Source organism: Xyrauchen texanus, chromosome 30, assembly GCF_025860055.1.
Source record: "Xyrauchen texanus isolate HMW12.3.18 chromosome 30, RBS_HiC_50CHRs, whole genome shotgun sequence".
NCBI classification, from domain to species: Eukaryota; Metazoa; Chordata; class Actinopteri; order Cypriniformes; family Catostomidae; genus Xyrauchen; species Xyrauchen texanus.
In genome coordinates this window covers 5,550,984-5,782,816 of record NC_068305.1, presented here as the reverse complement: position 1 = coordinate 5,782,816, position 231,833 = coordinate 5,550,984, and the positions used below count along the sequence as shown (strand labels likewise).

General features: G+C 41.7%; 5 protein-coding genes across 6 annotated transcripts; 2 read left to right on the top strand and 3 right to left on the bottom strand.

Annotated features, from left to right (window-relative positions):
* Nucleotides 1-556: 556 nt before the first annotated feature.
* fam89a (family with sequence similarity 89 member A) lies at nucleotides 557-5,342 on the bottom strand. Its single transcript, XM_052098642.1, has 2 exons — nucleotides 4,931-5,342; nucleotides 557-4,402 (listed from the first exon to the last, which is right to left on the bottom strand). The coding sequence occupies exons 1-2, from the start codon at nucleotides 5,180-5,182 to the stop codon at nucleotides 4,127-4,129; spliced, it is 528 nt and encodes a 175-aa protein (XP_051954602.1). The 5' UTR covers nucleotides 5,183-5,342; the 3' UTR covers nucleotides 557-4,126.
* Nucleotides 5,343-7,875: 2,533 nt separating this feature from the next.
* On the bottom strand, nucleotides 7,876-17,131 carry sprtn (SprT-like N-terminal domain). Its single transcript, XM_052098604.1, has 5 exons — nucleotides 16,679-17,131; nucleotides 16,382-16,481; nucleotides 14,773-14,901; nucleotides 14,290-14,587; nucleotides 7,876-10,863 (listed from the first exon to the last, which is right to left on the bottom strand). Exons 1-5 carry the CDS (start codon nucleotides 16,987-16,989, stop codon nucleotides 9,737-9,739), a joined length of 1,965 nt encoding a protein of 654 aa, XP_051954564.1. The 5' UTR covers nucleotides 16,990-17,131; the 3' UTR covers nucleotides 7,876-9,736.
* A 3,372-nt stretch (nucleotides 17,132-20,503) lies between these two features.
* On the top strand, nucleotides 20,504-24,699 carry exoc8 (exocyst complex component 8). The gene has a single exon (XM_052098596.1). It carries the CDS (start codon nucleotides 20,622-20,624, stop codon nucleotides 22,674-22,676), a length of 2,055 nt encoding a protein of 684 aa, XP_051954556.1. The 5' UTR covers nucleotides 20,504-20,621; the 3' UTR covers nucleotides 22,677-24,699.
* A 1,274-nt stretch (nucleotides 24,700-25,973) lies between these two features.
* On the top strand, nucleotides 25,974-193,169 carry LOC127624007 (E3 ubiquitin-protein ligase TRIM9). 2 transcript variants are annotated; one of them, XM_052098595.1, is made up of 12 exons: nucleotides 25,974-26,752; nucleotides 68,853-68,948; nucleotides 85,064-85,186; nucleotides 122,108-122,218; nucleotides 139,817-139,970; nucleotides 153,784-153,852; nucleotides 154,241-154,398; nucleotides 158,833-158,971; nucleotides 162,046-162,349; nucleotides 181,904-182,066; nucleotides 182,996-183,057; nucleotides 192,146-193,169. In XM_052098595.1, exons 1-11 carry the CDS (start codon nucleotides 25,988-25,990, stop codon nucleotides 183,038-183,040), a joined length of 2,127 nt encoding a protein of 708 aa, XP_051954555.1. In that variant the 5' UTR covers nucleotides 25,974-25,987; the 3' UTR covers nucleotides 183,041-183,057; nucleotides 192,146-193,169. The 2 variants fall into 2 exon arrangements, with proteins under 2 accessions (XP_051954555.1, XP_051954554.1); XM_052098594.1 differs by lacking the exon at nucleotides 153,784-153,852.
* A 14,981-nt stretch (nucleotides 193,170-208,150) lies between these two features.
* LOC127624027 (uncharacterized) lies at nucleotides 208,151-209,895 on the bottom strand. Its single transcript, XM_052098632.1, has 2 exons — nucleotides 209,403-209,895; nucleotides 208,151-209,191 (listed from the first exon to the last, which is right to left on the bottom strand). Exons 1-2 carry the CDS (start codon nucleotides 209,450-209,452, stop codon nucleotides 208,279-208,281), a joined length of 963 nt encoding a protein of 320 aa, XP_051954592.1. The 5' UTR covers nucleotides 209,453-209,895; the 3' UTR covers nucleotides 208,151-208,278.
* Between the last annotated feature and the right edge of the window lie 21,938 nt (nucleotides 209,896-231,833).

Genomic DNA, 231,833 nt, shown 5'->3' with positions numbered 1-231,833 from the left:
GTGAAAGGTGCCATGCATTGTTCCTGACAGGCTACTCAGCCTTACAGGCTCCATATGGTTAGGAGGGGGTTAGGGCATCTGCTGCCTCCCAGGAAAAAACTGAGGCACCTTTGTACAATGGGCTCAATTTTCAGCTCTTTCTCATCTACACCAATTATTTGGCCACCATTCACTTCAACTATATCGGCCTACAGAGCAGAGATATTCTTTAAAAAATCTGGATTTGTGTTCTACAGAAGTAAGTCATACACATCGGGGATGGACTTGGGGTAAGTAAATGATGATAGAATTGTCATTTTAGGGTGAACTATTCCTTTAAGGACATTTGAAGTCTGATTGTAAGATTTTAAAATCACATGTAAGTGTTTGCAACTCATTTTAATTCTGCAATGCGACATATTTCTGAGAAAAACAGGATTTATAAAAAAAAGTTGATCAACTTTGATTTCATGACAACTTTATACAAAAGTTTAAAAACTTGATTTAACAACTTTTTCATGGTGCAAACATTGCATAATGGAGTTTGAAGAAACAGAAAAACTGTGACAATGCATTATGATTATATTTATTTTTGTATAACTACCACACGATTAAACATACAAAAGTTATTCCTGCAAAACTGTCCATAGCAAGGTCTTTTGGAAAAATGCAAATATGAAGTAACAGTTCAAATTGCATCAACATATGTTTCACATCCCAGACCTTTGAAAAAGTTTCAAGAACACAGACTGACGTCTGAAGTCGAATGCGCAAATGCCATCTAACAAAATAATTCAGCATCTTTGTATACAAAACAACTGAAGAAAGCAATTCACAAACCACCAATTCACAAAGAGATCAAACAAGAAGAAAATTACTTTTACTGACTTCTATGCAAATTGCAAAAACCAAGTGGGGATTTCAAAGCAAGAAAACAACAGGATCAAAGATATAAATCACTGCAGGGTAGAAAGTAATAAGATGGATGGTGAGACATTATCAGTGTTTTCTGGAATTTCTTCTTTTGCTGGATGCAATGAGAATAATGGAATATGGATGAGCTGATGTACAAAGATGCTGGATACAGATATGAGATAAGATAATTACAGTGCCAGTGGCTGCAAAAACACCTGGTTTCAAAGCCTAGGTGTGTCAAGGCACTCTGTGTGAAGTACTTTACTCAGTGCTGCTTTTGGTCAAAGCACCTAAAGACTTGCTGGTTGCATAACAGGACCCTTTTTGTTTTTTGTCTGACTGTCTTTACAATTATGGTCAGTATTTAGCCAAAACCAAAGATTATAACTTTGAAGAGCAAGTCAGAATTGAATTGAGACTTGGTAAATAAGCACCAGTGTTGATTGTTAAAATTATATAGTATCTATTTGGGTAACTGCTGAGAATTAGCAAGCATCTACTTGATCGTGTCTGCTGGTGTGAGAATAAAATGGCTACCATCACACCTCAGAGCTCAAACACACAGGAGGTAGAACAAATTCTCTCTCTGCTGGTATTAAAAGCATAGTTTACGTAGAAATTAAAATTCGGTCATCACTCACACTCATGTTGTTCCAAACCCTCATGATTTCCTTCCTTCCTCCTTGGTCTAAATCTTCTGTGTTCCATGGAGGAAATAATGCCATATAGGTTTGAAACAACTTGAGGATAAGTGACAAAATTTGTATGTTTGTGTGAACTATACCATTGACATTCTCAATAAATGAAAGATACACAGCACTGTCCTCAGTTCTTATTCATATAGAACTGATGTTTGAAGACATGTTTTGCATAACAGGCAGTATGATATTCCCCAAACACAGGTTTGGGAGGGCTACTTTTTAAACGTATTCCACTACAGATTACATGCTGTAAAATTGCATTTGTTACGTATTCCGTTAGATTGCTCAAGGTCAGTAACATATTCTAAATACTTTGCATTAATTCAGCACTGGTAGATTTTTTTTTCACTTGTTTTGACTACAAAAACTCTGCCAGTAGAGCAAGACAAAATACACGTTAAAAATACATCTCTGAAAAACCTAAATATCTTATGCGGTGTTGTTACTAAAACAATATAACTCAAATTGATCTTGTTTTAAGGATTTTTAGATATTTTTTACAGGAAAACAATAAAAAAAATTATCATCAAGAAGAAGATTTTTACCCTAAGATCAAAGGTCTTAAAGAAAAAAAGAAATTATGATCTAATGTGAATTTTCTTGATAAAAAAAACATGATCGTGCATGTAAAATGGCTAGAAATAGCATTTTAGCTTGGCGTAAAGCTGACAAGTTACACAAGGTTTATTTATATTCCTTCTACTCCAAACTTACTTCTCTGTCTGCTCGTTTGAATGTAACACATCATAAGAAAGTGTTTCACTGCTGTTCAAATGCACTTTGGATCACATCATTTATATGTATACATTTTTCCATCTGAAAGGACCAAATATTAAATGAAACAAATGACAAAAAAATGCAAAGTAATCTCTTCAGTAATCAAAATAATTTGAAAGTAACTGTATTCTAATTACCAATGATTTAAACTGTAACTGTAGTGGAATACAGTTACTAATATTTTGTATTTGAAATACGTAATCCCATTACATGTATTCCATTACTCCCCAACCCTGTCCACACATCAAAAACATTTAAGAAATGCTTACATGATCTGACTGCATATATAACTCCTTAATGTGTATGTTATGATATCACATTCACCATATACTATGCACAGTGATTCTTTTTGGTAGCAAGGCTGATTTACTTATGCCACTGGTTTATTATCTCACATTATCAATACGGGTGACATTAATATAAATGCAAGTCACTTGACATTTGAAAAGGATACACAGCGATAACTCCCATGAAATGTTCTGAGAGGCAATGGAAGACTTTGAGCAGCAACTATAAGTAAATAAATAAAACATCTACAATACACGATCTACCATAGGGTTACATAAGGTGGAAATGTTGTGAAGTTCAATGCAGCTGATCAACAATATACTTACATGAATGTGTATAAGTTCAAAGAAGGCATTAATTAGTTAGTCTCCACAGTTTTTTGGGGTGATGCTGTAGTTTTTTTGCTGGTTATACCTTGGATTACATTCCAGTGAGGTAAGTAGTAGCAGTTCAAGCATTCAGCGAGATATAATACTAAATCCAGTTGAGCGAAGCATCAAGTCAAACCAATTTCTTTAAACTCACAAGTTTATACATGCATTACTGTAAACATCACTATAAAACGATATGCTTCTCCCCTTATAAAAAAGATTTCATAAAATTTCCAATGTCCAATTTCCAACAGTATTATACAATAAATAATAATCCTTGTTTCTAATTTCTTATTCAAAGAGCCTGTTGTAAATCTAAACATTGCCAGCAAATGAAATTATGGCACAGCTCGTTTTCATTCCCAAAATGTAAATGCTCTCAGTATATACTCACCTGTATGCCATCCCAGATGTGTGTAACTTTCTTCAGCAGAACACAAATTAAAAAATTTTTTGAAGAATTTCTCAGCTTTTTTTGGTCCATACAATGCAAGTGAATTGGTGCCAAAATTTTGATGCTTCAATTCACATAAAGGCAGTATAAAAGTAATCCATATGACTCCAGTGGTGAAATCCATATTTATGAAGCAATATGAATGGTATGGGTGAGAAACTGATTAATATTTAAGTTCATTTTTACTACAAATTGTTCCTGCTCAGTCAGCCTCCACTTTAACTTTCACATTCTTGTGTTTTTGGTGATTCACATTCTTCATGCATACACCCCCTTTGGGCAGGGAGATGAATTTCTGAGAAAATGTACTTTAATATTGTTAATATTGTAATCTGTTTCTCACAAACACCATTCAAATTGCTTCAGAAAATATGGATTTCACCACAGGAGTTGTATGGATTGCTTTTATACTGCCTTTGTGTGATTTTTGTAACATCAACATTTTGGCACCATTCACTTGCATTGTATGGACCTACAGAGCTGAATATTCTTCTAAAAAAATGTATTTGTTTTCTGCAGAAGAAAAAGTCATGCGCATCTTGGATGGTATGAGGGTGAGTAAATAATGAGAGAATTTACATTTTTGGGTGAATTATTCCTTTCATTAAAGAAAAAACAAACAACCCCCCAAAGTTTGTCTTTTATATTGTGATTTGGAAAGAGTCATGTATCCAACTATCCTTGGACGTCCCATTTTTGGGTGACATATCATTTCCATCTGGTGTTTCAGCTGGTGTCATACCGGATTCAGCATAATATTCCTCATCTTCGTCAAAATAACCATTCTCCATGCCGTATGGTCCATCGGCACTGGACACGGCAGAGAGGTCTTGGCAGCTGCCCTTGTACTCCTGGATGGACTCATGAAGAGACCAGAGCTGACAGAGTAGGGACATGTCCTGCTGCCGCAAACCCACCTGCACAAATAGTATTGTGATTATAGCACACAATTTAAAGAACAAACACTTGGTCTAAACTGGAATGAGTGCTTAGAGACAGATCAAAGAGACAACAAATTGCATACTAGGCAATTTACTCTTTTCATTTTCAAGTGTTACAGTAAAAATAAACACAAAAGGTAGAAAATCGATTTTGAACATTAGAAATGGACATTTGGGAACCTTGAATGCTCCATTTAAGAGCCTTTTATGATTGTATAACCCCCAAAACATGCAGTCAGAAATCTTTAGCATCACATACGCCTTTAGAACATTCGAACACAATTGTATTTTTTTTAAAGTAACCTGGCGCGTTGAATCTATTCACGCGCATGATGCCCAAATATATTCGATTCGAACTATTAATTCGCGCCTGTGATGTCCAAAACAGTTCCAATCGAATGTTCTGTTTAGGCCAATGATGCCCAAGCATACTGTCTAGGTAGGCACTGACAGTTAAATGACTGCAGTCAGGAGAACAGCTGTTGCTTACAGTTTTACCCTTACCATCTCTTTTCTGAGCAGAGCCAAGGCGGCATCCAGGTTTGCTGGTTTATTCGCCAGCAAACTCTCAGTGTTATTTCTTCCACGGCTCAGGTCGTCCTGAATCATGGTCTTCTTCACGTACATCCTCTCCATCTCTCGCCACGATCCGCCGCTGGAGTTCAGCAGTCCGCTCAGGCTTTTGGGCAGCGGCGGTAGACCTTCGATACAGGCCAATATGCCGCCCGCTGCTGCATTCCCAACCTTACCATTCATACTAACGTTCACAAATATCACGCTGGATTTACAGACGTGTGTATAGTAGCATGTGTTAGTTTCCTTAAAGACTTTTACGTAACGTCGAAAAATCCATACAAAAACCAAAGCTCCGAACAACACCTATAATCTGTAGGGCTGGAACTCGCACTTCCTGTCCCTTTAAAGGGATCCAAACTGGGCGTGACTGTCAGTGACGGACAGGAAGGTCATTGGATATTCATGCGCATTAAATTCAAAATTAATGTTTTATTCGGATCAAAGCGCAGACATGCACAACTAATGTGCAGTAACCTACATTTTGTGCATGGAAAAATATTATCTCGAAATGTTTCCTGGCCTGTTTTTTTATTCTAAATTCTGTATCCAAAAACAACGTTGCAATCTATTGGCTGTAAAAGGTGTCAAAATATTTCCAATTTAAAAGTAAATATGTTTAACTTAAAGGGGAAACTACTTTCTTGGCCTGCTTTTATTTTAAAACACAGTGGGTCAAAACAAATATTTTGCCATTTATAAAAAAATAAGTTACAATATGTTGGATGTATAAATATGTTTTATACATTATTTAAAAAAAACACATTTACTAAAGGTAAAAATACTTCTACAAATACAAATATTTGTTATACGTATTTTACCCTCTTGGGTCTTGGCCATTAAAACTGGGTATGGACATTTAGACAGAACTGTGGTCTCACCACCGGCGTAGATTCCAGGGGGGATGGGGGAGGTAACCCCCTCAATAATCAAAACAAGCAAGTGCAGCGGCCTCACTTCTGGCGAATGTGACAATGTTCCTCTGGCATTGACCACAGGGTAAATAACTAGAAGTTTATAATACCAGAATTTGGTAATATGGGCTTATAAACATGATGTACAGCAGAATTATGTGCCAATGTCGGATAATTTTCTAACGTCAGAATTTATAGTAAAAGAGTAAGTAAATCATTCACTTGTTGCAGTGTGTTGTGTTGAAGAGACTGTAATAAAATCTGCCTCTTACTTTACCGAGATCGTGATGACGCAGTCTTTCTTGTCTCCATGTAATCCTCTGTTCATATGGACCTGCAAAACCTCCGATGATGCCTTTAGTTATTTCCAAAGGCGACGTTTCATAAGCCATGCTGTATGCGAGATTTGCAAGTCAGTTTACTATGACCCGCTAAGAAATAGAGAATGCTCTCTGACAAGAACGGAAAGTAAAATGCATTTACTATTTTGCCTAGATAAAACAAATTGCAGTTTTGGTGCAAAGAAAGTTGAAACAGCATTTTCCTGGCAGCTTTCTCCTCTCTGCTGGTTGCGTAAAGTTTGTAGTGTGTTAGAGGTTGCGGAGGACTGTCCTTTCAGTAAATGATTTCATTATTCTGCCAGTGCAACAGTGTCTGATAAAACGATGGCAAAATGTGATAAACGGTGAAACTATATGCACTCAAAACCAATGAGTTTATGACAATCGTACTTAATGATAATAATATGTCGACATTTATTGCAAGCCTGTAATATAAAGCCGCATAATGTAGGATTTTTGTATAGCTAAAAAAGCTGGAAGTGGCTTATACCGAAAGTGGTACACAATCAAGGTTGATAATGGCAGCACCCTAATTTAACTGAAAAACAATGTGGATACCATGATCAATGGAAACATGGGTAAATGCTTCAAGCTGCAACTAAAGCTGTCTACCCCCAAATCTACACCCTTGGGTCTCACAGTCCTGTAATGGCAGCTCAGCACTTGGCTTGAAGAGCACATGAGCAGGAAATGGTCAGAAGTATTGTGTGATGGTGAGGTCACGACCGGAATCCCGGGACGGAACAAAGGTGTCAGTAATGGACAGATGGTGACCACCAGCAGCTGCGAAACCGCCCCTCTGGAACAACACACATCCAGCTGCAACTGGACTCCAAGCATTCTGACATGAGGCTATTATAAAAACCATTACAAAACACGCAAATCAGTGGGATCCAATAGTCTAGGGTCCACTAGTGAAATGCCTTTATTTTTCATTCAATTTAATACTAAACTATATTATCAGCATAACAATTTGAGTTGAAAAAGTTGAAATTAATGCAAATTAATATGATTTTTTTTTTTTTTTTACTTCTTTGGTATGTTCCCCCATTTTTTATTTGGGCTGGCATGAACAAAACCTGATGATCATATTATCTGTTGTGATAATGTTACAAAAAAAAAAAAAGATTGTGTGCTTCAATGGAAAAAGGTAATGTGACTTTTTTTTTTCTTTTTACAAAGAAATTGCTTACATCTGATTAGTGACCTAGAAATAGTACAGAATTAAAAATACTATATATTATCAAGTTTAAATTAAATTAAACATGTCCTTTGTTTGCAAACACATTTGGTTCATGTCTTGAGGCATATTTCTGACTTCTATTTTTTGTTTGTGTAAAAAGCTCACAAATTATAATGGTTGATTGTGGAGTTTTTCCCAGCTGATTCTAGAAAGCAGACTTGTTAATACAATGCTGATAAATACTATATGTTACAATTTAATACCAAGTGAGATGTACACAAAATTGTGGTCCAATGAACACTTATTTTACACTATATTTACTGATAATTAAAAGAATAATAATAATTTATTCACGCACACACACACACACAATTATATTGATGATTTATAGTTCATTAACAAGGCTGTCTACATTGATCAGGCAGATAAGTGGATGGATATTTGTTTATTTTGAGATTACAGATATCGGCCAGTAAACACACCAACAATTAACAGAAATCTATCACTTATGGTTTACAATTCTTAAAAGTTATGATATAATGGAAAATACATATGTATAGAGATTTAATCAAATCTTTCACCACCCATGTTACATTCACATAGAATGAGTGTTTAAAATTGGCAAAAGGCAACAGAAACACTTCAACAAACATTTATTTCAACCAGTGTTAAAAGACAACATTAATAAACAAGGCATTTTTTAACAGGGTATAACGAGATATGAACATTTTTGTAATAAATACAACAACTATTTATAACCATTTTATAAACCTAGAAACTTCTCAATTTATTTTAAAATGCAAATAATTATGAAACTATAGTTTTTAACATCAGGACAAAAATAAACCAACATTTCAACAATAACGTGCCAGTTCTTGATTCATCCAACAGAAAATCACCTATAAACAGCACTGTTTGCCTTTATCAAAACCAGTAGTGCATGCTAAAATTGCTTGCATATGATATTACCAATGCCTGGAGCATGTCAAACACTAAACCAATCACTGTCTTCTGCTCTCCTTACATAGGTAAATACATTTTGTGTTCAAACAAGCCTATAAGTGTACCAGGTTATAAAGGTTATTGTTATTAATGACAACAAGATGAAACAGTTCTTGGAAAGCCTGATCCTGCAGATAGCTAACTATATCTAAATACTGTATTGAACAGCAAGCAAAATTCGGTACTGCTAAATCAAACATGAACATGGACAAACACAAGGACAGTGACAGCTCAACTAAGCTGTCAATCAAACCAGCACTGACCACACCCACCATTCTTTCCATGATGCAAATACTCTCGAGTCTTATACAAGTACAGAATGAGTTAGAATAAGTCAGTAGCTGAAACATTATAAAAGCACTTGAGAAAACTCCCTGAATTGTTGAAATCGTCATTTTGGGTGGGACATCGGGTGGCAACAAGTTTAAAATGTATTTTAAGAAGTGTGACTCACATTGTTATTGCATTGAAATGAAAAGGACACACCACCATGACAGATTTTCTTGTATCTTTTACAAGAAAAGATTGAGCCTAAAAAGGTTGAGCCCCATGTTGAAGGAATAGTTGATCCAATAATTTTTTTTTATTCCGTCATCATTTCTCACCTTCATTTTGTTCGAAACCTGTATAATTTTATTCTGTGGAACATCAAAAGTAATTTTTAGAAGAATATCCAGATCACAAAGAAAGTAAAAGGGGACTGGTTATGTCTAGTTCAAAAATAACACAAAAAAACAACACAATTAAAGCATCATTAAAGTAGTCCTTATGACTTGTGTGTTATATTTTAAGTCTTCTAAAGTCATCCAATAACTTTATATAAAGAATATACTGAAATTTAATTTGTTATTCACTGAAAATCTTGCACTCTCAGCTACAAACATCAAATGAAAAATGGCACATTAATACCATTTGAAGGAAATGGCTATGACATTTGGTCACGAGCCACATCAGAATCCATGGTGGCACCATATTAAAATTAAAAGCTACAGCGGATGAGGAAGATTTTCAGTGAATAATTACTTAAATTTCAGTCTGTTCATTTCACAAAGCCATCATTTGACTTCCAAAGGACATGGCACTTAGCGCACAATTCATATAGACTACTTTAAGGATACTTTCACAATGCTTCATTTTGGCGCTTGACAGTCATTATATCGAAAAGAAGGCCATGATATTCTTAAAACAAATTCACCTTTTGTGTTACAGATTTGAAGGGTGAGTAAATGATGTCCGTGTTTCCATTTTTGGGTGAACTATTCCTTAAAAGCCTCTCTGAGCTTAGAGTCTTCGGAGATCACATGAGACAGGAGTCTAAATGCTCATTTATTTTGGACTCTAGTACTTTGATGCAACACACAGGGCAGTGGATGGTGATCTGAACTGGTTGACTATTTGCTTCCTGATCCCCGACTGCAGACAGACCAGCATTTCCGATCTCCTCTTGCTTCTTTACTGTGGTTGTGGTGATTTCATTAATAGTCTGCTGAAAGTTATTAAAGAAATGTTCCGAGTTATGCTCTTCCCATGATCTTTTCCTGGCTCCTGAAGCCAATGTCCCTGATGTCCAGGGGCTGTCAATATTTTTATGGCTTGGAAAATTGATCACAGTCTTTTTGGAGCTTCCAAAGTGTATGGAACTAGATTCTGAAGCAATTGTACTTGGCTTCTGGGGACTGCCAGTGTTACTGAATCCTGAGGTTGTAATATTCGACACTTGTCTTTGATTACTACTGAGGTGCTTAGAAATGTGACCTGGTGTGCTAGTTTCAGATATTCTGCAGTTTCCAAAACTTTTCAAATTTGAATCTGGGAATTTTCTTGTATCATTTTCAGCACTTCCAAAATATTTGGAGAGATGAGGCTTAGTAGAGCCAGGCTTTGATCCTATGACACTGGATGAATGACAGTTATTGATCATGCCTGTTTTACTCAAAGATATTAGGTAATTAGTACCTGATGCAGTTGGACTGTTATATAGAGCAGTGTTTTCTATTGAAGCATTTGTGATGGGCTTGGAAGACCCAGCAGTACTGGTTACTTTCTCTGGAGATTTCCGAACTTTGGCCTGGAAGAGATCTTGCACTGTCATCTGCTTGGCCCTCAAATTGCCATTTACTTTAGAAATTCTCACAGGTGAGCCATTGATGTTGATGAAGGCATTGGTGTTGCTAATAGATTTTTTGTGGAGAATATTTGATGCACCCGAGCTGACTCTTTTGTCTAAGCTTGTCTCGGTGGGCCATGGTCTTGGAGAGTCCGAGTCATTACTAGGAGGAGAAACCAGATGATTGGGCTGTGCCCTTGAAGGACTTAAGGGATTCTGGCTGGGTTGTTTGTCAGTGGATATCTGACTATTCCCTCGGAGTAAAAAACCTCTCCCACTGAATGGAATGATATTTCTAATGTCTTGTGAGCCAGAGCCTGCAATGTAATACAAATAATTTTGTCACTTAAGATTTAAACAGAAAAGAAAAACATGTTTAGACTTTCAAATTTTGATAAGGATTAGCTTCTTTAAATATCAATGTGGTTTGAAATCTGACTAAAATCAGATTTTGAGAAATGTGTTTCAGTCTGAACAATTTTTGTTATTCAAGATGGAGAATCAGTCATTCAGGAATAATACAATTTGTATAAATACAGTAGAGTGTCAGCATATTTGGTTCTTGGACCCCTAATTATGCATTTCAAGCTTTGCAGATGTACAATTTTGAAATCTAGATATAGTAATTGCACTAACTGAAGAGCCACATGTGTCGCTTACTCTTAATAATAGTGTATTTTTTGGACTATTGAAAATTGACATTTTGACAATTGTTTTTATGTGAATAAATAAAAAGGTACATTTCTAGTTTAAACATTATTTATACTTAAGACATTTGTTTTGTTTGACAAGAAAAACTAGCTTCATACCATGTCACATATATTCAGTTTTTAACCATTGAAAATGGGTACAATTGATTTTTTATGAAATTAAACTGTTTTAATGCACATTTTGAAATTACGCATAAGAATTCCTGAATTAAAATGCTATATATATATATATATATATATATATATATATATATATATATTAAGTGAATTTTGAGTTTATTCATATATATATATATATATATATATATATGAATAAACTCAAAATTCACTTAATTTAATGTGCTAGGAGGAGGTGGGTTTTCTTGAGTTTCACATTAGTCAAATGCGCATTAAGTTGATGCAAAACGATGACATGTTTTGACCATTCGTGCATGTGTTATGAGTGTGCAATAGCTTGATGTGACTACGAAGGATAAACCTCGACAGAATTTTTTTTGGAATATAGCTCTTGATATTAAGAAGTGTTTCACCCACAGCTGGTCAATAAAGTGTGTCCTCACAATCCGCCTGAACAGTTTTTAGTGCAAACACTATGCTTAGGACACAGTATAAAACACAGCCTCCATCGCAAATGCGCCTCTTAAGGTCAGCGCCAAGATGCATACAGATATAGCAGAGACTAGAGGTCGACCGATATGGGTTTTTTCAGGCCGATGCAGAGCTTTTGTAATACGGGTCGGCCGATGGCCGATTAATGCTGCCGATTTATTTTGGCCGATATGTGCTTGTTTTTAACCTCTTATTTGAACCTTTTATTTGAAAGATAAAATGTAACACAAATAATTACTTAAGATAGACAAAATTTCTCAACAAATACATTTATTGAACACTTGACCAATCTGCATTTGTACACTTAAATTAAAAATGTGTAATGTAAAAACATATGGTATAAATAATGTATAACAAATATATTAAATAAACAAAGCAGGTATTACGAACTGCTCCGAGACACGAAGGTTGAGATCCAAATGCAGCTTTAATTAACGGGCAATCCAGACACGTAATCCAATATTCAGAGCATCCAAGAGAAGCACAGGCATAACTAGGGATGGGTATCATTAAGGTTTTAATGGTATTACTACTCTTACTGATACTGCTTATCGATCCGGTACTTTAACTGTATTCTTAATGGTTCTTTTTGTTATATATTAAACAAAGATAAACAAAAGATAAACAATTACACAAAGATAAACGTTATATAGGCACAGTGATTTAATTTCAGGAAGGTCTACTAACATTACTGTTCAGGTGTGGTCTAAAAAGAAATCTAATAAAGTAATCAATTGTAAAATAACACTGCATAGTTTATCATAGACAGATTAATGCTTATTAATGCAGAAGTTATTCATTCAAGAGCTGTAAGTGATTTTCTCTTTGCCTTTTGTCGTTTGATTCGCAGTAATGGCTCAATCGTCAGCATGTTTATTAGACTGCTTCCCATTTAAGACCGAATTCATATCTAATAGGCTCCTGATGCACTATATTTTCTCCCAACTATTTCCATAACTATGTCCATTTAAGACATAAACTGTGTTTAAGTGAATCTCCAAGCCCATCGTTTTGACATATTTTTGTGTATAGTTGATCGTTCAGACGCACACACAAAACCTAAAGTAGCCTATACTTTGCTTGTCTCTGTTTTGGAGCACGCGCCGCCTTGGGAACGGTATCTCTTGCGCTCTTTTTATTATTAAACGCGTCCCGCAATTTAGCAACAGTAGCTAGACTGCATTTTACAACAATCACCAATCGTGCTGATTCTGACGTTAAGTTTGAGATTTAGGGAGAAATGTCAGTGCACCGCTGTGAAGGGAAGGAAGTTGTGCTAGACAGAATGCGGCTTATGTATAAATATTCTTTTAATAATCTTTGGAAGGTGAAATCTAAAATAAAATCAGACTAATATCACAGATCTAAAGTGTAACCAGTTCTGTCCTCCGTCGCCACTCATTAAGCAGGGCTCGTGTTGTGCTCGCTGTGGCACCGCGTGAAGGAGATCTCTCTCTCTCTCTGACTACGAATAGCTAAATTGCATCAGACAAATGGTTTCATATTATTTATACATAGAAATGGCTGGCGAGATAAAATAACTCTCTCTTTATAGCAATAATAAATGTATTTTCTTAATTTCTCCAGTACCGACAGCAGAACCGATAACGTGCGAGCTTACCAAAGCCAGTCCTTCAATAGCCTATAGTGCGTTGGTATTTTTTTATTACTTATTTCTCTGCATTAGTGACAACCCTCTCAAATATAAGACACACAAACAGAACAAATAAAAGTCTCAGATTCACTGTCTGTAATTGCAAAATTCTTGCTTACTTATTGTGACATGATACCAACCCTTCTGCTGTGATAATGCAACTTCAACTACGCTATCAATATCCAAAGTAGCCGAACGTCATGTCGCCAATCGCGTTTGTAGAGTTTTTTCTTGAAGTTGGCAGAAACATATCAAAAGTTTTTAATTAAATATAAAGGTTATACAAATGTAATCCTTACCGTTTTCTCCAAGGAACTTAGCTCCTTCCTTAGGCACTGGATGAGGTCTGCTCACCCTGCTGGAAAATGACTCTAGGGGCAGCGTGCGTCGAACACGTGTTCCACAACAATACTAGGCTGCCCACAGATGCGCCTGCCTAATAATCGGCTTGATATACTTGGATATTGGCCGATGCCGATTATATAAAAAAAACTTTTTTTAAAATCGGCCGACCTCTAGCAGAGACTATATCAGTTTTACATCCTCCCTTTCCACTGACAGCTGTTGTAGAAGAAAGTCTCCTGGCATTGTGCTGAGCTGATGCTTACGTCATTATTATAGCAACCAGGTTAGTTATATTGACTACATTGTCTGCACAAACATAATATATTTCATTACTTGCAAAGTGACAGTCAGTTCTAAAGATCAGATTTGAAAAAAATTCTGAATTAGGTGCAGTGTGAACCTTGTTTAATGATGTTTACTGTCACCTGTAGTGCTGCTAGGAGGTTTTGTCTTCTTGGAGTTGTCAGTTGTAGGATTCTTCTCTTTATTTCCATCCCTTTTACTTTTGCCTGTTTTGCCATAATTCTCTGGCTCTTTGATTTTGGTGTAAGTTCCACCGCAGGTCCTCTGGTGCTCTGCCCACCAAGGGTCTCTTGTCGAGGGAGGTCTGTTCATTGCACGCTTTACGTATCCAAAGAAAGGTCTGCGATTCTGACATGGCCCGTTACATCGCCACCAGTGCTGCCTGTACACATCCACCTCATTGTGAAAAGAGTGATATATCTGTGAAGAGAGATTTATTACAGCATAGACACTGGAATCAGTCATGACATTTAATTCATGCCAGTAGCACAAATATGGTGGGACGAATTACAAACTTTAATACTTAGGGATAAGGATTTGTTCAAATCCCTAACCCAAAGTATGAGCAATAGTCTTAGCAGACACTATTAATCAGAATGCCTTACAGTGATGTTGGTACCGCTTGCTTGGTTGATTCTGTTCATGTGTTTGCAGAATTCTGGTCCATGGCCATCTCGATCTCTGTTGTTTTGAGTCACGAAAAGAAGAGCATGGATCATTTCATGTAGAAGAGTCTGTGGAAAAACAAATAGCACATTGCACACAATTAAAACATCTAGCTGCAACGGATCAAACATTTGGCACAATACATCTGGTGAAGATCTGTTGATCAGTCTAACATGTGAAACAAAACACTTTTCAAATCAAATCCCTTTATTGTCACTCAACCATATACACAAGTGCAACAGTGGGTGAAAGTCTTGGGTGCAGTTCCAAAGAACATAGCAGTATGACAATTACAATAAACATCTGATTTTCACATAACGCAGTTTACATATCTTGTTACACAACACAATACACACCTAATAATATATATATATATATATATATATATATATATACAGATACATACATACAAACAATAAAAATACACTGTACCCCCCATTTAATCAGTGGAAATAAATAAGAAGTGTTGTGTTGACATTCAGCTGTAGGTTGATAGTCAGTTGCCAGTGTGTTATTAAGAGAAGTATAAAATGTGAGTCCAGAGGCTAATAATGTGCATATCATGATCAAACAAGAGTTCAAAAGTCTAATTGCTTGGGGGAAGAAGAGGTCATAAATTCAGCTGGTGCGGATCCTGATGCTGCAATACCGCTTGCCTGATGGTAGCAGTGAGAGCAGCCCATGGCCCAGGTGGCTGGAGTCTCTGATGATCCTCAGAGCTTTTTTCCCATATCGCCTGGTATAGATGTATATCCTGGAGGGAGGAAAACTCACCCTTGATGATGTGTCTGGCAGTACGCACCACCCTTTGCAGGGCTTTGCGGTTGAGGGTGGTGCTGTTGCCACACCAGGTAGTGATGCAGCCAGTCAGAATGCTCTCTACAGTGCTGGTGTAGAACCGTATGTGGACGTGGTGGTTCATTCCAAACTTCCTCAGTCATCTCAGGAAGAAGAGGCGCTGGTGAGCATTATTCACAACGGCCTCAGTTTGAGCGGATCTTGTGAGTTCCTCAGTGATGTGGACACAGAGGAACTTGAAGCTGCTGACTCTCTCCACCAGTGCTCCATTGATGGTGATGGGGCTGTCAGTTGTAAGTATTTTGTAGATCTTTCTGGATTAGAATGTCTACTAATTGCTTAAAAGTAGAAATGAAACTGCATTCACAATCCATTTTATTTCCGTAATGTGACCCATTTCTGAGTGAAACACAAAAATCACTGAGAAAAAGTTTAAGGGCTTGACTGGATCAAAAAAGTGGGCGTTCCATCCTAGAACGGAGCCAGATCTGAAAGGGAGTTTGCAGAGGATCATGGAAGACTACTCTCATCCTGAAACAGCCATTTTTGAGGAGGCATTTTGACCAGAATGTGGGGGCTGAAGGTAATGTTCACCCTTCCCAATGGTCACTTTTTTCATTTCTGTTTTTTTCTTTCTTCAAAATGCTATTTGTAACCTTTATTACATTAATGTTAACCTGCATAATTGATTAAATTAAATGTAATGTTTACCTGCATAATTGACAAAATTAAATGTAATGTTTAAACAACCTCCACAAGATCTTTTCGGGGTCTGAGCTTTAATAGTGGTTCACTGAGTCGAATAGAGCACAGGCCTCCTCTTCCTTCATAAGAGCACACCCCAGCACATCTGCGACAGACAAACAACATTATCACATAGATGAACATAAGTGGACTGTAATTCACAGTGCAAGTTGTGTGCTGTATATTGTGCATTCCATGTGCTATGCTGCAGCTGTCAATAAAGATTATTCACCCGTCCGCCTGTCTATCCATCTTGTGACTATCAGACAGAATCGGTACATGTAATTAATTTATGAGTCTTACAGTGTCATCCGTGCACTCCACTTCACCTCCACACCGCTGAGTTTTCCCCAGAAGAACATGTCATTAAACTGTAGGAACATGGCTCTCACGTCCGGATTGGGGTCGAGCATCTCCCACGACCCATCCACGACGGACATCGGTTTCTCTGGTCTGGACCGAGAGTGTGAAATAACATCCATCAGATCATGGGAATCAATCTTTCGCTTTTTACTGGACGGATAGTCATCATCAGTCCACGCAGGAGCCGATGTCTCATTATCAAACTGCTCTTGTAAACGAAGAGCGAGTAGAAAGTCATCATCCTCCATCATCTGTCTGTTTCAGTATAAACGGATCATCCGTCACCATTAACTAGTACAAAATCTCCACATGTAACCGTTAATCATGAAACTCCCGTTTTATAGACTGTAATGTTTAATTTATTTTATATATATATATATATATATATATATATATATATATATATATATATATATATATATATATATATATAAACGGCCTAATCGTACATTTTGATTATGTAAATGTTACGAATAACGTCCAAACATTTGAAAGAAAATGGACGCACTCTTCTTCTTCTTGTTAATGGCCGTTCACTCCTACGAGCGTTACTGCCACCTACCGTATTTTATATCCTATATCCTTTTGCCTAAAAAGCATGATGCTCTGCCAAGATCACAGAGCTATGTTGTGGATCCGGTGTTCTGACGATTTGTGCTGCCTTGTCGAAAAATGCTACCGTAGCGCGAATCGATAGCAGAGTCTGAAGATTTGTGCTGCCTTGTCGAAAAATGCTACCCAAGCGCGAATCGATCACAGAGAATGTCGATTCATTCTCTAGGTACTGTTTCCATAATGATGTAAATCTCACAATATTAAGACATCGTTATTTCATTTAAAACAGGGTAAGTGTATGGGGAGCATATTTTTATATTTTAAATGAACCAGCAATTATCACATTTGATATAACAAGTAAAAATGACATTATTGTATATTATATGAAATACAATTATAATAAAATTATAAGTTATGAATACTGTATACTGTACTGTTTTTATTTTTAAAACTGTGTGAAAAGTAAAAATTATCATAAAATATTCATCTTTGACATGTCAAAGCACACCTTTCCTAACTGAAACTTTCAGTTATTCTTGTTCGGCTGGCTGACCGTACAAATATTCATATGGTAGTTAGCATTTTTTGACACATGACTATTTACCTTATGTTCACTGTCATTAGAAAAAACAATACTACAAAATAATGTCTTCAAGATGTAAGGAGTTGCATATTTTGATAGACCAACGTGCCCTATCAAATAATGCTCCCAGTGCAAATTCACTTTATTTTACATCACTACTCACTCCATATGCACCTTATGAATATGGAGAGTATGTTGAGATATTTTGTAATTATGCCTTCAAGATGTCAGGAGCAGCATATTCTGTAATAGCATCCTTAAGATGTCAGGAGTTGCATATTTTGATAGACCAACGTGCCCTATCAAATAATGCTCCCAGTTTTTTTAAACTAAATAAATGATGAAAGTACTCTGAATCTGGCAAAACAGTACATTTATTTATTTATTTTAAAGCCTCACGCCATATCACACTACATGAACATTAGCACATTCTGATTACTTACGTGTCAAGTGTTGCTACTTTGTACACATTACACACACTGGCACTTTTTGCACGTATATGTTGCACAACTATCTTTTTCATATTTGGCACATTGAAAATGAATGTGTTAAAAATGAACAGGTTAAAAATCAAGAATTTTCCAAACTTTCAAAACTCTGAAAGAAGTAGAACACACGATGAACGTAGGTCATTCATAGCTAATTGCTATATTATGCTGAAAATAAGGTGTGCATGCTAACATTTACACGTTCACATGTCAAATTATGTAATAAAAAAAGGATTAAAGATATTGCAATGCTCACCGTCAAGTCTCGACAGCAAGGATGCATAGATTTATGGGCGTGGTAACGCAGACCAAAACTGTGAGTCTGCACATGCGCATAACCAGTAAGTAGCACATAACGATGGGTAGCACAAATCGTCAGAACACCTGTTGATGGCGCTGCGTGTTCAGATCCTCCATCCTTTACCAAATCCCCACACAGTCCCAATCCAAGCACTACGCCATATTATATTCTTCTATTTAATTCTGTGTCATGTAGAAAGGTAAAAAGTGCTTTATACACCTGTGTATCCTCTAGACCCAAAATATTCTCTACACTTACTACCGATCTACCCTCAATGCTCTCTCAAATACGTTTTTACGTTGTTATACTTATCACATACCAACAGTAGGCTACTTGCTCCAGTTTCTAACATCCTACAGTTGTCACACAATCCATCTCTGTGCTTACTCATAATTGCCAAAGTTGAGTTTAAGTCTGTATGTCCCAGTCTGATCCTAGCTAACAACACTTTTTCCCTTATATTCATTCCTATGTATAGACCATTTACTTGCCACTGTCTTCCTGATTTTATAAAGCCACCTACTATCCCATCTTTCCTGCCGTTCTTTATTTGATTCCTTCTGAATTATAGCTCTAATCTTACCTTTCCATGTTGACACGTGAATATCTAATTCTCTTTTCCAAAGTGCACTTTTAGCTAATCTATCAGCCACCTAATTTCCTAACAGCCCAACATGAGCAGGTACCCAACAAAACTGTATCATCACTTCATTTACCGTTAAACTCAGCAACAGAGAATAGACTTACATGAGTAAATCTTCCCTTTCTGATCTTGCAGATAAAATACTATTCAAGACTGAAACTAAATCAGAGCATATAACCACCTTATCCAGTCTTTTTTACTCTATCCATTGCAAACCTACTATTATAGCAATCAATTATGCTCTGCAAAATTATAAACAATTTATAAAGCATATTTATTTTAAATGTAGGTATAAACACCCCTATGCCATAATTTTGATTTATTGGATCTTTGGAACTATCTGTATATATTTATATGTATGAATGAATGAATGAATGAATGAACGAACTCCTTCCATTTGGAGACCTATAATAAAAAAAGTAATCATAACGACGAAATTATTTTCATTATATTTTTAATGAATGCTAAATGACCTAATTAAAAAGAGCAACACAATTTTGGTGAGATACAGATACTACAATATGGAAGATTATAATAAATTAATTAAATATGTTATTAAAGCGTTTAAGACCATATTGACCAATCAAAACATAACACAGAGCGGGGAATGCTGGGATATGTTATGCGGAGACCTAAAACGGTTGACCAATAAAAATAGTTGCACGGAGTGTTGACCGCTTCTGAAAGCAAATCAAAAGTTGAATTAGTCATTTGATGTTTATTCACCCTAATATTGGTATAAGACTTAGACTTTTCCGCAAAAACATGGTCATAACCAACAAAGTGAACTTCCTAAAGAAATATAGGAATTACATAGATATAACGTGTACCTTTTGAGAAACCGCTCCTCAAACCTTTTGGTCTTGCTGGTTTTTTACTCAAACTGTATGTCAAATATGAGCGCCTTAATTGCTAACAAATAAAATAAACAAAATAGTTTTCTTTGTCTCATATGCCTATTAAATTCGGCTATGTGAATGGCTACAGAAAATATGTAGACCTTTGTTACATTTTAAAAAGTAATTTTCATACATCAAGTGAAAGGTTCTATACATTGAATTAAATAAACAACGTGTGACCAGATTTACATAAATGAAAGAGAAAAATGTATAAGCCTTTTTGACATATCATTATCATACAAGATATTTTGAAACGTTCTCTCGTCACATGATGTGACGTCACCGGGAGGTGCCGCGTTTCCTGTTGCGGAAGTGAGAAACTCTGCTGAAACTCAACGACATCCTGATTTTCGCGCAGTTTTCTTGCTATTTGTGTTTTAGCCATACCTTTTCTATAGCTATAATATCGCAAGAATGACAGACACGGGAAATCGTTTGCGTAAATTGCTGGAATCCCCTAATTTTGACCCTCAATCACACGTGAAGCAGCTCTCGCAGCAGTCTGATGGTGACCGGGATTTACAGGAGCACCGTCAGAAAATACAAACACTAGCCGACGAAACCGCACAAAACCTGAAGAAAAATGTCTACAAAAACTACAGACAGTTTATTGAGACGGCTAAAGAGATTTCATACCTGGAAAGTGAGATGTATCAGCTGAGTCACATTCTCACTGAGCAGAAGAGTATAATGGAGAGCATTACACAGTCTCTCCTGTCCACTGACAAAGATGAAACAGCCAAAGAGATGCTGGCAGCCTTCCCCAAAGAAACAGAAGAGGTGAAACAAAGGACCCTTACCACACTTCTGGAAAAAGTGGAGGGATGCAACAACATCATGGATACTCCAGGCAGATATCTGGTCTATAATGGTGATCTGTTGGAGTATGATGCAGATAACATGTCACAGATCCAAAAAGTCCATGCGTTTCTGATGAACGATTGCCTGCTCATCGCAACATGGCTGGCAAACAGACGCGGAGCTGTTAAATACAAATACAATGCTTTGTACGATCTGGAAAGCTTTGCTGTTGTTAACGTAAAAGACAACCCTCCGATGAAAGACATGTTCAAAATCCTCATGTTCCCTGAGAGCCGCATCTTCAAAGCTGAGAACAGCAAGATCAAGAAGGAGTGGCTGGAGATCCTAGAAGAAACTAAGAAAAACAAAGTGGCAAAAGACAAGCATAAAAAGGAAGAGGAGGTGCCGACGTCACCGGTCAGGCAGGAAGTCTCCACAAACCCGTTCGATGTGGAGGAGCCTCTGGATTCAGAGGAGATGGTGGATCTGAGCCCCGAATGGATCCAGGAGCTGCCTGAGGACCTGGATGTTTGCATTGCTCAGAGAGACTTTGAGGGTGCTGTTGATCTCCTGGATAAGCTGAATGAATATCTCAAGGAGCAGCCAGTGAGTCCACGTGTGAAGGAGCTAAGAGGCAAGGTGGATGAGCGTGTTCGACAGCTGACAGAGGTGTTAGTTTTCGAGCTTTCCCCTGACCGATCCCTCCGTGGCGGACCCAAAGCCACACGGCGAGCTGTCTCGCAGCTTATTCGCCTGGGCCAATCCACCAAGGCCTGTGAGCTCTTTTTGAAAAACAGAGCTGCGGCAGTACAAACTGCCATCTGGCAACTTCGCATTGAGGGTGCCACGCTGCTTTACATCCAAAAACTTTGCAACATCTTTTTCACAAGCTTACTTGAGACTGCTAGGGAGTTTGAGATGGATTTTGCAGGCAACACTGGCTGTTACTCAGCATTTGTGGTCTGGTCTCGTTCAGTGATGAAAATGTTTGTTGATGCCTTCAGTAAGCAGGTGTTCGACAGCAAAGAGAGTTTGTCAATGGCTGCAGAATGTGTTAATTTTGCCAGTGAGCATTGCAAGCAGTTGAGTGAGATCGGCCTGGATCTTACCTTCATTTTACAGTCACTACTGGTGAAAGACATCAGAGCAGCTCTCCAAAGCCAGAAAGACATTATCATAGAGGCCACCAAGCACCGTAACTCTGAGGAGATGTGGCGTAGGATGAACCTGATGACTCCAGAGGCTCTTGCAAAACTTAAGGAAGAAATGCGGAGCTGCGGGATCAGCAGCTTTGACCAGTACACGGGTGAAGACTGCTGGGTCAACTTGAGCTACACCATTGTAGCCTTCACCAAGCAGATGATGGCCTTCCTTGAAGAGGGGTTGAAGCTGTACTTTCCTGAGCTGCACATGGTGTTTCTGGAGAGCCTGAGGGAGATCATACTGGTAGCCGTACAACATGTTGACTACAGCCTGCGGTGTGAGCAGGAGACAGAGAAAAAGGCCTTCATTCTCCAGAATGCATCGTTCCTGCATGAAATGGTGCTGCCTGTTGTGGAGAGGAGGTTTGAGGAAGGAGTGGGCAAACCAGCCAAACAGCTGCAGGATCTGAGAAAAAGCTCTCGGACCGTTAGGGTCAACCCTGACAGCACCACGTCTCTTGTTTAATAGAGACTGAATTCAATATTGATCAATAAGACCACTCATTCACTTCATCTACAATCTCAATGCATTTCACTTAGTACACTCATAGTCATATTTTTGGTGTTGTGATGTACTCTCCAATTCTTTATCACAATTAAAAATTGTTTAACACTTAAACTCATAATATTAAATGTATTAATTGTGCTTTATACACCGATCAGCCACAACATTAAAACCACCTGCCCTATATTGTGTATGTCCCCCTCGTGCCACCAAACAGCGCCTACCCACATCTCAGAATAGCATTCTGAGATGCAATTCTTCTCACCGCAATTGTACAGAGCGGTTATCTGAGTTACTGTAGACTTTGTCAGTTCGAACCAGTCTGACCATTCTTGGTTGACCTCATCAACAAGGCATTTCTGTCCACAGAACTGCTGCTCACTGGATGTTTTTGTTTTTGACACCATTTGGAGTAAATTCTAGAGACTGTTGTGCATGAAAATCCCAGCAATTACAGAAATACTCAAACCAGCCCATCTGGCAACACCAATCACGCCACGGTCCAAATAACTGCGATCACATTTTCCCCCATTCTGATGGTTGATGTGAACATTAACTGAAGGTCTTGACCTGTATCTGCATGATTTTATGCACTGCACTGCTGCCACATGATTAGATAATCGCATGGATGATTGTTGGTGCAAGATGGGCTGGTTTGAGTATTTCTGTAACTGATGGTCTCCTGGGATTTTCACACACATAGAGCAGTCTCTAGAATTTACTCAGAATGGTGCCAAAACAAAAAAACATCCAGTGAGTGGCAGATCTGCAAATGGAAATGTTTGTTGATGAGAGAGGTCAACAGAGAATGGCCAGATTGTTCGAACTGACAAAGTTTATGGTAACTCAGATAACCGCTCTGTACAATTGTGGTGAGGGTTGGCGCTGATTTGGCAGCACGTGGGGGACCTACACAATATTAGGCAGGTGGTTTTAATGTTGTGGCTGATTGGTGTAGAGCTGCAGGTGTTGATTCTTCGTTTAGAATTAGCTGTATATTATAAAGCAAATGCAAATGAATGTTACAGTACCTGAACATGTTTCTTAAATTTCACCCAAAAATGAAATTACTGTCATCATTTACTCAAGCTCTTAATGTTCCAAATCTGTATGGCTTCCTTCTGGGGGACTAGGGATAGGCGATACCACTTTTCTTTTTGATCTAATACCAAGTACCATCAAGGCCAATATCAATACTTCTTTTTTAAAGTTCTGAGGATAAAATGACTAATTTTAGCCATTTCGTATATTTAAAAGCTGTCATTTTAACATGTATATGCCTGAACTGTAAATTATCAGTCCTATGTTTTTGTTTATGGTTTAATAACAACAATTTTAAAGCATTATCAATATATTAATTTAAATAAAATCAAAGCATCACAAAACCCATTATTATTGTCACATTTAGCTTTGTTGTCATGAAGTGTGAAATAAGTGTGATCCGCCCATCTTACGTGGAACACAAAAGATAAACTATCCCTTTGAAAAACCACATTCCAAACTATTTGTCTTTTCAAACGTAATATAATTTACCGTTATACGTAAGCAAGATTTTGTTCCTTTTGTTCAATTGACATATTAATGTGCATTAAAATCACATCTGATCAAAGAACATATGAATAAGTTGCATTAATTTTATTTATTTTTCAAATGTAGTGCCCCCTGATGTCCATGAAATAGTTCAATGTTCAAATAGTTCAATAGAAAAACGTATCTGTAAGACTGGATACGTTTTTCAAAGCTACATCAATGACCCCCTGTGTTGAAAATACACCTTTCATTTGTTTCTCCTTATTACTGCTGTTTTGGTTCTCTGCAAATCTAAACATCCCTTGATCAAATATTCACAAGGTCTTTCTGACCATGTTTTTGTTGTTTTAAAGGTACTGGCACGCAATGCTCCTTTGTTTTCAATGATATAAGGAAAATGTTTGTTGTGCTGTTATTAACTATTTAAAACAAGAACTTGAATGCATGAAGTAATCCGATCTCCCTTCATTATTTGATGTAGTCTTGTTTGCAGTGATTGTGGATATTCACACAACCTTTTGGATGCTAGTTTTTCCAGTAGCATAATCCTCTGGTTTATGGCAAGAGTTATTTTTCGCTTGGCAGAGACCCAATCTAATCTCACGCATCAGTCTTGCTCTCTGAGCAAAATGGCACGTGAGGAAAGGTTAAATTAATCCAAGTCCGTCAAGCGCGAGAGTGCCATAACTGAGCAGAAATCCAACACTATCTTGGAAAGCATGTTTTTTATTTATATGTCCCCTTCTGTCTTTTTTCTTATACAGTAAATTTAGTAGACCTAGATGTAGCCTACAACCCAGCAACAGTGATCACCATCGAAAGTCAAATTTGTATTATTTACGAATTATTTAATTATAAAGAATAAATAATAAGTACAATCCCAGCCAACACAGAACATTGTAAGGGTACTGTTCACATTTTATCTTTTTTTTTTTTTTTTTTTTTTTTGGATCCAACTCCAAACGTTCTAGGAACTTTCTTTTACGTTTTATATTTTAATACCATAAACTAACCTTCACAGAACGTTACAGGTGATGATTAAAAAAAACAACAACAACAAAAAAAAAAAAACAGTATAAAGTGGTAGTGTGTAGCCCTACTGCAAATGAGAACATATTAATAAACACTTTTCATTTTCAAATTATAGTATAGTCTGTATTGTTTTGTATATAATATAATAGCGTAATATTTACAAGAGAATAATCCTTTTCCCATTAACAGTCAATTATCAGAACGTGTGGGTGGGTAATTCTGATGAACGTGATTATCAGAATTAACAGTTAACTCTGTGCTGAAATTATGCTGTGTGGGTAGGATGGATTGCAAGCATTCTAATGCATGCTGTGATCATTCCTTGTCCTAATTATTTATGGCCTGAAATGGGCTATGCTACTGATCCACATAGGCTACCAGCGGTCAACTGGATGTCAGGACAATTAGCATATCCTCCACTGACTGGGGTGTTTACATCGTGACTTCTTCAAATTGCAAATTATATTCCCCAGCCTTAGTGTGGTATGTGGGATACGGGACATACAAATTATTCTCGTCGCATTTAATTTGGGGGATTAGGGTAGTTGTAGTTTTTTAAAGGTAGAGTGAAACGGCGGTTGTCCTACATAATGACTACAACACCCATACGTGGCCAGTATTTGCGCATGCGTGGAGCGTGTAACGGGAGCTGTCCGCATCCAGTAGTGCTGCTCTGATTGCATTGATCGGCTTCGCGTGTGAGTGCGTTTATGGACGCGATGGAAGAAGAACTGAAATGCCCGGTTTGCGGTTCTCTTTTTAAGGAGCCCATTATTTTACCGTGCTCTCACAATGTTTGTCTGGGGTGTGCCCGAAACATCATCGTACAGACGCCGGAGGGGGAGATTCCACCGCAGAGCCGGAGCTCCGGCACCTCGGACTATGACAACCTGGATATGGATAAGATGAGCATGTACAGCGAGACGGATAGCGGCTACGGCTCATATACGCCGTGCCTGAAATCTCCCAACGGGGTGCGGGTGTTCCCGCCGGCTCTGGTCCACCGTCACTGCTCCATCACCTGCCCGCTGTGCCACTGCAGCGTGTCTCTGGACGAGCGGGGGCTCCGGGGATTCCAGCGCAACCGACTGCTCGAGGCGATCGTGTCCCGTTACCAGCAAAGCCGCGCCGCCTCCGTCAAATGCCAGCTGTGCGACCGCAATCCGGGGGACGCCACGGTGATGTGCGAGCAGTGCGATGTATTCTACTGCACTCCGTGTCAACAGCGGTGTCACCCCTCCCGCGGACCGCTTGCCAAGCACCGGCTAGTGCCACCGATTCAAGCACAGGGGGGGAGCGCGCAGCCAGCCGGCTCCTCCGCTCGTAAACAGGCGACGTGCGTGGATCACGAGGTGGAGAACTACAGCATGTACTGCGTCAGCTGCAAGACCCCCGTGTGTTACCAGTGTCTGGAGGAGGGCAGACACGGCAAACACGACGTGAAGCCCCTTGCCGCCATGTGGAAACAACACAAGGTAACTAAAACCTAAAAGTATAGTGGTATTCTTTGATGTACCGTGTAAACATGCTATATTAACATGGTAGTCTCCCTGACCGTGGTATTCCAAAGTATCTAACCGTCTGATGTCATCACTGTATGGTAGCCTACCATCCATGTTTGCTCTTCCCCTACTTAAAGTATTTACCACAGTCAATAATAAAGTGTATAACACTGAGCTCAGATTTGCGGACAAGGCCAGTCTAGTCCAGTTGCAAGCTTAATGTTGATGTGAGAGTTTGTGTGTTTATGATTTTCATGTTCTCTTAATATCGCTGCTTTGGATTGCTTTTGACTCATGAATGCACTGTTTTTTGGTCCATCAGCTATGTGTGTGCGTGCCATTTATGCTAAATGTGTGTGGGATGCATTTTTTTGCGTAGTGTATGAAAAGAAACATGGTGTGTGTGTGTGTGTGTGTGTGTGTGTGTGTGTGTGTGTGTGCGCGCGCGCCCGTGCTATTTTACTGTAGGCGGGGACAAGGATTCGTGTGTGTATGAGTCAGTCTAAATTCTACCCTCCCTCTGGCCATCTTTTTTCTTCATGTGCTGTAATAGATTCAGATGGAGCTAACAGAATTTAACGCATATTATAGGAAGCTGATTGATAAATTAAATTAGATCACCACCCAAAGCTACATCATTTTGTAGGTCAACTACTGAAATCGTCTCTCATCAACCTGTGAAGCTGGCTTTTACTGAACTTATTGAGAGGATGTTAGACAATGTGACAATAACATCTCAACATCTTGTTAGATCAGTATGAGCACTATTGTAGTTAATGCAATACATTTTCTTCTGTCTGTTTGAAAAATATTTCATAAGTGTATGAGAGACAATTTCATAAGTGTATATGAAAAGACGTGAAGTAATGATTGAAATACACTTTCAGCTACAAATGTGTAAATGTAGTTTAGATAATGTAAGCCAACAGAATCAGTTTTATGAATATCATAAATATCATTCACTAGCATGGTGCCGCGGCATGCACAATGTGAAAGTTACCACCGCCTGCCGCCAAACCTTCAAACCCTGGACAGACCTCTGCTTTTTACGGGCAGGGGTACCCTTGCAGCAGGTGTCCCGATGCGTTCTGGTCACATACTCCTTTGGAGTCAGCAGCGACTCAAGTCACTACGCGCCACTCACATCCCCGGCAACCTCAATGTGATAGCGGACGCGCTGTCAAGACAAAGCTTGCCCGGCGGAGAGTGGAGGCTCCACCCCCAGTTGGTCCAGCTGATCTGGGACCGGTTCGGCAAGGCCCAAGTAGACCTGTTTGCCTCCCAAGAAACCTCCCACTGCCCGCTCTGGTATGCCCGGACAGAGGCTCCCCTCGAGGCAGATGCCTTGATACACAGCTGGCTCGCGGGGCTGCGCAAGTACGCATTTCCCCCAGTGAGCCTTCTTGCACAGGTGCTATGCAAGGTCAGGAAGGACGAAGAGCAAGTCATTCTGGTGGCCCCCTACTGGCCCACCCAGACTTGGTTCTCGGACCTCACACTCCTCGCGACAGCCCCTCCCTGGCGAATTCCCCTGAGGAAGGACCTTCTTTCTCAGGGACGGGGCACGCTCTGGCACCCGCACCCAGACCTCTGGAACCTCCACGTCTGGCCCCTGGACGGGATGCGGAAGATCTAGCCGGCCTACCACCGACCGTCATATCAACCAAGCCAGAGCCCCCTCGACCAGGCATCTTTACGCCCTAAAGTGGCGTCTGTTCGCAAACTGGTGTTCTTCCCGAGCTGAAGACCCACAGAAGTGCACAGTTAGGTCAGTGCTCGTGTTTCTACAGGAGAGGCTGGAGAGGAGGCTGTCCCTCTCCACCCTCAAGGTGTATGTCACTCAGCCCCTTCGTTGCTGTGTCCTGTACGTGCTTTGCGTATCTATCTGGACTGCACGCAGAGCACTAGACGCTCTGAGCAGCTCTTTGTCTGCTTCGGGGGACAGCGGAAAGGGAACGCTGTCTCCAAACAGAGGCTTGCCCACTGGGTTGTTGACGCCATTTCATTGGCTTATCACACCCAGGCCGTGCCCCCCCGCGGGTCCGAGCTCACTCCACCAGGGTTTTTGCGTCCTCATGGGCACTGCCCAGGGGCACCTCTCTAGCAGACATCTTCAGAGCAGAAGGGTGGGCAACACCTAACACTTTCTGGAGGTTTTACAATCTCCGAGTTGAGTCAGTATCGTCCCGTGTTTTCTCAGGTCCGAGCCCGTAGAACTCGGTAACACGCTGACGATCTGGCCAGGTGAATCGCTTGTGCCTAGAGCCTTTTCCCTCAGCCGAGGTAAAATAGTGCGCCTCCGTTCCCAGGAGACCCCATCTTCGGGTCGCTGGTTGACTCCTCCCTAGCCCTTTTGGATCCGCAGTTCAGCGGAGGAACTCGCCGACCCAAGCCACTACAGGTACCCAAACTACCCTGTACTGGAATAGGTGCTCCACAGGTAAGGCCTCCTGCTCGGACTCCCCTTGTGTAATTCCGCGGTACTGTCCCCCTCACGAGCGGACCCCCGTGTCTCCCTTAGGCAGTTACAGCTGCCTCGGTCGCTGTGCTGTATGCTTCCCCCCTCTACGAGGCTGGATCTACCACCGCACCAACTTTTCCACATAGGTCCTAACAGGCCATGTGATGTATTTGCCACTCCTTTGCCTCCCCTGCAGGGTAGGTGTGGCCTCCGCAGGGTCTTCTCCCCCTGAAAGAAGGGCTAAGACCCCCTTCCCTCAATGCGTGTAAGGGCCCCGGCCGTAGTTGCTCTATGCAAGAAACATAGAGAGAAAAGAGGCCCAGCCAGGCTGGCCTGTTCTCAGGTTGGCGGCCATCACCTTGTTCCCCCCTCCAGGGTAACCAGAAGGACTCTGATGGCTTTAATGGGGCATTGGGGAAGGGTACGTGCAGTCTGATACAGTTGGTCGCCTTTGCATGTAGGAATACCTGCTCGCTCCTGTATCAGCAGTTCACGTACACGGCTCAGCGCATGGCATGTTTATAAGTGGACCCCTAGTGTCGCTTCTCTGACACAACGTGGAGAGAGCGACAGAAGGGGAACGTCTAGGTTATGTATGTAACCTCCGTTCCCCGATGGAGGGAACGAGACGTTGTGTCTTCCCCGCCACATCGCTGAGCCGAGCCACTGTTGTGGCCGGACCATTTCCGGCTCCTCAGAAAAATTCTGAATGAACTCCTGTATTTGCGCCACTTAAATACCCGTATGTCCGGGGGCGGGATATGCAAATACCTGCTGCCAGCTTCTCTTTGGCCTTTTTTCATAGATCAGAGGTGGATATCGGCACTCAAGAGAGACCCCTAGTGTCGCTTCTCTGACACAACGTCTCGTTCCCTCCATCGGGGAACGGAGGTTACATACGTAACCTAGACGTTACTAATATTTATATAAATACCTTAATTTCACTAGTGTTTGTAAGAGGATTTTTAACATGGTTAAAAAGCTTATGGCCTACACGGCTCCTCATACCTTTAGACTCAAAGTTATTCAGAATTTTTATAGCGTCCAGACACGACATGCAGGACTGCCATCTCCTCCCACACATATTCATAAATACAGTACACACACATTTATAACATGCAAGAATGCCTTCGCCTCACACTCATACACTCATACACACACAAACACACTAGTAGGCAGAATGTAGGTTAGATGTATCTGACTGAAATATGAAGTACCAATCTCCTCCATATGCCTTCACTATGTGTGTGTGTGTATGTGCGTACGTGCGTGGAAAAGGAGCCTTTTCACGCTTTTTCCTGCCAGCTGTCTGGGACCAGGGCAACAGCTCAGTAAACACAGGGCAGTAAATAAAATGATTTTAAGAGATTTGTTCGATTTCATTGAGCTGAATTCTCAAACAGCTTTTTAGTTAGGAAAATGTGGTCTAGCAAATATCTGAAGTAAAAATCAGAAATTACTGTACAATTAGCTTTAAAAAATGGAGCCCATTTTAGGGCCATTAAGAATTATTTACATTGTGACATTTTCATGTCAATTAATTGTGACAAATTTCATGCCACATTCAGCAAAATAACATCCAATTCTATAGTTCTGTATTAGATGGTGTTAAGTATTTATAAATCATTGCTTAAGTGTCATTAAAATATTGTCTTTAATCTTAATGGTCCATGGGCTTCATTTTGTTCATGCGAAGTATAATTTCTTCACTCAATCAGTGTTGATTTCAAGGAGCTGGGGAGGATAAAGTCTGTCTTTTCTTAAAGTTTGAGGATTGTTGGTGGTTGTTTTTCCCAGTTGTGTGGAAAAATTAAAAATTGGCTTAAGATTCATGCATAACCATGGCAACTGGCTAGATCTGTACTTAGGTGTTAAACAGGATGGATACAATTTTTAGGAGGCTGTCTCTCTGTCTTTTTCATTAATAGATCAGTATTAAATACTGCAGACTGACCAACTTTCACTTGGTTGTACAAATGGCGAGGAAGTTGAATAAATGTTTATATTGAGCTGCCATTGTAGCCACTAATGCTGACTTTTTTCTTTTTTTTTTACAAATCCAATTGTTTTCTTTATTTAATATTTTAAATCTCTTTAGGAAATGTGGCAGCTTGTTTTTATGAATTATTTGATGAAAGTATGGCTTGTATTAACAAGGTTTTTGTATCCATGGGGATACAAACATTTGAGAGGCTGGGGAAAGGAGAACTGAGCGAGTGGGAAATTTCTGTTAAAATTATTGAAAAGAGGGACCCTGCAAATACAGAGGTCATGTGACATTGTTTAAAAATTCTAGTATCAACTAACAATCTTTATCTAAATGCAACATGGTAGCATGTCATGAGAAAACCACTGACTTCAAGGTAAAAGTTTAGCTTGGTTTTGGAAGTTTTTCCCTATTTTTTCCATAGGGATTTTATATAATCCTTCATAAAAGAGTTCTAAACCATGAACCAAACCAACCAGCTTCGAGGTGAATCACAGCATTATAAACTTTGATTTGAAGCTAAATAAATAAATAAAAATAAAGGTGAAATAAAAACAAAAAGATGAAGGTACAAGACTGTGTACTTAACATATTTAACGAGGGATTGAACTACAATCCCAGGTTGGGGAGTAACAGAATACATGTAATGGGATTACGTATTTAAAATACAAAATATAAGTAAATAATTGGTAATTAGAATACAGTTACTGTACATTCAAAAAGTATTTTGATTACTGAAGTGATTACTATTGTCATTTGTTTCATTTAATATTTAGTCCTTTCAGATGGAAAACATATATACATATAAATGATGCGATCCAAAGTGCATTTGAACAGGGGTGAAACACTTTCTTATGATTTGTTACATTCATACGAGCAGACAGAAGTAAGTTTGAAGTTTGGAGCAGAAGAAATAGAAATAAACCTTGTGTAAATTGTCAGCTTTACGATAAGCTAAATGCTATTTCTAGCCATTTTACATGCACATGTTACCAGGCACGATCATATAAGTTTATCAAGAAAATACTCATTGGATCATAATTTCTTTTTTCTAGTAAAATTTTTGATATTAGGGCAAAACTCATATTCATGATAATAATTTTTGTATTGTCTTCCTGTAAAAATATCTAAAAATCCTTAAAACATGATCAATTTGATTTATCTTGTTTTAGAAACAACACTGCATAAAATATTTAGGTTTTTCAGATAATGTATTTTTAACATGTGTATTCTGCCTTACAGTACTGGCTTTACAGTACAGTTTTTATTGTCAAAACAAGTGAAAAAATTGACCAGTGCTGAAGAAGTAATCCAAAGTAAATAGAATACGTTACTGACCTTGAATAATCTAATGGAATACGTTACAAATTACAGTGTGTATTCTGTAATCTGTAGTGGAATACGTTTAAAAAGTAACCCTCCCAACCCTGCCCATGAAGCACTGCAGATGATGTAATCAAATAAAAAATTATGGAAATATTTAAATTATTGATTTTAAATTGTTGATTATAAGTATAGAAACAATATATTTAAATGTATTACAGTATGTACAACTTCGTTGTGTCATTAGAAGTGCATAATGGGTGTGGGCGGTCGCTGCTGGGCTCTTTTGCAGTGGTTTGTTGCTGCGATTCTCTGATTGGTTAAGCTATTTCTTCAGGATGCATAGTGCCTTCAAAAGAAGAAAAAAACACGATTAACAACTGCAGTGCTAACTACAGGTCTGTCTTTAAAAGTTCAGAAATTACTGTTAAAAATATATCACCGTATGGAATAAATTAATGGTCATTTTACTGTTGTTCTCTATATACAGCTATGTGGAGCAGGAATTTGGACCAATGCGATTTTATCATGGGGTTTTAAACTAGCATAATCAGCTTCATCAGAAAGACCATGCTGATCAACCAGCTATGTTTTACTGGAGAAAAGCATGGCAATGCTGGTCCACCTATTAGACCATCACTAATCCAGCTCTAGCCAGCATAAACCAACCTAGAGACCAGCATGGAAACTGTGTGTTGGTAAATCTGGTATTTTTAGCGGGGTCTTTAGAGCATTGTGTCTGTATAGAACACTAGCTACTCTTCCACCATCGGGCCGAACAGTTCTTGTTGCAAAACCATACCGATCTGGGCCAGTTGGCATGGTAAAATTTTCTTTTTCCACTGTGGTGCAGTGAAATCAGGAGAATATACATAACAGATTAATCTTTTGGTGATGGCGTAAGAGTTAAACATTGGAGTGAGTGCGCTATGGAGAATGATCGCAAGGCGAGAGGTTTTCCATCATTTGCTGAGGGGTTGTGCATGCCACCAGACACGAACATACAGAAAGGTAAAAGTTCCCAGACTAGCTAAAAAGGATAATTATTGCCAAAATATCATATAAGTATTATACTGTATGAAAATAGTATATGAGAATATATTTATATATTTTGTGTTTTAAAGTGCTAGTAATCTAATTCCCTGATGAAAAAGGCATGTAGAAAAATACATGTATGCTACAATACTTGTCACGTCATTCTTGTTTTCCCCCAAGGACTCTTATTTTGAAGTTTTGAATAGACTGTGAATAGACTTGAATAGTTTTGTATCTTCCTCTGTTATGTCTGTCTTCCTGTCCATTTCCCTAATTGTATCCCAGGTGTTCCTCGTCTTCTTGTTAACCCATGCATATATATACCCTCTTGTTCTTTGTTCCTGTGTCGGTTTAGTTTGTATGTGGAGCGTTATTAGCCAGGATACTGCTGTAGAGTTTGTGTTACTTTCTTTTTTATATGTTTACATTCATCGTTGTATCCTCTTCTTTTGTTCTCAATTAAAGTTCTGCATTTGGGGAGTCATGTGGCGAGCTCTGCGCACTTTGCGTGTACACAATTTCGAGACAGTTATGTGGATGAATCTACATGTTTTTTGTCACAAGAGGAGGAAAGATTTTAGACCAAGTCTACACAAATATAGCTGATGCATACAAAGCTGCTCCCCTCCCCCATCTAGGACACTCAGATCACCTCTCTTTGTTTCTACTGCCCAAGTATTTAGCACTCATCAAACATGTGAAACCAACAGTAAGGATTGTCAAAGTGTGGCCAGAGGGAGCTGACTCGGCACTTCAGCAGCGTTTTGGAAACACTGACTGGGGAGTGTTCGCAACTCCCCTGACTCCCACATGGACATTGATTCATATTCCTCCTCCGTTCTGAACTGTATCAACTCAAACGTCAACAGTGTCACCACCCTCAAACGGATTACCACTTTCCCTAATCAGAAGCCACGGATGAACAGTGAGGTCAGACTCCTGCTGAAAACACGAGACATTGCATTCAGATCAGGTGATGCTCAAGCCTATAGCTCATCCAGGGCTAACCTGAATATGGGCATCAAAAAGGCCAAGCACAACCACAAGCTAAGGATTGAGGAACACTTCAAGAACAACTCTGACCCCCGACGCACGTGGCAAGGCATCCAGGCCATCACAGACTACAAAGCTAATAACTCCACCCCCCCGTCACCAACACCTCCTTGCCTGATGAGCTGAACTGCTTCTATGGCCCCTTCGATAGGGACAACAAGGAAGTGGCCATCAAGGCTGTGGTCTCTGCAGTTCACCAGCCCCTCACACTCTCCACCACCGATGTGTGTGTGGCACTGAGCAGGATTAATGCACGCAAGGCTGCTGGTCATGATGGTATCCCCGGACGCATACTCGGGGCCTGTGCTGGGCAGCTGACTGAGGTTTGGACTGACATATTTAATCTGTCACTAGCCCAAGCAGCTGTCCCCGTGTGCTTTAAAACCACCTCCATTGTGCCGGTGACAAAACACTCCAATGCAACAAGCCTTTAATGACTACCGTTCAGTTGCACTCACCCCCATCATTATGAAGTGCTTCGAGAGGCTGGTCCTGGCCCATCTCAAGACCTGCTTACCACCCTCACTGGACCCCTTCCAATTTGCCTACCGTCAGAACAGGAGCATGGAGGATGTCATCTCTACGGCACTTCACTCTGCCCTGTCCCACCTTGACAGTAGAAACACCTATGTGAGAATGCTGTTCATTGACTTTAGTTCAGCATTCCACACCATCATCCCCTCTAAACTGTTCACCAAACTCAGTGAACTGGGCATCATTTCCTCCCTCTGTAACTGGATTCTGGACTTCCTAACCAACAGACCTCAGTCTGTTAGGTTAGATAATCACACCTCCTCAACCATCACCCTGGACACCGGCGTACCACAGGGATGTGTGCTGAGCCCTCTCCTTTACTCCCTCTTCACCTACGACTGCACACCTGTACATGGCTCTAACACCATTGTCAAGTTTGCAGACAACACTACGTGATTGGTCTCATCAGGAACAATGATGAGACGGCCTACAGGGAGGAGGTCCAGCACCTATCATCGTGGTGCACTGACAACAACCTGGCTCTCAACACTAAGAAGACCAAAGAGCTCATTGTGGACTTCAGGAAGTCTAAAGCTGGCACACACACACCCATTCTCATCAACGGGACTGAGGTGGAGCGTGTCACCAGCTTCAAGTTTCTGGGCGTCCACATCTCTGAGGACCTCTCTTGGACCCTCAACACCTCTATCCTGATCAAGAAGGCTCACCAGCATCTCTTCTTTCTGAGGAGACTCAAGAAGGTCCACCTGTCTCCTCAGATCCTGGTGAACTTCTACCGCTGCACCATCGAGAGCATCCTCACCAACTGTGTCACAATTTGGTATAGCAACTGCTCTGCCGATAACCGGAAAGCACTGCAGAGAGTGGTGAAAACTGCCCAACGCATCACCGGTTCCTCACTCCCCTACCCATCCAGGGCAAACGATGCTTGCGTAAGGCGCGCAAGCATCATCAAAGACTGTTCCCACCCCAACCACAGACTGTTCATCCCACTCCCCTCCAGGACGCGTTTCAGGTCCCTCCACACCCGAACCAGCAGGTTCAGAGGAAGCTTCTTTCCTGCGGCTGTCACCCTACTGAAATCTAGCTCTGCATCCCGGTGACAACTGACAAATGTACATACTGTAATTACACCTATACATAGCCATATTCTACTGCTCTTCATACTATTCATCCTGCACATACACTTATTCTTACTGCTCTTATAATGTTACCACACTGCACATAGCTGTACATATCTGTCTATATGGTTCATACAGAATATCCATATTTACTCTGTTTTTCCTATTATATATTCTGCTAATACACTGCATATATCTACATTATTCTACATCTTTTAATGTCACTGCTACTACATTGCACATATCTGTGCATGTTGTTTATACACTGTTCATGTTACATAGCCATATTTATTCTGCTCTTATAACACTGCAATATTTTTCTTGTCCTGCCTTTGCACCACCTGTCTACACTTGAATATCACATTGCACCTTTCTGGTTTTTTGCACTTCTGGTAGGATGCAAACTGCATTTCGTTGTCTTTGTACTTGTACTCTGCACAATGACAATAAAGTTGAATCTAAATAAAAAAAATTGTAGACTTTTGAACCCATTTGGTAGTGTCAGGACCCTGTCTCGAACCCGGGTGTCCGATGTGAGAAAGTCACTTAGCAAACTGAGCCACTAGTGGTCGGCAGAACCCAGAAGATGAGGCAGACACAGCAGTACTAGAAACGTTGTTTTAATAATGTAAAAGTAAAGATCTTCAGGCAAAAAATATAAATCCACAACGTCAAAAGTCATTCCAAGAAAAAAAAGGTATCCACCAAGTCACAAGGTAAGAAGATACAGCAGAAAAAAGGCCTCAAAAGATAATACAACAAATAATTGAGTACCAAAACATAGTACCACAAGAGAATCCAACTGCAGCCACAAATGTTCACAGTTTCACTGAGGCTGGGTGCTAACATTCAAACACAGGGCAAAGAACTAAGGAAAACTAACGGTTTAAATACATACAAGGGAGTGGAGGCACAGGTGAAAATAATAACTGGATCAGACAAAAGGCATAATGGGGGCCTCTAGTGGCCAAAACCGGAAAAACCCCCAGCCGAATGCTGACAGGTAGGGACTACCATTTTTTTCATCAGTCCATAGGAAAAGATTCTTATTCTAGAATAGATTTTTTTATATCTAAGTCCCTCTTTTCATTTGTTGTTGATTGCTGAATTGGAAACATCTTAGTCTCAGATCATGACCCGATGAGCTTAAAGGTGTTACCACATACAGAGAAAAAGGAAATCATATAGTTGGCGCTTTAATGTATCCCTTTTGCAAAATCCTGAATTTCAACAAATGTTAAAGGCTGAAATCAATGTTTATATGGAGACCAACTGGTTCTGAGTATCTTCTGTGGGCATGGCTTGGAAGGCACGTAAGGCAGTTCTTAGGGGCCGAATCATACAGTATGCCTCATTCATTAAAAAAAAAACAAAAGCACGAGAACTTGTGGAGTTGGAAGGGAATATTAAAAATGCTGAGGCAGAGCTGAAGCACCGAATGTTGTCTGATGGCCTCAATTGAAATACAGATATAAGACTATTTTGTCAAGGAACGGTGGGAAGGTGGAGTTTTGGCTATTCAGGGCAAGACAGTGATACTTTGAGTCGGGTGACAAAGTAGGGAAGCTTTTGGCAAGATACATAAAGCAGAGAGAGTCTTTTTTTTACCATTCCCTGATTGAAATCTACTGGTGGTGAAATATTTACCCCGGCCATTGATATTAATAATACTTTTAAAGAATTGTATCTTGATCTCTATAGTTTCATGTCTTTGTTTACTGATGAGGATATAAGAAACTTTGTGGAACCATTAGAACTTCCTAAACTGAGGACTGCGCAAAAAAATTCTCTTGATTCCAAGATAAACTTGGAGGAGCTTGGCAAGGTAATTAAGGCCTTGCCTTCAGGTAAGGTTCTGGGGCCAGATGGCTTTGCAGCTGATTCTTTAGATCTTATGCTATAGAACTGGCTCCACTTTTTTTAGAAGTTTATACAGAATCATTAAAGAATGGGAAGCTTCCGCCAACCATGACACAAGCCCGGATCAGTCTTATTCTTAAAAAGGACAAAGATCCAAGCGAGTGTTAGAGTTAACCTCCAGTTTCCCTGATCCAGCTAGATGCAAAAATATTGGAAAAGATTCTGGCTAACTGATTAAGTAAAGTTATGACATCTCTTATACATATACACTCACCTAAAGGATTATTCGGAACACCATACTAATACTGTGTTTGACCCCCTTTCGCCTTCAGAACTGCCTTAATTCTACGTGGCATTGATTCAACAAGGTGCTGAAAGAATTCTTTAGAAATGTTGGCCCATATTGATAGGATAGCATCTTGCAGTTGATGGAGATTTGTGGGATGCACATCCAGGGCACGAAGCTCCCGTTGTGGGGGCCATTTTAGTACAGTGAACTCATTGTCATGTTCAAGAAACCAATTTGAAATGATTCGAGCTTTGTGACATGGTGCATTATCCTGCTGGAAGTAGCCATCAGAGGATGGGTACATGGTGGCCATAAAGGGATGGACATGGTCAGAAACAATGCTCAGGTAGGCCGTGGCATTTAAACGATGCCCAATTGGCACTAAGGGGCCTAAAGTGTGCCAAGAAAACATCCCCCACACCATTACACCACCACCACCAGCCTGCACAGTGGTAACAAGGCATGATGGATCCATGTTCTCATTCTGTTTACGCCAAATTCTGACTCTACCATCTGAATGTCTCAACAGAAATCGAGACTCATCAGACCAGGCAACATTTTTCCAGTCTTCAACTGTCCAATTTTGGTGAGCTCTTGCAAATTGTAGCCTCTTTTTCCTATTTGTAGTGGAGATGAGTGGTACCCGGTGGGGTCTTCTGCTGTTGTAGCCCATCCGCCTCAAGGTTGTGCGTGTTATGGCTTCACAAATGCTTTGCTGCATACCTCGGTTGTAACGAGTGGTTATTTCAGGCAAAGTTGCTCTTCTATCAGCTTGAATCAATCGGCCCATTCTCCTCTGACCTCTAGCATCAACAAGGCATTTTCGCCCACAGGACTGCCGCATACTGGATGTTTTTCCCTTTTCACACCATTCTTTGTAAACCCTAGAAATGGTTGTGCGTGAAAATCCCAGTAACTGTGCAGATTGTGAAATACTCAGACCGGCCCGTCTGGCACCAACAACCATGCCACGCTCAAAATTGCTTAAATCACCTTTCTTTCCCATTCTGACATTCAGTTTGGAGTTCAGGAGATTGTCTTGACCAGGACCACACCCATAAATGCATTGAAGCAACTGCCATGTGATTGGTTGATTAGATAATTGCATTAATGAGAAATTGAACAGGTGTTCATAATAATCCTTTAGGTGAGTGTAGATCAGGTGGGGTTTATTCGGGGCAGCAGCTCTTCTGATAACATTTGGTGTTTCATCAATATCATGTGGTCAGTGGCGAATGATCAGACTCGCTGCCATCTCACTTGACGCCGAAAAGGCATTTCATATTGTAGCGTGGCCACATAAGGGGATGTTTTATATATAAGGTTTATGGCATTAAACTAATTATTGTTGTCATTATTGCCTATTAAGTATATTGCTTTCCCCTGTTATCTGTCATTCCCTCAGCTGTTGTGTGTTCATCCCCATCTCTGTTCACGCGAGATCTTCGCGTGGTTTTGTGTTACGTGTTTTCCTGCCACGTAAACAGGAAGTATCTTTCACTTTCTATTTAAGGAACCGCTATGCCGGTTTTCAGACGCTCATTTGCGAGTACGCTTACACAAAACTTAATTCATTCATTGGATTACACTGGTGACTGACCTGGAAGCGCTGAGACGCCGTTCCTCTCGTGGAGTATATTCGTTTGGCTCGCAGCCTGGATTACTTTTATCAGAGGACATTGGCCATTCATCATTACTTCATCACTTGATCGTGCTCACGGACTATCAAAAAACCCGGTGAGGCTGATCTGAACACTGTAAATAACTCTGGGCACTCTGGATTTCACTTTTACATGTATATACACCTTGTTTGTTATTGTTGTAAATATTATTGGTTTGTAAATACACTTGAGTTTATTGGTTGTTTCATCAGTGTTGAGTAATATTTTTTTACTCTACTCCATTACCTTACAATAGAAACGGTACTGTTGTTCCCAAAATAGTGTAAACTCCACTTAAAGATTTTGGGGAGTGTTACATAGTGGTGGCCCGTACAGGGACTACGTGCTGTTTCTTTTTGGTTATAGTGTTTTTTTTTTTGTGTGTGTCCATAAATATGGAGGAAGAGACACAGGTAAATGGAGCAGTAATTAAGGTACATACTGAGACTGATGTGCATGAGTTAAGGTGTAGCTCTGATGAAACTGAGGATGCTGATTTCACTGCGGGCCCGTTTGTTACCAGACGTAACCCGACAGATGAAATAGCATCTATACTAAGTTCTTTATATAATTCTGATGAAGATGCTGATGATGATGATGAAAGAGAAGTAGTGAATATAAATGTTGTACAGACAATGCAAATGGAGATTGATAAACTTAAGGTGGATTTATTGGCTCTTAATGCAAAAATACAACATAATGAACAGGAATTAAAACAGTCTGTAGATAGTTCCTTTAATAGGGAAACTAGTTTCCGGGAGGCAGTGGACGCTGGCTTAGCAGACTTAGAAGATAATTTCCAGAGGTCAGTAGATAAGTTGGAGAGAGCGGTGGTTGATTGTTTCCTGCGGAGAGATGCTAGATGGGAAAATCAAATGAAAAAAATAAGATTCACCAGTACCCCATCTCGATCTCAAATACAGACTTTTTACCCTGCCTCTTCCCTATCTACAGTCACTAACTTGAAAACTCCTGTACCAGCAACACGACTTAAAGTCCCCCCTGTAAACAGAGACAACGCTACCTATGATGTCACTGCTGGAGCATGAATATCTAACCTGGCTCACCCTTCATGTATGCCCAATATGTCATCTTTCTGTGGGAAACCCCCTATCCATCTGGAATTTCCTTCCTTCGGTGAGTCTAGTGAGACATCCGACGTACTCCATTTCGTCGAACAGGTCGAAAATTATCTGGCCATTAGACCCCTGCCTAGTGTGGAACTCGTTGGCACCCTGAGTACCGTGCTCAAAGGACCCGCTTTAAGCTGGTGGAAGGCAGAAAAGAACAAGGTAACAGATTGGCAATCCTTCAAAGATGCTTTCATGTCTGCTTTTCTTCCAGAGGATTACCTCACTGAAGTGGAAGACAAGTTGAGGTCACTGGTGCAACAACCCAATCAGCGTTTGAGAGATTTCGCCTATGATTACCGAGCCCTCTGCCTCAAATGGAAGCCGGCCATCACAGAAGAGGAGATGGTGAGCCGTATTCTTAATAACATCAACCCAAGGGTTGCGGGCTGTCTGAGAGGTACGGTGAAATCAGTGGAACAGCTGGTGAAGGTGGGATCTATGGTGGAGAAGGACTGGATGGGAGCAAAAGATTACTGGCAGAAAGTGGGAAAATTGAACAGCAAAGAAACAACAAATAAAAGACCACCTGAACGCCATACCTCTAAAAATCTAGCAGGAGTATCCATTGCTCAACTCCACCCAGTGACATCCCTTCTAGTGGTGCCAATAACTTTAAAAGGACAAGAGGTGAAGGCGGTGCTGGATACAGGGAGCACATACACCCTTATTCAGGAAAGCCTGTGGAGACAGTTAGGAGGGGAAACGAAACCTGACCCTCCAGGCCCTCTTCAACGGTTCATTATGGCTGATGGAAAAATGCACTAGGCGATCAACAGGAAGACAGTCTGTTATGAGTGGCATGACAAGATATGCAGGTTGGACACCTATGTTATGAAGGATGCTCACCTGGCCTTTCCCCTTATAGCTGGTCTGGACTTCCTGAGAGCCGCTGAAGCCATAGTGGACGTGGGACACTGGAGATATGGTCTAAAAAATGGGCAAAGGATATATTTATTATCCATTTCTAACTGCCCATCTTAATCCTGTATTGTCTTCACATCTGATGGGAGAAAACCTAGGCATGACCGCTGCGGTGAGTCTATATTATGCCTTACCTCCTACTTCATCCATTCCTTACTTACACACACAAGTTGTTCCCAGATGGGACTCCGACAATCAGGAAGAATTGAAAAAGCTGATGGATAATTGGCCTCGTACCACCTCTCAAGTCTTGGGAAAAACATCTGTGGAACAGCACAAAATTACACTGTCTGACGAAATGCCCATGAGATCCAGAGCTTATAGAGTCTCCCCTTTTAAGAAGAAGATGATTGATGAGCAAGTGCAACAAATGCTACGAGACCATATCATCGAGCCTTCTTTCTCTCCCTGGTCATCACCTGTAGTCCTGGTCCCCAAACCCGATGGTTCCTACAGGTTCTGTGTGGACTATAGGAAGCTTAATAGTAAGACCATACCTGATGCTTATCCAATGCCTATAATCCACGACATCTTAGAATCCATGGAAGGCGCCTCCTGGTTCAGCACATTGGATTTGCAGTCAGGGTACTGGCAGGTTGAAATGGAGGAAGGTAGCAAAGCCAAAACAGCCTTCATCATCTCCCAAGGTCTATTCCAGTTCCGCTCCATGCCATATGGATTACGGAATGCCGCTGCCACCTTCCAGAGGCTGATGGAGAAGGTCCTAGCAGAGTTGAGAGGGAAGTTTTGTTTCGTTTATATTGATGACATCATAGTCTATTCAAGGTCTTTACCACAACATGTACAACACCTGAACACCATTCTGCAAAGACTAAACCAAGCTTTGCTTTCTCTGAACATGAAGAAATGTCACTTCTTTAAGAAGCAGCTGAAGTTTCTTGGACATATAGTCTCAGAGAAAAGAGTGGAGGTCGACCCTGAAAAGACCAGAGCGGTAGCTGAATATCCTCCTCCCAAAGACATTAAAGCCCTCCAACGCTTCTTGGGATTAGCCGGGTGGTACCACAAGTTCATTCCCCATTTTGCCGACATCACAGCTCCATTAAACAATCTAAAAAAGAAAGGAGTGAAGTGGGATTGGACTCCTGAGTGTCAAACCAGCCTGGAGAATATTAAACAAATATTACAGAACCCCCCAGTATTGATGCAACCTGACCTCAACCAACCTTTCCAGGTACATACAGATGCCAGTGATGTGGGCTTAGGAGCCATTATTACCCAGCAAACTCCTGAGGGGGAACGGGTAATAGCTTACGCATCACGAACATTGCGTGGACCAGAAGTTAATTATTCAACGGCTGAAAAAGAGTGTCTAGCTGTAGTCTGGGCGGTGGAAAAGTGGAAACATTACCTGGAAGGAAGACAGTTCGACATTTATAGTGACCATGCTGCCTTAACTTGGGCCTTCAATAGCCCTAAAACCTCCTCTCGGCTGACCCGGTGGACTCTTAGGTTACAGCAATTCATCTTCCAAGTACATCACAGAAGAGGATGTCTGAACCTGGGTCCAGATGCCTTGTCACGAGTCTGTGAATCCTCTGAAAGTGAAAGTGTGCCCTGTCTGGCCATAGTAAAATCAAAATGTACCTCTGACATACCCCACACGTTAGAGGAAATCTCACAAGCACAAAGACATGACAATACGGTGTCTCTCCTCCAACTGGCCAAAAAAACCCGAAAGGTTCAAGAAAACCAAATTACCTTTGAGGTCCACCAGGGGGTGTTATATCGCCGGGTTCCTGTCAAGAACAATGGAAATAAATTCCAACTGGTTGTTCCTCAGGCATTAATTCCTGGTTTCTTGCATTACGTACACGATAACCCACTGGGAGGACATCTGGGATGGCTGAAAACCTTACTGAGGCTCTTGGAGGTGGCGTGGTGGCCAACTGTCCATAAGGATGTCTGGCAGTACGTCAAAGGATGTGAAACATGTCAAAAATATAAACATGAAAATACAAAACCCAGCGGTTTCTTACAACAGACGCAAGTGACAGAACCAGGTCACACCTTGGGGATGGATTTTATGGGACCTTTCCCGACCAGTAAGAAACAAAACACTTACTTACTGGTGGTTGTTGATTATTACACCAAATGGGTAGAGTTGTTCCCCCTTCGAGATAGTAAGACCCCTAAGATTGTCAAAATTCTCAGGGAAGAGATCTTTACCCGATGGGGGGTCCCAAAATACATCATTTCTGATCGGGGAGCACAATTCACGTCTAACGTACTGTCCGAGCTATGCAGATCCTGGGGAAGCATACAGAAACTCACTACCAGCTATCACCCTCAAACAAACCTCACAGAAAGAATAAACAGGACAGTAAAAACTATGATTGCGTCATATGTGGGACAATACCATCAAACATGGGACCAGTGGTTACCTGAGCTAAGGTTTGCTATCAACACGGCACACCAAGAAACAACAGGGAGAACTCCGGCTGAATTAATGCTGGGCAGACAGCTTCACGGTCCACTAGAGAGGTTGATCCTCAAAAACCCCACTCCTGACCAAACAGCCTATAATATAATTGAAAGACAGAACATCATGGCAGAGGAGGTAAAGCACCGAGTAGGGGTGCAACAATCTAGACAAGCTAGATACTATAACGCCCGACGGAAAGATGCGCAGTTCCAGCCGGGTGATCTAGTCTGGGTTAAAACTCACCCTCTCTCGTCTTCCTCGAATAAATACTCTGCTAAGCTAGCGCCCAAGTGGGAGGGTCCAGCTGAAGTAATAAAAAAAATGGGGCCAATAAATTACACCGTTCGTTGGGGAGACCCATGTAGAACAGAAATTTTAAATGTGGTGAACCTAAAACTCTGGTACGGACGATCTCCTCCTATGCCGATGGCTGGTGGGGGGAATCTATGTAGCGTGGCCACATAAGGGGATGTTTTATATATAAGGTTTATGGCATTAAACTAATTATTGTTGTCATTATTGCCTATTAAGTATATTGCTTTCCCCTGTTATCTGTCATTCCCTCAGCTGTTGTGTGTTCATCCCCATCTCTGTTCACGCGAGATCTTCGCGTGGTTTTGTGTTACGTGTTTTCCTGCCACGTAAACAGGAAGTATCTTTCACTTTCTATTTAAGGAACCGCTATGCCGGTTTTCAGACGCTCATTTGCGAGTACGCTTACACAAAACTTCATTCGTACATTGGATTACACTGGTGACTGACCTGGAAGCGCTGAGACGCCATTCCTCTCGTGGAGTATATTCGTTTCGCTCGCAGCCTGGATTACTTTTATCAGAGGACATTGGCCAGTCATCATTACTTCATCACTTGATCGTGCTCACGGACTATCAAAAAACCCGGTGAGGCTGATCTGAACACTGTAAGTAACTCTGGGCACTCTGGATTTCACTTTTACATGTATATACACCTTGTTTGTTATTGTTGTAAATATTATTGGTTTGTAAATACACTTGAGTTTATTGGTTGTTTCATCAGTCTTGAGTAATATTTTTTTACTCTACTCCATTACCTTACAATAGAAACGGTACTGTTGTTCCCAAAATAGTGTAAACTCCACTTAAAGATTTTGGGGAGTGTTACAATATGGTAGAATGGGATTATCTTTTTAAGATTTTGGAAATACATGGGTTCGGGAACACTTTTATTGGATGGATTAAGTTACTTTATAGACATCTGGTAGAGGCAGTACAAACAAATGGATTCATTTCAGATTATTTTACTCTGGATAGGGGCAACCAGCAGGGTTGCCCCCTTTCCCCATTATTGTTCTGTCTTGCCCTGGAGCCATTAGAAGCTGCGATAAGAAAGGAGGATGATTTTCCAGGGGTGGTAGCAGGAGGTAAGGCCCATAATATTTTGCTTTACGCAGTTATATTTTATTATTTGTCTTCAACCCCATTAGATCTGTGCCTTGCCTTCACAGAATTATTAATACCTTTTCTAAATTCTCAGGATACAGAGTCAGTTGGTCTAAATCTGAAGCTTTGGATCTGACAGCATACTGCCCAGTAACGGCCTTCCAGCTGGGCGCATTCTAGTGGCCCAAACAGGGCATTATGTATTTGGGCATTTTATTCCTAGCATATTTGTGTGATTTAGTTATTTTTGACCCCTTGATAAAAAGGTTTTCGAGCAATGTGAGCAGGTGGGCTTGATTACATTTATCTATATTGGGAAGGTTAATGTTATTAAAATGAATTGAATTCCAAATTGAATCTACCAGCTACAGTCTCTCCCTGTAGATTTCCCCTCTCTTATTTCAAGCAATTTGATAGCATGGAGAAGTCCTTCATTTGGAATGGTAAACGTCCTAGATTACATTTTTAATAAATTGCATAGGCCGATCAACAAAGGTGGGCTAGGCCTACCCATGATTTCGTTTTATTATTATGCATTGCGTCTTAGACATTTGGCTCATTGTTTGCTTTCACATAGCCTGGTCGCGGTCTTAGGATCACATGAGTGTCTGCCAGACCGAACTTCAGGCAAGTGTCGCTGACAGAGAACGCTTGCAGGTCCCCGACCCTCTTGATGGAGGCGAGCGCGATCAGCAGGGCAGTCTTAAGAGAGAGGTCAACTGATTCTAGCGGCTCGAAGGGAGTTCTCTGGAGGCCCGTGAGGACTACCGAGAGGTCCCTGGAGGGGAACAGGCTTGGCCGGGAGGGATTTAACCTCCGGGCGCCTCTTAGGAACCTGATGATTAAGTCGTGCTTACCAAGGGACTTGCCGTCTACTGCGTTGTGGTGAGCCGCAATAGCAGCGACATACACCTTTAGGGTGGAAGGGGACAGCCTCCCCTCCAGCCTCTCTTGCAGGAACAAGACGAGATTTAATGAAACCAGTCTGATCGTTATGCACCAATTTAGTCATGAATGCATCTAAACGGGGGGGCCAAAACTTTGGCAAACAGTTTCACATCACTGTTTAACAGAGATAATGGTCTATAATTCCCGCACAGGGTCAAGTCTTTATTAGGCTTAGGTAAAAGAGTAATAATGGCCATATTAGCACTATTATTAAAAAAAAAAAACACCCGAATAGAATAATGAATCATATTCACCAGAGGCTGTCCCAGCTCATCCCAGAAAGAAAGGTATTATTCAGGTGGGATTCCATCCCATCCCGGAGACTTTTAAAGGAACATTTAAAGATGTACCCTCTGCTTCCGAGAGACATGTAAGAGTCAAATCTTGAAAAAAATTGTTGCATATAGTTTTACTGAAAAATAAATCCGGCCTATATAAATTCTGATAAAAATCTTTATACTCTCTATTTATAGCTTTAGGTTCACTTATCAAGCTATTTGGAGATTGAATTGACATAATATTTGAATTCTTTTCACCATTCCTTAATCTAAGAGCTAAAAGGTGACTTGGTTTAGCACCATTGAAGTAATAAGTTCTTCCAAATTTGTGCGTTAAAAACTCATCTCTATGCCTTAATAATGATTTAAGTTCTGTACGCATCACCTTTATTTGTTTTTTTAACATCTTGAGTGACAAATTTGCTAACAATTCTCCAGCCTGTTTAATTTTGTCTCGAGAATGCCTATTTCCTTCAATCTAGACTTACTTAGAGCCCTAGCTATTGGGATGCAAAAGATATAGAAGAAGACCGTATGCAACCCTTAATATCATCCCAGAGAATGCGGGGATTGTCCACCGAACCAGCATTTATCTCTATAAACCAACTCAACTCTTTTTTGAGCATAGCACAGAAATCTTTATTTTGTAACAGTGTGGTATTAAAATGCCAACGTGACACCCTAGAAGGTGCAGACACAAGAGAGATTTTACCTGAGACCACACTATGATCAGATAAAGGACAATACTTTATATCAACACTGTGTAATACAAAAAGGAACGCCGCCAGTTGATAATGAAAGCGCTATAGTCCTCAGTAAATCAGATATCTTTCCCATCCACCTTGATTGGAGATTTTCTGGAAGCTCGGAGAATTAAATCACGATCCGTATAGCGTAGCATCTTCATAATGACCGTGTGAGGCCTGCCAGAGTTGTTGGGAGGGCCGATGCGATGAACTCTCATTATCTCCAATTTAGCATCAGCCAACGAAGGGAACCATACAGGTAAAGATCCAGAGATGTATGCCGTGAGATTAGTGGCTTCCACGCCTTCCTGGAGATTCATAATACGAACATTATCCCTACAGCTTCGGTCTTCCAAATCAGCAATCTTTTCCTCAAAGCTCGTCAATCTGGCGGCAGATTTGTCATGATTTTTCTCCACTTTGCCGACCCGGCTGTTCAGGCTGGAATATCGATCACGCAGTTCTCTCACCCCATTAGAGCAGCTGGAAAAATATGACTGAATTGTATCTAGTCTATCTTGCAAAGTTTTAAACTGTGCTTCAATAAACTGCTGCTGTTTCTCCATAGCAGACGCAATCATGGCATCGAGAGAGTCCTCTGTCTTATCCGCCTCGTGCGTTTGATCACACTGCGTTTGCTTGCCGGACGATTTTCCTTGACGAGAAGTCATGCTATCGATGCCCAATATCCAAACAAAAAACTAAATGTCGAGCAACTAGCGAAATAGCTGAAGTATATAAATGAAAATTGAGTAGGGTTGGCGGAGTCACAACACTATGCTGCCATCATGCTCACAGGTCACGTGACCCCTTCTTTGTTAGTTCTTGTTTGTAGTTTTGATTTAACTGTTTATTGTTTAACTGTCATAATTTTTTTTAAAGCCTGCAAATAGATCCTACATCTCCTGTCTCATCTCAGCAACTACTTGTGACAATTGCACTGTAAATATAAGAGCAAGTACATAAAGGGCTTTAAAGTCTGAGACTTATGGACAAATTATGAACATAGTTTGACTCCTGTATAATATACTGTATGTTGTGTTGGAATGATGTTTGATATTAGGAAATAAATATAATAGGCGCATATAAATATATAGGCTCATCAACTGTTGGGAGAGAGAACTTCCTGTATCTTTTGTTGTTGACATTAACAACTAAAATAATGTCACTTGATACATGCCTTATACTTAAAAACCATGCAATCCAGGCTACATTAAATACAGTTAACTTTTTTCACTATATTGGGTCACCACTTGATGTCCAATGTAAAATCTGGGTCCCGAAGCCAAACCAGTTTAGGCCAGACCACTACCTTATTAAACAGCAAGGCTGCCCACTAGTTTTTAGAACAGACCAAGAGAGAGCGAGACGGTTTTAGGTGTGTATGGCACAGTTGACCCACTGTTTTATGCAAACTCCCTGAAGACTGACAATTAAGGTCACTTCAGCAGCAAAGATTTGTTTTGTCTTCCATTTTACACACACACACACACGCACGCACGCAGGCACGCACGCACGCACATTCATTGGCAGCCAAAAGTTTGGAATAATTAACAGATTTTGCTGTTATGGAATGAAATTGGTACTTTTATTCACAAAAGTGGCATTCAACTGATCACAATGCTGAGTCAGGACATTAATAACATGAAAAATGACTATTAAAATTGGAATTTGATCAGATATTCTTAAACTACTTCAAAGAGTTCTCATCAAAAAATCCTTCACGTGCAGCAATGACAGCTTTGCAGGTCCTTGGCATTCTAGCTGTTTGAAGCAGTTTGTCCAGATTCTCAGGTGACATTTCACCACACGTTTCCTGTAGCACTTGCCATAGGTGTGGCTGTCTTGTCGGGCACTTCTCACGCACCTTACAGTCTAGCTGATCCTACAAAAGCTCAATGGGGTTAAGATCCTGTGGCAGCGGGGGCGTGGTCAAGCGCCCGTCCGGGCGAGGAAACTGGTAAGGGCGCTTACACCTGAGCTAAATTATGCCTAAACACCTGTCTCTAATTCCAGTGAGCACGAGGAGAGCGGCATAAAAACAGACACAGAGCCTCCAGACGGGGAGAGAGACCACAAGCAGACCCAGTGTTTGTTATTTGTATTGTGTGTGCAAAATATAATTAAAAGGACTTACCTTGAGAGGAAGACCTGTTTCCTGTCCTCCTTCATTAGAACAGTGCTACACTGGTGCCGAAACCCGGGAATTATGGAGCAAAGTCGCCCCATAGAGTCCTCCCAGCTGGCAGAAGTCCTCCAATCCCTCGCGACGCTGCATCAAGGCCACCAGCAATCCCTGCTTGAGCTCCGGCAGGACCAAGATCGCCGGTTTTTTGAGATCATGCGGGCTCAGGCAGAGGACCGGCTCGCCGTCCGGAGCCTCCTCAGCCAGGAGACTGAGCCGGCCACAGCCGCGACCCCGGACAGCCGCGCTACGCTACCCCCGCCCACGTTACAGAAGATGGGGGCAGCAGATGATCCTGAGGCCTTCCTCGACTTGTTTGAGCGGACGGCCGAAATCTGGGGCTGGCCGCCCGAACAGTGGGCAGCCCGTCTAATTCCTCTCCTGTCCGGGGAAGCTCAACTCGCGGCACAACAACTGCCGGCGACAAATCTCCTGGCTTACACTGACCTGAAGAGGGCCATTCTGCAACGGGTCGGTCGGAGCCCGGAAGAGAATCGCCAGCTCTTCCGGGGCATGAAGTTGGAGAAGTCCGATCGCCCGTTCGCGTTTGCCCAACGGCTCCGGGACGCCTGTCGGCGCTGGCTGCTCGCGGGGGACCACGACGTCGAGGGAGTAATCGACCAGGTGGTACTGGAACAGTTCGTTCAACGGCTGCCTCGGAAGACGGCGGGGTGGGTCCAGTGCCATCGCCCGGCATCTCTGGAGGAAGCCGTTCGGCTAGCGGAGGACCACTTGGCGGCGATCCCGAGGGCGGACGAGCCCTCTTCTTCTCTCTCTCTCTCCCCTTCCCTTGTATCTGCCCAAGCCCTCGCCCCCTCCCCTGTGTTTTCTCCTTCTGTTCTCTCCCCAGGGCCCGTTACTGCCCTGCGCAGGCGTGGAGGGTTCCAGAGACCTGCTCCCCGGCCGTGGGAGAATGCGCCCTCCCATTCCCTGTCTTTCAGCCGCTCTCCTCCTCAGGTGGGGGCGCCCGCCAGCACAAGTGCGGCCGCAACGCCTGGGCCGGCCTGTTGGAGGTGCGGAGACCCGGGCCACTTCCGGGATCAGTGTCCGCTGATGGAGGTGGGGATGGTGGTGCGGGTCTCCGATGTCCCGCAGGCTGCCCCCTATCGGGCTGGAGCATACCGGATTCCGGTAAGGATCAGGGGGGGTATTTACCAAGCTTTGCTGGATACCGGCTGCAATCAGACCACCATCCACCAACGCTTGGTTCAACCCGGGGCTTTGGGTTTATCTAAACTGGTGAGGGTGAGGTGTGTGCATGGGGATGTTCACAAATATCCCATGGTGACATTGGCGATTATATTTAGGGGAAAAAAACATAGTGTGGAGGCAGCGGTTAGTTCCCGCCTCACCCATCCGCTAATCTTGGGTACTGATTGGTCGAATTTTAAAGATATATTAGAGGGTATTTGTGCGGATGGGTCCTGCATAAAAAGGTGTGCGGTGTGCGATGCTTTGGCAGGGGAGGCGGAGCCGGGACCGTCCTCGGCTGCTCGGGATGACGAGGAAAGGGGCGAGGTGGCCGCCCCTCCTCTCAGGGAATTCCCTGAAGGGGACTTTCCTCTAGAGCAGTCGCGGGACGAAACTCTTAAACATGCTCTTGACCAAGTGAGAGTGATTGATGGTCAACAGCTCCGGCCGGGCGTCGCCATTGCATACCCATACTTTGCTTTGATTAAAGATCGGTTATATAGAGTGACGCAGGACGCTCAAACAAAGGAGGAAGTGACACAATTATTGATTCCACGAAGCCGCCGAGAAATGGTTTTCCAGGCGGCTCACTACAATCCTATGGCCGGTCACCTAGGGGAATGGAAAACACTTCTCCGTCTAATAGCCCGTTTCTATTGGCCGGGCATTGGCGGTGACGTCCGCAGGTGGTGTGCGGCGTGCCGTGAATTTCAGCTGGTAAACCCACCGTCCACCCCAAAAGCGCCATTGCGCCCTCTACCATTAATCGAGGTCCCCTTCGAGAGAATTGGGATGGACCTCGTCGGGCCATTAGAACGGTCAGCATGCGGACATCGCTTCGTGTTAGTCCTAGTGGATTACGCGACGCTATATCCGGAAGCAGTGCCTCTAAGCAACATCTCCGCACGTAGTGTTGCAGGGGCACTCTTCAAGATAATCTCCCGGGTGGGGATTCCGAAGGAAATCCTCACCGATCAAGGCACGACTTTTATGTCACGAACACTTCGCGAACTTTACGAGCTCTTGGGCATCAAATCGATTCGCACTAGCGTTTACCACCCGCAGACAGATGGCCTAGTGGAACGATTTAATAAAACGCTCAAGAACATGATTCATAAATTCGTACACGAGGACGCTAGAAATTGGGATAAGTGGCTAGACCCCCTGTTGTTTGCAGTACGAGAGGTCCCACAAGCCTCCACCGGGTTCTCCCCATTTGAGCTGCTGTACGGGCGACGCCCCCGCGGTGTCCTTGACGTCATCCGCGAAGCGTGGGAGGAGGGACCTTCTAATAGTAAAAATGAAATTCAGTTCGTTCTCGATCTTAGAGCAAAACTCCACACACTGGGGCGATTAACACAGGAGAATTTGCTCCAAGCTCAAGAACGCCAACGCCGGCTGTATGACAGGGGTGCTCGGCTACGGGAATTTTCACCGGGAGATAAGGTACTTGTATTACTCCCAACATCGAGCTCTAAATTACTCGCCAAGTGGCAAGGACCCTTTGAGGTCACACGACGAGTCGGGGATCTCGATTATGAGGTTAAACGTACCGATAGAGGGCGCACGTCAAATTTATCACCTCAACCTCCTGAAATTATGGAGGGAGGAGGCAGCCTCTGTGACGTTGGCCACGGTAGTTCCGGAGAGGGCGGAGCTCGGGCCGGAGGTAAACAAAAACTACAATCTCAACACTCCGGTTACTTGTGGAGACCAACTCTCACCGCGGCAGCTCACAGAGGTTTCTGAATTACAAAAGGAATTTGCGGATGTGTTTTCCCCTCTACCGGGCCGTACAAACATCATACAGCACCACATCGAGACCGAGCCGGGCGCGGTGGTGCGTTTCCGCCCCTATCGCTTACCCGAACATAAAAAGAAAATAGTACGGGAAGAATTAGATGCGATGCTTGATATGGGCGTAATAGAGGAATCCCACAGTGATTGGTCCAGCCCGGTTGTTCTTGTTCCCAAGAGTGATGGGTCTGTTCGATTCTGTGTGGATTACAGAAAAGTCAACGCAGTGTCTAAATTTGACGCGTACCCAATGCCCCATGTTGATGAACTGCTCGATCGGTTAGGCACTGCTCGATTTTATTCGACCTTGGATTTAACAAAGGGTTATTGGCAGATCCCCTTGACACCAATGTCCCGTGAGAAAACAGCCTTCACTACGCCGTTTGGGTTACACCAATTTGTGACGCTTCCTTTCGGTTTGTTTGGGGCACCAGCCACGTTTCAGCGACTCATGGATCGGATCCTCAGACCGCACACCGCGTACGCCGCTGCCTATTTAGATGATATTATCATTTATAGCAATGATTGGCAGCGGCACATGCAACATCTGAGGGCCGTCCTGAGATCGCTGCGGCGGGCGGGCTCACGGCAAACCCTAAGAAGTGCGCGATTGGGCGTGTGGAGGTATGGTATCTGGGGTTCCACTTGGGTCATGGCCAGGTGCGGCCCCAAATTGATAAGACCGCGGCGATTGCGACTTGCCCTAGACCGAAGACCAAAAAGGGGGTGAGGCAGTTCCTGGGGCTGGCTGGCTATTATAGAAGGTTTGTGCCTAATTATTCGGACGTCACCAGCCCGCTGACTGACCTCACTAAAAAGGGGGCTCCAGATCCGGTTCAATGGTCGGAGCAGTGTCAACAGGCGTTTATGCAGGTTAAAGCCGCACTTTGTGGGGGGCCGCTTCTTCATGCACCTGACTTCTCTCTCCCTTTTATTTTGCAGACGGACGCTTCAGACAGAGGGCTGGGGGCCGTACTCTCGCAGGTGGTGGAGGGGGAGGAGCGCCCGGTGCTGTACATTAGCCGTAAGCTCTCCTTAAGGGAGACTAAGTACAGCACTGTGGAGAAGGAGTGTTTGGCCATCAAGTGGGCGGTCCTCACCCTCCGGTATTACCTGCTGGGGCGGGCCTTCACCCTCTGCTCGGAACACGCCCCACTCCAGTGGCTCCACCGCATGAAGGATACTAACGCCCGGATCACCCGTTGGTATCTGGCTCTCCAGCCCTTTAAATTCAAGGTGGTCCACAGACCGGGGGTGCAGATGGCTGTCGCCGACTTTCTCTCCAGGAATGGGGGGGGAGTGGTAGACAGGCCAGATGGTGCCCCGGCCTGAGTCGGGCGGTGGGGGTATGTGGCAGCGGGGGCGTGGTCAAGCGCCCGTCCGGGAGAGGAAAGCGGTAAGGGCGCTTACACCTGAGCTAAATTATGCCTAAACACCTGTCTCTAATTCCAGTGAGCACGAGGAGAGCGGCATAAAAACAGACACAGAGCCTCCAGACGGGGAGAGAGACCACAAGCAGACCCAGTGTTTGTTATTTGTATTGTGTGTGCAAAATATAATTAAAAGGACTTACCTTGAGAGGAAGACCTGTTTCCTGTCCTCCTTCATTAGAACAGTGCTACAGATCCATAACGCTCTTTTCCAATTACCTGTTGTCCAACATCTGTGTTTCTTTGCCCACTCTAACCTTTTCTTTTTGGTTTCTATTTCAAAAGTGGCTTTTTTCTGTGCGGAGTGCTTGTACACTGCTTGTACATGCTCATTGCCAACCTGAAATTGAAAAACTAATATTCTAATAAAGAGCGTTTTCTTACACTTAATGCTTTTTGTTTTATTTATTAAAAACAAAAACAGCAACCCCTACTTACCACAGCACTGCCCTCATCCACACCCACTCCAGCACCATCCACCACAACCCACCCATCCTTGTGTTACTAACTCAATCACTGTTTAGGGATGCTAGTCTCTCCCTCAGTGGACCTGGTCTGCATGGTGGGGATGCTTGTCTCTCCCTCAGTTTATGATAGCGGGTGATATCATAGGTAGAGTCTGATTATTTTCTTGCTGACTTCAGGCCTAAAAATGAGCTAATTGCAAGCTTTAGTAATTCCAGCAGGTTCCAATATAGTTGCCTTATAAGTATGGATGGGTATCGTTAGGATTTTATAAATACTATTACTCTGATTGATACTCCTTATCGGTTTGTTTTTATCAATTATTAAATAATTGATAAAAATATATAATTGTTTCTAGAGTAGCAACAGTAATGTTTACAACAACAAAGTCACTATATAAACTCAATATCTCACCGGAAGGAAATCTAAATGTCAATAAAATAATTGTATCCAATGGCTGTGAAGAAAGCAGGGAAGGCTGACTTCAAGGGGCTGTGTTTGATGTCAATCAAACTGCGCACATGTGGGCCAAGTGCAGGTGGACCTGTCACCATCTTTGCTGCCTACATAGCACCGGGGAAAATTGCGATGTTTTTTTTTTAATTTAGCTAGATGTCACATAAAAAATTTAGAATTCTTAGCACTGATAATGTGTCCCACATTAACATTGCTACTCTTTGTCCCACATTTGGTTTGTTGGGATCTAGTCACCCCTAGTGTGTGTGTGGAATTCAGCTCCGAAACAGAATAGAGAGGCTGCAGCAGACTGATTATAAATTAGACAAAAACTTTAAAAAGGATTGTAATGTCAGAGCTTATCAATACTACGGTCTTCAATAATTTAGCACCGGGGCCCGTTTAATATTAGAGTTTTGGTACCCATCCGTACTTATTAGAACATTTATATCTATCTATTATATTGATATCTTATCTAGTTAAGTGAACATGCTAACGTTCTTTAAAGGTTAAGCTAGCTAGCTGCAGTTTTATTTGCTAGTCTACACTAGCTCCTCACTTTTGCCACGTTCAGCTTCGCCTGTGATTCATGCTTGGCAAGAAATTTGGCCATTGCCTCTCTTGTTTGTTTGTCTGCTCTCTTTTCTTTTTTGTGCTCCTGATTTTAGCCTTTGGTGAGGCATTTTGACTCTCTAGTCAGTACCCGCTTTGCACAATGCACATCATGTTAGTTCTGCACATCTGATTGGCCAGGTGTTTCGACCGAACCATTTTCACAATAACTGCGGGGGGAGGGTATCAGAATCAGATGACACGTTGAAATGTGTTTTAATGATAAAAATGTATGTATTTATCATGTAAATACATATGCAATCTATTTTTGTTGATATAAGTCAGTAAGTAAATTGTTGTACTTGATCCTATTAAGGTTCAATTATAGACCTTTGCTTGGGCCCGGGGTCATCTGTACCCATTGACCCCCTCTGACGGCGGGACTGGGCCTTCCACATCTCTTTCTGTCCTTGTTAGAGCCAGTTGTCCTTTGTCTTTGAATTCTGTAGTGTACACCTTTGTATGAAATCTTCAGTTGTTTTGGCAATTTGAAAAATTGTATAGCCTAAAGAATGCATCTCGTGTTACATATGTAACCCTTGTTCCCTGAAAAAAGCGGAATGAGATGCTGCGCTGAAGTGCGCTTTGGGAATACGTCTCAGTTATGACCAGCTGTGAATATGTATGCAACACGTCAATGAACATTGACTGGAATTTATAGCCTATGCCAATGTAATCATTGGACGCACCTGGCGCAGTGGCTATAAATAGATGCGTCACCGGTGCATCATCAGATATTTCGTCTGAAGAGCATCCCAGTGTGGCAGAAATGCGCAGCATCTTGTTCCGCTTTTTTCAGGGAACAAGGGTTACATATGTAACCCGAGACGTTCCCTTTACAAAAAGCTTCACTATGATGCTGCGCTGAAGAGCGCTTTGGGAGAATACCCACACCGCCGCACTGTGACTGTCTGGACCCACTACGGTTGGTTAGTGTGCTCAAAGAGCATGAGAGGCCTCAGACATGAGCTTGAGATGTCGACTCAAGGACATAAGAGCCCGGAGGGGCAAGAACATCCAATGATATAAAAATCTAATGAATGTGTGCGGAGAGGACCAACCTGCCGCATCACAAACTTGCTGCAGAGGGAGACCTCTAGCCAAGGCTTTAGATTAGGTGAGCCCTCTGGTAGAGTGAGCCCTGACACCTACTGGTGAAGCTTGACAGCACGCCACGAAGGTCAGAGCAGTAGCATCCCTCACCCAAGGCGACATAGTCTGCTTGAGGGTGGCCGCTCTTGCGGCTCCCATGGCAAGGAGCTGTTGCCCTGACTTACGCCACTGGCTAGAGCGGTGGACATAAGTCTGAAGGGCACAGGCTGGGCACAGGCTGGGAAGCCTTTGCTGCTCCGGCGTTGCAAATGGCGGGGAGCAGAAGGCTTAGAGAGTGACCTGATGTAGGGTCGCAAAAGGCACCTTAGGCAGGTAGTCAAGATGAGGGTGCAAAATTGCTTTGGTCATTCCTGGGGCAAACTCTAAACAGGCTGGCAAAACAGACAGAGCCTGTAGGTCCCCAATTCTCTCTAGAGATAATCGCCATAAGAAAAACCATTTTGAGAGTCAGAAGTCTGTCAGACGCTGACTCTAGAGGTTCAAAGGAGGTCTCAACCAGACCCTCAAGGACTATTGCCAAGTCCTATGAAGAGGTTATGGTCCTAGCAGGAGGCCACAGTCGCATGGCTCCACGAATGAAGCGAGCAAGTAGGGCACTCCGTCCATCAAGGTGTGACAAGCCGAAGTGGCGGCCAAATAGACCCTGAGATTGGCGGGGCATAAGCCTGCTGGCGGTTCTTCCTGTAGAAAGTCCAGAACTGAAGCAATCTGGCAGTTAACTGGTTCTGCAATATTAACTTTTTATAAAGGGAAATGCATACAGGCGCATTCTGGGCCATGTATGCGCCACCGTGTTCAGCCCCAGAGGGGGGGACTGGGTGACTCGGGGAGAAGTAGAGGAGACATTGCACTGTTCATAGAGGCGAAGAGGTCCTCTTCTGCCCGTAAAAATCTCACCCACTACCTCAGGGTGGAGTTTCCACTACCCCATCGGTATTTTCTGTCTGGACAGTAAATATGCTTGCATATATGGGCATCCAGGGATATAAACCGCCCTGAGTGACAGGAGCTGCCCTGGGCCCCAAGGAAAATCCGACGTGTCAGAAATTCAGCTGACATGAATGTGGATCTCCCTGATGGTTTATGTAAGAGACTACCGCTGTATTGCCCACCCGCACCAAGACATGGTAGCCTCCGGAGGAAGAATTTCAGGGCCAGAAATACAGCCATCAACTCGAGAGAGTTACTGTGACAACCGAGCTGACGACCCTCCTATTTACTTTAAACTGGAGAACCACTTAAGGCCGCTACCCAGCCCATCAGGGAGGCTTCTGTCGTTAGCAGCCTGCGACAACGAGACGCACCTAGAGTGGGAACCGAGGTAAGAAACCGGGGTCTGAACCACATAGAAAGGGAACGAAGTCCGCGGCACGTAACCCTTATTAGCCTAGGGGATTTGGCCCTTGGAAGAAACCCCCCCTGGCTTTGAGCCACAACAAAAATGGTCTCATGAACAGAAGGTCCAGAGGCATCACCATGGATGCAGACCCCTGAGAAAAACAAATATATCACTCAACACTGACGATTAAACAATCAACCAAGTGTATTTACAACATAAATAATATTTACAATAATAACAGACAAGGTGTGTGCGTGTGTGTGTGAAAGTGAAATCCAGAGTGCACAGAGTTATTGACAGGGTTCAGATCAGCCTCACCGGGTTTTTTTGTATAGTCCGAGAGCACGATCAAATGAAGATGACTGGCGTATGTCCTCTGGTAAAAGTAATCCAGGCTGCGAGCCAAACGAATATACTCCTTGAGGAACGGCACCCTCGCGCTTCCAGGTCAGTCATCAATATATAATCCACAGTATGAATGAAAGGTTTTTGTGAATGAGAGTTCTCGTAAAAGCGCCCCTTCAAAACCAGCATACCGGTTCCTTAAATAGAAAGTCAACGATACTTCCTGTTTATGTGGGAGGAAAGAACGTGACACGAAACCACGCGAAGTTCTCGCGTGAACAGAAATCGGGATCAAAACACAACAGCTGAGGGAATGACAGATAACAGGGGAAAGCAATATAACTTATAAGCAATAATGACAAACATAATTAGTTTAATGTCATAAACCTTATATATAAAACATCCCCTTATGTGGCCACGCTACACTAGTATTCATTGATACTGATGAGCAGTGCAACCTTGACCTAGCCTGACTTTGCTCAGGGTGTTCTGTATGGAAATGATTCGAGCGGGAGACAAATGAGCCCGCATCGTGATCAAATTCCATACAACTCCCAGATAGGTCATTCCCTGGGTGGGAGAGAGAATGCTCTTTTGATGTTGAGTCTCAGACCCATAGAAACCAGATGAGCTAAGATGATATCCCTGTGCTGAACTGCCAGTTATTGGAACTGCGCAAGGATCAGCAGGTCATCAATTCAGAATGCGGATACCCCGGAGTCAGCCGGTCATCAGCCGGTCATCAATTCAGAATGCGGATACCCCGGAGTCACAAAGGAGCCAGTGCTGTATCCGAGCATTTCATGAATGTGCGGGGTAAATAGGGCTAGGCCGAATGGAAGAACCCGATACTGGAAGGCTTTGCCCCTGAAAGCGAACCTCAGGAACTTCCTGTGCTGATGGCAGAATTTCTATAAGAAAATATGCATCCATGAGATCGATCGTGACCAGCCAAAACGTGATGTTGGGCTTGTGATGCGACCGTCTTGATAGTTAGCATCTTGATTTTGAACGCCCTGACTGAGCGGTTCAAGCCTCGAGGATCTAAGATCGGACGCAACCCCCCACCCTTCTTGGGGACCAGGAAGTATTTGCTGTAATAGCCTGACTCTTCCTCTGGAAGGGGAACACGTTCTATGGCCCCTTAGACCAAGAGACTTTGAGTCCTTTCCACAGTAGACATGCCTGCTCCATTTTCATGGAAGTGGCGACCACGCCGTTGAAGCGCAGAGGATGGCGAGAGAATTTAATTCTGTAGCCTCTTTCTACTGTTCTTAGAGCCCACATAGAAATACCGGGCAGAAGTTTCCACGCTGCCAGGTTTTCTGAAATGGATACTAATTTTGACACGTCCTGTTTAGGGGATGTCGGGTGTTCAGCGTCCTGGAGTAAGGCAGGAAACAGCGGTACACCCAACTTTTAGTTGGAAGCCTCTGCCTCCCGAAACACCAGAGGTGGTGGGAAAGGAAAGGATTCGTGAATGTACCGGGAGGGGCGAAGTGGATAGACTCACAGAAAACATTCTGCATTTTACATTTTCAAAAAACATAGTTTAGTATGATTTATAAGCTGTTTTCCTCATGGGGACTGACTGAATGTCCCCACAATGTCAAAAACTTAGGGAATACCTGGACACACACACACACACGCACACACACACTACAATTTAAAAGATACTGAAAAGTAAACTAAAACGTATTGAGACTTTGTGGTTGTCAAACGTTAGTGGAACATGTTCATAGTTTATTTTTGTCAATTTATGTACAGATGTCACTTGCTTATATTTGGTGTTTTCCAATTAACATATTTATTCAAAAAACACAACACATACACCTTGAATCAACATTTAACACTTAACCCCCACTAATATCCCTTCCCAATCACCAACCCCACTCTGACCCCCAACGAACACCCCTGTGGTTACATATAATAATACACAAACACAATGGATAGTCGCGTGACGCCATGCAAGGGTCGTGTGAACAGCGCGCTTTGTGCACTTTGCTAGTTTTTCATCCTTTTGGGGTCATAAACTGGTGAGATTCGATACACCCGGTTCCATAACTGTTCTGTGAGGTCAATATGTCAAAGAATTCAAAATCCTGGGGCTCTGGAGACATTAACAGTAGGGTTGCAACGGTATGAGATTTTCACGGTATGATAACCATCTCAGAAAATAACACGGTTTCATGGTATCACGGTATACGGTATTACACAATAGAAAAAATAAGAAAGCTAACAGAATTATAATAAACAGAATTATAAACATGATAAAAAATATAACGTAACTATAACATGTTATATAACTAAAGCATTTTAGTTTACATGTTATCATAGCATGTTAAATGAACTACTAAATGAAAAATAACATCAGCTGTGTGAGCTTTTGAAGTAATGTCCTATGATTATTAACAATTAACATATATTGCTCCTGTTTGTACCTTTAACTCAGTGGTTCTCAACTGGTTTTGTTTCAGGACAGATTTTACATTGGAAATCAAGTGTGGACCTGCCATAGATTAAACATAACCTGTATTTAATGTATCCTGGGTTGCATTAACTTTTATGTTGCATAGTTTTGTTTATGGTTTTCCAGTACAAGGACATGCATCAAGTGTCATTATTTTTGTTGATGATGTCAACAACAAAATCTACAGTTGTCTACAATCTCTCCCCCTTTTAAAAATTGAAGAGCATATTTACTTATTAAGCCCATTATTATCCCATTTGTTACCTAATATAAAATACACATATTACACAGAAGGAAAGGCTCCTCATTATCACGGTTAGGTCAGTGTGCTAGTCTTTATATTATTTTATATTAGTATAATAGTAATATAATAATAAATTACAGTATTTTATGAAAAATAAATACTAGCTGAAACACATCTTGGAACTTTAACTACAGCTGCTAATACTAGCTGTTAATAAAATTAGGTGTAATAGATTCTACCTTTAGATTATTTCACATGAAACTATAACATTTTGTCAAAATATAACAGTTACTGTTATATACAGTTACTTTTACTCATGTAAAATCCTGAAACAAATTTGTAAATTTTTTTGTCAATTCAATAAAAACATTTTTACAAATCTGAATTCTGAGGTAAATTGCAGTGCATATTCAAAATGTGTAGAAGTAAAAATTTAATTTTAACCCATCTGTATAAGTGACCCTGGCTGTCTGACCTGTCCATTGACTGTGATCAGTAAACAACAACTGAACTGACCTTTTTAAAATCTGTTAACTGTTTTAACAAATCAAGAAAAGAAAAATCAGCCCTTCTGTTTGTTCGACTGTTTAGGTGAAATTAGCCTAAGTAGTGTAAAGGAGGGACAGAGTGTACAGGGTCTATCGGCACAAAAGCAGGGGTGGGTGATTGACCCCAACAGTGTCCAATGGTCTTCTTCTCAAACACACTGGCACACATACTGGGAGAAGCGGGCCATGTGAAAGGGTATCTGTCAGGGTGTTGACTCTTGTTAGAAGTCTGGACAGCTTGCCTGTGCAGATGGTACATTAATGTGGCAAGGCAATTTGTGTGTGCTTGTTTGTTTATATGTGTGTGATACTTTGGTTGGTTTAAGACCCTGCTGATAACAAGAAAGTATGGGAAGGCCCAGAGGATGTGGAGCAGGTGGGAAGGTGGAATGCCAGGGTCTTTTCCACTGGTTTGCTTATTTATAAAATATTCCATGAAAGAATATAAGAAAAAACTAAATAACTTCTTTGAAAATCATGCCTATTCAACCTGGAAAAGGTGGTCGATAATGAGGACACGTGAGGCTGGTTGGTCCACTCACAGGTATTTTAATGACCACACTTCTGCGCTCACAGCATCACACAATATAGATTATGAATAAATGAGACAATATATAAATGAATAGATTCAGCCTCACAATAATAAACTCTTCAGCTTCACAATAATAAACTCTTCAGCTTCAGTCTTACTCCCATCTGCTGGTTGTGTGGCTGCTTTTATACCGCTCTGCCCATGCTCACTGGAATCCAGGTGTTAGGCATAATTTAGCTCAGGTGTAAGCACCCTTATCGCTTTTGCTTTCTCCGAATGTTTGCTTGATCACGCCCCCGCTGCTACACACCCCCACTGCCCGACTCAGGCCGGGGACCATCCGACCTGCCGACCACCCCCCCCCCCCCCCCCTCCATATCTGGAAAGTAAGTCAGCGACAGCCATCTGCACCCCCGGTCTGTGGATCACCTTGAACTTAAAAGGCTGGAGAGCCAGACGGACGGGTGCTCCAGACACGCCCCCGCTGCCACAAAAAAATTAAATTGAGACGAGTAATCTAATAATTATGTTTATTTTGCCAATTTGAGGTGAAATTCTTATTATTTCCAGCCAAAATTGAATGTGTCATTTGCATGACGACGTCTAGCAGAGGTACTGCACTTCGGAAATTGGAAAAAGCAAGGTAAAAAATAAAAAGAAGGTAATGCGGACAGACTGATGGAGATGTTGAACTAAGATGGCTGGCATATTCACGAACAGGCCCAGCAAGCGTTCGACCCTGACAACTGAGACCCAGTTCGCAGGAGTACGATTGGAAAAGGCGATGACTGAGTCCGGTGATAATGAAGCTCCATTATTTCCAGGACAAGATCCTCACCACAGCAAAGATAAGGGGGACCGTTGCTCTTCAAAGGAACAAAATCTCCTTTGTGCAAGACTTTTCACAGGCTGTGAGACAAAGAAGACAAGGTGTTAATGTTGTTTGTGAAAAACTCAAGTAACGGAACATCAAGTTCGGAATGTCTTTCCCTGTTACATTGAGGATATTCCACAACGGTCGAATGATCGGATTGGGGATCGGCCTCCCCAACTCGCAATTGCCGTTTTGGTCATTTTTTGTCTTGTGCACAATTTGTTTTTTTTAGAGGTGGAACAATCTCTGTACAACCGCAACACATAGGAGACTTAACATGTATGCACACCAAGTTCGCCGCACCTCTTCGTCCCGGGTATCACTGTATCCACTCCCCTCCATTGTTGTATCCACGTGTTCCTTTCTTGTTCTATTCATGTTTGTATTGTAGCCTACTAGTCAATTTAAGAGGTGAAACTCATGATATGGCTGATACAAGTTCAGTGTAAGACTTTATTATTTTTACATTTTGTACAGCCCAGTGTTAACCTCATCAATGAAATTACTGACGAAAACGTTCGTTGACAAAGGGTTTTTTGATTTCATAAACGATAAAGAGGACGAGATTAAAAAGGTACATCATGGTGATCATTAAATGATTTTATCATTGACAAAAATGTCTATAAAAATGATACTGCAAAATATTAAAAATGCAAGATATACAGAAGAAGAAGCATCTTGAGAATCTGTATATAGAAGATATTAGATATGGACCCATCTAATCCATGAATCCAGTATGTTGGGGATTTTTCCGCATGAGCTGTGTGAGTTGAATGCGCTAACACTGGCAAAAAGAACCGCTTCAATTGGGGTTAAATACCAAATTCCAACGCATCAGAATCAGAAAAAGATTTATTGCCAAGTATGTTTTTTACGCATACAAGGAATTTGTTTTGTTGTTGTAGGCGCGTGTCACACATTCTCTAAATATAAAAAACAAGTATTAAAATATAAGCATTATAAATATAAATATGTCCACACAGTATATATTAAAAGTAAGAATAAAAATAAAAGAGCAGCAGAGTAATTTATACATGAGATTCATCAATATATCCACAACATTTATGTCATGCCCCATCGAACCTCCAAGCCACTACTTTCATCTACTCTGCCTCTGCATTTGAATCCTTTCATTAGATTCACTTGCCACTCATTTTACTGCAATCAAGGACTCTATTTTAATCTTCCATGTTCTTTCAGTCATAGTCTATTCTTGTTGTTTGTCATATAGACCTCTACTTTTGCTGTTGTTTAGTTAAGTACAGTACAGTACAGTACATTGCATTGCTATAGTCAAGGTTGGGGAATAATGGAATACATGTAACGAGAATACATATTTAAAATACAAAATATGAGTAACTGTATTCCACTACAGTTACAATTTAAATAATTGGTATTTAGAATACAGTTACATTCAAAAAGTATTTTGATTATTAAAGAGATTATTTTGCATTTTATTGTCATTTTTTTCATTTAATATTTAGTCCTTTCAGATGGAAAACATTTATACATATAAATAAAGCGATTCAAAGAGCGTTTGAATAGCGGTGAAACACTTTCTTATGATGTGTTACATTCATATGTAAGTATGCAGCAGAAGAAATAGAAATAAACCTTGTGTAAATTGTCAGCTGTACGCTAAGCTAAAATGCTATTTCTAAGCATTTTACATGCACATGTTACCAGGCATGATCATTTTTTTAACAAGGATATTCATGTTGGATCATGGGCTAATTTCTTTTTTTCTAGTAAGACCTTGGATATTAGGGCAACAATTGTATTCTTGATGATAATTTTTTTTATTGTTTTCATGTATAAATATCTAACAATCTTTAAAACAAAGTCAATTTGATTTATCTTTGTCAAGGGGTTCAATGGGAAGGAGGAGGCGAGAACCGGCTTGATAATATAAATTATATTTTAATGAATAACTTAAGACACAAACACACATGACGGACATGTCCATAAATTATCTCTCTCTCTTCGCACCACCGTCTGCCATCAGCCTTTATCCCTCTCGGAGGCTTAATTAGCCTGATAAGGGACCGGGTGTGCATAATCACGACCTGGCCCCGCCCTCCGCCCTGCCACATTCCTCCCTCGTTCCCTCAGGCTGGGGAGCCTTCATCCTGACGTACACCCCCTCTTTCACTGGGGGAGGGCGTGCTTTAAGCCTGGTCTGCCAGCAGGTCATCCCCATCTACCTGGATGAGGGAGGGGACAAGGAGAGGGAAACAGAAATAATTAAAATGGGGGGTACTTCCTGTAACATTGTAGTACCCCCCAAAAAACACAAAAATTTAAACGAGAGGGAAAAGGCCAACGCAGAGCGGCAGTGAGAGAGAGAGATGAAAAAAAAAAAAACCTACTCGCCGGTTCTCCGATACACCTTCGCATGGTCCTCGATCACTCCTCCACCAATTTTTTTACTAAAATTGTCATTTTTGTCAGTAAAACTGATTAAAATGAATGAATATGATATGACAAAGTACTGACAATTTTTAAAGGACATATTCGTCAAAAGACTAAAACTGACTAAAATGAAAAACTGAAAACTTAACACTGGTACAGCATCAGTTGATAATGCAAGTGAAACAGTAATAACATTGTAAACAAAAAAACACAAAACGAGCAATAATTATGGGGATAAAATATACTTTAATAACATTAAAATAATTATCTTAAATATGCAATATAAAAATTACAAGTCAATTAAAGTAGTCATACATTATTAAACATCACAGTAACTTCCCCGACAATGAAGATACATCATGATGGGTAAACGCACGCATGATGTTAGATCCATAAAAGCATTACATCCCTACAAGACATCATACTGTATCCAAGCATTATAGCAGGTTAACAACTTTGTCAAACGGATAACAGATAAACATCCATCCAGCCTGCCGCAATGCTGTTATGAACTGAGTGAGTGTGACTGAAATGAACAGCATCCTCAGCCAGAACACGCGAAAGCCGGTACTTCTTTCCTGTGTTTACGGACATTTAATAATAATGACGCAAGGAGGAAAGACATAAGCCAGCAAGTTCGGGCCACATCCGACCCGACAGCTCAATATACAAATAATTTTTATAGGCTTACCGAAGTGAAGCAGGGTAAGGTAAGGACTTTGTTTTGAACACTGCTTGTTTATGTGCTTAATCAGTAACTTAATCATTTTAACCAAAAAAATCATGAAAATGTATTTGTAATTTTGGGCTGTGATGAGTGGTGTTTGAGGATACTGGGAATGTTGGGTAGGGTTTGAGAATGTTTTGAATGTTGGGTGGTGTTTGAGAATTTTGGGTGGTATATGAGACTGTTTGAAATGTTGGATAATTTTGGAAAATGTTTGAAATGTTGGGGGTTGTTTTAAGAATGTTTGGAATGTTGTGTCGTGTTTGAGAATGTTTGGTAATGTTTTAGGGTGTTAGGAATGTTTGATGGTGTTTTAAAGTGTTAGGAATGTTGGGTGGAGTTTCAGAATGTTTGAAATTTTGGGTGGTGTTTGAGAATGCTGGGAATGTGGGGTGCATTTTAGAATGTTGAGTGATGTGTAAGAATGTTGGGTGATGAGTAAGAATGTTGTGTGGTGTTTGAGGGTGTTTGGGAATGTTGGGTTGTGTGTGAGAATGTTGGGAATGTGGGGTGGCATTTGAAAATGTTGTTTAAGGATGCTGGGTTATGTTAGGCTAGTGAAGATTCTAGATGATGTTGGGTGGTATGTTAAGATGTTGGGATTGTTGGGTGGTGTTTGAAAATGCTGGGTAATGTTAGGTTGGTGAGAATTCTTGTAATGCTGGGTTGTATAGACCATCTCAAGGACTATTTGTTGGTTTAAGGAAGTGACATCTTTGTCCCTTTAACATGTCCTGCTAGTTTTCAAATGCATTTAAAACAACAGTCAGAGGTGTTTCATTCCTAGCAGTGCTACTATAAACAGTAGTACAGAAGCTAGCACAGAAGAAAGAGACAAGAAACTTATTTTTATAATTTAAAAAAAGAAATCCTTACAGCTTCACTGAATAGCTTCATTGATTATAATAGGAGAGATCTAATATTCCCTATCTTTCCACTGAGAAAATAATTGTGAGCATCTAAACTACGATACAACTTCATCGCCTCTCTCGCATATCAACAACATGTCTAGATAAGTCACTTCAGGTAAATGTTTGATGTTCTTTGAAAAAAGATGTTAACTCAGAGCCTTATTAAAAGTATTAAATAAAACAAACAAAACCCGCAAAACAAAACATGCGCATGTATGTTTGAGTCCACTTGTATCAATGTTTCTATTTTGTATATGTTTAATTTAATAGTTTATTTTCATAAAAATTTGTATTATCAGCTTAACAGCTGATGCTGCGTGATAATAAGGAAGGATTACATCAAGATGTAGATTGGAATGCAGGTGTTACATTTAATTTAAATTAAAATAGTCTACACCTCTCTCGCTGTTGCTGGCATGCCAGTGATTATCCCTTTGCGTGCCAGTGCTGGCACGTGTGCTATAGGTGGCCGACCCCTGTGTACTGTTTGGTACTCTTTGAGGATATTAGTATTGTCAGATAAGTTTTGTATGACTTTCTTCTGCAGAACACAAACTAAGATTTTTAGAAGAATGTCTCAGCTCTGTACAGTAGATCCATAAAATGCAATTGAATGGTGGCCAAAAAGGTGGCCAAAAGGATTTTTAGTAGAATCTCTCAGCTCTGTACAGTAGGTCCATACAATGCAAATGAAGCAGATCAAGTCAGCATAAACATAATCCATAAGACTCCAGTGGTTTAATCAATGTAATCTGAAGGGATCCAGTTGGTTTTGGGTGAGAACGGACCACAATGTAACTCATCTTGCCATTGCAGTCTCTAGGCACGATCATGATTTCAAGCTTGACTACACTTCCTAGTGCTTGACAAATGCACAGAGCGCTAGATGGCACTATATGAATTGTAAACAAGCTAAAAATCCTAATCGCCTAGGAGACTGCTGTCAAGATGAAACAGTGTACAGTGAAAACTTTACATTTTGGTCTGTTCTCACCCAAAACCAACTGGATCACTAGAAGACATTGATTTAACCACTGGAGTTTAATGGATTAAATTATCCCTTTAAAGTTGTTGGGATTTTTTTTTCTGTTTTATGTAACATTAATCAATCTTATTAATAAATGTAGCTACATAAAATACTATCGCTCACAGCTCTATAAACCAATAAATATTACCTTATAGAAAGATTTTAAAGCATGCTAAGCAAATACATTTAGTAACTTGTGTTTGTGTTTTTGTATGTGCAGTGTCAGCTTTCCCAGGCATTGAATGGAGTGTCTGACAAAGCCAAAGAAGCCAAGGAGTTCCTGGTGCAACTGAAAAACTTGCTTCAGCAGATTCAGGTACATAATAGATAAAATAAAACCATCTGAAGAAGAATAATCACATATTATGTAATTAATAACTAATGATGTTAGAACTGTGAAAATGATGAACTGTCAAAAAAAAACAAATTAAATGTTTACAAAAATTTAGAAAGGTTTGGCAGTTTTTAATCTCTCCATACCTATAATAAGCATCACTATGTTTTCAACACTTGAAAATTAATTAAAAGCTATAAATAGCCTTTACATCAGAGTAAGTGTTGATTTTCAGACATTTTATAATCAATTGATGTAGAAATTAACCATCAATTAATTATTAATGTTAATCCCACCAAACACATGTGGAGGACTCCAAATAATATGTGCATGTAGCCTACTGTTTAAATATAATTTAAATTAAAACACTTTAGAGAAGAAAGTATTAGCTTTTTTGTCTTAAAATATTCATAGTGTATTTATTTTAATACTTTTAGGCAATGTTTAGAATTACTATTAATAATAACTTATTCACCTTTTGCGCATTTTGTCGAACATTTTGTCTCAGAACTTCCGTTCTAGTGGTTTTATATAGATATCTATGGTGTTGATGTCAAAATGTAATTAGCTACCAAAGTTGATTTACAGGTTTACAAAAGCTATCATAAATATTTCAAAGTGTTCAGGGGATGTCATAACAACAGAAAGCAGAATGGGGAGATTTTAAAACAAGAGTACTTCATTGCCTTCAACTGTGGACATACTGATGTTCTTCTTTGCTCATAAAACTCAACACAAATTCATATAAAAATATCTCTCTAAGACACCTCTGACCATCTTATGTCATCCACGCATGGCGTTATTGTTAAGGTGAGCAGATTTCCTTTAGCGTTAAACCGGAACGGGTGAGGGGTAACACTATATTTATACATACACATGTGAAAGTGTATGTTTTATTTTATATTCAGTTTATAACAATTTTAAATCACATTTAAGCCTCTAAAAAATATAGGGTGACAAATAAATTTTAAAAAGTACAATTGTAATTTTCTTTAATGTTGAACTTGCATGTGAAATAATATGAGCTGTCATTGTTGGAAATGTAATATCAACTACACATTTTAACACAAATTATTAACAAGTTGAAACCTAAAAACTGAATTACATGTATAACAATTAAACGCTTGTATTATGAAAAAGTGCAGTGTGTCATAGCTGTCCGAATGTGATCTGCCAGGTCCAATTTACCTCTGCGGGTGTCAGAAAAAACAAACATTTAGAGAAACAGAAAAACACCTCACTAGCATTTTCACATAGTAGGAGGGGTGGTATAGACTCACACCATCAACTCTTGGTGAAAAATACTTTTTGTACTCCCACACGTAATCCATTTTGAAAGACTCTGTGGCATGGGTGGTGTGCACGTAATCCATTTTGATCGACTGTGTTGCATGGGTGGTGTGGTCCTGTGTCGGTCTGCAGAAAAGAGAGAGCGGTAAGCCTCGTCACCAGGTTCACAATTATCCCTAACTCCTCCATTCCCGGGTTTTGACACCACTGTGATGGAATCTTAGTTTGTGGGCAATGGAGGAGTCAGGAGACAACAAAGCAGGTTCAAGGTCCGTACTTTAATTTGCACTTGACTCGTTATAAACATAAACGTAATAGATGTAGCACACTCTCAGATGCTCTCGCTGTTGTGCTTTTAGGTCACTCTCTCTCACTGATGCTCTCGCATTCCTTTATGGTCTCCCTCCGCATCACTATAACAAGAGATGGGTGTTAGGGATAGTTGTAAACCAGGTTAGGAGGCATACTGTTCTTTCTCCAGCAGACCGACACAGGACCATGCCCCCCCCCCATTCCACAGACTCTGATTAGCTTCAATACAAACAGAAATGACAAAATTTGGAAGAGCGGAGTGTGGAAAAGGGGCGGGGCACGGTGAATAAAAGATACTTATTTGAGTTCATTTAAACTTCATGTTGTGGATTGCGGTGACCGGGGGCAGCGGGAGTGCCCAAGGGAGACATGTGTCCGCTGACAGCGGGACCGTACCACGGAAAATACATCACAGGGAGTTGCCTGAAGAGGGAATTAAGCCTGTGGAGCCCTACCCCAGTACAGAGCACCTGTGGCTCGTAGTGTGTCTGCGCGAATTGCTCCGCTGAATTCGCAGGCCAGAAGGCTAGGAAGGAGAACATCCAGGAATCGACGCTTAGTGGCTAACCTGGGAGAGAAGACGCACTGGATCAACTTGGTGAAGGGTTCCGTTTGCAAGCGGAACACCCAGTCGGCTGTTCCACATTGCCGAGTTCTACTGGCTCAGACCTGACAAAACATGGGACGAGACCGACTCAACCCTGAGATTGTAAAATCTCGCAAAGTTATTGGGTGTTGCCCAGCCTGCTGCTCTGCTAGGGAGGTGCCATTGGCCAGTGCCCACGAGGATGCCACACTTCTCGTTGAGTGTGCTCGAACCCTCAAGGGGGCGGGCACGGCCTGGGTCTGGTAAGCCAGTGAGATGGCATCAATGTCCCAGTGAGCTAACCTCTGTTTGGAGACAACGGTCCCTTTCCACCATCCGCCAAAGCAGACAAAGTGCTGCTCAGAACATCTAAAGCTCTGTGTGCGGTCCAAATAGATACGCAAAGCATGTACCGGACACAGCAACGAAAGGGCTGGGTCTACCTCCTCCTGGGGCAGTGCTTGCAGGTTCATGACCCGATCCCTGAAGGGGGTCGTAGGAACTTTGGGCACGTTATCTCAGGATAACGTGAGTATGTGCCGGAACGAACTGCAGGCAGGTGTCGCTGACAGAGAATGCTTGCAGGTCCCCAACCCTCTTGTTGGAGGCTAACGCTATCAGGAGGGCTGCCTTCAGGGAGAGGGCCTTGAGCTCAACTGAGTCAAGCTGCTCAAAGGGGAGTCTCTGCAGTCCCTAGAGAACCACTGAGAGATCCCAGGAGGGGAACAGGCTTGGCCGAGGAGGGTTCAGTCTCCAGGCGCCTCTAAGGAACATGATAATCAAGTCGTGCTTACCCAAGGACTTGGCATTAACTGTGTCGTGGTCGGCCACATGCATCTTCAAGGTGGGGGGGGGCAGCCTCCCCTCCAGCCTCTCCTGCAGGAACTGTGCATCTCTGCGTGTCTTCGGCTCGGGAAGAACACTAATTCGCGAACAAGTGCCACTTCAGGGTGTAAATTTGCCTGGTGGAGGGAGCTCTGGCTTGGTTGATCGTGTCTACGACTGCAGGTGGTAGATCACTTAGATCTTCCGCGTCCCATCCAGGGGCCAGACGTAGAGGTTCCAGAGGCCTGGGCGTGGGTACCAGAGGGTACCCCGTTCCTGAGAAAGAAGGTCCTTCCTCAGGGGGATTTTCCAGGAAGGTGCTGTCGTGAGGAGCATAAGATCTGAGAACCAGGTCCGGGTGGGCCAATAAGGAGCCACTGGGGGAAATGTGTGCTTGCGCAGCCCCCGGGGCCAGCTGTGTGCCAACACGTCTGTCCCGAGAGTGGCTTCTGTCAGCAGGAACCAAAGCGGGCAGTGGGAGTTGTCCAGGGAGGCAAAGAGATTTATCTTTGCCATGCTGAATCGGTCCCAAATCAGCTGGACCAGCTCTCCGCTGGGTGAAAACTGTCGCAACAGTGCGTCCGCAGTCGCGTTATGGTTGCCAGAGATATGAGTGGCATGCAGCGACCTGAGTTGCTGCTGACTCCAAAGGAGGAGATGGCAGACAAGTTGTGACATATGACGAGAGCGCACGCCAGCGGCAGCGTACCCATTGCACACGGCTCCCCAACCATAACTGTTGAGCGGCATCTATGGTGACCACGATACGTCTGGATACCTGCTGTAGGGGGACTCTGGTCTGCAGAAAACAGAGGTCTGGCCAAGGGTTGAAAGTCTGATGGCAGGAGGGGGTGATTATCACACGGTATGTGCCGCTGCGCCATGCCCATCTTGGGACTTGAGTCTGTAGCCAGTGCTGAAGCGGTCGCATGTGCATCAACCCGAGTGGCGCGACCACGGCTGAGGATGTCATATGCCCCAGGAGCCTCTGGAATTGTTTTAGAGGAACCGCTGTGCCGGGCTCATAGAGAGTGAGGCACCTGAACACTGAATGCATGCGCTCGTTGGTGAGATGCGCTGTCATTGAGACTGAGTCTAACTCCATGCCGAGAAAAGAGATGCTCTGAACCGGGGTGAGCTTGCTTTTTTCCCAGTTGATCTGAAGCCTTAGTCAGCTGAGGTGTCTGAGCACCTGGTCCCTGTGAGCGCATAGTAACTCTTGAGGGTGAGCCAGGATGAGCCAGTCGTTGAGGTAATTGAGTATGCAGAGCTGCTTCTGCAACCTTGGTAAAGACGCGAGGGGACAGGGACTGGCCGAAGGGGAGGACTCAACTCTGAGATTGTAAAATGGAGTTTGTGTCTTACTGATACTCCTGGCCGTCGAACGGGTACCGTAGGAAGGGTCGGTGTCAAGGCAAGATGGAGACGTGGAAGGACGCGTCCTTCAGGTCTTCCGCCGCGAACCAATCTAGCTGTCAAACACAGGTCAGAATCTGTTTCTGCATGAGCATTTTGAAAGAGTTTGTGTAAGGCCTGGTTGAGAACTTGCAAGTCCAAGATTGGTCGCAACCCACCACCTTTTTTGGGTATGTTGAAGTAAGGCCTGTAGAAACTCTTCTTCATCTCTGCTAGAGGGACGGGCTCTATCGCATTCTTGAGAAGCATAGTCGTGATCTCTGCCCGTAAAGCGCTGGCTTTTTTGCCGCGTATGGAGGTGGAGAAAATACCACTGAAATGAGGCGGGTGCCTGGCATACTGAATCGCGTAGCCGAGTTGGATGGTCCCGGCCAACCAGCGTGACAGGTTGGACAGCAAAAGCCGTGCATCCAAACTCCTCATGAGGGGCACTAGAGCGACGATCGCTTTTGACGTACCGGGCGGGCTTCGCGGCGGGGGGGGGGAGCAGGAAATAGCACGTTGGTAAGCAGAAGAGCGTCCTGAGGCTTGGGTGCTGAGAAAAGACTCAAAGCACTTACCTTGGGGTGGGTTAGAGACTGAGGAAGAGGTCCTAGAAAGGTGTCTTCGGACGCTGTCCGATGCAGCGGCGATGTCATCGTCCAATTCCGGGGGCTCAAGGGAGAATGCCGGCTGCCGTGAGGCGAGCCACACTCATCCCGAGCTCAGACGGAAGCGAGCATGTCGGGGTGAAAACTCAAACTATTTTAGAGAAACAAACTCTTTTAGGAGGGGAAAGCACTCTTTTAGGCAGTGAAAGCAAAGCTTTCAAAGCTCCCAGGGGCATGGACTGCACAGCGTGCAGAGAGAGAATGCCAGCTGAAAATGTGCCGTAAGATCCAACAGCAGTGCTTCTTGCCAGTAGAGGTGAGTGGAACAGTGGTAAACTCAGCTTGCTGTTGCACAACCACTCGGCTCCGAAGAAAAAATCTGACTGACAGAAGCCACTACGGCCACTTCAGAAGCCACATACGGCCACTTCCTGTATGACCGAGGGTGGGACGTGCAAATTCTGTCTGGCTTTTCTCAAGTTCAGAGGTACGCGAGGCTCCCAAGGAAGACCCCTTCTGTCACTTAATTCGACACAACGTCGAGTGAGTGACAGAAGGGGAATTATATATACATAATCTGGAGAATGAGTGCTTATGTTTGATATATGGCTTGTCTATGTTCATCAAATCTGAGCAATATGAAAAATATTCAAATTCATAATCATACTTGATTTTTATCTGTATATTGGTGGCGGAAGTAGGAATTTAAACATTCATGTAAATTAATTAAAAAAATTATAGTTTTGTGTGAAAAGTAGAGGGTCTAAGCTTTGTAATTATGACCGCTTATGACTGTTAATGTTCCATCAGGACATATAAATATCGAAGCATGATCGTGATTATATAATTTTATACTCGGGGGCGGTTTTAGGAGTTGAACAAGTCAGCTGATGCAGGCTACAAGTTTACTGTCTCAGAACAATGAAATAAATTTTTTTTTTGCATATGAACCATACATGAGTATGTGTGTCAAATATGAGCTCTGAGCTATTTTTAATTAAGTGAAGTGTTTAATGCCTTTTCATACTGCCCAGAACAGACAGACAGACAGACAGACAGAGAGAGAGGTTTGCACACACAGACACACAAGTTCCGCAGTAAGGCTGTAGTGTGGTTTTAAGTCTAACCTCTTATTTTAAAACAGATGGGGCTGCACTGATTAGTCAATTTAGTTCTACCACAGTGGGTCTGTGTCAACTCATTGTGGCTCTCAATGTTGGATGGAACAAAGTAGTGATGTCAAAAGTACCAGTACTTTTGTACCAAGTCGATACTAAAATAAAAAAAACAGGTTACGGTACCAGTGTTTATAATGTATTACCGCACCGTATTTGTTACCCGCACGCTGTCTGACTGGCACACGTGTGCTCTATTACTCTTTTTACACTGAAATGCACAATTAATCAAATTAAAATCATAATATGTCCTAGTTTGATTATTAAACCACAAAAGGCTGCAATCTTAGTCTGTATGAGCTGTGTGTTTTAAATGAATGTGTGAAGCAGACTGCTCATACACTGGAAACACTGAGAATCATTTGCGCTGATGACAGAGCATAGCACTAATCCACTGTGAGGCGCACAGCACATGTAGTCAACATTTATATAAATCACAAATTAAGCAATGTATCACAAGCAAGAGGGCTGTTTTACTGAATAAAATTTTGTTAAAAATGCAATAATATGTTGAAAAATACTTTTTTCACTTGTTAAAATTGTTAAGAATTAATTTTATTAGACACCATTTTGATGATGAAATTAAATCAACTTTAAAATACAGAATTCTTAATTTAAAAAAAAAAAATAAAACAGATTTCAGAAGGGTCCTACTTAAAAAACACTTAAGCAATGCATTAAATGTAGGACCCCCAGCGTGCGCTCGCCGGTCATGTCGGCTACCTAGTTGATCCTGCCAGTAACATATGCTTGTCTCAAAGATTAAGCCATGCAGGTCTAAGTGCATACCGTCTGCACAGTGAAACTGCGAATGGCTCATTAAATCAGTTATGGTTCCTTTGATCGCTCCCCACATACTTGGATAACTGTGGCAATTCCAGAGCTAATACATGCAAACGAGCGCTGACCCCATGGGCCCCTCGATGCGTGCATTTATCAGACCCAAAACCCATCCGGGACGGGCCTCGTGTCTGCCCCGGCCGCTTTGGTGACTCTAGATAACCTCGGGCCGATCGCGTGCCCTACGCATCGGCGATGACTCATTCTAATGTCTGCCCTATCAACTTTCGATGGTACTTTAGGCGCCTACCATTGAGAAGCAATGAATTCTTAATTGACACTTGAAGGAAACATGCATTTATTTTAATTTATTATTTACAAATTTATTTTGAACTTAAACTTTAAATAGGCTAAAGGACTGTGTTCAGTAGAACATTACCATATTAGCATATTTTTGCTGTGGTATCGAGAACTGTTAAATTTCACTGGTATCTGTACTGACTACTGAAATTTGGGTATCGTGACAACACTAGTACAAAGTATTTTGTTCTGTAACTTTACTTTAAATACATTTTCCACGTATCAGGGCCAGGTTGCAAGAAACCCTTAAGTTTAGAAAACACTTGTAACTGTAAGTCTATTGTCACTTAGCATTCCTTTTCAAGAAGGAGATGCTAGATCAGAAGTTGATGCTATGGAAGAACCCTTCAGGGGTTGGGACTTTGAAACCCTTGAAAGGGAACGTATTGGTTAACTTGGTTATATCAGGAAGACTCACAGATTTGATTAAAGTTTTAGATTACATTTTTTTTAATATAATGCCGTTAGCCTCGTCTGGCAGTCTGAAGAAGTTGTACTCTGAACCATCAGATCCTACTGGAGATAGGAGCCTACCCCCGTGCAGGACAGGACTCAACTGGTGGTGGAGCTTTTAACTTTTTTTACTGAAAAGCAAGTAGCTTTTCAGTAGGGAAGCTATAATTTTGTTTAGGTAGCGGTATTGCTTTGACAGAAGCGTGCATCTGGTGCGTGCACCTGGTGTTCACAATCGGCAGTTTTGAATCAGAACTAAAGATGTAAGACTCACAAATGAATCACTCATCTGAGTCGATTCTTTACAATGAATTTGTCAAACGTGATAGTAAGGTGGTCTGTATCAGTTCGCTATTCAATCGGAATGACTCAGAAACTCAGGCACGTGCTGCTGAATAATTTGGTTTGCGCTCTCACTTGCCAAAACGCTCACAGAATATTTTGAAATATGGAAAATAAAGATAATTCTGGATCTAAAATCAAAGAAACCAGACCTGTAAATGCATCCATCCATCCTATCATTTGCCAGTGATGAAGGTCTTTATTAAGTTCTACATGCACTCTCCAGCCAGGTCTCCTAAGCAACCAAATTGGCCCTGTTGCTAGAGAGGGTAGAGTCTCATGGGGTAACCTCCTCGTGGTTGCTATAATGTGGTTTGTTCTCAGTGGGGTACGTGGTGAGTTGGGCTTGGATACCGCGTGTAATGCTTGAGCAAGGAGGCAGACGAGGAGATGCGGATCCAAATGCAGTTTAGATTTTATTAAATAAACAAACAAGTAAACACAAAGGAACAACCCTCAATGGGGAAATAAAACATAAAACTAAACACGATGAAAACAAACAGAGAACTCGGGCAGGGAACACGTACCAGGCTAACAACAAACAACGATAGACAAGGACTGAACCAAGAACCGGGGTATAAATACATAAACATGGGACAAAGGGGCCAATGAACAAACAGAACTCAAACAAGATAACAAGGTGATTAACAGAAGCAAAATGGCAAATTAACGAGGGCAGGTGCAAACAATGAACGGTGAACACGAAAGCTAACAAAGAGACTATGGAGTTACACAAGGGACAAAAGTGAAAACTAAGGAATGCAAAAGTGACAAAAATGGCAAACAAAAGGGCAACAGTGAAACAAGACAAGGTATACATAACACCGCGGTGGATGGCGTGAAGCCTCCACACACGCTATGTCTCCGTGGCAACACGCTCAACAAGACATGTGATAAGATGCATGGGTAGACGGTCTCAGACATGGGCCGGATCATGATTCTATACACCGCTTATCAGGCTAATCAAGCCTTCAAGAGGGATAAAGGCGGATGGTGGTGTGACAGAGAGAGAACATTTACGGGCAGCTGTCTGTCCTATGTGTCTGTTTGTGTCTTTTGGTTTCCGTTTTACATAAAAATATTATTTATATTGTCAAGCCGGTTCTCACCTCCTCCTTTCCCTTAACCCCCTTTACAGTGACATATCATAGTAGGACCATAGTATTATTTGACGCACCATGTAAATACAGAATAGTACATAAATATGGTAATATCACTGTACCATGGTATTACCAACTGATACCATTAGATATCACATTGTTATTGCCCAGATGTGCTCACACACACACAAGAAATTTGAATTACAGGATAAGATGAATAGTGTCAAGATTCACTGTTGTTTTGCCTTTTGTTTAGCCTCTGTCTTCTGTTTTCCCCGGACTATATTGCCCATAATTCATTGCCCTCATCACTGCCAGCTGTTCATTACCTCATTAATCCTTGTGTATATAATGCCCTGATGTCTGCTCAGACTTTGTCTGTTGTTATGTTTTTCTCCAGTTCATGTTCTGGTTGCTGTCTTGTTTGTAATGTTTGTTTTGTTTCCCAGTTCCTAGTCTTGCCCTGTTCCAGTGTTTCCCCTATTTTTTGTATTTTATTTTTTTGTTATTAAAGTTAAGCTGCATCTAGATCCCACTCTCGTGACTTCCTTCAAACATGACAAATAGTATATGTATGAGTTTTTATACCTAAATGTGCAAAGTAAATTATGTCCAAATGGGCATGTTATTTTAGAGGTAGTAGAATAAAATGTAAAAATAATGATTTTTAATTTTTAACACATGAGTTTGTATAGATAGCATTTATAAATATGAATTTACATGTTTTTTTTTTTACATGCACATACATTTCATACTGCACCATACTGTATATTGTATTGTATTGCACTATACTGTGCATAACATCATGTGAATAAGTCTTTCAGATGCTTTGTCTTCGTCAGTATGCTCCATGCATCTGGTTGAAAAAAAAGTAGCTTAAATGTAGCAAGCTACTTTTAGCATGTAGCTTGCAGTGTAACTTGCTACTTTTTCTTAAGTGTATCTTTTAGCTTAGATTAACTATTTTTTTTTGTTGAGTAGTTAGCTGCTTAGCTTGCTTCATTTTTCAGTTATTTTTCATTTTCCAACACTGATGCTGTTTTGGACTTGAGTCACTGTAATTTTCATATGGTAAACCCTGACCCGCCAACTAGTGGAGGACTAGTCGACTAGAAAAATGACAAGTCGAGAAATCCTTAGTACTAATCACACACAAACGTGTTCTTTTCATTTCTTTTGTGACTCACTCCCATCTGCCCCAGTATCAGTGGGCCATCTTCAGCTGAAGAAATTTGCTTCATATCTGAGATGCAACTAAACTCAAATGTGAATGAAAGATATCTCCATTCTAAACTCATACACCATGTTATTCCTTAGATCACAGACACACTCAAACAGATGTTTGTCAACTTTTTTTAAAAATGTCTTTGAAAGATGAAGTGTGTAATTTCTGCAACACCAAACAGAATTGCAAAAATAATGACTAGTCTCAAACAGTTAGCACTGCTCCAAACTCACACCATTGGTCGAATCAGTGTTATGTCATAGAAGTGCCACTCAAACAAACAGATTGCAGAAAATTGATAAGAAAAAAACTCATCAACTACAAAAGGAGACACCATGGCAAGAAGAGAACTCATCAACTGCAACTCACAAGTCTTGGAGATTCTACAGTTGTTTCAAGTTGAAGACTCTATCAAAAATCCTAATTTGGTGAGTGAAACTTAACAGCTCTCTTAAAGAACACACTTAAGTAAGCAGACCAGTAATTTTATATTGTGTAGCCACAATATTCAGTGTAGCATGGTAAAATTCAAGCTTGGTTCTTTCTCTGGAGTCTGTAGCATTCCATTCCATGTAACAATCCATTCATCAAGGATTAGGTGCTCATAAATGTAGCACTGTTAATTTATAGATTGGTCCTTTTATTTGGAGTCTGAGGGAATTGTTAAAACAATTTGGTACAGTCATCCAGGGTTTGAAGGACCTTATAATGTGAACACTGTTGTGTTTAGGCTTGATGCAGTACTTTTGGAGTCAATAACAAAGGAATTGTTAAAGAGGACAATTTGGTTCAGTCACCCAGAGTCTGTAGAAGATTTAGAAATATAGAAATACTGTAGCTTAGGTCTGAAATTGCTGCAGGAAATTGGAATTTCTGACTGCTTGTATTTTAAATCAGTAGCTACTATTAAAATGTTTAGCTTAATGTAATCGCTTCAGCTTTGAATTTCCTGACTGGGTGTGAAACATTAGGAGTTAATGAGTTAAGCAGAAATCAGTACCATGGTATATTTAGTCTTATCTGTGAATGAACTGAAGAATTCTATTTTTATTTGTTATTTTATTTTATTTTATTTGAGAATTAAAAATTGGTACAATTATTCATTGTGTGAGAGTCAAGAAATGGTGCAATTGAATTTACCAATACTGTTAGTTGTGATTTTTTTTCTAGTAGAGCTAGACTAAGATTTCATAGAGCCAAAATTGTGAAACCAAAGGTAAATTACCCTCAGCTGAGAGATACAGATAGAGTTTGAAACAAGTAATTCTGAACTAGGGTTCAGAAAGAATTGATAAGTGTGACTTCTCACTAGTGAAAAAATAAGCAGAATTGCCTACATGTGATTCATTTGTTTTCTTAACTGCCGAGTGAACAATAAGCATAGGCTAAACTTATAACATAAGAATAACCTCTTGAACTGCTGGAAATTAAGAGTACACAATATAGTGTATACAGAATTTGACAATTTTGTATTTTGGAAAATGATGTTTGAATTGTCTGTGTATCTCGGTCTGATCAGTCAAATAGGTTGCTTTAATGGTTTTAACACCCTTCTGTTCTGTTTAAACATCTTTTGAAGGCACATACCTGCCAGCTACACCAGAGGAAGTTGACAAGTGGTCAAAGGAATTACCAGATGTTTATAAAAAGTCACGCAAGGTTTGGCAAGTTCTGCACATGCAGAAAATATACACTCTACACCCATGGGGCAATGATTCTTAATGTCAACTTAAGGGACAATGACCAAAGATAGCTAACTGAAAATGTTGAAACCAGGATAGGTGAGTCTCAAGAAAACATTGAGGCAGGATGGGAAGCTGTTCGAACCTTGTCTTATTTATTTGACAAGAACTGAAACCTGCAGAGGTTAATTGGGCATAAATTACCTCATGCCTGCAGAAGAGAGTGGGAATTGTTGCAGATAATGAAGAACGCTTCAGACAGACGTGGCTAGAACATGGTGATTAAAATGACAGGGAGTGTTTTGACAAGGACACTGGCCTCTTAAAACAGCATTTTGTAAATGGACTAAAATCTGAATCTCTAGAGTCTCACTTTAAAATCTGCTATGATGACTGGGATAGCGTTAGAACTGCTTTCATCCAGATTATTGAATGATCAGCAAAGATTGAAAGAGCACAGGATGTGAAACTCAGAGCTCTGCAATCCAAACATTGGGGTACAGGATCATGGAGATGGAAAGTGCAGGTGTTGCAATGAAGAATTGTGATTGCAGACTCAGATTAATAAACCAACACAATGGAGTCACGTGACGCCATGCGAGGACATGTGAACAGCGAGCTCTGTGCACTTTGCTAGTTTTAACACTTTTAATGACACAAATCAGTGAGATTCGATACACTCTGTTCCATAACTGTTCTAGGAGGACAATATGTCAAAGAATTCAAAATCCTCAGGCGCTGGAGACATTTAATCTTACGAGTTCAAGCTGATGCCCCCAAGCAGGCCTGGCTGTCGATTTAGTAGGTGAAGTTTGGGAAATGCGGCGAGAGATGCTGAACATGTCGGCAATGCTGAAGAAGGTCATTGCAGACTTGGAGGATCTTGCTGTGATACTTCGATCGATCACTGGAGGCGAAGTTCACTGTGGTGGTTACAAGAGTGGGGGATGTCGAGAAACGGATTGATTATTGGGAGTCATCGGAGAGGAAATTATCCGCTAATACGCTTGCAACCAAGGTGGATTTGGAGTGTGTCTGGGAGAAGTCGGAGGACATGGAGGCTTGTAGCTGGTGGAATAACGTCTGTATCGGCGGAATTCCTGGGGGCAAAGAGGGACAGAATATGGTGAAATTCCTGGATGGACTCCTTAAGATCTGCTCAACATAGCAAGCCATAACCAGGAAATCCTGCTCGGCGATCCACAGAGGGAGGAAGGCCCCGATCAGTTCTGGTCATGGGGTACTCGTAGGCGTGCATGGACTGTTTGAGTTTGGAGGGATGGGCGTTGTCGAGCGCGGGGTTAATGTGCATGTTTTTCTTTTTTTGTTTGTTTGGTTCTGGGGGATGTTCGTGTTTTGATGGTTGCACTAATGTTGGAATGTGATCTTTATAATCTTGTTTCTGACACACAATCTATTTTTTCTTATATGTCAAAATGTCAAATGTTAACATGTCTCTCTCCATGTGGAATGTGAATGGTTGGGGCACCCCATAAAAAGAAGGAAGGTTATTTCTCTTCTTAAGTGTAAGAAATATGATATAGTGTTTCTTCATGAAACGCATCTTCCTTGCAGGAAGCTGAAAATTTTGGGAGGATATGGGGAGGGCATGCCTTCTTTAGTACTGGCTCCATTAAGAGGAGGGGAGTCATTATGCTGAAAAGTAAACATCTACAATTCAAATGTTTCAAACAGATTAAAGATAAATTAGGAAGAGTCATTATTGTTTTAGCTGAAATTCAGGGGCAAAGTCTTATTTTGGTTAATAGTTATTCAAAATGATCAGGGCATTTTATAGATCTTGAAGGGATGTTGCAAGCCACTGGCACCTCTCATGATATGATATTGGGAGGAGACTTTAATCTTGATGGACTCAGTCCTTGACCATAATGAAGCAAAAGTGTCATCTTATATATATTATAGGTCTGTTGGTAGCTGTATCTTAGCTGTGCGGCCAACAACTGAGACACTTTCTGAAAGACTTTTTGAATGTCTGCACCTCGTTTATTGACCACAGCTTGGTTTTGCGCACAACCATTTCTTTTTACAATTCGAAAGTTACGTGAACAAATGTTACTGCTTTCGCTGTAGCTAACTTTAAAACTAGCAGGTCCATGTGGAAAATCCAGTGAAGCTGGTTGTGACAATTCTCTCTGACCAATCAGTGATCTGCAGGGTTTTGACGTCCCTTTTAGTATCGTCTCGGCTTGCTTGGAACCTCAAAAGAGGTGGTACTAAAAAAAGTATCAGTGGAAAAAAACCAAAAAGTGAGCAGAGTCAAGTCGAACCGTGCAGTGGAAAAGCCCTATAAATGGGAATGTCCACCTCAGGTTCTTTTGATAACTGATGCAGCAGTTAAGGTGCAGGAAACAGATAAGTGGATAGATGTGAGCCATTGTAAGTTAACTAATCTGCCTACACTGCAAAAAATTATTTTCTAGACAAGTATTTTTGTCTTGTTTCCTGTCATATTATCTAAACTTTCTTAAAACATGATTTATTTACTTGTCAAGCAAAATGGGATAAGATATTAAGTCTTGTTTTAAGATAAATCTGACACAATTTAATTTAAATAAACTTGTTTTCTCTTTAAATTAAGTTTATTTTGCTTACCCCATTGGCAGATTTTTTTGAGTCTACAGTTCACTAAATTTAGTCAGATTAATCTTAAAAGTACTTGTCTAGAAAATCATTTTTTGCCGTGTAGAAATGGGGAATAGATGGCATTAGTGTTTAACAGAGTGTAGAAATGGCAGGACTAGAGATTTTAGACTACTGTACAGCTTGTCACCTGAGTATGAAGAGGTAAACATACCATCACTGTTAAACACTGTAGTGCCCTGCCACAATTAGGGACAATTTTGAGAGCAGATAGATATATTTTGGTCATATCTATTTTTTTTGGTAAGATACTTTTCCCTGTTCTCTTGTGTGTCATTGCAGGTGTTCCAGTGTTCCAGAGGATGTTCAAGGACATCTGACATCTACACGGCTGACACCTGCTGAATATCCACGGAACATAATCGCACCCACCAATTCCACATTAACAATAAATAATACAAATTCCTGAAAGAATCAAATTGCATTTTCACAGCAGAATGCAATATAAGCACAACTATGTCTGCCAGTTCCAAGATAACTTCATAATAAAAGTTTCTGGAGGACACAAGCATTCTTCCAATGGAATGCAACCATTCACCATTAACTTTTATTCTGACACCTTAAGTAAAAATGCCTGTACTGTATACTGTACTGTACTCTATACATGCTGTATACATGATTACTTAAATGTTTACATTTTTACTTCTATTTGATATGATTAAAAAATTATCAGAGGAGAGATTGAAGGATTGTGTGTATTTTTAATTACCTGTAGTCAGATGTATTTACATTGTGACTGCACTTCAGATGCAATCAACTGAATCTTTTTTGAAAATGTGTGAACCAAATGGCCCATACAATCAGAATAACAAAGGGATGGTATGATCACAGGTCACTGTCAGGTCATTGCTTTGCAGTTACATTAACCAGAATAACAAAGGTTTCGAGGAATACTATTGGCAGATCCTAACAGTATTGTATCTCTTGAGGTATAATTTTCTGACATACAGACTGACAGGGATAAGTTTTAGAAGAGCTATGCTGCAAGATTGACTGATTTCAATAAACTATTTTCCCCACAAGCACTTGGTTTTGGGGCTTTTGCTTTCTTCTCTTTATGTATTTTAAGAACTCTGATACATTAGTGAGCCACCCAAAATCTGGTCATCCAAATACAAGACGTTTTAACAACCTTTACATATGGGAACATTACTTCACCTATAAGCACAGTTTTTATATTCAAAACATCAAAAGCAAAATTATCGCGATATGTAACTGTGTAAATGGATGTATTCTTAGGGTTAACTCTTTTTGTGTATGTGTGTGTGTGTGTGTGTGTGTCTGTTTGTGTGTTAAACAGGAAAATGGGGTTGAGTTTGAAGCGTGTCTTGTCGCTCAGTGTGACTCCTTGATTGAAGCTCTCACACGGCAGAAGGCCAAACTTCTCACCAAGGTCACCAAGGAGAAAGAGTGCAAACTGAAGGTAGGTCAACACAAGCACACTTACTCCCACACACCATGCAGATCTCGTGTTATCATCATAATTTATATGGATAAATATTTATTTCAATTATAACGTTTTATTTATATATATAAAAAAATATTTAAGCAAAAAATAAAATAAAGAAACATGGTTGTTTCTAAACATAGGCTACTTTTGTTGCTAAGCAATGTTGCAACTTATTTATAGAATTCATTGTAATGGAAATCAGCTGATTTTTGGTCACAGTTGGGGCAGCTGTGGCTCAAGTGGTTGAGCGGGTTGGCCACTAATCGCAGGGTTGGTGGTTAGATTCCTGACCCACATGACTCCACCTGCCGAAGTGTCCTTGGGCAAGACACTGAACCCCAAGTTGCTCCCAATGCATGGAAGCTCTGCTGTCATTGGTGTGTGAATGTGTGTGTGAATGGGTGAATGAGTCACAGTGTAAAACGCTTTGAATACCGTTAATGTTAAAAAGGCGCTATATAATTGCAGACCATTTACAATTTACAGTTGTGCATATTTACCTGTATTAGATTGTAGCTCATCTAATCAGATATTAGAGTCTGGACAACTAAATGTCTTTGTCAAGTTGTTTCAAACATCAACCTTAGATCATTTTTGTAGCAGTCTACAACTGCTTTCTGTTTTACAAAAAATTTCATATTGCATTGATTAAATTGTTAGACGGTTAAATTACATTGTGTCTGGCTTCACCACACCAATGGACTGGAGGTAGAGAGAATTTCTCTAATACACTTTGCTGTTAGTGTCATAACACAACGCAGATTGAATTTCGGTCTCAGTTGTGTGACTCCATATGGTCAGAATAAAATGCAATCAGTGAGTTTTTTTCATCAGCTCCTCTGTCTGTCAGGAATAAAGCCTTATTTTCTCTATATATGATCAGATCATGTGAAAATGTACACTCAGGTCAGAGATTACATCATTTAAATTAGCTTTGGTTCAACTGACGATCTAACCTTAAAGTCTGCTATATCTATACAGTCGATATCTAAAATGAAGCTTTAATTTATGCTATTTTAGAAATTGAACTGGTAAGACCTACATTAGTAAACGTCACTTACCTTGTCACTTCACCATCAAAATAGTCATTGTTGCTGGTCAGTCTTTGGAAGAAATTTTTATTTTTCCAGAACAATGTATTCAGTGTTAAAGTGTATATGTATTATTTACACAAATGCACACATTAACATTTGTGGCTGTAGTTCATCACTTCTTTGCATAATAGGCATAATTTTCTCTTTTGAAAGTAGACACTTGGAAGTTTGTTGACCAAAACAAAAAATTATGGCTGTAAACTAGGCTGAGAACCTAAATCTGAATTTTGACCTTAAAGATTACCAAAAATCTAATTCAATTAAAATTTTAAAGTCATAACATTTTTAAACTGACATTGTTTCCTTAGTCCAAAAGAGGGTGCAATGAATACATAGTGCAACAAAAAAGTTTTAGTCAGTTTATATTGTCAAATGTTAAGTAATAAGTAAAACGAGGGGGGGAAACGCTTCAATAGGCAGTTCTTTGTAAACATGGTGTTGCACTTGCACTGGTGCCACAGTATACTACCCCAGACTCAAGCTTGTCTTTCATGCATTACAGTTGTATTTAAGGTTGTTATATTCCCAGATAGCAGTGCTAATCATCAGAACTCGGTGGTGAAGCTGCTCAGAAGCTGCTCAGAAGCTGCTTTCATGCATTACAGTTGTATTTAAGGTTGTTATATTCCCAGATAGCAGTGCTAATCATCAGAACTCGGTGGTGAAGCTGCTCAGACTCTGAGCCCAGCCCTGTGTCTCAATCAGCTTTCTAGCTCCCTATGTCATGAATCAGTATATCGTGAACACGAATTCGGGCAATGGTAAGGATACTGATCCACTGAGCATTGGGACACTTATGCCTCAATCATCTGCGACACGTTAATGAGCACTATCGTTCATTTTCATTGAAGATATTCAAACATACAGAGTTATTATAACAGATAAATTGCATAAATAAAGAAATAAAAATATATTGAGTGTATTTTAAATCTTTTAATTACTCAAATATTTAAAAGATTGTTTCACTTTCATAGTGAAACACATTATGAATGAAAGACATTACAAACAAAATCCCTTTTAAAGAGAAAAAAAGGCTTGGACTTCATAGTTTTATACTTGTACTCATCATCTAACAACTTGAGAGACTTCAGAAGACATGACAACTTTTCTGGTGAGGGAACATATTGAGCAACAATGCTCCCTGGTTTTAACGGTGCATTGTAGGATTTTTTTAGAGAGCACATGTTTCGGTGCACTGGAACGATTTTGCAAATGAGACTCATTGATTCATTCATTCATTCATATTATTTTTATTGCTCCATGGTAAAACACAAAACATTTCATTTTCTTCTTTACATAATTTAAATTCCCATGTGCAAAAGGGAGCAGAAAGAAGATAAAATCTTATAATATCTGTCCCCTATTCCAAAATACAAAATAACTTTCTTAAGCAGCTTACAGCCAAAATTACACTGACAAAAAACTATGTTGTTTAAATAACAGCAATTCATGCAGTATAAAAAAGCAGGCAATGCCCAGACAGCAAAACAACAAGTAATCCAATACATATAGAGAAAAAACAAAACAAGACAACAACATGGATCTCACCATATTAATACTAACCAAATTTACTTTGCTTATATCTCTGCTTATGCTAACCGATATTATTAGACCCAATAAAATAAAAATAAAAAAACTAAACAAAACACAACAACAAACCAAACCAAACAAATCCAGAAACAACATAAACCTCACCATATTAATACTGACTAAATATACTCTGTTTATACTTATACTTAAACTGACCAATGTTACTACAACTTTTAAGATTATCATGCAATGAATTCCACAATTTTACTCCCATAACTGAGGGGCACATTTGTTTTATAGTCGTACGTGTAAATTGATGTTTAAAATTATATCTTCTCCTACTGTACTCTTTTTCTAACTGATAATAATGTTGTATTATCTCTGGTAAGATTTTCAGTCTTACTTTAAACAATATTATTAGTGTTTGAAACTTAGCCAAATCTTCTAGCTTTAATATTCTGGATTTAGCAAACAATTTGCTTGTATGTTCTCGATAATTTACTTTATGAATAATTCTTATAGCTCTCTTCTGTAAAATAGATAAAGGTTTTAAATTTGTCTGATATGTGTTCCCCATACTTCTATGCAATAAATCAAATATGGTATGATGAGTGAACTATAAAGTATTTTCATTGTTTCCTTATTTAATACCTCCTTCACTTTGTTTAAGACAAAAATATTTTGGGAAATTTTTCTTTTAATGTGTGCTATGTGAGGTTTCCATGTTAATTTATCATCCATAGTTACACCAAGAAAACGAAACTCAAACACTCTCTCAATATCAACTCCATCTATGGATAAAGCTACAGATTCATTTATTTTCCTATTTCCAAAGATCATAAACTTTGTCTTTTCTAAATTCAATGACAACTTATTTACATCAAACCATTTTTTCAGTTTTTTCATTTCATATTCAATAGATTCTACTAGTTTCTGTATATTATTTCCAGAGCTGAAGAAATTAGTATCATCTGCAAATAAAACAAACTGTACTAATTTGGAAACATCACAAATGTCATTAATATATAAAAGAAAAAGTTTAGGTCCCAAAATAGAACCCTGTGGTACCCCACATTTAATTTGCATAAGTTCAGATTTGACATCAGTTAACTGTACATATTGTTTTCTGTTATTCAGATAACTTCTCAACCAATTTAAGGCCATTCCTCTCATACCATACAAACTTAATTTAGAAAGTAAAATTTCATGATCCAAAGTATCAAATGCCTTTTTCAAATCAATAAACACTCCTACTGTGAATTTCTTTTCATCTATTGCTGTTGTTATTTCTTCAACAATATTCATTAAAGCAGTCACTGTGGACCTTTTTTGCCTAAAGCCATACTGGCTTTCACTCAACAAGTGATGCTTTTCTAAAAAACTATCCAACTTATAAACAAAAAGTTTTTCTAATACTTTTAAAAATTGTGAAAGTAATGAAACCGGTCTATAGTTATTGAAGCTTTGCTTATTTCCTGCTTTAAATAATGGAATAACTTTTGCCCTCTTCATTCTATCAGGAAAAATACCTCTTCCAAGGGAAAGATTACAAATATAACAAATGGGTTTAACAACACAATCAATTGTCTTTTTTAATATAACCATATCTATCCCATCACAGTCAATGGAAGTCTTACTCTTTAATTTAGAAACAATAGATATAATTTCTGATTCACAGACATCCCCTAAAAACATTGACTGCAGTACTCTACTTTCTCCTCTCTACCCTCTTTGTAATGACGTGTCATGTATCTTGATACTATCCGCCAAATTTGGCCCCACATTTACAAAAAAAGAATTAAATTCATTTGCCACCTCATTCAAATCATACAGTGTCTTATTATTATAAATAAAATGATCAGGCAGGGCTGTATGTGCTGTTTTGTTACCCATTACTGTATTCAAAATGTTCCATGTACCTTTTATATTATTTTTATTATCATCCAGCAGTTTAATATAATAATCCTTCTTAGCCTGTCTCATAATTTGTACTAGCTTATTTTTATACACCTTATATTTCATTTCAGCAGTATTTGTTCTATATTTTATAAAATTTCTATAAAGTTTATTTTTCTTTTTACATGCATACATCAATCCTTTTGATACCCACGGTTTTCTATTTTCATTTGCTTTTTGTTTGTGTACCACTATTGGACAATGTTTATCATAATATGTTGTATACATTTCCAGAAAAGCATTGTCTGATCAGTGCCCTGACTACTGAATTTGGGAAATGATTGAGATGCATTGATCAGTGCCCTGACTACTGAATTTGTGAAATGATTGAGACGCATTGTAGGTCAGTAGCTGTCACGTGATTCCATGCGATGTGTGAATGGTCAGCTCTGTGCAGTTTGCTAGTTTTGATATGTTTAATTATATAAACCAGTGAGATTTGATACATAATCCATAACTGTTCTAGGAAAACAATGTGTCTATGAATTCAAAATCTTTGGGCTCTGGAGACGTTGAAAGACAATCACATGTTCAAGCTGACACCCCTCCGGAGGCCTCGAGGTGAAAGAGATTTGGCGAGAATTGCTGAATGTATCAATCAGCAATGCTGATGAAGGTAGTTGCTGATTTGGAGGATCTTGCTGCAATACGTCGATCGATCACAGTCATGGAGACGAAATTCACTGAGATGGTTACAAGAGTGGCAGATGTCGAGAAATGGATTGGCTATCTGGAGTCATCGAAGACGGAATGAGCTGCTAATCCGCTAGCGACCAAAGCGGATTTGGAGCACGTTTGGGAGAAGCTGGAGGACTTGGAGAATCGTAACCAGCAGAATAACATCAGAATATGGTGCAATTTCTGGATGGGCTCTTTCCGAATCTGGTTGATATAACAGGCCATAAGCTGGAAATCGAGCGATCTCACAGGGTCCTGGCTCGACGATCCGCTGAGGGAGACAGGCCCGATCAATTCTGGCCAAATTTCGGAAGTCATCCGATAAAGATCTTGTGTTACGCGAGGTGAGGATTAAAGGAAGATCCACAGCATTTTCTTGTTCCCAGACTTTGCATATTTGACAAGATTAATGTGAGCAATTCAAGGAATTTAAGAATGTCTTACAACAATGGAAGGTCGCTTTTGCACTGATGTTCCCGGACAAATAGATACTAAGGATGGCTGTAAAGTATTTACATGTCCACAGCAAGCCATGTTCTTCATAAAGTCAATGGACTGACTGAGTAATTTTATGGTACTCACGTTGCAGCCAAGTGAGCCTGACTCACTGCCGTCAGAGGAAACTGAGCACCTTTTTTGTTTCTTTTTGTGCACACTGTAAAGGGATTAATGGAAAGGAGGAGGTGAAACCGGCATGATAATATAAATAATATTTTAATTATAAACTTAACCAAAAAGAAACTAACACACACACACACACAGAGGTGTCGGACAGCTGTCCGTAAATCTCTCTCTCTGTCGCACTGCCATCTTCGGTTGGCCCTTATCCCTCTTGAGGGCTAATTAGCTTGATTAGGGGCCTGGTGTGTGGAATCACAACCCGGCCCCGCCCTCCGTCCTGCCACACACTCCTTTGGGACAGTTTTGTGGATGAATCTGCATGTTTTTTGTGCTTATGCCTCCTATTGTTTAGAGTTTGATTTGTGGAGTATTTCTTGCAGGAGATTGGAGTGATTGGGACATTTGTTGCACTCATGTATCAATTGAATGTGCCAGCTCACTGAGCATTTGTTTGAATGTCTAAGGAAACTGATTAAAACCTTTTTTAATTTTAAATGTACATTTTTTTTAATGCTTGTTACGTTAGAGGCTGGAGTTTGTATAGTGGAGGAACATTTATGTGGATACATACACATTGTTTATGTTTATCCTGCCTATTGGCTGGAGTTTGTTATATAGTTTATCTTCTGTTATGTAATTCTGTCTTTACAAATTCATATAGAAACATCTAGGTTACTGTTGTAACCTCCGTTCCCTGATGGAGGGACCGAGACGTTGTGTCGAAGAAGCGACACTAGGGGTCTCTCTTGAGAGTCTTGCGCATCTCTGAACTTGAGAAAAGGCCAATGAGAAATTGGCAGACAGAATTCGCATGTCCCGTCCCTGGACATACGAGTATAAAGGGAGGGAAATATGAATCTGTCCATTCAGGTTTTTGCCCAGAGGAGCCAAGAATGAGGTTCGGCCATAACAGTGGCTCGGTTCAGCATTGTGGCCGGGAGGACACAATGTCTCGTTCCCTCCATCAGGTAATGGAGGTTACAATAGTAACCTAGACATTCCCTGTCTGTCGCTCACTTTGACGTTGTGTCAAAGAAGCGAAACTAGTCATCCAGGGAGCCGAGTTCATAAGATTAAAAGCGCACGGTATTACCTCAGCGGAGGGTTAGGGCGCTATGTGCAAGCGGTCCACCCAGTCAGTTTGTCAGCGTGTACCGAGTTCTACCGGCTCGGACCTGAGAAAACACTGGACTCAAAGCGACAGTAGGGATCCATATTTAATCACGCCATGCGCTGAACCGTGTACATGCGCTGCTAACGCAGGTGCGGGCAGGCAGTTGCGTGCTAAAGCGACAGGCTGCATCAGACTGCACCTACCTTTCCCCAACGCCCCATAAAATCATCATAAACATTTTAGGTTCCCGGAACCCCAAAGGGGGGAACAAGGCAAAGTGCCAAGCATGGGAGCAGGCTGAGTCAACCATGCCTTTTCTCTCTCTATGTTTCTAGCATAGAGTCAAAGCGACTGGGGCCATCTTAACGCTATCACACGCATCGGGGAAGGCGTTGTTTTCCAAATCCTATTCTTTCAGGGGGAAAAGACCCCGCAGAGACAACCACCTGCCCAGGCTGGGGGAGGTGAAGAGTGGTGAAATTCACGGTGGTAGATCCTACTTCATTGGGAGGGAGGAGTTGCTACAAACACTGCAACGGGGGGTCTGTGAGGACTGCCCAAGGGAGACGCAGGTCCGCTGGCAAGGGGACCGTACTGCGGAAAATACACACAGGGGAAAAAGTCCACGTGGGAGCCCGTCCTGTGGAGCACCTATTCCAGTACAGGGTAAATTGAGTACCCCCATTGGTCTTGGTCGGTGAATTCCTCCATTGAATTCGCGGACCAGAGGGCTAGGGAGGAGTCATCCAGGGAGCCGAGTTCACCTCTCTTTTACTAAAAAAGCAAAGATGCGATAGAGCCTGTCCCTCCAACCGAAACGAAGAAGGGTTTCTACAGCCCTTACTTCATTGTACCCAAGAAAGGCGGTCCAGGCAAGTTATCAGCATCAGACGCCGCTGTTACACTCTCCGATGCAGCGGTGATGTCGTCATCCAATGCCGGGGAGCTCGAGGGACTGGACGGTAGGCCGTTAAGCGGACTGCACTAATCCTGATCTCGGGGGAAGCAGGCAAGCGTGCCGGGGAGGCGAGAGGTTTCGAGAGGATTTACCCAGCAAAAGTGTCCCGTTATTCTCCCCAGATCGTCTTTCATCGCCCGCGGCGCCTGCCCCAATCCCGTAGGAAGGAGGCGAGACGCGGGGGGCGGCTGTAGTGGCTTCCTCTCACTACAAGAGAAAGCAGAGATCGCAACGCTGCCGTGGTTATGTTCTCACACTGAAAACATAACCCATTGGAGAGAATGCTCATCCCGAGCTCGGACGGAAACAAGCAAGCGTGCCGGGGAAGTGGGGGGTTTCGAGGGGGTTCACCCGGCGAAACGGAGCCCGTCATTGTCCCCAGATCGTTTTCATCGCCCGCGGCACCTGCCTCAATCCCGTAGGAAGGAGGCGAGGTGTGGGGGGCGGCTGATGTGGCTTTCTCTCACTACAAGATAAATCGTCTTTAAAAAGACGCGTCCTGAGAAGGACGTTCAACGCTGCCATGTTTTGCTCTATGAATTTCTTTCATCTGCTGAACTTAAATGAAGATTTTTAGAAGAATTTCTCAGCTCTGTAGGTCCATACAATGCAAGTGAATGGGTGGCAACCAGAGTATGTGAGCGGAGCAGAGTGGAAGCGGAGCGAGGAGTGGAGCGGCATGATTTTGCCTGGGTTTTTAAAAAACTGTTGCGTCATTGTTTTCTCTCGCTCCAAGCGCTCTCGTGCTCCACTAATGCTCCATCACGGGCAAAACACCTGTTAACGGACCTTAATGCAATAATTCACCACGTGTTAAGCAGTGTTAAACACTATTTTAATGAAGGAAAGATAGAATTTCTGATATAACCAGAAAGAAATTATAAAAAAAAAATTAAATCTAGCAGCACTTGCTAATTAAAAGAAGTGCAATAATAGAAGATATTAGGCAATAATAACTAGACCTAATAATGTTTATTTTGGTAATTTATTACTTTTATTTAAAATAATGTTTTGTTTTTGTTCTGGTAATTATATATATATATATATATATATATATATATATATATATATATATATATATATATATATATATATATATATATAATTTTATTATTTTATTTATTTTATTTCGTTTGGTAATTGATATTTGTAATTTAATGTTTTTTTTTTTTTTTTTTTTTTTTTTGCATCTAACAATTTATTTAATTGATCAAACCCAGAGAATTTTGACGATAAGTTTCAAAAGTAAGATATAAAAATTATTGAATTTAGTCTTGGGCTAATGTTAGTGTTCTAATAAAGCACATTGTAGCTTTTCTTCTAGTATTGTGTATTTATTTTTTATATAATACACCTTCTGCATGGAAGGTTGTGATATTAAAAAGCTTACTGAAATAACTTTACAGTGGAGAGGTAGTTAGGCGCTAATTTTACCATGGTGTGAACATGGAGCAGGGTTTCTCTAATACAGGAGCACGGAGTGAGCAAGGAGAGGGAAATGGACAACCCAGAGTGGAGCTGGAGCAGAGTAATTAAAGAATGCTTTGAGCGCAGAGGGGAAATTGTTGCCGTTCCACTCCACTTACATACTCTGGTGGCAACATTTTAAAGCTAAACAAACAAACACAAGTCAGCATAAAAATAATCCATAAAACTCTAGTAGTTTAATCAGTATCTTCAGAAGTGATGTGATAGGTGTGAATGAGAAACAGAAACAGAACACTTTCTTTTTGTGTTTTTGGTGATTCAGATTCTTTTCTGCATATCGCCCCTGCTGTCTAGCAAGAAATAACAAATATTGAGCTGTTTCTCACCCACACCTATCATATAACTTCTGAAGACATGGATTAAACCACTGGAGTTCTATGGATTATTTTTATACTGCTTTTATATGCTTTTTGGAGCATCAACCTTTTGGCCTACAGAGCTGAAATATTCTTTTAAAAATCATAATTTGTGTTCTACAGAAGAAAGAAAGTCAAACATATCTGGGATGGCATGAGGGTGAGTAAATGATGAGAGAATTTTCATTTTTTGGTAAATTATCTCTTTAAATGATAACTCAGCCATAATTTAATATTCTGTCATCATTTCTCTATCCTCATGTGATAGAGAACCAGTGTGAGGCTTTGTATTATGTGGAACACAAAATATGTTAGACATAATGTTAGGGACTGACAGTCTCAGTCACCATTCACTTTCAAAATACAGTCAGGTCCATAAATATTGGGACATCGACACAATTCTAATCTTTTTGGCTCTATACACCACCACAGTGGATTTGAAATTAAACGAACAAGATGTGCTTTAACTGCAGACTTTCAGCTTTAATTTGAGGGTATTTACATCCAAATCAGGTGAACGGTGTAGGAATTACAACAGTTTGTATATGTGCCTCCCACTTTTTAAGGGACCAAAAGTAATGGGACAATTGGCTGCTCAGCTGTTCCATGGCCAGGTGTGTGTTATTCCCTCATTATCCCATTTACAAGGAGCAGAGAAAAGGTCCAGAGTTAATTTCAAGTGTGCTATTTGCATTTGGAATCTGTTGCTGTCAACTCTCAATATGAGATCCAAAGAGCTGTCACTATCAGTGAAGCAAGCCATCATTGGGCTGAAAAATCAAAACAAACCCATCAGAGAGATAGCAAAAACATTAGGTGTGGCCAAATCAACTGTTTGGAACATTCTTAAAAAGAAACAACGCACCGGTGAGCTCAGCAACACCAAAAGACCCGGACAACTATGGTGAATGACCGAAGAATTCTTTCCGTGGTGAAGAAAACACCCTTCACAACAGTTGGCCAGATCAAGAACACTCTCCAGGAGGTAGGTGTATGTGTGTCAAAGTCAACAATCAAGAGAAGACTTCACCAGAGTGAATACAGAGGGTTCACCACAAGATGTAAACCATTGGTGTGCCTCAAAAACAGGAAGGCCAGATTAGAGTTTGCCAAACAACATCTAAAAAAGCCTTCACAGTTCTTGAACAACATCCTATGGACAGATGAGACAAAGATCAACTTGTACCAGAGTGATGGGAAGAGAAGAGTATGGAGAAGGAAAGGAACTGTTCATGATCCAAAGCATACCACCTCATCAGTGAAGCATGGTGGTGGTAGTGTCATGGCGTGGGCCTGTATGGCTGCCAATGGAACTGATTCTCTTGTATTTATTGATGATGTGACTGCTGACAAAAGCAGCAGGATGAATTCTGAAGTGTTTCGGGCAATATTATCTTCTCATATTCAGCCAAATGCTTCAGAACTCATTGGACGGTGCTTCACAGTACAGATGGACAATGACCCGAAGCATACTGCGAAAGCAACCAAAGAGTTTTTTAAGGGAAAGAAGTGGAATGTTATGCAATGGCCAAGTCAATCACCTGACCTGAATCCGATTGAGCATGCATTTCACTTGCTGAAGACAAAACTGAAGGGAAAATGCCCCAAGAACTAGCAGGAACTGAAGACAGTTGCAGTAGAGGCCTGGCAGAGCAACACCAGGGATGAAACCCAGCATCTGGTGATGTCTATGTGTTCCAGACTTCAGGCTGTAATTGACTGCAAAGGATTTGCAACCAAGTATTAAAAAGTGAAAGTTTGATTTATGATTGTTAATCTGTCCCATTACTTTTGGTCCCTTAAAAAGTGGGAGGCACATATACAAACTGTTGTAATTCCTACACCGTTCACCTGATTTGGATGTAAATACCCTCAAATTAAAGCTGAAAGTCTGCAGTTAAAGCACATCTTGTTCGTTTCATTTCAAATCCATTGTGGTGGTGTATAGAGCCAAAAAGATTAGAATTGTGTCGATGTCCCAATATTTATGGACCTGACTGTATATATATATATATATATATATATATATATATATATATATATATATATATATATATATATATTAAAAACAAAAACCTTCACTAAAAGTAAATAGTGACTCAGGCAAACATTCTGTCTAATATCTCCTTATTGTGTTGTATGGAAGAAAGAAAGTCATAAGGGTTTGGAACAACATGATGGTGAATGATGACAGAATTTCCATTAATAATAAAAATAATAATAATAATAATAATAATAATAATAATAATTCTGTAGTACATTTTAAATGTGTATTATGTAATGGAATATAGGGGAGTAAACGTCTATTATGTCATTTGTGAAAGTAACGAGTTACTCACTACTTGAGTACTCTTTTAATTGGATACTTTCTTACTCTTACTCAATAATTATTTATGTTAGTATTTTTACTTCTACTTGAGAAATTATGTTTTTGACGTAATTGTACTTTTACTTGAGTTTTTGGCTACTCTACCCACCTCTGGTCAAAAATAAAATGAAAAAGACCAACAGTAGTGCAACAATCAAACCCCAAACTTCTCCCTGAACCGTATAACCAAACAGAAAAAAGAAAAGTGTGCGCATTAACCCCGCACACGATAGCGCCAACTGGTGTCCATCCCTCTAACAAACAGTCCATGTATGCCTACGCGGGTTGCTCAGTGAGCAAAGACGCTGACTGCCACACGTGGAGTCTCAAATTTGAATTCAGGGAGGGCTGAGTGACTCCAGCCAGGTCTCCTAAGGAACCAAATTTGCCCGTTCGCTAGGGTGGGTAGAGTCACATTGGGGTAACCTCCTTGTTGTCGCTATAATATAGTTCTCGCTCTCAGCGGGGCGTGTGGTGAGTTGTCCATGGACGCCACGGAGAATAGCGTGAAGCATGATGTCTCCACGTCAACGCATTCAACAAGTCACGTGATCAGATGCGTGGACTGACGGTCTCAGAAGATTAGGCAACCAGACAGATGTCCTCTAAGGACAAACCCTTCACACAAGCCCAGGAGGAGGCCATGCTTCTGGTAGATTGACTTGCAAGCGCAATGGCGTCAACAAACCAGTAAGAAAGTATTTGCTTGGACAAATGTTACATCCAGAGACTTATTCAAGTGGTTGGTTTTAAATGTGTTTTCTTTAATGTTTTTTGTGTGCTTTTTCCTGTGTTTCTTCCTCTGTTTTCCCTTTGGCTCCTCCTACTCCATCTCAGGTAGCTGATTGTCTTCAGCTGTGCCTGCTTACCAGCCCAGGCAGTAGTAGCATAAAAGCAGAGAAGAAACAGCCCAGAGGGAGAGAAATGTTGCCACAAGAGCTTTCTCCAGAGCACTGTCTTTGTCCTGCCTAGCGTTGTTGTAACAGATTATAAATTAGTTGTGAACACGATAACTGCCTAACGATCTACTTTGGGTATTGTATCCCTATCTTTGTTTGACTGTTGTAAGTGTCTAACCGGTATTACATGTGTTTATTTGGAAGCTGTAGGGAGGTGGGTGCCATTTTTGTTGTACTCCGTTTTTTCCTGTTTTGAGGCCAGGAAGGGAGCTAGATTAATATTGTGTTATTTATTTTCTGTTCTTTGTAGGGTGATAAGAGGTTTACTACTACAGTTAGGTTTGTTTGTTTGTTATTTTGGCCTTGCCCTCTCCTGAAGCCATTGCTTCCCTTTTCTTGTTTGCTAATAATACCTTGTCCTTATTTCTGTAAATATAATAAAGGGGTCATTCTATGAAAATGGTGGCTTTTTGTACAGACAACTTTTAAAAAATGTAATTCTTTTTTTTATACCAAAACTTATAGTCAGATAATAGTTAACCTCTTAACATTATAAATCAACTTAAATGACAGCTTAATGTATTTTGATATTTTTACTACATTACATAAAAAATTGCTTGTGCTGCCTTTTTGTCACTGGTGTTACCTATATTTTAGATGACAATTCAGGCTTTCCAGAATGTAATTTGACTATTTAATTTTCATACATAATCAAAGACAGAAAAGGTTAATGTAATATTAAGAAATTGTCTTGATTAGTAATAATTTACTTTAAACAGGTATGTGTAAATTTCTATTGTGTGACAATTTTTATTTCTACCATTGTGTTTTTTGTTGTAACATTAGAAATATTTGAGGTTGAGTGATCAAAATTGAATGATCATATCCTTAAAATGCTTACTAATGAATGCAGCAACAGTTAGGTAGAGACAAAAACCATAATCTAGAAACTGGGCAACTCTGATGCCAGAACACCAATACATGCCATGCAGTAACACCAGTGACGCAATGTGAAACCAATGACATAACTTAAGATTATTTCAAACAAATTTTTATCAATTTATTAGTAATATTTTACATTACAAATAATTTCAGATTTCATAAAATTAAGGTTATTGGTCAGATTAAGACCGAACGATGAAGCCATATTGACTAAAATGTGTCTTATAACACAACTTTGTCATACAAACATAAATCATATCCACTAGAACATTAGAAACACTAACATTGAACGCAAACTAAATCTGTTTTTCCAACAGTGCTGATATGAACATTTTGTATGGAATATATGTTTGTCTGTTGTTTCTTTTTAAGGTAGGCTGCTCTGCGGTCTGGGTCAGTGTCCCTGCACTGTCTGTAGAGTTTTTGCTTTTCAGCAGCACTTAATTTCACCATATCTGTCAAAAGAAAGCCACATTATGTTTGTACAATATTGAAACAGTAATAAAATGCTAATAAGTCTTTATTAACTCTTTCCCCGCCAAACACGGAATTTTCCGTGTTTTATGAAAAAACGCTTCCCCGCCAAACACGGAATTTTCCGGGTTTCCGTGTTTTAGGTGTTATACTGTAAGGAAGACCCCTGCGCATGTTTTGAAAGAGTACGCAACTCTTTGATCAAAGAAACAGACTGCGATCGTCTCAAACATGAAGAAGTGGAGTATGAGAAGCTCAAAATATCAGACATAAACATGCCTTTTTCTCAGCTTTTTGTCTGAAATGTTGTTTTTTGACAAAACCTACCTCTGTTCAAGTCACAATAAAAAAAGAACAAATGAAGATAAAATAAAATCGGTTTTTTTGCCTAAAAGCAGAGGCCCAGATCTTTATTTTGATATATAGCATCTTCATATATTCATGGAAGAAAATATTCTGCGGGCCATTAAAGTTTAGCGAAAATCGTCCAAAACCCTGGCGGTGGCTGGCAACTTTTTAAAAAAAACGCTGGCGGGGAAAGAGTTAATATAATTGTTGAGGCTTTTATGAAATCTTATGTCGAGAAAAATGTTAGTGGTGTTATTGATTGTCACTGGTGTTATCATCATGTCACTGGTGTTACCAGCAGCAACAGTAACACCAGTGACGATAACACCAGTGACAAATCTGCAGACAAGATGGGATATCTAAGATGGCGGCCACAGTAGCTCAAACTACACTTCTTAAATTGTAAATAAATCACTTAATCATGCAATTTGAACAATTATTTTCATCAAATTTCCTTTCCCCTTACTATAAACTGTAGAACACCAGTGACGCATCTTAAGTCCTCGCATGAAATTATCAAATTATTTATCAAATTGCTAAAAGATGAAGAGAGAGTGAACACTCACCATGTGCTTTTCAAAACAGCCCCGCCTCCAATGAACCTTTGACCCAGGAAGAAGTTGGCAAGGATGTTTCATTTTTTCAAAGTGGTGTTTTTTATCAATTGTAACACCAGTGACATGAAATTGAGGGACAGCTATTCCTTGTAAATTATTTATAATATTTAGTTGATATTTTAGTTTTTTAAGTAGTCCACTAAATAACTATACTACTTTCATTTGTATTATGACATTTAAAGGGGGAGAAAAAAATATTTTTTAACTCAAAATATGTCACTAAACAACGACTCCTGACCCGAGGGACAAGCCAATTTCATGGTACTGACCGTATTCTACAATATATAAAAAAATTGCTTTTCAATATAACTGTCTTACATATGTTTTATTAACAATAAAACACTTAAATTAAAACAAAAAACAGATATTTTGTGTCGTTATCTGACACTTTTAAGTGTTTTTCCTGGTGATTAAGGCCGGGACAGGAAAGCCACCATTTTCGTAGAATGACCCAAAGACCTTAACAGTAATTTGTTTGATTGTGGTGCTGTGGCAGGGCTCAGACTAATGCTCTTTAAACTTGTAGTCTTTGTTGCGTCCATTTATACCCCAAGACTTATTTTGGGACGTAACACAAACCCTTTGTGTGGCCTCCAAAGCAGACAAAGAGCTGATCTGACAGCAGTAATTGACTTAATTTATGGGGCACATTCAATATACATGCGTAATGCCCTCACTGGGAGGAACGGATGAGGAGAAAATGCTTGTAAGGTAACAACCTGAGCCCTGAAGTGAGTACAGATACATTTGACACATAACCCTTTCTAGGCTAAAGTGGCTTTTGAATGGTCTCTCATGGAAGAACAAAGTAATTTACTGGGCTTTTATGAGGCCAAAGGAAAGCACTGCGTGCACCTTAAATCTAGCATGCAGTCAATTACAGTACAAACAGGGTGAGACTGTCCAGTGTTACTGTGTCACAACAGATAATGAACGGATAACAAATTTAGCAAGGGGTGCCACTCCAGAGACCTGAACTCTGAATCGGTTTAATGTCTAGTCATAAGCTGCTCGTGCAGCTCTGAAAAGAATGGCAGAGGGATAATCTACTCCTGACAGGGATAATCTACAGTGGTATATCATCTCCCTCATCACAATCTCTGCTGAACATGATTGTACCATACGTGCCAATATTGGGGCTCAGATCATAACGGGCATACTGAACAGGTGAAGCTGCTTGATATGGAGGAGAGGAGGCAAGCAAGACTTGGGCCTGTCCTTGCTTTCCTCCCTCATGTGGTCCCTCAGGAACTGCAGAAGGAATATATTGTGAGGAGTGGGGAACGGCTTCAGCTTTCAGAACGAAGGCGAACCGAGAGCGATGCATCTCAAGTTCCATGCCATAACAGTGAACACAATTAGTTTCAAAGAGAGCCACTTTGGCATGGACTTGCCCAGGCATATGATACATTGCTTGGGTCTAGCAGAAAGAGGGAATTTATATCACTACATCAGAATCAGCTTTATTGCTAAGTATGCTTACACATACAAGGAATTTGTCTTGGTGACGCCTGCTGTCAATGAAACTGGCATGATTCTTAAGGATCAGCAGACATCGTCATTCCTGGGAGGAGTTCCCATACCGTCAGCTACTGTCGAAGTTAACAACTTGAATGGGAACAGTGGTCACCAATCAGAGAATGGGACTAAATTTACAATCCCACACCTTGCATGTATTATATGAAAGTTACTGGGCTTACCCACTTTACATTGTAATGATATGTTGTAAGTTCCTTTACACAGACAATGCTAATAGTCTCATATTTGCATGTATAATGTTTAAGCCTTGTGGCTATACCTTGCTGTGTGTGTGTGTGTGTGTGTGTGTGTGTGTGTGTGTGTGTGTGTGTGTGTGTGTGTGTGTGTGTGTGTGTGTGTGTGTGTGTGTGTGGGTGCGCGTGTTTTTGTGATTTACGAGGACAATTTTGTAAGTTACAAATTAGTAATTACAAGGGTATTATGCTATAAATGTGATTTATGAGGACATCTCTAGTGTCCCCATAATTCAAATCGCTTAAAAATCATACTAAACAATGTTTTATTGAAAATGTAAAAATGCAGAAGGTTTTCTGTGAGGGTTAGGTTTAGGGGTAGGGTTAGGTTTAGAGGATAGAATCTACAGTTTGTACAGTATAAAAGTCATTATGTCTATGGAAAGTCCTCATAATGATAGGTAGACCAACATGTGTGTGTGTGTGTGTGTGTTACAATTAAACTATTAAAAAAGTGTGTGTTAAATGAGAATTTGGACTCGATTTTAGTGCAGCACTATGCCATAAGCCATAAGTGCAATGTTAATGGGCATGGCCATGAAGATTTGGTATTTTCTTGCAAGCATGCAGTATGTACAGTGAGGAAAATAAGCATTTGAACACCCTGCTATTTTGCAAGTTCTCCCACTTGGAAATCATGGAGGGGTCTGAAATTGTCATCGTAGGTGCTTGTCCACTGTGAGAGACATAATCTAAAAAAAAACAAAATCCAGAAATCACAATGTATGATTTTTTTAACTATTTATTTGTATGATACAGCTGCAAATAAGTATTTGAACACCTGTCTATCAGATAGAATTCTGACCCTCAAAGACCTGTTAGTCTGCCTTTAAAATGTCCACCTCCACTCCATTTATTATCCTAAATTAGATGCACCTGTTTGAGGTCGTTAGCTGCATAAAGACACCTGTCCACCCCATACAATCAGTAAGAATCCAACTACTAACATGGCCAAGACCAAAGAGCTGTCCAAAGACACTAGAGACAAAATTGTACACCTCCACAAGGCTGGAAAGGGCTACGGGGAAATTGCCAAGCAGCTTGGTGAAAAAAGGTCCACTGTTGGAGCAATCATTAGAAAATGGAAGAAGCTAAACATGACTGTCAATCTCCCTCGGACTGGGGCTCCATGCAAGATCTCACCTCGTGGGGTCTCAATGATCCTAAGAAAGGTGAGAAATCAGCCAGAACTACACGGGAGGATGACCTGAAAAGAGCTGGGACCACCGTTTCCAAGGTTACTGTTGGTAATACACTAGGACGTCATGGTTTGAAATCATGCATGGCACGGAAGGTTCCTCTGCTTAAACCAGCACATGTCAAGGCCCGTTTTAAGTTTGCCAATGACCATTTGGATGATCCAGAGGAGTCATGGGAGAAAGTCATGTGGTCAGATGAGACCAAAATAGAACTTTTTGGTCATAATTCCACTAACCGTGTTTGGAGGAAGAAGAATGATGAGTACCATCCCAAGAACACCATCCCTACTGTGAAGTATGGGGGTGGTAGCATCATGCTTTGGGGGTGTTTTTCTGCACATGGGACAGGGTGACTGCACTGTATTAAGGAGAGGATGACCGGGGCCATGTATTGCGAGATTTTGGGGAACAACCTCCTTCCCTCAGTTAGAGCATTGAAGATGGGTCGAGGCTGGGTCTTCCAACATGACAATGACCCGAAGCACACAGCCAGGATAACCAAGGAGTGGCTCTGTAAGAAGCATATCAAGGTTCTGGCGTGGCCTAGCCAGTCTCCAGACCTAAACCCAATAGAGAATCTTTGGAGGGAGCTCAAACTCCGTGTTTCTCAGCGACAGCCCAGAAACCTGACTGATCTAGAGAAGATCTGTGTGGAGGAGTGGGCCAAAATCCCTCCTGCAGTGTGTGCAAACCTGGTGAAAAACTACAGGAAATGTTTGACCTTTGTAATTGCAAACAAAGGCTACTGTACCAAATATTAACATTGATTTTCTCAGGTGTTCAAATACTTATTTGCAGCTGTATCATACAAATAAATAGTAAAAAAATCATACATTGTGATTTCTGGATTTTTTTTTTAGATTATGTCTCTCACAGTGGACATGCACCTACGATGACAATTACAGACCCCTCCATGTTTTCTAAGTGGGAGAACTTGCAAAATAGCAGGGTGTTCAAATACTTATTTTCCTCACTGTATATAAAATTCACTGAAAGTAAATAGTGACTCAGGCAAACATTCTGTCTAATATCTCCTTACTGTGTTGTATGGAAGAAAGAAGAAAGGGTTTGGAACAACATGATGCCGAATTTCCATTAATAATAATAATAATTCTGTAGTCAAGTCAATTTAAGTGGTTTTCATTGTCGTTCAACCATATACAGTTAGTACAGTACACAGTGAAACGAGACAACGTTCCTCCAGAACCATGGTGCTTCATAAAACAACATAGGACAATCACAGAACCACATGAGACTACACAGACTAAATAACATACCTATATAAAGTGCTCATGCAAAAGTGTGCAAAAAGTAAGAGACAGTACAATAAATAAAAAAAAACAGGACAATAGGCATAGTGAGAGACAGATAGAGACAGTGCAGCGCCGACCAGTACACAGTAGCGCAAAAAGATGACAGTTTCTAAAAATGCCAAATGTAAACATAACATACTAAGAGATAGTGTTCTATGGACATAGCAGTTATTGAGGTAGCAGCCAGGTATAATGTGACAATAATTAAAGTGCAACTCAGGACACGTGTGTGTGTGTGTGTGTGTGTGTGTGTGTGTGTGTCAGTCCAGTCTCTGAGTATTGAGGAGTCCGATGGCTTGGGGAAAGAAGCTGTTACACAGTCTGGCCGTGAGGACCCAAATGCTTCGGTACTTCTTGCCAGACGGCAGGAGGGTGAAGAGTTTTTGTGAGGGGTGTGTGGGGTCATCCACAATGCTGGTTGCTTTGCGGATGCAGTGTTTTTTGTAAATGTCTTTAATGGAGGGAAGAGAGACCCCGATGATCTTCTCAGCTGTCCTCACTATCCTCTGCAGGGCTTTGCGGTCCGAAACGGTGCAAGTCCAAAACCAGGCAGTGATGCAGCTGCTCAGGATGCTCTCAATAGTCCCTCTATAGAATGTAGTGAGGATGGGGGTGAGAGATGTGCTTTCCTCAGCCTTCGAAGAAAGTAGAGATGCTGCTGGGCTTTCTTGGCAATAGAGTTGGTGTTGAGGAACCAGGTGAGGTTCTCCGCCAGGTGAACACCAAGGAATTTGATGCTCTTGATGATCTCCATGTTAGATCATGTGTCTCTCTACATGTTCAATGTGTATTATGTAATGGAATGTAGGGGAGTAAACGTCTATTATATCATTTGTGAAAGTAACGAATTACTCACTCCTTGAGTACTCTTTTAATTGGATACTTTCTTACTCTTACTCAAGTAATTATTTATGTTAGTACTTTTACTTCTACTTGAGTAATTATGTTTTTGAAGTAAATGTGCTTTTACTTGAGTACAGTTTTTGGCTACTCTACCCACCTCTATGTCTCATGGACAGCTTGTAAAATGGTGTTCATGACTGAACGCGTCTGTTCCGTTGTGTGTAGTGCGCCATTGCACACTGCCCCTCAATCTTTGTTGTAAGCATCTATGGTCACCACTTTCCATCTGACAACTTGGGACCTCGAGTACCAGAGGGGATGGTAGGTATTCTCCACTGAGGCAAATAGATTGATTTCTGCTTTGCCAAATCCTTAATACAGTTTGAGGGTTAAGTCTCCTGAATTCCATCTTGGCGGTTTATATATGCCACAACTGTCATGTTGTCACCTCTACAGAGGGGCAACCAACAGACGCATGAGCATGCTCCAACTACACACGAGAGCACAGTTAACATGACAGTTAACAAAAAATGGGCAAATAACGAGGTGACACAAGGAATAAGTAGGTAGTGCAATCAGAGTGAGGCAGATGGTAACGGGCAAGTAAATCATTGCTGTGATCAGCATCGCATTGCAAGATCAATCACCATTCCCATGGAAATGCTGATCGGGTGCCGGCTCCACCTGTGAGACACAAGGGAGAGAGAAAAACCAACAACAGTATGAGCCGGCACAAATGACGGAACCTATCTATCCAATATAAATAATTATATTAAATTATAGGAAAAAATGGTAAATTAATCAGTTAGCAAAACAATTTACAATTACAATTAAAAATAGATAGATAGATTTTGAAGGGATGCTTGATAGCTTTAATAGTGTTGTCATGACAGTGGATTAAATTACATGAAGTTGTATTCAAAGTGGAATTGTGGCATATATCTATTTCATATTGTATGTTTGGGGTCCAAATTTACATTAAGGTAGAGTTGTTGCTGTGTCCATCATGCTTTGTTTTCCAAAAGCCACCGAGTGGAAATGGACCCATAGTGCTTGGGCCCGTCAGCTATATTTATTATTAGTATTTTTTATTTTATATTTAATGTTCACCCATTTATAAGGCATTCATCCTGCTTGAAAACTCAAGAAACTCGGCATACATGTCAGACCTGCGTAGAATCAAAAAGTTATATAGTGTTTAGGCTTGCTTGTGGTCGAGGAGCTCTACAGCACCTCCAAACGCAGGCAATGGTTGGAATGAAGTTGCTCAGATGTGCACAACACTTGGTATGGTTACTGCTCTCATCATGTTAGACGAAGTTCACGTGTTATATTTGACTCTGCCCAAAAGGAAGTCAGCCATGTTGGATGGAATGTAGGATTTTGTCATTTTCCCACTGTGTACACATACACATGTACACATATATTTGTCTTAAGAATTTTTTTTGTTTGATATTGCAATTCAGCGTAGATGTGCCTCATCGGTTCCGCAATGCCCCCAAGTTCGTAAATGCTTATTACTTTTTCAAAACTCTTGAAACTTGGCACACCTGTCAAAGTTTGGCAAGATTTTAGAATTCTTTTGTCATTTGTCTTGGGTGTGGCCAGTGGACTCCGTAGCGCCCCCTAACATTTTGAGTGAGAATATTGCTGTGGTTGCCTGATATTCAAAAGTTTTGGTGAGGACATTGCACCATATTTCCCATTGGCTTGTATTAGCTCCGCCAAACAGGAAGTCGGCCATTTTGGTATGTTTGAAAAATGCATGCTCTGGAATTCAAAACACTCCTCCTAGGGATTTTATGTTACAGGTACCAAATGTGTGCAACATCATGCCAAGACATTGACGATGCTAAATTGCGAAAGGATTTTTTATATATCAAATGGTGATATATCAAATTACCATGGCAACGCGATAAAATAACATTGGAAAATTGGAATAAGGAAATGTCACATACATTCTGCATGCATGGCTTGATTTACAACACAACTGAGCTAAATGTTTGTTCTTGCAGGCTGATCACATTGATGTGGCTATTGTAGTGCCACCAAATGGTGGAAGGAAGTATGTCACTTTTAACAGACTTTGAAATATCCCTTTTATTTTTTACCTGAATTGCTTGAATTTTTTTTTTTTAATAATGTCAAGACAGTGCAAATATAAAATATAAAAAGGATTATTGATATATGAAATACTATTTCCATGGCAAGGCATTAAAAGTCTTGTGTATATTCACATGTTTTTAGGTATTTGCCATGCTTTAATTTTTAAGTTTATGTTAATAAACATATAATTTTTTATATAAATAAAATATAATAAAAATATCAAATGAAATGTCAAAATACTAGAACATACTGCCATTTGTCTCTGCTCAGCTCTGAGTGGCAAATAAAACAAATGTCCATAGAGGTCAGCCAAGCTCCATTGTTGAATGATTCCCAAACACTCAGATGACTAGAAGGGAACCACAAGATAACCTCATCCGTGAAAATGAATGAGCAACTAAAGTCAGATTGTCCAATTCATCAGCAAATCAGATTGATTTATTTGTTCTTGGTGGGTGTGATCTTTAGGATATGTCCCGGTCGAGGCTTTATAGCTGGCCTTGAGTGACGCAATCACGCTTTATGTTCCCTCTCGAGAGGTCTCTCCTATTGCGTAAGTAGCTTACGCTATGGGAAAACTCCGTTTCTCGAGAAATATTGAAGTCTTTATGTAAAACGTATTGCAGCTGCACAGCAGACAGCAATGAGCGAGGCAGCTCGGTCATTGGCTGTGCTGCGGCAACTTGCTCGAACCATTGACGGGGCGACTCTGAACGCGCGACCAATGAGCACGCGCTTCGCGCCCGCACGCTCAGAGCCAGCCAAGATTAGCATGGCTAAGGCTATATATTAGGCGCCCCGTCATGAGAGTTCTTTAGATTTAATCTCCTTCAGCGAAGATCTTCTCTTCGCTGGATCCTCCGGATTGTTGGAGTCTTTTCGCCCGCTGTTGACAAGCCTACAGCAGGACTGCTAAGAGGACGCCGGCGCCTTCAGCCGCCTTCGAAGCCTTCTGCTACGCCATCCGGCGCGCATCACTGATATCCTTTTTTACTTACAAGTGTTCGCCTCTGCGACGCTTTTGATTTAAGTAAAAGAGCAATTTTTGAGGCGTTGTTCCAAATGCCTTTAACCTGTGCCTCGTGCAGAGGCCCTCTTCCTGATGGGGATCGTCACATCATTTGCACTCGCTGCCTGGGACCTGACCACACAGAAGCTGCTCTCACTCGAGGCGGATGCCCCGAATGTGACTCCCTGGGCCTCACCGAGCTGCGCGCTCGCTTTGCCGCCTTCGCCGCGAACGAGCCTGCTACCACCGTGCTGCCGTCCCCTCTGTTCGAGCCGGCGCAAGAAAAGCGCCGCTCACGGAGGCCGCCAGAGCACGCGGACTTCAGTGACGTCACGCCGGGCCAGTCCCCGCGTGCTTCACCACTACCCGAGAACTCCCCGCCGCCAGTCCATTTCAACGCAGGCGGACCAGCACCCCTCCAACAGAGCGGTGGGTCTCGTCTCCTTCGGCGCGTCACCAAGGGGTCACGTGTCCACACTAAAGTGTGCATTCCCACATATCAATACTGTCCAAACAGTGCCGAATACTTCCCCAGCTCAGCTGGACGCTCCATAAATGTAGATTGTGTGCCTATTGTCATGTATGCACCACTACACACAAGCACTGTATGCATAGCCAAAAAAACCCCCGCCGCGAGCGGAAGACTTTATGAAAGTGGCTCGCGTGCCTACTACAGTATATGCACCCCCACCCATAAGCGCTGCCCATACAGTTTCAAACAGTTCTCTGTCTCATGCCGCAAACATCACAGATGTGATGCGCGAGCCAAGAGACTCCCTGCTAAGAGCGGGAAGGTTTATGAATGTGGCGCGCGTGCCTATTACGATGTATGCACCCCCACCCGAATACTCTGTCCATACATTTTCAAGCATTTCTCCGACTCATGCTGCAAGCATTTCGGCGATAGCGCGCGTGCCTGTACTCTCACACGCACCCCTGCACTCGGCACTCAACACGGCTGCTCAGCGCGCACCTGCACCTCTGAGAGCTGTAAACTCAGTGTTAGCACAAGGCAATTTGCCGGTGGGGCCCATACGTCACTGCGACATGCCCCCAGCCAGCATTCAGCCCATATCTGTGCGAGCAAAAGCCTGGGAAAAAATCCCGACATGCCGAAATGGGTTTTTGAACATAATAAAACACGGTTACTCACTTCAATTTGCTTGCAGACCACCCCGCTTTTCAGCGGTGGTCGAGACGAAAGTGAGGAAAGATGTGTCACATGTTCTACACACCGAGGTGCTCAAACTGATAGAGAAGGGCGCTATAGAAACTGTTCCTCCCTCTATGAGCGAGGCGGGTTTTTACAGCCGCTATTTTCTCGTCCCGAAAAAGGACGGTGGCCTCCGCCCCATCCTAGATCTCAGACATCTGAACAAAGCTTTAATGATTTGTGCGTTCAGAATGTTAAAAACCAAACATAACCTCGCGCAAGTTCGCCCCAGGGATTGGTTTCTATCAGTGGATTTGAAAGACGCTTACTTTCACATTCCGATAGCGCCTCATCACAGGCCTTTTCTGAGATTCGCTTTCGAGGGACAGTCATACAAGTACACAGTACTACCATTCGGCCTATCATTGGCCCCCTGTACATTCATGAAATGTATGGACGCAGCACTTTCCCCCCTGAGACAGCGGGGAGTGCGAATACTGAATTACCTCGATGATTGGCTAATCATAGCACAATCAGAGGGTCAGTTAACGATGCACAGATCTTGGATTATCAGCCATCTAGAATGCCTGGGTCTGAGAATCAATTTTGGAAAGAGCGTGCTATCCCCCAGCCAGAATATCTCTTTTCTGGGAATAGTGCTAGACTCAGTGCAGATGACAGCGCCTCTCATCAGAGCTGCGCTCTCTATTCGACGCCTTGCAACATCATTCAGAATGGTGCTAGCCCGTCAAACGATTTCAAAGAATGCTCGGTCTCATGGCCTCGGCATCAGCTGTACTCCAGCTAGGATTGTTGCACATGCGTCCTCTCCAGCGCTGGCTCAAGAGCCGTGTCCCCACTCACGCGTGGCGCTCGGGCCACTTTTTGATCAGAGGGAATCACGGCTGTATAAAAGCCCTGACGCCCTGGAAAGCCGTCAACTGGTATCAAACCGGCGTGAGTGTGGGCGTAAATACGCGGAGAAAAATGATCAGGACAGATGCCTCCAAAATAGGATGGGGGGCCCTTTACGAGGGCAGGCCTGTCTCCGGCTTTTGGTCAAACCCGGAAAAGCGCCTACATATAAACTGTCTGGAAATGAAAGCGGTCGCCTTGGCTCTCAGAGCCCTGCTTCCGTACCTGAAAAACGAACACGTCCTGGTCCGAACGGACAACATGACGGTAGTTTCAGTATATAAATCGCCAGGGTGGACTCAGGTCGAGCTCCTGCACTCTATGGCCAGGGAGCTCATCTTATGGTCACAGCACCACCTGCGCTCGCTGAGAGCAGCGCATGTGCCAGGCTCCTGAACCAGGGAGCGGACATGCTGTGCAGAGACAAGGTTCTCCCAGGAGAATGGTCTCTCCACCCCTGACGGTTCAGTGGTTATGGCAAACCTTTGGCGAGGCAGAGGTCGACCTCTTCGCCTCCAGGGAAAATGCGCACTGCCCCCTTTTCTTCTCAAAGAGCACGGAGGCGCTCGCCCAAGTCTGGCCGAGCCGCCCCTTGTATGCTTTTCCCCCGATCGCGATGCTACCTCAGGTCATCAGTCGGATCAGGGAAGTGAAATGTGCAGTGCTCCTGGTAGCCCCACTCTGGAAAAACCAGACGTGGTTTCCAGAACTGATGCAGATGACGCAATCTGCCCCATGGCCGATTCTGTTGAGGCTAGACCTCCTCAGGCAGGCCAACGGGATGATTCTTCATCCCCGCCCCGATCTGTGGGCCCTCCATGCATGGCCCCTCAACGGGTTCCCGAGAACCTCCCCAGTGGAGTTTTGAGAACCATCACTGAGGCACGAGCGCCCTCTACGAGGCGCTTGTATGCCCAAAAGTGGAAAGTGTTCAGTGACTGGTGTGATACCAAGAGCTTGAACTCCAAATCGTGCGAGATACCAAGTGTACTCGCCTTTTTTGCAAGAGCTGCTGGAGGCGGGCTGCACACCCTCCACGCTCAAAGTCTATGTGGTTGCCATAGCGCCGTCACACAATCCTGATAAAGAACGTTCATTAGGGAAAAGCGACCTAATCATTCGTTTCCTAAGAGGCGCTAGGAGGATGAACCCTCCTCGCCCCCCCTCGGTGCCGATCTGGGACCTGGCCACGGTCCTGGACGCACACAAGAGTGCCCCGTTCGAACCTCTCCGAACCGTGCACCTTAAACAGCTCTCGCTCAAAACTGCGCTCTTGCTGGCGCTCGCCTCAGTCAAGAGAGTGGGCGACCTGCACGCGCTGTCATCAAGCGCTGCTTGCCTGGAATTTGGACCTAATGACTGCAGAGTTGTCCTTAGGCCAAAGCACGGGTATATTCCTAAAGTGCTCTCCACACCCTTCAGAGTACAGGTGATATCTCTGGCAGCGCTATCGTCCCCAGCAGACGAAAGCGACGCTAATTTACTCTGCCCGGTCAGGGCGCTCAGAGTATATTTGGAACATTCTGCCCTGTTCAGACAGACGGAACAATTATTCGTATGCTTTGGCGGCCGCACTAAAGGTCTCGCAGTTTCAAAGCAAAGAGTATCACGCTGGATAGTGGATGCTATAGCGCTGGCTTATGAAGCCAAGGGCCTTCAATGCCCCTTAGGCGTCAGAGCTCACTCTACGAGGAGCATGGCCTCCTCGTGGGCATGGTCGAGTGGGATACCCATTGAAGAAATTTGTGCGGCGGCAGGCTGGGCCTCACCTTCGACATTTATCAGGTTTTATAACCTACAGGTCCCCTCATTGCATTCCAACATTCTATCAGCCTGACTGTAGAATGGACTGGAGTATGTATATGCTGAGCATTATCTCCTCCCTTATAGGTCCGTCTCTGACTGCCTTAAAGGATTTTTTATGCATATCAGTACACAGAAAACTCAGTACATAAGATATGTGCTTGTGTTTGTACTATGAGCGCCCCACCATGGACCACCTTGGAAGGCGCTCTATACTATCCCATTATGTAGCTCGCCGTTGGCCGGCTCGTGGAATAATCACTTTGCTTTAAGGCTCAGGCATCTGCCTCTGGCTTTATAGAGCGAAGTCAGCACGCACAGCGTTTTGCATGGTGTTCCCATAGCGTAAGCTACTTACGCAATAGGAGAGGCCTCTCGATAGGGAATGACTCGATTACTAACGTAACCTCGGTTCCCTGAGAGGAGGGAACGAGTATTGCGTAAGCTGCCGTGCTTGTGCTTGGTCAGTTCGCTTCAGTCGATTGAACCTAAAGAACTCTCATGACGGGGCGCCTAATATATAGCCTTAGCCATGCTAATCTTGGCTGGCTCTCATTGGTCGCGCATTCAGAGTCGCCCCGTCATTGGTTCGAGCAAGTTGCCGCAGCACAGCCAATGACAGAGCTGCCTCGCTCATTGCTGTCTGCTGTGCAGCTGCAATGCGTTTTACATAAAGACTTCAATATTTCTCGAGAAACTGAGTTTTCCCATAGCGTAAGCTACTTATGCAATACTCGTTCCCTCCTCTCAGGGAACCGAGGTTACGTTAGTAACCGAGTCGTTTTCCCATAGCGTAAGCTACTTACGCAATACTCGTTCCCTCCTCTCAGGGAACCGAGGTTACGTTAGTAACCGAGTCATTTTCCCATAGCGTAAGCTACTTACGCAATACTCGTTCCCTCCTCTCAGGGAACCGAGGTTACGTTAGTAACCGAGTCATTTTCCCATAGCGTAAGCTACTTACGCAATACTCGTTCCCTCCTCTCAGGGAACCGAGGTTACGTTAGTAACCGAGTCGATATCTTACTGACGAGTTGGCTCGGTTGTCACTGCCACATCACCACTGAGAAAGAGATCCTTATGGATTTAAAATACGAGATGTTCCGTCCGCATGACCGTGTGATTGCTTCATTTATTAAACTGGACAGGAGGACTGATTTTGACCAAGCAAATTGGTAAGTGGTTTTTGCATTATAGCAACATCAGGAGTTCATGCTTGAGCATTCAATGACGGATCAAGTTTTGAAAAGTAGTGCTGCATTCCATTCAACTCGGAAAGTAGGATTTTACAACTAGGAAAAGTGCAATGGAATGCATATTAGAGTCAGAAATACTCAACTTTGATTTCGCCGAGATGCAGGGGCATGATGTCACATGATGTCGACCCTCAGGGAGATATACAAAGTAAGTGATAAACATTCACTTTATTATGCAATATCGATAAATTAGTTAGTTTCTACATTACATGATATTAAAGCTTGTTTAACAAACGCCTGTAGAAACGGGTGTATAAAACATTATAATCTCTTTTGACAATCATACACCTGAAGCACAAATGCTAGCACTGCAGCATTGTTTATCAGTTGGGTTGCTAGGAGACATCTCTAATTAGAGTCAAACCCCTGCTAAGCTAACGGGAGCATTGCAGTTCTGAATATTGGGGAATAAAATGCATTTATGGGCTGTGTCTCATTTGGAAGGCTGCATGCTAGGTAGGACACGCCCTTTGAAGGCTGCAGTATGCAGAGTGTCCTCCTTTAAACCAGTCTTGTTTAAACGAGACAGCCTTAGTAGGACAAATGGAAACAGAACGTATCATGTTTGCTATGACATCACGGCACTCTTTAACAAGCGCATGCGCTTTGAGTGAGAATGGAACAAAGTCCCTTTAGAAGGGAACGTATGAGGTAAATTTTAGGAGAGTTATAATGATGTAAACAGAAAAGAAAATAGATTTTTTTACAGGTGTAGTTTTAGTCTAATACTTTATTTTAATTATATATTAATTATACATATTATATACTCTGCACCCATCTACTGAGGTACGTCAGCTGGTTAATGGGGAGGGACATGCAAATTCTGTCTGCCAATTTCTCATTGGCCTTTTCAAGTTCAGAGGTAAACGAGGCCTTCAAGAAAGTCCCCTAGTGTTGCTTAAATTGACACAACATCGAGTGAGCGACAGACGTGGAACAAAAGTACATTTTAAAGTTCTGAGTTAATCTGAACAGAAGCAAACTAATTACCCAGCCTAAATTGCCCATATATATATATATATATATACACATCTGTAGTAGCAGTTAGTGATATTGTCTAGAATGGCAGTCATTTAGGCCACACCACCTACAAATCCCTCCTGATATGTGTGCAAACCTTGTGGCCAACTACAAGTAACATCTGACCTCTGTGATTGCCAACAAGGTTTTTACCTCCAAGTACTAAGTCATGTTTTGCAGAAGGGCGAATACTTATTTCCCTCATTAAAATGCAATTCAATTTATAAAATTTTTGACATGCATTTTTCTAGATTTGTTTGTTTTTATTCTGTCACTCACTGTTCAAATTAACCTACCATTAAAATTATAGACTGATCATTTCTTTGTCAGTGGGCAAACGTACAAAGTCAGCAGGGGATCAAATAAATGTTTCCCTCACTTTAGCTGAAGTCAGAGGGTAGAGATGTTAGAACCAAGCACTGTTCCCTTGGTTTAATGATAATACAAGAGTCTTAAATTCCATAGAGCAGACAAAAACATGACCGACTCAAGCCCTAAAAAGTGAGCTCATGCTTTCGACATGCAATTTTGAGAACACTAAGTAAAGAGCATGTTCTTTTAGCCTGTTTGGACACTTCAAACACACGTTTGCACTGCCTGTTTGGTTTACCTTTTTACACGTTCATAACGGACGTTTTGTCCGACTCTAAATGCACATATTCGACGCCCATTTCTGTTATGATAAACGCACATCAAAAACCTGCGTTTTCTGTTGCTCCAAAGCACACATCAACAACGCGTGTTTTAATGGCAAATCACACATCGAGGATGCACGTTTTGCTGTCAAAGCGCATGTTTTTGATGGGTCAGTGTGCAATCAGACGCCCGACCAGGCGTATATGAATACTTTGGCTTGCCATAGGCCTGATCGAGAGGAGCAGAGACTTCAAAAAGTCGTTCTCTGCTCAGGTGAAATTATCACTGCTGAGCTCTGCTCACATGCTCTGCTCTGGTGGCTTGTGATCTCTCACGTGTTGTCCATTAGAGGCACCTCGCAACAACACCATGATATGCTCAGCAGCAAGGTTCTAATACATATGGCATGCATGGTTTACAAATAGTGGTGGTTTGGGACAATATTTAATGAAAATTGAGACAAATTTGCAGAGCAATCCCAACTCTAATTCTAGCTGATGGTATTAAGTGTAGGATTATTTACATATAATTTAGAGATGTGGAATCAATCAGTTAAAATGGGTATTTTGCACGCATTTTACCATCATTATATGTAGGGTAATTTGGACACATGCTAAATGTAGGAGGGAATTTAGGGTCTCGAAATATGTGAGCTATGAACTAAATTAAACTGTCCTTATTAGGTAAGGAAATGTCGCAGTTAGTCGCGTTCGACAACCATTGATAACTAGATTATTTGTCTTAATAGATTCTCCGCCATTGAAAACGGAATACAACTTCTAATTCTATCAGCTCACAATTTCCACTGTAAGGAATTAGCTTTAATAAGTGAATTATGATGAATTCACTTATTGGATTGATATTATTCTCATGGCTTATTGAAAATAATATCACATGTATTGAGGTACAGCTTTGAAGTGAAATCTTTTAGAAACAGGGATGAGATTATTTATCAAAATACACTAGTCAAATCGTCTTTGAATACAGGCAATAAGAACCATTTCATCCTTCTTTGAGTCTACATTGATTTGCTATTGGATTAACCAAAATATTTAATCAATTCACCAGCACTTTAAGCACAATATTGGAGGTGTTACTTGCATGTCCTGGCGTCCTTTATGTTGCTCGGTTCTTGGTCGAAAGTTCTTTCCATCGATGTTTTGACTTCTTTATAATCGAGTTTCTTGTCTGTATGAGATGATGATTTTAGCTGTGAAGTGAGGCCTTCTCACTCCTTCTCAGGATGTTGAATCCTGAGTTCCCTTGGATCTCACGTGGGAGGAAGAGTGTTCAGAGAGCAGAGAGCAAGATGAAGAGAGGGCAAAAGAGACAAGAGGACGAAGAGTCAAGAGAGCGAGTTCTTCCTGTTTGGAACTATTTTAACTGAGATTGGCCGTATCGCCCAAAGGTGTCCCGCGCCAATCAGAAGTGACTTTTCAGAGTCACATGGTAAACTGGGCTGTCTTTTCCGACAGTTGAGTTATGGCCCTTTGTTTCTGACTCTTAAAAATTTTGAGAACGGTACAAGATATTCATTGTCATCAGATTATTCTTCATACACAAACAAATGTTTACATATTAAACATGACATGACATGTTTTTATGGATGTTATAAGTGTCGGTAATAAAACGTGGTTAAAATATCATATTGGTTTTACACATCATTGCATTTTATCAAGTTAAACCTTATAGTTACCATTCTTAGTAAAATGAGAGAAATCATACAAAATTAAAGATTATATTTATCAATTATAGGTGATTGCATATCGCTACACACATTTTTTCCATCAGTCTATAATCCTTAATTTGTTAGGCACAAACGTTACCACAGTTCAAAGTGATTTTCAGTTCTTAGTGGACTTTGTAACCTTACAAAAGAGAAGTCTGCTTTAACTGTGTGTGGAAGATCAGGTTGCAGAGGGGCCTTTCTGACCAATCAGGACGCCTGGGCCATTTGATTTATGATGGTGAAACATTCCAAACTAAAAGGCTGTTTTTTTTCTAGATCCAGATATATGTTCTTCTGCATATATATTCTTACAGTATCATAATTCCATGGTTGCTGGTAATGTCTCCCAAGGGAAGCATTCACAAGGAGAAAAGCAGGGGACCTTGCTTCAAGTAATGTTGTAGTGAAACATCATCTGATGCTAAGCTAGGGCAGATCTTCAGTGATGTTTCCTGGGTCAATGGGTGTTTCGGAGCTTTCGAACAGCACACACCCTCACCCAGGTGACCCAGTTGAGGTTGATCAGCTCAGCTCTGCCCTATAAACGATTTTCAACGAATCCGCCCTCTTAATCCATAGCCACCTCAAGGCTGTCTCTTCTGCCTCCATGCTGTTTCTGATGGCTGTCGTCTTCTTCTCTCCCATGATGCCAAGAACAGTATAGGCCCTGCAGAGGGACTTCCCAGTGAAACCTCTGCACCTGACCTCCACTTGTAATTACCTTGCCCTCCAACCTTGTCTATGGCAATCACTGACTAGGCTCTCATACTTTTCTTTCTTCCTTTCATAAGCATCCTCCATATTCTCCTCCTTTTCTCTTTAAGTAAGCTCTAGCATAACAGTGTTCTTGGTTCCCTCCGACACCAGCACAATGTTAGGCCTGAGAGTTGTTTTGAAAACGTGCTGTGGGAACTTCACTACCTTCCAAGGTCCATCATCAGCTTCCAGTCCTGAGCTGTGTATAAGATCCCTGCTGCTGCTTTAGATGTTTTACTTGACTTTTCTCCAGCCTTGATGAAGCTGATTGCTGGTTTTGCTAGATTATCTTTCTGGCTGCTGGTAATGGCACTGCAGATGACCTCTGCTATGGTCTTGAGCACCTGGTCGTGCCACCACCGATACCATCCTTCACCGATTGCCATTGGGCAACAGCTCCGGATATGCTCTAGGGTCCCCTTCCTTTGGCAAAGAGGTTACTGCGGTGAATTCACCAGGTTCCACTGGTGCAAATTTGATGGACTTGGGAGGACATCATAGATTGTCAACAGGCATGTTTCAGTAATTACATATTGCCTTACCTCTATTGCATAATGTCCATTCTGACTGAAACATTCCGTGATCTCTTTTTTTTTTCCAAATATTATGGCTATTCAGTTTACATAGCTATTATAATACACACCTATTATAATACAATGACACAGAGTAGGAGATGACAGCATTTCTCTAGATTTGGAATTAGGAAACAAAACTCCTTCATGCCAATTGAATGAAACAATAAAAAAATAAAAATTTCACACTGTGTTTAGTCAGATCTGATTCAAGCCTATTAAATTTTTAAAATTTTTATTAAAAAATAAAGTTTTACTTAAAATTACGATTATTTTACATATTCAGATTAATTAACACAAATATTATTATTAAGTTAATTTTAGCATTTGGTTACATTATATTTTGTGATTTCTTATACATAATTAACTTAAAAAATAACATCCATCCTTCTTGCACAGTTGGCCTTTAGCAGGTTAGGAGGCTTTTCAGACAAATAGTAGCATAAGTGAGATGGGCAGGGAAGTATAACACAGGGAGCAATAGTGTTAATTTTTGAATGCGAAGTACGTACAGTCACAGAAAGCAATGAAGTGCAGGAGCACGAAATCAAACTTATGCTGAGCAAGAGAGGCGGAGTGCCCGTCTATGCAGGTCATTTGTGCAAGGATCTGCCATTGACTCAGCTACATCTGTATGATGGACGGCACAAAACAAAAACAGCAAAAATTCTAATAAAGATTGCGACTATGTTTTTGTAATTAATACATTATTAATTAATGTTATTGTTACGATCCCTGGTTGTCTGCCTCGTGTTTCTTGTGTCGCCGTCACTGATTCCAATTATCATGATTCCCGACCTTCATCACTGTGTCATTGTGCTCACCTGATTGTCGTTTTGTTATCATCTTGTCTCTGTGTACTTAAACCCCGCTGTTCCTCCATTCCCTGGTCGTTCGTTGTTCTGATGTTTGCTCTCGTGCCTGTCTTGCCGTGTTCATCCTGCCATGTTAACCCAGTTCGTGTACCTCCGATGTTTTCATGTTTTAGTTTCAGTTTTCCCCCCATGGATGTTTCATTTGTTCCTGTTTGTAGTGTTTTCACTGTTGTTTAATAAAACCCGTGTGTAGATCCTCACTCCTCCTCTGCCTCCTTCTGCCAAACATTACAGTTATTAATAAAACACAGGAACTCATTGCGGGGGTAATTCATTTGCACCTTTTTTACATTTTGGGGGATTTTTGTCCCAAGCCCTCGTTGATTTCAATCTAGACAATCTAGAGTACTAGATAAGACTGTATCAATATTTTCTGTCACAATATCAAGTTCTTTTGAACTGTATGGCACACTGAGAATTTGAGACATACAGTATCTGGAGGCTTATTAGTGAAGCTATATTTAGTAGTTGAAAGAATAGTTCTACCAGATCAATAACTTGATGTACAGTACTGTGCAAAAGTTTTAGGCACTAGTGAAATATGTTGCATAGTGAGGACGTCTTCAAAATAATGCCATAAATGGTTTTAATTTATCAATGAATGTCATACAATGTCCAGTAAACATAAAAAAAAGCTAAATCAATATTAAGTGTGACCACATTTGCCAAAACAGCACCAGTTCTCCCAGATACACCAGGACACAGTTTTTCTTGGTTGTTGGCAGACAGGATGTTCAAAGCTTCTTTGAATTCACCACAGTCCTTCTATCTATTTATTTATATCTTAATTGCTTGTCTCTTCATTTAATCCCAGACTGACTTGATGTTCAGTGTGGGGGTCTGCGGGGGCCATGTTGCAGGGCTCCCTGTTCTTCTATTTTATTTGCGAAAGGAACATTTGGTAGTCTAAAATTTGTATTTCCTATATGTGGCTAGGACTTTTGCACAGTACTGTAGATTGAGTGTACTAAGAAAGAGACAAGAAAGTTACTGTATCTGAGATGTCGTCACTCTTTGGCTGAATTGCTATTTATCAATATCAACATCATATGACTAAATTAAATCTAGCATATGATTATGTCAGTGAGTGTGTCCTGTCACATTTTTTTTTAACTCCAACAAAGTTGTGAATGTTGATAAATCCCAATGTATAATTTTCATTATCTATGTAAATGTTGAAATCACCAACAATTATGGCTCTGTCCACAGCAACTACTTGATCTGACAGAAAATCTGCTAATTCATTTAGGAAGTCTATATCGGGCCCTGGGGTTTTGTATTAAGTAGCAAGAACAAAAGACGACACATTTTTCACTTGTATCAGACAATGTCACATTTTGCACTATCACTTCAAAAGAATTAAACTTGCATCCTGACCTCTGAGTAATATTAAGAGTATCTCTGTAAATTGTAGCAACGACGACTCCTCAACCCTTCAGGTAGGACTCATGTTTATAACAATAACCTGGGGTAGTAGACTCATTTAATCTAATATATTCATCATATTTAAGCCAGTTTGCAAATGGAGTGTATCCAAACTATTATCCATAATAATTGCATTTACAATTAGTGTTTTGGATAAAGGAGAGCTAATGTTTAGTAAACCAACTTTATCTTCAATTTTTTTTCTAATTTTCTAGTTTGACATCATTCAGTGTTTTTCTAAACTAATTGATAAAGGCTTTGTGTTTGGTAGTTCAGGGAACATAAACAGTCTCTATGTGAAATCTAGGTGACACAGTCTTTGTTTGTTGTAGTTTATAAGACATATGTGACATCTCAAGGCAGCTACCATTAGACTGTCGGTTAAGCCAGTCTGTCTGCTTCCTGTCCAGGAAGTGACCTTCCTGATAGCCAAACACTAACACGATTAAGACTCAAAAATCTCTAGAGAGAGTAGTGTCACTTGCGTTGCCTTGTGGCTATGCCATCAAGTCTTCACCCATTCACCCTGCGGGGGCTCTACTGCTGGAACTGCAGAGTGTACATGGCCTGCTGTACTAGCAACATCTGAAATAGCTTATCTTTCTCACTGACCTCCACTAGCGTTCGGATGCTTGTCTCTAACTCAGTAAACTTCTCCATCAGCCTAACTAATTCCTTACATTTATCACATGTCAATTCCTCACTGCTGGCAGATGAAGCTATGCTAAACTTGTGGCGTGCAGTGCAAGTAACAATAACATGCATTGGTGCCATGACTTACCGCAGTTGTTTATTGAAAAGGTGTTTATGGTTCCTGAGCAGCAGGTGTTTGATATCAAAATCTTTATAAATATTACAGATAAATTGCAATAAAAAGCAAACTCGGAAAAAAGCGAAAAGTGGATGCATGCAGTAAAATTGCAAGAGAAATTAAAGTTGTAGTAAGTGTTTTAATATAAAGTTAAAATAAAGAAGAAAATGAGGCTTAGCAGGCTACAAACACAAGTTTTAACTACACGCAAGGAGCAACAGGAACCTAACCACTTTAATCATATTTTTTCTGTTTCAGACTGTAAAGGATCAGATTACCCACTGCACAATGAGACTGCGACAGACCACCGGTATGATGGAATTCTGTGTGGCGGTTATTAAAGAGAACGATCCAAGTGGATTCCTACAGGTACACACAAAAACCGACAGAATGAAACACAAAGCCAAAGCCTTAAAATTCAGTAATAAAAAAATTTATTAAGATTACCTTTTCCAGTAAATACCTTTCTATCAGGAAGACTTGTAGACTTGAGTGAGATTTAAGATGACATTTTTTTTTATGAATATAAAACAGAAAGTCTATCATTGGTGTAGCGGTCCGAAGAAGTTTTACTCAGAACCGTCATATCCTGCCGGAGATAGGAGGCAGGGGCGAGGAGCCTACCCCCAAAAGGGAGAAAATGTAGAATACTACCCCCAAAAGAAATGATCCAGTCGGATACGAGCCAGGTCTTGTGTTCATTCTGGAGAAGAAGGGAGAGAAAAGAGATGGGAACACCTAGATTTGACATGAAATGCGCAATATCTCTGGCATGGTTGTGCAATACCTTAGCAATAGGAAAAGCCATGCAATAGGGAAAGCCGTGCATATTTTTTTTGTTGTATTTTTTCCCCCTCTCTCCATTCTCCTGGAGTTTGATATTTTTTTCTACTCTCCATTCTCCATTGTCCTCGAGTGTGATTTTGGGCACTCCGTCGAGGGCCCAGGTTGTGCAGAATGTTTGCCAAAGACGAACAACGTGGTATGCGGCCCTACGTTAGGCCGACGTTGCTGTGCAGTGTCTTTGTTGAAAAATAAACAACATTTGATTATGAAAACCCTACGATGAGGGAAAGAGTTTTTTGAGGTATCTTTGCAGAATGGTGAACAACGTAGCATAGAGCCATACGATAATGGTGACTTTGCGTGCAATACCCTTCGTAGAAAGATATTCCATGAGGCTTGATCCCTCAAACAAGGGCAGCCATTGTTTAATGGTTATCTTTGCCAAGGGGAACAGCATGCATAAAGCCATACAATAATGGCGATGTTGTCGTGCAATACCCTGTGAAAGATATCCCTTTATAGTGTGAGCTTTCCAGCAAGGGCGGCTGTCTTGTGCAATACCTATGCAAAGGAACCATGCTTGAGATTATGGAAGTCCTGGCGAGGAGGGTAGACATAGTTGTGTGCCATCCTTGCGAACAGTGGGTTTGTTTGGATTGAATCATTGTGTAGGGAATGATGTGTTGGGAGAGAGCCACCAACCACCACCAGATGCATGAAAACATATGGCTGATGGAGAGTTGAGCTTGTTTGATGACTTGAGTTGGATCGACTATGTTTCAGGTAGGATTAGGAAGACCAGTGGCCGAGCATCTTGATGATGGATTCCAGTATACCTCGAAGAGCACCAGTAGAAGCTGCTCCGATGCGAAAGGAATACATGACCGGAGAGACCATAATGTTTTAACCAGTGGCGCTACATGGGAGCTAGGGATGGAGTGATGAATGGGGGAGGAAATTTGAGATGCCTAGTGAGAAAGCAAAAGGAAATGAAAACACACGCTGGGAGATCGGAATTGAAAATAGAGTACTGCGTGATTGGCAGGAGGAGGAATCGTGGGCCCAGGTGGAGTAGTAGGAAGTGTGTACCGGGCAAGTCCTTGGGAGTTGGTTCTTTTCTGTAGGTTTTTCGAGAATAGAGCGTGTTGCCTAGAAATTAAAGAGATGTGGCATTTTTTATTTATTTTTTATTTTTTCTTACCTTGAGCAGGAGCAAATACGGTGAGAAGAATACTGTCTTCGCTTCGTAGGCGTCATAAGTGTTCTGTTGGCTTTAAAAGTGAACATAAGTCTTTATGTACTCACAGCATCAGAGCCAATGCAGTCAACAAGGAAATGTGCCCCGAAACATACAAAATCTGTGTATGTTTGTGCAAAATATGTGTATGTTTGTGCTTTGTGAATGTGTGCCAATATAAATCAGGATCTTAACATTTTTTAAATATTCTCAAGCATGGATCAGCACCAACTGTTCGTGTTCCAGCTTTATATCCTGAAGATGTATCGCACTTATATTTTGTGAATTTTTGCAAAATCACCTTTCCGAATGTGCTTGATAGCTGATTCCACGGCTAATGCAGCTAAAGTTACCATTGTCTCTGATTGTATTCACAGAGACCAGATATACATGCATATATATAATATATTCATACAGATATGGCTGAACTCCAGTATTTATGCTGTCAGTCATATTGTTCTGATTTGTTGTTGCTGTAGTATCCAATATGCGAGCTGTAAAGGCACTGCACTCTGCCGGAAAGGGGGTATCGGATAATTTGCATTTAAAGAGACACACGAAATCGGCAGGTTTTCGATTCCGCCTAAAAGAAGCCATTTACAACGTGGTATAATAAATTATCCTTGGGGTATTTTGAGCTGAAACTTCACACGCATTCTGGAGACACCTGAGACTTATATTACATCTAGTAAAAGGAGCATAATAGGTCTCCTTTAATGGTAACAAGATGATATGAGCTTGACTCGTGCAGGTTTATCCATGATTGCCAGACCTACTTAACTGCTACCAAAATGTAACTATGACTATGCACGTTAAAATTGAACGGCATCATATCGAAATGCTTTGATACTTAAGTAATGTAGTTGGGCTGACATGAATGTTAGACTCATGCGTTCTGAAATTTGGAACATTTGAAGCAATCCCACCAAGAAACCAGAAATTTGCAGATGTGCTTTGCAAGAACCGCTGCTACTGGATGAGCGGTACGAAACAGTGAATAAGTCTGTGTCGATTCTGGATGTTAACTAGTCAGATAGCGAATTGGATTCGACGTCAGACAGTGCTATAGAATGATGTTGCCATGTTAGCACACTGAAACAGCAATGTGATAGATTGTGAGCAGACTTATAAAGCAATGGCTTACATTTGATTGGCTGGGAATTACCCAGCTAATGGTGCGATGATGTACAGCTGCTAGTCTTCCCGCTAGAACTACGCTGCGCTTACATTACTTAAAATTTAAGTATGTACCACATCTGCCATTTACACATGCTAAGGCTTTTCTGTCTTTTAAATGTATTTCTACCATTCACACATCAGCACCAAAATGCTTTTAAAGTCTGTGATGTCATTTGAGGCTATTGAGGCTCTCAACTAATTTCTTTATCCGCTCTGATGGAGAGAAGCTCTTCAATTCAGTGTATGTCCAATTTGACAAAATTTCTTTCAACAAGATAGAAAATCATGATTTTTCAATCTCGAATTACAGGCTTACAACTAAGTACGACCTCTAAAATTTAAGGAAAAGTCTGTTTGTGTGAAAGCGTCTATTGTGACAAAGGAGTATTCAATACACATCATAGATTTTTTTCCTACCACATATTTTGAACTATCTGAACTTGAATATATTTCTAGTAGGGCTGTCAATCGATTAAAATGTTTAATTGAATTAATTACATGGTGTCCCGATTAATTAATTGCCCTAATAAATATATATATATATATAATCGCACGTTATTAACGCGTTAAATCGACAGCCCTAATATATATTAGGGCTGTCGATTCTAACGCGTTTTACAAATCGACAGCCCTAATATATATTAGGGCTGTCGATTTAACGCGTTAATAACGTGCGATTTCATTTTACAAACATTTATGCATTTAATCGCAATGCTTTCCTGAGAAATTCCTGAGAAATGCAAGCTTGTAGTACCACCTGTTTACTCCAGAGGGCAGTAAGTGAAACACACAGTCTATTACAGTGAACAAAACATTAACAACTCTTCAGCGGACACACATCACAAACATGTGTTATGTTCTTGCTTTCAAAACACTTGAAGGAGCACAAATGCCATCTAAGCGATCTTAAGAGTTGTTTAAAGATTGAGTATTAAACTATAACTTGACACAGTGACCTAAACATTTAACTTTTATGACGCAACACACCTGAGATGCGACACAAGCATGTCTGACGAAGGTCGTATGGTCTTTACCTCACAAATATTTAATTACCAACAAGGTTAAGGAGGTGTCCTTTAAACTGTTACACCATTTTTACCCAGTCAATCTTTATTTAAGAAACATGCTCCCTGAAATAGATCCACTTTGCTCCTTCTGTAATGCTGTAGATGAATCTGCCCCTCACCTTTTTTGGGAATGTGTCCATGCTGTAGTATTTTGGAGAAAATTTTGTTTGTTTGTACGTACGTCTATTGTAACTAGTTTTTCTTTGCTTTATAAAGACGTTTTATTTGGTTTTCTTAGTTTTGATAACTTAAGTTAATATTTTCAGATTAATCTGTTTATATTTATTGGCAAATTGTTTTTTATACATAAGTGTAAATGTATGTCTATAAAGCCCCTATTTGCACTTTTTTGTAAAAACTTAAAATATTATTTAAATACTCTTTGTACCTCCAACAACTCCAAAGCATTGAAAACCATTGCACTATGTAATGAATATAATGTCTTGGCATTATTGTAAAATATACCTGTAGTATCAATAACGCCCTCCAGGTGTCCCTGTCATTTCCCACGTGTGCGTTGAAGTCACCCAGCATCACTATGGAGTCCCCTACTGGGGCCCTATTCAGGACTCCATTCAGGGTCTCCAAGAAGGCCGAATACTCTGAACTGCTGTTCGGTGCATATGTTCGGTCGCCTCCCTACACCCGTAGGTGTAGGGAGGCGACCCTCTCGTCCACCGGGGTAAACTCCAACGTAGTGGCGCTCAGCCGGGGACTCGTGAGTATCCCCACACCCGCCCGTCGCCTCACACCCTGGGAAACTCCAGAGAAGAATAGAGTCCATCCCCTAACCAGGAGTACGGATCCAGAGCCAAAACTGTGCGTCGATGTAAGCCCCACCAGATCCAACTGGTAACGCTCCACCTCCCTCACTAGTTCCGGCTCCTTCCCCCCCAGTGAGGTGACATTCCACATCCCCAGAGCAAGCCTTTGCTGCCTGGGTCTGGTCCGTCGAGGCCCACGGCCTTCACTGCCGCCCATATGGCAGCGCACCCGACTCCTGCGGTTCCTCCAATGGGTGGTGGGCCCAAGGGATGTAGAGGGGGGTTCCACGTCGCTTCTTCGGGCTGTGCCCGGCCGGGCTCCGTGACAAGCCCGGCCACCAGGCGCTCGCCGACGAGCCCTCCATCTGGGCCTGGCTCCAGACGGGGGCCCCGGGCTTCCTCCGGGCAGGGTAACTCCTCCTCTTGCCGTGATTGGCGTGATTGGGAGGAACGGCCTCCCTGATCTGAACTCAAGTGGATGTTTGTTATTAGACTTCTGTGCTAGTCATGGATTATCTATAACAAACACCATGTTCGAACATAAGGATGCTCATAAGTGTACGTGGTACCAGAGTACCCTAGGCCGAAGGTCGATGATCGATTTTGTAATCGTGTCGTCGGATCTGAGGCCATATGTTTTGGACACTCGGGTAAAGAGAGGGGCAGAGCTGTCAACCGATCACCATCTGGTGGTGAGTTGGGTCAGGGGTGGGGAAAGACTCTGGACAGACCTGGGAAGCCCAAGCGAGTAGTGCGGGTGAACTGGGAACGTTTGGAGGAGGTCCCTGTCCGTGAGATCTTCAACTCACACCTCCGGCGGAGCTTTTCAGGCATCCCTGCGGAGGTTGGGGACATTGAACCGGAGTGGGCAATGTTCAAAGCTTCCATTGCCGAAGCCGCGGTGGAAAGCTGCGGCCTCAAGGTTTTAGGTGCCGCAAGGGGTGGTAACCCTCGAACACCGTGGTGGACACTGGTGGTCAGGGAAGCCGTCTGACTGAAGAAAGAGGCCTTCCGGGATTTGTTGTCCCGGAGGTCTCCGGAGGCAGTTGCAAGGTACCGACAGGCCCGAAGGGCTGCGGCCTCGGCCGTGAGGGAGGCAAAGCAGTGGGTGTGGGAAAAGTTCGGAGAAGCCGTGGAGAAGGACTTTCGATCCGCACCAAAGTGCTTCTGGAAAACCGTCCGCCACCTTAGGAGGGGGAAACGGGGAACCATTCAAGCTGTATACAGCAAAGATGGGACGCTGTTGACCTCAACCGAGGAGGTTATTGGGCAGTGGAAGGAACACTTTGAAGAACTCCTAAATCCCAACACGCCCTCTATGGTAGAGGCAGAGCCGGAGGATGATGGGGGATCAGATTCTATTTCCCTGGGGGAGGTCACTGAGGTAGTCAAACAACTCCGCAGTGGAAAGCCCCGGGGATTGATGAGATCCGACCAGAAATGCTGAAAGCTTTGGATGTAGAGGGGGTGTCATGGATGACACGCCTCTTCAACATTGCGTGGAAATCTGGGACAGTGCCTAAGGAGTGGCAGAACGGGGTGGTGGTTCCCCTCTTCAAAAAGGGGGATCAGAGAGTGTGTGCCAACTACAGGGGTATCACACTTCTCAGCCTCCCTGGTAAAGTTTACTCCAAGGTGCTGGAGAGGAGGGTTCGGCCGATTGTCGAACCTCGGATTGAAGAGGAACAATGCGGTTTTCGTCCTGGCCGTGGAACGACGGACCAGATCTTTACTCTCGCAAGGATCCTGGAGGGGGCCTGGGAGTATGCCCATCCAGTCTACATGTGTTTTGTGGATCTGGAGAAGGCGTATGACCGGGTCCCCCAGGAGAGACTGTGGGAGGTGCTGCGGGAGTACGGGGTGGGGGGATCCCTTCTTAGGGTGATCCAATCCCTGTATGTCCAAAGCGAGAGCTGTGTCCGGGTCCTCGGCACGAAGTCGAGTTCATTCCATGTGGGGGTTGGTCTCCGCCAAGGCTGCGCTTTGTCACCAATCCTGTTTGTGATATTCATGGACAGGATATCGAGGCGTACTCGGGGTGGGGGAAGGTGTGCGGTTCGGTGGGCTGGGGATCTCATCGCTGCTTTTTGCAGATGATGTTGTCTTCATGTCATCATCGGTCCGTGACCTTCAGCTCTCACTGGATCGCTTGGCAGTCGAGTGTGAAGCAGCTGGGATGAGGATTAGCACCTCTAAATCTGAGGCCATGGTTCTCAGCAGGAAACCAATGGAGTGCATACTCCAGGTAGGGAATGAGGTTTTGCCCCAAGTGAAGGAGTTCAAGTACCTGGGGGTCTTGTTCACGAGTGAGGGGACAATGGAGCGGGAGGTTGGCCGGAGAATCGGGGCAGCGGGGGCGGTATTGCACTCCCTCTATCGCACCATTGTCACGAAAAGAGAGCTGAGCCGAAAGGCAAAGCTCTCGATCTACCGGTCAATTTTTGTTCCTACCCTCACCTATGGTCATGAAGGTTGGGTCATGACCGAAAGAACTAGGTCGCGAGTACAAGCGGCCGAAATGGGCTTCCTCAGAAGGGTGGCGGGCTTCTCCCTTAGAGATAGGGTGAGGAGCTCAGTCATCCGTGAGGAGCTCGGAGTAGAGCCGCTGCTCCTTTGCATTGAAAGGAGTCAGTTGAGGTGGTTTGGGCATCTGGTAAGGATGCCCCCTGGCCGCCTCCCTAGGGAGGTGTTTCAGGCACGTCCAGCTGGGAGGAGGCCTCGGGGAAGACCCAGGACTAGGTGGAGAGATTACATCTCCACACTGGCCTGGGAACGCCTCGGGGTCCCCCAGTCAGAGTTGGTTAATGTGGCTCGGGATAGGGAAGTTTGGGGCCCCCTGCTGGAGCAGCTGCCCCCGCGACCCGACTTCGGATAAGCGGTTGAAGATGGATGGATGGATACCTGTAGTATTGTGTACTATGTATACCCTGTTTATTAATATTATATATATATGTGTGTGTGTGTGTTTATATATTTAATTATCTGAATATTTATTTATATATATATATATATATATATTCAGATAATTAAAATGCTTTACATTCCTGTAGCGGAAGAGATAATCATTGATAAGGCCATACAAAAATACTTTAGAATACAATGTATTGTTTACTACCATATTATTGATCATAAGTCAATCATTGGCATACAGTTCACAGCAATCCATTTCACAAGTGAATTTGTCAATCAGTTGGAGATTTATTATGAGGGCTTTTTTAAGGGCCCATCAATTTACACCTGCGTCAGACGTCTCTGGTATGCTGCGTCATAAACATAAAATGTTTAGGTCACTGTGTCAAGTTAAATATAGTTTAATACTCAATCTTTAAACACATCTTGAGATCGCTTAGATGGCATTTGTGCTCCTTCGAGTGTTTTGAACTCAAGAACGTAACGCTTGTTTGTGGATCAAGTAGTGACACTGCCTACTGAAATGTTTTCTTCACTGTATAAACTGCGCATTGCTCATACAGCAAAAATTTCACTTACTGCCCTCTGGAGTAAACAGGTGGTACTACAAGCTTGTATTTCTCAGGAATCTTCCTTATTATCGTCCATGGGCATGCGATTCATTGCGTTATTTTTGTAAAATTAATCGCACTGAATTAACACGTTAAATCGACAGCCCTAATTTCTAGGTGTGTAATTATACATGGGTATAAATAAATCTATGTCGAAAAAGCTACAGTTGATAATTTTTTCATCTGAAAGCATTTACCTCCAGACTAGCCCTTAGCAATTAAACTCAATAATTAGTGAATTATAGCGACTGCATAAGAGAAAGAAAAGACTGTTCAAGTAGATCAATTGCTCATTCACTGAAACTTTTACAAAGTATTGATCGTCATGTTTCTTTGAGTGCCTTCACAATACATTCAATCTGATTCAGAGAATTGCTCATCTCAGCAGAGATTTCCAAGAAAGGCTGTTATCAGACAGTACTGTGCAACAGTTTGTCTTAATCACCAAAATAAACAGCGAAAGACTAATTTACTAAGAATTACAGTTTTGAGTGTTTGGTTGATAAGGATGCAGCAGACTACCAAGATCTGGTATACTTTACTGGGTCTGTACAGCATACTCCACTACTGTGATCAAGCCTTTCCGTGTTTAGTAATAAAAGAACATTAATTGCGGCAGGTAAATAGTGCTGACATTTATGAATAAGGCACAATCTATAATGAGCCTAAGAACACATTTGCATGCCACTCCCCCTGAACAGAATCTGGCGTGCGAACCGCTTATTCAGATTTTCTCTTCGGAGCTGAGCGGTCGCTATTCATTGAGCTGAATTCCCACAGCTTCCATTCACCTCTGCTGGATTCTGAAGGTGCATTACAGCGGCTTTTCTCCCCTTTGCACTGGGACACTGCAGAGATCACCATTGAGCACTTCGGCAGAACAAATTAAAAGAGTATATTCTAAAAGAGTATAAACCCTAAAAGAGCAGCACACATGGAAATGTCTTTTTAAAGATGCGTCTTTTTAAAGATGCCTTTCCGTTTGTGTGTTATTCCTGGTTGCGGTCGTTATCTCTGGCCTCTAATGGCCAAGATCTCTGTCTTTTCTTGCCTGGGCAATGTTCGTGAATGCTTCATGTTCTCACTACGAGAACATAACCATGGCAACATTGTGGTCGTGGCTTGCCTTTGTAAGAAAGCAAGCCACCCCAGTGGCTCTCCGCCTCGGTCCTTCTACCTACGGGTTTGAGGCCAGCGCAGCTAGCACTGGGGTGATTTGGGGACCTCAATGGGACCACCTCCGGGTAAATCCCCACGGACCTCCCATTCCCCAGCACACTCGTTTGCCCTGATCAGGCTTCCGGATGAGTGTGCCAGCTCTTCTCAGGGCGAGTTCGATCTCTTGTTCGGGGCCCGCTAAGGTGATGAGCTCTCGAGCGCAGCATCAGAGAGTGGGCTCGTCCAGTCGGACGTGGAAACCTCGGCTGGGCTTCCCCCTTTGGGTGAGGTTGCCCAGTCACACACTGACGCGGAAATGACTGACACGCTTTCCCGGGCAGCTGCGAGTGTCAGGCAAGAGTGGAACCCTCTGCTCTCCCCTGAACCCTCGTGGCCCGATGATTGGTTCCTGGGCCCACGGCGCCGCTCGCAGCCACACCCCGCCCCAGTTCCTTTCTTCCTGGAAGTGCATGAGGAGCTGACAAGATCATGGATGGCACCTTTTAGTCCCCTGCCCTCACTTCCCTTGATGGGGTGGTGGGTAAAGGGGTACGTTGTGATGCCCACAGTGGATAAGGCGCTCGCGGTGCGCCAATGCCCGCACCGCGCCGCTACCTGGCACTGGTGCCCGAAGATCCCATCTAGCGCCTGTAGGCTTACGTCATTTCTAACGGCCAAAGCCTACAGTGCCGCTGGACAAGCCACCTCCGCCCTGCATGCCAGGGATCTCCTGCAAGACCTCCAAGCCAAGGCGCTAAAAGAACTGCACGAGGGTAGTTCCACCCCGGGATAATGCAGGAACTGGGCTCGGCGACCAACCTAGCCCTCCGGGCGACGAAGGTTGAACGAGGGACCAGGAGACCTGCTGTTCCGGAGCTGGTGAACAGATCACTCCATCCCCCAGTGGTGGGCCGGTAAGAGAATCTTTTGTTCCCTTTTCACTTAATTTCGAGCCGCGGTACCCAAAAGTTTAACAAAAGAGCGGTTTCCTCTTGGGTCACATATCCGGTGCACGGCCATCACTATGACCACCGTCCACCATTCCATTTTGGCAGGTGCGGCGCCCCATGCCCCTGTCCCCTCACGTCTTCACGAAGGTCACAGAGGCTGCCCTTGAACGTTAAGGGAAGTGGGTGCCCACATTCTCAACTACCTTGATGACTTGGTGACATTCTCAAATACCTTGGTGTGAGCACAGGGACCTGGTACTCGCGCACCTCAGCCGGCTAGGGCTTCGGGTCAACTGGGAAAAGACCAAGCTGCTCCCAGTTCATCTCTTTTCTCGGCCTGGAGGTGGACTCAGTCTTGATGACAGTGCACCTCACGAACATGTTCCAGTTGGTGCTGACAGAAGGCGTTCAGACAAAAGACCGCAGTCCCATCAAAACTATTTCAGAGGCTCCTGGGGCATATGGCATCCTCTGCGGTGGCCACACCACTCGGGTATGAGACCGCTTCAGCACTGGCTCCGGACTCGAGTCCTGAGATGGGCATGGTGCCACGGCACACATCGCGTTGCCATCATGCCGATCTGTTGCCGCCTCTCCAGTACTTGGAACAACCTCGCATTTCTACGGGCAGGGGTTCCCATAGAACAGTTTTCCAGGCACGTCTTGGACTCCAAGACAAAATCCTATGTGCTCTCTTGGCTGAAAGATGGTCATCGGCTGTCAACTGCAACAAAGACAAAACCAGATTGGTCAAACCACTGTGGTCCGTTCTAGGTGGAAAAGTTTGTGTTTAACAGTGCTTTGCATCAACATATGTTGTTCCATACACTTGACATTGCCTGATGATGCTTTGCCATTCTTTTGCTGATGTTTTAAGGTCCTTAAACACCTTTTGAAGTTACTGGGTGCTCCTTTATCACAACTTTCTAAAACATTATAAAATCATTGTTTCTGTTCTACTGCTGACAGTGAAACCCCTCCTGTGCCTTTGGAAGCCAGCTGCTTCCTTTTGGGGGACTTCAAGTGCCTTATGAAGTTACCTGCTTGTTTTGCCATAGCTGCCCTTGTTTTGTCATCAAATAAAGGATTTTAAAATGTTTTGATCAATGAATGACTCCTGATCAGTTTAGTACATCTCACACTTAACAAATACAGTGTAAGGATCACACGTAACAAATACAGTGCGAGGAGGTACATGGACGCCACGCAAGGTTAGGACATGTGAACGGCGAGCTCTGCACACTTTGCAAGTTTTAATAATATTAATGTCATAAACTGGTGAGATTTGATACACTCAGTTCCATAACTGTTCTAGGAGGAGAATCTGTCAAAGAATTAAAAATCCTCTGGCTCTGGAGACATTAAAAGACACATATGTGCTCAAGCGGACACCCCCAAACAGCAGGCTGGGAGCCAGGGAGCGAATTTGATTTGGGAATTGCGGGAAATTCAGCGAGAAATGTTAAACATGTTGGTGATGCTGACAAAGTTTGTTGCTGACTTGGAGGATCTTGCTGTAATACGTCGATCAATCACTGCCATGGAGATAAAATTTACTGTGATGTTAGAAGAGTGGGGGATGTCGAGAAATGGATCCATTATCTGGAGTCATCAGAGAGGGAATTGTCCCCAGCAAGTGATGTCCTTCATAAAGTCAGTGGAGTGAGTAAGGTATTTTGTGGTAGTCACGTTGCAGCCGAGTGGCCGACTCACTGTACATTCACTTGAATGTCTAAGGAAACTGAGCACCTTTGTCATTTCTTTTTGGGCTGGTTCCACCTAGCGACTGGAATTTGTTTTGTGGATTAACACTCCTTTGGGATAGTTATTTGGATGAATCTAAATGTTCTTTGTGTTTATTTCACCTATTGGCTGGAGTTTGTTTTATAGATTATCTTTTGTATAGAAACACCAGACTTGAGCAATCCGATGGCAAAGTTGTCACGGGGGCGCTCGTAGGCGTACAATGACATTTGAGTTTAGAGGGATTGACAGTTGCCACTGTCATGCATGGGATTAATGCGCAATATTTTATTTTTTCTGTTTGTTTGGTTCGTGGTAAGTACGGGGTTTTATTGTTGCACTAATATTGGAATGTGGTCTTTATAATTTAGTTTTTGACACACAATCTATTTTTTCTTTCATGTCAAAATGTCAAAAGTTAATATGAGTGGATTGTCTCTCTCCAAAAAGGAAGGTTATTTCTTTTCTTAAGCATGAGACATAGTATTATATAGTGTTCCTTCAAGAAACGCATCTTTCCCCAGATATGGGGTGGACATGTTTTCTTTAGTGCTGGCTCAAGTAAGAGCAGGGGAGTTATTGATAAGTAAGCATCTACAATTCAAATGTTTCAAACTGATTAAAGATAAATTAGCAGAAATTCATGGCCTCCGTCTCCCAGCTCTCAGCCCCAGCATCGAGCACCCCACTGGAAGCGCATGCCCCCATCATCTTCCAAGCGTTCCTGAGACGGACGACCCAGGGAACGAGACGTTTTCTCCGGAGCTGGTAAGCAGACCACTCCATCCCCCGGTGGAGGGCCGGGAGGAGAATCGTTGTTTGACATTATTTCCTTTGCCACACCCCCTTCGGGCTGCGGTACCCACACTCTCAATAAAAGAGAGATTTACTCATTTCCTGGGTCATCTGGCCCGCAAATGCCGTTCTCATGGCAACCCAGTGCCACACCCCTCGCCTCCAGACCCGCGACTGCTGCCCCCTGGCTGGCCGGTCCTGACGAGTCTAGAGGATGCCTAAACAGGACCTCCTCCTCAGTCACTAACCTGCCCCCAGCCGGATGCGCAGAGCAAGGTAAGTGCTTAGAGCCTTCTCTCAGCACCAAAGCCTCGGGATGTGCTTTTGCCTCCCAAAGCGACACTACCTGCTTCGCCTTGCCAGGTATGTCAAAAGTGATCGTCCCCCTAGTGCCCCTCGCACGGAGCTTGGACGCATGGCTTTCACTTCCCAACCCGTCGTGCTGGCTGGCCAGGACCATGGGACTCTGCTTGTTATTCAGTTCACCAGGCCCACCTCCCCTTTTGCCGGCGTCCGCTTTACCTCGGTGCAAGACAAAGACGCCAACACCCTACGTGCGGAGATCGCGACCCTTTTACTCAAAGATGCGATAGAGCCTGTCCCTCCAGCCGAGATGAAGAAGGATTTCTACAACCCTTAATTCATCGTACCCAAGAAAGGCGGTGGCTTACGATCGATCTTGGACTTGCGAGTTTTCAACCGGGCCAAGGTGATCGGGCAGTGATCGATTCAACTGGGAAAAGACCTCACCAACGAGTGCGTGCAGTTGGTGCTGAAATGCCTCACCTTATTCAAGCCAGGCACAGCGGTTCCCCTAAAATATTTCCAGAGGCTCCTGGGGAATATGGCATTCTCCGCGCCGGTCGCGCCACTGGGGTTGATACATATGAGACCACTTTAGCACTGGCTTCAGACTCTAGTCCCGAGTGTTCATCACCCCCGCCTGCCGCCAGACTTTCAACCCCTGGACAGACCTCCATTTTCTGCAGACAGGAGTCCCCCTACAGCAGGTGTCCTGAGGCGTTCTGGTCACCACAGACACCTCCAAACAGGGTTGGGGCGCCGTGTGTGATGGGCACGCAGCTGCCGGCTCCTGGACGGGGTCTCTGCTGGGTTGGTACATCAACTGAGTTGCTGGCTGTAATCCATGCCCTGTGGAGTAATCCTTGCCCCGCTACTTCGGGGCAAGCACATCTTGATTTGCTCAGACAGCACCGCCATGATAGCGTATATGTCACAACTCGCCCGCCATTTCCTCCTTTGGTGCCAGCAGTGACAGGGCATGCTCAGCAGAGAGTGGAGGCTCCACCCCCAGGCGGTCAAGCTGATTTGTGAGTGGTTCAGCAAAGCACAGGTAGACCCGTTTGCTTCCCAAGAGACCTCCCACTGCCCACTCTGGTACTCCCTAGCGGAGGCTCCCCTCGGGACAGACGCGCTGGCACACAGCTGACCCCGGGTGCTGCACAAATACGCATTTCCCCCAGTGAGCCTACGTGCACGGGTGCTGTGCAAGGTCAGAGAGGATGAGGAACAAGTCACTCTGGTTGCCCATTATTGGCCCACACGGACTTGGTTCTCGGATCTCACGCTCCTGGCGATAGCCCCTTCCTGGCAAATTCCCCTGAGGAAGGACCTTCTTTCTCAGGGATGGGGCATCCTCTGCCATCCACGCCCAGACCTTTGGAACCTCCATGTCTGGCCCCTGGATGGGATGCAGAAGATCTCAGTGGCCTACCGCCTGCTGTCATAGACACGATCAACAGGCATGGCCAGAACTCACTCTACCAGGCAGCATTATGCCCTGAAGTGGCACTTGAAGTGGCACTCTCATTTCTGCAGCAGAGGCTGGAGGGGAGGCTGTCCCCCTCCACCTTGAAGGTTTATGTAGCCACCATATCAGCTCTCCACAACGCAGTGGACGGTAAGGCCCTAGGGAAGCACGATCTGATTATAAAGTTCCTTAGAGGTACCAGGAGGCTGAACCCTCCCAGCCCATGCCTGTTCCCTTCATGGTCCTTTCAGGCTTTCAGAGACCCCCCTTCGAGCCACTAGATTCAGTCGAGCTCAAAGCCCTCTCCTTGAAGACAGCACTCCTGATCACGCTCGCTTCCATCAAGAGGGTTGGGGACCTGCAAGCTTTCTCTGTCAGTGACAGTTTCCTGGAGTTCGGTCCGGCAGAAACCCATGTCATCCTAAGACTGCGACTGGGCTATGTGCCCACGGTTCCTACGACCCCCTTCAGGGACCAGATAGTGAACCTGCAAGTGCTGCCCTGGGAGGAGGCAGACCCAACCTTTTCGTTGCTGCATCCGGTGTGTGCTTTGTGTACCTATGTAGACTGCACATGGACCGCACACAGAGCTTTAGGTGTTCTGAGGAGCTCTTTGTATGTTTTGGTGGACAGCAGAAAGGGAAAGCAGAGGCCAAGCAGAGGCTTTCCCACTGGGTCATTGATGCCATCACCTTGTCTATCACACCTATGTCGTGCTCACCCCCTTGCAGGTTTGAGCATACTCGACGAGAAGTGTGGCATCCTTGTGGGCACTGGCCAATTGCACCTCCCTAGCAGACATTTGCAGAGCAGCGGGCTTGGCAACACCCAATACCTTTACGAGATTTTACAATCTCAGATTTGAGTCTGTGTCATCCCATCAGATCCGAGCATGTAGAACTCGGGAATGCCGAACGTCTGACCGGGTGTTCCACTTGCACATAGCGCCTTTCCCCTCCACTGAGGTGATCACGTACGCTCTTTTCCCCCAGGAGAGTTCACTAGATTTGCGCTCCCTAGATGTTTTTCCTCCCTAGCCCTCTGGTCCACGAATTCAGAGGATTCACTTACCAGACCTAAAATTGCACTGTACTGGAATAGGTGCTCCACAGGATGGGCCTTTGTGGATTAGTCCCCCTGTGTGTGTATTTTCCGTGGTACGGTCCCCTTACTGGTAGACGCTGTTGTGGTTTCTGCCCCCTTTGTGACAAACTCACTCTCAAAGAAAGTTTTTGATTTCAGAAGAATAGACTTTATTATCAGACCATAAAGCCGAGTTGCCTGCAGAACAACTGATGTGTCTTGAGTTTGCACTTGCTTACATAGCTCTCACAAGGCATGGCTAAAACCTTCCATATTCTGTTTCTGTAGTGTTTTGAGCAGAAAAACATCTTTGGGGCCCCCCAACAAATCTTCTTTATCTTAAACCAGAAGGCTTCAGTTACATCCTGTGAGCAATTTTCACACTATGTAAAAACACTCTACTAAGAGGGGGCCTCATCATATATTTTCTTTAGCTTCAAAAGAAGTAAATAGAAAACATCTGCAAGTCATTTATGTGTGAGTGTCCATGTACCTCTGACATTCCATTCCCAGACCTTTATGCTGAACCACTCGCATACACACACAGTAAAATGTATACTTGACCATCAGAAATAATTGTAGAATAAAATGGCATCGATTATACTTGATTAATGTATACTTAACTTGACAAAAATACACCACAACCCGCATCTACCTCGGGCAGTCCCGGCTGTCCCCCGGTCACCGTGTTTGTAGCAACTCTTCCCTCGCAACAGGTAGGATCTACCACCGCGCTATTTCTACGTGTGGCCTTAAAACCCATGTGATGTATTTTGCCACTCTTTACCTCCCCCCAGCCTGGGCTGGTGGTGGTCTCTGCGGGGTCTTTTTCCCATGAAAGAATAGGAACACCTTCCCCAATGCGTGTGATAGCGTTAAGATGGCCCCATCTTCGAGAGAGAAAAGGTGCGACTGGCACGGCCTGCTCCCATGCTTGGCACGCCGCTTTGTTCCCTCCCTCCCTCCGGGATGCCGGGAACCTAAAAAGTTTATGATTTTTCATGGGGTGTTGGGGAAGGGTACGTGTAGTCTGACGCAGCCTGTTGCTTTGACACTCAACTGCCTGCCTGCACCTGTGTCAGCAGCGCACGTACATGGTTCAGCGCATGGTGGGATTGAATAGTGACCCCTAGTGTCGCTTCACTCGACACAACTTCGAAATGAGCGACAGACGGGGAACGTCTCTGTTGTAACCTCCGTCCCCTGATGGAGGAAATGAGATGTTGTGTCCCCCCGGCCATGATGCTGAACCGAGCCACTGTAATAGCCGAATCATATTCTCGGCTCCTCAGTGCAAAACCTGAATGAACAGATGCACGTTTATACCCGTATGTCCAGGGGAGGGACATGCAAATTCTGTCTGCCAAATTCTCACTGGCCTTTTCTCAAGTTCAGAGGTAAGCGAGGCCTTCAAGAAAGTCCCCTAGTGTCGCTTCACACGACACAACATCTCGTTTCCTCCATCAGGAAAGGAGGAGGTTACAACAGTAACCTAGACGTTTTGTGTTCCTTCACAATTATTTGGGGCTCCCTTTCAATACGTTTTGTGTTCCATCGAAATAATGAGTTCCCTAACAATATTTTAACTATCCTTTATAAAAATTATTTGCAGTAAAACCATAGTAACCACAAAATTGACTATGGTTTTAATACAGTAACTATATTTCAACTGTAGTATTTGTAGTTAAACATAACCACAAAATTTACCATTTTTATTACAGTAAACATATTTTAACCATGGTTTTTGTGGTAAAATTGTAGTAATAATTCTGAAAAACCAAAACTATGGTAATGCCAAACAAAAAACATGGTTTGTTTTACTACAGTAACACCATGGTTAATTTGTTGTACATGTTTGTTTTTTAAAGCTATTACCAAAACCAAAACAATTATTGTTTCTTTTCTTCATCCAGATCTCAGAAGCATTGATAAAGCGTGTCCAGTCCTCACAGGAGCAGTGGGTAAAAGGTGCTTTGGAACCAAAGGTCTGCCCAGAATTCGCCTTGACCGTCAACACAGATCCTCTGATGCAGTCTATTCTTCAGCTGGACTTCACCCATAATAAAGGTGAAACATTCATATGCAGGGGCTAACTGTCCATAAGGAGTACCGGTGGGTGACTTTTTACTTTTTACCGGTGGGCTGGCTGCAAATCGGGCCGAGCGTGGCTCAACAACTTTTGAGCAGCTACTACACTTTAACCGCTGTTTGCGCTCACCTTTGATGGGGGAAATGTGTTATGCAATCAGGTTATGTTTCGGAAGTAACAATATACAGTATAAGTAACTCCTGAGTTAAGGGCAGTCTACATTAGAGTTCTGCACAGGCCTTAAAATGAGGCACAAACCCAACCTGCTCCCGACCTGACTCGATCAGTGATTTTAAACCCAACCCGAAATCACACACTCTCTTTATAATTTCTTCTCAAAATTATAGGCTGTACTGTAAGCATGGTAGGCAACATTTGTAACACTATTGTAACAGTAAACATAAACAGGCAGTAAACATAACGAGACACGGCGGCCCCTCAGCACACCAGAGCAGATGGGGAAAAAACATTAACTTACTGTTTATGAAGATGTCCATCCAGCGTGTTCACAAAGGATAACAATTGAAAAACAGTGCAGATGCGCAAAAACACAGTGGTTGTGAACAGCCCCACATGTATGAAATGCTATTTGGTCCATATTTCTCCATTTTACTAAATTCCTTTCTAAAAAACGCCTTATTAAGCGGTGTTCTAGATGAAAAGACATGCTAAATGTAGCATTTTGTAGCACAAATGCAGAAAATGATGGCACTTTTACCACAAAATCACTGTTAATATCTGTGTTTTGTATTGAATCCAAAATGCTGTTTATGAAGTCTGGCCATCAGTAATATTCTGTGATAGAAGGCATTTTAAACTGACAAAGACAACATAAAAATGCTGTTTTCTATAATATTAAAATCACCCCCCTCCTTTTTCTACACAGCCCAACCCCATCAATGATGAAGGCCTTAAGACCTGGATAGTCAATCCTCTTTCTGTTAAAGCCTCAAGGGTTTTGTCTTTTAACATTGCTGCGACTGTTTGGACCTCAATTTGATTTCATCCTTGGGTATATTTAAGCCATTTGTGTCCTTTTCATCCTTTATTATAAATAACATATATTTGTAATTCTGCATGTACCTAGATGTTGATCAAATCCACAAAAAGCAGCATGCTGTCATTCAAAAAATACTGCTTCTGCTCCCTGCTGTTTTGACAATTAAGCAAAGGTTTTTGAGAGACGCAGAGACAATGCGCATAATGCCTGACCATGATTGATTTGTGTTCATTTGTTTGTTTTTATTATTCTATTGGGCCAAGTAATTTAATCAGAAAAACTACTCTTTCTACAGCTGTCGCTTTGTGGGAACAGGTTAAATAATACTATTGACTTTAAACAATTGCTTTATTATAAGGAGAACCAGTGAGACTTAATAAATACCATAGTTAAGTGCAGTGCTTGACATTTGATTTGAAATAGGACCATCCCTCTTATATATATACGACTTTCCAAAGCTATAGTTTGCTAGTATTAAATCTGTGGAGCGGTTAGAAAATGAGTTTTAATGACTTCAACCCAAGTATACAGTAGGTAAACTTTGGACTTCAACTGTGTGTATATATACATATATACATACATACACACTACCGGTCAAAACTTTTGAAGCTTAATCATTTTTTTTTTCTTCACATTTTAGATTAATAGTAAAGTCATCAAAACGATAGAACAAAATAAATGGGACTATGGGATTTATGTTGTGACTAAACAAAATCCAAAATAAATGTTATATTTTAGCATCTTCAAAGTAGTCACCCTTTGCCTAGAATTTACAGACATGTACTCCTTGACATTTTCTCAATCAACTTCTTGAGGTATCACCCTGGGATGCTTTTTAAACCGTATTGAAGGAGTTCCCATCTATGTTGGTCACTTATTGGCTGCTTTTCTTTATTTTTTGGTCCAAGTCATCAATTTCTTTTTTTGTATTATTACATTTTAGTTTTATAATGAAATAAATTAATATGGTGGCTCACTTATATTTTTGTCTACAAAACTAATTTCAAACATTAAAGCATACACCTTTAGATCAAAATATTTTTAAGATCATGAGAAACATTTCAGTCAAGTGTTTCAAAACATTTGACTGGACGTGTATGTACGCACACACACACACAGTATACAGTATATATGCATACATGCAGTGTATATATAGAGAGAGTATAAATATATTAATAAACCCCATTTTTAAGTCACATCAGTGCATGCTTGAATGTGTAAATCTTAAAATATTTTATGGTGCTCAACATTGTATGTGAGGTAAGTCCATTCCTGTAATTCACCCCCAAAAAAGCAGAATTTTTTACAGTATATCTGATGTTATCCACTTTTTTTTCTTCTTTTCTTTTTATTCAAACTTCAAGCAGGAAACTGTTGGTGCACCACATGTTTCAGTTCAGTTATAAATAAGAATGATTATTGCTGTCTACATTCTCTTAGACAGATGAATGGACATACAGTCTACACTTGCTAGTGTACTTTTCCAACTATAACTCTGCATTTAGGTTCATTAATTGTCATTGAAAAATAGGAGCCGCTGCAACCTGAATGCAGTTAAAAATTATCTTTAGCATTTGCTAAATCTTTTATATGCTCTATTTGAGAGAATTTGAGAATTTGAATGTTACAGTAGCTGTCATTGATACATTTGATATATTTTACATTAATATAAAAAAAACGTCTAGGTTACTATCGTAACCTCCGTTCCCCGATGGAGGGAATGAGACATTGTGTCGAATGAAGCGACACTAGGGGTCTCTCTTGAGAGCCTCACGCATCTCTGGGGGATGGATTCAACCTTGGGGCGCCTCTACGGAACCTGATAATCAAGTCATGCTTACCCAAGACTGCGTCGTGGTGGGCCGTGATAGCAGCTACATACACCTTCAAGGTGGAGGGGGACAGCCTCCCAGCCTCTCCTGCAGAAATGAGAGCCCTGACCCGACTGCGCACCTCTGCGGGTCTTCAGACCGGGAAGAACACCAATTTGCGAACAAACGCCACTTTAGGGCATAAAGTTGCCTGGTAGAGGGAGCTCTGACTTGGTTGATTGTGTCTACGACAGCAGATGGTAGGCCACTTAGATCTTCCACATCCCATCCAGGTGCCAGACGTGGAGGTTCCAGAGGTCTGGGCGCGGATGCCAGAGGGTGCCCCATCCCTGAGAAAGTAGGTCCTTCCTCAGGGGAATTCACCAGGGAGGGGCTGTCATGAGATCTGAGAACCAAGTCTGTGTGGGCCAGTAGGGGGCCACCAGAGTGACTTGTTCCTCGTCCTCCCTGACCATGCACAGCACCCATGCAAATAGGCTAACTGGGGAAATGCGTACTTCCGCAGCCCCCGGGGCCAGCTGTGTGTCTGTGCATCTGTCCCAAGGGGAACCTCCGTTAGGTGTACCAGAGTGGGCAATGGGAGGTCTCTTGGGAAGCAAACAGGTCTATCTGTGCTTTGTCGAACCACTCCCAAATCAGCTGGACCGCCTGGGGTGGAGACTCCACTCTCCGCTGAGCATACCTTGTCGCGACAGCACGTCCGCTGCCGTGTTGTGGTTGCCCGGGATGTGAGTGGCGCGCAATGACCTGAGTCGCTGCTGGCTCCAATGGAGGAGATGGCGGGCGATTTGTGACATATGACAAGAGCACACGCCGCCATGGCGATTTATGTACGCTACCGCCGCGGTGCTGTCTGATCGAATCAAGATGTGCTTGCTCCGTATTAGCGGGAGAAACCTCCGCAGGGCAATTTTTACAGCCAGCATCTCTAGGCAGTTGATGTGCCAACCCAGCCGGGGCCCCATCCAGGAGCCGGCAGCTGCGTGCCGTTGCAAACCGCGCCCCAACCCTGTTTGTAGGCATCTGTGGTGACTAGAACGCATCGGGACACCTGCTGCAGGGGGACTCCTGTCTGCAGAAAACAGAGGTCTGTTCAGGGGTTGAAAGTCTGGTGGCAGGCAGGGGTGATGAACACACAGTGCATGCCACAGCACCATGCTGATCTCGGGACTCGAGTCTGGAGCCAGTACTGATGCGGTCTCATATGTGTCAACCCGGGACAAACGTCTCGTTCCCAGAGTCGTCTGTCTCAGGAATGCTTGGGAGCCTTCCTGGTCCTCGAGCTGGAGTGCCGTTCCTCTTTAAGAAGGAAAGCCGCGACTGCAACGTTGCCATGGTGAGGTTCGCAGTGAGAACACGAACCATCCACAAATGCTGCCTCGGTGTGATCACTGCCCAGACACATGAGGCAGTGTTTGTGACCATCAGGAGCGGAGAGAAATCGACTGCATCCAGGAATTACACAGGGGCGGAAGGGCATCTTTATAAAGATGCCTCCTGAAAAGGACGTTCAACGCCGCTGTGTATTGCTCTTTTACAAAAATGTTACTCTTAAGAAATATTCTCTTTTAGAAGCTCTGTCGAAGCGCCCAGGGGCACTGCCGTGCAGAGAAGGAGAAAGCCGCTGATATGCGCCATAGATCCATCAGCATATGCTCTATAGAGATGAGTGGAATAGTAAGTGACTGCAGCTCGCTGATCGCACAACCGCTCAGCTCCGAAGAAAAAAATCTGAATGGACAGACGCATGATTCCCTCCCTTTATACCCGTATGTCCGGTGGAGGGACATGCAAATTCTGTCTGCCAAATTCTCATTGGCCTTTTCTCAAGTTCAGAGATGCAGTGAGTGACAGATGGGGAACCACAAATGTATATTTTGAATGCATAATTTATGCAAATATAATACACCCAGTTAGAAATGTATTTAGTTAATGTTGCGCTTGCCGATAAGGCAGATGTCTTGGGCTTATACCCGTACATTAAAAAAATGTAGAAGGCAACGTTGATGATGGTGTGGTATGGTGAAAATATGCTGAGAAATAAAATGACCTAGAAAAACAAGAACCTTACAAAACTTATTTGAACACACTACATATGATGTGTACTATAATGTGTACTTTAAGTTTTTAGCAGGTTGGTCATTTTAATAGTACCGTAATTTCCGGACTATTGAGCGCACCTGAATATAAGCCGCACCCACTGATTTTTAAATAAAATATTATTTTGAACATAAATAAGCCGCACCTGTCTATAAGCCGCAGGTGCCTACCGGTACATTGAAACAAATGAACTTTACTCAGGCTTTAACGAAACACGGCTTGTAACAAAAATAAATAGGCTTTAACGAAACACGGTGTGGCAGCGGGGGCGCTTACACCTGAGCTAAATTATGTCTAACACCGGTGTCTAATTTCAGTAAGCATGGGGAGAGCGGCATAAAAAGGCAGCAGCCACAGAGCTGAGAGAGTGACACATGTCAGTCTAGTGTTGGCGCATAGAAGAATTGAGAAACTTTATAAAATTGATTGTAAACATTGCTGTGGCCATTAAAAGCCTTACCTGGAACGTCAAGTGCCCTGCTGAAAACTGTCACACTGGTGCCCGTGTGACAGTTTTCCCAAGAAGGACACGTGAAGCAGGGCACATGAAATTAGACACCGGTGTTAGACATAATTTAGCGCAGGTGTAAGCGCCCTTACAGCTTTTCTCTCCCGGACGGGCGCTTGACCACGCCCCCGCTGCCACACACGGCTTGTAACAAAAAATACAAAATTAGCAGTAAACCGTAGCCTACCAAGAAAGTCATTGGTCACTATCTTCCTCATCCTGTGCACTGAAACCACTGAAGTCATCTCCTTCGGTGTCGGAGTTGAATAGCCTCAGAATAGCCTCAGATTTAGTTGTCTTTTTGCACTGAGTCAATTCCTCACGCTGCTGTTTCCAACGTCTTATCATCGACTCATTAAGACCAAGCTCCCGTGCAGCAGCTCTATTTCCTTTTCCAACAGCCAGATCAATCACCTTCAACTTGAAAGCAGCATCCGTTTCTCCATGTCGTTGCCATGGTGAGGGTGACAAAATTACTACCGTAATCAGAATGATGGGAACTTTGAGCGCGCTCGATTTAATCTAAACTGTAAACAAAAAAAGTTGTTTTGACCTTAACCCGTTCCGCAATTTCATTGGTCTAATGAAAGCTTCACGCCGCCAAAAAACTGAGCACGTCACAGAATGTTTTTTTTTATTTTTTTTTTATAAAATTTGAAAGCGGGAAAAATCCATATATTAGCCGCGTCATTGTATAAGCCGCGAGGTTCAAAGCGTGGGAAAAAAGTTGCGGCTTATAGTCCGGAAATTACGGTAATTAATGCTGTGTATGTAATTGTTTTCATATAATCAATTTTAAGAACTTTTGCAGCCTTTAAAGACTTCTGAGCCCCCCAGCCCAGTCCACAGGCCCTGGGCTGCATTTCCCAATAATGATCGATCTTTGCGCTTAAAAGTGTTCTCTTAAGTTATGAAAGTTATTTCCTTTTTTAATTGTCACTGTCCCTGTGTGAGTGCTGAAATGTGACCATTTATTGACGCTCATCATTGTAATTTTATTACTGCTTGGTGCGTAACGTTATAAATACATAATTTACTTCGCTTGGTATTCTCTAAAATAATCACACTAATTAATGACAATTAAATTTGCTCTGTCATTTTGTTGTGCTGCAGGCTACTATATAATTTTCACAGAGTCACTGCTTTGTTTATCATATGTGCATTAAATCGCAATGTTTCGTTTTCACAAATTCATCTGTGGGTGGTCGAGGTGCAATCGCAGGGTCAGTAAAGACAAGCTGAGATATATATATATATATATATATATATATATATATATATATATATATATATATACACACAGCTCTGGAAAAAATTAAGAGACCACTGCAAAATTATAAGTTTCTCTGGATTTACAGTTTATAGGTATGTGTTTAAGTAAAATGAACATTTTAATTTTATTCTGTAAACTACTGACAAAATTCCTCCCAAATTCAAAGTAAAAAAATTGTCATTTAGAGCATTTATTTGCAGAAATAATCAAAATAACAAAAAATGTGCAGTGTTTTCAGACCTCAAATTATGCAAAGTAAACAAGTTCATATTCATTTTTTAAAAAACATATTAATAATGTTTTAACTTGGGAAGAGTTCAGAAATCTATATTTGGTGGAAAAACCCTGATTTTCAATCACAGCTTTCAAGTGTCTTGGCATGCTCTCTACCAGTCTTTCACATTGCTGTTGGGTGACTTTATGGTACTTCTGATGCAAACATTCTAGCAGCTCGGCTTTGTTTGATGGTTTGTGGAACCACCAGATCATCACCGATCCTCCAACTGGTCGTCGAATGGTTTGACAGAGACCTGGAGAGGCCTTCAAGCCACAGTGTCTCACACCTACTGTACTGTGAAATTTGGTAGAGGATCAGTGATGGTTTAGGGGTGCATCAGTAAGGCTGAAATCGGGCAGATTAGTCTTTGTGAAGGATGCATGAATCAAGCCACATACAAGGTTATCCTGGAAGAAAACTTGCTTCCTTCTGCTCCAACAATGTTCCCCAACTCTGAGGATTGTTTTTTCCAGCAGGAGAATGCTCCATGCCACACAGCCAGGTCAATCAAGGTGTGGATGGAGGACCACCCGATCAAGACCCTGTCATGGCCAGCCCAATCTCCAGACTTGAACCCCTACTGAAAACCTCTGGAATGTGATCAAGAGGAAGATGGATGGCCACAAGTCAAACAAAGTCGAGCTGCTTGAATTTTTGCACCAGGAGTGGCATAAAGTCACCCTAAAGCAATGTTAAAGACTGGTAGAGAGCATGCCAAGACACCTGAAAGCTGTGATTGAAAATCAGGGTCATTCCACCAAATATTGATTTCTTAACTCTTCCTAAGTTAAAAAAACAAAAACAAAAAAAACACTGACATTGGACAACAGATAATTGGAAAAGAGTGTTATGGATCTTAACCCCATTGAGCTTTTGTGGAATCAGCTAGACTGTAAGGTGCGTGAGAACTGCCCGAGAAGCAAAGTTGTCATTGCTGCACGTGGAGGATTTTTGGATGAGAACTCTTTGAAGTAGTTTAATAAGTTCCTAATTTTCTTTCAAATTGTAATTGTAATTACTTACCATGCTGTCACAGACTGCAGTATCCATGGTGTTTGTGGAGAGGATTCATTTTCTTCAGATCAGAGATCAGAATCTGGCTCAAACATGTAATGTCGAAATTCTGCCATTTTTTTCATTCATTTAATTCAAAATAAAAATAATGTGGAAATACAAACATACATGGATGTTGTTTGTAACCTTGTTGGTGCCGAAATGTATTAACTTACAGATTTCAATTAAATAAATAATTTTGGCTTTGGTAAATGAGGGTTTTAGATATTTGATCAGTTTATAGAGATTAATAAAATTGATGCAAGGAGTCTATGTAACTTGAAAGCACACAATGAGCATTGCATCATAATATGGGAATCTCACATAGCCTGTGTTGTTTCTTTGGCTGGAAAATTAACATGAAGGGAATCTTTCATTGCACACTCACGCTAACCTGCTTTGATAAACACATTTTATTTATTTGTTTAGGCCTATTTATTTCAGTTTTAAACTGCAGGGTCACTTTTTACTCACATATGTCTAAAGAAATATGTTTAATAAGATAATGTTTCTAATGTCTAATTCCAAAGACATAGCTGCCGCTTGTGGTGCAGTGAGTTTGAATTTAGGTTTTCAGTTCAAGGGCAATAATATCATCTTAAATATGTGAGATGACAGTTGAAAAGATGCCAGCTTCATGTCCGAATGCCCAAAGAATATAAAGTGCTGATTTATTACACTTTTGCTTACTTAATATTTTTTATTGATTTGTAGATCAACATATATACATTGAATCGACATTTAACCCCCACTATTACCCCTCACCAATCCCACCCTGACCCCCAACCAACACCCCTGTGGTCACATATAAGAATAAACACACATACACAAAATGAAAACAAAAAATAAAATAAAATAATCATACATAATTAAAACTACACTTCTCACTCTACAGCCCCTCCCTGAGTGTCCCCCAAAAACGCTAAATAACTAACCCTTTTCCTATCAAATACCAAAACCTCAGCCTTTTGCATGACACCTCCTCGAAAGCTGCCACCCTCCCCACACCACTCAAAATGAAGGCTCCAGCTGACTTTCATCCCCTTAAAATAAGTGGTCTGCCAATCATAACACTGGTCAGAACCACATTTTTTATGTGTTTATCCATCATATTGATGACCGCCCCATCGCCCAAAATACAGAGTCTGGGGAAAAATGAAATCTGAGTGCCCAATACGTCACACACAAAACTCTGAACCCCCAACCAAAACCCTTGGATCTCAACACTCCCCCAAAAAACTTGGAGTTATGTCTCCATCCTCCAATTGGCATCACCAGCAGGTGGGTGTGTCTGTACCAAGCCTATACAATCTAGAGGGGGTCCAATAGTATGTATGTAAAATCTTGAATTGCATAAGGCGCACCCTTGCACCTCTATATACAGACTTGACATTTTTTAGAATCCTAGCCCAACTCCCTCCTCCAATACCAAGTTTTAATCTTTCTCCCATAATCTCTTGATAGAAGTTAAAGCTCCGTCCCCCAGACTCTGAATTAGCAGGGAGTAATACACTGATGCCTCATGACTTTTCCCAAAAGCAGTAATCACCTTTCCCAGAGTATCTGCCGCTTTAGGGGGGTGTGTGCTTCTCCCAAAAATAGGACAGAGCAGGAGGCACAGCTGTAAATACCTAAAAAACTGGGATCTGGGAATCCCAAAATGTTGAACAACACCCCCCACAATCAGCAGAAAGAGGAATTTTTAATACATAATTTTGGGTTGAGCCATATGCTCGAGGCAACATTTAAATTAATGTCTTAATTAAACACTCTGGACACTTGTCCATACCAAGTGCAAATGTGAGATAACAGGGTGTAACTTAACCTCTCAGATTAGTTTGATAGAAAGGCTTTGCAATGGAGAAATAGGTGCAAGAACTTCCTGTTCAATACAAAACCGGGAAGGGGGCTCTCTCAGGTGGAAGCGACCAATGAGCCAAATGTCTGAGACAAAATGCATAATAATAAAACAAAATCTTGGGTAGGCCTAGCCTACCTTTTTCAGTCATCCTATGTAATTTATTGAAATGTAATGAAGTTACAGTCAGACTGCACGTACCCTTCCCCAATGCCCCATAAAAAGTCATCGGAATCCTTTTGGATACCCTAAGCAGGGGAACAAGGCGACGCTTGCCAACCTGGGAACAGGCCGAGCTTAGCCAGGCCTCTTTTCTCTCTATGTTTCTTGCATAGAGCCAAACGACTGGGGCCCTTACACGTATCGTGGGAAGGGGGTCTTACCCAGTTTCCTATTCTTTCAGGGTGAAAAGACCCTGCGGAGACCACACCTGCCCAGGAACGGGGAGGTAAAGTGGTGAAATACGTCACATGGGGCAGAACTTGCAGGTTCACTACCTGGTCTCTGAAGGGCATGGTAGGAACCTTGGGCACGTAGCCCAGTCGCAGACTTAGGATCACCGACCCTCTTGATGGAGGTGAGCGCAATCAGCAGGGCAATCTTTAGAGAGAGGGCCCTGAGTCCAACTGATTCTAGTGACTCGAAGGGGGGTCTCTGAAGGCCTCGAGGACAGGCTTGGCCGGGAAGGATTTAACATCCGGGCACCTCTTAGGAACCTGATGATTAAGATGCTTACCAAAAGACTTGCCGTCTACTGCGTCGTGGTGGGCCGCGATAGCAGCAACATACACCTTTAAGGTGGAAGGGGACAGCCTCCCCTCCAACCTCTCCTGCAGGAATAAGAGCACTGACCTAACTGCACACCTCTGTGGGTCTTTAGCTCAGGAAGAACACCAATTCGCGAACAAGCGCCACTTCAGGGCATAAAGTTGCCTGGTAGAGGGGGCTCTGGCTTGGCTGATCGTGTCTACGACGGCAGGTGGTAGACCAGCTAGATCTTCCGCATCCCATCCAGGGGCCAGACATGGATGTTCCAGAGGTCTGGGTGTGGATGCCAGAGCGTGCCCCGTCCCTGAGAAGGAAGGTCTTTCCTCATGGGAATTCGCCAGGGAGGAGCTGTGGCGAGGAGTACAAGGTCCGAGAACCAGGCCCGGGTGGGCCAGTAGGGAGCCACTAGGGTAACTTGTTCCTCGTCCTCCCTGACCTTGCACAGCACTGAGAGAAGGCTCACTGGGGGAAATGCATACTTGCGCAGCCCCGAGGGCCAGCTATGTACCAGTGCGTCTGCCCCGAGGAGAGCCTCTGTTCGGGCATACCAGAGCGGGCATTGGGAGGTCTCTCGGGAGGCAAACAGGTCTACCTGAGCCTTGCCGAATCGTTCCCAAATCAGCTGAACCGACTGAGAGTGAAGCCTCCACTCTCCACCAGGTCAGTGTTGTCGTGACAGCGCGTCCGCTATCACATTGAGGTCGCCGGGGATGTGAATAGCGCACAGCGACTTGAGTTGCTGCTGGCTCCAAAGGAGGAGACGACGGGCGAGTCGCAACGTGGCGGGAGCGTACGCCGCCTTGGCGATTTATGTACACTAACGCAGTGGTGCCGTCTGACCTGACTAGTGCAGCGGTGCCCCTTTCCAATGGCCCGCGGCTGGACCCGATCTGGACACCTGCTGCAAGGGCATTCCTGCCCACTAAAAGCAGAGGTCTGTCCAGGGTTTGAATGTTTGGCGGCAGGCGGGGGTGATCATCACCTGGTGCATGCCGTGGCGCCATGCTCGCCTCAGGACTCGAGTCTGAAGCCAGTGCTGAAGCAGTCTCATATGCATCAAACCCAGCGGCGTGACCACCGCGGAGGATGCCATATGCCCCAGGAGCCTCTGGAAAAGTTTTAAAGGGACCATTGTGCCTGGCCTGAAGGTGGCGAAGCATTCCAGCACCGACTGTGCACACTCGTTGGTGAGACGTGCTAACATTGAGTCTAACTCCATGCAGAGAAAAGAGATGCTCTGAACCGGGGTGAGCATGCTCTTTTCTCGGTTGACCTGAAGCCCCAAACGGCTGAGGTGCCTGAGCACCTGGTCTCTGTGAGTGCATAGTAACTCTCGGGAGTGGGCCAGAATGAGCCAGTCATCGAGGCAATAGAATATGTGGATGCCGGCTTCTCGGAGCAGGGCAAGGGCTGCCTCTGCGACTTTTGTGAAGACGCGAGGGGACAGAGACATGCCGAGGGGGGAGGACTTTGTACTGATACGCCTGGCCGTCGATCGTAAGCGGCGCCTTTCTTGGGTATGATGAAGGGCTGTAGAAACCCTTCATCTCGGTTGGAGGGACAGGCTCTATCGCGTCTTTGAGTAAGCGAGTAGCGATTTCCGCGCGCAGGGATTTGGCATGTTCGCCGTGTACTGTGGTAAAGCGGACGCCCGTGAAGGGGGGCAGGGGCCTGGCAAACTGAATTGCATAGGGGCACCAAAGGGCCAATTATTTTTGACGTACCTGGCGGGGCAGAGCAGCGGGGTGGAGCAGGTAGTATGGCGTCGGGAGGCGCAGACGCTTACCGAGGCTCTGGTGCTGAGAAAAGGTTCGAAGCACTTACCTTGCTCTGCACACCCGGCAGGGGGTGGGTTAGTGACTGAGGAGGAGGTCCTGTAGCGGCGTCCTCTGGACTTGTCAGAACCGGCCGGCCGGGGAACAGTCATGGGGCTGAGGGCGGGGGGCCCGAAGGTGGCGGAGTCATCAGCATCAGACGCCGCTGTAACGCTCTCCGATGCAGCAGCGATGTCGTCATCCAATTCCGGGAGCTCAAGGGACCGGCCGGCCTTGAAGCGGGCCACAGTCATCCCGAGCTCGGACGGAAGTAAGCAAGCGTGCTGGGGAGGCTGGTGGTTCGAGGGGATTTACCCGGCAAACGGAGACCGTCATTGTCCGCAAATCGCCTTCATCGCCTTCATCGCCCGCGGCCCCTTCCCCAATCCCGTAGGAAGGAGGTGAGGCGCGGGGGGCGGCTGAAGTGGCTTTCTCTCATGACAAAAGAAAGCTGCGACCGCAATGCTGCCATGGTTATGTTCTCGCACTGAGAACATAAACCATTCATAAAATGCTGCCTGTGTGTAATCGCAGCCCAGACATGCAAGGCAGCATTTATGACCATTAGAGGTGGGGAGAAATCAACCGCATCCAGAAAATACACAGAGGCGGAAAGACGTCTTTAAAAAGACGCATCCTGAAAAGGACGTTCAACGCCAGCTGAGAAAATAACTCCTTTACCTGCGCTGTTGAAGCGCCATGGGGCAAACTGCACTGCCGTGCAGAGAAGGAGAAAGTCACTGAAGTGCGCCATAGATCCAACAGCAGGCAAGCGTCAGAGGAACAGGAACGGGTGTGTAACTCGCAGCTGACTGCATACACGACCATCGGCTCCAAAGAAAATTTCTGAATGAACTCGACGTATTTCCCCGCTTTTATACCCGTATATCCGGGGGTGGGGTATGCAAATACTGTCTACCTAATTCCCATTGGCCTTTTTTCATAGATCAGAGGCATATTCGGCGCTCAAGAGAGACCCCTAGTGTCGCTTCTTCGACACAACGTCGAGGTGAGCGTCAGATGAGGAACAAGACTTCTCTCTACTGCATGCTTTGGGAAACTATGATGTTTGGAAACCAAAACTGAAAATGTATGAGAGTGGCCTTGAATTTCATTTTATAATTTGAATCGAAAAACCAAGGTCTAATTAATCTCTCAAAATCTTACAAGCTCAATTTTAATATCTTATTCAAGCATGTTTTATTCAAGCATAATTCCCAGTTTCAGTGGCAAATAATCTGTAATCTGCAGAATTTTACCACTAGACTCACACATACAACACATGCTTTGTCCAATATCATATTTCAGATGGTCAGGAGGCTGCATTGTTGACACAAAAACATGCAGGTGGCCAGAAAGAGGCGGAGAGCACAGGAGGTATTTCAGAGCTACGAATTCAAACTGTTCCCCTAAAATACCGACCCCACATAAACCTACAGACCCTTTCCCCTTGTATGTTTTAGAGGCACCAGTGACTTTCTGGAAGTGCTTACTCCCATGCATGTCACTCTCCAATTTACCCTTGTTTAAAGCTGAAGTGTGTAATTTATTTTTATGTTAAAATACTTTTTCCTATCCTACCTTAATATGCATAGACATGTAAGCCATTTGTAAAAAAAAAAAAAAAAAAAAAGATACTTGTGCAATTCTGTTTGGTGATGGTAGTGGTGCAGAAATTACACACTTCAGCTTTAACCTTCTGATTCCTTTCTGGATGGCAGTCAGTGCTTAAATGTGTGCTGTGTAAAATTTCATCTTTTATCAGAAACTTCCACAGTACCTCCTGCTCCACTGTTGCAGTTGGAAAAGTGTTGCACAGGGAACAACAGTGTCACTTTGGCCTGGAGGATAACTACAGTCCAGACCCTGCCTGTAGAAGGATACATGCTGGAGCTGGATGACGGCAATGGCGGACCTTACCGGGTACATATTTTGGTTGAACACTGAGATAATGCAGTGGATATGGAAAAAATACAGTCAGTAATGCTTAAATCTCACATTTACTAACAAAAATGACTATGGTAATGAAAGTTTCTGCCAACATACCATCAAAGATGTACAGTAAAAAGAGTTTACATCATTTTTGTGAATACACATATGCTCTACTATTATTACAATTAAAGTTTCTGTAGTTCAGGGATGGGCAACTTTGAAGGGGGCGAGGGCCAAATTTTTTTTCTCCAATCTACCAAGGGGCCGGATTACAAATCCATACTCTAACAATGTACATCCCTTTACTCAATTTCTTCATTATTGTGGGTAATCTATGCACAACTAATGCAATGTTCTTTTAAAGATTTTGTTACCCATATTAGTTTTTATAAATATTGTTAAATAAAATGTTTAATATGGGTAACAAAATCTTTAAAAGATTTTGTTACCAATCGTTGTTGACGACATCAACTTCAGAGAATGTGGAGCCGTAGATCACGATGAAAACATAAAAGAAGTACTTAACCGAGCATGTGAAATTCACCAAGAGTATGTTAAATCATGCCACGTGTAAGTTTCACCTGGACCAAGTCAACTATGTGGGCCACATCTTCACCAGTGAAGGCCTAAAAGCAGATCCTTCCAAAAACAAGGCAATCACTGACATGCCAGTCCCAAAAGGTGTTCCAGCATTACAACGCTTCTTTGATAAATTATTTGGGGAAGTTTATTCAAAATTTCAGCAACATCGCGGCTCCGCTGAGAAAGCTGACACAAAAAGAAACAGCATAACAAGCATTAACTGACTCAAATAATGCTTATCCAGCCCACCAGTCCTATCATACGGCCAGTCACGCTCACTTTAGATGTATCCTGTTGCAGACTTGGAGCTGCATGCCTACAGGATGGAAACCTGTTGTGTATGCGTCTCACACTTTCACTGACACAGAGTATGCTTCGCGCAAATCGAAAAATACCTGCTGGCTGTTGTGTTTGCCTGCGCCAAGTTCAGAGATTATGTGTATGGCAAGCTTACAATGGTTGAAACGGATCACCATACTCTGTTGACCATCTTAAAAAGCCTATACACACAGCCCCTGCATGACTGCAGAGAATTATGTTTCAGCTGCAGTGCAGCAACATCACTCTGGTGTACAAGGAAGGTAAACGCATGTATCTCGCAGATACATTATCACACACCCCAAACACAGCTGAAAATTACACATTTAATGAATTCAAAGGTGTGTGATAATGTGTCTGTGAGATACATGTGTTTACATCTCCACAGCCCAACTGGAAGAACTAAAAAAACACATAGCAGAGGATCTACAGAGTCTCAGCGCTGTCATTCAAGGTGCGGTGCCCCACTAAATAAAATCCTGTCCAGCCTTCAGTACATCTATTCTTCAGTACAGTACATCCATTCTCCATGACATGTCCAAGTGGCACGGCCAGCATGTGCTCCTTGACTCGTGCTCTTGAGTGGTATGAAATCGACCTCTTCATTAGACAACATTGTTAGCTGTAATCACAAAATTAAAGGGACACTTCTCTGTTCATGGCGCACCGCACATCCTCATCTCTGACAATGTTGGACAGTAGGGTACAACAGAGCTAAAGGCTCCTTTGATTTGATTTTCTCTCAAAACATTAAATTTAATTAAAAACCTGTTTTTCACCACGTACGGAGGTGGATCGAATATCGCTGAAATGAGGTGTGAGCCGGGCAAATTGAATAGCGTAGCCGAGTCTGATGGTCCTGGCCAACCAACGTGACGAGTTGGACAGCGAAAGCCACGTGTCCAGACTCCGCATGAGGGGCACTAGAGACGGTCACTTTTGACATACCAGGTGGAGCTTCGTGGCGGGGGCAGGTAATAGCGTGTAGGGAGGCAGAAGTGCGTCCCGAGGTTTGTGTGCTGAGAAAAGACTCAAAGCACTTACCCTGCTGGTCCGGAGGCGAGGTGACTGCATCCGGGGAGCCGGGACTGTAGGATTTTGGGGCCGGGGCGCCGTGAGAATGGCACACACCAGCTGGATGACCCAGGAAGTGGGGAAATCGCTCTTTTATTAACAGTGTGGAAAAACAAGGATTTTCCTGCCAGCCCTCCACCGGGAAATGGAGTGGTCTTGCTACCAGCTCTGGAGCGAACATCTGACTCCCTGGGTTTCCGTCTCAGGAGTGCTTAAGAGCCTTCCGGGTCATTGAGGATGTCCTGGAGACGGGGGGCGTGCGCTGCCTGCGAGGTGCTTGACGCTGGGGCTGAGTATGTCTGGTAGGCTAATGCGATGGCATCCATGATCCAGTGGGCAAGCCTCTGTTTGGAGACGGTGTTCCATAGTACCATAGAAAGGGTCGCATCCTTCAAAACGCATCCTTCAGGTCTACCGCTGCGAACCAATCTTGATGCAAGACACACTGCAAAATGTGCTTGTAGGTGGTTTGTCTGGGGCAGCCGGACAAGCGAAGGCAGGGAGCCGTGGTCGTGAGGCAACGGCGGACGTGGGCACCGGCGGTGTGATTTTGACAATGTGGGTACCGCAGCCGTCTGCACAAGGTCAGGTCGGTCACCGAGTGCAGCTCCTGAAGCACGTCGTGATCAGAACTTCCTTTGTGCAGTCTTTAGGTGCCTTGGCCTGATGGACCTGTAGGAGGGCCATGGCATGCAGGGCGAAGGCGGCATGACTGGCTGCGCTGTAGGCTTTGGCCACCAGAGATGATGTAGTCAAACTGGCAAGGGAAGAGGTTGCTGGGCAACTCCACCAGGTGGTGGCGCTCAGCAGGCTACTGTATATTATATATACTGTATATTAGACAGATTTGAGCCTCTTTCCGAAGGTGTCTTTTAGTTGAACCAGATGAGAGCCCTCTAGATCTGGATTGGATCTAGATTTGTTTTCCTTTCTCTTGTCACAACTTTTACCCTATTCACTCAGTTTTGTTGTTTTGGTTGTTTTTCTGTTAGTTGTTCTCTTTCAGAAAGAGATCTGTTAACACAAATATCACTAAAGTTCCTTTAAGTTTAATATGTACAAGTTAACTTCTATCAACTTAATTTTTTGAGAATGTCCATTTCCACAGGAAAAAACTTTTTTTCTAAAGAAGCATAAATCATGGTTACAACAACGTTTTCAAACTTTTATGCCTAGGACCACCAAATATGAGGATCCCCTTCAGGCATGCTATAGGGGCTCAAGCCTGCCCTTTCGCTGAGGTGCTCCTACAGCTGAACAGTGGCAGCCACAAGTGTTCCAGGGTGTGCAAATGCCACCCAAAAAGGAATGATTTGCAAATGACTTGAATACACCTCTCCAATGATAAACGTATTTATATTAAAAAAAATATATATATATACATAATGTAGTTTATAATGTGTTTTCACTTTATAATACTGTTCAAGATAACCATTATCTTATAAGAAAGGACACAATAAGATCTCATTCTTTAGTAATGCATTACCATGATTTTCACTTTAGAATACTGTTCCAAATAATTAGTAATGCCTTCATATGGATGTGGCAACACCGGACTAATTACTAAGGGTTAACAAAGATTTTCACTTTTTTATTCTAATTATTGAGAAGAACTCATTATGTACTACTGTATGTAACATGCACTGAAAGTTATTCATTAATGATTACAAAAGATACCCCAAATAATACAGTGGTTGGACACATACAGTACAAAATCCCTTTATTTAAGGTAAGACAACTAGTTATGATAATTTACCAGGCACTATATACCAGTGATTTACAGTGGTGCTATAGTCATAACTGATTTCCAGTTAAAGAACACATGACGCATATGCATCTCTGATGATGCAATTTTATGTTGACAATAAAAGTATAATTGCTCACATTTTAAACACTGGATTTTGAAGAGTTAATGTTGAAAAATTTAACTCTTCAAAATCCAAAAAAAATTCAGTAAATATTCATCAGGTAACTACCACAGTCATCAGACTGGTATTACTTATTAATTAGTTAATTGGGTTTCTACATTAGTTAATAGTAGTGACTGAAATGTTAATGCAGTTCTACTCATTTGTCTTGCATTAATTCCTGCATAGTTACCTATTAAATATGAAACAGTATGAAACTAAAGCATTAACAGCAAAAGAAAATATGACCCTAACTACATTAAAGATGGTATTATGTTGAGTAATATAAAATATAAAATCTGGGACCCTTTGCAAAATAAGCTGGTAGTCATGGATTTAAACCTATTTACAGTATTTTGCTTTTTAGCTTGTAGAATGAGAGATTTCCTGCTTGTAAACCTTATTTTATAATCGACAATGACAAACATGCAGCTTTGCCTTATATCTTATCATGCAGTGTGATGTTTTTGTAGATGATTTTCATCTTTGACTCTAAGTCCCATTCACTTTCCCTGTCTTTATTCCATTGATCTTTATCTTCCAGGAGGTATACATGGGTAAAGAGACTGTCTGTACAGTGGACGGCCTTCATTTCAACAGTTCGTACAATGCTCGTGTCAAAGCGTATAACTCTACTGGTGTGGGAGCCTACAGCAAAGTTGTTGTTCTGAAGACATCTGATGGTGCGTGTTCTGTGGTCACTTTTTTACAGTTTCTTTAATTTACCTTCGAAAGTGTCTCTGAGAATCCTTGAATCCTTCTCCTCTATCTCACTCTTGTATGCACACACACATAATACACACACACTCAATTTGTCTATCATTCTCTACAAGTTCCCCATTATGTATTCTCTTTTTTTCCAAGTAGCCCACGTTCATGAAAAGGAAGAACACCTGCTTTGAATGTTCTCTTTATTTAATTAGTGCCCAAGGAAAACTCATCACTCTTTAGCTGCTCTACAGAGCATTTACATTGGACATTGTGACAAGGTCTCTGACATTCTTCTCAAGCAGGAAATGAGGGCCGGGTAAACATTCAACACAAGACACTAGGTGGCACTGGACTCATTCTGCCATCCCTTTTGGTAGGCGGTTGATCAGTTGCTTCAGCACCACCAGGTCCACAAATGCTCATCAGCTTTTAAAAGGGGGAAGAGAAAACTTCCCTTATCTTTTGTTGTTGACATCATCAACAAAAATAATGCCACTTGATATTTGCATTTATCCTAGAAAACCATGAACAAAACTATGCAAGATACAACATATATTTAATATAGGCAGGGTTTTTCCTGAATAGAGAATTACTAGGCGGCCGCCTCCGTCAAATTTCGTGCTGCCTGTGGCTGTCTACAAAACTCTGGTGGGTGTCTTCGTGGAAAACACTAACAAACTTTGCACTCAGTGGATTTTTATTTGTAACTACAAATCTCGGCAATAATAATAAAATAATTCAGATGTCAAATAGTCACTTGATGTCATTTATCATAATTTGAGATCATATAAAACTAATGATGACACGTGAGACGAGAGGAGCACTGCAGCTTGAGTGTCTGATAGAAACACAGATCATAGCTTGGCGATATATATATATTTATTTCATCCTTAATTAAAATTAATATAATACAGGAGCATTCCATTTAAATAAACACAAACTCTAAAACTGTCATTCTCTGTGCGGTCAGAGCAGGAGTCGAGACCAGGAGAGTTTTAAAGTTCCGCTGATATGTACTCTAACTCTCACCCCGCGATCATCATGATAAGATCAATCTTATGCGAAAAATAAAATGACAACAACAATAAAATGTGTGTGTATATGTATATGTATGTATATATGTACATATATATGTGTATGTATATATATGTGTATATATATGTGTATATATATATGCATGTATGTATATATATGTATGTATATATAGGTTTTGGATAGACAATATATATTGGTTTTGGATAGACAAGATTGACAAATGCTTATCAATAATACTCTTATGGCTAAAATGTTTACAATGTTCAATGACTAAAATGTCAATTTGACTAAATATTACTAAAATATGACTAAAATGTCACCAGTTTTCATTGACTAAAACTACATTAAAAAGCCCAGACTTTGTCAACTAAAAATTAGGATAAGTTGACTAAATATAATAAAAACTATATAATTGACACAGGACAAGGCTAAGATTAAAAACAGCTGTCAAAATTTACACTAGTATTCAGTTGCCATGTCATTAGTAGTGTATTAACGCAAAACCAATGTTTACGTCTTTTTAACATCACTATCTGTATGGTACCACCTCCGCCTCATTTTGAGTCAGGAAAAACCCTGAATATAGCTTCTGTTTTTTACTATGGTGGTTAGCCACTTAATGTCCAATGAAAGCAAAACCAGTTGAAAACCTCTGCTCTAGAGTGTTAGTTTTGAGACAATTTCACTAAGCTCAACAACACTTACATTTGTAGGATGTGGTTGTGAGTTGGTGTGTGTGGGAAAACCAGTTTAAACATGAGCCCAAACAACAGCTACTTGCAGAGTTTAATTAACACAGCACGTGCAAGGCTTTGATGCAAAAATAGTCTAACAGTCACTGCTGCTGAATGAGGAAAAACTCCACTTCTTAATGATCATAACATCATACCTTGAATTTTTCATTTGTTATTGAAGGAGTGAATATGTTTGTATGCACAGTATGATTAGCAAATGAAGATGACTTAAACTGTTTTATATCCTAATTAGAGATTTGCAAGTGATTTTACATTTACACTTACGCATTTGGCAGAAGCTTTTATCCAAAGCGACTTACAGTGCCCTTACTACAGGGACAATCCCCCCAGAGCAACCTGGAGTTAAGTGCCTCGCTCAAGGACACAATTGTGGTAGCTGTGGGATCAAACCAGCAACCTTCTGCTTAGCAATGCTGTGCTTTAGCCCACTATACCACCACCACTCATATTTTGTTTAGAATATTTTTGCATAATATATTTTTGCATAATGCTGCCTAACAAATTTAATATACTACTGTTTGGAACGTGTATCATGGAAAAATGTCTATGTTCATATAAAAGCAACAAACAAACAAAAAAGTGTCAGCAGGCCATCCCACCCTGAGAAAATTACCTAATCAGAAACTTTCTCTTTCGGTCAATAATTTTGGGCACTCAGGGTTGCTGACATTTGGGTTGCCTTTGGAGGGTGGGGTTTTGAAAAGGGAACATGTGTTTGAAGTTAGCAAAATGGACCTTTAAAGAAAAGTTCACCCAAAAATTATAATCCCCTTATAATTTATTCACCTCCATGTTCCAACAACAATGGACATTGGGCCAGATGTCAAAATTCAAAACGAAAAAGGAATTGTTGAGTTTTTCTCACCCAAAGTAATCGTATCACTTCTGAAGACGTGAAATATACCACTCGAATCATATGGATTACATATTAACTTTGTGCTCTTTATGTGCTCTTTAGAGCTTGAAAGTTTGATCCCCATTGACATCAAAAATTGTCATTTGGGTTCTGCAGAAGAACAAAATGAGGAATGGTGAGAGAATTATAATTTTTGGGTGAATAATTCCTTTAAGGGGATTATGTGCAATAAGTAAACCACTGTGTGATTTGGTTTTAATCAAACTCTTAACTGACTGGTTAGCTGCTTTTTATCTGCAAAATATGTGTTTTTTTAACAAACATTATTTGTAGCCAAACTGAATTATCCTGGCTATCATGAACTGTGTGCTAACGCATTTATTTTATATTCCATTTGCAGTCGCTTGTTTCACCTTTGACCCCACATCAGCTCACAAAGATATTGTCCTGTCCAATGAAAACCAGACGGTGACCTGTAACAGTTATGATGATCGGGTGGTGCTTGGAACAGCTGCCTTCTCCAAGGGCGTACATTACTGGGAACTTAGTGTGGATCGCTATGACAACCACCCTGATCCCGCATTCGGTGTGGCACGGATTAATACGATGAAGGACATGATGCTAGGGAAGGATGATAAGGCCTGGGCCATGTATGTGGACAACAACCGCTCCTGGTTCATGCACAACAACTCCCACACCAACAGGTATGCATCTTGCACTCTTGATGCATATTCTTCCATTTATTTAAGAGCTAGAAAAATGTGGTACACCTTGCTCCTCAGTTTTACCAAGAATCACACACTTGACAAGAAGATGGCATTTGACCTAAGCAGTCAGTTTTTTAGTTATTTTTGTAACATTTACAGTAGGCGTTGGTAAATCTGAAATCTAGAGAGCACTGCATGGAGTAGTCGCATTTTTGTGGAGATCTCCACATTCCTCTAAGTTACATTTTTTTCAGTAATTCAAGCAAAGTTATGCTCATATTAGCTACATTTAAGTCTCACAGATGTCATGACAAATATCAAATCCAAGAAAGGAGAAAAGACATTGGAGGAACTTGTGAACAACAAGCCAGTCAGTCTGATGGGGCTCAGGCTTGCTCTCATGCTAAACCCTAACCTTGACCCTAACTTTAATTTTAATTTGGCAGGGTGGAGGGCGGGGCCGGGTCGTGATTCTACACACCCGGTCCCTTATCATGCTAATCAATCCTCTGAGAGGGATAAAGGTCGACTGCGGAGGATTGCGCGTGGGAGAGAGATTATATTAATATTAAAAGTTTTATATTAAAATATTATTTATATCGTCAAGGCGGTTCTCGCCTCCTCCTTTCCATTGACTGCTTTACACAGACATTATTGCAGCTATTGAAATATTGAATGTCTCATTGGATAATAAATTCAGTTCCCTGGAATCTACTTTATCTCAGGCACTGGCCACACTCTCAGATACAACCAAGCATGTGACCGATCTAGAAACAGCATGCTCTGACCATGAGGGCCACATTTCGGAACTTTAACTGGAACTGGAACTTTATTCCATAGATTGTCTGCGTTTCATCCGATAGTTCAGTTCTATTTCTTAGTTCTTTTCATGAGCGCTGAAGGCGGCGTTCGGAGGTAAATACAAGTTCCCCGTCTGTCGCTCACCTCGACGTTGTGTCGAAGAAGCGACACTAGGGGTCTCTCTTGAGTGCCGAATATGCCTCTGATCTATGAAAAAAGGCCAATGAGAAGTTGGCAGACAGTATTTGCATACCCCGCCTCCGGACATACGGATATAAAGGCGAGGAAATACATCGAGTTCATTCAGAAATTTTCTTCGGAGCCGATGGTAGTGCATGCAGTCTGCTGCGAGTCACACCTGTTCCTGTGTTTTCCTCTGACACTGCATGCCGTTGGATCAACAGTGCATTACAGCGGCTATTTTCTCCTTCCTTGCACGGCAGTGCAGTTTGCCCTTGGGCGCTTCGACAGCGCAGAGAAACTCTAAAGAGTTATTTAAAAGAGTGATTTCCATACTATAAGTGTATATTTCACTAAAAGAGCAATACACAGCGGCGTTGAACGTCCTTTTCAGGACACGTCTTTTTAAAGATGCCTTTCCGCCCCAGTGTAGTTCCTGGATGCGGTAGAGTGCTCTCCGCTTCAGACGGCCACAGGTGTTGTCTCGTGTGTCTGGGCAGCCATCACACCGAGGCTGCATTTTGTGTATGGTTCATGCTCTCACTGCGAGGGCATGACAATGGCAACGTTGCGGTCGCGGCTTGCTTTCAACAGAAAGCACGCCACTCCAGCCGCCCCACGCATTGCTCCTTCCCACGTGATTGAGGACGATGCGAGGCGATCTGGGGATGGCAGCGGGTGCAGCTCCGCCGGGTATGCCCCCTCGGCCCACCCGCCCCCCAGCATGCTCGTTGACTCCCGTCCGTGCTCGAGGTAACAGTGGCTTACCTCACAGCCAGCCTGCCTATCCTCTGGAGCTCGAGGTGGATGAGCTCGCCACTGCATCAGAGAGCACCGCATCTGAAACTGATGACTCCCCTGGGCTGCCGCCTTCGGGCCAGCATGCTCAGTCTGAGGCTGATGCGCAGATGACTGACATGCTTTCCCGGGCCGCCACCAGCGTGGGGCTGGATTGGAACCCTCCATCCTCCTCACAGCCATCGCGGTTGACTGGTTCCTGGGGTCCGGGCACCGCTCACAGCCTCTCCCTTCCCCCCGGTCCCATTTTTTCCTGAGGTGCATGATGAGCTGACGTCATCGTGGAGAGCACCCCTCTCCACCCATCACAAAGCCACTCGCTCATCCGCTCTCACTACCCTCGACGGCGGAGCGGCCCAGAGGTACACACTGATTACCCAGGAGGATTGGGCTATTGCGCTCCACCTGTGTCCCGGAAACCCTACCACCTGGCGGGGTCGCCCTGTGTTCCCCTCTAAGGCCTGTAGGACAACATCCTCGCTGACCGCGAAAGCCTACTGCACTGCCGGACATGCCGCTTCCGCCTTGCATGCCATGACCCTCCTGCCAGTCCACCAGGCCAAGGCGCTCAAAGATCTGCACGGAGGTAGCCCTGATCCTGATGTGCTGCAGTCACTCGGGCAGGCCATGGCCACGCTCGTGGTCCAAGATGTCATCTGTGGCTGAACTTGGTCGAGATGCGTGAGACCGACAAGACTTCGGCAACACCGTCGACGACTTCACCCAGCAGTTCTCCATGGTGAAGAAGCAGACGGAGGCCATCTCTCACATCCTGCCCCGCCGCAAGCCTGCCGCCATGGGCATTCCCCCTTCTGCTCGCCGAGGGCGTCTTCCTGCGGTTAAGAAGCACCCTGCTCTGCCTCAACCCGGGCCCAGCTCTCAGCGCCAGTGTCGAGCACCCCGCAGGAAGCAGACGCCCGCCGTCTCACGGACCCCTCAAGGACCCGGAAGGCTCCCAGGTGCTCCTGAGACGTTCGACCCAGATCGATGTTAGCTCCGGAGCTGGTAAGACCACTCCTTAGGGCCGGGAGGAGAATCTTTTGTTGAATTAATTTAATTTGATGCCCCCCAAACGGGGCTACAGTACCCAAATTCTCAATAACAGAGCTATTTCCTTTGCCTCTGGGTCACCTGGTCCGCAAATGCTGTTCTCACAGCACTCTGCCACCACACCTCAACAGTCCCGGCACGCTGGATGCGGACCCTCCACCTTCAGCCCCACGAATGTGCCGGCCGGTTCTGACTAGTCCAGAGGACGCCACTACAGGACCTCCTCCTCAGTCACTAACCTGCCTCCTGCCGCGATGCAGTAGATGGCAAGTCTTTGGGTAAGCACAACTTAATGATCAGGTTCCTAAGAGGTGCCCGGAGGTTAAATCCCTCCCGGCCAAGCCTGTTCCCCTCCTGGGATCTCTCGGTGGTCCTCGCGGGCCTTCAGAGACCTCCCCTCGAGCCGCTAGAATCAGTTGGACTCAGGGCCCTCTCTCTTAAGGCTAACGTGCCCAAGGTTCCTACCACGCCCTTTAGAGATCAGGTGGTGAACCTGCAAGCACTGCCCCGGGAGGAGGCAGACTCAGCCCCTTCGTTGCTGTGTCCGGTATGTGCTATGCGTACCTATTTGGAACGCACGCAGAGCTTTAGATGTTCTGAGCAGCTCTTTGTCTGCTTTGGCGGACAGCAGAAAGGCAACACTGTCTCCAAACAGAGGCTTTCCCACTGGGTCGTGGACTCCATTTCATTGGCCTATCACACCCAGGCCGTGCCCCCCCTCTGCGGGTCCAAGCCCACTCAACAAGGAGTGTTGCGTCCTCTTGGGCACTGGCCAGGTGCACCTCCCTAGCAGACATATGTAGAGCAGCACCTAATACATTTGCGAGATTCTACAATCTCTGGGTTGAGTCAGTTTCGTCCTGTGTTTTCTCAGGTCCGAGTCAGTAGAACTCTGTAACACGCTAACGGACTGACCGGGTGGATCACTTGCGCCTAGCGCCCTTTCCCTCATTGAGGTAAAATTGTGCGCTTTTTCTCCCAGGAGATCCCACTCCTCGGATCCCTGGATGATTCCTCCCTTGTGGTCCGCAGTTCAGCGGAGGAACTCGCCGACCCAATCTGCGGGTACTTAATCTACCCTGTACTGGAATAGGAGCTCCACAGGGTAGGACTCCTACGTGGACTCCCCCTGTGTGTATTATCCACGGTACGGTCCCCTTACGAGTGGACCTGCGTCTCCCTTAGGCAGTCCCAGCTGCCCTCCGGTCGTCATGTTGTAGCAACTCCCCCCTCCTAGTGAGGCTTGATCTACCACTGTGCCATTTCCACATGCCGCCTGAAAAAAAACATGTGATGTATTCACCACTCTTACCTCCCCTTCAGGGCAGGTGTGGTCTCTGCAGGGTCTTTTCCCCCTGAAAGAATAGGAAACTGGATAAGACCCCCTTCCCTTGATGCGTGTAAGGGCCCCGGCCATTTATTGCTCTATTGGGAGAAACATGGAGAGAAAAGAGGCCCAGCCAGGTGTCGCCTACACCTGTTTAGGGTAACCAGAAGGATTCCGACGACTGTTTTGGGGCATTGGGGAAGGGTACGTGCAGCCTGACACAGCTGGTCGCCTGTGCACATCAAATACCTGCCTGCTCCTGTGTCAGCAGTACATGGCTCAGTGCATGCCGTGATTTAAATTGGACCCCTAGTGTCGCTTCTTCGACACAACATCGAAGTGAGCTACTGTCGGGGAACTTCTAGGTAACGTATGTAACCTCCATTCCCTGATGGAGGGAACGAGACGTTGTGTCCTCCTGGCCACATCGCTGAGCCGAGCCACTGTAGTGGCCGGACCATTTCCGGCTCCTCAGTAAAATCCTGAATGATCTCGACGTATTTCCTCGCCTTTATACCCATATGTCCGGGGGCGGGGTATGCAAATACTGTCTGCCAACTTCTCATTGGCCTTTTTTCATAGATCAGAGGCATATTTGGCGCTCAAGAGAGACCCCTAGTGTCGCTTCTTTGACACAACGTCTCATTCCCTCCATCAGGGAACGGAGGTTACATACGTAACCTAGACGTTCTTTCTCTCTCCTTGTCATGAAAACAAACTTGCGTATAATATATACGTCACAGGCACTGAACTTTGTAGTTTCTATGTTAAGTTTCTGGTTCAAAGAAAATTACTGTGTATAAAATGACAAATAACAAATTTAGATTCTTGCCCGCATTCCACGCCATTTTATGTAGGGTTATTACATATATAATTTAGAGATATGTGGACTCAATCAGTTAAAATGGGTATTTAGGAAATTTGATATTTTGGAGGGAATTTATGGTCTCGAAATATGTGAGCTATGGACTAGATTAAACTGTCATTGTTGTACCTTATTAGGTAATGATATCTATAATGGTATTAGTCACGTTCGACAATCATTATAAATTAGATAAATGACAAATAACTAGATTATTTTTCTTTAATAGATTCTCCACCATTGAAATCGTAATACAACGTCTATTTGTATCAGCTCACAATTTCTACTGTAAGGAATTAGCTTTAATAAGTGAATTATGATTAATTCACTTATTGGAGTGATATTATTCTCATGGATTATTGAAAAAATAGAACATGTAATTAGGTACAGTTTTGAAGCGAAATCTTGTAGAAACAGGGATGAGATTATTTATCAAAATATACCACCGTCAAGTCTTCTTTGAACACAGACAAACTTTATTACTATTCTAAACATAAATCTAATCTAACATATATATATATATATATATATATATATATATATATATATATATATATATATATATATATATATATATATATATATATATATATATATATATATATATATATATATACCTGTCTCATGTATATATATATATATATATATATATATATATATATATATATATATATATATATATATATATATATATACATGAGACAGGTTGGTGAGAAGAGTGACAGAATGTGAAAAACTGATCAATACAGTGAAGATTAACTTTATGGAGTCTCTTGACAATACCTTAAGAACCATTTTATCCTTCTTTGAGTCTATATCGATTTGTTATCGGATTACCCAAATTATTTGATTACACCAGCACTTTGAGCATAATATTGGAGATGTACTTGCTTGTCTTTGTCCTTGCGTTCTTTGAAAGTTGCGGTTCTTGGTCAAAAGTTCGTTCTGTCGATGTTTTGATCTCTTTGTATGATCGAATTTATTGTCTGTATGAGATAATGATTTTAGCTGTGAAGTGAGGCCTTCTCACTCCTTCTCGGGACGTTGAGACCCGAGCTGCTGTGGATCTCACATGGGAGGACCTGGCTGTCAGCGGAGCGACCAGATGAAGCACGTGCAGGCCAAAGAAGAGTGAGCGAGGAGAGCAAGAGCAGCTGAAGAGACAAGATGAAAAAGCAAGAGAAAGACTTCTTCCTGTTTGGAACTATTTGAACTGATATTGGCCGCATCCCCCAAAGGTGTCCTGTGCCAATCCGAAGTGACTTTTCAGAGTTACATGGTCAACTGGGCTGTCTTTTCCGACAGTTGAGTTATAGTCCTTTCTTTCAGACTCTTAAGAATTTCCCGCTCAAAAATAGTGCATATTTAATCATGAGCTTTATATCTTGAGAATGGTACAAGAGGCATGATATTCATTGCCATCAGATTTTGCTTCATACACAAACAAATGTTTACATACTAAACATGACATGTTTTTATGGATGTTATAAGTGTAGGTAATAAAACATGAAAATCTCTGGTTAAAATATCATATTGGTTTTACACATCATTGCATTTTATCAAGTTAAACCTTATAGTTACCATTCTTAGTAGAATTAGATAAATCATACAGAATTAAAGATTATATTTATCAATTATAGATGATTGCACATCGCTACACACATTTTAAAGAGTTCCATCAGTCTATAATCATTAATTTGTCAGGTACAAACATTACCACAGTTCACAGTGATTTTCAGCATTATCTAGCAAGGCTAGATTAAGATGAAATGTCTTAGTTATGCAAACCTGACAGTCCTTGTAACCTTACAAAAGAGAAGTCTGGTGTAACTCAGTGTAGAAGATCAGGTAGCAGAGAGACCTTTCTGACCAATCAGGATGCCTGGGCCGTTTGATTTATGACGGTGAAGAATTCCAGGACTGCAAAGGTTGAAAACTCTAGATTCAAGTCATATCGTTTCAATTCTTCTACATGTATAATCCAACAATTACGATTCTCCAAATCCTCCAGTTTTTCCCAAATGCATTCCAAGTCAATCTTGTTTGCTAGTGAATTATCAGATAATTCCATAATTCCTTAGATTTGTTTCTCGACCTCCAACAATCTTGTAACCAACTCAGAGAATTTAGTCTCCATGGAAGTGATCGATCGATGTGTCACAGCAAGATCCTCCAAGTCTGCAACAACCTTCGTCAGCATTGCAGACACATTCATCAATTCATACAGGATTTCTTTCAGTCCGGGGCTTTTGGCCTGTTTCTCAGGGGAATCAGCTTGAGCACGTAAGTTCTTTTAATGTCTCCAGTGCCCAAGGATTTTGAATTTTTTTGACATATTGTCTTCCTAGAACAGTTAAGAATCAAGGTGTATTGCATCTCACTGGTGTAAGACACAAAGAGTAATAAAACTAGCGAAGTGCACAGAGCTCGTTCTTCACAAATCTGCTCCTCGCATGGTGTCACGTGATTTTGGAAGAATGCATTGCTATCAAATGTAAGACTTAAATTTTTTGCTGTTGATGTTGAAGTTACAGTATATCCATCAAGAGTCTGCTTATATTTTAGCATCTTATTTTTGTTTGTTTTGTTTCCAATAATTAGTACTTCTGTTTTATCGTAATACTTTAATTTGATCTGAAAGTTCCTTATATGGACAAAATTGTAACGTTCAAGAGATAGGACCTAAACCAAGCAGCCTGTCCACTAATGCCAACATAATTCTCAAGCCTTTCCAAGAGAATGTCATGATCTATGATGTCGAAGGCAGCAATAAGTTCTAAGAGCACTTGAAGAGAAATGTGTCTGATCAGATGATGAGAGCAAGTCATTTATAACTCTGATAAGTGCAGTGTCTGTGCTATGATGGTGTCACGAGCTGGGCTCGAACTCGGGTCTCAGATGTGGAGAGTTGAGTGTTCTACCACTTAGCCACAGAGGAGGTAATGTTGGACCCAAACGAAACACTCAAGGCAGTAGTCCAGGCAAAGTTGATTTATCTTTCAGGAAATCATGCTAGGAATGAGCAGTATGGCTGGTGGCCTTGTCATGCTGGAAGGTCATGTCAGGATGAGCCTGCAGGAAGGGTACCACATGAGGGAGGAGGATGTCTTGCCTGCAATGACAACAAGCTCAGTCCGATGATACTGTGACGGACCCTCCACCTACAAATCGATCCCGCTCCAGAGTTCAGGCCTCGGTCCAACGCTCATTCCTTCAATGATAAACACGAGTCCGACATCACCCCTGGTGAGACAATACTGTGACTCGTCAGTGCAGGGCAGTTTTTGCCAGTCCTGTCTGGTCCAGCGAAGGTGGGTTTGTGTTCACGGTGATCCAGTGCAGGTGTTGTTACATGTGGTCTGCTACTGCCTAGCGTCTCCCTATAGCGCTGTCTTAGAAGTCTCACAGTACGTACATTGCAATTTATTGCCCTGGCCATATCTGCAGTCCTCGTGCCTCCATGCAGCATGCCTAAGGCATGTTTACACAGATGAGCAAGGACCCTGGGCTTCTTTCTATTGGTGTTTTTCAGAATCAGTAGAAAGGTCTCTTTAGTTTCCTAACTTTTTATTACTTTGACATTAATTGCCTGCCATCTATAAGCTGTTAGTGTCTTAAAGGCTGTTCCACAGGTTGTTGAAACCCTTGTCAATAAAGATCTGTAAAGTTATTTTGATTTTTACAAAACTATCTTTAAAATACATTGTCCTGAAAAAGAGATTTTTTTTTTGCTGAGATATATACAGTTTTTCTGTAAAAATGAACATAGTTGGGAGGACACTACCTTTTCTAGTATTTTCTACATAAATGGGAGATTTGAAATTGGTCTATAACTAGCAATTCTCCTGGATCAAGCTGTTGTTTCTTGATAAGCAGTTTGATAACTGCCAGTTTAATGTTTCTCAGGACATGCCTTAAGGATAATGAGGAACTAATATAATTGAGAAGGGGTTCTGAGATTACAGGAAACACCTCTTTTAGGAGTTTAGTCTGTATTGGGTCTAGCATTTTTGTTGTTGATTTTGATGTTTTGATCATTTTTGTTATCTCTTTCTGACCTATAACAGTGGAGGATTGAAGTTGCTTTTACAGATATATGCGTAATTCTAATTTTCCAATTTTGATTTTATCAGTAAAGAAATTCATGATGTCATTGCTAATATGTTACAATGGAATATCTGGCTCAATCAAAGTTTTATTCCTAACCAATTTAGCCACAGTACTGAATAAACACCTCAACCACACCTGTGGTTATAGTCTATGAGTTTGCTCAAATATGCAGATCTGGCAGTTTTAGAGCCTGTCTGTAGTTGGAGACACTATCCTTCCATGCACTGCAAAATATGTCTAATTTTGTATTCTTCCACTTACACTCCATTTTCCGAGCTACTTTCTTGAGAGCATGAGTGCGATCATTGTACCATGGTGTGGGACTTTTCTCTTTAACTTTCTTTAATCGAAGGGGGCGACACTATCTAGAGTGCTAGAGTAGACTGAATCCATATTTTGTACACCGAGTGACAACATCAAGTTCTTCTGAACTTTTTGGCATACTGAGTATTTGAGACTTATCTGGAATATTTTTAGTGAAGCTGTCTTTAGTAGTTGATAGAATAGTTCTACCTGAACGTTAACGTTGCGTAGATTGAGTGACCTTTGCTAAGCACAGCATAAAAGAGATGAGGTAATGATCGCTCATCGCTCTGCGGCATAATTTCTATATTATCAACATCAATTCCATATCACAAAATTAGATCTAATTTATAATTTTGGCGATGGGTTGGAACTGTCCTGCGATGGACTGGCGACCTGTCCAGGGTGTCCCCCACCTTTCGCCCAATGTTAGCTGGGATAGGCTCCAGCCAGGGACGGACTGACAATCTGTGCGTTCGGGAAAAGTCCAGAACGGCCGTCCAACCGAGGGCCGTCCGTCGGCACAAAAAAAAGTATAATAAAGCAATATGAACAGCCAACAGTAGGGACACTAATACGATCACTTATATGCAACGTGTAAAAAAAAAAAAAACTGAGGAAGAAGAGTCGGCCTACTAGCCAGTTTGTGATTCGGCCCCGGCCGCAGTCAGATTTGTAATGGAAGCAGGTCAGTTTAGAAAAATGTACAGTTTTGTACATGAGCTGCAGCCAGGACCGAAATTAACCCTTTCGCGACGTCACACGCACACACACACACACACACACACACACACACACACACACACACACACACACACACACACACACACACACACCAGTGTGATTAGAACGGTCAGTGCACCGTGATTAGCTGCTAATATTAAATGTGCTTTGGCGTTGGCTGGCGCTGAGCCAGAGACGGACGCGCTCAGCGCTGTCATATCACAACTTAGTTTTCAGTGTTTTCAACCACATAATGTTTCTTTTTAGGTTTTAGGTTTCAGACATATAATTTCATTTCACATACGTAGGTACTAAACAAACAATACAATACATTTAGAGAGACATAGAGTTTGTAAAATACACACTGATGTCTATGGAAACGGCAATAATATTCCTTTCCATAATAATTAGACACGTTTTATTCATATCAATCAGATACACATTGTGAAAGTAACTTTAAAGTTTACTCTATTCTTCTCCCAGTTCACCGGTCACTTACTTTCATGTATTTTGGGAGAAGTGGATGAATTAACGTGTTGTAGCCTAAATCCAACAGATCCGATTCTCTGAACTGTGGCACTATGACGGCGCCCATCGCTCACAGCTCAACTAACGCGATCGTTATAAAGGTGTTTAGACAACAAAACTCACCCACTTGCATTTATTTGACAATCTGAATATCAGATATTTCATGCTAACATGCTAACAAATGTGTGAATATTTTTAATAAAAAAGGAAAACGGCATAAAGCATATCATCATTCATTCAGTGCTGTTGTGGCTGCGGTGTGTCACGTGACAAGCAATGACGCGTCACCATGGAAACCATAAAGTAAATAACGGTCTAAATATCAGTCAGCCAGAATATTTTACATTTATGTGAAAGGGTTAAATCGCCGGCAGAATGGCTAGCAGAAAACGTAAGGAGAAAGGTGGATGGGAAAAAGTAAAAGAAAAGAGGGCCAAGTCTCTCGAGACTGATGCAGCAAAATGTAAAAAGCTCACAGAGCTTATCAGGACATCCTGGCTAGTGTCTGTTGCGCGGCTAGTGGCGAATGGCCGGATGATGGGCCTATTTGGGAGAAAGTCCAGGGCTGTTTTTTAGCCCCAGTCCGTCCCTGGCTCCAGCCCCCCGCGACCCTGTACACAGGATAAGTGGTTGACGATGGATGGATGGATGGATGGATGGATGGTTGGAACTGTCAAATTTTGTCTAACCCCAACAGAGTTGAGAATATCGATAAATATTAATCCCAGTGTATCATTTTTGTTATATATGTGGATGTTGAAGTCACCGACGATTAAAGCTTTATCCACAGCAACCACTAGATCTGACAGAAAATAAGCTAATTCTTGAAGGAATTCAGAATATGGCCCTGGTGGTCTGTATAATTTTGCTAGAACCAAAGACGACAAAGATTTTTTTATTTATATCTGACAATGACACATTAGGCATTATCAGTTCAAAAGAATTAAACACATCCAGACCTTTGAATAATATCACTGTAAATTGTAGCAAAACCACCTCCTCCTCCTTTAAGACGAGGCTTATGTTTAACAACCTGAGGGAGTAGACTCATTTAAACTAATATTTTCATCTGTTTTAATCCAGGTTTCAGACAAAGAGCAAATCCAAACTATGATCTGTAAAACTTTCATTTACAATTAGTGATTTGGATGAAAGCAATCTTATGTTTACTTTATATGATGTTTACTTTTTTTTTTTACCTGTGTGATGTGTCAAGGCAGCTAGCAGATGTTCTGATTAACCAGTTTGGCTGCTTCCTGACATGGACCCCAGTTAGTCAAATACTATCATTATTAAGACTATGAGCCATATTACTTGAGAGGAGAGTGGCATTTTCCCTGGAGAGATGGAGTCCGTCTCTCTTTAGCAGGTCAGGTCTTCCCCAAAAACTTCCAATTGTCTATGAATCCTATGCTATTCACCAGACACCACTCACTCCGGACATCCAGCCATTCAGTGACAAAATTCTAGTATAAACCTCGTCACCACAAGAGCAGGGAGGGGGCCAGAGAATATTACAGTGTCTGACATAGTTTTTGCAAGTTCACACACCTCTTTATCATTATCCTTTGTGATCTCCGGCTGGCAAAGATCACAATTATTTCATGTCTGCATTATTTCCACATTCCTTACAATAGATTCACCAATAATATGGGCACTTTCAACATGATTCTCAGTAGGTGTATCACTGAGTAGGAAGCATTGATTGGAAATCCTATCAGGAATGGGAGATTGGTGTTGCTTTGCCCGATGAGTATGCTGCCGAGACGTCACCCAAAAGCCCTGCTGCAGGGGCTCTACAGCTGGGAAAAAAGTGTGTGTGTTGCTCGCTTTACTACCCGCATCCAAAATAGTATCTACCAGCTTCTCTTTCTCACTAACCTCCACTAGCGTTCGGAGGTGTGTCTCCAACTAATTTATCTTCTCCTTCAGCTTTACTAATTCTTTACATTTATCACATATAAATCCCTCACTGCTGATGGAAGAAGCTATAGTAAACATGTGACATGGGGTGCAAGTAGTGATAACTTGAGATGATGCCATGACTTTCCACAATTATTTGTTGCGGTTGTGGTTGTGGTGGTGGTTTTTGATCAGCGTGGGTTTGAGATTGATGTTAATCCCTCATGTGGTGGTTCCTGAACACCAGTGGTTTGAGATCGATGCAGTAATCCATGCAAAAGATGTGTGTGGTAAAGCACACAGTTTAATCATGATAAAAGTTAGTAAGGTGGGTGTGTGGTAAAATGCACGTAGTTGTATCACGTTAAGTATAAAAGAGGAAAAAACAATGTGCACCAAAAATGGAAGATATTAAAGATGAAATTTGCTCATTTGTTTGTATTAGGTAACCACATGTGCTTTAAACGGTTTAATGGTAGGGTTAGGTTCAATGTTATTACCTAGTAATCATGCTGTATTGTAATTACTATAGTACATACTATAGTAGAAGTGGGAAAAAATAATGATAAATATTGTGAAATATTTCCTCTTGATATTGTACTGATATTTGCACGCCAAATATCAATATCATTCATGACATTTTTCCACATTAATATTATGGTGATGGGATTTTTTTTATCTTTGCCAAATTGATCTAGGAATTAAACAACAGTCCCTTAGAAGGTGCAGCTATCATGCTTTACACATAATCGCCCTCCCTTACTGAAATATATTACAGTTTTATAGTAGTAACAAGGTAATTTGGCAAATTACAAAAATGTAAGTATCATATTAAGCTGACCTTTTTAGGTGAAATCTATTATACTTTTGTGTATTGAAACTGTTATTATTCAATACACATATTAATAGGTTATTATTGTAATAAATAATGTTTTTTTTATAGTGTTTAGGCTTACTATTGTATATATACATACTATAATTAACTTTTAGAAAGACTAGCTACATTGACATAACCACAGAAATAGGGAGCCATTATGCCACCTAAATACCCAACCCCCGGGGCCGGGTGTGGTCTCTGCGGTGTCCTCCTCTTTGGAGGGACACCCCCCAGCTTGGACCATATATTTGGCCCCCAGCCGAACGATTTCGTTCCTTTTTTGGGGGGGGAGAACAATAGAGAGAAGGCCAGCCAGTCCTTAAACTCCTGAGCAGTTATCCATTCACCTAGGTGCAGGGGACCACTTCATGCCTGCCAGTGTGTTAGGGGTATTTATGCGACGGCTTGCTGCGAGGCACACAGAGGTCTGCCCGTCTCACACCGCCAGTCTGCGTAACTCAGTTCAGCTCTTGTGCCGTTTTCCATTGGGACCCCTAGTGTCAACTCATCGACACAACGTCGAGTGAGTGATAGATAGGGAACGTATTGGTTACGTCTGTGTCCCTCCTGCCACAACACTGAACCAACCGCTGAAATGGCCGGGTCTTTGGGTCGGCTCCTCAGCGCAATACCTGATGTGTGTTTGCAGCGTCACTCCTTTTATACGGGGAGTGGCATGCAAATTCCACACGGCAATTTCCATTGGCCTTTTTTCAAGATCAGAGATGTCTGGGTTCCGCAGGACCGACCCCTAGTGTCAACTCATCGATATGCAGATACACAAAACTACACAACTTTCTTTGTTGAAAAAAAACTTTAATGAACAATCTAGATCTCCATGTCCTTCATGCATATTAGCATTAATATTGTTATTGTTCTTAAGGATAATATAACAAAGTATTGCAATAAATTCAATAAAGAAAAGACCATGAGCTAAGGTTTTCATATAAATTATTAAAAATGTTATTTTTAATGTGCACTATTCCACGTGTATTTTTAACCCTGTACCTTGTGTTATATTATCCAGGCATTAATCCAAACATTATAAAATAGTCAATCAATCAAATCACTTTATTGTCACACGACCATATACTCAAGTGCAACAGTGGTGAAAGTCTTGTGTGCAGTTCCGAGCAACATAGCAGTCATAACAGTGACGAGACAATAAACAACATATTTACACAACACAATTTACATATCAAATGTACCCATAATTAAACAACACAATAATAATATACAGTGTACAGTAAACAATACATACAATATAGAATACACATACAATACAAATAAAAAAAAAAGTATATAAAAAATATATATACAGTAGTTGTATTGTGGAGAATATAATTATGACAGTCCAGTGTGAGATAATAAGATTAATAAAGTGCAGTGCTGATATATTGATCGTGAGAGATCAAGTGTTCAAAAGTATGATTGCTTGGGGGAAGAAGCCGTCATGTAGTCCTGATGCTACAATACCGCCTGCCTGATGGTAGCAGTGAGAACAGCTCATGGCTCGGGCGGCTGGAGTCTCTGATGATCCTCCGAGCTTTTTTCACACACCGCCTGTTACATGTGTCCTGGAGGGAGGGAAGCTCACCTCCGATGTTATGTCTGGCAGTTAGCACCACCCTTTGCAGGGCTTTGCGGTTGTGGACGGTGCTATTGCCATACCAGATTGTGATGCAGCCAGTCAGGATGCTCTCTACAATGCTGACGTCGTTGGCTTCAGGAGTCCATTTGGAATATACTCATAGCAAAATACATGTACAAATATAATGTATATTATGCTCTTTACTCATCTCACTCACAAATAGCAGATTATATGCTCCTAAGAATGCATCGACACCATGGAAAGAACGTAATGAAACAGTTCTGCCAAATTAGGTAAATGAATGCTTTAACAGTATTCAGTATAGTAATCTCTAACAGCTGAAGGTGCAGGCATGAGAATGGTGTAAATGTTTGCAAAACAGCAACAGCACCGCCTACTGTAAAGGGGTGAAAAAAAATTTATTATCATTTTTTATGCACACTGTATGTATAGACTTTTCGTCTCAAGTTTGTCTCACATAATCGTCACGGATTTGGTGTGAACAGGTCTTTAGTGCGGGCCAAACATTTTTCTCTCACGGGCCGGATGTGGCCGCCTATTGAGGAACCCTGCTATAGAACATCCTGTAAGACAGGACTGTAAAATAAAGTGTAACCAAGATGTTTGTGTACATTTTCTATCGAAATGTTGGAGAAAAGTGTTATGTAGAGTATGAACGGAAAATCATGAACTCATTAATGCTGAATGCAATGCACACATTCTTGCAAGGGTCCTAAAACCCCCACACACTGTTACTCTCCCCACACCCCCCTCCTTAGATGAGAAAGGAATGTGAGATTTTCTTAAACACACACGTTCCTTTCATTTAAACCCAGAAATGGCTTATTTTTAAGGAAATATGTTTTATTCCCGTATGCTTGGGTATTTCTGCTGTTATATCAAACTAGTTAAGATTGTTTAGTTGTGTATTTAAATTCTGAGGGCTTATATAAAGAATCTAAGAGTATATATTCACTTTTAAGTGTACCAAATACAAGTTTCTTGGTATCAAATTAAACCTTACGACTCGCCCTAGCTGAATATATATATATAAGGTTACATTAAAATGTATTCTGCTATGTTTTACAATCTTTTGAGTGATTCAAACCACATCCAGGACCCTGTTGTAAATTAGGCAAATGACCAGCCTTGACAAGACAAAGGGAACCTTCTCGCGCCAAAACTGAGGTGCCTCATTGGGTCATTCCTCCCAAAGGAGGCGTGACCTCCCTACCTTAAAAGTCAGGATCTGGTGTGGAATCGCCCCCTTCCTCTCTTCTCTTAACTCTCTTGTCCTCTTGCTCTCTTGTCTCTTTTATCCGTTTTTGCTCTCTTGCTTTCTTACTCCGGTACTCTTCTGAACCTCTTCAAGTGTTCTTCAACTTCTCTTCAAGCTCTCTCGTTTTTCTTTCTTTGTCTTTTATTTTATTTGGCGTTTATCTCAGTCTTTTCCTTGTCTTCGGAAAAAACTCAGCTCCCTCAGTCAACAACTACTCTTTAAAGACGTTTTGAACTTCCCACGAGCGATCCACACTCGAGAAGCACCAAAAGAAATCCTCCATCTCACGGACGCAACAAGGACATTCACGCAAACACGCAGTCTTGTTCAGCGACACAAAGGTCCATTTTGCAAGTATTATTCCATCTAAATTCAAATGCGTTAGAGTGTGTAATTCCCTTGCTGGCTCTTAAGGTTTAACTGTTGTGACAAGTTTGCTATCCCTGTAATCTCTTTATTTTCCTTCCTGTTTTACTTTGTTTGTTCTATGTTAAATGTGTGTTGTTAAATGTGTTCCATGTTTGTTTAAGTGTAGTGATATATCCTAGTTCCTTGTATTAAACCCAATTATACGCTTGATTGTCTGTGTTTGCTGGTCATGAAACAAAGCCTCTTTAATGTGCGATCTAAAGCTACGAGCTGATATTATCAAAGTAAGTTAACGTGCTTCGATTAAGTACGCTTATACTAAGAATAAACCTTCTGGAAAATTGATCAAGAGTATCGAGCAAAGTGGTTCGGTGGACGAACTGATTGGTTGCGGTACGGGTTAATTCCATTAAGGTGTTCTGAAAATTAATACAGCCTGTCTGCATGATGTATATTCCTAATTAATTATAATTCGTTGTGTTTAATTATCTATATATATCTGAAGCAGACTTTTGGGCTATATAACCCCTGTTTTGGGGCAATTTAGAATGTAGTGTTATCTGGTTCAAACCGTATGATTAATCATTGATTACAATCATTAATATTAATTGTACATTCCCCAAACCTGAACCAAGAAACCCTACAGTTATAACCTGGCATATATCTAGATATGCTGTTTAGTCAAGCACAAATTCATAATGTTTAAGAGATGAATCTGGTGTCTGGATCACAGAAGTGCAGTGCTGCTGTACAGTCCCCATAGAGTGTGTCAGATCATGGTGGTCTACTGCATCCTCCACTATAGCACTCAGAATCGGCCCGCAAGAACGGAATTGCACATGCAAATTGCATTCATCATTAATTTTGTTGGCATGTTTGCACTGTTGCCTGATCTACATATTTTCTGTAGTGAATTTGATGCTAATCTAGCACAGACAGCTTGTGCAAATAAACAGTGCTTTTTGAGCAATTCCTTCTTAGTAATTCCCCTATGCATGTATCTCATGCAATTTTGCTTCGCAAGTAAATGTATCTTGTTTTAAGCCTATTTAAAAACAGTTAAACTAAGAAACATTTTCCATACTGTGTACTAGGGATTTTTAGATGCCGTTATCAACCATGTTGACTATAAAAACATTTTGACAAAAATTTGCGTTGTAAAATAGTCTAATTTAATGTAACACTTGATCACATTAAACTCTAATGATGACGTGCGAGAGCAGCACTGCAATTCATGCCTGACTAAGGAGAGAAAGAATTATACAGCTCACAGTCCAGATGCACGCTAAACTTTCCAAACAGCTTCAGGTGATGTAGATCGCAAATTATGAGGGGATTATGATGCAAAAATACAAAACAAGTCAATAAAGAAGCACTCTCGTTGTGGAATAAGTGGAACCGGGGCTCTTTAAAGAAAACATCCTGGCATTACATTTTTAATGCAGATATATTTAATGCTTTATTAATAATCAAATAATACAGAAGCAGATCATGTAAATAACTACAAACTCTGAAACTGGCATTTCTTAGTGCCTCTTCTATGAGTTTCAAAAAGTATCCCGATCTAAGGAGATATTGAAACTGCAGCCGGATTGAAACTACAGCCGGTTGATGCACTCTGTCGCGGGGATGCTCATCCCTCAAGTGTGCGTGCTTGCTGAAGCTAGAATATAACGTGATGGCTCATGAATTATTGAATCATAATATATGTGTCACTGTGCATGTCTTATCATGAAGATAATTGGCAATGCGCAGCTTTATTAATAAGAGTGTTTTTTTTTTTTAGTTGAAGTGATTGAAGTGAAAAAAGGTGAGAGAGGGTTGTCATTGCCCCATTTTAGACTTTAACAAAATACATTTTTGATCTGTTTTGGTTTTGGCTTGTTTTCTAATATAAAAATATAAAACTCCTTTTAAAACAATTTACATTTTCTTTAGTGGCTATACTGCAGAAGAAAAACATTTTATCTGAGAATGTTGAATATAATATTAAAAATAAAAATATTTTTAAATATCTAAACATTCTTTAACAAAAGATGCATTCACCTGAGAAGAAGCATATAAGATATTTAGACTAGAATAGATCTTGAATATAAGTATATTCTGTCTTTACTGCAGTCTCAGTAGTAAAACGGGAAAAAATACACTTATACAAAATACACTTATATTTAAGAGACATTTTCTTAAAGCAAATCTAAATACCTTATATGTTGCTTCTCAAGTAAATGTATTTTGTTTTAAGGATTTTTAGACCATTTTAAATGGAAAACTAGACAAAAACACTTGATAACAATAGGAATTTTTGCAATGAATTTCTTTACTGAATTAAACTTACAAATATTTTTTCCTTTAATTCAGTGAATGTCATTTAGAAGATGATTTTGTCCTCTTTACTGTTATTAAGCACGTTAAATACAACCTTTTAAGTCAGGGCACATGATTAATCGTTGCACTAATAATGTTATTTGCAGAATGAATTATGATTTGTCTTTTCACTGATGGGTGATTTCACTGCAAAGACAGTGTCAAGTTGTGAACTGATTCTCATACATATACTGTAGTTTACAGAAAACAAGATGGATGTTGAAACATTACAAAGATTCAACGGCAAAGCAGCTCTGATGCCGTATTTCATTTACACAAAATCAAAGCCTTAAAACTAAACTTACCTAAAACTTTAAGGCTACTTTAATAAAAGCAAATGTGATTTAATTTCCTGCAAACACAACACCCTGTTCTCCTATTTCCATCTTTCCGTTATTTTTATATTTTTATATTTTAACAGTGACCTGTGTCTTACTTCATATTTCTCCTTCATATTTCTCCTTCACATTCTACCATTGTCTTGCAGGGCTGAAGGTGGCATCACAAAGGGTTCGACCGTGGGGATTCTGTTAGATCTAATAAAACACACGCTGACCTTTTTCATCAATAAACTGCAGCATGGACCTATGGCTTTTGAGAATCTAGAGGGCGTTTTCATGCCTGCCGTGAGCCTCAACCGCAACGTCCAGGTGAGCAGCATCGAGCAGATCAAACTTGGAATTAAATACTGGTATAGTACATACTGTACAGAACAGTATATTAACAGCCAGTGTTTGGTAGATTACATTTTACTGAAATGTAATCCTGTACTGATTGCAAATTACATAACTAAATTTGTAATCTTTAAGATTACAAATTTTAGGTAAACTAATCAATCAAGACGGTAATCCATAATACGAGTTCAAATCTACCAACAGGAGCTGTGGGGTGAATGGTCTTATTAGCGTAGACACAATAACAATGACCGTGAAATATTATAAATTATGTCAAATCCTGATCTGTGATCCTGATGAAAATTTTATGTAATTTTTTGAAGAGTTTTCAATCCCACAAACAACACTTTTATGGCATTAATTTCTGTTTAATTTCAGTGAAGCACCCATTGACAGCAGTTTTTTTTTCTGCACTGCCAAAAGAAGCCAGGCTTTTTTTTTTTTGTTTTTTGTAAACAGTAACTTCGTTATTAGCAAGTGGCATACAATTATCATGTCAGAAATAATCCAGTTTTGTGTAAAATTTTCCATCACAACTTTTGGCTGCCCGATCAAATATTATAACAAGAAAATGTAAAAAAATCATGGTTGATAAAACACGTTTCATTCCTTTATTGAATGCATTGCTTGCATTGTGAGATTCAATATCTAACACAGTGTTCTGGTTGTACTGTATACTGCACATTTTTGTCATCCAGTTATTCCATGTAGGCTATACAGACAATTTGTATACTGTGCACAGTATACATAATGTGTAATGTAGAAATAGTAAGAGTAGTATGGCAGTATGTTATTCCAAACACATCTGGAGACTTTTCTCATACTTGGTGATCAACCCATTAAATAAGCATCTGCTCTGAAAACATTCATTACTGAAATGTTTTTTTTTTTTTTTTTTCCCACAGGTGACTCTGATCACAGGACTTGAAGTTCCAAAGCACATCATGTGATGATTTTTTACTAATGAGTATGAGTCAGATCTTTCGCATCACACAACAATAAATGTTACCTCTCTATACTGTGCTTTTGTATGGTGCGGATATATAAACCTGGTAAAACGTTAGTGGGACTCTCTTGGAATATTTGCTCGTTAATATTTTTCCCTCATGGTTGCATTGATTTGCAGTGTTTACAAACATCTTATGTTTACAAAAAAACAAACCACAGGATATGGGGACTGAAGCTGGCATCAGACCCCAGAGCAATTTTAAATGGGTTGAAATTTGTATGATGTGTCGATTGTGTGTAGGATGTGTTTCATACAAGATCTGGCAACTGGACAACCTTGGAATAATATATTGATGTGATTTATTCATTAACAAGTTTTGGGCCATACAAATTACAGGACTTTCCTGGGAGAAATAACAAAACGGGAGGGGGCGGGAGATGGGTGTGAAATACAGGATACTCCCAGGATTAACTGGAGTGTTGACATGTATGCTGGACAGCTCCGCCCACCTTAAAATCATGTTGTTCAAAAATCCGCTCCACATAACTGTACAACCCCAATTTCAAAAAAGTTGTGACAGAATGGAAAATACTTATAAAAACAAAAAGGAGTGATTTGTCAATTCTATATTGAAAGCACTACAACAACTGTTAATTGTTTAGGCATTGAAGACATGCAGTAAGTACATTTTGTTTAGCAAGCACAATTTTCCCCAATTCATCCATTATGCTGTGCAAAAACTGAACAAATTGTTGTGTCGCTGTGGCAAATTGTGTGTAGCTTCCTAAATCACTCTTTTACAATTGTTTTTGCTCATGCGGTACTTCTGTTGTTATTTTGGTGAGCTCCATGTAATGGAATCAGAGAGCGTTACAGTTAGTTGGTATGTTTGTCAACCCTCCACCATATTTTATTGTCAAGTGTGTCATACCTCCGATGGAAGAGAGTGAGCTCTCAGCAAAACAGTCCTCATGTGTGACACCCTCAGCCAAAATCGAGTTGTTTGGAGTCTGCTAGTGTGGCACCAGGGTTGGGGAGTAACAGAATACATGTAACAGGATTACGTATTTAAAATACTAAATATAAGTAGCTGTATTCCACTACAGTTACAATTTAAATAATTGGTAATTATAATACAAAAAGAGATTACTTTGCATTTTATTGTCATTTATTTCATTTAATATTTTGTCATTTCAGATGGAAAACATTTATAGATATAAATTATGCAATTCAAAGTGCATTTTAACAGTGGTGAAACACTTATGATGATTTACATTCATATGAGCAGACAGAGACATCAGTTTGGAGCAGAAGAAATGTCTCGGGTTACTTAAATTTAACTCTTGTTCCCTGATAAAAGCGGAGCGAGATGCTGCGCTGGAAGCACTTTGGGAACACCTTCATGTGTGTGACCAGCTGTGAATATGTGTGTAACACATCAATGAACATTGACCAGAATTTATAGCCTCTGCCGGTGTAATCATTGGATGCACCTGGGGCTGGGCTATAAATAGATGCGTCACCGGAGCATCGTCAGGTATTTTGTCTGAAGAGCAGTCCCGGGGCATCCCAGTGCGGCAGGGAAGCGCAGCATCTCGTTCCACTTTTATCAGGGAACAAGGGTTACATTTAAGTAACCCGAGACGTTCCCTTTACAAAAAGCTACACTTCTGATGCTGCACTGGAAGCGCTTTGGGAACGAGAATACCCACACCGCCGCACTATGGCTGTCCGGCCCCCCTACGGTTGTGTAGTGTGCTCACAAGAGCGTGAGAGGCCTCAGACATGAGCTTGAGATGTCGACTCAAGGACATAAGAGCCCGGAGTGGCAAGAACATCCAAACTATAAAAATCTAATGAATGTGTGTGGAGAGGACAAGGCTTTAGAGGAGACGAGCCCTCTGGAAGAGTGAGCCCTGATACTTACTGGCGAAGCTTGACCACGCGCCTCGTAGGCCAGGGCAGTAGTGTCCCTCACCCAATGCGACATAGTCTGCTTGGAGGTGGCCGCCCCCCCGGTTGCGTCTCCCATTGCAAACGAATAGTTGCCCTGACTTACGCCACTGGCTAGTGCGGTGGACATAAGTCTAAAGGGCACAGACTGGACACAGTCTGTGAAGTCTTTGCTGCTCTGGCGTTGCAAACAAGAAGACGGCTTAGCGAGTGACTGGATTTAGGGTCATGAAAGGCACCTTAGGCAGGTAGTCAGGATGAGGGTGCAAAATTGCTTTGGTCATTCCTGGGGCAAACTCTAAACAGGCTGGCAAAACAGACAGAGCCTGTAGGTCCCCAATTCTCTTTAGAGAGGTAATCGCCATAAGAAACCATCTTGAGAGTTAAAAGTCTGTCAGACGCTGACTCTAGAGGTTCAAAGGGGGTCTCAACCAGACCCTCAAGGACTATTGCTAAGTCCTATGAAGAGGTCCTGGTCCTAGCTGGAGGCCACAGTCGCATGGCTCCATGAATGTAGCGAGCGAGTAGAGGATGCCTCCTAAAGGGCACCCCGTCCATCAAGGCATGGCAAGCCGAATTGGCGGCTACATAGACCCTGAGAGAGGTCTGCTGACAGTTCTTCCTGCAGAAAGTCCAGAACTGAAGCAATCTAGCAGTTAACTGGTTCTGCATTATGAACTTTTAGTAGAGGGAAACGCATACAGGCGCATTCTGGGCCATGTATGCGCCACCGCGTCCTCAGGGAGAAGTAGAGTAGACATTGCGCTGTTCATAGAGGCGAAGAGGTCCTCTTCTGCCCTGTAAAATCTCACCCAGATTTGTTCCACTACCTCGGGGTGGAGTTTCCACTCCCCCGTCTGTATTTTCTGTCTGGACAGTAAATCTGCTCCCACATACGGGCATCCAGGGATATAAACTGCCTTGAGTGACAGGAGTTGCCCTGGGCCCCAAGGAGATTCCAACGTGTCAGAGATTCACGTGGACCTCCTTGATGGTTTATGTAAGAGACTACCGCTGTATTGCCCACCCGCACCAAGACATTGCAACCTCTAGGGGAAGTATTTCAGGGCCAGAAATACAGCCATCAACTCTAGACAGTTACTGTGACAACCAAGCTGACGACTCTCCCATTACCCTTGAGCTGGACGACCACTTAAGACCGCTACCCAGCCCGTCAGGGAGGTGTCTGTCGTTAGCAGCCTGCAACAATGAGATGCACCTAGAGTGGGACGCAATGTAAGAAACTGGGGTCTGAACCACATAGAAAGGGAACGAAGCCCACCGTGTGTAACTCTTATCAACCTAGTGGATTGGCCCTTGCATGAAATCCCCTGTCTTTGAGCCACAACTGAAACGGTCTCATGTGCAGAAGGTCCAAAGTTATCACAGAGGACGCAGTTGCCCTGAGACCTAGTAATCGTTGATACTGATGAACAGTGCAACCTTGACCTAGCCTGACTTTGCTGAGTGTGTTCTCATGCATTGTGATCAAATTCCATACAATCCCCAGATACAGTAGGTAGTTTTCTGAGTGGGAGAGAGGACGCTTTTCCTGGCGTTGAGCCTCAACCCCAGAGAAACCAGATGAGCTAAGACAATATCCCTGTGCTAAACTGCCAGTTCTTGGAACTGCGCTAGGATCAGCCAGTCGTCTATGTAATTCAGAATGTGGATGCCCCGGAGTCGCAAAAGAGCCAGTGCTGCATCCATGCATTTCGTGAATGTGCGGGTTAATAGGGCTAGGCCGAATGGAAGAACCCAATACTGGAAGGCTTCGCCCCCGAAAGTTAACCTCAGGAACTTCCTGTGCTGTGGCAGAATTTTTACATGAAGATATGCGTCCATGAGATCGATCTTGACCAGCCAATGTTGATGTTGGGCTTGTGACACGATCGTCCTGATAGTTAGCATCTTAGACTTGAACACCCTGACTGTTCAAGCCTAGAAGATCTAAGGTCGGACACAACCCCCCCACCCTTCTTGGGAACCAGGAAGTATTTGCTGTAATAACCTGACTCTTTCTCTGGAAGGGGAATACGTTCTATGGCCCCTTAGGCCGAGATATTTTGCAGTTCTTTCCACAGTAGACATGCCTGCTCTGGTTTATGGTAGTGGGGACCACGCCATTGAAACACAGAGGGTGGCGAGCGAATTGAATTCGGTAGCCCTTTACTACTGTACTTAGGACCCACATAAAAATATCTGGCAGAAGTTTCCATGCTGCCAGGCTCTCTGAGATGGGTATTAATTTTAACACTTCCTGTTGAGGGGGTGTCGAGTGCTCCGCATCCTGAATAAATGCAGGAAGCAGTGAAACACCCTACTTCTTGATGGAAGCCTCTACCTCCCGAAACACCGGAGGTGGCAGGAATGGAGAGGTTTCGTGGGTGTACCGGGAGGGGCGAAGTGGATGGTGCGCGTGCCCCGTCCCGAGGGGAGCTACCCCCACAAGATTAGGCGCAAGACCGTCAGGGTTTCTTTCTCTTCGAAATTAGCATCCTGAGGTCTTGCTTTGGGGGCTGCTGAGGGCGATGAGACCATCCCCAATCTTTACGAGGGGGAGCACGACTCGCCACGCTTTGCTTCTGAGCCTCCCTTCTAGCAGGACCGAGGCGGGTCTGGGTGGCAGATGGGCCCGCCCCCTGAATGCGATGAGGAAAAAACTGCCCAAAGGCTTCCTCGTGGCTTTTCGCCTCCTGGAACCTGGAGATGACTGTGCTCATAGCGTCCCCGAATAGGCCAGAATGCGAAACTGGGGCATCAAGGAGGAAAACTCTATCCTTGTCCTTGAAGCCCGATAGGTTGAGCCAAAGGTGTCTTTCTGTGCTGACCAAGGCAGACATAGACCGGCCAATGGCACGGTGGCCAGTCTAGCTGTAGTCTGGCCACAGCCCGAGTAACCACCTCGAGTAATTTCTCAGCCACTTTATTATTATGTGTGGAATGTACAGAGGTTCAGCGCCCCCCTCGTGAAACGAAGAGGCGCCGAGGCGCGCTTCAGGCTTACGAGAAGGATCAGCTGAATCTGGGGAGAGAGCAATCGATAGGGACGGACCCGTCTCTCACTCCTCAGCCAGATATATGCAAGAGCCCCACAATGAAAGAGTTGGCACTGACTCCCGGAAGTAAGCGAGGTGAGCACAAAGCATTTTGCCCGAAAGCCGATCGCAATGCTCGCACCCGCCCCGCTCCAATGCGAGAGCAGCATGCTCTTCCCCCAAACAAACAAAGCAAAACTGATGCGTGTCCCTCTTGGCCATAGAGCATAAACAAGGGAACATGCATCGTTTGCTCTAACTTTCAGTCATTCTCTCTCTCTCTTTTTTTTTTTTTTAAGAAAGAAGAGAAAGGAGAAAAGGTTCACTGCGCACTGCCTAACCAATTCTAACTCCTAACAGAGGAAAGAGATTTTGACAGGCTCGTAGAAACACACACACAGAATGATCTGTGAAGACAAAATATCTGATGATGCTCCGGTGACACATCTATTTATAGCCCAGCCCCAGGTGCATCCAATGATTACACCGGCAGAGGCTATAAATTCCGATCAATGTTCATTGACGTGTTACACACATATTCACAGCTGGTCACACACATGAAGGTGTTCCCAAAGCACTTCCAGCGCAGCATCAGAAGTGTAGCTTTTTGTAAGGGGAACAGAAATAAACCTTGTGTAAATTGTCAGCTTTACGCTAAGCTAAATTGCTATTTCTAGCCATTTTACTTTCACATGTTACCAGGCATCATCATTTTTTTTTATCAAGAAATTTCACATTGGATCATAATTTCTTTTTATCTAGTAAGACCTTTGATAGTAGGGTAAAATTTGTATTCTTGATGATAATTTTTTTTTATTGTTTTCAGTAAAAATATCTGAAAATCCTTAAAGCAAGATCAGTTTGATTTATCTTGTTTTAGAAACAATTTCAGAGAATGAGTTTTTAGAGTCAAACCAAGTGAAAAAATCTACATGTGCTGAAGTAATCCAAAGAATTTAGAATATGTTACTGACCTTAAGTAATCTAACGGAATATGTTACAAATTACATATTACAGCATGTATTCTGTAATCTGTAGTGGAATTTAAAAAGTAACCCTCCCAACACTCTGTGGCACCAGATTTACCTGTATAACATCTTCTGTTTCACATCACCTTGTTATTTCAACTCGCCTGATTGTTATCAGTCCTAAATTGAATTGAGTGTGTTGCAATCATCTGTTTAAACGAGTGTATCTACAAATCACTCCTTTTTGTTTTTATTAGCGTTTTCCATACTGTCCCAACTTTTCGGAATTGGGGATGTACATTAAACATAAAATATGATTGACTGGCTGTGGTGTTGCACAGCATTTTCACGTCCATTGCGGACAGACAAATTGCTTGTTGCTGGAAACTTGTCGCATCATGCCTGGTTAAGATAAGGTGTTAAGATTACCCCAAAAGCAATTTCAAATTCTTAAATAATTTTGAAGCACATCCTCTCTTAACTAAATTTTTATATGGTTTCAGGTTAATTTTACATACTTAACAAATCTCATGTTTACTTACATTTCCACTCTTCCATTTAATGTGCTCTGTGGTTAAAGAACAGACTTGGTCTCAACAAAATCATCACCCTTACCTTGTCTGGAATCTAGGGTGCTGGGATTTGGGGTGCGGCTCAACTCATTCCCTAAGTTATGAGTCAGTATATCATGAACACGAATTTGGGCACTATAGGGTGTTCATCCACTGAACATTGGGACACTGATGCCACAATTACCTGTGACATGATTACTAGGTCACACATTTAAACAGCTGGCATTAACAATATAAATGACACTGTTGAGCATTTTCCTGGTAGATATTAAAACAGAGGCCTATATTATGAAAGATAATTTACATAATTGAAGAAATAAAAATGAAACGTGTATTTTTAATCTTCTAAAAACGTCTGTAAAAATATTTGAAAGATTGTTTCCCTTTCGTGCACAAAGCTTTGTAATTGTACTTCATTATTTTACACTTGTGGTCATCTTATTATGACTTGAAAGACTTCAGAAGACATGACAATGTTTCCAGTTAGGGAACATAGTGAGCAACAATGCTCCCTGGTTTTTATGGTGCATTAAGGGAATTTTTAGGGAGCAAACATTTCAGTGCAATGAAATTATTTTTCAAAAGGGAACGCCCTAGAAATGGCCGACTCCTTGATCCGTGCCCTGACTACTGAACTAGGGAGCTGATTAAGGCACTCATGGTCCAACCAGATGTCAGATATTGGTGGTATTTACAGTCTTTTAAGTGAACAAATTCACAAATTCCTATTATTATTACATTTTATTAACTTAGGAGACATGGATGGTGTTTGTATGGAATATAGTTTTGCTCAATTTTAGAGAGAAAACTAGATTTGTACTTTTTGTGGATCCCCATGCAAAACTCAGAACCACAATGCTATGGGGGTTCAGGATGCTTGATAGGACGTAGCTGTAGAGTTGCTAGAGTGTTCTGAGTGGTGTTTAGCACATTACTACACAATTGTTTACTAGCTTAAATCAAAAGAGCCCACTTCCAAATCTTTATGATATTCTGGTCCTTAGATATGGCTCGGATCCCTCGGGTAGTGTAAGTCTATGTCGGTTTGATTAGAAAAGTAAATTAAACTACATTTCTTCAGCACAAGCATTGTAGGACCAGTTACAGTCCGTTTATACATATGCTTTGGTGTGTGTTGAAATCCTAAGTATGAGCAATAGTAGTATGCTCTATTGACAGTTTAGTCAGGAGAAAAGGTTGTGTTTGCATGTTGTACAACTATGTTATATGGTAAAAGCAATGAAGTGTGTATGTTACAATATTGTATAAGCAGTGAAGTGTGCATAGTTTACACATTTTATTGTGTCAGTGTTACACAGTGATGACACAAATGAATGCCCTTTCACACCAAACACAATTTTTTGTGACGCGATTTGTCACTGCGATGAAGACTTTGAACAGAAACAATGGATATTCCGGGAGAGTTTTTGCATGTTTTTTTTTTCTTCTCCACCACCCCCTACTGGACTTGATTTCTGCTAGAAGTTAGAACCTCAAAGCTACTCACCTCCATTTATATTAAAATTTAATTTGTCATATTACAAATTCATTATGAAGAACCACTTATTTATGTAGGAGATACAATGCTATATTAAGTTTATACCTTTGTTCAATTATAAAGTTTCAGGGAGACATAAGAAAGAAATTAAAGATTTTATTTATGTTTATTATCTTGAGATTAATTTCCCACTTTAGATTTTAAAAATGTGGGAGCAAATAATGAGCCATTCTGGAGCATGAGGTGCTGTTGATATTTGTAATGCATTTGAACAGTTTGTATAACGTACTATAAATGTCTTGATCCGCTTTTGTTGGGCTGTGAGTATTTTGCTGTTAGGAGTACCAAAACAAAATTAAGGAATCCCTTACTCTAAATAATAATAAAAAGAAAGGTAAAGAAAGAGGGAAACTAAAAACAGCTGTCTTTAAACAATGCTCCAGGTTCTATGTCCAGCTTTATAGGCAGCATTTGTGGCATATTGTTAGTTAACACAGGAAGTAATTTTGACTCGTCCCTTAGTTTTATTCTTCTTCTTTTTAATAGTAAAATTTAAAACTATAATAACTTAAATAAAAATTAAAAAACGTACAGTTTAAAAAGTGTAGCCACAAGATTGAATCATTGCAAGTTAACTTGAAACCTGCCAGAACTACCCTCTGTCCAAGAAAATATATATTGCTGAATAACATTCCTTACAGTGTAATTTTAATGTCACATTGGATTATTTCTTTTCTTTCAGTATATGTGAACATTTTTGTTAACATAAATAACAGAATCACTGGTCATGTACTCAATATGAAACAGATAACGTAAAAATAGTTTAATAAGATTCCAATTATGCTGGAATGGGAAAATCTTTGTATAAATATTTGGCTGAGAAAGTCCACCTCATGTGATGTGCCTCATTCACAAATACAGTACTATGCAAATGTTTTAGGCACTTATGTTTTTATATCTTCAGCTTTAGTGTGTCAATAGCAAAAATAAATTTTAGACATTACCTTTGCAAATAGAAAAGATTAGAAGAACATGGTACTCTTCTATTCTAATCAAGAGATGGCATTGCCTCCACAGAGCCCCCCCACTGAACATCGAGTCAGTCTGATATTACATGAAGAGACAGAAGCAATTGAGACAGCCTAAATGGATAGAAGAACTGTGGTGAATTCTCCATGAAGCTTGGTACATCCTGTTTGCCAACAACCAAGAAAACTGTGTCCAGGTGTACATAAGAGTACTGGGGCTGTTTTAAAGGTGGCCACACCAAATATTGATTTAGCTTTTTTATGTTTACTGGACTTTGTATGATGTTAATTGATCAATTAAAACTTTTTATGGCATAAGTCATCCTCATTATGCAACATTTTTCACAAGTACCTAAAACTTTTGCACAGTATTGTATATGCCAAAATTAAAGATGATGCTTGGGAATCTGCATCAGTGCACACTCGAGTGTGATTGACTGTTTCACTAGAACCCCAGTGTACCCCCAAGCTAAAGCCCAATATCAACCAACTAACATCCTTATAAAAACGGAAATCTCAGGTCTATTTCATAATGGGATTTTTCCCCTAAACTATATACACATCCTTTCCTTTATTATTTTTATTATATTGAAATACACTTACCTGTCAGTGTGACCAGTGACCACCATCAAAAAATAAGTAAAAAGTTACATATTCCATTCTGAAGCTCTTTCACCATACTAAACTTTTGAGGATTTAATTTTTTTTTTATAGCATAATTAATAAATAAACAGTTTGGATAAACAGTTTGTTTTTCAGCCCTCAGCGTATCTCACAACGAAGCTGGTTTTAAGGCAGGGGTTCTCGACCAGGGAGCCCAAAAAAGCCATCAAGGTGGTTACAAGATGACTTAAAAATGTTTAAAAGATGTTATAATAATCTAACTTTATTAAAATGCAAAAATCAAGATGTACAAAATGTAAACAGGTTTCAGTGCTCTTCTACTGCATGTGACCTTTCCTCTTGCTAATGTGATCTTTTTTGTATGTTTCTGTGGTTTGTATATGCCATAATTTCTTACTACTTAGTGTAGAAGAAAAACTGTCTTTTCCCTTTTAATAAACAATACAAATCCGGTGGCAGAAGATTGTTTCTTTATTATGAGTTTCCTGTCTGTGGTTTTGATGTCTATTCACGCGTTCAATGAGGTATATTTCACATAAAACTTCTAGGTTACGTATGTAACCTCCATTCCCTGATGGAGGGAACGAGACGTTGTGTCGGAGAAGCGACACTAGGGGTCTCTCTTGAGTGCGAAAATATGCCTCTGACTTATGAAAATATGAGGAGGAGTTGGCAGACAGTATTTGCATACCCCGCCTCCGGAAATGGTCCGGCCACAACAGTGGCTCGGCTCAGCGACGCACGGGGAGGACACAACGTCTCTTTCCCTCCATCGGAGAGCCATGTACGTGAACTGCTGATACAGAAGCAGGCAGGTATTCTCATGTGCAAATGCGACCAGCTGATTCAGACTGCACATACCCTTCCCCAATGCCCCATAAAGTCATCAGAATCCTTCTGGTTACCCTGATGAGGGGAACAAGGTGATGCTTGCCAACCTGGGAACAGGCCAAGCCTGGCTGGGCCTCTTTTCTCTCTATGTTTCTCGCATAGAGTAATCACGGCCGGGGCCTTACATGCATCAAGGGAAGGGATCTTACCCAGTTTCCTATTCTTTCAAGGGAAAAAGACCCTGCGGAGACCACACCTACCCTGCAGGGGAGGTAAAGGTGGTGAATACATCACATGGCCGCTTAGGTCCTATGTGGAAAAAATGACGCGGTGGTAGAGTGCTACAGTGGGGAGTTGTTACAGCATGGCGACTGAAGCCAGCTGGGACTGCCTAAGGGATACACGGGAGTCCACTCGTAAGGGGACAGTACACACAGGTGGAGTCCGCGTAGGAGACTTTGACCTGTGGAGCACCTATTCCAGTACAGGGTAGATAAAATACCCGCAGTGGATTGGGTCGGCGAGTTCCTCCACTGAACTGTAGACCCATGAGGGCTAGGGAGGAATCATCCAGGGATCCGAGAGATGGGGTCTCCTGGGAGAAATAGGCGCACGTTTTTACCTCGGCTGAGGGAAAGGGCGCTAGGCGCAAGTGATTCACCCGGCCAGTTCATTCAGGATTTTTCTGAGGAGCCGGAAATGGTCAGGCCACAACAGTGGCTTGGCTCAGTGACGTAGCGGGGAGGACACAACATCTCTTTCCCTCCATTGGAGAACGGAGGTTACATACGTATCCTAGACGTTCCCCTTCTGTCACTCTCCCAACGTTGTGTTGGAGAAGCGACACTAGGGGTCCCACTTAGGCACACGGTTTTACCTCGGCTGAGGGAAAGGGCGCTAGGCGCAAGTGATTCACCTGGCCAGTTCGTCAGCGTGTTACCGAGTTCTACGGGCTCGGACCTGAGAGAACACGGGACGATACTGACTCAACCCGGAGATTGTAAAATCTTGCGAAAGTATTAGGAGGTGCCCCTGGCCAGTGCCCACGAGGATGCAACACTTCTGGTTGAGTGCGCTCGAACCCGCAAGGGGGGGGGTACGGCCTGGGTATGATAAGCCAATGACCACCCAGGACCACCTAGGAGGACGCACTCGGCAGCAGGGCAAGATGTGTGAAATAGCCTCCATCCGTTTCTTCACCACTGAGGACTGCTGAGCGGATTCATCAAATGGCGTTGCCGAATGGATGGAGCTGGGAGACGGGAGCGTTGGAGAAAGCGTGCTTTGTCTACCTCCTGTACTGCGACCAGGTCCAGTCCATGTGTTACGTTTCCGGACCACGAGGGTGGCCATTGCCTGTTCGAGTGCAGTTCCTGAGGCACGTCAAGAACAGGACTACTCAAGCGCAAATTTTTAAGTGCCTTGACTAGGTGGACTTGCAGGAAGGGGCCATGGCATGCAGGGCGGAGCGGTCAGGGACCGTCAGAGGTGGGGAGAAATCAACCGCATCCAGAAACTACACAGGGGCGGAAAAACGTCTTTAAAAAGAAAAGGACGTTCAACGCCAGCTGTGTATTTGCTCTAATAGAGGAAAATACTCTTTTACAAAGAAAATCACTCTATCAATAACTCTTTCGATTTGTTTTCTCTGCGCTGTCGAAGCGCCCAGGGGTAAAGCTGCATCACCGTGCAGTGAAGGAGAAAGCAGCTGTTATGCGCTGTCAATCATGCAGAGTGTCAGAGGAATAGGCAGGAACTGGTGTGTGTGACACGCAGCAGACTGCATGCACTACCATCGGCTCCGAAGAAATTTTCTGAATGAACTCATCGTATTTGCCCACTTAATTACCCGTATGTCCGGAGGCGGGGTATGCAAATACTGTCTGCCAACTTCTCATTGGCCTTTTTTCATAAGTCAGAGGCATATTTCGGCACTCAAGAGAGACCCCTAGTGTCGCTTCTCCGACACACGGTCGAGAGACCGACAGAAGGGGAAATGAAAGTACAGTCATCATTTACTCACCCTATTTGTGTCGTTCCAAACAGAAGACATATAAATAAAAACTTGCTGCTTCATGATCAGTTATAAAACAATTTTCTGTCTGTTCGGTCTGAAATCATATGGACTCCTTTTATGATGTTTGGGGCTTCTTTTTTGTCCTTTTGGAACTCAACAGTCAGCCCCATGCACTTTCACTATGTGAAAAAATGCAGCATGAACATTCTGCTTAAATCATCCAAAAACAGAAAGTCAAATAGGTTTGGTATAACATGACAATTTTATTTTAATGTGAACAATTCCTTTGAAGCATTGATTAAATAATTGTAGTCACAAAAGAAAGAAAAACGTATTTAAAAAAATGTGCTAGAAGTGGCAGTCTAAATACGCCAATAAGGACATTGTAAATAGATTATAGATGTAATGGTAGAGGTACAGTAGTGTTCATTTTACTTTGCCCAACAGATATGTCTGCAATCAAAATGTGGTGGGTATGTCTAATTATGCAGATTACATGAATAATAGAACAGTCACACATCCATGTTTACTTTTTCACTTTAACATTTAATTTCTGAATATCTTTGGTGTTTAAGACCAGCATTCGATTTTTTTAAGTGTCCAACCTGCCCTCCAAGCTCTCTACCAGAGGATGATTTACTTTTCTCAGTCCTGTGAACAAAGATATTGAAAAAATAAATCAGCAATACTCCAAAAATTATCTCCAAATATCATTTTTGTGCAAATTTAATTTAAGGGACATTATCTTTATTTTGTCAAATTAAACAGGATTTCTGGCATTAAATCAAAATGAAACATTAATACAACATTGGTTTCCCCTCTTTTCTTCAGCGATTTCTGAGAAAAGACCCAAACGGGAGGAACATAAGTGGGAACATCTTACAAACTGCATGAGATGTCAAGTTTTTTACAAAGATTTTGATAAAAATAACCATTAAAATTCACATTCCCACCCCAAACTTACTGATTTTGCTTCCTCTTTCTCTTTCATCATCTTCTTTTATTATTTGTTGATAGACTTTGTAATTAACATACTGCCTTTTGGGAAGCTACAAGAAACCAAATGTCAATGTTCTTTATTTCATAAAATACTTTTTTATTTTTTATTTTGAGAGTTCATGTACAAGTCACAATTATATTGTGGCAGGGCGAAGGGCGGGGCTGGGTCATGCCCTCCGCCCTGCCACATTCCTCCCTTGTTCTCTCAGGCAGGGGAGCCCCCGGCATGACGCACACCCCCCCCCCCCCCCCCCGCTTCACTGGGGAAGGGCGTGCCTTTTTGCTCCGTCTGCCGGCAGGTCATCCCAGTCTACCTGGACGAGGGAGGGGACAAGGGGAATGAAACAGAAATAATTAAATAGGGGGGGTACTTCCTGTAACAGTGTAGTACCCCCCCAAAAAACCACTAAAATTTCAACGAGATGGAAAAGGCCAATGCGGAGCGGCCATGAGAGAGAGAGAGGAGAGAGATTAAAAAAAAAAACGTACTCGCCAGTTCTCCGAAACGCCGTAACTTGTTCCTCGGCCACTCCTCCACCCTCTAACGGACGACAGCCGCGCCTCTCTGGGCGGACCTCCAGCCCCTGGTGGACGGAACACCCCGCTGCGTTCTTGGGGAACAGAAGGGGTCTCCCCTGCCCCTGGCAGCGGTTCTCCCGCTCCAGGTGGTCGGCTCTCTCTCTTTCGCACCTTGTTGGCCTTTTCTTACCTTCTGAGGATCTTAATTTGAAAAGCAATCAATTAATCCATTAATTAAAATTTACCAATTGGCTCCTTTATTTAAAATTGTTTAATATTGATGCAAATAACTAAAACTATGTTGCCTTCAAGTGTTTTTCCTAAACATTGCTTCATGTTTTTAAGTAATTTTTCAAGAGCCAGTAATAAAGCAGAGTAATCAAAAGAACAGAGTACACAGTGCTTTAATTCTTTCAGTAACAGTAGAATTCAATACTAAAAAGTGATATAAAAACATTAAAAAGTAATCTAATGGAAAAAAAGAACTAAAATACTGGCACAATCGTTACTTCGTGGTTATTAGATTTACATTAATACAAAACCAATGCATTCACAGTTTGACTGATAAGCAGACCAGTCATTGAAATGTATTAATGCTACTAAAGTTGTCCAGCCAAGGATGGTGAGTGATTTTCTCTTTTTTTGTCAATAGCCTATTGATGCTTGATTAATAATAACAACAGGCTTATAACAAGCTGCAGCAGGTCTATAAGGCACAGATTGGATATTTTTAGATTGTTGTCCTGTCTGCATCATGTAGGCCTAATACGTAAAGGCTGTATTTACATTAATATCGCGTCAAGACGGCGCAGATATTTGTCCCGTCTGTTTACACTCTCGTAATACATTAACAGATGTGTCTTTATGTTTCGTTTCAAGAGGGGCATTTTAAAGCACATTTAAATGTTCATGTGTGCAGCTTAGCTACCATTAGATAGGAGCCGCGCCACCGTAACACCGAGACCCGATCCCGTACGGGTTTAGATCCACGTTTTATATGGTCAGCCAGGACCGGGTCAGGTCCCATTCTATTACTACGGGTCCCAGGTGTGTTTTACATTACATGTAATATACGAGTTGATCTGAGAAGACCCGACCATGATCAGACAGCGCTGCTGATGATTGTGCTGTGTATGTTGCAACATTGTAAATAGTAAATAATATATACCTTGTGACAAAAATGATTGATGGGTTATGATTGATGACATAATTGGTGTACCTTTGACCTTTGCTTTCTGTCCCCCTCCCCACCCTTAATCGGGGAATTAAAGGTGGGGTATGTGATTTGCAAAACGGCCGGCAGATTTTGAAAATACACAACTCATAAGTTGTGACCACCCCACATTTGCTGCATAGTGCTTTGGTAAAACCCCAGGCAAAATTTCAACATTTCTTTTTTCCCTTCCCACCCCAGGTGCCCTGTTTGGCAAATACACAGATGTACCCACATTCATCAAACCTGGATAATAACACCCTGACTATTTCTTTGGCATCCGATTAAATGCCCTGTTGCCACACACTGCTGCAGGTGAAGTTTCATATGGCTTGCTGAATGGGCATGTGAAGTTGACTTCTTTGTCGTTGATGACATCTGTGCAGTTGTCCGCTGTTCTGTCCTTCACGTTGATACTGACCCTGCAGTCAGACCATCCTGCTTTAAACCGTCTCGCATTGTTCTTGAATTCTTTTCAGTTTGTATCTTTTCATGATGATTACTGCTTGTGACCACACGATGGGGCCCACTCTGCACACAGGCCGTGTTATTCTCTGTGGTTGGCCTTGCTCTTCCACTGACAGTGGTACTTGGTGTTCAAACTTGATCTCAGCGTTTATTGACATTCACTCGGCACAATCTCTTCCTGTTGCTGATTCTCCTGCGATGTGGCCGGAACTTTCCTGCAATGGTTGGCATGAACCCATGTAGCTCTCTCTGCGACCTTCACTGGCGTGTGAGTCATTAGTAGCGCTTGGAATGGTGCCAGCCACCTTTTCGCCTTCCAGCTCTTTCTCATCAGGTCATGAATCACAACAAAATCGCCAGGCCTGATCTTATGCAGCTTTTCACCTGAACACAAACATTGGACAACAGAGAAGACATTTCTTTGCAATAATTCAACATGTCATTCTCACACAGATCTGTTGATGGCAACCCTTGTCTACACCTTTCTATTCCCATGAATGGTGGTCTACCAAAGAGTATTTCAAATGTACTTAAATTTGTTTTGACTCTTTTTCTCATTCTGGTGTACACCAACACAATTGGGAGTGCTTTAGCCAATTTTCCTTGATTGTTTGATTCTCCCTCTCAATAACTGCAGTGTGTTCTCATGTCAATTCCTAAAAACTGACCCACCTGCTTTATTGCTTCATTGACAAAGTGTGTCCCATTGTCCGAGCTGATTTTCCTTGGAATTCCCCATCTTGGAACAATCTCGGTTAAAAGAGCCTTCGCTACTGCTGCCGAGTCTTGTTTCGAGGTTGGGAAGGCCTCAACCCATTTGGACCACATGTCAACCATCACCAGGCAGTATTTCTGTTTCCCACAAAGGGTTAACTCGATGAAATCCATTATCAGATACTCAAAAGGCCCTCCTGATGGTGGTTGAGATACTATAGGTGTTTTTATCCCTCTTGCCACGTTATGTGTGTTACAAATGACACATCTTTTGCAAAAATTTTCAGCAAACCACAATTCTTTAATTTGCGCAACCATCCCCTCTTTTGATACATGGTCTAACCCATATATCAACTTTCCATAATGAGGAAAGAAGTGTTTGGGTAAACAAAGCATGCCATCACAGCTCATCCACACATTCTCCTTAGAGCTACAGCCAGCTGCCTTCCATCGGGTTTTCTCCTTGCCTGTGGAAAAAGTTTGCATGCTCTGTAAACAAGAACAAATGTTGAGGTTATTGTCAGATAACGAAGCACACGTAGTCTCTTTTGTCTCCATCGCTGCCTCGGCCTTCGCTGCTGTGTCTGCTCGTGTGTTTCCTGTTGAGACTGAACTGTTATCGTTAGTGTGCGCTGCGCATTTGCAAATCGACCTTGTCTGGTAAAAGAATGGCCTCCAAAAACTCAGACACAAGAGATACATTTAATACTGGACGACCATCTGACTTCAGAAATTTTCTGTGCTTCCATAAAGCACCAAAATCATGTGTTACCCCAAAGGCATAACGCAAATCTGTGTAAATTGTCACACATTTGTCTGCCCTAAGTTTACATGCTTCTGTTAAAGCAACCAGTTCAGCTGCCTGAACTGAATAATTTGATGGCAGTTTGCCAGATGTCACGACCTCAAATTCAGTGGTTATCGTGTAACCAACCTTATTCTTTCCTGTTTGTGGATCTTTGGAAGACGACCCATCCACAAAGAGGATATTGTCACAATTGTCTAATGGCGTGTCTAATAGATCTGGATGCGGTGTGCACACCTGTAGAAGCGCTGACAGACAACAGTGATGTCCCTCGCCATCCTCCTCTGTCAGGAGAAGTGTGGCAGGGATTCACAGTTGTGCATCTTTTAACAGTTATGTTTGGCCTGTCCAATAAAATTGTGTGGTACCTCAGCCATCGGGCTGTAGATAAATGTGATGTTCTCTACTCTTGCAAAATCATGGAAACTGCGTGTGGAACCATCAAAGAATACCCCACAAATTCCCTGGATGCCAGTACTGCCAGTTCAGCAGCTGCCACAGACCTCAAATAGTGTGGTAGCCCTGCTGCTACTGCATAAAGTTTGGTTGAAAAATATGCCACAGGTCGCAGTCTGTCTCCATGAGTCTGCAAAAGAACAGAAGTCATAAACCCTATAGCCATAAATCTTTCTCATTAACCATCTGAACAAACGGTTTGTTTACATCTGGCAGGCTCAAAGTGGGAGCCAGAGCCATTTGCACTTTAATGTTTGCAAATGCCTCTTCGGCTTCGCTTGTCCAAACAAGCTTGTCACATGACCTCAGCCCTTTCCCTGTCATCAGGGCTCGCAAAGGCTGTTCAAGAATGGCATAATTATGAATAAATGTACGACAATAAGCACACATTCCTAAAAATGACAATAATTGTTTTTTTCGTAATTGGTTTTGGCACATCTTTTATGGAATGTACACATTTGTCACAGATGGATTTACTGTCTCATCAACCATCTGAACTTCAATCTCAAAATCACATTTTGATATAAATGCTCCTACACTTCTGATGTGTTTCACTCCTGTACTAATCTGTTGCTTTTATGCATTCTCTCACAAAGGGGCCCAAATCTGCTCACAGCTGCTCTTTGGCGTTGATCACTGATAAAGTGTCTCAGCTCTCCTGCTATCAATAGAACTGCTTTTGTTTTTCTGTCAGGCACGCACACATTTTCTGTCCAGTTAAACCACCCCTCCTCAGATTATAGTTCACGTTCAATTACGACATGTGACGTGCAATGCAATTGGTCAGGCATCATATTTTCTGTGTTAAATGACATTGTTCGATCTTTTGCCAATTTCGAGATCATTTTTCCCCAATCATCATTTTTCACACGCCATTCATAAGCCCACTGCGGTTCAAATTTAGAACAACATATTTGTGGTTCTTCCTCAATGCTAATTCCAAAGGAAGTAAGGGTCAAATTTAATTCACACATTAAATCTCGGGCCATTAGAGGTACCGGACAAGCTGGTGAACACAAAAACGCATGTTTAAATTTTCTCCCCTTCTCCTTTGACTCATACTCTAAGGGCACTGTGAATTTTTCAGAAATCAAATGTCCTTAGGCCAAAGTGGCCTAGGTACAAAAGTTCAGGGTTTTTACAAATGCCGAGATATCAAATGTTAGTTGAGGGGACATTAGTACATTTTTTGGTAGATTCTGGGGCTGGCCATTCTACGATACGACCATGTGACTTGCCATGTGTCCCAAAATTGACAGGTTCAGTGCATAAAGAGAACTTTGGCCTAGGGCCATTTGCTTTCTGAAAGAAATTTACAGTGCCCTTAGAGTGTGAGTTGGAGAAGGGGAGGACATTTAAACATGCGTTTTTGTGTTCACCAGCTTGTCCGGTACCTCTAATGGCCAGAGATTTAATGTGTGAATTGAATTTGACCCATACGGGGGGTTCCTTTGGAATTAGCATTGAGGAAGAACCACAAATATGTTCTTCTAAATTTGAACCGCAGTGGGCATATGAATGGCAAGTGAAAAATGATGATTGGGCAAAAATGATCTTGAAATTGGCAAAAGATCGAACAATGTCATTTAACACAGAAAATATGACGCCTGACCAATTGCATTGCACATCACATGTCGTAATTGAACGGGAACCACAATATGAGGAGGGGGTGGTTTAACAGGGTAGAAAATGAGACTGTGAAATTTGATAAGATTTTCTGGACAGAAAATGTGTGTGCGCTCTCAGCTTTTCTGACAGAAAAATAAATGCAGTTCTATTTGATAGCAGGGAACACTGAGACACACTTTATCAGTGACCAAGGCCAAAGAGCAGCTGTGGGCAGATTTGGGCCCCTTTTTGAGAGAATGCATGAAAGCAACCAATTGGGCTGAAATAAGTGTAGGAGCATTTATGTCAAAATGTGATTTTGAGATTGAAGTACAGTATGTGGATGATTTGTTGATCTGTGCATGTGATGAAGCTACGTGTGTGGCTGACTCTGTGTCCCTTTTGAAGCACCTAGAGGGGGAGGGACACAAAGTCAGTCTTTCAAAATTGCAGTTTGTGAAACAGGAAATAAAGTTTTTGGGACATGTTATCAGACCAAACAGTAAATCCATCTGTGACAAACGTGTACAGGCCATAAAAGATGTGCCAAAACCAATTACGAAAAAACAATGATTGTCATTTTTAGGAATGTGCGCTTATTGTCGTACATTTATTCTTAATTATGTCATTCTTGAACAGCCTTTGCGAGCCCTGATGACAGGGAAAGGGCTGAGGTCATGTGACAAGCTTGTTTGGACAAGCGAAGCTGGAGAGGCATTTGCTAACATGAAAGTGCAAATGGCTCTGGCTCCCACTTTGGGTCTGCCAGATGTAAACAAACCGTTTGTTCAGATAGTTGATGAGAAAAATGGGTTTATGACTTCTGTTCTTTTGCAGACTCATGGAAACAGACTGCGACCTGTGGCATATTTTTCAACCAAACGTGATGCAGTAGCAGCAGGTCTACCACACAGTTTGATGGCTGTGGCAGCTGCAGAACTGGCAGTACTGGCATCCAGGAAATTTGTGTGGTATTCTGATTTAGCTTTGATGGTTCCACACGCAGTCTCCATGATTTTGCAAGAACAGAGAACGTCACATTTATCTACAGCCCGATGGCTGAGGTACCACACAATTTTATTGGACATGCCAAACATAACTGTTAAAAGATGCACAACTTTGAATCCTGCCACACTTCTCCCCACAGAGGAGGATAGCGAGGGACATCACTGTTGTCTGTCAGTGCTTGAACAGGTGTGCACACCGCGTCCAGATCTATTAGACACGCCATTAGACAATTGTGACAATATCCTCTTTGTGGATGGGTCGGCTTCCAAAGATCCACAAACAGGAAAGAATAAGGTTGGTTACGCGATAACCACTGAATTTGAGGTCGTGACATCTGGCAACCTGCCATCAAATTATTCAGCTCAGGCAGCTGAACTGGTTGCTTTAACAGAAGCATGTAAACTTATGGCAGACAAATGTGTGACAATTTACACAGATTTGCGTTATGCCTTTGGGTAACACATGATTTTGGTGCTTTATGGAAGCACAGAAAATTTCTGAAGTCAGATGGTCGTCCAATATTAAATGCATCTCTTGTGTCTGAGCTTTTGGAGGCCATTCTTTTACCAGACAAGGTCGCGATTTTGCAAATGCGCAACGCACACTAACGATAACAGTTCAGTCTCAACAGGAAACGCACAAGCAGACACGGCAGCGAAGGCCGCGGCAGCGATGGAGACAAAAGAGACTACATGTGCTTTGTTATCTGACAATAACCTCAACATTTGTTCTTGTTTACAGAGCATGCAAACTTTTTACACAGGCAAGGAGAAAACCTGGTGGAAGGCAGCTGGCTGTAGCTTTAAGGAGAATGTGTGGAGTGGTGGTGGTGTAGTGGTCTAAGCACCATAACTGGTAATCTGGTAATCAGAAGGATGCTGGTTCGAGCCCCACAGCCACCACCATTGTGTCCTTGAGCAAGGCACTTAACTCCAGGTTGCTCCAGGGGGATTGTCCCTGTAATAAGGGCTCTGTAAGTCGCTTTGGATAAAAGCGTCTGCCAAATGCATAAATGTAAATGTAAATGTAAATGTAAATGTGTGGATAAGCTGTGATGGCATGCCTTGTTTACCCAAACACTTCTTTCCTCATTATGGAAAGTTGATACACGGGTTAGACCATGTATCAAAAGCGGGATGGTTGCGCAAATGAAAGAATTGTGGTTTACAAAGGGTTTCACGATATTTGCTGAAACTTTTTGCAAAAGATGTGTCATTTGTAACACACATAACGTGGCAAGAGGGATAAAAACACCTATAGTATCTCAACCACCATCAGGGGGGCCTTTTGAGTATCTGATGATGGATTTCATCGAGTTAACCCCTTGTGGGAAACAGAAATACTGCCTGGTGTTCCCAACCTCGAAATAAGTCTCGGCAGCAGTAGTGAAAGCTCTTTTAACTGAGATTGTTCCGAGATGGGGAATTCCAAGAAAAAATCAGCTCGGACAATGGGGCACACTTTGACAATGAAGCAATAAAGCAGGTGGGTCAGTTTTTGGGAATTGACATGAGAACACACTGCAGTTACCACGCCACCAGTGGAGGCGCTGTTGAGAGGGAGAATCAAACGATCAAGAACAAATTGGCTAAGTGCTGTGAGGAAACTGGGCTCACATGGGTTAAAGCACTCCCAATTGTGTTGATGTACACCAGAATGAGAAAAAGAGATGTCTTCTCTGTTGTCCAGTGTTTGTGTTCAGGTGAAAGCTGCTCAGAGAAAGGTTGCTGAAACCTTCCTGCATAAGATCAGGCCTGATGATTTCGTTGTGATTCATGACTCGAGGAGAAAGAGCTGGAAGGCGACAAGGTGGCTGGCACCATTCCAAGTGCTCCTAACGACTCACACGCCAGTGAAGGTCGCAGAGAGAGCTACGTGGGTTCATGCCAACCATTGCAGGAAAGTTCCGCCCACATCGCAGGAGAATCAGCAACAGGAAGAGATTGTTCCGAGTGAATGTCTATAAACACAGAGATAAAGTTTGAACACAAAGCACCACTCTCAGTGGAAGAGCAAGGCCAACCACAGAGAATAACACGGCCTGTGTGCAGAGTGGACCCCATCGTGTGGTCACAAGCAGTAATCATCGTGAAAAGATACGAACTGAAAATAATTCAAGGAATATTAACAACAGACCCCTGCATTCTAGCTGTGTGTGTTTAAGAGGAGCCAGATACAAGAAGAAGAGTCAGGCAGCCCTAGTTGTGGAAACAGCATCCGGCTGGGCACCGTTAATCAGCAAAAAAGATAAGACTCTGAGTGCTTCAAAAGACTGAACTCCTTCACACGTCCTGGTCACACAGCTGCAGTACTGATCTAGCAAACGGAAGAAATGGAGCGTCCGAGACCGTGGCACCCATTCAGAGTGCCGGGAATGTGTGGTCTGGGTAAGAGTATGTGCATAATGACATTGCTTGCAGTGACAATTTGTATGATAATACTGCATCTTACCGAGGGCCTGAGAGTGTTATCAACAGAAAACCACACCAACTGGACTGAGACATCTGCGCCAAACAATACCATCCGACGTGTCAAGAGAAGCGCATTTATGTTCGTGGATCCAACGCGTGGCCTGGAAGGAGAAATCATCACGATTCAGGAAGGAACAAATGTGACTTTCAACTGCAAACCGTTTCAAAAGAACTGTCCGAAATGTGAGGGACGCAGCGAAGAGTATGCACCTTTCTATGTCTGCAGAGATCCATGCAAGTGGGGCGACGTGAAAGCGTACTATTACGACTACAAGAAATTAAAAAAAATGCCTTTTTTTTATTTTTGCCTGGGGTTTTACCAAAGCACTATGCAGCAAATGTGGGGTGGTCATTGTTCTTAGGCGTGGGTACAACGGTAACAATTAATAAGCTAAATGGGCTAGCATGGACAGTATTAGCAATAGCTAATAGCACAGAAAATGCTTTGACAATGATAAATGATGAAATTAAACAGTTAAGAGATGTGGTCATTCAAAACAGGTTGGTTCTTGATATGTTAACTGCAGAGAAAGGGGGAGTTTGCAAAATGTTGGGAATGCCTTGTTGTTTCAATATTCCAGATTACAGTGACAACATCACAAATGTAACTGAACTCAAGAGAAAAGCCGTACAGGAGCCAGAACATGTTGAGAGTACATGGGTTAATTGGTTTATGAATCTCTGGGGAGGATGGGGGTATTGGCTGATTCAAACTGTTGATGCTGTCGACGCTGAGCCCGTGCCTATCGATATAACGATGGATCATGATTACTGTGACGTTCCTGATCCATCATCATTAGACGTGGCTTGTGCTAAAATAGAAGAACTCTCCCATGAAAACGAGGAGCTGAAGAAACAGCTACAGGAGTTAAAGATTCAGCACGATTTCAGATTGCAGAGGTTTGCTGGCTCCGACGAGGACATTAGATTTTACACCAGGTAAGTTAACGTTAAGTCTTTTGTTTGCTATAGATAAAACCCATTATATGCATGTATACAAAATATATATATTATGTAAATATATTATGTAAATATATATACACAAATAAACATGTTTATGTGCACACACACACATATATAAGTATACATAATACTTGAAGCTGTGCTTATGCTATATCTTCAAACAGGTTCCCCAGCTACCGTCACCTGATGTCCTTTTGGTGGCTAATCGAACCTTCCATCCACAAAATAATTTGTGTGTCCAGGTTCAAAGCTGCTGCTTGGAAAAATTAAGAAATTACACATGCACGGCCATCAGTGGTAGGTTATTCTCTTATACACCGTAAGAATTACAGTTAATTGTGCATTAGTAATCTCAAAATGGCTACAGTATGATTTTTTTCTGTATTTCCTAGGTGATAACATAATACAAACTTACCTTTCATCCATGTTTTTATCTTTCCAGAGACAGCAGCTGCAGCCAATTGATGAGTTTTTTTTCTTTTCCTCATCTATCTGTCGGTGGGTTTGAAGGAGAGAGACTTGGGACACTGTTTCCATGTGCACCCATCCACGGTGAGCAGAATAATTTCAACATGGACAAACTACCTCTACTCACTGTTAGGATCAGTGTGTGTGTGGCTTTCACCAGCTCAAGTCAAAGCTAACCTCCCTGAAGAGTTCAGTGCTTTCCCAGACACAGGTGATACTCGATTGCACTGAACTCAGATGTCAGACACCATCCTCCCCACTACTCCAGAGTGAAATGTTCTCAAACTAAAAAGCTCACTGCACAATGAAAGGCCTCATTGGGATAGCGCCACATGGTGCAGTCACATTTGTCTCTCAGCTTTATGCCGGGTCAGTGAGTGACAAGGAGATCTTTAAACAGTCTGGAATAGCCAAACAACTGACAGAAGACGTGGCAGTTATGGTAGACAAAGGTTTCCTAATCAGTGACTGTGTCAAATGTAAAGTGTACTGTCCACCATTCTTGACCAAGACAAAGCAGATGCCAGCACATCAGGTGAAGGAAACACAGGCCATAGCACGGCTACGAGTGCATGTGGAACAGGTCATCAGGAGGATCAAACAAAATAAACTGTTTGATGGTGTCATCCTGCTTTCCCATACTGTAAACATCAATCAGCTCTTTACAGATGCATGCCTGTTGTCAAATTATCAGAACAAGGCATTAGTTAAGACATGGGTCAAATAATGTCCTGTCATTTCTACTTTTCAGTAAATAAAACATAGGCTAGTTGTTAATAATTGACTTTATTCTTGACAATCTTTTATTTATAACATTTATTATATAACTCTGTATAATATAAATTGTTGTGATTTTATTTAGTTTAATTTAGACAAGGCCTCTGAATAAATATTTTTAAAAAGTAATTTTAAAAAGTAACAATTTCATAAAGATCACTTTGTACTGTACATTTATTTACAATAAACACATTTTTATCAGTACGGTTTCACTGGAATTTTTTTCAACAAAATTAATGTTTCATTGACAAGTATTTATGCATGTATGTGTAGAAGTAAAAATAATCAATCTTCTCTCTAATAACTTTATACATGGCTGTGTCACTGTAGATGCGCTGCACAAAATAATCTTCCTGAGCCCACACCACAAAGTCACACCAATGCATTCCGGAGACCAGTAGTTGTTTTTTTTTTTTGAGAGAGAAATTGCCCCATACTCCATTTGCAAATATTTGCAGTCAACAAAGTTTTTGACTTTAGGGCATTTAACTTCAACAAGCTCAAATTGAGGGTGTTCAGTGGGATCGAACACTACACCATCAGGGGACGCACCAATCCAGGGGGCATCAGGATGAACGATTAAACCACAAGGTGAGTAGTTGACATTTCTCAACTTGCTGTACTCAACTGTTACCTCTGACTCCATTTCTGCACCTCTTCTCATTTCTGCTGTCTGCCTGCATCCCCTGATGATGTGTTCGGCGAGGGACTCTGCAGAACTCAGGCCTCTGACATGGCACATCTCCCGAAATCTGGAGGCTGTTACCCTTGGTTTGCGAAGGTCATGCCACTCAGGACAAGAGCTTTGGTCACGTGTTACCGCCTCAATTTTCTGAGCCATATCTAATGTCATGTTCAGACTCTGTAAGTGTAAGGACTGTTCCTCACTACAAACAAATGTGCATTCTGTTGGAGCAAGATAGTATCCTTCTAGAGACAAAGGTGGACTCGGTGGTGCATCATGTAGGGTGATGTATCGTGATGTTAACAGAGGTTGTTGGAAAGATAATGCACTTCCTTCCTGGACCAACCCAAATGCACACTCTACAAGTGGCTTTTCAGCTGTCATGTTCATGAAGTCTGCATATGCCTCCACAAATCTGAACATGCAAGGATCTGGTAAAGGGCCCACCATCCCTCTGTAGAGTCCACTTCTGTAAAGATATGTTTAACATGAGAATTAATGTTTATAATGTAAATTTTATATACATAATCTTTGCTTTTCTATCTTCTGTAATAGTGTGGATTATTTTGAATGTCTGTTATGGACATGTTTAAAGCATATGTGTTTTAAAAATATGGCCACTAGCATTTTTATATCCTGTACATGAAACAAAAATGTCAAAATGCCACAGCTGAACTTACCTCACTCCACCTGGTTCTGTACGATTTGGTACAGGTTTTGTGATGACCATGGAATTGATGGGTCCTGGTTTTACACCCTACAGACAAATAAAAGTCATCATAGGAGGAAATAGCTTAAAACTAAAAACAAAACCCATCCACAACTGACATTTTCGATAAGGCAGTGGTGTTTTCTTTCCCTCAACTATTCTGTGAACATACTGTCTGAACATACTGTTCAATGATTACCATTGTCCGTGGTTTATGCCAGCATTGCTCTGTTTCTGTGCAGCTAAGCACAGGGGGTACAACTGCCATATTAAGCTGAGAGTAGTGAGCAGTTTGAAAAAGTAAAGCAACAGTATGGTTGCACAAAGCAGTGCCTGCCACACACGAGCACTTGCTGTGTGTTACCACCACAGGCGAAGCATCCCGAAGTCCAACCTACAAAACGATAACGATAAACAAGGTGGCACCATAATGGGATATCCTTCAACAGGGTATTGCATGACAACATCGCCATTATCGTATGGCTTTACGCACGTTACCCACCTCTCAGCAAAGATGCCCAAACTACTCTTCCCTCGTCGGAGGGTTCTCATAATCAAATGGTGTATCTTTCAACGAAGGGACTGCACGCAACTTCGCCATTATCGTATGGCTTTACACACATTGTCCACCTTCGGCAAAGATACCTCAAACTACTCTTCCCTCGTCGGAGGGTTTTCATATCAAATGTCTTTCAGCAAAGGGATTGCATGCAACGTCGCCATTATCGGATGGCTTTACGCATGTCGCCCACCTTTCAGCAAAGATACACAAACAATTCTTTCCTCGTCGGAGGGTTTTCATATCAAATGTCTTTCAACGAAGGAACTGCACGCAACATCGCCACTATCGTATGGTTTTACACACGTTGCCCACCAGAGGTGTGGACTGGAGTCGCGTGACTTGGATTTGACTCGAACTCGATTCACTAATATGATGACTCGCGACTCGATTTGATAGAATCAAAAAAGACTTGCAACTCGACTTGGACTTCAGTCGTCTGACTTGGAAATACTTATACTTTTTAAAACCAAAGATAAGAGTTGTATAATTAAAAAATGTGCAGTAAATCAATGATTAATTTCCCAAATAAACGATTCATTTGCTTTTCAAATCTGCATTTCAACGCTCCATATTCAACCAATCAGCTTCCACGAAAGCTGGACCAAGTTTGAAGACAGCGGCTCGCATTTAAGGACAAGGACACAGCAAAAATGATACCAAAGGTGATATAATTGGGATATATTGAATACAGCGTTAAAGGCAACAAAAGGATTGCAACATGTAGAACCTGTGGTTCCAAAATTACAGACACCTCGTCGACAACGTCCAATTTTGTGAGGCATCTGAAAATCCACAGATGATGGTTCAGTAACATACATTTTCTATGGCAGATTTACAGGCTAACAAAGTCTGCATATCGAACTGCAAAAATTTTTTTACTGCGGTCAGTAGCATTTAACATGTTATAGCAATTGGTGTAATGGACCAAATCTACCCGGTGTTTTATTACGCTGTTGTATGACCTCAATAAAGCAACGCCATTTATTGTGACCACACACGTTGGTGCTTTTTAACTGGTTAGAACATGCATGTAAACACACTCATTCTTTTGCGGACGTGCTGGACCTCTGTCGTGCGATTAGCTATATTTATTTAATTATATTGGTTATGGTTCTAAAAATCACAAAACCGATCATTTACTCTGTTCGCAGCCCTTTACGGTACTTTACTCGTATATGCAACTTAAATGTCTGCAATTAGCCACTGCCTGGTAATATTTCAGATTTCATTCACCATTTCAGCACGTTCAGCGTCCTTTCACTGCATGTTTAGTGTAAAAGTTTGGTTTGCCTTAATGTGTGTCCAAAGATAAGATCCATGTATCATCTTTATTACCCTCTTTGTTCTTTACAGGTAAATATCACAAAAAAAAAAAAAAAGATAACATTAGATTATATATTAGAAACTTCTAGATAAAATTTGTATAAATTTACTATAGTAAGTAATACTCTGACACTAATTTGGGCAAAGTGCACTAATGACTTGTTTAAGACTTGAAGCTAAAAGTTGAGGACTTGTAAATTGACTTGGGACTTGACTCGGGACTTTAATGCAATGACTTGAGACTTACTTGTGACTTAGAAAATAATGACTTGGTCCCACCTCTGTTGCCCACCTTCAGCAAAGATACCTCAAACAACTCTTCCCTCGTCGGAGGGTTTTCATATCAAATGTCTTTCAACGAAGGGACTGCACGCAACGTTGCCATTGGATGGCTTTACACACGTTGCCCACCTTCGGCAAAGATACCTCAAACAACTCTTCCCTCATCTGAGGGTTTTCATATCAAATGTCTTTCAATGAAGGGACTGCATGCAACGTTGCCATTATCGTATGGCTTTACACACGTTGTCCACCTTCGGCAAAGATACCTCAAAGCAACTCTTCCCTCGTCTGAGGATTTTCATATCAAATGTCTTTCAACGAAGGGACTGCATGCAACGTTGCCATTATCGTATGGCTTTACACACGTTGTCCACCTTCAGCAAAGATACCTCAAACAACTCTTCCCTCGTCGGAGGGTTTTCATATCAAATGCCGTCTTTCAACAAAGATACTGCACAGCAACGCCGGCCTAATGTAGGGCCGCATATCACGCTGCTCGCCTTAGGCAGATTCTGTACAACCAGGGGCCTCGACGGAGAGCCCAAAATCACACCCCAAAAAAAATATTAAAAATTCCTATTGCAAACGCTTCAAACAACCATACAAGAGATATCGCAAATTTCATGTCAATTCTGATGCTCACATCTCTTATTTTCAGATGTGCCACAAGACCTGGCTCGTACCAAACTGGATCATCTCTTTTTCGGGTAGTATACTACTTTCTCTCTTTTTGGGGGTAGGCTCCTCGCTCCTGCCCCCTACATGACGGTTCCGGGTACAACTCCCTCGGACCGCCGGACGGGGCCTACGCCAAAGAGAGAGACATTACTTTCTGTTTTACATTTATCAAATAAATGGCATCTTAAACTTCACTCAAGCCTGTGTGTCTTCCCGATAGGACATCTGTTTCTCGTTACAGTGACGATGGAGATGGGCTTGAAAAGGCCGCAGGGAACGGCAGTGAGGGAGAGAGAGTTGCATGAAGCTGAAAAGCCACTTCTGTATCTGTGAAGTCTGTTTAGTGTTTGTGAAGCTGAAGAGCCTGTTTGGTGTTTGTGAAGTTGAAAAGTCTGCTCTTTGTTTATGAAGCTGAAAAGCCTGTACTTTGTCTGTGAAGCTGAATGCTTGAATAAAAGTTGATTTACCTGGACTGCCAACCCACTTCCAACTTCCAACTTCCTTCCTACTTTACAAAAATATACATACTTCGTTGACAAATTCTCTTCCCTGGTCTGAGAGGATTCTTTTTGGACAGCCATGTCTGTATATAATAGAGCACAGGTGCCTTCCAACTTTAGCAGTGGATTTGGTTTTCAAAGGAAAGACCTCAACCCACTTTGAAAAATAGTCTGTTGCTGTGAGAATTTACTGAAAGCCGTCTGCAGTTTTGGGGAGTGGTCCAGTTAAGTCAATCCCAATCAGCTCCCAGACACCAGACAACTGCAAAAAAGAATCCACTTTTTAAAGTTAATCTCAATCTGCACTGCAGTCTTTTACCTTAATGCACTGTAATGCATCCACAGCAGTCAATGGTTTTCCAACCTTTTGGCACTTGACACATTCCAACACCTTTTAGAAAATATTCTGTTAATAGCTATACTGTTTAAAACATGTATTAAGGTATCCAAGCAAGATCAATCGATGTAGACTACCTGAAATGAATGGGCAATTTTACACAGGACACATTTCCTGGGGGTAGACTAATACACAGAAATAGATGCAATATTTTCGTTGAAATGTAATACAAGTGTAAATGTAGTGAAAACGTGCAACTGAGTGTCTTAGTGTTAAATGTAAATAAAAAAAAAATTGTACAAACAATAAAAATTAAGGACAATGTTTGGTGTAGCCATTAGTAAGGTCTTAGTAACTAGTTTACCAATGGGCGCAATGAAGCCAATGTAACAGATTTAGACTAGTAATGATAGAAACGTCACCCATCAGGGAAAATATTTGTAAATCTGCCTTGTTTAACAACGTCGTAAATTAGGACTAATTTTGTATAACTAAGACCTAAACGTGTACTGGTATGACCAAAGTTTGGCTACTTGGACAACCGAACCAAAACAACATAATAACAATGACATAAGTTAAATAACATGCTTTTGCAGTTATAAATATATGCTTTAAAATTAAATATAGTAAAAAGAAAAATGCATGTAATACCGTAATACCTAGCTCACATCAAACCAATGCAGACCAGGTAGCACAGATTTATGGGCATTCTCCAAAATCCTAACAAAAATGATGCAAAGACCATGCATGCATGCGCATTAGCATTAAGTAGGTGTAAAATAATAAAGGCCTCTCAAAAACTTCTCTTGTTGATGTAGCTTGCTGTGTCATCACAAATCACGAGGCATGAGGATGAGTCTATAGAAATGTATTTCCTGTTTCTGTGCTCTCACGTTTCACACGTAGCTCAAACATTTGTCACCCCCATATAGGGTAAAGAACTATTTAATTGGTGGGTCTAGTGGAATGTTGCTTTGCTGGACCATATAATGATGAGCTGGACAATAAACTTTGGAGAATGATCTGATATGCTCTGGGGTGTGTGTCACTTCTTTCTCCCCTCACGAGTATCCGGATTGAGACAGCAACTGCAGACCTGACTTGATACTTAGGGCCAGTTATAAAAATTCCCTACAGTAGGACAACTTGATGGGTAGGATGTTTCGACTGATCACAAAGCTGTCTAATCAGCATAATAAATCAATTATTTAAAACATAGTCTGTGCCTTGAGTAGGACGGGAGAGTTTTAGATTTGTCATATTGATCATTTTCATTGTATTTAACATCTACGTTCAAAGCGAACAGTGCAATATACAATGAATCCAATATAATTACAAACCGCTTTTCGCTCTTGTTCTACAGCTTATTTTTGTGTGTCAGGTGAAGTTTCTTCAGTATTAATTTGTGTGTGCCACCACGAACATCTGGGCATTAAAACAGTTTAAAACAGCTTAAAAAAAGTTTTGAACAGCGACTGCTCTCTGACTCACATTACTTCATGTGGATTTTTCACAAGCGACAACATTGGAACATTTTTTATTGATGTTTCGTTACAAATTTACATAGTATTGCTAGCTAATGTTTATTTAGCAAGTTTCACAGAAACGTGCTTAAAAATAGAGGCTAGCTGCCTGTCTGATGAACGCAGATGGTCATGATATTTTTCCCAGAAATAACTAGCATTACTCGTACAAATAAATGCTTCGTAACTAAAACATTTTGATTTTTAATAGACAATATTGACACATGTTAAACAACGTGTCTTACCTTGAAAAATCACCTCGGTTTTCAATTTGAAGCAGTAAGTCCAACACTGGAGTAAAAACTGGAGTCCCCTCTGTCTACGCCCAGGCAAATGAAGTATGACGATGATGACGATACATATATTATTCACATCCAGTAACCCCTTAAACAATCAAAGTTTTCAGAAAAAAAAATCGGACATTGGACGTCAGAGACACAAAGACAGGAACCATGGGAATAATTGTTCCCAAATTTGAATGTTCCACCTGGGAAAGGGAATCCGTCCATATAAAACTATACGTTTTAATTAACAAAGTTTGCATCCGCACCTCAGTTTATATATTGTGGAGGTATACATTTGTTCACATTTTTCAATGGGATTCGACTGGTAAAGAGCTCAAACATAAACGTGGCATTAGTTGTTTATTTTTCTCGAAGATCTCATGCAAGGTTGCCAGATTGCATAAATTGAGTATGACAAAAGGCGAAATATTTCCAATTTGTGCTAGTATAAATGTCTGCTTGGGGTGTTATCTGGCAACCCTGAGTGAGAGCACAGTGTTTGGAAATCATTCAACAATGGAGCTCGGATGCCCTCTATTGGACATTTCTTGGAATTGCCAGTCATAGAATTAATAGACTGTGGATTAGACATGGGTTTTCTTGTATTTTTAAATTCCAGTTCATATTTTTACTATATTGTACATAGAAAATGTAATAAATATGTTTATTAACATTAAACTTTAAAATTAAATTATGCCAAATACTCAAAACATGTGAATAAGCACAAAAAGGAATCAAGACAATCATGTGAAATTTGGGCATGGCCTATAGCGCCCCCTAAGGGAGAATGTGGGCCATTTTGTATTGTATACATTTTTTCTAAGTAACAAATTAAAAGACATCGATTTTACACATGGGTACCAAATTTCAAGTCAATTGGATCTACTAACCGTAGTGAAGAAGATTTTTGTAGGTTTTCTGAAATTTTAACTGTACAGAAAAATCCATCATGCCGGACCTTATGGATCCTTGAGGCTTTTCTGTTCCCCATGTGAAATGAGGCATGTACACCAAGTTTCAGAAGAATTGGACAAATGTGGTGGAAATGCCTTCACTTTGAAAATGGGACATTTGGGCGTGGCCTGTAGCGCATATTTAGAAAATTTTTGACCAAAGACATTTTGAGATATTGAGGCTCAAGGAGAATAATAATAATAATAATAATAATAATAATAATAAATATAGCTGCAAGCAGCAATGCGATTCCTCCTCAAAATGCAAATCATTCAAAATTGATCAGTAGAGGGTTGGGGTTAAACCCTCCCAGTGGAGGAATCCAAAAAACATGTCTTTCTGTCTTAATCCTAAACGAAAGATTTTCAGTTTACAGGAAAATACATCATGTTCCCAATGAGAAATGAGGTATGTACATTAAGTTTCAGAAGAATTGAATAAATGGGGTGGAAATGCCATCACTTTGAAAATAGGACATTTGGGCATGGCTTGTAGCGCCTCCTAAGGGTGATTGTGGGCCATTCTTGGTGTGGGGTTTCCTGTTGGCCTGTAGTATCAATGTACCCAATTAGAACATTTTTAACCAGAAAATAGCTCTTTTCGGCATGGCCTGTAGCGCCCCCTAAGGGCAAATGTTGGCCATTATTGATTTAGGGATTACCGTTGGCCTGTAGTATCAATGTACAAAATTAGAAACTTTTTGACCAGAAAATGGGAATTTTGGGCATGGCCTGTAGCGCCCCCTAAGGGCAAATGTGGGCCATTCTTTGCACAGTACTTCAGAGTGATGTCATCTTGAAAAATGTTAGGTTTGAAAAACCATCAGTCAAAAAATAATCTTCAGAAAATGCTTTGAAGCATGATGCAAGGGTAAATCGACAACAGGACTTTGTAAGAAGATGGTTGGCCATTTCTCACACAGCTGGAAAGAAAAATGCACTGAGTGAGGCACAAAAACCTTTGAATCTGCCAGAGCATTCCTTAATCACAGAGTGCCCAACAAGGTGGGGCTCTAGCAGAAGATGATAGAGAGGGTCTTGGAGCAGAGCCAGGCTTTGTCTCAGGTTCTGTCTGAAGATAGGAAGACACGTCGCTTGGTCCCCACCTGGCAGGACACAGAGGTCCTCGAGTCTATCAATGCTGCCCTACATCCACTCCAGGACTTTACAGATGCACTTTCTGGTGAATCAAATCAGCGTATCCTACCTGAAGCCAGTCCAGAATCTCCTGAAAACAGCAAAAAGGAGGATGACACTGACCTAACAAAGGCCATAAAGTCAAGGGCCCTTGGCTATATGGAGGACAAATATAGTGATCCAGAGACACAGGAGCTTCTTGATGTAGCTTAATTCCTTGATCCACGATTCAAAATGGACTACATAAGAAAAGAGAATATTCCAGAAATCAGAGCAAAAGTCAAGTTCGAAATGGAAAAGGAGGCACAAAAGGTAACTGATTTTATATGCGTCGATATGCAAAAGCAATAGAATGTGATAAAAATTAATGCTATAAGAGAAAATAACATAAAATAGCATCAGATGACAACATTACAGTAGCTCACTACAAACAATATGTTATAATAGTTTGTTATTAAAATACATGCAATCTAAGCCATTTTGTTTTTTACATTGACAGGCAATTTTTAAATGCTTACATAAAAATGCCCAATTGCTCAAAATGACATTAGATTGAAAAGACAGTTCTCTGTTTTTCAGGAGAAGAGGGCTCGTCTCAGCACCACAGGTGGTGTGCATCAAAGTGCAGCTGAGGCAGAACCATCAACATCCACAGTGAAGAAGGGCAATCGGTCACTGGGCAGCTTCTTTAAGAGCACCCCTGTGCCCCCTGCTTCCTCTGTGCAGTTGGAGGACACAATGGAAGCTGAGCTAAACATCTACCTTATGACTACTGCTATTGATGGAGAGCAAGAACCCTTGGCTTGGTGGAAGGTACATAGGGTTAACTTTCCAAGGCTGAGCAAACTGGCTCGCAAATACCTATGTATACCAGCCACAAGTTCCCCATCAGAGAGACTCTTTAGTGTTGGCTTGTGACATCTGAACGCTCATGTTTGAAACTGGCAAAGGTAGACATGTTAGTGTTTTTGGCCAAAAATGTGTAAATACTCTACTCAATCAAGTGTTGACTTGGGGAGAAGAAGACATTTCAGCAACTGACTGTTGGAGTCAACATTTGTGCTGCACTTTATTTTGTAATGCCACTTACTGGCAGACTTTACTGTGTGAAGAAAATGTTAAGTTCAAACTATTTGTACTTGAACGTGTGCTGTGCAATATTTTAAATACTGGTTAACAGTTATGACAGTTTTAGTTTATTGTGAATATTTTATGTAGCATTTGTGATCATTGTTTTGTGTTTAGTTAATATAAGCCAGACCTACCTAATTCAGAAGAGCTTGTTTACAGAAAGGTAAGGTCATTTTATTTGTTCTTACTAGAAATTGTTTGCACTGGATATTTAAAAAGAAATTGTAATAAATGTTGGAATCATTTAATATCTATTCAGTTCTTTTTCTTGAATTAGAATGCATTCTGTAGGCAGTACTGACTGCATTTTAGCAGCAAGAAGCTAACCATCTATTGGATAGAAAGGCACACTGCATCTGCTAGTCTACAAGGTAGTGGAGGGGTCTACAGTTAAAGGCATGTTGTACTCTAATTTTGAGTGTGTGCTAAACACTACTGAGAATATTGAGCTGAAGCTTGACTTTACAAAATTAAATCGCAAATATATGTCAGAAAAATCGCAATTAGATATTTTTGCCAAATCGCACAGCCCTAATCAATTTTGTCTCTCACAGGCTACTCCCTCATTTGTTTGGGTGTGAGATGATAAAATACAGACTGCGTGAATGGTGTAAAATCGCTTGAATGTTCAAACTGGCAAGCATTAAAACACAAAAAAACGACAAACCTTCGTGAAGACGCAAGCTCGCCTCGCGGATCGCGTGTTGTCAGAGACAACCCTGATACAAAATCATTCTCGGAAGTATTGATACTTTAGGACTGATCCGCCCATCCCTACTTTCTTTAGACATATATGTTTCATGTTTGTGTGATAAGTATTCGCAGTTTCACTTGATTTTTGTGACATTTTTCAGAAAGATGCTCGCAAAAACAGAGAAAGCTCACCCTATTTATATTCTTTATTTAACAAAAGGTTTTGTTGTTATTGTACTTATAAATAAAGGTAGAGCTTTTCATCCAGCAGGACGTCACACCAGCACCTGCGTCGATCCCTGGAATAATGCCAGAATTCAATATAATGATATCCGATTTCTTTCTCAACTGTTTATACTTGAGACATAACAGACTCCCCAATATATCATGTATTTTGACATTTTGTTGTATGAAATTGTCCGTTCAAACTCAAGAAGAAAGCGATTTCTCATCGGGGTGCGTGCGTTAGACGTTACGTGGCTCGCTGTGTCACACAAACTGCTCGCAAACATTTATTTGAGTTGTTTTGCCAATTGTTGAGCTTGAATAGTGTAAAATCACTTGAATGTTCAAACTGGCAAGCATTAAAACACACAATTGATAGACCTTCGTGAAGACGCAAGCACAATTCATCTGGCTTCTAAGTCTGGAGCTCCACCCACTAGTAGACAGAATTGCTCCATTAGAGAGACTGCTCCAGTAGAGGTGCATTTGGTAGACAGAATTACTCCAGTAGAGGGAGCCTCTTTGCTCAGCCAATGTAAGTGAATGGGATTTTACTTGTAAACCATATTAATCCAGTAGAGGGGGCATTTTTGCTCAGCCATTGTAAAAAAAAAAAAATATCATCATTTATATAAAAACCTTAAGTCGCATCAGGTAAAAAGATATAGCAGCAAACTTCAGAACAGTCCCCAGGTCTGTGACAAGTTTGGTGCTTGTAGATTTAAAGCTCTTGGAGGTAAGGCTGTTGAAATTTTAGTCTCAGAAGAATAAAAGAATAGTATTAATAATAATAAGTTTATGTAACATAACAATATGTTGGCTTTCTCAAGCCAACATATTTATATCATCTTCAAGCATGTTAGGTTTGAAAAAACATCAGTCAAAATTACATTTGGTTTATAGACACATATATATTGAGGCAATGTGGTCATTTACATAAACACGCCCCTTTCAGCCATTTTGTATTGTATTCTTTTTTGCTAAGTAACGAATTGAAAGACATCAATTCTACACATGTCAAGTCAACTGGATCTACGGTTCAAGAGAAGAAGAGTTTTGTAGGTTTCCACAAATTTTCACTGTACAGGACAATCCATCATGCAGAACCTTATGGGTCCTTGAGGCTTTTTTGTTCCCAATGAGAAATGACGCATGAACACCAAGTTTCAGAATAATTGGACAAATGGGGTGAAAATGACATCGTTTTGAAAATGGTACATTTGGGCGTGGCCTGTAGCGAATCCCTAAGGGCGAATGTGGGCAATTCTTTGCACAGTACTTCAGAGTGATGTTATATTGAGTTTGAAAAACCATCAGTCAAAATTACATTTGATTTATGGACACATATACATTAAGGCAATGTGGACATTTACATAAATACACCCCTTTCAGCCAAATGGGGTAGAAATGTCATCACTTTGAAAACTGGACATTTGGGCTTGGCTTGTAGCACCCCATAAGGGCGAATGTGGCAGAAGCGTTTATGCGTATCTAACTGACTTGGGACCAGTGTGGGAATGGCCAACCATACCCAAAATAATAAGAGTAACAGTGTTAGTTTTACTGTGAGTATCAGTCATATGAGAAATAGAAACAAACAATACATACATATTCATACAAACCCAGTTTAGGGCTGCACGATATTAGCAGAAATCACAATTGTCGATTATTACCTTTGATATTGTAATCGCGATTATTAATGTCGATTAAAATATGAAATTACCATGACGTCACAAAGTAAGCAACCATGTGGTTCTTCAGAGTAGCAGATTTCAATGGTAGATATGAGCTGAGCTCCAGTTTCTTTTAAGAATTATATTGTATTTTATATTGTAATAATGTTTGTTAAGGTAAGGCAAATAAAAAAAATATTTTAAAATTAGATCTATGGTATGGAATAAATTAAATTACAGCTAAATTACTGCTTAAATTATTAGTTCATGTACAGTAAATAATATGGTATACTCAATATTCAAACATATTAACAGCCGATTTAAATCGACCAAGTTAATCTGTTCAGTAAGACCTATCATGGAGAGACAGGGGACTGACCATTCATCCCGTTAGATCTTCAATGGTGATCTTGTTCACGTAAGATCATCGTTAGATAATTTTTGGCCTCAGTGGTTGCACTTTGGAAATTAAAAACAGTCATTTGCTTTCGGAGTTTGTGCGATTCGTGAAAATGTTAAATCTACCAATACCAGCTGCGTGGCAAATGGGTCTTATTAGAGCAGGCGTGATAACAAAGACGGTGATTCCTGACGTATGCTATTCATGTCATATCCTTTATGTTGGATACACTTCCAAAACAGTTCAGCCGAATTACTTTATTGCTATTTTATATAAATCTAATTCACATTGGCCTACTTATTATCATGACAAAACAAAACTGTTCAAACCATGCGACAGACTCTCCCATTACAATGACTGCTGTCAGTCACTTCAGGTTAACAATGTTTGAGATCTGCATTTCGACACGAGCTCAGTGATGCTCCGCACAATGTTCTGAACTCTCGATAATGCTCTCATTAAAAACAAAGCTGTCTAATCAGCATAATAAATCAATTATTTACACTGCGTCTGTGCCTTGATTAGAACGGGAGCGTTTTAGTTTTGCCGTGTTGCTCATTTGCAGTGTATGTAACATCTACTTTCAAAGTGAGCAGTGCAATATGCAATGAATCCAAAATAATTACAAAGTGCTTTTCACTCTTGTTCTACAGCTTAGTTTCGAGTGTCAGGTGATGTTTCTTCAGTATTCATTTTCCTGTGCCACCACGAACAGAGGTGGAACATAAAGCATTAGTATCAGTTGTCATTACTGATAGGACGGAGGACAAACTATGTGGCTCTGATTGGCCATTGTCATTTCATTGCTCAACGGACATGTTAGTGATTGGTTAGAATACTCAACTGCTGCCAAAAATACGTCGTAAATAGAAACCATCGATGCAACAGGAGCAGACTTAAATTGAATGCTGTAATTGTCAGTTTCCAATTGGTAGCCAACAGTGTTCTTCACAAAGCCATACACTGAATAGTCACCAAAAAGGTTTGCAGACTAGCCAGAATGTCCAACTGCAAACAGCCCTGTCACACTTTCCTTCTGAACAGGAAGCTACATACAACAGGGCTCCAGACTAACTTCTTTTACTAGGAGCACTGTAGCCCCTAACTGAAAATTTTAGGGGCACAGGGAGAAAATTTTGGGGTGCACACCTTAAATCGACCTGCAACTCTATTATTCACATTTTTGCCATTTTAACTATATTACTGATAAATTCTTTGGTAATAAATACAGAAACTAAAATGTGCTGTTTTATTTTAGTTCAGTCACATTTTAACTGAATGGTGCTTAAGACATGCACATTCCAAAATGTAAACAGAGTAGTCATTATTTAGCAAATATTTATAGCGAACATGATTACATGTTATTTATTAACTAATTTTATTATAGTAATTGTATCGCAAAAAATATATTTGTATTTATGATGGTTTTGTGTCATATTTTAATTTAATCTAATCTGTCAATTCTAACACAACAGTCAGCGGGCTTTCTGCCACCTCTTACTGTGCATGCAATGACATTTTTGTAAATAAGAGGATTGGTCTATAGACTTTATTCACAGTAGTGCCATGTTTGATTATTAATGGGAATGGAAACGAGGCAGTGAGGGATAGACTTACCATCCCTTCAATGGCATGCACGGTATTAATCTGTAAAAAGCTCCAATATCCAATCTGATTTTCCACAACTCATGTTGTCTGGAGTTTTTTGTCTACTGAGTGCTCTTGAAAAGAGATTTTTTTCAATGTTTTGTCTGCGGAATGATCCAAAAACACTTTAAACAGCAGTACAGCCAATAGAAAAGACCCTATCATCTATCCCGCACAGCCTTGTCATCACTGTCATTAAAAATAGATAAAAAGATACAGCTGCTGTGAATAAGGTCTAGCATGTGCTGAATAACATTTATATTTGTTTTCTTGGCAGATACCTTTAACAAATACTTTAACAGGTAGTTAAAGGGCAATTCGTTTAAAAATGAAATTTCCGTCATCACTACTCACCCTTAAATCTGAAGTTTTTTGTCTCAGTCGCAGTCAATGCATCTTTTTTATCATTCAATGTAAGTGAATAGTGGCTGAAATTTCCTAATATCTCCTTTTGATATCAACTGAAATAAGAATGTTATACTGGTTTGCAACATCATGAAGTGATAACTATTTACATTTTTGTGTGAAAATTAAAAACTCATCAGTTACCTTAAAATTGTACATTTAAAGTTGACAATGTTTATTGAAATGTTAACAGATTAAATTATGAAAGAGAATAAGGAAGCGGCAAGATTTGTAAAGCGTGAAAAGACCAATCAAACCTTGCGCGCTTGCAAATTGTCCCGTTTGACAGCTTTGTCGATTACAAGCAGGAGCGAGAGACGCAAAATAATCGCATTTGCGTTTCGGATTTACGGGATTATGAAGGTTTATACGTGTAACATCGTAAATTCAGTCAAATGCGCTTCCCTGCACAAGCTCACACTAAACTCAACCGTCAGCTTCTAAATGCACAAGAGAGAGAGAAAAAGAACAGAATTTTTCACTCAAGGGTGAGGAGTGAGACAGGGCTGCAGTTTTAGTCCAACTCTGTTCAACATTTACATTAATGAGTTAGCAGCGCTACTGGAACAATCTGCAACACCCGGTCTTACTCTAAATCATTCTGAAGTTAAATTTCTTCTCTATGCAGATGATCTGGTGCACCTGGACCTGCTGGAGAACTACTGTCAGAACTGGGCCCTGACAGTCAATCTGAAAAAAACTAAAATTATGATTTTCCTGAAAAAGCCAGATTACAGGACAGCAGAAAAACATTCACTCTGGGGAACACTGCAATAGAACACACCCGACACTACGACTACCTCTGCCTAAAAATTTGTGTTTCAGGGGGTTTTGGTCTGGCAGTGAATGCACTAAAAGAGAAAGCTAGAAGAGCATTCTATGCTATTAAGGGCAAATTTACCCAAGTTGACATTCCTGTAACAATCTGGTGTAAGATCTTTGATAGTATTATAATGCCTATTGCTCTGTACGGAAGCGAGGTTTGGGTCCACTCTGTCTGGCAGATTACTCGAGATGGGACAAACACCCCATAGAATCCCTGCATGCAGAATTCTGTAGAAACATTCTAAGAGTTCAGAGAAGAACACCTACTAATGCATGCCGGGCCGAACTAGGCAGATACCCCCTTATTATACATATTGAAAAACGATCACTCAAATTTTGGACACACCTAAATTCAAGTTCCCCAAACACACTGCAACATGAAGCTCTTAAAACCCAAGAGCTGAAGCCTAAAACCAGTCCCCTTTGTCAGCTGGCTCTGAAACTCACAAACCCACTAACAACTAACAAACACCAGTTTCAGACCAGCTCTGCTGAATAAAACCAAATCAGAATAAACCAAATCATAAAAGAAAGCAAAAATTCATATTTGGACCATTGGGAAAATGAAAGTAAAAACCAAAGCAAATTGGAATGTTATCGGGCCCTAAACAGAACATATAATCTGGCAGAATATCTGCACACTGTAAGAGATCCAAAACAGAGACGGATCCTCACCAAATACAGACTCAGTGATCACAGTCTGAACATAGAAAAAGGCAGACACAGACAAACATGGCTTCCAAAGGAAGAACGAGTCTGTGCTCACTGTGACACGGGTGAGGTCGAGACAGAGACACACTTTCTCCTTCACTGTGAGAAATTTACAGAGTTGAGAGAGAGATACCTCCACACCCTTCAAACCTCATGCCACAGTTTTCCAGTTTGGCAGAAACCGATCAGATGCTGGTGTTACTGGGGGAGGACCATCATGCATCAGTTGCAGCTAAATTAATTTTTGAGCTGAACACCCTCAGAAACCAATTACTGCCTTAATGTACTTCATTCACAGTACTTTTATTCTCTTATGTTCATAATGTCCTGTTAAATGCATATTTTATTTTATATTGTATAGTGTATATTGTTATTATAGTTTTTATTGTATTTGATTCATTACCTGGCACCTTATTTTAATTCTATCTTATTATTATTATTTGTCTTGTCATTATCTGTTTTGTGTATTAATGCTTTGGCAATATGGTATGTAAACACAATCATTCCAGTAAAGTACTTTTAAATTGAAATTGAGAGAGAGAGAGAGAGAGAGAGAGAGAGAGAGAGAGAGAGATGGTTTTGACTCACACAGATTCTGCTGTTTAAGCATCTCCTCTATTCACGCACCAAAATTTAAGACATTTTGTAATTTAAGATATTAAGACTTTTTAAATTCAATTTAAGACTTTTAAAGGACCCACGGAAACCCTGTTTTGCTAAATCTAAGCCATGTAAACTCCCTCAGCCATTCCTATCAGAAATGGAAGTGGAGCGTAGTTCTAGTGGGAAGACCAGCAGGTGCACATCATCACATCATTAGCTGGGTAAATCCTAGCCAATCGCACATAAGCCAATGCTTTATAAGTCCGCTCACAATCTATCACATTGCTGTTTCGGTGTGCTAACACTGCAACCTCCACCTCCCCACCACCACCAGTTGAGCCCTGTCCCGCAGGGGGGTAGGCTCCTTGCCCCTGCCTCCTATCTCCGGCAGGACATGACGGTTCCGGGTACAACTACCTCGGACTGCCGGACTGCCTACGCCAAAAAGAGAGACATCACCTCCCGTTTTACATCTATCAAGTAAATGGCATCTCAAACTTCACTCAAGCCTGCGTGTCTTCCCGATAGAAACTGTGTTCTTGCCTTTTTCGCCACGGCCTCTTCTAACTCGTCGACCTCTGAAGGGCCTGGATCTGATACAGGAGGAGCCGTAGATGAAAACAAATGTGTCAATGGTTCTTTTCGCCATGGTTAACTTTTACAGACGAAGAGTGGGACGCCACGAAGCGAGACACAAGTGTAGATGACGTTACCCACGTAGTTGACTAATCACTCACGGACCACCTTACTCTTGCAGACTCGTTCCCTCCTCGTTTTTCAACTTGAAATATAAAAAATTTAAAAATCGTCAAATTTACATGTGCGAGTAGTTGAAAAAATTACTCGCACTGTCTCAAAATTTGGTCGCAGTCTGCAGCCCTGCACAAGCTAAAATCATGTCTGTGTGATGGATGGGTAAGGCTATCAGCTAAACTACAGAAATATATCTACCATTTATTTTTAATTACATGGGTAAATCAACAAGCTAGATAACTTATCTAACAAGCAAGCCAGTTTCCTGGGAGGTCTGAACAGCTTGAAAAATTAACAGCATCTGCTCTCTGCCTCAAATAACTTCAGGTGGATCTTTCATAAGCGACAACATTGGCAAAATAAAGTTATTGATATTTTGTAGAAAATGTATATAGAATTGCTAGCTAATGTTTATTTTTCTCCTACCGGAGGAATCTAATAATAATAATAATTATTATTATTATAATAAAACTGTGAATAACAATAGATTTCCTCCTACCAGAGGAATCTAATAATAATAATAAAACTGTCAATAACAATATATTTCCTCCTACCAGAGGAATCTAATAATAATAATAAAAAAAAAAACATCAATAACAATAGATTTCCTCCTACCAGAGGAATCTGATAAAACCGTCAATAACAATAGATTTCCTCCTACTGTTGGAATCTAATAATAATAATAATAATAAAACCGTAATAACAATAGATTTACTCCTACAGGAGGAATCTAATAATAATAAAACCGTCAATAACAATAGATTTCGTACTACCGGAGGTATCTAATAATAATAATAAAACAGTCAATAAAAATAGATTTCCTCCTACTGGAGGAATCTAATAATAAGAATAAAACTGTCAATAAAAATAGATTTCCTCCAACCGGAAGAATATAATAATAATAAAACCGTCAATAACAATAGATTTCCTCCTACCGGAGGAATCTAATAATAATAATAATAATAAAACCATCAATAAAAATAGATTTCCTCCTACCAGAGGAATCTAATAATAATAATAATAATAATAATAATAATAAAACCATCAATAACAATAGATTCTAATAAATCTAATAATAAAAATAATAAAACCGTCAATAATAATAGTTCCCCGTCTGTTGCTCACTTCGACATTGTGTCGAAGAAGCGACACTAGGGGTCTCTCTTGAGCGCCGAATATACCTCTGATCTATGAAAAAAGGCCAATGAGAAGTTGGCAGACAGAATTTGCATGTCCCGCCCCCGGACATACGGGTATAAAGGCGGGGAAATGCCTTTCATTCAGAAATTTTCTTTGGAGCCGATGGTCGTGTATGCAGTGAGCTGCGAGTCATACACCTGTTCCTCTACCTCTGAGCGATTACTGCTGTTGGATCTATGGCGCACTTCAGCGGCTTTCTCCTTCTCTGCACGGCAGTGCAGTTTGCCCCTGGGGGCTTTGACATATTTATAAAGATGCCCATCCGCCCCTGTGTGAATGCGGTAGAGTGCTCTCCGCTTCAGACGGCCATAGGTGCTGTCTCGTGTGTCTGGGCTGTGATCACACCGAGGCAGCGTTTGTGGATGGTTCATGTTCTCACTGCGACCGGCCTCGAAGCAACAGCGACTCGCCTCACAGCAAGCCTGCCTATCCTCTTGAGCCCCCCGAGCTGGATGAGCTCACCGCTGCATCGGAGAGCGGTCCGGCATCTGACGCGGATGACTCATCTGGGCTGCCGCCTTCGGGACAGCACGCCCAGGTTGAGGCTGACGCCCAGATGTCCGACATGCAAAGTCGAAGTGAGCGACAGACGGGGAACGTCTAAGTTACAGATGTAACCTCCATTCCCTGATGGAGGGAACGAGACGTTGTGAACTCCCGGCCACGTCGCTGAGCCGAGCCACTGTTGTGGCCGGACCATTTCCGGCTCCCCAGAAAAATCGTGAATGAAACAGACGCATTTCCCCACCTTTATACCCGTATGTCTGGGGCGGGACATGCAAATTCTGTCTGCCAACTTCTCATTGGCCTTTTTTCATAGATCAGAGGTATATTCGGCACTCAAGAGAGACCCTTAGTGTCGCTTCTTCGACACAACGTCTCGTTCCCTCCATCAGGGAACGGAGGTTACATCCGTAACCTAGACGATTTCCTCCTACCGTAGGATTCTAATGATAATAATAAAACCGTCAATAACAATAGATTTCCTCCTACCGGAGGAATCTAATAATAATAATAATAATAAAACCGTCAATAACAATTGATTTCCTCCTACCGGAAGAATCTAATACTAATAATAAAACCGTCAATAACAATAGATTTCCTCCTTCCGGAGGAATCTAATAATAATAATAATAATAATAATAAAACCGTCATTAACAAAAGATTTCCTCCTACCAGAGGAAACTAATAATAATAATAAAACCGTCAATAACAATAGATTTCCTCCTACCAGAGGAATCTAATAATAATAATTATAATAAAACTGTCATTAACAAAAGATGTCCTCCTACCAGAGGAAATTAATAATAATAATAAAACCTTCAATAACAATAGATTTCCTCCTACCGGAGAAATCTAATAATAAAACCGTCAATAACAATTGATTTCCTGCTACCGGAGGAATCTAATAATAATAATAAAACCGTCAATAACAATAGATTTCCTCCTACCGGAGGAAACTAATAATAATAATAAAAACGTCAATAACAATAGATTTCCTCCTATCGGAGGAATCTAATAATCAAACTGTCAATAACAATAGATTTCCTCCTACCGGAGGAATCTAATAATAATAATAATAATAATAAAACCGTCAATAACAATAGTTTTCCTCCTACCGAAGGAATCTAAAAAGGAGGCGAAACTTTCAATTGTTCAAGCATTTCTGGCTTTTTGGTAAATAGTAAATATCTAGTAAATAGGGATATAGGCTATAAAAATATATTCATTTTCCATTATACTATACATTCTGCTATAATACGCGAGATAAAATACAATATATTCAACCCAAATAAAAAAAACTAAAAAAAACAGATAAAAACCAAAAATGAAAAAAATACTATATTAGTGCTATTTATGTATTCTATGTGCCGGTATACTCAACCGACAGCCGAAATCTAGAGTGCACTCCCCCTCAATGACCGTGTCATCCGTCATTTTCCAAACCGACCAACTTTGTCAACATTCCAAACACACCTTTGGTGGCTTCTTAGAGCATGTGCCACAGACAAGTCGCTTACATGCTTGGCAGATCTCAAAAGTTTTGTTCCCTGAAAATCTGCCAACTTGACATTGTCTCCTTTCGGCAGGTGGGGAAGGGGTTAGAGGAAAAAGTCGCTTCTGAGCTACTACACCCTTTGCCATTTTTGCAGCCAGGTCCAAGACATTGTAAAACTAATCTACAGGCCAGAGATGGAATACACCCATTACCAAGGGATCCACCCTTTACCAAGTACAGTCGTACCATCTGGTCCATTACATCAACGCCAACTTTAGTGCTATTATAGTGGGAAATTGTATTGGGCAGTTTCTTTGTGACATTATCAGTTGAAACTGTCTGATGCATTGTACTCAGGATGCATACATTCTTCTTGGCCTGGTAAAACGTGAGCATGATTTTTCCAGCCCTCGTTACCTTGGTGGAAAATCTTTCTGGCATCTCTCGTCTGATTTTATTCATTGTGCCAACAATGGTGGTTTTGTTCGCCAAAAGATTGTTTGCCAGTTGCAACAAGGTGAAGAAATGGTCTATCGTTACATTTCTTCCCTTTCCCAGGAAAGGCTCGACCAGAAGCATGACAACATTGTCCGATAACCGCGGACAAGCCGGCCTACTGTCGTCTTTTCCTAGATAGGGAATCAGCATTTGTCGTGGAAAATCACGATGAATCTCTCTAAGTTGTAAGAAAACTTTCGGAGTCTTGAGTTCCAGATGCCAAAGTTGAAGTTTATTGAACACCAACAAACATGAGACCGGTCAGCTGTCCGTTCTGACCCATTATCCTAAGTTCTCAGTTATATACCTTTTTGTTATCTTGTTGCCCATTATCTGACCAATGGGATTATTACCCTTGTCTCTTTCTCTCGCCACCAATATGTTTTATTTCCTTCGTTAATTAAATATTGGTGGAAAATCCCCCACCTGTCTATTTTTTAAAAAACATACATCAGCTGGTAATTTGAACATATGTCATAGTTCATGGTAAGAACACTTCAACCTAGAAACATTTGTGTAAGAGACAAACAGCCTTGTCCTCACCATATACCTTTTACTTTTCACCCACATTTCAGCAAACCATTATAATGAGGCGGCCTTGTTTGTTCCTTCGCATTATCATTTGATTAATGAAAGAAAATACAAGCTCCAAAGATATTTATCTCATTAAGGCAAAACACCATGCCAGAGACATAACATATCAGAGATATCTAAGAAATACATCAAGGGTATATGTCAGAATACTGCTAATTAACAGAAATGCATGCTGTTTTTGAAGGTTTTTAAAGAGGTTTTAAGGTATACATACACCTGTTATTCAAGGATATCAAACATTCTCTGTGTTCTCTGCAGCATCAACACTTTTAGTAACCTCATATGCTCTCTCCTGGGTCACAGAAAGGCCTGGAAACTCATATAAGTATTTTGATATATAAAAACATACTGAAAATACAGGTGAAACTCGAAAAATTAGAATATCGTGCAAAAGTTCATTAATTTCAGTAATTCGACTTAAAAGGTGAAACTAATATATTATATAGACTCATTACAAGCAAAGTAAGATATTTCAAGCCTTTATTTGATATAATTTTGATGATTATGGCTTACAGCTTATGAAAACCCCAAATTCAGAATCTCAGAAAATCAGAATATTACATGAAATCAATAATAAAAAAGGATTTTAAATACAGAAATGTCGGCCCTCTGAAAAGTATAATCATGCATATGTACTCAGTACTTGGTTTGGGCCCCTTTTGCATTAATTACTGCCTCAATGCGGCGTGGCATGGATGCTATCAGCCTGTGGCACTGCTGAGGTGTGGCACTGCCCACACTGAGTTTCACCTGTATATGAAAACATACTAGAATATTGAAAAATATACTATACATTCAGCATATATTTTGTTTCAACATCAACGGCCACCCAGAATTGTATGCCAAATTTGTCCAGTTTATTAGCAATATATATGTGTAACGACAGCGCGCCTTAGTAGGGAACAGTTGTTCATAAACTGTTATGTTCTCGCCGGACGTGTATGAAGCAATGCTGTTTTTCACAAATTTGTCAAATATCTCGGATATCATGGCAAATCTATTTGTCACAAGGCAGGCAGCTCTCGTGTTCTTGTCATCAAAGCGCAGATAGCGCATGATATCTCGGAATTTCTGTCGCGACATTGTCTCTTTGAAAAAGTGTCCAGAAAGTGTCCAAATTCATTAGACAAAAGTCACCCAATCTCATGCTTTTGCCTCCTGTAACACCTCTCAAATAAATGAGACCAACAAATCCTTTATTTCGTCATCTGTCAGTTTTAACTTTTTAGCATTATTCTGCCCAGCTTCCGCATCAGTGTACTTTTGTATGTTTTGCCACATTTCTGTGTCAATCAAACACAGTAAGCTGCTCAATGGACTTGTAATATTGTCCATGGAATAAGATGTTGGCCCTGGGGTTTCTCTCATTATATTGGCCTCTTGCCAGGATTTTGTTCAACCCATACTGTGCCATCTCTTGCAACCTCTTGAAATGAGTCCCCAGCACACTCAATTTCAGAGTCTGA

What these genes read in the sequence shown, in the direction of transcription:
- fam89a (XM_052098642.1), bottom strand. Translation starts at nt 5,182, where the DNA reads ATGAATGGTAAGGTTGGGAATGCAGCAGCGGGCGGCATATTGGCCTGT. An exon ending in CTCTGCTCAGAAAAGAGATG is followed by an intron (nt 4,403 to 4,930) that starts GTAAGGGTAAAA and finishes CTATTTGTGCAG; the next exon opens with GTGGGTTTGCGGCAGCAGGA.
- sprtn (XM_052098604.1), bottom strand. Translation starts at nt 16,989, where the DNA reads ATGATGGAGGATGATGACTTTCTACTCGCTCTTCGTTTACAAGAGCAG. An exon ending in CCCGAAAAGATCTTGTGGAG is followed by an intron (nt 14,902 to 16,381) that starts GTTGTTTAAACA and finishes GTTTTTCCACAG; the next exon opens with ACTCTTCTACATGAAATGAT. An exon ending in CAAGCGGTACCAACATCACT is followed by an intron (nt 14,588 to 14,772) that starts GTAAGGCATTCT and finishes CTCTCTTCACAG; the next exon opens with ATATATCACTCTTTTCACAA.
- exoc8 (XM_052098596.1), top strand. Translation starts at nt 20,622, where the DNA reads ATGACAGACACGGGAAATCGTTTGCGTAAATTGCTGGAATCCCCTAAT.
- LOC127624007 (XM_052098595.1), top strand. Translation starts at nt 25,988, where the DNA reads ATGGACGCGATGGAAGAAGAACTGAAATGCCCGGTTTGCGGTTCTCTT. An exon ending in CCATGTGGAAACAACACAAG is followed by an intron (nt 26,753 to 68,852) that starts GTAACTAAAACC and finishes TTGTATGTGCAG; the next exon opens with TGTCAGCTTTCCCAGGCATT. An exon ending in ATCCAAGTGGATTCCTACAG is followed by an intron (nt 122,219 to 139,816) that starts GTACACACAAAA and finishes TTCTTCATCCAG; the next exon opens with ATCTCAGAAGCATTGATAAA.
- LOC127624027 (XM_052098632.1), bottom strand. Translation starts at nt 209,452, where the DNA reads ATGGTCATCACAAAACCTGTACCAAATCGTACAGAACCAGGTGGAGTG. An exon ending in ACAGAACCAGGTGGAGTGAG is followed by an intron (nt 209,192 to 209,402) that starts GTAAGTTCAGCT and finishes ATATCTTTACAG; the next exon opens with AAGTGGACTCTACAGAGGGA.